This window comes from Ahaetulla prasina, chromosome 4, assembly GCF_028640845.1.
Source record: "Ahaetulla prasina isolate Xishuangbanna chromosome 4, ASM2864084v1, whole genome shotgun sequence".
NCBI classification, from domain to species: domain Eukaryota; kingdom Metazoa; phylum Chordata; class Lepidosauria; order Squamata; family Colubridae; genus Ahaetulla; species Ahaetulla prasina.
This window is the reverse complement of record NC_080542.1, coordinates 120812323-121100680: the sequence shown is the minus strand read 5'-3', so window position 1 is coordinate 121100680 and position 288358 is coordinate 120812323. Positions and strand designations below refer to the sequence as shown.

Below are 288358 nucleotides of genomic sequence, written 5' to 3'. Positions count from 1 at the left end.
TCAAAAAAAAAATAAGACCTCCCCAAAAATAAACCCAAGTGCTTATTTCAAGTTTAAAAGAAAATAAGACCTGGTCTTATTTTCGGGGAAATAAAATATATTATACTACTGCAATAATCTTTTGATGAAGATGCATTTAGAAGTATTTTTTGTGGACAAAATGTAATGATTATGATAATTCTCATAATTATTGATCCTGATGATGGAACTTGGCTATTTTTTCCTCAAATATTGTATCAATGCAATGGATTAAGGATGTAGGTAATGTAATCCACCACTAGATGTTGCTATTGGAAACATAAAGCAAGAGAGGTCTTTAACCAAGGATCAGGGAAAAACATTGTATTTATTTTATTTGTTTAAGAGCTTTACAAATAAATTCTCGAGCCCTGGACAGTTCAATTTAAGTATTGTAATGACACCTTAATAAAGGTTCAGTAAAGTCCTCAATAAATCAGTATAACATAAACCCAAACAATAACTTGCTTGGATCGATGGTCCTAATAAATGGGGCTGTTGTTTAGGGGCACTGTTTTTATTGCTTTCAATGGATTTGTTCCAGATCAGTATCATAGGATGCTCACATCCATGCCTGGGGAATGGTAAATGGCAGTCCAATTAAAAAATGATCACTAGCCTTCTTAGAATGCTGATCCTAAAATCAATCCATTATGCCCAGGACCATCATAGGGTAAATTAGAGGATCCTTGTGCCAAGAAGGTAAGATGTTTGAGTTATCCAATTAACAGCATTGCAATAGAGGGAGCAATTTAACCCTCCCTTTCTCTTTTTGAGGCAAAATTGCCCTAGCAATCTTAGAAAAGGTTTATGGAGGAAGCCCTGAAAAAGAAGCAAGGAAAGGGAAGGGAAGAAGGAGGGAGGGAGGGAGGGAGGGAGGAAGGAAGGAAGGAATGATTCAAAGGCAGCTGGAGGGGGGATGGAGAACCACAGGACTTCTATTTGTTTTTATAAAAGGTTTAAAGGTTTCCCCTCTCCAGTTATAACTGACAACAAGGGGGCAGTGCCCATCTCTTCTCAGCCGAGAGACCCTGTGTTGTTTGAGACACATTTCCATCATCATGTGGCCAGCGTGAAAATATGAAATTCAGTAACCTTCCTGCCAAAGTGGTACCTATATATCTACTAGTATTCGCATGCTTTTGAACTGCTAGATTGGTGTGAGTAGGTAATGGGAGCTTACCAGTGGTGGGTTGCCTCCGGTTCAGACCGGTTCTATAGAACCAGTAGCAAAACCAACGGGAGGCTCTGCCCACTGACCCGAATGTCATCAAAAGTGATCTGCCCATGCAAAAAAGAGAGTGGGCAAGCATGAGCGGAGTGCGCCTGTGTGTGTGTGCGGGCCCAATGTAAACCGGTAGAAAAGGTAAGTAGAACCCACCCCTGGAGCTCACCCCATCGCGTGGCACTTGGTCTGTTGGCTTTCCAGATGATAAGCCCAGCATTTTAACCATGACCCATTGTGCCATGGTTCTGTATACTTCTGTAGGGGTCCTTAAAGGTTTTCAGTGAAGTTTTGGTGGTTTTCGTAAAGAGGTTTGGGAATCATTGATTAATCCAGAGCAGGGGTGGCAAGACTTAAGACTTACGGACTCCAACTTCAGAATTCCCCAGCCAGCATTGACTTAAAGGGAGAAGGAAGCTAATGCTGATGTATCCAAAATAAAGGGCAGCATTACTAGACATAAATAATTACCAATAAATATAAAGGCTATTACTAATATGGTTGTTATCCCTATGCTACTAAATTGTGAATGTATTGTCTCTAATTTTTGTTTTCTGGAGAGAAAACGTAATTTCTACTGCCATAGCTAAGGCTTTTTTAAAAAAAGTTGTTTTTTTAACTTCTTTTTAGAAATGTTCGAACTATAATTGTGCACTAAGTAGAACTAATTTAATGAACTTCCACCCTTCTGTTCTTGTGATCTATAAATAATATTTATTCTTGGGATAATGTTAACTGTGGTGTTTCAAGAAATTCTTCAAAAAATTATTTAAGATATTTAGACAAGTGACACCACTTTATTCATATGTACTTTAAATTGAAGGAATTACCTTATGCATAATCATGCCATTATATATTTTTTGAAGTTCTTACACCACAGATGGCTTCCTTTTCTGTCCTTCCAATTACCATTTTATTGCCTCCTAGCGAATTACCCATGAATATTCAATTTTCTTTTTTTAAGGATTATTTTAAATTACTAGGCAGAAATACTTCATATGTCATATTACATTTGGAGCAATAAGCTTATTGACCATTGTTATTTTAATGACTCTCAAGGTATCCTTCAATAACATTTTTTTAACTGGCTATTCCTCGGCACTTTTTATATATCTTTATTATTTATTTAGTTATTTATTTGCCATTCATCTCACCACAAGATGACCCTGTATGGCTTACAATATTAGAAGCAATAAAACCATAAAAATATTTCTAATAATAATAACTTGCTAATATTTCCCCATGCCCCAGCCTGGAAAGATTTTCATAAAGGATGTACCTCTCTAAGGCACATTAAAAATTACATTTGCACTCGATGGTTTCTGGGTTGTTTTTAATGCAAGGGAACCTTTTAAGTGCTTTTAAAGAATCAATATTGACAAAATAAAATAAATTGGCATTCCAATCAATGTCTAGAACAAGATGCTAAAAGTGTGAAGAAGGAAATATTGCAAATGAAGAAAAGTACAAGAAATGAAGGAGTTGATTAGTTACTCCACCTAAAACCTACCTTGGCCATATCTACCAGCCAGGGGTGAAATGCTACTGGCTTGGGCAGGTTTGCCCGAACTGGTAGTAAAAAATGCTACTGGTTCGCTGAATCATCGGAATTTTTTTTTAAAGCATATTTAACTACTGGTTCCGGAGAACCGGTATGTGTGTATTACACATGCACACATGCACACATGCACAGCCAGCAAACCAGTAGTAAACCGGTTCAGATTTCACCACTACTGCCAGCTATTCTAGTTATGGATGATGCAACAACCAGCTATTTGAGACAACAGTTCCTACTGTTGTAGCACTAATTTTCTCATAGGATTTGTTCTGGGTGGGGATGCGTGCGGGGGGAGGTGGGATTTTCTTTTAGTGCAATGTTTTGCTGGCTAGGAATTTACGGAGTTTGAGTCTACCATTTTCCAGGTGCCAGGGCTGAGAAACACTGATTTAGTGTATTCCCTAATGTAACTCCCACATACTTGGTAATGTAAGTGGTAATATAATTCCCACACGCTTATGCATAATGTATGTATAAGATCCTGACATTTTCCTCTTGGAAAAGGACTTCTGGAGATTGCATTTCCCCTATATTCATACCATAGTGGTATGTCACAAGCAAAACATGACCTTTCTTCCCACTGAAGCAGACGTTAATTCTGCAGCTACAGTCTGAAATGTACCTTTGTGTCACAAGGCCCAATCATGCAAAATTGTGTGAGGTAGGATTGCCAGCTACAAAGCAAAAAAATAATAAAATAAAATCAAAACAAAACAAAAAAACCAAGACAGGACAGGACAGGACTACTTCATCTTGAAAAGTTTTGCTAAAGAAGGGCATTTCAGAAGGAGTTGGAACAAAAAAAAAATAGGGTTTGTAAAATTAATACTGGATAATATTTGGACAAATATGTAAATGAAGACAAGGGATATGTACATAAGAACAAAGTAGCAGTGTATGTTAAATAGTAATTTTATTTGTGGTTATAGAAAAAGTGTGTATGGAAATGATAAGACCAGGATGGTCACACCGTGTCCAAAGTTTTTAATGTTTATTAAATAAAAAAAATTATAAATAAAAAAAAAGAAAGGCGTTTCACAACAATGAAGGAGCACCTTTGCTCAGCATAGCACTGACACCACACTTGAACTACAATGTCATTATGGATAAGGACTACAACTTTCACTCATGTTCATACAACTAAAAGACTGATTTTTAAAATTGAGTGATAGTGCATTTCACCTCTCATTTCACTTTTTTTTAATGTTTATTTCAGCTTTTTGTGGAACATCTTTTTCCAAATGGTCTGTGATTTTCTCTAGCAAACATCCCTTTGATGACAGGTTCTAGAAGGGAAGCATGATGAATATTGCAAAAGTGGCTTGAGTCAGATGGCTGGCTTCTGGCATTGGCAATAGGAAAAATACTTTGCTTGTGATGCTTCTAGGTTCACATTCTACATCAGCTCATAATTTCTTAACAAGCCATAATGGAATGGATTCATTCACAATAAAAGCTGTAAGACAAACCAGATATTGACTCTTTTTCTGATTTATACCACTCTAAGTTAAGATATAAAATATAAAGATATAAAAGGGATTCAGTGGCTCAGTGGCTAAGATGAAAGGTCAACAGTTCAGCAGTTCGAATCCCTAGTGCTGCATAACGGGGTGAGCTCCCTTTACTTGTCCCAGCTTCTGCCAACCTAGCAGTTTGAAAGCCTGTAAAAAATGCAAGTAGAAAAATAGGGACACCTTTGGTGGGAAGGTAACAGCATTCTGTGTGCCTTTGGCATTTAGTCATGCCAGCCACATGACCACAGACGTCTTCGGACAGCGTTGGCTCTTCAGCTTTAAAACGGAGGTGAGCACCATCCCCTAGCATCGGAAACAACTAGCACATGTATGCGAGGGGAACCTTTAATGTTACCTTTAAGTCAAGATATAGCCTGCATGCTTTTGGTATAGTTGACCCAGCCAATTAATTCTATTCCATAATTCCCAGATAATCAAACTGGTTATCAAACTCAATGAGATTGTGAATAAATTGCCTGATAAATTTTAATTTTATTTAGCAGTTTCCTCATTTCTTCTAATTGCTGTTTATGTCCCACCACAAGCCTGTGTAAACGAGGCATTACGAACTCTAGCTGACCAAATCATGGAGGCTGAAGCCAAACACCCTGATTCACTGGCCATTGTTTTGGGAGATCTAAACAAGGCAAACTTAAGGAAAGAACTACCAAAATACTTTCAGCATGTCAATTGTCCCACCAGAGGCAAGAATACTCTAGACCACTGCTACACAACACTAAAAGATGCCTATCGGTCTTTACCACGTGCAGCTGTAGGACACTCTGATCATTGCATGATTCACCTTGTACCTGCTTACAGGCAAAGACTTAAAGCCATAAAACCAATAATTAAATCAGTGAAAACCTGGACGGAGGAATCAGAATTAAAGCTACAGGCATGTTTTGACTGCACTGATTGGAATATTTTTAAAGATACCTCTGCAGACCTGGATGAACTCACAGATACTGTAACATCATATGTCAGCTTCTGTGAAGACCTATGTGTACCTACAAGGAACTTGCGAATACACAGTAATAACAAACCTTGGTTTACACCTAAACTTAAGCAGCTACGACATTCCAAAGAGGAAGCCTACAGAAAAGGTGATAAAATGCTGTACAATCAGGCCAGAAATGCACTAACAAGGGAGATAAGAGCAGCAAAAGAAGCTACTCTGAAAAGCTAAAGAATCAATTTTCAGCAAATGAACCAGCAAACATGTGGAAAACTCTTAAAAATATCACCGGCTATGGCAAACCTCCTTCCCAGGCTGAAGGTAATCAACAACTGGCAGATGACCTGAATGAGTTTTACTGCAGGTTTGAAAGGAAACTACAGCCACCTATCTCCACAACCCCCATCTCAGACACACCAACAACAGCCAAGCCTCCTACAACTGACCCCATTTCATTGGGTTCACAACCCCTAGTGATCACAGAAAAGGAAGTGCAGGACCTATTTCACAGACAAAAGCCAGGAAAAGCTCCAGGCCCAGACAAGATAACTCCTTCTTGCTTAAAAGTCTGTGCTGACCAATTGGCCCCATCTTCACCCATATTTTCAATAAATCACTAGAGATGTGCTATGTTCCTTCTTGCTTCAAACGCTCTACCATCATCCCAGTGCCGAAGAAGCCCACCATCAAGGAACTGAATGACTACAGACCAGTTGCTCTAACATCTGTAGTCATGAAAACCTTTGAAAGGCTAGTGCTTTCCTACCTGAAATCCATCACGGATCCGCTGTTAGACCCCTTGCAATTTGCATACCGAGCAAATAGATCAACAGATGATGCTGTTAATATGGCTCTGCACTACATCCTACAACATCTTGAGTCTCCAAAGACCTATGCAAGGGTCCTTTTTGTAGACTTTAGTTCAGCATTCAATACCATCATTCCAGACATTCTTCTAACTAAGCTAAACCAGCTACAGAACAGACTTGTAAGTGGATCACAAGCTTCCTAACAAACAGGAAGCAGCAGGTGAAGCTAAGCAAGATCACATCAAATACCTGTACAATTAGCACAGGGGCCCCCCAAGGCTGTGTGCTCTCCCCACTTCTCTTCTCTCTGTATACCAATGACTGCATCTCCAATGATCCATTTGTTAAGCTACTGAAGTTCGCAGATGACACAACAGTGATTGGTCTCATTCGAGACAATGACGAATCCGCATATAGACGAGAGGTCGAACGACTAGCCTTGTGGTGCAACCAAAACAATCTGGAACTGAACACACTCAAAACCGTAGAAATGGTGGTAGACTTTAGGAAAAACCCTTCCATACTTCCACCTCTCACAATACTTGACAACACAGTATCAACAGTAGAAACCTTCAAATTTCTGGGTTCTATCATATCGCAAGATCTCAAATGGACAGCTAACATCAAAACATCATTAAAAAGGACAACAAAGAATGTTCTTTCTGCCAACTCAGTAAGCTCAAACTGCCCAAGGAGCTGCTGATCCAATTCTACAGAGGAATTATTGAGTCTGTCATTTGCACCTCTATAACTGTCTGGTTCGGTTCTGCAACCCAACAAGAAAAACACAGACTTCAGAGGATAATTAGAACTGCAGAAAAAATAATTGCTACCAACTTGCCTTCCATTGAGGACCTGTATACTGCACGAATCAAGAAGAGGGCCGTGAAAATATTTGCAGATCCCTCGCATCCTGGACATAAACTGTTTCAACTCCTACCCTCAAAACGACGCTATAGAGCACTGCACACCAGAACAACTAGACACAAGAACAGTTTTTCCCCGAAGGCCATCACTCTGCTAAACAAATAATTCCCTCAACACTGTCAGACTATTTACTGAATCTGCACTACTATTAATCGTTTCATAGTTCCCATCACCAATCTCTTTCCACTTAGGACTGTATGACTATAACTTGTTGCTGGCAATCCTTATGATTTATATTGCTATATTGATCATCAATTGTGTTGTAAATGTTGTACCTTGATGAACATATCTTTTCTTTTATGTACACTGAGAGCATATGCACCAAGACAAATTCCTTGTGCGTCCAATCACACTTGGCCAATAAAAATTCTATTCTATTCTATTCTATTCTATTCAGTTTGATGCGTGGCCTATGGGTAGAGAGAAAAAAATGAATTTAATTTCCAGATCAGGTGACACAGTTATTTCCTCCTAGCCCTATTTTACCATACACAACTATTGTGAAGATTTACAAAAGAGCACACATACTGCTCCCACTCCTTAAATAACTACATTAACAAACTTTAATTCTGGAGCTTACCTTTTTTTTATATGTCTCATGTCACAACAAAGCTATCAAAAAGACGTTTCTTTTGCCTGACTCTTGTTCATTGTATGTTTCCATCTTTCCAATGCTGCTGTTTCCAAGCAATTACTGCAAAAGCAAGGAAACTACTATTTTCAACTTCCAAATATTTGGCTTGGTTTTTGAAAGTGAATGGCAAATTCCTTCTGGGAATCCTCCTGGTGCCCAGGAGACCTTCAATCAAATTGTCCTTCATCAAATAAATATTTGCAGTAATTGAAATTACACTAAAATGCTTCTGTGAATTTTTTTTTTTTAAATGCAATTTATCAAAGCCATAGACTGCAGAGTCCCACTTTTACAGATATATGCTGCACATTAATTTTCTAGCTAGCAGCTTACCTATTTTTTCTACATATGGGAAATAATCAAATTATTTGTCAGTAAGAGAAGCCAATTATGTTCTGCTTAGTTTGAACTTAGCGGAGGCTTTGTTCTTCCTTGAAGTTATTTCTTACTCATTAATCCAATTTATATATTTGCTCATCTCACTGATGCGACTATGGGAAGTGCACAACAATCAATAAAGAATATAAAAAGAGTGAATAAATATAAAACACCCTACTAAAAAATATCTTTAAAAAACAAAATTCAATCAAAGTGGAGGGAGAGCAACTCCTTGTGAACCAACTTTCCCAAGAAGCAATGGTTCCAGAATGGGAAACATTTCTGAGGGGCAGGGATTGCCCAACACAGATTAACATTCTCCAATGTAGCAAACTAGTTGCCCTGCTCTGGGATCAGTTGAGCTATCACTGGACACTGACCCATGACCCTTGGTCCTAACTTCCTTCAGTGAGCTGTCAGGTTTTGTGGAAAACAGAGTCTTCCATCTATGAGTAGTGAATGTTGCTGCAGAAATTGAAGGTGAGGAAAACATTTTGATGTGTAGGGCAATTATTCTGACCATTGGTGTGGAGATCTTTCTGTCCAAATTCATGATACCCTACTATGGGTTGCATAATATAAAAGGATATTATCTATTCCTCCATTGTTCCAGTAACTTGCATCACTAGAGCAGCCAGACCAAACTTTAATTTATTGTTCTTACAAGATCACAAGGCTTACAATAGAAACGGTAAACTGTATGTTCAGAAAAAAGTACACATACCTAAACAAACTCCTGGACCAAGTTGATAGTTAGGTTCTTAAGCCAGGGTGTCACTCTGATGTACTGCATAAAACATGTCTGATTGTACTTGGTTCATACTGTGATATAAAGCCATTGTTTATAAACCAAAAAGACTCAATTCATACAGTACACTGAGTAAAAAACAAATAAACAGTTAAAGTTCTCCTCACAAATCCAGCCAATCTAGGGTCAATGTTATGATTTTAAAGTCTTGTGTTTGTGTGTATGTGTGTGTGCTTTTTCATATTTTATAATTCACTTTTTATGTGACTCATTTTTAGGAAAGGCAAGCTAGGTATAAATTCTTACCTACAAAAAGAGATAGAGGAGTAGAGCAAAACAAACAAACGAACAAACAAAACCTTACTCTAATTCTGTGATTTATTAAAATAAACTTGTACTACAGCCTCTTTTCTGTAAATGCAGTATAATAGTTATTGTGATAGCTCACAATTAATTTATATAAACCAATGCCTTAAGATTTGATAACAATAGTCAGAAGGTTAGATGGCTTTAAGAGGAGGAAAGGGTGACGTCTCATTTTCCAAGGTTTTGTTATGTGTGCAAAGCATGTTAACAAAAAACCTAACAACCACTGCATACAGAAACCTTTTTGTTTCAATAGAACAATGTTTGGGGCCATCAATTAATTAAGCTATGCAAATGAGAATCTTCCAGCAGAGCTTAATCAGAGACATTGGTTACAAAAATTCCGTTCCAGTTTCTTGCCATGGTAAACAATTCATTTGCATGTCTTGATTCAGGTCATACTTAAAGAGAATTTTCTCAAAAACAGTTGGTTTTGGTGACTTTTTAACATAAAAAACCAACTATAATAAATCAAACTTGCTCCCTACATGGAGGCAATATAAAACATATCTTAACTTGTTTATTCTTCCATTAATTTGTTAAATGTAGGATTTAGGTCATTTTACTTTTTTATAAGCAAATGAGAAAACATGCTAACTGTCCCTGTTTTATTTAATGGTGATCTTCCTAATAGTATGTTTGACCTAGGACATAAAATCTTTATGATTCTATGTGTAGAAAAAGAAAACATACAATCTCAACATAATCTTTATTTCAAACAGGGGCCTCTGTGGCTCAGACTGCTAATGCAGTCTGTTATTAACAGCAGCTGCCTGCAATTACTGCAGGTTCTAGTCCCACTAGGCCCAAGGTTGACTCAGCCTTCCATCCTTTATAAGGTAGGTAAAATGAGGACCCAGATTGTTGGGGGCAATAAGTTGACTTTGTATATAAAAATACAAATAGAATGAAGACTATTGCTAACATAGTGTAAGCCGCCCTGAGTCTTCGGAGAATGGCGGGATATAAATGTAAATAAATAAAAAATAATAATAAATAAACAAAAATCTCTGAATCCTATGCACCTTCAAGAAACAGTCTTAAGAAAAACATGTTGAATGGTTGCATTCTAGTTCTTTGGATGAAAGCTCAGAGATGCATACATACATATGAAGCTGGGGGAGGCAGAATTTTCAGAGAAGCCACAGAGAATGCATGGAAGAATAAAATAACCTTACCAACTTGCCTTCTGGCACCTAAGTGTTTGGTGATTTGTACATTTATACACACAATAGTGCCCTTTTTCTGATGGTACCCATACAATCTTCAAAATTCCATGTTGCCCACCAATCCTAAAATAGTTGAGGATCCCTCATCTTAATATGGGTATGCATTCATAATGATCTGAATGTAGGCATAAAATGAATTGGTAGATGCAATAAATATCACAAATCTTTTTATTAGCAAGATTTTTAAATAAAATCACAAAAATATTATAGTTCACCAACCAACATATACTTTATAGCTATGAAAGCAAACATCTTTGGCACTGAGATACTTCATTAAAACAAAGCATCAACAATGTCTTTTGGCTGATAACAAAATATTACTTAATAAACAATAAACCAATACAGAAAGGTAACAGAGTACAATTCCCAATACATTGCACAGAAAATGAAAGTATTGATCCATAATTATAGTCAGACATTTAGTAACAATTTCAAATAGATAGTAATATTATAGTTTGACTGTAAAGTATCAAGTGTTGTGACAAATTTACTGAAAAGAGACTAAAAGAAGAGGAAAATACCTACACAAGCATAAATAGTTTGGGACTCTATGTCCAATAGTTCAATCATTTTAGAAATTCAATAAACCAATAGATATTACAATGAAAAAGTATTTATTTAAAAGTCCAGGATAAAAGCATCTAAGCTATCTTTCAATAGACATAAAAACCAAAAGGCCATTCCCTGGTTTTATAAGCTGAAACCATATCGAACTAAGTATATTAAACTAAGTATTTAATGAATTTTCAAATACAGCATGCTTCTAAGTCCAGTGCAAAATGCCTGACATTGTGACAACATGACACATATGTAGGGATCTCTCACATGGAGCTTGTCAGTTATGTGTCTCCACCTAGATTACATTTCTCTGAAATCAAGAATTGGGAATGGAGTATAATAATAGTGGCATGTGCTTTAGGACTTCAGTAAGGCATTTGACAAGGTAGACCACAACCTACTTCTTAGTAAAATAGAGCATCTGAGAAACTAGCACCACCAGATAGAATCACAACTGGCTGACCAATCACATTAAATGTGTAGTCCACAATGGAATTACAGCTACACAGAGAGAAATATTCAGTGGGATACCGAAGGTTCTTCTTTGTTCCAGTACTCTTCAACATCTTCATAAATGATTTAGATGAAGGAATAGAAGGGAACTTATCAAATTCACAGACAGCACCAAGCTAGGGGTAATAGCCAACACTTTAGAAGTTAAGCTCAAGATCCAGAAAGATTTTGAAAGATTTGAACACTGGGCCCTATCCAACACAATGTAATTCAGTGGTGAGAAAAGTAAAGTTTTACACTTAGGAAAGAAAAATCAAATGCACAGTTATACAAAAGATGGTATCTGGCTCAATGGTAGTAACTGTGGTAGGGATCTAGGAATCCTAGTGGACAACCGCTTAATTATGAGCCACCAGAGTCCTTCAGCTGCCAAAACAGCCAATGTAGTTCAACCAATGCATCAACAGAGGAACAGTCAAAAACACATAAAATGTTAGTCTTGCTATATACTGCCTTGATGAGACTAAACATGGAATACTGCATCCAGTTCTGGTCAGCATTATATAAAAAGGATGTTGAGACTCCAGAAAAGTGCAGAGAAGAGGATTAATCCCCTTCTCAGAAAGAAGGAGTCAACCTATTCTCCAAAGCATCTAAGGGCAAGATAAAAAATAACAGATGAAAACTTATCAAAGAGAGATCCAACCTAGAACTAAGGAAAATTTTCCTGACAGTGAAAACAATTTGCCTTCAGAAGTTGTGGGGACTCCACTATTGGGAGGTTTTTAATAAATTAGACAACCATTTGTCTGGAATGATATGGGCTCTCCTGTTTGGACAAGGGCTTGGACTAGAAGACCTCTAAGGTCCCTTCCTTCCAACTCTTTTATTCTGTATTCTGCTAGTGGTATCTTTGTGCCACTTTGTGAGAACAAATACAACTTCTACACTGCAAAAACATATGGACTATAAATCTTGAGCAGGACAAAGCAATAGATGCAATTTACATAGACTTCTGTAAACCCTTTGATTCAGTAGTACATGACAAACTACTTCTAAAACTAAAATCCTATGGCATCTCCGGACCCCTACATAATTGGATAGCTGTGTTCCTGTCAAACAGATAACAAGTGGTCAAAATAGGGAGCACCCTATCAAATCCTGCACCTGTTAATAGCAGTGTCCCCCAAGGAAGCGTTATAGGACCAACACTCTTCATACTATACATAAATTACTTTTGTGATCATATTTTAAGTAACTGCATTTTCTTTGCCGATGATGTTAAACTATTTAACACTACCAACAATGCTGCTACCCTTCAAAAGACTTTGACTTTGTGTCAGAATGATCAACAAATTGGCAACTCCAAATCTCAACCAACAAATGCTCTATCTTACACATTGGCAAAAAGAATCAGAACACAAAATAAAAGGTAAATGGACATGACCTTGTAGATGACCCTCACTCTGTCAAGGACCTTGGAGTACTCATATCAAATGATCTAAGTGCCAAAGCTCATTGTAACAACATCGCCAAAAAGACATTAAAGGTTATAAATCTAATCTTACGTAGCTTCTTCTCCGGTAATATTACTAACTAGAGCATACAAAACATTTGCTAGACCAATTCTCGAATACAGCTCATCTGTCTGGAACCTGCACTGCATATCGGACATTAATACAATTGAGCGCATCCAGAAATATTTCACAAGAAGAGTCCTCCACACTCTGCTCGCAACAAAATACCTTATGCCACCAGACTTGAAATTCTGAGTTTAGAAAATGTAGAACTACGCCGCTTTCAGTTTGACCTAAGCATAGCTCATAAAATCATTTGCTACAATGTCCTACCTGTCAATGACTACTTCAGCTTCAACCACAGCAATACACGAGCACACAATAGATACAAACTTAAAGTGAATCTCTCCAAACTCGATTGCAGAAAATATGACTTCAGTAACAGAGTTGTTAATGCCTGGAATATACTACCAGACTCCGTGGTCTCATCCCAAAATGCCCAAAACTTTAACCTAAGATGATCTACTGTTGACCTCACCCCATTCCTTAGAGGTCTGTAAGGGGCGTGCGTAAGAACACCAGCGTGCCTACCGTCTCTATCCTAATGTTCCCTTTAACTGTATTCACTTTATGTATTCAATTCATGTTTATATATATTATCTAATATGTGCTCAACAAAATAAATAAATAAATAAAATATGCAAAAGGCAGCTGGATCTATGTAGTTTCTGCTTCTCTACTGACTATGGAAAATCTATCTGAGAGAGATTTAATATCAAAACTAGATAGGATTTTCATAAATAGATTGACCCAGATAGAATTCCATCAGCTTTGTTTACTAAGTGGACAAAATTAAGAAGAATTTCAGTTTCTGAAAGTGCCTATGCTCAGTAGAATATTTGCTCTGTCTGGAGACAGTTAATCCAAAAAGTTATTTATTTCTCCAATTTTTATAGGCAAGTGCCTCATTTGGTTAATGGAACACCATCAATGGTCTGAAAATGTTGCCCAAGAGGCATATCCCAATTTTTATTGGAATGCATGATATAACTTGTTCTCCCTTGTTCCATGTTGTTAAGAAAAGAAAATTTAATCAAGACTTGTTAATAATTTAATTGTAATAGTATTTTAATGAAACACACATTAAGAATTAAATATCAGAGTCCAGATGATTATCTGTAAAACATGCATCAATTAGAAATAGATTGTCTGCCCATACAAGAAAAGTATTATGAGATTGGAAAATGGGTGTGCAAAGCACACTGTCACTACTCCCTGCCAAATATTTTTTTTCTTTTTCACATTATTCTGATCTCATGAATTCCATTCTTTAGTGTCACAGGTAAAATAATAATTTTATCCTTGTTACAAAATACAGGAATATGTAATTTTTGATATTATGACTGGAAAATGAGACTGGGGTTGTTAATTCTTGGAGTATTTGATTGTATAAGGCATGTTGGAATATTTTTAAAATCTCTTGCCTTCTCTCAATTACTACTATTTTAATGAGTATAAAAGGAATTCTGTAGAAGAGAGGGACAAGACAAATATGCAGAAGATTCAGTACAGGTTACCTGCACACTGGCGTGAAAAGATTGCAGAGGGTTGCACTTTTTGGCAATTCAATACTTCACAGAAATAAGCTGGACGCTACATTGAGGTTCCACAAGTAACAAAAACAAGAAAGCAATGGCAAAATGCAGAGGAAGGCTCACATTTGGACATAGTCCATGTATAACTTTTTGCACACTGGTAAAGATTCAGCAATATTTCAAGTTCCTAGATAGACAGTGCTCTACTATTTTAGGTTGCAGTAAAAAACAATAAATATATTTATAAGAATAGCAACTAAGCATGCAAAGCTACATAAACACCACTTTCATCCTGAGATTGTGTCTTCTTAGTGAACATTCTGAGCTTTGAAAATGTAATCTATGTAAAAAGGTAGATTACAACGATTTACAATGGCACACATTTACTTTTATATCGCCATACTTAAGTACAAAATGCTTCGAAGTTATACTTGCAAAAATTAATTATTTGAGACTTGATCAAATCCAACAACAGATTGCAGTGCATCTCTGTGTCATGACATTTTACCTTGGGATTCAATAAAGAGAAGGAGGCTGAATATCGATGGAGAAATAATTGCCCAGTGGAAGATGGGTACCTTGAAATCCCTTACATATAAAATAAATACAAAACGTCCAGACCTACTCCATGAGAATATCATAAAAACATTATTTTCCTTGGAAAACTCAATAAAAAGCTACATAGCTTCTCTTTTAGCTTAAAGGTTAATGATTTAAAAAATGCAGAACATTGTTAATTCTAAGCCAGTATTTCCCCTGGTATCAAATCTGTGGTTAGAAGTTCATATGTAAGTCGGTAAATTCTTGTTTTTTAAAGATCTTTGCATACATCATCCATGTTTTTGGATATATTATGAAATAAACTTTAATTTACATGCTTGCTGATCTTTGTAGGGAACAAGGACCACATTTAACAGAATGTTTCTGATCTAGCAAGACTCCATTTATTTCTCTCCCAGGTTTCTTCTTCAAGGCATTATCATGTCCATATGGCAAAATTAAAATTATAATTTTAGGTAAGGATAGGCCCAGGAAAATTCACAGGTAATAACACTGTTGTCAGAGGCACTCTAAATTGGTGAACTCAAATAACATTTCTGGAGCAGCTAAAAGCTTCAGGTATATGGACGTACAATGATCATGTAGTGGCCTTATTTAGCCCTGGGTAGGATTAAGATCTATTATTTTTCCCTGGTTTTTAGATGGTATTAAAAAACTTAAAGCCGTGTTAAAATATTTTAGGGCTTCTTATACAAGTTTTATGCATCTCTTATCTCTAACTAACAACAAACTATGCAGTTGACCTCAGTCATAGAGGTCTGGTTTTGAGGATAGCATGTGATTATGGGCTACAGATTGTCCTCCCCCGCTATAAAACATGAAACCATTGCTGTTTAATTAATTACTAGATGCTCAAATAAAATAAAGATGTGGAATTCTTAGTGCTCTTCAAGTCTGGTTATTTGCGTGCAAACATTTCATTACCTGCCTAGATAACATTATCAATATGAGTCACCAATGATTTTATTTAGTTGGCTAATGAAATATCTGCAAGAAAACAACCAGACTCAGAGAGTACCAAGGACTTCACAGTTCAACCCTGAGCTATAAATATTCTCTTTTATTGAAAGTAAAAATGACAAACCCATGGTCTTAATCAACCCTTTGTTTCTCACCGTAATTCTGTGCAGGTGTCCTCATTTCAAAAGGCCTTTATGGACAATAATTTTGGGAAATGTCAAGTGGGTGTAATAGAGAGAATCAGAGAAGGGAATTCTATAAACAAATGTGCTGTCACAAAGAAAGAGTTTCAGAAAGACAGAGAGGAAAGATGTTTACACCCAGTTTGAGCTCCAGCATCCAACACTTCTGGCATCACTTATCATATACTGTCTTCCCGACTATCAAAATAGGAATGCATGGCCTTCACAGAAGTGTCCTCCATTCTGAAGCAAAAACATACCATGGGCTACTCTGTCAAACATTTTCCAAACTGCAACTTGAGGATACCTCTTCCATGGAGCTGGAGTATCTGGTTAAACTCTTTGGGCATGGCATGGAAACCTGGCTTTGGAAGTTGGTTGTCATAGTAGTGATGACTTATGGCGATACCTGCTATGCTTTTGGAGAAAGGCCAAAAACCATACAGCTTCACATTCTCACAGAGTTCCATTGCTGCGCTGGTGATCATGAAGCCAGAAGACAGTCGGTAGGCTTTGACACCCTTAGTTCTCCAGAACTGGGCAAGATTTTTGAGATACTTCGGATAGAAAAATATGGCCTTCTGCTTCGCGCTGAACTCTCTCAGGGTGTGATGTACTTTGAAAGATGCTGCTGTGTTGCTTCTAAAGGAAAAAGCGGGTAGCAAGAGGAAAGCTTCTCCATAACTTGCAATGTTTTTCAGGAAGGTGGCCTTCTGATCATTCAGTTTGTTATATCTGATCATAAGAGCAAAGACAATGGATGTGGATATGTGCTAAAAATGCAGGGCATCTACTTTAAGCAGCAGTAGTTTAACTATAGACAGGATGTCAGATTGAATTTATTTAAGCTTATTTAAATTTACCAGTATTTAGTTTGTACACAAAGTGAGCCACTTTTAACAAAATGACTATGCAGATTTTGTTTCGTGGATAATCTATTCCCCCCTTTCTTTTTGGTTCTTTGCCATATGTTCTGTCAATGCATAATATAAGAGTAGCTGCAGCACTGAAGCAAAATCTTAAGGGGCACTGAGAGACAAGAAAGCCCATTGCCACTTTTTAGATAATGGTTTTCATTATTCCAATGCTTTCTTGATCTCAAAGCGATGGAGAAATTTGTGGAGGCAGAAACTATAGGACTCCACGGCTCCATTACTTTCTCAAAGGATAAAAGGATAAGGAGTCTCTCTGCATTTTCGCCTGCCTTTTAAGAGGGAGTTTGGGACATTAATGAAGCCAGTAGAACTGAGAAGCCTTGGTGATGATGATAGCACACCAATGAGCTTCTGGATGTTTAGCCTAATAATTAAACACAGATTGCAAATAATACCATAGTTATACTCACTTTTGAGCTATAATGCTTGGGTTCACGGTTACGAGGTCAGTCTTATTGCCAACATCTTGACTGACACTTCCGCTGGTTGGGGGAAGATTGCACCTGTAATTTTACAAAAGGTGTTTAGATTGCACTCCTATTCTCCTATTATAACAATCAGATTTCTCTCAAGTATTAAAAGATACCAGTGGCCTAGAGGTGGAGCTCTTTCCTTACAATCAGGAAGTTGTGAGTTTGATCCTAGGTAGAGGCAGAGGTTGAGTCTCCTGCTTGGGCCGGGGGTTGGACTCGATGACCTGCAAGGTCCCTTCCAACTCTGTTAATCTGTCAATTTTACCAAATCAGGCTCTATCTAACTTCTAGCTAGTGGAATTCTGAGAACTGTAGTTTCATCACTTTTATAGCCTCATGATTGTATATGAAGGATTGGATTTCTAAGGCTTATTCTAAATATACATTTAATAAATTAATGGCACCTACAGTTTGGCATAAAAATATACTGAAAATATATCCTATACATAATATTTGAGGCTCAAAATTAGGAATCATATCTAACTTATAGCATACCTTCTATATAATGGGAGGATATTTATCTAATTATTTAGATGGATTTGTGATACAAATTTATGTATCTGCTAAAAATGAATAACAGATACCATGTTATCCATTTTGTCAGACTTTCAAACAGATAATATATGGAGCAGAGCTAACTCTTCAGATGTGAGGTTGTTCTTAAGTCCAGTTACACTTGCAACAAGTTACAATGGAAGTATTTCAAAAGATCATTTGGGGGCAGAAAATGGGTGAGGAGGAGGTACCGTATGTTTATTTGATTTAGGCTGTCTTCATTCACTAGTAAGGACTAAGCTCACCTCAACACATGTATGGATTTCATTACATAGCAATAAAAAACATACAGGCAAATATAGCAGAATAATCCAACCCTTTATAGCAATAGCAATAGCACTTAGACTTATATACCGCTTCAGAGTGCTTTTATAGCCCTCTCTAAGTAGTTTAAAGAGACAGCATATTGCCCCCAACAATCTGGGTCCTCATTTTACCCACCTCAGAAGGATGGAAGGCTGAGTCAACCTTGAGCCAGTGGGACTTGAACTGCCAAACTGCAATCAGCAGTCAGTAAAAGTAGCCTGAAGTATTGCACTCTAACCACTGCGCCACCACAGCTGTTGCTTGCTATCCCCACTTAGAATTGACCATACTGTACCTTGATCATCTAAATTCCAGCACAATCAGCTGGTACTGAAAGGTGGGGACAAACAATGTTATATTTGTAGTTAATGACCTTTATATTCTTCTACAACAGGGATGTCAAACTTGCAGCGTCATATTGTCATCACGTGACATATCACAACTTTTTCCCCCTTCGCTAAACTGGGGGTGGGAGTGGCATGATGCATCTGGCCTGCAGGCAGCAAGTTTGACATTCCAGTTCTACAACATGTGCCTTCATCTTCTAGATGTGTTAGGCTATAACTCCAGTCATCCAGAGCCAACATCTCCATATTGGGAAAGGCTGGTTCCCTCCCTTTCTTATTAATGGGCTGCAATGAGTTGATTGTCATAGTTAAAATTTCTCACCTAAACACAAAGTCAGATTTATCAATTTCAGTTCCACAATTGGAATTCTTGAGATTTCCTCCATTTCCAACAACTGCACACTGCTTGAAGGGAAAATCCAGAGGCTGAGACTGAAAACAAGAGATAGTGACAGAGTGTGTCAGAGTTTTAAAAAGACAGGAGCATGCATTTCTTTTAATAAAGTACTTACTGAGCGATCATTACCTCCGTTGCTGGTAAATACAAGTCTCCTATCCTTAAACTCCTGGTATTTTCCAGGTGCCAAATGATTCTGAGTACACATGTTGCATTAAGCCAATTTTCATTTAATCATGATTTGTTGAAATGCCACTGTGCAAAGCCATAAACATGGTCTACAACCTATAATATCAGCGTTTATATATAAATCAAACATACTATATAAAAGGAAATATGAATCCAGTCAATGAATGTGTATCTTCCTACAGTGTATCTCTGTAATTTCTTACCATACAGTATTTGCATTCTAAAATACTAGAGCTACATAGCAGTGACCTTGGATACATTTATGGACCAAACCATGAAGCAATTTTACATTTGAGTCATTGTATTTTGCCTAATCATGTCTTTCAAGCTGACAATAGTTTTCTCAAGCAAGAGACATTCTCCAGTCCTGGTGAGGTGAAATTGGACATCACGTCTGACTAAGAGCTGAATTATTTAACTAGTTAAGAATTTAATTATTCTTGTCAAAGCTAAACTCAAAAGATATTATTTCTTCACCTCTTATTGGTCCTATATTGCTTTGTTTATGGTATCTTATAAACATCAGAGCTTTTCTTACCTCTGGCAACATCTGGAATATGTCCTCTGTAATGTGGATGGTTTTTTTATTGTCCACTTCATAACTCATGTTGCTTCCCAGTGGGGTATTATTTTGAGAAGCAATAAAATTATGCACAGCATCACAGCATGAAGCAAGCTCTGCCCTGAAGTTCATAATAAAAATGAAAGACCAGAATAATGAGTTTAGTAGAGAGATTAATATGATGATAACCATCACCAAATAAAATTAACTTCTGATTATTATTGTTTATTATTATAAACATCCATTAAATGACCCCAACAAGACATTCTTGAGATAAATTGGATTTCAATTCATATAATTCATCAACGAGTTTGGCCAACGAAGACTACGTGAGGATTTTAAGAGGTGGAATGCAATGTATTTTATTATTATGTAGGTCTATGTACTTATTTTATTATTATTATTTTTTGTAAGGGATGGATCTAGTCTTGATCACATACCAGGACTACTGGACAACAATGAGAAAATGCTATTGCTGAAGATTTTGTTTTGGTATTCTATGGCAAAACAAAGTTGATCAGATATAAATAGAACTTAACAGATATGGTAACTCTAATTTCACATCCCATTTTTATTAATAGGTCTATTAACATAAAGACTAGAGTGGATTCAGTTTATTAATAAGTTCTGATTTAAAATACGAAGTACTGCTAAATATATTGGCAAAATATTGTTATGTATTTATATTGTTAGAATCTGACAGTTTTGCACAGTGCTTTTTTTTTGTATTTAAAAGGCTTCTTGTTATTTTCAATATTCAAGTAAATTCAACCATGATAGCAGACAGGTTCCAAAACATAAAAAAACAAAGCAAAACCTTAATTTAATATTATCTATAGCTTTTAGATATCATGGAGAAAGCTAGGGAGTTCCAGAAAAGCATCTACTTCTGTTTCATTGACTATGCTAAAGCCTTTGATTGTGTGGATCACAACAAATTGTGGCAAGTTTATTTTATTTTATTTATTTTATTTTATTTTATTTATTTTGTCACAACAGTATATACAAGCATAAGCATGAAGTAACTATATAATATATAAGCATATATATGAGTATAAGTATGTAATAATTATATAAATTGGATATAATGAAAGGAAACAGTAGAACAGGAACGGTAAGCACGTTTGTGCTCTTATGCACGCTTCTTAAAGACTTTTTAGGAATGGGGTGAGGTCAACAGTAGACAGTTTTTGGTTAAAGCTTTGGGGAGTTTGAGTAGATACCACAGAGTCTGGTAGTGTGTTCCAAGCATTAATAACTCTGTTACTGAAGTCATATTTTCTGCAATCAAGATTGAAGCGGTTAACATTAATTTTAAATCTATTGTTTGCTCTTGTATTGTTGTGATTGAAGCTGAAGTAATCCTCAACAGGAAGGACATTGCAATAGATGATTCTATGAGTTCTTAAAGCGATGGGAGTACCAGACAATCTTATTTGTCTCTTGAGAAACCTGTATGCGGGTCAAGAAGCAACAGTAAGAACTGGACAAGGAACCACAGATTGGTTCAAAATTGGGAAAGGAGTCCAGCAAGGCTGTATACTATCGCTCTGCCTATTTAACTTATATGCAGAATACATCATGAGAAAGGCAGAGCTGGAGGAATCAAAAGTTGGAATTAAGATTGCCGGAAGAAATATCAACAACCTCAGATATGCAGATGATACCATTCTAATGGCAGAAAGCAAAGAGGAACTAAAAAGCTTCTTGATCCTTTGAAGCCAGGAAAAGTTGGCTTGAAACTCAACATTAAGAAAACTAAAATCATGGAATCCAGCTCTCTCAATTCCTGGCAGATAGATGGTGAAGAAATGGAGGTAGTGACAGATTTTATTTTCCTGGGCTCCAAGATCACCGCAGATGGGGACTGCAGCCAAGAAATTAAAAGACGCTTGCTCCTGGGGAGGAAAGCTATGGCAAATCTAGACAGCATACTAAAAAGCAGAGACATTACCCTGCCAACAAAAGTGATATAGTCAAAGCTATGGGTTTACCAGTTGCAATGTATGGCTGTGAAAGTTGGACCATAAGAAAGGCTGAGCGCCAAAGAATTGAGGCCTTTGAACTCTGGTGCTGAAGAAGATCCTCAGACTATAAGGCGAATAAACAAGTCAGTCCTAGAGGAGATCAACCCTGACTGCTCTTTAGAAGGCCAGATCCTGAAGATGAAACTGAAATACTTTGGCCACCTAATGAGAAGGAAGGACTCACTGGAGAAGAGCCTAATGCTGGGAAAGATTGAGGGCAAAAGACAAATGGGAAGACAGAGAATGAGGTGGCTGGATGGAGTCACTGAAGCAGTAGGCGTGAGCTTAAATGGACTCTAGAGGATGGTAGAGAATAGAAAGGTCAGGAGGAACATTGTCCATGGGATCGCGATGGGTCAGACATGACTTCTCAACTAACAACAATATAGCTTTTAGACATTAAAAAAACCCTGCTTTTTTGCCCATGAGAATAATACTTGATCATTTTCTTTAGTCATGTCCCTTCTGTGATGGAATGCATGATATCTAAACTAAGATTTAGAATTATAAGTTTATAGTGAAATTATGCTCAAAATTAAGCTCAGGATTTCAATGGGATTTTTTTCAGGAAATTATGTATTGCTCCATTACACTAGTGAATGGCCTTTTAAATATGAAGTCATTGGATTGAATAATATTAAACTTAGTTGATGTAATCTGAGTGGATCCTAAGCTTTTGATGAAGCAATCCACTTTGCTGTTACGGGATATAGCAATGGAAGCTCTACAGCTAGGGGGTAGCAGTCATCTCCATTTCAGAACCATTGAGCCAGCACTGTCCAAAGACATTTTGTGGTCATGTGGCCAACATGACATCACAGAGTGCTGTTACCTTCACACTGAAGTGGTACCTATTTATCTACTCACGTTTGCATGCTTTTGAACTGTTGCTGGAGCTGGGGTTGGGATGGAAGGAGCTGGGGCGAGGATGGAAGCTCACCCTGTCGTGGGGCAATTGGGTCTCAAACCTGGGCTACCAGCTTTCTGGTCAACAAGTCCAACATCTTATCTGCTGAGCCACTGCTTGGGAATGCATTGCAGCAATCCAGATATGAATGCTACTATAATATTTTTTGCAATGTTTTCATTTTAAATCTGCATTTTACAAAGTACATTTAAGTAAAAAAGAGAGCTGTGTACCATTGTATGCAAGCATCTGCTTTAGCCAAAGATGTGAACATCAGTTAAAATGTCTCTACGATGTATAATATTCAGAAGCAAAGCTATTCCCAATGCAGAGAGCAATATAACCAGAAATGGCCCAATGTTTTTTTAAATTAGAAACTGATACAAAAAGTTCGCAGTTAATTTTATGCTTCGTCTAATGAGGTAAATGCAATCAAGCAATATTATGTTAATACCATGCGTCAGTGGGACAAGACACAACATAAGAATATTTGTTAAATTATTCCTTCCTCATTTCGTAAGATGAATACAATTATGCCAAAATAAATACTGGCAATGTTTTGATTTTAGCACCTGTAATTACACATACTTTCCTCTTTGAGAATCACTAAATAATACTTGGTCTATGCATCACTTTGGTTTAATCATACCTTGGGATGTGAGAACTTACTATCTAGTATTTATAAAATGTACATATTTTATTAAAATACCTTCCTTTGATGTAAAATAAATTAGTAGCACAAAACAAAGATCTCTCTTTTATACAATGTAACATATAAAGCCAAAGTCAGCAGAAAATGTGTCATTAAAATATATTCCAACTAATAGATTCAAACCATATTCATACTTATAAACTAATCATCAATCAACGAGTTTAAGCTGGTAGGAAAATCATAGTAAAGCGGCCCAGGAGGATGTTCATTAACTCTTGAAAAAATATGTATGGATAAAGCCTTTATTGTATTTTTGTATTTATGTTATTGTATTTCTATCTCAAGATGCTTAGGGTAACTTTGGAGAAAGGTGGTGCCAAAATCAAATCAGTGACTCAAATCAAATCAGGTTAGATTAAATCAAATAAAAATTATGTAGGGGAATCATAGACCGCACACACAAGCTTCCATATCAAAATATGATCAGAAATTTAAAGACTTCCATTTGAGAGGCAACTGAAAATTATAATGACACCCTTCACCTATCAGGACTGAAATTCTGTAATTTTGCACTATTTGAGCATGTAAAATTACTTTCAGCTCACTTTTTGAGCCATAAAAATTATTCTCAAGCTACTGTGCCTTAGATGTTTGCTTGGAAGACTTGCATTACAGATTATATATGATTTATAAGCACGTAATAGTGGCAAATATTAGCTTGGGTGTAGGATGAGAGTGGAGGTTATTCTTGAGCCTGTGGGTTGCTTTCCAAATGTTTTGTACAAGGTTAGGTAAAATAATCAGAAAAATATAGGGAATGTCAGTGTTGGTATTCTTCTGCTCATAAGTGCTTTGCATGGTCAATAGATCTTGTGATGGGAGGGTCTCATCAGGTGAGGGTCTAGTGATATGTCTTGTCAGTGTAGGTTATGAAAAGTGAAGGTCTTGTGACTTGCAAGTGTGGTGGGTAATAGTGTGGCCAATGAATCTTGTATTACTCCAATCATAATTGGTGCTGTTTAGTGTCAGTGTGGGTAGAGATTAGGAATCTGGGGTCATGGCATTTGACTGCAAGCTGGTGTTCATGGATCCTGGTTTTCAACTGATGTGATGTTTGTCCCACATAGAATTGGCTGCAATTGTTATAGGTTTTTTTTTGTAAATTACATTGTTTCTTTCATCCTTCTGTATCATGTCTTTGGTTCTGGATAGTTCCTGGCAGATTGTGGCTGTGGGTTTGTGGGCTATTGTTATTCCGAGAGGCTGAAAGAAACAATGTAATTTAATGCAAAAATCAGCTGTAACTATTTCAATCAATTCTACGGGGGACAAACATCACATCAACTGAAAACCAGAATTCATAAACACAGCTGGCAGTCAATCGCCATGATCCCAAATCCTTAATCCCTATCCACACTGACACCAAACAGCACCAATTTGATTGGAGCAATACAAGAATCATTGGCCACACTACCACCTGCCACACGTCAGGCTTCACCTGATGTGACCCACACCTGACCCCTCACAAGTCCCTTCTTGCAAAGGCTTCACCTGAAATGATTCACACCTGACCCTCACTTGATGTGACCCTTCCATTACAAGACCTACTGACATCTTTAAACCCTTATAAGCAGAGCACCAACACTGACATTCCATAAATTCCACTAAAGATGTTACCTCATGAAATGGTAACAAAATGTTCAGAAACTACCCACAAGCTAGGAGAATGAATCTCCACTCTCACTTATAGCCATATAAAAATATTTCTTTCAAGTCAAAATCAGAAGCTTCCTGAGTATATATTTATGTAGTTTTCTTAACAGCAATATGAAACTGCTTTGCAGGTGCCCTTTTCTGAGGTGTTTTTATTTTTATTTTTTCCCAATCCCAGAATTGAATTTTTCCCATTCAAATGCTATCAGGCTTGTTTAGATTTTGGGGACCACCCAAGCTCAGCCAAATGCTGCTGCTGCTGAGATTGGTTACCTACAAGGCTATATTTTTAAAAATACTTTATGTAGGTATTGAGGATTAGTGTCAAAATGCAGATCACAAAAAGAGACCAGCTATATAATACATATTCTCTGAATTGTAAAAATTACAGTAGCTTCTCCCAAGGGATCATGATTGGATAACATACTTTTAAATAAATGGATCTGGTGCCTGTGGTATAAATCAAACTCCAGGAACTACCATTGTAATTATGAATCAAGATATAAAGATTCTATCTGGAAATGATATATTATGCATAACTTTGATATTAATAGCCAGATAATTAAAGGCATTTGAGAAGAGGTAGGTTTTTTTCTGCAATTTGTTCCTCCAGGTCTAAGCAGATTAATACAAGGCTATTGGGAATGTTTGCCTGAATCTCAACAAATGTAAATTAGCTATGGATGATTATAATAAATTATGGTTACTTTTTATTGAAATGCCTATATTTTATGTTATGTATGTATGTAATTCATATAGCCACCGATCTCCCAAGTAAATGACTCTAGATAGTATATAACAAACTAAACATATATGGAATTTGGATATATATTTATGTCTATATATAAATATTATGTCTGTATCTTCAAAAAAATAGTCATTCTTTCTAACTTTCTCTGGTGTTTATTTTTTGTTTTATATCCAGTTAATAAAAACATTTAAAAAAATAAAAGCTACTACCCTAAGTGTTTAAAATATGTGTATTCAAAAATATGTGTAGTATATGCCCATATCTCTTGCGAATCGAGGCAAATATATGTGTCCCAGGATAATGTTGCAGGATCCAATCTGAGTCAGTCATTGGGTCCAAGGTTTATTCTGCCAAGGTTTTGGGCTGACTAGGTGGCTCAGTGGCTAAGACGCTGAGCTCGTCGATCAGAAAGGTTGACAGTATGGCAGTTTGAATCCCTAGTACTGGTCTCCTGCATGAGCAGGGGGTTGGACTAGATGACCTCCAATGTCCCTTCCAACTCTATTTATTTATTTATTTTATTTTGTCAAGCATGTATTTTATGACAGATACAAGTGTAAACATAATTATAAATACATGTAAAGGATACGAATAAAAGAAAAAATTAGGACAGGAACAGTAGGTACGCTGATGTGCAGGATGTATGCTCCTTAGTAACTCTGTTACTGTTACTGGGCTCATGCTGGAAGTTTCCTGATGATTGGTTCCAGCATGAGTCTGAAAGCTTGGAAGAATAAAATTTTGGTCCCAGTGACTGATTCAAATTGGATCCTACATATGCAGTAATTAGCAAGGTTGCTGATCAAATAGGACATTATGCTTGTATTACATAAGTATTAATCAATTCATTTATTTCCAGTTCCACTTTTCTTGATTTGAGCCTACTATATTTGAAGAAATAGATCTTCCTATTTTACACTTTATTATTTTACACTAATCATTACACATCAGATTTTTATTCTCCTTTAATTACTTTATAAATCACTCAAGGCAGCAATAATCCCCTTTCATGGATTACTGCCTTGTCGTGGTGAAGGGACTTGCGTAGCTCAATGAAGCTATGAGCTATGCTGTGCAGGGACACCCAAGATGGACAGGTCATAGCAGAGTTCTGACAAAACGTAATCCACTGGAGAAGGAAATGGCAACTCACTCCAGTATCTTTGCCATGAAAACCCCATGGACAGTACAAAAAGGAAAAAAAATATGACGCCGGAAGATGAGCCCCTCAGGTCGGAAGGTGTCCAATATGCTACTGGGGAAGAGCAGAGGGCTAGAGTGAGTTGCCATTTCCTTCTCTAGTAGCGTCAGAAAGAATGAAGTGACTGAGCCAAAGCTGAAAGGATGCTCAGCTGTGGATGTATCTGGTGGTGAAAGGAAAATCCGATGCTGTAAAGATTTTTTCTCCATAGGAACCTGGAATGTAAGATCCATGAATCAAGGCAAGCTGGATGTGGTCAAACAAGAGATGACAAGACTGAACATCGACATCTTAGGAATCAGCGAACTAAATTGGACCGGAATGGGCGAATTTAATTCAGATGACCATCAGATATACTACTGTGGGCAAGAATCCCTCAGAAGAAATGGAGTAGCCTTCATAATCAATAAAAAAGTAGGAAAAGCAATACTGGGATACAATCCCCAAAATGACAGAATGATCTCAGTCCGAATCCAAGGCAAACCATTCAATATCACAGTAGTTCAAGTCCATTCCCCAACCACTGGTGCTGAAGAAGATGAAATTGACTGGTTCTATGAAGCCCTACAGCACCTGATAGAATTAACACCAAAAATGATGTCCTTATCATCATGGGAGATTGGAATGCTAAAGTAGGAAGCCAAAAGATAACCGGAATAACAGGCAAGTATGGCCTTGGAGTACAAAATGAAGCAGGCACAGGCTGATAGAATTCTGTCAAGATAATACGATGGTCATAGCAAACACTCTTTTCCAACAACCTAAGAGACGACTCTACACATGGACATCACCAGATGGTCAACACCGAAATCAGATTGACTATGTGCTCTACAGCCAAAGATGGAGAAGCTCTATACAGTCAGTAAAAACAAGACCAGGAGCTGACTGTGGCTCAGACCATGAGCTTCTTCTTGCAAAATTTAGGCTTAAACTAAAAAAAGTAGGGAAAAGCACCAGGCCACTCAGCTATGAACTAAATCATATCCCTGATGAATATACAGTAGAGGTGACAAATAGATTTAAAGAATTAGATCTGATAGACAGAGTGCCTGATGAACTATGGACGGAGGTTTGCAACATTGCACAAGAGGCAGCAACTAAAACCATTCCAAAGAAAAAGAAATGCAAGAAAGCAAAATGGCTGTCTGAGGAAACTCTGCAAATAGCTGAGGAAAAAAGGGAAGCAAAAGGCAAGGGAGAAAGAGAAAGATACACCCAGTTGAATGCAGAATTCCAGAGAATAGCTAGAAGAGATAAGAATGTATTCTTAAATGAACAGTGCAAAGAAATAGAAGAAAACAATAGAATAGGGAGGACCAAAGATCTGTTCAAGAAAATTGGAGATATGAAGGGAACGTTTCATGCAAAGATGGGCATGATAAAGGACCAAAATGGCAGGGACCTAACAGAGGCAGAAGAGATTAAGAAGAGGTGGTAAAATTACACAGAAGAACTATACAAGAATGAGCTTAACATCCCTGATAACCACGATGGGGTGGTCACTAACCTTGAGCCAGACATCCTAGAATGTGAAGTCAAATGGGCCTTAGGAAATCTGAGCAACAACAAAGCTAGTGGAGGAGACAGTATTCCAGCTGAGCTATTCAAAATCTTAAAAGATGACGCAGTAAAAGTGCTACACCCAATTTGCCAGCAAATTTGGAAAACTCAACAATGGTCACAGGATTGGAAAAGGTCAGTTTACATTACAATTCCAAAGAAAGCCAGTGCCAAAGAATGTTTAAACTATCGCACTATTGCACTCATTTCACATGCTAGTAAGGTTATGTTTAAAATCCTACAAGCTAGGCTCCAGCAGTATGTGGATCGAGAACTACCAGAAGTACAGGCAGGATTACGTAGAGGCGGAGGAATTAGAGATCAAATTGCCAACATACGCTGGATCATGGAGAAAGCTAGGGAGTTCCAGAAAAACATCTACTTCTGCTTCATTGACTATGCTAAAGCCTTTGATTGTGTGGATCACAACAAATTGTGGCAAGTTCTTAAAGAGATGGGAGTACCAGACAATCTTATTTGTCTCTTGAAAACTTGTATGCAGGTCAAGAAGCAACAGTGAGAACTGGACACAGAACCACTGATTGGTTCAAAATTGGGAAAGGAGTCCGGCAAGGCTGTATACTATCACCCTGCCTATTTAACTTATATGCAGAACACCTCATGAGAAAGGCGGGGGCTAGATGAATCAAAAATTGGAATTAAGATTGCCAGAAGAAATATCAACAACCTCAGATATGCAGATGATACCACTCTAATGGCAGAAAGCGAAGAGGAACTAAAGAGTCTCTTGATGCGGGTGAAGGAGGAGAGTGCAAAAGTTGGCTTGAAACTCAACATTAAGAAAACTAAAATTATGGCATCCGGCCCTCTCAATTCCTGGCAGATAGATGGTGAAGAAATGGAGGTAGTGAAAGATTTTCTTTTCCTGGGCTCCAAGATCACCGCAGATGGGGACTGCAGCCAAGAAATTAAAAGACGCTTGCTCCTGGGGAGGAAAGCTATGGCAAATCTAAACAGCGTACTACAAAGCAGAGACATCACCCTGCCAACAAAAGTGCGTATAGTCAAGGCTATGGTTTTCCCAGTTGCAATGTATGGCTGTGAAGGTTGGACCATAAGAAAGGCTGAGCGCCAAAGAATTGAGGCCTTTGAACTCTGGTGCTGGAGAAGACTCCTGCGAGTCCCTTGGACTGCAAGGCGAACAAACAAGTCAGTCCTAGAGGAGATCAACCCTGACTGCTCTTTAGAAGGCCAGATCCTGAAGGTGAAACTGAAATACTTTGGCCACCTAATGAGAAAGAAGGACTCACTGGAGAAGAGCCTAATGCTGGGAAATTGAGGGCAAAAGAAGAAAGGGACGACAGAGAATGAGGTGGCTGGATGGAGTCACTGAAGCAGTAGGCATGAGTTTAAATGGACTCCAGAGGATGGTAGAGGACAGAAAGGCCTGGAGGAACGTTGTCCATGGGGTTGCGATGAGTCGGACACGACTTCGCAACTAGCAACAACAACAAAGCAGCAAATACAAATAATACTCCTTTCTCCTCCCGTTTTCCCCAAAGCAACCACCCTGTAAGGTAGGTTGGGCTGATAGAGAATGACTGGCCCAAAGTCACGTTGCGCACTTTCATGAAGGTTAAAAGTAGATTTTGGCATGTTTTCATTCTTTCAGTCCTTCAATCAATATAATATCAAAACCTATTTATTTTGCATTGGAACTTTTTAATAAATCTTATTTCCATTGTTTCAGTTTTCTCCTATTTAACAAATATTTAAATCTGATTAATGGATACATTCGAACACCAGTTTGGTTTAGTGACTACGTTTGGTCTTGTAGTTGTTAAGAATCTGTATTTTCTGATTTGGGATCATAATATGAACAGATACAGGCTCATAAAGTGTTCTAGAGAAACATTTTCTTTTGAAGGGCAATACAAAATCCCTTAAATCAGGTACATTCAAATGTTTCTGGAATTGTGCAGCACATTTCAAGTCACCTGCTCCTAAATCAAGTTTTTCTTAGCAATTGTTGTTCCATACACCTATTAACATATCTTTCTGCCATGACAGTTTTCCCCTTTTTTTTCCACTGCAGCTTTAGCCTAGAATTACAGCATTTGTATTTAGGCCAACAACATAAACAAAAATGTAGGTTAATTACCAGGCTGTGTGTTTCAACTGAGAATTGATTTATGACCGCAGATGGTGACAGACATTCTCTCTGCTTCAAACTTCCTATTTAAAATGACCTGTCTTGGTTGGTGATTGATATTAAGCTCTCTGCACGCTAACTATTCCACATTGCTGATTAATTAAATACTGTTTTTATTTTTCTTGAAAGTTATATGTAGTGCCAAATCATTGACCACAATCATAGACCACTATGTATGTGTGTGTGTGTGTGTGTGTGGATGCATGCGTGCATGTATAAACAGGATGGTCAAAAAATATTTTAGTCCCAATGGTACCCAACACCGTTTCTGTACATCTCTGCCATCATATGCCATGCTTTATTTGATTTTGAGGGGGGGGGGGAAACTATGGTCTATCTATCTCAAGGTAGCTCTTACGCATGTCAATTATTTTGTAGGACTGTTGTCCAATGAAGATGGGTTACCGCTGCATTGGAAGGACATAGACAAGAGCATGCAACTAATTCCACTGATAGATAAGTGGAAATCTGAAACTTCTCAATCAATCCCAGTTTATCTGCTGGGATCAACCTATCTTATCTGCCATTAAATATTCAGTACACCTTTTTAAAAAAACATATCTTTCTGCCATGACAGTTTTCCCCTTTTATTTCCACTGCAGCTATGTTTAAAAAAACATAGACTCTGTTTCTTCAACATTCTGAGAAAAATTTTCTGGACTCTAAACCCAAATTTCCCAGAGGATTGTTTGGTTAGTTTTCATAATACATTTGGCCCAGAGATGAAATGCCACTGGTTCGCACTGGTTCAAGCGAACCAGTAGAAATAAAAGTTAACAGTTCGCTGAACCGGTAATAAAAAAAAGCTACAGATTTATCTGAACCAGTATTTCCAATGATCAGCTGTGCTGCACGATTTATATTCGCTAGAAAGTAGGAAATCTTGTTCCTCCCCCTCGCTGTTCTACTTACCTTCATAAGCCTTTTTCTGTATGAAGCACATGTTTGGTGTGCACTGCACATGCGCAGGTGCAGCGTTTGTTTGGCATGCACTGAGCATGTGTGCGCACACACTGCGCATGCGCAGGCAACAAACCGGTGGCCCTTTGCGAGAAACACATATATCAGCACATAACATGTATTTCCACTAAAAAATTCCGGGACTGTAGTAAATTTTTTAACAGGAAAAGGCTGCTTTCTCATATGTATAAAAAGATTAGAACTCTTGCTATTCTCTGTTTTTCAAAGGAAAATCCCAGTAAAATTTTAATGTGTAGTTTCTGAAAATTATAATAAGGAAAAGCACTAACAAAAGACAACTTCATGGAATCAGATACTTGTTGTAAGGTACTTTCTCATAGAATCATTGATAATTCAGTTGATTACACATGCAGAAATGAAAATATACGTCTATTTTATATTTAAATTCCCTGCTCACTGACAGAAAATAAAAGGCTTGGGTTTGGAATCTTTATATCATGTTTGAATTACAGGAAGTACTGCACAGAAATTTTTTTTAAATCTGCTTTTTAAATTGTTATTTTCAGTTTTGATCTGGACATTGTTTTCAAAATTAGTTACTTGCTAACCTGCTACAAAGAAAAATTTCTTTGTGTTATATAGGAGTTATAAAGAAATCAAGGGATATATATAGAAGTGTAAGTCTTAGCAAGGTGATTTGGAACTGCTTTGTGTCTAAGATGGGACTAGAACTCAAGATCTCCCAGTTTCTAGTCTGCTACCTTAATCACTACACCAAACTGGTCTCATTGTATGCATACTCTTTTTCACATTTTATACACCATCCCTTTAAAACATTAGCTTCTATTGTTCATTGTCCACAACATAAAATACAATGTAATATTCCCTACAGCTTCAGGCATCAGCAGGCTTGGATCCAATCCAACCTGAAAACTTAAGAGATGTTTATGGCTCCATCTCCCAAAATTACTAGCCTATCTGGCCAAAACCCATATTACCTAAAAATTACCTAAGTTGTTTTCCAAACTCATCCAGAGAATGTAACACTGAAGATGGCTATTAACAGGAGTCTTTTCAAAAGACTGAAAAGATTAACAAATACTCATCCATTCTAGGATACTTTTGCAATATTTTGAGCAGCAAGAACCAACTAAAGCACCTTCACACTGAAATTAATTTGACTTTCAGGTTCTTAAGTTTGGTGGGCTCATCATCTAAGACAGTCATCCTAGACCTAGAGCAAAAGTCTTTCCGGTTCAACATCCTGCCTTCCACAGGACTAATTCAGAAACAGGATGTAGTTGCCAATCACTTTTCTTAATTTTCTAGCAGTTGATAAGAGCTTTTATTTAAATCTAGAAGGAGCATGTCACAAACATGATTACTCATTGTTGGCTGATCTTTGCATGATGCAGTGAATACAAATTGCATTTGTTCAATGTTTCTATTACATACGGGTAAACATATCATACAAACTGAGCCACTGTAGCTTTAATCTCCATGATCTTTCTGTTCATTTTTAAAAGGCATTTAAACAGTATCTTTTGGTGAAAAAAAAACATTTTAACAAAAAGCAAAATAAGAGTAGAAGTCTTTACTAGACAACTTTTTATTTTAAAAACAAAACAAAGACAAAAAAGCAAGAAATCCTGTTGCTGAACATTTCAACCACATTGCTGTGTCAATGTAACCTCCTGCCCCTAACAACAGAGTGTGGTCTGCAGCTAAAGAATATCTGTCTGTCTCCACTCCGCAAAGAAGCAGAGGGGCAAAATCCACAAAGTATTTGGGCAAAATAAATTTGGGCTCCACAAAGAAAAGTATTTGGGCAAAATTAATATCTAATATAAATGCATATTCACATAAATGTAATATAAGGATATGTGTTGCTCATGTAAGAACATTCTATGTAATATATCTCATAAAAGAAAGCATTATCTATATTGCACCCACTAAGCTAATTCTGGTTAATTCTGCATTTTTCTTTCAATAGAAAGAAAAAATAGTATTACAGGTAATTTCTCTAGTTTTCATTTCATTGAAAATTGCCCTAATATAGCATTGTATTCCCAAAATAGTAAAAATAAAATGCAAACAGCAATATATTTCAAGTTAGAGAGTTAAAAATACAATCTTATTATTTTAGAATATCAGATTTTCATTTAAAATTTTTCTGCAGATGATCTTGTAGAATTAACAAACAACAAACTAAGCTGATGTGTCACACTAGCTAGTTCCACTGATTCAGTGGGGCTCATTTCCAAATCCACTTACCTGAATTTGGCATATTCTTGTGGCCTTCTATTCCAGGTACAGTTCTGTAGTTTACCAACTATCTGCAAATAATAATCTTCAGAATATCTAAAAAAAAGAAAGAAAAAGAATTCAACACATAGCAATGAAGCAGATGGTTATATTAACATTTCTTTTTCAACATCTGATGAAATAGATATGTAGTGTTAAAAAGACAAGCTTGCTAGAAAAAAAAACCACCTGGTCTCCATGGTAAGAGAAAAGGTAATCTATTGCAATGTTTTACTTTATTTGTGACTTGTATTTTATTTATTTACATTTATATAACTGCCCATCTCATAAGCAATTGACTCTGGACAGCATAGAACAAAATTAAAATAGAACTAAAGCGTACCTACTATAGGATACACCTATAAAACAAGTGTATCCAATCTTTAGGCTTGCCTAGGCTGCATTAAATAAATTGTATTTAATAAAATTAATGTGTAAAACTGTTTTATCCCAATGTGATTGGCCTGTACCCAGTGGTGGGATTCAACTGGTTCATACCACTTTGACTGTTTTTAACAGTTGTTAAATTGCTGGCTGGCCCTACCCCTCCCCTTCCCATTTCTTCCAGAAGTCACCCCACGGCCCGTTTTTGCTCCCAGGAGGCTGCAGGGAGGCCCACTAGGCCCAAAACGAGGCGCAGGGGACTAGCGTCCTCCGCAACTCGTTTTTTGCTCCCAGGGGGTGCAGGAGGCCGAGTGCTGCCTGTCATACCCCCTAGCCATGCCCACCATGGCCACACCCACCCAGCGGTCATTAGGCAAAGTAAAATTATTTACTGCCCATACCATTCATGCCATCAGGGAAGACATGCTGCAGATCCCATTAGCACGATTATTCCAGCTGGTATAAGGAAGGAAATCCAGAAGGAAGTCCTTTTTTGCTGTGTGCTCCTGCCCTCTAGAACATTTTGTCCCCCAATGTGAGGTTGGCACCAACTCTCCTATCTTTTCCTAAGGGCCTACAGATGTGGCTTTGCCAGTTGGCTTGGGGACTCAATGGGGAACAACACAATGGAGGTGGTTGATCACATGATAACAAATCCCACCTCTGCTCCATTCTACCCTCATCCTTCCCATATGTGTCTTTGGTTTTAAGGTTTGATTTTAACATTTTATGTTCTAACAAAGCAATAGATGCAATCTACATAGACTTCTGCAAAGCTTTTGACTCAGTAGTACACGATAAAATTCTCCTAAAACTAAAATCCTACAGCATTTCTGGACCTCTTCACATTTGGATAACTGCTTTCCTGTCAAACAGACAAGAAGTGGTCAAAATTGGCAATGCTCTATCAAACCCTGTCCCTGTCAAAAGTGGTGTTCCTCAAGGCAGCGTTCTTGGACCAACGCTCTTCTTACTATACATAAATGATCTCTGTGACCATATCTCAAGTTATTGTGTTCTCTTTGCTGATGCTGTCAAACTATTTAACACCACCAACAATAATACTACCCTTCAAAAAGACCTTGATTTTGTATCCGATTGGTCTAAAACTTGGCAACTCCAAATCTCAACCAGCAAATGCTCAGTCTTACATATAGGAAAAAAGAACACAAACATTAAGTACAAGCTTAATGGACATTATCTTACAGATGACCCCCACCCTGTCAAAGACCTTGGAGTTTTCATATCAAATGATCTAAGTGACAAAGCCCACTGCAACTATATAGCAAAAAAGGCTCTAAGAGTTATAAACCTAATTCTGTGTAGCTTCTTTTCCAAAAACTTTACACTACTAACCAGAGCATTCAAAACATTTGCCAGACCCATTCTTGAATACAGCTCATCTGTCTGGAACCCATACCACATCTATGACATTAATACAATTGAACAAGTCGAGAAATATTTTACAAGAAGAGTTCTCCGCTCCTCTGTAAACAACAAAATACCTTATTCCACCAGACTTGAAATCCTGGGATTAGAAAACTTAGAACTCCGCCGACTCTGACAAGACCTGTGTTTAACACACAGAATCATCTATTGTAATGTCTTGAAGTAGTTAAAGACTACTTCAGCTTCAATAGCAATAATACAAGAGCAAACAATAGATTCAAACTTAATGTTAACCGCTTCAATCTTGATTGCAGAAAATATGACTTTTGTAACAGAGTTGTTAATGCTTGGAATACACTACCTGTTGTGCCTCGTCCTCCCTCCTCTCCTCAGCCGGGCCCCTCCCATCTACACCCGGGCCTGTTATCAGACTCGGAGTCTGATAATGAAGATGAACGGCCTGTCATGCCTCCAGCCCCCGGTCCTGGCCCCATGCCCGGACAGGATGTCAGGAATGAACAAACAAACCTCACTCCTACAGCGTGTGAGCAGGGAGCCAGCCACATGCTGGAATTACTGACAGCAGATTCAGCTGAAGAGAATTCACAGTGGGAAGATCCTCGCTTCTGGAGATCTGAGAGGCGACACCAGCAGAAGGAAGGGAGGGGCAGGCCTGGATAAATGCTGAGTCATGGAGCCACACCCCACAGCCTATATAAAGGACCTGCTTGTGGCATTCCAACCTTGAGTCAAGCAAAGTCTCATCTTTTTGTTTTTTCCAAGATGGCACTGATGAAGGCTGCCTCGGTGAAATGCTCTCTAATGGTTTCTTTATTTCTAATGGTTCTCTGTGACTCACTATGGACTTCCTACTCACGAGACCATCTGCTAAAAATTAAGCAACATTTCTTTAAGGAGCAGCTTTCTTTGATCTCACCTCCGCCTGTCTTTACAAACATGGAGGAGATTCTAATACAGGAGGAGGCAATTCCCACGGAGCTATGGATTACTAAAAAAACCAAATGACGGAAACGAAGGAAGAGAGGTAAACGATCTGGGATCTTAAACAGACTAAGAAATCACCTTAAAACTCCTCTGCCTTCAATTTTCCTAACAAATATATGCTCACTTGCAAATAAGATGGATGAAATACTCCTCTTAAACAAATACTATTCTGATTTTCGCAATTCAGCAGTCCTATGCTTCTCTGAAACCTGGTTAAATGAATCAATTGAAGATAGCAGCCTGAACATTCCAGGGTTGCAGATTGAACGATCAGACAGGATTCCAGAAACATCTGGTAAAAAGAAAGGAGGAGGATTATGCCTATATATTAACAGCAACTGGTGTCAAGATTTTAAAATAATTTACAAATTCTGTGGCAACAATTTAGAGACTTTAATTATCAACTGCAAACCATACTATTCGCCTCGTGAATTTTCCTCATTTCTTCTAATTGCTGTTTATGTCCCACCACAAGCCTGTGTAAACGAGGCATTACGAACTCTAGCTGACCAAATCATGGAGGCTGAAGCCAAACACCCTGATTCACTGGCCATTGTTTTGGGAGATCTAAACAAGGCAAACTTAAGGAAAGAGCTACCAAAATACTTTCAGCATGTCAATTGTCCCACCAGAGGCAAGAATACTCTAGACCACTGCTACACAACACTAAAAGATGCTTATCGGTCTTTACCACGTGCAGCTGTAGGACACTCTGATCATTGCATGATTCACCTTGTAACTGCTTACAGGCAAAGACTTAAAACCACAAAACCAACAATTAAATCAGTGAAGACCTGGACAGAGGGGGCAAAATTAAAGCTGCAGGCATGCTTTGACTGCACTGATTGGAATATTTTTGAAGATACCTCTGCAGACCTGGATGAACTCACAGATACTGTAACATCATATGTCAGCTTCTGTGAAGACCTATGTGTACCTACAAGGAACTTGCAAATACACAGTAACAACAAACCTTGGTTCACACCTAAACTTAAGCAGTTACGACATTCCAAAGAGGAAGCCTACAGAAAAGGTGATAAAATGCTGTACAATCAGGCCAGAAATGCACTAACAAGGGAGATCAGAGTAGCAAAAAGAAGTTACTCTGAAAAGCTAAAGAATCAGTTTTCAGCAAATGAACCAGCAAACATGTGGAAAACTCTTAAAAATATCACCGGCTATGGAAAACCTCCTTCCCAGGCTGAAGGTAATCAACAACTGGCAGATGACCTGAATGAGTTTTACTGCAGGTTTGAAAGGAAACTACAGCCACCTATCTCCACAACCCCCATCTCAGACACACCAACAACAGCCAAGCCTCCTACAACTGACCCCATTTCATTGGGTTCACAACCCCTAGTGATCACAGAAAAAGAAGTGCAGGACCTATTTCACAGACAAAAGCCAGGAAAAGCTCCAGGCCCAGACAAGATAACTCCTTCTTGCTTAAAAGTCTGTGCTGACCAATTGGCCCCCATCTTCATCCATATTTTCAATAAATCACTAGAGATGTGTTATGTTCCTTCTTGCTTCAAACGCTCTACCATCATCCCAGTGCCGAAGAAGCCCACCATCAAGGAACTGAGTGACTACAGACCAGTTGCTCTAACATCTGTAGTCATGAAAAACTTTGAAAGGCTAGTGCTTTCCTACTTGAAAACCATCACGGATCCACTGTTAGATCCCTTGCAATTTGCATACCAAGCAAACAGATCAACAGATGATGCTGTTAATATGGCTCTGCACTACATCCTATAGCATCTTGAGTCTCCAAAGACCTATGCAAGGGTCCTTTTTGTAGACTTTAGTTCAGCATTCAATACCATCATTCCAGACATTCTTCTAACTAAGCTAAACCAGCTACAGGTACTGGAACAGACTTGTAAGTGGATCACAAGCTTCCTAACAAACAGGAAGCAGCAGGTGAAGCTAAGCAAGATCACATCAAATACCTGTACAATTAGCACAGGGGCCCCCCCAAGGCTGTGTGCTCTCCCCACTTCTCTTCTCTCTGTATACCAATGACTGCATCTCCAATGATCCATCTGTTAAGCTACTGAAGTTCGCAGATGACACAACAGTGATTGGTCTCATTCGAGACAATAATAATAATAATAATAATAATAATAATAATAATAATAATAATAATAATAATAATAATAATAATAATAATAATATTTTAATTTGTATACCGCCCTTCTCCCGAAGGACTCAGGGCGGTGAACAGGCCAATAAAATACAAACAACAACAAACAACCAATTAAAACAACCCTTAAAAAACTGATTCAAGATGCCAGAAAATTTAAAATACATTATACCCCATAAAAATTACAAAAATTTAAAACCCACAATTAAAATTTAAAATTTAAAATCAGGCCAGTCCAGCCATATGGAATAAATAGGTTTTAAGTTCGCGGCGAAAGGTCCTAAGGTCAGGTAGTTGTCGAAGCCCAAGGGGAAGCTCGTTCCACAGGGTAGGAGCCCCCACAGAGAAGGCCCTCCCCCTGGGGGCCGCCAGTCGACATTGTTTGGCCGATGGCACCCTGAGGAGTCCCTCTCTGTGGGAACGCACCGGACGTTGGGAGATAGAGGCCGGCACTAGGTGGTCCCGTAAATAGCCCGGTCCTAAGCCATGGAGCGCTTTAAGGGTGGTAACCAATACCTTGAAGCGCACCCGGAAAACAACAGGTAGCCAGTGCAATCTGCGCAGGATAGGTGTTACGTGGGAGCTCCGAACCGCTCCCTCAATAACCCGCGCAGCCACATTCTGGACTAGCTGAAGTCTCCGGGTGCTCTTCAAGGGGAGCCCCATGTAGAGAGCATTGCAGTAGTCCAGACGAGAGGTAACGAGAGCATGAGTGACCGTGCATAGGGCATCCCGGTCCAGGAAGGGACGCAACTGGCGGATCAGGCGAACCTGATAAAAAGCTCTCCTGGAGACGGCTGCCAAATGATCTTCAAAGGACAACCGACCATCCAGGAGCACGCCCAAGTTGCGTACCTTCTCCATCGGGGCCAACAACTCGCCCTGATAGATAGCCGCATCTGCAGCTGACTGTACCGAGGTGCCGGCATCCACAGCCACTCCGTCTTGGAGGGATTAGGTTTGAGCCTGTTCCTCCCCATCCAGACCCGTATGGCTTCCAAACACCGGGAAAGCACTTCGACAGCTTCGCTGGGGTGGCCCGGGGTGGAAAAGTACAGCTGAGTATCATCAGCGTACAGTTGGTATCTCACCCCAAAGCCACTGATGATCTCGCCCAGCGGCTTCATATAGATGTTGAACAGGAGGGGTGAGAGAATCGATCCCTGCAGCATCCCACACATGAGGTGCCTCGGGGTCGATCTCTGCCCCCCTGTCAACACCGTCTGCGTCTGGTCAGAGAGGTAGGAGGAGAACCACCGATAAACGGTGCCTCCCACTCCCAACCCCTCCAACCGGTGCAGCAGGATACCATGGTCGATGGTATCAAAAGCCGCTGAGAGGTCTAATAGGACCAGGGCAGAGGAATAACCCCTATCCCTGGCCCTCCAGAGATCATCCACCAGCGCAACCAAAGCTGTCTCCATGCTGTATCCGGGCTGAAAGCCGGACTGGAACGGGTCTAGATAGACAGATTCATCCAGGTACTGGGGTAGCTGACATGCCACCACACTCTGTACAACCTTCGCCGTAAAGCGAAGATTGGAGACTGGCCGGTAATTCCCTAAAACAGCTGGGTCCAGGGAAGGCTTCTTGAGGAGGGGTCTCACCACCGCCTCTTTCAAGGCAGCGGGAAAGACCCCCTCCTGCAAGGAAGCATTTGCAATCCCCTGAGCCAGCCTCGTGTCACCTCCTGTGTAGCCAGTACTAACCAGGAGGGGCACGGGTCCAGTAAACATGTGGTGGCATTTAGCCTACCCAGCAACTTGTCCATGTCCTCGGGAGTCACAGGGTCAAAATTATCCCAAACCATCTCAACAAGACGGATCTCGGAACTCTCGTCTGGATCTACCCAATTTTGATCCAATCTGTCCCGAAGCTGAACGATTTTATCGTATAGAAAACCGTTAAACTCCTCGGCACACCCTTATAGGGGGTCCTCCCGCCCCTCTTGTTGAAGGAGAGAGTGGGTCACCCGAAACAGGGCGGCCAGGCGGTTATCTGCCAACGCAATGAGGGAGGAAACATAGGAGCGCTTCGCATCCCTCAGTGCCACTAGGTAGGTCCTGCTATAGGACCTAACTAGTGTCCGGTCAGCCTCAGAACGGCTGGATCTCCAGACACTCTCTAGGCGTCTTCTCCGGCATTTCATCTCCCTCAGCTCCTCGGAGAACCAAGGAGCTGGTTGAGACCGACGCCAGGTCAGAGGCCGCAAAGGCACGACACGGTCCAAAGCTCCAGCCGCGGCCTGTTCCCAGGCTGCGACCAGCTCTTCAATCGTGCCGTGGGCCAGATTCTCGGGAAGCGGCCCAAGCTCCATCAGGAACCTCTCAGGGTCCATCAGGCGCCTGGGACGGAACCAACGCATTGGTTCCGTCTCCTTGCGGCGGTGGGTAGCGGTCTGAAAGTCCAGACGAAGGAGAAAATGATCTGACCATGACAAAGGGTCAATAACTAAATCTTTTAAAGATCATTCAACCACTGGCCAGAGATAAAAACCAAGTCTAGGGTGCCTCCCCCAATGTGAGTAGGGCCATCAGTTAATTGAGTCAGGTCCATGGCCGTCATGGAAGCCATGAACTCCCGAGCGGTCGAGGATGCCATGCCAGTTGATGGCAAGTTGAAATCCCCCATGACCAACAGTCTGGGGGTCTCAACTGCTAACCCAATGACGAATCCGCATATAGACAAGAGGTCGAATGACTAGCCTTGTGGTGCAACCAAAACAATCTGGAATTGAACACACTCAAAACCGTAGATATGGTGGTAGACTTTAGGAGAAACCCTTCCATACTTCCACCTCTCACAATACTAGACAACACAGTATCAACAGTAGAAACCTTCAAATTTCTAGGCTCTATCATATCGCAAGATCGAAAATGGACAGCTAACATCAAAAACATCATTAAAAAAGGACAACAAAAAATGTTCTTTCTGCGCCAACTCAGTAAGCTCAAACTGCCCAAGGAGCTGCTGATTCAGTTCTATAGAGGAATTATTGAGTCTGTCATTTGCACCTCTATAACTGTCTGGTTCGGTTCTGCAACCCAACAAGAAAAACACAGACTTCAGAGGATAATTAGAACTGCAGAAAAAATAATTGCTACCAACCTGCCTTCCATTGAGGACCTGTATACTGCACGAATCAAGAAGAGGGCCGTGAAAATATTTACAGACCCCTCGCATCCTGGACATAAACTGTTTCAACTCCTACCCTCAAAACGACGCTATAGAGCACTGCACACCAGAACAACTAGACACAAGAACAGTTTTTTCCCGAAGGCCATCACTCTGCTAAACAAATAATTCTATCAACACTGTCAAACTATTTACTGAATCTGCATTACTAATCATCTTCTCATAGTTCCCATCACCAATCTCTTTCCATTTATGACTGTATGACTATAACTTGTTGCTGGCAATCCTTAAGATTTATTTTATTATTTATTTATTTATTTATTTATTATTTAAATTTGTATACCGCCCTTCTCCCGAAGGACTCAGGGCGGTTCACAGCCAAGTAAAAAATGAAAATACATTATAAATACAATTAAAATACTAGTAAAAAACTTATTTGAATTGGCCACAATTAAAATTTAGAGATAAAACCCATTAAAAACCCATAACTTAAAAAAAACTAACCCAGTCCAGCGCAGATAAATAAGTAAGTTTTGAGCTCGCGGCGAAAGGTTCGGAGGTCCGGAAGTTGACGAAGTCCTGGGGGGAGTTCGCCCAGAGGCGGAGCCCCACAGAGAAGGCCCTTCCCCTGGGTGTCGCCAGACGACACTGTCGCGCCGACGGCACCCTGAGGAGTCCCTCTCTGTGAGAGCGCACGGGTCGGTGAGAGGTATTCGGTAGCAGCAGGCGGTCCCGTAAGTAACCCGGCCCTATGCCATGGAGCGCTTTAAAGACGTTCACCAACACCTTGAAGCGCACCCGGAAGGCCACAGGTAGCCAGTGCAGCCTGCGCAGGATAGGTGTCACTCGGGAGCCACGAGGGGCTCCCTCTATCCCCCGCGCAGCTGCATCCTGGACCAACTGCAGCCTCCGGATGCCCTTCAAGGGGAGCCCCATGTAGAGAGCATTGCAGTAGTCCAGACGAGACGTCACAAGGGCGTGAGTGACTGTGCACAAGGCATCCCGGTCTAGAAAGGGGCGCAACTGGCGCACCAGGCGAACCTGGTGGAAAGCTCTCCTGGAGACGGCCGTCAAATGATCTTCAAAAGACAGCCGTGCATCCAGGAGAACACCCAAATTGCGCACCCTCTCCATCGGGGCCAATGACTCGCTCCCGACAGTCAGCCGCGGACTCAGCTGACTGTACCGGGATGCCGGCATCCACAGCCACTCCGTCTTGGAGGGATTGAGCTTGAGCCTGTTTCTCCCCATCCAGACCCGTACGGCTTCCAAACACCGGGACAGCACTTCGATAGCTTCATTGCATTATATTGATATATTGACCATCAATTGTGTTGTAAATGTTGTACCTTGATGAACGTATCTTTTCTTTTATGTACACTGAGAGCATATGCACCAAGACAAATTCCTGGTGTGTCCAATCACATTTGGCCAATAAAAATTCTATTCTATTCTATTCTATTCTATTCTATTCTATTCTATTCTATTCTATTCTATTCTATTCTATTCTATTCTATTCTAATTAGAACTGCAGAAAAAATAATTGCTACCAACCTGTCTTCCATTGAGGACCTGTATACTGCACGAATCAAGAAGAGGGCCATGAAAATATTTACAGATCCCTCACATCCAGGACATAAACTGTTTCAACTCCTACCCTCAAAACGATGCTATAGAGCACTGCACAGCAGAACAACTAGACACAAGAACAGTTTTTTCCCGAAGGCCATCACTCTGCTAAACAAATAATTCCCTCAACACTGTCAAACTATTTACTAAAACTGCACTACTATTAATCTTCTCATCGTTCCCATCACCAATCTCTTTCCACTTATGACTGTATGACTGTAACTTTGTTGCTTATGATTTATATTGATATATTGACCATCAATTGTGTTGTAAATGTTGTACCTTGATGAACGTATCTTTTCTTTTCTTTTCTTTTAAACTGAGAGCATATGCACCAAGACAATTTTTTTTATTTTGTCACAAGAGTATATACAATCATCAACATAAACAATAATTCATCATGAGAGAAAAAGTATATATAAGTAAAAGTATAAGTAAAAGTATGCATATAATACTTTAATGAAGAGAACAATAGGACAGGAACGGTAGGCACGCCCCTTATAGTCCTCTTAGGAATGGGGTGAGGTCAATAGTAGACAGTTTTTGGTTGAAGATTTTGGGGTTTTGAGTAGAGACTATAGAGTCAGGTAGTGAGTTCCAAGTGTTAACAACTCTGTTACAAAAGTCATATTTTCTGCAATCAAGTTTGAAGCGGTTGGCATTAAGTTTAAATCTATTGTTTGCTCTTGTATTGTTGCGATTGAAGCTGAAGTAGTCTTTTACAGGAAGGATATTACAATAGATGATTCTGTGTGTTAAACACAGATCATGTCGGAGTCGGCGGAGTTCTAAGTTTTCTAAACCCAGGATTTCAAGCCTGGTGGTATAAGGTATTTTGTTGTTTTCGGAGGAGTGAAGAACTCTTCTAGTAAAATATTTCTGGATGCATTTGATAGTATTAATGTCAGAGATGTGGTATGGGTTCCAGACTGATGAGCTGTATTCAAGAATGGGTCTGGCAAATGTTTTGTATGCTTTGGTTAGCAGTGTAGAGTTTTTGGAAAAGAAGCTACGTAAAATTAAGTTTACAACTCTTAGAGCTTTTTTTGCTATGTAGTTGCAGTGGGCTTTGGCATTTAGGTCACTTGATATGAAGGTCTTTGACAGGTAGGGGGTCATCAGTAAGGTAATGTCCATCAAGCTTGTACTTGATATTAGGGTTCTTTTTACCAATATGTAAGACTGAGCATTTGCTGGTTTGGAGTTGCCAAGTTTTAGACCAATCGGAAACAAAGTCAAGGTCATTTTGAAGAGTAGAAGTATTGTTAGTGGTATTGAATAGTTTGACGTCATCAGCGAAGAGAACACAATAACTTGAGATGAGGTCACAGAGATCATTTATGTATAGTATGAAGAGTCTTGGTCCAAGAACACTGCCTTGCGGAATGCCACTTTTGACAGGAACAGGATTTGATAGAGTGTTGCCAATTTTGACCACTTGTTGTCTGTTTGATAGGAAGGCATTTATCCAATTGTGGAGAGGTCCTGAAATGCCGTAGGATTTTAGTTTTAAGAGAAGTTTGTCATGTACTACTGAGTCAAAAGCTTTGCAGAAGTCTATGTAGATTGCATCTATTGGTTTTCCTTGATCAAGGTTGGTAGTCCATATGTTTTTGCAGTGGAGAAGTTGTAAGTTACAAGACAATTTTTTTCTGAAACCAAATTGTTTATTGGAGAGTAGGTTATTAGTTTCAAGGTGAAGTGTAATGGATTGGTTTATGATAGATTCCATTACTTTACATGAGGTGCAACATAGAGAGATAGGTCTGTAATTTTCAACTAGGCTGGGGTCTCCTTTTTTGAAGATAGGGATGACTGTGGCTAAAGACCAGAGTTTTGGCAGGGAAGTGGTCGTGAAAGCTTTATTAAAGATTATGCTTAGGGGTTCTGCTATATTTATTGAAAGTTTTTTTAAGAAGTATGCACATAGCCCGTCAGGACCAATTGATAATGATGGTTTCAGGTTGTGAAGAGCTTTTTCAACATTATCTTCTGTGAAGTCTATAAGAGTTAAGTCATTGTTATCATTTTTGGTACGATTGAAGAATGTCGGATATGAGCCATCGCTGTTTACAAAGACTGAGCCGAAGAATATGTTAAAGAGGTTTGCTTTAACTGTTTCGTCTGTACATTCTTTGCTGTTAGGTTCTTTTAGTGGTGGGATGGATCTTGTTTCTTTATTGTTCACAAAATTATAGAAAGCACGATTGGAATTTGTGCGTAGAAGGTCTTCTTCTTGCTTTGTGTGGTAAATGTTACATTCAGTTTTAATTTGGTTGCAAATATTTCTGTAGCAGTTTTTGAAGTTTGTTACATAACCCTTTTTGTTTCTTCTCCAGAGGGATTTTTTTTTGGATTGAAGCTTTTTTATTGATATGGGTAATTTGTTTCTTTTTTTGATTTTAGTGGTGATTTGTGGAACGTATAGTTTGATGATTTTATTGATTTCAAGAAGAAATACTTTATAGTGGTCTTCTGCAGTGATACAGGTTGAGAATAGATTTTGCCAGTCAAGAAATGAGAGATCATTGTTTATAAGGTCATAGTTAGCTTTTTTAAAATTGTAGTTTGGAGCACTATTATTATGACGATTTATGTGAGGGCGTATGTTTAGACAAAAGTCTATCATGCAGTGGTCACTGTTGGAAAAGGGTTCTTTTATTTGTAGTCCATAAATTGTGTTAGTGTTATTGCAAAAGATGAGGTCGAGTTCCTTGTGTGTCCAATCACACTTGGAATAAAAGTTCTATTCTATTCTATTCTATCTAGTTTGCTTTTATCGCTGAAGTCACAACTTGGACTCCTGCCTGCCCTGATAAACCTCGGAGGAATTTAGCAAAGCTGCAGAGGCTTCGTTGCCACGCTGGATACGGACTTCCTAGACCCGGTCGTCGGATGGGGAGTGGGACACGACACTACCTGACTCTGTGGTCTCTTCTCCAACTCCCAAAAGCTTTAACCAAAAACTGTCTACCGTTGACCTCACCCCATTCCTAAGAGGACTATAAGGGGCGTGCATAAGTGCACAAAAGTGCCTACTGTTCCTGTCCTATTGTTTCCTTTCAATATATGTTCTTGTATATAATGTTGTGACAAAATATAAATAAATAAATAAATAAATAAATAAATAAATAAATAAATAAACAAACAAACAAACAAACAAACAAACAAACTAAGATGTAATTGTAAGCCACCCAGGGTTACCCTGTGATAAGATGGGTGGCCTATAAAATGTATAAACAAACAAACAAACAAACAAACAAACAGTGGCCCAAGGTTGGATATATCTGCTGTAAAATATACTAAAATTTTGCTAAAATGAAGGAATGTATGCTAAAATTTTAATTGATGTAAATTCTGCAAATTAAAATGTTCCAGTATAACATAGGAGAAAGAATATCTTAGACACAGGGATTAGGGAAATAATACATTTATCATGTCTAGTAATAAGAACTTCCAAAATAATTCAGCCAGTAGATTTCAAGTAATTATACAGGGCATGTTGTGAGGTACTTTGTGATGCCAGTTTTATCGTTTAAGAGTTTGATCCTTTATTTATAAACATGTACATACAAAGTTTTAGATGCCACTTACCTAAAGTCCAAGGCCTTTACAAAAATTCTATCCAAATAAAAATACTAAATTTCTAAAAAAACAAACAAACCTCAAAACAATTGAAGGCAGCTCTTTCACCATTCTCAACTTCTATTTATAGATTGTCCATGTCTTTCTCTTGCTATGCTTGTCCAAAGTGCAGCCAAGGAAATAATAATTTATTTATTTATGGCAATTTAAAATTATGCTTACTGTTTCACATTCAGAATAAGGGGCATGTATTCTACTTTACACATACACCACAATTTTTAATTTAAGAATAGTCAATCTCTATTTCAGAAGCAAGAAATCTTTTTGCACTCGGATTTAATATAAATGGAATTAATACTGAGTTAACTGCATATCTTAATATGATTATTCCCTTTGAATTGAATGATTTCTGTCTTCCGTCAGGCACCCATGGACTTCATGGTTATGTGAAAGCTTTTCCTGAATGGGTCATACATTTCACTGCACCAGAGAACATTCAAATTCATAGCCTAAATTCATTCTAAAGAAAGATCTGGAAATCCTGCCTGAAATGGATTCTGAGACAGGGATCTTTTCTTATTTTTGTGCCAAAGATATTTTCTTGTTGTTGAATCAGGTCCTTAAAACATTAATGAGAAAGACAATCTCTGTGAAGGCAACATAGAATGGCGCATTGCCTTGAATTTTCATTGATTTATTTCTTGGCGTCTTTCCACAAGCTTTTGTGTCCAAAGCTAGTGTTCTGAATACTTTTTTTTTTAAATGAACATTTATCTGCTGAGACACATTTTCACAGAACATCACATTCATATGCAATGAGCCATCTAAAGGTTACAAAGATGGCGACGGAATAATTTGTTTTTCCTATAATAATGCATCTTGCATAGAGAGTTTGTTCAGATGTAAAAAAAATAAATTTAGTGGGTTAGGGTTCAAAATTAGTTTTCTTTAGAGTAACTAGACTAAAATCCATGGAGCATATGTATGTTATTAGTCCCATATAATGTTTTTCAACTAAGAGGAATTTACAGTACAGCGTTTCAAATATTTTTAAACTTCAATTGTTAGCATTTTAATGCCATACTCTCTGGAACAGCTGATATTTGTTTTGCTAAAAACCTGGGTAGCCACAGATTCTCTGTCTCTGAAATCAACTTCTATTTTCCTACTCATATTCTACTATAGATTAAAAAATGGGACCTAGTGCAATTTACTGTCAGCAATGGCTTGCACCAGGCCCAATTAGTCAATCCCATAGATTGTAATTCAGTAGAGTTTCTATAAATTTGGGAGATGAGAAAAACCTAACCCTATCTGGAATAGGTCATTATATGATTTAGCTTTTTTCATATAACCATTCATGCAAAAATCTCTATATTCTATAAATGAGAACTCTAAGCAGGACAAGGCTCAAATCACTTCTAGAGCAATTCAAATGTTGGACAAATTGAAAATGGGTAATCCTACTCTGCAATATTAAGAGAAGGAGTAGAACTTCTGAAGCCCCAATCACAACTCCTATTCCCAAACAAATTTTGTAGCATGGATTAAAATATTGTTACATCTTTTAAGTCAGTGAAAAGGGTACAAAACCACAAGTGGCAGTAATGTTTCTGATCAGCTCTTTTCTTTCTGTCCTCACAGCCATGTTGGAGTATGAAAATCCAGTTATTCTGTAGCCAGTAATGGTTCACCTAAAATGGCACACAATTCCTCTCACTGAAGCCATTATAGATGTCATGGTGACTTCCAGTTGAACATCTGGTGCCTTTGGAAGCAAGGACCCCAAGCTCCACGGTCCTGTTCCCAGCTCTCCCTGTCAGGGGCTTCATTTGAAGCCATAGCCCTGGAGGGGTGGTGAAGCAAAGGTGGTGAAGCAAAGGAGGACCACCTTGCAGGTTAAGGGGAATTACACCTTCCATTCCTGACTCAGAAAACCCACATCCGAAGACTAGGAGCAGCAACAGTCAAAATGGCTACCATGAGGCCAGGGAACATCCAGAAACCTTAAGTTTGTGCAGGAGGAGAGAAATGGTGAATGATGTGTTGTCTGGCTGAGAAAAAAAAATATTGTTGAAGCTTGACCACTCCAAAAAATTCAAGGTGAATACATTTTAGAATGATTTGTGGCAGCAATTATTGTGAAAAAAACATATTGGAAATTTTAAAAAGTAAATATTTGTTTAAAAAGAAAATTAAGCTGGAAATTGAATCCTCAAAACAAAAAGTGTGATATTCAGAAGGCATATTAAGATGTTGGAATCATAACCCCACTTTTCTTCAAATAATTTGCTTTAAGTATTGGATTTATAAGTTAAAATTTATAAGATTTATAAGGGGTCGTGGTAGCTCAGGCTGTAAAGAAGCCTGTTATTAAAACACAGCAGCCTGCAATTACTGCAGGTTCAAGCCCGGCCCAAGGTTGATTCAGCCTTCCATCCTTTATATAAGGTAGGTAAAATGAGGACCCAGATTGTTGGGGGGGCAATAAGTTGACTTTGTAAATATACAAATAGAATGAGACTATTGCCTTATACACTGTAAGCCGCCTGAGTCTTCGGAGAAGGGCGGGATATAAATGTAAATAAAAAACAAACAAACAAACAAACAAACAAGATAAATAAATCGGAGTTGTCAAAATAAAAGCAGAGAGGCAACAGAGTGAAGCGAAGAGTGCCATCTGCTGATGAAAATGAATTTTTGCAATTTGAGAATAAACATTGAAATAAATGAAAATATCTGAAGACTTTAATCACTGGAGACTGGTATATTAAATAAGATTTTGCATTTGGAGGCCCCTGAATATTATTGGATATATAAAAATGACTTGAGTAGTGGAGGATCCTTGAAGTAACTAACTGGTTTGATTGAACATTGATGAGACATTAAAACTTGACTTGGAAGCTTGGTTCTGAACTGACAATTGTGGAGAATGGAGTCAATGATTCAAAGCATTAAGAACCTTATACTGGAACTACACAAGGACATAGTGAAAATATTTGATCATATAGATAGAAGATGGGAAAATTGTATACAAGAGACAAGGAACAAAGATCAGGACAAGAAGAAAGGAATGGAATTAACAGTTGAAATAGAAGGGGAATTAGGATTTAGAAACCCACAAAAAGAAGATAACAAGGAGAAAACACTTTTAGAATTAATAAGGATTGAGGAAATAAAACAGAGGGAAAAACACTTTAAAAGATTTAAAAAAAATGGGAGGAACAGGAAGAGGCTTGTGGGGAAAAAGATAGGATTTAGAACAGAAAGGTTTCAAATTTAACAGTGGGAAAGGGCAGGGCAAGGAGAAAAAATTAAATTATGGATTCAGACTATAAACCTCGAAGTAGATGAAATAAAAGACTTAAAAGAAAAAATATGGGAGACAAGGAAAAAAAAGGGTAGGATTAAAGGATTGGATGATATAATGGTTAAGGGGAGAAAAAGAGTTATAGATATGTTATGATCATATTTTAATAATTGTATTAATATTAGAATGATACAGCCTGGATAATTAGTTGGTATGTAATATAATAAATATTAGGATAAACATTGTACTATAAATGGATATGTAACTATGGAAAAATTATAAATGAGAATTTATTATTAATTGGAAATGAGAAGATCTAGCTATGGGTAATAATAGTAGAATTATATGCAACAAGAAAACTAGAGTTTGAATGAAAAAATTAGAAAAAAGATAGAATAGGAATATGTTGAGTGCTTTAAATGATTGTGATTGATATTGGCAGTCACTATTGAGATATTAAATAATGGAAGAAAGAAAGAAAGGAACTTTAATATACATAGAGAGGAAGAGTTAAATAATGGGAATATGAATAATAAAACAGATTATCACGTCTTTGAATGTAATATTTTGAAGGGGGGAAATGTTAAAGAAAGTTTAGAATGGAAGGGTGGTAAAGCAATGTATTAATAATATGGAATAAGGAAAATGGAATGTAATAATTATGAATATGTTTATTTGTATTGAATTGTATGATACTCAGATACCACACCATTCACATAATGATATGTATAAACTATATAAAAATAAAAAAACTTGATTAAAAAAAAGATGTCATGGCAAAGTATGTAACTTATACTTGATTCAAGGACCAACAGAGCATACATAAATGGGACTACAATTAAAGGGGGATTCACCCTAAAAAAGAGGGGCTTATACTACTTGGCACACAACAGGCTTGCACTTCCCTCTTAAGTCTGTGGGATATGTTTCAAAGTTTGGAAACATGCTTTGAACAAAATGACTGACATGAGAATGGAGTGCCAATCCTTAAAATGGTTGTCAATTCAACCATTTGAAGATCTTCATGTCATCTCATGTAAGAATTAGGTCGGTGTGTATTGAAAAAATAAGCAAACTCTACAACCATGCAGGACAAACACTAAGAAAACCAGCACCAATAGCATATAATGAATAAACGGATATCACAAGCAGTCTGGTGAGTTTAAGAAAGAAAATACAGGCTAGGAAAAAGCTTATTTAAAGCAAATTTACATAATGTAAAATACTCAACTTGTGGGGGAAAAAGGGGGGGGATGTATCATCAATTTAGAGTCATTGAGTTCTCACAAGTGTTCCAAGTCCAATCTCTCCTGAATTCTGTTGACCCTCATCTGGAGCCAATTTAATGCATCTTGGGGAGGTGGGTGAAGCCTCCCGCCACTAGTGGTTCACCTGACTGGTGCAAACCAGTAGCAACCTACCACTAATTAGTATTCTCTGCGGTCAGTAAATTTGCCTAGTTTAAAAATTTGTCCCAGGCGATGATTCTTCACCACCTTTAGTGTGATGTAGTATGTCCAACTTCGTTTCAAATGGGTTTTGTGTCTAAACTAGGATTAGGACTTTTGTTCTGCTGGTCCCTTAACCACTATACCAGACTGGTTTTCTGTTTCTAGTGTAGGAGAGACCTTTTTTCCTTCTCAGTTTGAGTGCCATTTTGCCCTATAGTAACAGTAAAAGGCATTGCAGGTATGAATGTTAAGTGGGAGACAGGATACACAGCTAGAATAGCATAACAGTTCTAACAGTGAGAAATGAGATATGTCTGAATGAGGGTAGAAGGGGGTTTTGGAAGGAAGAAGTCCTGACATATTTCAAGATATTTGGCACAAATCACATAACAGCATTTTTTTCATTATGATCATAATATTTTATTATGTTCAATCTGATTATAGTGATAAACTGGTAAAGCGAATTTGCAAAAAGAAGATTTCCCCCCCAATCTTTCCAATTTATAGTTCATTATTCATGCTTGTATACTCCAGAAATACAAAAAGTATTAAATACTTCATTTTAAATGTTCTTAAAATAAACATTTCAGTGTAGTGAACACTAGAGCATTCAATAAATGTTTCTGTAGAAATCAATTCTCTGATATTGTTAATTTTATTAAGCTTTCTGTTTTATGGAAATCTTAGGGTCAGACTATCATTCTGCAGAGCAGAGAAAAAAGAGTGAATAAGAGTATCTACTCAGTCATTCCTTTAGTTATGCTGGTTATCATCATATGACAGAAAAATAATTTTACTTAGAAGCTTGAAGCTTAAGGGAGGAAATTTCTATAAATTAAGGGGTATACTATAAAGCTGATATTACAGAAGGGCAATGATTTCATCTAGATAAATTCCTGCCAGTTTACAATGGGAAGTTGTTGCCTAAAGACATTCACTGGCTGGGGATAAGAAAATGAGAACACTCCGGCTCCGGAAGAAAAGTCATTAACTGGCAACATAATAGAAAATGGCAGCTGTAACATTCAATTCCAGAGAATCTCACAATCTGAACACCACTTTTAAAATCATTAAGTAGGAACCTGATAGTTCTACCTATTTTCTAGAAATCACAGTAGATGCAAAAGGTTTAGGAACAGCCTTTGGGGTATGAGGTCTTGAAAAGATTTGTGTAGTCCTAAAGAAACACTTTAGCTCAGAATATAATGAGAAGGAAGATGCTCTGAAGCCTGAAATTTAGAATCTAAATAGCTTAGACCAGGGGGATCCAAACTTGGCAACTTTAAGGCTTGTGGACTTCAACTCCCAGAATTCTTGGAGTTGAAGTCCACAAGTCTTAAAGTTGCCAAGTTTGGACACCCCTGCCTTAGACCATATAATAACTATATGCTCTGGACAAGGGGTGTCAAACTCACGGCCCGCGGGCCACACTCTGGCCATGCCCACCCCATTTTAGGAGAGGGGGGAAGTCGTGATACATCACCTGATGACAACATGATGATGTGAGTTTGACATCCCTGCCCTGGCTGGTGCTTTCATTCATAGCAAGTACAGTTTCCAGGAACGGTTACCTTATAGACTGGCGTAAGATATAACAAGATGATACTGCTCCCCATTCCATTTCCAAATGCCAGATGGACTGGCAATCCTTTCTTTGGCTCTAGAATGGGGAAAATTCCTTAGGTGTTTCTGGAAGTGGCACATAGGCTTCAGCACCAGAATACAGTCTCAGTTGCCTTCTGATTCCTTCAGCTTCTTGAAGTGAAACCTAATTCAATCTAATTGAACCCTGCCTAATAAAAACCTTGTTAATGAATAATTATTTATTTAGAGAAGGTAACTTCTGTTTACTTGAAAGAATGGCGGATAAGACACTACATGTTCTTTGCTTCAAACTTTTATAGTATATCCAAGTGAGGTAGATTTATTTCCAAGGAAGGAAGCCTAATTAGCCAAAAACCAACTAACATTTTGTCCATAGCATGAGAAAAACAAGATAAAGAATCCATTAAGACAGAGGGAAAAGTAGGGAAAAGAATTAGTAGATTCTACTTTTGGGGATAGAAGAAGATATTGCATTTACATGTTGATTCAAAATTGAAGTATATAAATACACTGCCATGCTGAGATGGGGAATTGGACGACTTACGACAGCCAATTCACTGCAGCCAACTCACCATAGCTATCTTGCCATAGGAAAATTCACCATGGCCAACCTGCAGTGGGACAACTCAGTGCAGGACAATTTAATAATTCTATTTAATTATTCAAAATAAATAACAATTATTTTAATTTTTTCCATTCATATTTCATTCTGCCCTTCCTTTGCATCCTTTCTTTAATGATTCTATTCCACTATTTTGTTGATAAAGCAAAGATAAGAATTAGTATTATCCATAAAGTACACACTTATAGATGCATCCATAGAAATATTATGGTGATGGTCAAAAACTCTTAATTCTTTACGCTTAAACAGAGATGGAATGGAATTTCCTTAATGATCTATAGATATTACAAAAGCACATGGAATATAAGTGATTTAATATTGAAGTGGATAACTAAGTAATAAAATAGATTTCTACTACTTCTGATGAGGTTATAGATTATCAAGAAAGATTTCTGGAATCAGAATAGACTGTAGTACACTATGGCAAAAAGTACTGAAGTTACTTATAAAAAGCCTCTTGTCTATATTCTTAATACTTGAGTATGTCCTCTGTATGCCAGTACCATCTGGGAATAGTCAGTTACAAGGGACTTAAGTAGCTATGCCCCAAAACTCCTGGAAAGCTCCAGTTTGCTTAAAGATCATGCAAATACCAATCTGGCTAAGTGTCATGTAAACAATCTCTAGAAAAATATTAAATCAACTGTTACCAATGACAGATGATAAATCCTATACAGTACATAGACTGGTTTCCACAGTATATATCCGTAATAGCACACAAGCCGTCACCCCAGTTCAGGTCTGCTGAGCATGCGTGCATATCTCCTGCCAGCCAGCTGGTCTTCCAGTCTCTGCCACACATGCATGGGGGGGCACATGGGGGCCATTTGCACATGTGTGGGAATGGGGCGCATGCAGGGGGCCGCACACACATGTGTGCGGTGATGGGGCGCATGCAGGGGGGCTGCATGCGCATTGAATTTTGGGGATTTGGGCACGCACGTGCTTTGGGCACTTGGTTCGGGAAAGGTAAGCTATCACTGGTATGTATGGTATTAAAGCAATCCTTGGAAATAATTTTGAAGGATATTATGTTTCTGAAGAATGAGCCACAAGCCTTTTACTGTGAAGTTGCCAATTAGGAATTTATAACTAATAAACTTGTCCTATTTTAGTTCTTTGACACTTTATGTCACATTTTCTCTTTGATAATATCTCAAAATTATATTAAACTGAAGTTTCTCCATCTATACATCTTGCCTTAAACCTAGTAATATAATCTGAAGGAAATTATTAGTTGGTCATCACTGCTTGACTTTAGATAGCAGCACATGAGAAAGAAGATATCAGATTCTAATGTTCAGTGAAGCAGATACTGTTAATTACTGTGTTGCTCTGAAAGTTTTATTGTAACTTCATAAAAGATCTATAAACGTAAGATATCTTGATGTAGGTCAAAGTTTTCTGAAGCTGCATTAGAATTATCAGCATGCTACGGTGTATAAGACCAAAAGATGTAAATTAATGCAAGCGCTTAATCTTTGAATAAGAAATAGCTAAAGGTTTGTCTGCTTTTCTGTGTAAATAGGCTCCAAAAGCATTCCATTTTACAGCTATTTAAAAACTTCTGTAATGGCTGCCAAGGGTTATGGCAACCAACAGTTTGACAGGCTGCTATTGACTCAACCTGACTTGTGTGCCTCAAAGCCTGACCCTGCTGAGTCAGTTGTTCTGACTTTTTCTGGCCTAGAGGTCCAGTCTCCACTACTGTATAGCTGGGTGACTGCAATAATCAACTGTGTTGGGTTATTTGTCATGAAAAATTCATTGAAATATTATATATGAATGTCTTGATATGGAGATTCTTTACCAAAGCAATGTTGATATTGAAACAGTATTTGTTAATCAAAATACCAAAAAAAGGTTGAATGAAAGTATGTTTCTTTTCATTTTTTTTGTCATCTAACAATGCAATAACAACATCAATAAAAGGCATCATACAAACATCAGTTTGGTGTAGTAGTTAAGATGCCAACCTAGAAAACTGGAGACTGAGACCCACATTTGGCATGAAAGCCCAATGAGCCAGTCATCCTCCTTTCAGTCCAACTCACTTCATAAGGAGGAGTTGCTGTGGAAAAAAGCAGGAAGGGGAAAGGGTATTGGAATGTATGCCTTGAGTTGTTTATGGAAAAAAGGATACGAATTAGATAGCTAGCTAGATAGACAGACAGACAGACAGACAGACAGACAGACAGACAGATTATAGATCGCGACAGACAAAGAGACAGACAGACAGATTAACTGACAGACAGACAGATATAAAATAAAATATTTTATAAAATATAAAAAATAAAGGCATGGAAATTTCAGCTTGTTTATCAGTAATATAAAAATCAGTATGTAAGGAAGAAAACTCAACCATAGCCAAAAAAAATGGCTATTAGCTGATAGCTTGTTTGATGTCATGCATCATTGCATTAACATGAGTGAGTATTTTTATGAAATTACAGCATAAACAGAGCTTCTAAAACTAAATAAACAGATGAAGTTCAATTATCTTTTTTCCTCAACTATAAGTAAAAGTCCCACAGTATTAGAAATATACATAGAGACTGTTAAGGCAGAGAGCTAGTAAACTACCAGATATGTGTTCAGACTTCAGAGTAGCCATCTGTAATTTGGGAATATATTGAACTTCAGCTCCCAGAATTTCAAGCAGCATGTCCAAATCTTGATCTTCTGGATGCAGAAAAACAACATATTTGGAGCGCATCACATGGAGCAAGGTTGTCTCAAAACATCACAGCCTCAGGCACATGAAGAGATAATCTGTAGCAACCAGACTTTTTCAACTGGCTGGTAGATTTAAACTCTTTGATTGGTTAATCCTAATCTAGTTTTTAGTTAATGAGTGTATTGGATGTAATATTCTCTAGTTCAACTATCATCTTTTCTACTGATATAGATAAACTTTCCTTACAATGGCATTGGGCCATTGAGTTAGTGCCCACAATAAATCAGAATGATCTCAGTTGATGGCATTTTAAAGCATATGATTTGATAGTCCCAACATAAGCAATAATCTAGGCCCTCATGCTTTCCATGGAATGTCATTAGAACAGTTTCCATACCAATCTGGACTCTATCCTTGTTTGGCCAATAAGCAGTATTTTTGTATAAAGCATATTATCTCTAATCTAACCTCCATCTTTGTATCTAAATATATAATTCCCCAGTGAATATGCCTCTGAATAGGAAAATACATATCCCAGATCAAAATTCAGGTGATTTTATATACTGCATGGCATCAAATTTATAGAGCTACCTAAATCAACCATCTCAGGACAGATAACAATAAAACAGCTAATACAAAACACCCAATTATAAGCAAGACTAGATAAAAAAATGAGAAAAACACGCAAGCAAGCAAGCAAGCAAATAAACAAAAAAGCCCATCTGATAATAAAAAGGCATCAAAAACAATTTCTTATCCCAGGGCCTGGAGAAAGAACCAGACAATTAAAACTAATTTGCTGGGCAATGAAGTTGGGCCATGTGAACCTCTGGAGATATGTCATTCTAGACTGCAAGTGCCAATGCAGTAAGGTATGATGCTATAATAATTTCTTAGTATAACCATATTTAGGTTAAATCAGATGTTGGCCAATTCAACTACTAAAAGATCTTGGCCAAGTTCCTATAAGGAGATGCCAATGGATTTCTCACACCTAAAATTGTTATACTATATACTTAACTGTTCAGGATTGTAAAATTGCCATTGCTGCTTGCCAGTCAAGTACATTTATAACTGAATGCAGACACTTTACCTTTTCTTCTTAATCGATGATGACCAATTGTTACTCCATATATCCTTGCATTTTGAGGCATGCTCAGATTTCTGCACTCTGGCTGTATTAAGAATTGCTCTGTTTATATAAAAAGGAAAATCCATTTGAAAGAAGAGCAAACATACTTTGCAATAGCGCAATGAATTGCTGAAAAGATAAGTAACAGGTCAAATTATGAAAGAAACAAGAAATACCAATGAGGTCTATTTCAGCCTGAAGAAGAATGACTTTGAATTGCCACCCAATGCAGAATTTATTTTTTAAACTTGATTTTTGATTGAATTGTGTAGCGCATTGTGTAGATGCTAATGTAAACCAGAAACACATTAAAAAAAATGGAATTCCCACTTCAGCTTCAATAGCAATACATTTCAATCCCACTTCCCAACTTCAATAGCAATACAATTCAAAACTGTATTGACATATTTTACAATAAATATAAAATGTTTTTCTTAAATGTTCTCAAAATTCTATTTAAAAAAAATCACAGGATCTTATCTGTTTTTAATGGCAGCATCAAGTTTTTGCAATTCTATTACAACTTCACTCCAGGGTAGCTGTAAGAAGAAAGCATTGATTTATAAGCAAATACATTCTGATAAATTAATTCTGAATGCTTTATGCTGGGCAGCTTACATTGGGCAACTGTCCCTAGAACAATTCTATAGACATATGTTCATATAAAGTAAAACAGTGAACCCTAATCTAAGTTAGCTGCATTAAATAGTTCAAACTGCCCAGCATAAAGCATTCAGAATTAATGTGTAAGAATGTAATTGCTTATAAATCAATGCTTCCTTCTTACAGCTACCCTGGAGTGAAGTTGTACTAGAATTGCAAAAGCTTGATGCTGCCATTAAAGACAGATAATTCAAGTTAAGTATTTGGAGGAATACTGAAAAGCAGAAAATTTTAGTAAGGCAAAGCAACTTCAGCTACCACCATCCTAGCCATTAATTTTTCCTAATAATTGGAGCAGTGATTAGGGCAAATTAATTTACCCAAAATCAATGATTATTTATAGCTATACTTAATCACTCTGCTTTGCTCTAATTTTTATGTCAGCTAATTCTTTTATCCTGTATTTTGGGTATCCAGCTAATTGTATGTGGCACTATAACCTTGGGTTCAAGTTTTTATTCTAAATATTTTTTTCTTTCTCCAAAAATTCTTATTTTCATTCTCTCTCTCCTTCTCTCCCTCTCTCTTTCTCTTTCTCCCTCCCTCCCTCCCTCCCTCCATCTCCCTCTGTCACCCAATCTCTCCATTTATTCATTCATTCTGCTCCTACAAAAAAAAGGCGAATAAATGGCATTTTAGTTATTCTACACAGCAACAATATCACCAAATGAGCTCACATATGCTGGCTTGGGAACTCTGAAAGTTGAAGCTCATGAAACTTAAAATTGCCAAGCTGAAAAACAACTCCTTATGACATTTGTTGCCTCAGCAAGAGGGTTGCAATGCAGTAGGGAGAAACCATTACAATGGCTGCAAGCACTGGGCCTCTGGCAGGCAACTTAAATACAGCCTGAAAAAAAGCTCTTTACCCGAGGGATGTTCTGTTCTTTGAGGTGAAGGTGAAATGCAGCCCACATAGTCTGTCCACCTTCTTCAACCCTTCCATAAGTGCTCTCTGTGTAACAGCAGCTTCCATCAAATGGTTGGGATGCTTACAGGTGACTTTTCTGCACCTCCTGCAGCTCCACTGAAATCTTTATGGCTTTTCTAACCTCTGTGGAATCTGCTTCTGGCCACAGGAGGGCATAAGGAAAAGAAGCAAAGAAGCAGAAGCAAAGCCACGTGTCCATTTAATTTTGCAGTCCAAAGCAAGGAAAGGATGCATGTTATCCTATGAAGCAGCTTGGAGTGTTTTGCTCAAAATTTGTCAAAGTGACATTTTTCCACTTCCTCCCAGGATTTGCATGTCAATATTGAATTCTGTAGGGAAGCTACCAAAACAGAACAAACAAGGAAATTCACAAAGCCCTTGAAAGTAGGAATATCTCTAAGTCCTTTGAGAAATAAGAAGGTGGGCTGAATTGCACTCAAACTTTTACAATAATCAGCCATGATTTTTAGTTGAATATAGCCCAATATATTGATGTAATTTGTTTCATTGCTGAAAACAGCTTCCTTTCCACCTACCTTCGGCTAATACCTTCTCACTACTACTTGGAGAAGAGTAGGCTCCTACAAAATGCATATTAAAGAAACTGGCATTGAAAAATAATGTTTGAATAATCACAGTAAGAAATGTTTGACTATTGATGTATCAAGCCAGCCCTTGATTCGGTAAAAGTTGATAAAGAAGGCAGCTGTTGTGTCTTGAGAAAAATGTTTTCTTGAGGGCAGGACAAGAAATGACAGATAGAAGATTATTAAAGAGAAATCCAACCCATAATTAAGGAGAAATTTCCTGACAGTGAGAACAATTAATCAGTAGAACAGTCTGCCTCCTGGAGTTGTGGGTGCTCCATCATTGGAGGTTTTTAAGAAGAGATTGGATAGCATTTGTTCTGAATAATAGGGGCTCCAATCTCCCTTACAATTCTGTTATCCTATTATTCTGTTTCCTAATATTGTGACCACAGAGTTAAAAGCCAAGCAAAAGAATAAGAAAACAACAGCTAAGAGGTGGTAGTCAAATTTATAAAGTAATTAGCACTCTTCAGCCATGGTGTGAATCCTAATCACTGCATTCCAAAATGAAACAGAGAGACAGTCAGACAGATTATAAAAATATCAGTGCTCTGGACCATAAAATACTTTGGCAGAACAAAGGAGTAACAGGCAAGCACAGAGGCACCAATAAAAACCTGTTTTCTCATGTAAGTAGTATTAGCACAGTGAAATATACTTCTGTTTTTACTTTATTGTCCTAAGCCAGAATGTAAATTATTTTGTGTGGGCTTAATTCAGTGTTTTAAGTTAACAATTTCATTCACTAAGCAACTGAAGAAAACTTAAAGACATTGTGATTTATTACAACACGAGAATTGAGTACTTCCTTCCTACTTTTTTAAAGGCTTTTTTTTATCTGCAAATCTTCATTAATGGAAACTTGAAATAAATATTATTTGATGTGAGTAGTATTGGAAGCTTCCATTTGTCCTTGTAATTTCTCAGAATTAAAATGAAAAACGTACTCTAACTATTGCTGTACTTAGAGTAAGCACATTGAAATCAATATCTTAAATTGATTTAAGTTAGCAATAAGTAACTTGTCTCATTTCAGTATTTTCAGCAGACTTTCTCTAAGCATGACCAAATTTGGGTTCATACCATAACTCCTTGCAAAAAATCTAGTTACCGTATATACTCGAATATAAGCCGATCCGAGTATAAGCCGAGGTCCCCAATTTTACCCCAAAAACTGGGGTAAACTGGGGACTCGAGTATAAGCCGAGGGTGGGAAATGAGGCACCTACTGGTTGGGGAAACCCTCCCTCCCTCAGCTGAGAAGGCTGGCGGCTCCCCCGCCCCGCCCTCTCACTGCACCGGCAGGGCTTCCGTCCGGTAAAATGTGAAAAAAAGAAAGAAAAAAAACTCGAGTATAAGCCGTATAGACCCGAGTATAAGCCGAGGGGAAGTTTTTCAGCACAAAAAACGTGCTGAAAAACTCGGCTTATACTCGAGTATATACGGTATTCTAGTTATAGCTCTATAATTTCTTTTCAGACATCTCCTGAGTTGGATGGAGTTGATTGCTGGGTCAGTTGGGATGTGCACAGTGGTGGGATTCAGCCAGTTCGCACCACTTCAGGAGAACTGGTTGTTAACTTTCTGAGCAATTTGGCAAACTGGTTGTTCGAAGAAATCATTAGGGCAGAGAACCAGTTGTTAAATTACTTGAATCCCACCACTGGATGTGCAGTCTATGGAACACACACACACACACACACACACACACACACACACACACAGCGCCTCACTGCTCCCCATTTTGCAGCCTGAATCCAACTTCAGAACTCACTACCAACATTTGAGGAATCCAAACTAAGCTAAACCAATTATTGATGGCAGGATGCTATGTTGGATTGGTATATTTCTTTCTTTTGATTGGTTTTTGCTTTGTATGTTAATGCTCTAAATTTATTATCTATCTCAACCTTTCTCCAAACTCAAAATTCTCTCCTTTCTTTATGATGTTGGTGGGTCACTGGAGATGCACCTGGCAATCCTCTGCAGCTTACTGTACAGTACTTAACCAAAAATAGTTGCCCATGCCTAACTTAGATGAAATGTCCTCCTGCTATCCAATTGTTCTACGGTACCTAGAAGCAAACTAAGTAATAAGCAAAAGCCAACATGGATTGTCAAAAACAGATCATGCCAGACTAATCTTATTGCATTCTTTGATGAAGTGACAAAATTAGTGGACCAGAGGAATGCTGTCGATATAATTTACTTGGACTTCAGTAAGGCATTTGATAAAGTAGACCATAATCTACTACTAGATAAAGTTGAAAAATGTGGGTTAGACAGCACCACCACCAGATGGATTCATAACTGGCTGACCAACTGCACTCAACGTGTAGTCCTCAATGGAACTGCATCCACATGGCGAGAAGTATGCAGTGGAATACCCAAAGGCTCTGTTTTAGGCCCAGTACTCTTCAATATCTTCATCAATGACTTGGACAAGGGGATAGATGGGGAACTCATCAAATTTGCAGATGACACCAAGCTGGCAGGAATAGCCAACACTCCAGAAGATAGGCTCAAGATACAGAAGAATCTTGGCAGACTTGAACATTGGGCGCTATCTAACAAAATGAAATTCAACAGTGAAAAAAGTAAGGTTCTACATTTAGGCAAAAAACCCAAAATGTACAGGTACCGTATATGTGGTACCTTGCTCAATAGGAGTAACTGTGAAAGGGATCTTGGAGTCCTGGTGGACAACCATTTAGATATGAACCAGCAGTGTGCAGCAGCTGCCAAAAAAGTCAACACAGTTCTGGGCTGCATAAATAGAGGGATAGAATCAAGATCACATGAAGTGTTAATACCATTTTATAATGCTTTGGTAAGGCCACACTTGGAATATTGCATTCAGTTTTGGTTGCCACGATGTAAAAAAAATGTTGAGACTCTAGAAAGAATGCAGAGAAGACCAACGAAGATGATTAGGGGACTGGAGGCTAAAACATATGAAGAACGATTGCAGGAACTCTGTATGTTCTAATTTAATGAAAAGAAGGACTAGGGGAGACATGATGGCAGTGTTCCAATATCTCAGGGGTTTCCACAAAGAAGAGGGAGTCAAACTATTCTCCAAAGCACCTGAGGGTAGAACAAGAAGCAATGGGTGGAAACTAATCAAGGAGAGAAGCAACTTAGAACTAAGGATAAATTTCCTGACAGTTAGAACAATTAATAAATGGAACAACTTACCTGCAGAAGTTGTGAATGCTCCAACACTGGAAATTTTCAAGAAAATGTTGGATAACCATTTGTCTAAAATGGTGTAGGGTTTCCTGCCTGGGCAGAGGGTTTGACTAGAAGACCTCCAAAGTCCCTTCCAACTCTCTTATGATATTTAGGGCTACCACATCTGCCTTGCAACGTATGTATCTACATCTTTGCTGGCATCTAGAGGCTATTAGGATTTTTCCAACTTAAATGTCGTTAACCTAACCCTATTTTTCCCTTCTCTTAGACCTTATCTTGCAATTCCCTGGAATCAAGGAAAGAGCACATTCTCTTACACAAGAGGATTTCTATTGAACCATCCACAGCAGTGGTTTAACATTTATAAATCTACCAGGAAAATGCCTGTATGAACAAGACTGCATTCCCTAATGGTTGGTCGTGTGTGTGTATGTGTGTGTGTGTATGTGTGTGTGTGTGTGTGTGTATGTGTGTGTGTTAAATGTAGGGCTACCAAATCTGGACTACAAAAATCCAGATGATAGCTAGATAACAGTAAGATGTTATATAGTTTTCTGTATTTCTTTGCTGACTTTTTGGAACATCTCAATATTTATCGGCTCAGACTGGTAGCTATGGTAAATATTTGTATTACATTTTATATTTATATTTGTAAAGCATATTTGTAAAGCAAGTACAGCAAGTAGTAAATGATCTTAAAATAATATATATTTCCTATTTGACAATTGATTTCGTATAGGTACATCACACAACAGTGGAACAACTTTTTTTCAGCCAGGGACTAATTTGGAACATTGGGAGCAGATGTGGGCTGCTGCATTCCCAAAGGGTTACCATGGAAATCTGCCTATTTAAAATGGGAAGGGCCATCGAGCTGTCAAATCCAAGCTGCAAACTCAGACAACTTCTGCATGGAAACAGCAAAGAGTTAAGTTTTATGCATCTTCTTGTACCTCCCTGCAGGTATGTAACCCAGATCTTGTATCCTGAACAAAAACATGAATTTTTCAAGAGGTAAATAAAATTTCTCAGGATGTGCTGCCTTTCTAGGAGATGAAAATGGATCTTGTAACAGTCCAAAGCACTCCAATAAATAAATGGTAAGGACCAGTGGTTTGCATTATGATATTGATTGGCTGATTTGATCGATACCCCACTTTTCATGAAAGAGCTCAAGGGTGCATAGTGTTCTGTCCTCCTTTTCCTCTTACCACCATAAGCCTATGAAGTGCATTCAGCTGAAAGAGACCAAGAGCCACCAGATGACCATCCATGTCTGAGGAGATGGACTTGAGGTGTATCATTCCTAGGTGAAATGAGGTGTATCATTCCTAGTCCTTACCCCATACTTATCTGCTTCCTACAATAATCTATTTCTAAAATTCGGGTGGAATAAAAAACCTGGTAAATATAAGAAGAAGGCATTGGCACTTACTGTTTTCCACAGGCACCAACCAACCTGTCAACTCGAAGAGATTTTCTGAAAGTAAATAACAGGAGCACTTTTTCCTGAGGTATCCTTTTTTTTGTTTTTTTACAGAGAACAGAAAATAAATGGGAAGCTTGCTCTCTACTTCCCATTCTGTCTGTCTCTGTAAACCATCTCATTTGGCCATTGCTTTAGCTGAACACAACAGTGGTTATTTTTTAAAGCACAGTAATAGCAAACTTTATTCAACAGCAACTTAGTTTTTTGTGCTGTATGCTTATTGTGTGAAGAGGCACTTGTATTTCGCTACTTCTCTGTGTGAATTTGAGGTTTATAGGAAGCTAGTGTAACAAATGATAGATGATCACTAGTAAATATGATGCCAAAGCGCTAAAATATGAATGTCTTTTCTTTTGAAAAATTTTCATCCCAGATCCCTTTAAAGGATGATAGTATTAATAATCACAGGAAAGGTGTTACTATGCATGCTCTCTCTCTCTCTCTCTCTCTCTCTCTCTCTCTCTCTCTCTCTCTCTTACACATACACACGCACGCACACACACACACACACACAAGCATCTAGTAGCACATCAAAGAAAGGACTGGAGACAAAGTAAAAGATAACATTCAAGAAACTTAAAAAGAAACCAAGTATTTATATTTTCCAAACTACTTCAGAAATATTATTATTCTATTTGCTTAAATGTATAACAAAGACAAGTCTAAGGCAAGGCATACTATTTTTCCAGTGTTATAAATTAGCGTGTTTTCTGCTGTTGTGTAAAGATAGCATTTACTGAACTCTGCAGTTTACTTCAAGAGATCTGAAATATATGTTCAGTATATAGTCTTACACACTTACACAAAGTTTTAAAAGTGCTGTAAGTAGAGCAACAGACACATTTGCCCAACTATTAGTGTAATGAAAGATTATTGCACTAATAGACAACTGAACTTTAGGAAATAATTGGATCAGCCATCTAGAAGAAGGGTGAGGGACGCATCTTAGCTTCCTGTGGAATAATTCCTTACATTACTGCCCAACCCCAAGTGACAAACCGCGGAGACCTTTTGAGATGCTTCGCAGTCTCAGCGCAGGCTGATGTTAGCAGTGACTCTTTCTGATCCAAGGCAACGCAGAGGTGTATTCCCAACACAGCAAGCCCCTCACCATCTTTACCTGTTGGGGGCCACCGGAGTGACCACATGGACATTCGTGGGGGATCGGAGGTACCTCATCACTCTGGGGGTGTAGTCCGTCGCAGCTCTGCCCTCCATGTCCCAGCTACTGGCAAGAAAGCAAGGAAGCAAGCAAGAGAGACCAAAGTTGTCCTAGAGTGCCCAACGAAAGGAGCGGTCATCAAGAGCCACAGTACGCGCTTACCCAGCGGCTAATCCTACTTATAGTCTCCGCGGCACTGTGACCTATGTACACCCGGTCCGGAATAGAGGCTCCCCCATTTGTCATCTGCGCCCCCCGAACTCTGTTCCCCCTTCCTAAGCCACGCCTCCCCCGTGAAAGCTTTGGATCTCCTCCGCCTACCTTGCGCCCCCGGCGCCCCCGGCTGGGAGCCGCGCCAAGCACAGGAAGAGGAGCAGGCTACCGATCAGAGCAAGCAGGGCAAGAACCGCCCGCATCGTGCGTTCTCCCGCCTGCAGCTGCCGGGACAGCTGGACGGCGACGCGACCCAAAAGCTCCAGAAAGAGCGAGGAACGGAGGATGAAGAAGCGACGGCGATGGCAGCCCCCCTCTGCAGTGATGGCAACCCAGTCAGGTCGGCGGCAGTGGCGGTGGTGGGTAAAGGAGGGGCGGCGATGGCCCGCCCAGGGTCGCCTCCTCCTCTTCGGCCGCGCCGCGCCGCCTCCCCAGATGCTTCAACTCGCGAGGGGCGACCACCGCCAGTCCGGCTCGGTGGCAAGAGATTCGCCTCCTTCTGGGTCTGACGAAGCCAAGGGGAGGGGAGCACCTTGTCCCAGCCCTGCGAGCATCCCTTGGCAGCCCGCCTCCATTTCTCTCCCCCGCGGTCTCTCGTTCGCTCTACTCCTGGAGGGATGGAAACGGAATGGGGGGGGGAATTGGAGGGAGGGTGGCGCGGGGAAGAAATAGTGGGAGTAATCGGGTGCCGTGAAAGATAAGATAGGAGCGAAACCAAAATATTTGCCAGCAACCGTTTTCCAGCAGCAACTGATGTAAAACGACAGGAAAAGGGTGCCTCTGAGCATGTGAGGAATGATAGAGCTTTATGGACAATAATTGGATTTTAATCTTCTCCTGAGGCCCAAGCAAGCATAATGTGAAAAAACCAATAAAGCTCTTTCTGCATTTAATGACAGTGTTGCGGGAATACGATTTCAACCCAAGTTTTGATAAATTTAACATATTCACAGAGTTGGAAGAGACCTTGTAGGTCATCTAGTCCAACCCCTGGAGAGCCTACACCATTTCTGACAGATGGCTGTCGAGTCTTTTCTTGAAAGTGATATGGGATGATGCCCACTTTTTCTGGTGAAGGAGAAAATACCACAAAGGATTAGAGAAACAGGAAGTATTTATTTAATTATTTGCGCAAATAGGCACAGACTTCCACTTGCGTGGAAAAGAAAGTCTGAACTCCTGGCACCACCCAAGCCTATACTTTTATAGCTTCAGATACAGAAAGTAGAAAGCAGGAAAACACGAAATGGTACATAATTGGTTTACAGTTAATATGTCTATATATGGCAGTTATCTTACACCTTAAGTCATCTTTCACGACACGAGACATCCTCTGACACGTGTCATTAGTCACCTCCAGTATTCTTGTTAAGAACATTTCAGGGTTAAAAAGTTAAGAAGTAAACAGTTACAATATGTAGAAATATTCCCCTAAGTTTGCAACACAAGCCTCAGTCAAGCAGGATAACTTTGCTTTCACATAGAAGTAATTTTTCCCTTAGCATTACAACATCCTTACAGAATCATATGAGCAGTATAGGTACACACAGACCTTATTGGTATTTTAGGGTTGTATATATGTTGGGGGTCCTTTATCAAAAGCTTATCAAAAATATTTCTTTTTACTTACTCTTTTCATGTTTCCAAATTATGCTTATACTTTTACCTGTTATCTTATACATGATTGAAAAAGAAAGAAAGAAAGAAAGAAAGAAAGAAAGAAAGAAAGAAAGAAAGAAAGAAAGAAAGAAAGAAAGAAAGAAAGAAAGAAAGAAAGTGTTATCTCCAGCATCAGGCCACAAGTCCTGTTTGTGCTTTTTCTAAGGCCTGCCTGAACAGATATTTGTGAAAAGGAGCTGAGAAGAAAATGCTGGACTGGAAGAGTGGTATAGTCTAATTCAGCAGTACATTGTCTTCACACTTTGTCTTTTTAACATGGAATAGGATATGCAGGGATCCAAATGTAGTGGGTGGGTAAGGATCTCTGTGGGGGCATGTGACCCAAGCATGAAAGCTGACTGGATGACTTCAGGCCAGTCACTTTTCTTTCAGCCCAGGTCACCCCACAAGGTTGTTATTGTGGGAAGAATAGGAGGAGGAAAGAGTATTGTGTATGTTTGTCAGCTTGAGTTGTACATGAAAATAAGGTGGCGTAGAAATCTGAAAAAAGATATACTAGAGAAGTAATAGGCTGGACAAAACGAAATAAATATATTTGTTTTCTGCCATCTTCTTATTAACTGCCTCTTTTTGTTGCTTCTCTTTGACTCTCTGTTTCTCACTGTTTCCTGCCTGCCCCACCCCTGCCCCCCATATCCAGAAGGCTAATAGAGATTATCCTGCCAAAGGTTTCAACTGTTTGCCTATGAAGGGCACATGAAATATAGTCAAGGGCACATCGAAGAGGGCCCATGCCCAGCTCTAATATTTATTCATCCCTTTAATTTTAATAAAGAGTCATATGTTTACTCTTGGATTTGGCCCTTGATCATCATGATTTTCTCGTTGGATTTGTCATGGAGTTTGGAAGATATTATACTATTATTTGTCTTCTGCTTATTGTTTGAACGGATCTGAAATTTGCTAGCACAGGAGGGTTAATCCCAATAAATCTCAGTCAGGCAGACAAGTCAAGAGACTTTGTGCAAAGCTTCTCTTTAAATTTCAATGCTTTGTTTTTACAAAAATGTCCTTCAGGGAATTTTGTTTGGAAGTTACAGCCAACCTAGTATAGTTTATTGCCTATCATCCACCAACATGGCAAGACTTTTCCTTCAATAATTGTATTAAAGATTATATTATGCAAGCAAACCTTCTACAGCTACAAAATGGCAAGTCTTTTTCATTTATGGATAATTTAAAGAAACTCATAGAAGATTATTGAATTGGCTAGAAAAAGAGAAAACAAAACCAACTTTCTGAATCCCTGTAGGGCTTCCAAAAGCTGTTTTGTCTCAGATGGATGTTGACAGAAACCTGTCATATGTGCAGACACATCTAATACGAGGTTATTAGTGTCAGATTTTTGTCTTCCTAGGGATTTTGCACACCACAAGATATAAAAATAGTCACTTGATATGCAAAATGCTTGTATGCCTATGTCAGTGTAGTTTTTACAGAGACATTGGGAAGGGAGAAGTTCTTATACTTGAACTCTAAAAAAGAGGGAATCATATTCCAGTTAACTCAACTCTTTATTTCTGTCCTTCAGAGATGCTGTTTCGATGCATGAAGAGGCTTTTGATGCTCTGAAGAACATTTATTTTTAGCGTGCCATAAATTTGGTACCTATTCTCCCTCCCCTTCCACCCCCTCCCAAAAAATTGTACCACCAGTTGTATCAAAGTGTTGAGTCAACATTTTTGTGTTCAAGAGGGTGAACTTCTTTATGATCTGTTTCATAATGAAATGCATTCATAGCATTGAACTTTAGAATACTTAAATGTACTTCAAAATAAATTCTTCTTAAGTCCGGGCTTTACTGAACATCTAAAAAGTGAAAATTCTTTTCATGACAAATTAGAGGACATCCAACAAAGCAGAAATGAAGGCAAGGATGATCTCAGATCTGGTAAAAACTCTACAGAATCAAGACATTCCTTAATTAATGTGTCATCCTGTCTCCACCAGTGGTCGGCCAGATGTTTCTTGTAAATTTGTAAACAGGACCTGTAATTGTTAGTCAACAGCTGTCCCCTAATGTCTGCTGTCGGTATCTGAATTTCAGAGATCTACAGTATCTTCTCTAAACATAAGTGTTCCACTTAGATAACTACATGGCTACATGATTTCCAATCTGGACCCACTTGAATGTTTCTTTCATGCCTGCTAACATGCAAATTAACGTAATAATGCTTAATGGTAGTTCAAGTCAAGGGCACAGAATATTGTACAAGCATTTGAATATGCTAGCTCACTTTATGCTAAGCAAAAGAAAAGGGGAAGGAAACAAACTCAGATGCCATTCAGACAACACATCAAGTGGATCCAAGGATTGACAGAGGATGTGATACATTATGTTTCTCCCTGTCATCCCCCAGGCCTTGCCTACAGCCACTGCCAGTTTGCTTCAGAATTGTCACACTATCTTTTTAGAATCAGTTCCTTTTTCACTGCTTCCTCTATCATCTGCCATGGCTTCTTCATGCTGCCATACCAAAAGAAAATGTCTGAAATAAACCATGTGTTGTTTGTGGCTTTTCTCCTCTTCCCCCTCCTCCCTCTTTGTTTAAACATCTATGCAATCTTGGCTGATTTTGAATAGCTATGCAGGCATAAACATGTTGATACAAGGGTCACCATGATATCTCAAAGCTGTAAAATATCTCAAGGAAGTATCCCAGAAGTGGGAAAGTCTCCCAGATAGTGGGAAAGTCTAAATTGGAGATGGGAAAGAGCCAATTTAGTTTATGAACAAAGTGTAGTCTGGTAGTACATTCAAGATTAAGTTCATTAGGATGTAAGCTGCTCTCAAAATCTTATGCTCTAATAAATTTGATTAGTCTTGAAAGTGCTACCAGACTCCATGTTTATTAATTTTTTGTAGCTTTGCCAGGAAATGTACAAGAAAGTATTCATGTATTTATCAGGTGTTCAGCTTGAGTCTTATCTCTCAGGTTAATAAGAGAAGCTGCTTTTGGAAAACACAGTAAATCCTAAACAATCAAGAAATGTGCAGGGCCTGTGACTTATTGTCAGAACGGACAGTGTAAGGACTGTTCCCATCACAAGATGAGATGTAGGTCAATCACAATCCTTTCTTAAAAAGAAAATATTTTTTTTTAAAAATCATTTTGCTTGGTTACCGTCATTCTTAAAAAGCAGTCATAGAAATCCAAAATGGTTTGCATGTTAATGAATTAACCACATTGCATTGATATATATTTGAGATTCTTTTTTATGGCCAAAACAACCTTGGCATGCTCCAGCTTGATTATAATCAAGGAGAGCTAGAATAAATTTCTCTATGCTTATCTATGCATGCAACAAAAAAGAAAGTTGCAAACAAGTTCCCTTTTGCAAAATTCTAGGGGTTTTAGTGGGAATCCAGACAAGCAAGACCAATAATATGATAAAGGTAGGGGGTGCCTGTGGGATATCTCTGTATGTGTATTTTCCTTCTGTTCAATCACATCTGATTCTCAGATATTGCCTGGACAATTCCTTGAGATTTTCTTGGCAAGGTTCTTCACAAGTGTTCCCCCCTAGAGCTGAGAGAGAGTGACTAGCCCAAGGTCACCCAGGCTTTGTGCCTAGGGTGGGAGTAGAACTTATATCTCTCAGTCTCTATAGCCTAATCCTTAACATTTTAAAATTAAATTAAATTTAAATTTAAAATAAACGTTTGTGTGTATGTTACAAACATCAACATGGCAGAAATGCACATTTCTTTTAAAATGTAAAATTTAAAAGTGCAATGCATGCTGATACATTTAAAAAAGGGGGGTTGGACCTTAATCACATGAGTAATCCTGATCTTTTTTATCTTCCCCCAATAGAAACCTCCAAACAAATTGATGTTTCCTTGTCCTGATTCTTTTTGTGAATATCCATTAGCTGCTCTTGAAACAAATTATAGTCACCTCGTTCTCTTAATAAGACCCTCTAGTTATATAAATTAGTTACTATGGCAAAACCGAGAAGGAAAACATTGCCACAGATATTCAAAGGTAGCTTGGAATGCTATGTGATGTGTACCCAAAGTTTAGCCATCCGCATCCTGCTGCTAGTTTTGCAAGCTATTTTTATTTCTATCTGGTCTTTTGATTCAGGAAAAAACTCCAAAGGGATTTATATATAATATAGAAGTAATAAATAGCGTTCTGATATCAATTATGGCAACAGTCATGTCATTTTACTGTTGTTTTCATGTGGTTAGCATTTTATTCATTTGTCATTGTCTTCAGCTCCTAGCCTGGCCTTGACATAATTAAAAGGAACATTAATGTCTTAGATGAAGTCTCTTTAACTGGGTGAGGTTTTTAAATCTTGGGTGACACATAGTTGCTGTTGAAACTGGAAGTGGCTGCTGTTTTTAATGGCTACTTTACTTATGGTATTATTGATGATTAATTTATGCTGCTTTATTTTAATATCACTCTTCCTCTTGAAGGAACCCCAAGTGGAATACAAAAAAGAAAAAGAAAATGCGGCAAGACTATAATATCATCAGTGAAAGTAATAACAGTTACAGTCCATCAATTAAAACAAGTTTCATTCCAAATACAGTCTGGCATTGAGTGTTTGCTCTCTGCTCATGGAACATCAGATTGTTTCTCCTTTATTGATATGATGTAAGCTGCTCCTGGGGACAATTCCAAACTGAAGGGCTCCTATAGGAATCTTAATTAATTTTAGCAAGAGAAATGAACTTGGTGCCCATGGGAAATGATATGCTTGCAGACATCTCCCTTGGCACTAACAAACCCTCATTTTTCAACTTACTTAATTCTTCTAAAGATTCTTTTAAGTAAAAATAAAAATAAATGAGAAATCAGCATGCTATAGAGCAAAGCAGCAGCCTCAGAACCAACTTTATTTAAAGAATGCTTAAAGGTGTCAGACATACATTTATATTTTTTCCAAATAAGAGGGGAATTCTTTCATATGGTGCCCACTTGTTCAAGAAAATGATGAAGATTCACTGGAGAAGTAGAGAAAAACTGAAGATCACCTACTTGCTTTCTAAGAAATGGGGGTTTGTGACACATGGGAACCACTTTGGGAATGCTCTCAAAATATACTCCCCAATCCTAAATGAGTCCACCAATATAAAAAAAATGTGGTGTCTCAAAATTGCAGACATGATCCTTTCCTTAAGTTCAGTTGTTGGTTGACTAAACTCAGTAAAATATTTTGAAACATTTTCCTATTTGTGGAATAAGATTTTCCGTCAAGAGAAATTAATTGCTGGTCAAAGTTTGAAGAACATAGGAGCATCATAGAAAATGACATAGGAAGGCCGTGTGGCTGGACTAAGGACTGCATCCATGATAAATAACAGATCCTGTACTTAATGTTCTTCCAAAATTCTTCTTTAGATAACTGTACATTTGTATCATTCCTTTTCCAAAAGGCTGAAATTAATTGCCTTCTTGCACTTCCTGCCCTATTGTGAAACCCAATTTGCTCTGACAAATTTTAGAGTGAAAAGCAAAGTAAAAATGCTAGGAAAAAATAGGCAACTTTGTCCAATCTTTAGATAAGGCCAAAATGCCAAAATATTGGATTGATTTACCAAACGCAGTTCTTGGTAGGATATAACTGGCCTGAATTCTTCTATAACTGAGGATGTGATAAGTGACTCTTGGTGAATCTATTGATTATATAAGAAGTTAAAATTGTCACTCCAAGCATTTGCATTGATTCACATTTGTGCAAGCTCACCAGTGTGGAAAGTACCTCTTAAGGAACCACATTTAGATCAGATCACATACAGAGGCACATAGAGATCTGCAATAAAGAATTCAAAAGCAACGTAAAGCTATCAAGTTTAATTTTATTCTTTGTCCCTAGAGGCAATATCAATCCATCATCAGCTTCTTACTGCATGCATCCTCCAGACAAACAAACAAATGAAGCAGGAAGTAGAATTGATTATTTCTAGGAGATTTTTGATATCCCAAATTAGCCTGGCTAGCAGAGAACAATTGTCTTCATAATCACTGCATATAAGCATTTTCCACAGAAACCTAGAACTTACTCTGTTGTTCGCACAAGCTCACAGTGTGAATTCTCCAGGAACTATTACGAAGCACATTGTGAATGCAAATAAAGTTGTGCAGACTTTTCCAATTGAACTGCAGGCATGTGGCTTGCTGGAGAATTCAAAGCAATTGTTCAGAGTCAGCATGATAAAATCAGCTCTAACACTGTCCTCATCCAATTAAAATAGTTTTACTAATCCTCCTCATTATGTCAATTAATCTATAGATGTTAGATAACCATCCATGTCAAGATTCAATCAGGTTGTTTCTTTTTTTAATTTTACACTCCAATCTGGGCATACTGGTCTTATCAGGGTGCCAACAAGCAAGCAAGCAAGCAAGCAAGCAAACAAACAAACCAATCCCAGAATATAAAAAGAGTGTAGACACATATAATATGGATTTACTGCTCAGTCTTAGCCTGCTTCTTCATTATCTGTGGAAGCCAGTGAGTTACTGAAAACAAAGAGAAGTTTAAATGGCTAAACTTGTATTCCTCTTTTGACAAAATTTAAGTCAACTTTGTGCAAGGTTTGCAAAAAAATACTGAAATTTCCATTCCCTAGCTTTGCCTGCAGGGATCTGCTGATGATAGAAACACCAGATGATCTTGATGATAATAATGATGATTGTCATTATTTTAAATTAAGCATTTCCAATCTGGTGTTTAGTTTGGAACATATGTGCCAGTGGGATCGACAGCTGTTTAATGGCCCATCTTCCCCAACTGTGTGCTGTTTTTTTAAAAGAATTCCTGCCTTTATTATTTTTATAAATAATAGTAAATAAAGGCTGAAGGCATCAAACATACAATATATTTAAGAAAAAGTCAAATAATTATGATGCTTGTAACTGGCATTTGAAATTTTACTAATATTGATGGAATATTCTTTTTTTTTTCTTTCCTCTTATCTACATTTAATACTCTAAGGAACCTGTTTGATTGCATGTTAATCTAAGCATATTATATAAATATTAATGTATTGAAACAACATTTTGGACTATAATGGAGAAGGTGCAGCGATAGATGGTTTATGTCTCTGTGGGGGCTCCAGCCCTATGGAATGAGTTGCCTCCAGGGTTGCGTCAACTCCCCGACCTCCGGTCTTTTAATCGCGAGCTCAAGACCTTTTTATTCCACCGTACGGGGCTAGCCTGATGAAATTTTTAAGTGGGGTTTTAGGATGGTTTTATCTTAGTTTTAATTCTATTTGGCTATTTTATAATCAGTTTTTTAATACGTTTTTAATTTTTGTCTATGTCTATGTTTTTTACTTGGCTGTAAACCGCCCTGAGTCCTTCGGGAGAAGGGCGGTATAAAAATCTAATAAATAAATAAATAAATAAATAAATAAATAAATAAATAAATAAATAAATAAATAAATAAATGTGGTTAGATTTAATTATACCTTAAGGTTCTGATGTAGTTCTCTATTAACATTTTACGAATATACATTTCTATAAATATCACTCATTCATTGTTCAACATATTTTCTTTTGTTATTAGTGCTTTATATTTTTATTGTACTTCATCATATCTTCTGATTGTTATATTTAGCAAAAAAAAAAATCCTCTTTCACCCTTTGGTGTGGTCTGTGTCTTTCTCAATCTCAGGTCCTCTATCAGAGGCCTGGTAATTTGAGCTTTTTTGGGGGATCCTAATGTTCCTAGCAAAAAGGGATGTGGTGGCTCAGTGGATAATACGGTGAGCTTGTCGATCAAAAGGTTGTCATTTCAGCGGTTTGAATCCCGAATGCCGCATAACGGGGTGAGCTCCCGTTACTTGTCCCAGCTTCTGCCAACCTAGCAGTTCGAAAGCATGTAAAAAATGCAAGTAGAAAAATAGGGACCACCTTTGGTGGGAAGGTAACAGTATTATGTGTGCCTTTGGCGTTTAGTCATGCCAGCCACATGACTACAGAGACGTCTTCAGACAGTGCTGGCTCTTTGGCTTTGAAACGGAGATGAGCACGGCCCCCTAGAGTCGGGAACGACTAGCACATGCATGTGAGGGGAACTTTTACCTTTACCTTTTAATGTTCCTAGCACCGCACTCTTCTGGACAGAGAACTCTGCTGCTGCTCCTGGGATCTGTAGAGCCACTTTCCCAGATTAGGAGACCCAAATGCTCCTAATACCACAGGGTCTACTTGGCCTTTACTTTCCACATCATCTCCAGTTCCTTCTTCAGGCTCTGGTACTTCTTCAGCTTCTCATAATCGGTCCTTTCCTCATTATGGCACCACTACATCTATCATATTACTATTTTCTGGTGCTTGTCTACTACCATGGTGTCTGGTTGATTGGCTAATACTGAGCTATCTGGAGAAATGTGTGAAGGTTAAAATGGCCAAACAACATGGAAATCATTGATGTGAAGACCCAAAAAGCTCTTCACGATATACCGAGGTTTCCCTCCCAAGTCCAACACTCAAAAACTGTGCACTAGCTAGAAAGAGGAAGGTTGGGATCTGATGAGTGTTAAAGTCCTGGAAGAAACCCAGGTCATATAGGAATATATCTGTAAGATGGCATCCAGAGATGAGCTGCTGAGAGAATGCTTGAAGCAGCAACAGACATAGGAGGAAGATTAAGCAGAAGTGCTGTTGCAAAACAAAACTCTGCACCAACTGATTAATCTCTCTCTGAGTTGCCTTGATCTTCTAACCTTATATTCCGGGGGAGGGGAAGTATGGGTGATAGGTCTGTTTGGGAGGGGGGTTGGACTAGATGACCTACAAGGTCCCTTCCAACTCTGTTAGTCTGTAATCTGAGGGTTCTTCTCTGCTGAGTCTTGGTAATTGTTCTCAAGGGTTGATTGTAGCTATTTTACCCATGATCTTATGCCCCAAGTCAAATGTTGTATTGGAGAGTGATGTTTTAGCCTCAGGGATTGGCTGCACTTCCAGTTGTTCTTCTGGGTCTTCTTGAGCATGGGATGTAGTGTTGTTCTGTTGTAAATTGTGAGAATAGTTTCCTCTTCATTATGTTGAAGCATTGGGTAATTAGCTGTTTCTCAATTGTGTGGAAGCAGATCTTGTTTAGATACATTGTTCCTTCATAGGTTTCATATATCCCCTCTTATTAGGTCTACTGTTCTCTTGGTTCATTCACATATGGTTTGTTCTAATGGCCCACCTATCATCAGATAATCTTGCTTCCTCAACATCTGATGCAGATCTGGCCTGAGCCAGCATGAGTCTTCTAAATTCATATCATATTTTGAAAGAGAGGGATCTTTCTGGGGGGAGGGGTCTTTGCCCAAGGACTCCTACCGTGAATTAGGTATATCTGAAATTTAAACACCACTCTCCTGCACAAAGGCTGTGCTCTAAACCAGGGGTCCCCAACCTGGACCTTGGCCCATTTGGAACCAGACTGTGGAAGCAGTGGGTGAACATGCAGCTGCACAAGTGGCAGGCATACATGCCCAATGCTTGTACAAATGGAGCTTCATGTGTGCATGTTTGCCTGCCGCTCTCGTGGAACAATTCCCTCTCCTCCACCCCTTGTTGGTCCACAAAGTCAGGAAGATTGGGGACAGCTTCTCTAACCACTACACTATCCAGCCATATGGGGATACACAGAAACACACAGAAACATACATTAATATACATATAGTATTTGATGTCATTAAACTTAGCTAATGCATTAAATGAGGACCTGAATGTGTGCTCACCCAATGGCTTCTGTGTTGTAATTTTTTGGTAGTTACTGAGCAATTAGTATTTATTGAAAACATACATTATCTGACTTGGAACGCACTGCACAACAAAAAAGGAAGAACTGCGATGACTGTTGGTACTGAGTAGTGAATATGGAACCTGATTTCAATAAAAAAAGGCTGGCTAACAAAAAAAAAAGTTAAAGAACAAATCATTCTTAAAGGCAAACAGCTACAAGGCTGAATTAAAGTCGCAAAACACTGAAATATGCCTGTTCCTGAAAAGCTTATGTAGAAATCACAAATTCCTTATGCTTTTAAAATATCCAAAGTGAGCATTAAATGCTTATGAAGTGGCTAATGTGCTAGGGGAGATCCATAATTATTTCAGTGAAACTCAGTTTCTATGAAAAAGCTAACCCTGCTGCCGGTGTTTAATTAAACTTCAGTAGTTTTGAGGAAGTTGGATTCCCACCCACCCCGCAATCTTCTGCCTCTTTTCCTTTTGAATTCAATAAATTGATTTCAGTTATCTCAGTACAAAATATTGAAATTAATTTAAATATAGGACTAAGAGAAACCCAAAGTCACCCACTGGGTCCTTGAATCTTATATATCTGTGCATTATCATGTATATGGCTGTTTATGTGTGTATGTGTATATATCTGCACATGCATGTGCATGAAAGCACACATTTGCACACACAGACACACACAGATGCATGAAAATGGTCTTGTGAAGGGATGTGGTTTCTTGCAGTTTAGACCAACGATCATGCAATCTGAATGTCTCAGTCTGGGCAAGATTTTCTTATGCCAATTTAAAACATGAGTGAGAGCTCAGGATAGTGTAGTATAATGATTCAAGGCAAATATTTTTTCACCAGCCAAATCCAAGCATGGCAGGCATTCTGTAAAAGCATCCATCAGAAGATTTTAAAAATTTTGATTTTCTCAGGGCTTCAGAAATCTTGCTGAAGCAAGATTTGGTCACTGATCAAATTATCTTTGTGCCTTGGGAAAAGTTTATCTAAGACTTTTCAGATCTACGTCTAGAAAGGTCAGTGGTGATGAAGTCATGGCCTCAGAATTAATTTTGTAATGATAAAGCAAGCTAAAAGGAAATAGGGAAAGTAAATACCAAAGGAAAACCAGAGCCTGCTGAAGAAAAACAAATTTCAAAAGTATTAGGTAAAAATACAGAAGAAATAAAATTAAAACTAGCAATTGAAGAAGGCCACTGTTCCTAAGAACTTCCGATAAATAAAAAGAATTAAAACATTTCACTTCACCAACTACTGTGGAAGTAATTGAAGGAGAGGTTATAGATAATTATCCTACCATTTGCAATAAAACCCCAATAAACTCATAATTATGAAGATTTGACTTAATAAGCCCATTATTCAGCATGCAGTAGCTTGCATCATTTCTAGAGTTTAATTGCTTGTATCTGATGGGTCACATGAATATGTCTACTGATTTAAATTAATTAGAATCAGATATTAACCTGTTGTGCATTTTCTAAGTTCTAATACTAAACATTTGTTCTGGGAATGAAAAATTATTACTGAAGTTTGACTCAGTGGTACATGACAAACTTCTAAAACTAAAATCCTATGGCATCTCCGGACCCCTCCACAATTGGATAACAGCATGACCTCAATACCGGGGAAGATTCTAGAAAAGATAATCAAGCAACGAATCACCAAACACCTAGAAGCAAACAAAGTAATAACCAAAAGCCAACATGGGTTTGTCAAAAACAGATCATGCCAGACTAATCTTATCGCATTCTTTGACAAAATGACAAAATTAGTAGACCAGAGGAATGCTGTCGATATAATTTACTTGGACTTCAGTAAAGCATTTGATAAAGTAGACCATAACCTACTACTAGATAAAGTAGAAAAATGTGGGTTAGACAGCACCACCACCAGATGGATTCATAACTGGCTGACCAACCGCACTCAACGTGTAGTCCTCAACGGAACTACATCCACATGGAGGGAAGTATGCAGTGGAGTACCCCAAGGCTCTGTTTTAGGCCCAGTACTCTTCAACATCTTCATCAATGACTTGGACAAGGGGATAGATGGGGAACTCATCAAATTTGCAGATGACACCAAGCTGGCAGGAATAGCCAACACTCCAGAAGATAGGCTCAAGTTACAGAAAGATCTTGACAGACTTGAACATTGGGCGCTATCTAACAAAATGAAATTCAACAGTGAAAAAAGTAAGGTTCTACATTTAGGCAAAAAAAACAAAATGCACCAGTACTGTATATGTGGTACCTTGCTCAATAGTAGTACCTGTGAGAGGGATCTTGGAGTCCTAGTGGATAACCATTTAGATATGAGCCAGCAGTGTGCAGCAGCTGCTAAAAAAGCCAACACAGTTCTGGGCTGCATAAACAGAGGGATAGAATCAAGATCACGTGAAGTGTTAGTGCCACTTTATAATGCCTTGGTAAGGCCACACTTGGAATATTGCATCCAGTTTTGGTCTCCACAATGTAAAAAAGATGTTGAGACTCTAGAAAGAGTGCAGAGAAGAGCAACAAAGATGATTAGAGGACTGGAGGCTAAAACATATGAAGAACGGTTGCAGGAACTGGGTATGTCTAGTTTAATAAAAAGAAGGACTAGGGGAGACATGATAGCTGTGTTCCAATATCTCAGGGGTTGCCACAAAGAAGAGGGAGTCGGGCTGTTCTCCAAAGCACCTGAGGGTAGAACAAGAAGCAATGGGTGGAAACTGATCAAAGAAAGAAGCAACTTAGAACTAAGGAGAAATTTCCTGACAGTTAGAACAATTAATAAGTGGAACGACTTGCCTGCAGAAGTTGTGAATGCTCCAACACTGGAAATTTATGTTATGTTAAGCGTTCCTGTCAAACAGACAACAAGTGGTCAAAATAGGCAGTGCCCTATCAAATCCTGTTCCTGTCAATAGCGGTGTTCCCCAAGGCAGCGTTCTTGGACCAACACTCTTCATATTATACATTAATGATCTCTGTGACTATATTATAAATAATTGTGTTCTCTTCGCTGATGATATTAAACAATTTAACATTAACAACAATATAGCTACCCTTCAAAAAGACCTTGACTTTGTGTTGGAATGGTAAAAAACTTGGCAACTCCAAATCTCAACCAGCAAATGCTCTGTCTTACACATTGGAAAAAAGAATCTGAACACTAAATACAAGCTTGATGGACATTACCTTGTAGATGACCCCCACCCCGTTAAAGATCTTGGAATTTTCATATCCAATGATCTAAGTGCCAAAGCCCACTGCAACTACATCGCAAAAAAGGCATTAAGAGTTGTAAACTTAATCCTGCGCAGCTTTTTCTCCAGAAACACTACACTAGTAACCAGGGTATATAAAACATTTGCCATTCCAATTCTTGAATACAGCTTGCCTGTCTGGAACCCATACCTCATTTCAGACATTAATACAATTGAGCGTGTCCAGAAATATTTTACAAAAAGAGTTCTCCACTCCTCCGAGTACAACAAAATACCTTATGCCATCAGACTTGAAATCCTGGGTTTAGAAAATTTAGAACTCCACCGCCTTCGACATGACCTGAGTTTAACTCATAGAATCATCTGTTACAATGTCATTCCTGTTGAAAACTACTTCAACTTCAATCACAACAATACATGAGCACACAATAGATTTAAGCTTCATGTGAACTGCTCCAATCTTGATTGCAGAAAATATGACTTCAGTAACAGAGTTGTTAATGCCTGGAATGCACTACCAGACTCTGTGGTCTCTTCACAAAATCCCCAAAGCTTTAACCAAAAACTATCTACTATTGACCTCACCCCATTCCTAAGAGATCTGTAAGGGGTGTGCATAAGAGCACCAACGTGCCTACCATTCCTGTCCTAATGTTTCCTTTGATTGTATCCAATTTCGTATAGTTATTACATACTTATGCTTATATATATGCTTATATATAGTACAGTTATTTCATGTTTATGCTTATATATACTGTTAAAACAAATAAAATAAAAAGTAAAATAAAGTTCTGGAATATATGGTTAAATAATAGTCTTTAGGAAGTTAAAGAATATATGGTTGAATCTGTGACCGTAGAGAGCTAAATGGACAACCAAAAATATCTAATATTAAGACCATATATCATACCACTCCAGACTGGTTTTAACCATGAATTTTGAATAACAACTCAATGAATTCAACCCCTATAGTTTTGTTCTTTGATTATGAGAGATGAAGATGCATACTGGTTATGGGGACGATATATAAATAAATGCAATCATGTGAACTGTGCTGTACACAGCACATTGAATAAATATGTGATATGCCTATTTCTTATCCTGATATGTCAGCAGATATGAAGCTGTGGAAGCATGTTGAATTAGTTAATATATTGTTAACTAATATATAGTTCCAATAATGGGAAACATATGAAGAACACAACAATAGTGATAACATTAACTTCTTTAACATTAGTTATGTGATGGCAAGTTAAAAGTAAGAGATGTACTATTGCCTGAAAAATGCTATAGTGTTATTCTTGAATCCTTCAGGGTTGCTGTCCGTGCTGTTGTAGAGCTGAGTAGTGTTTGTATCACCGCTTTTAATGCTCACATAAGCCAATTTATGGAATGTCCACACATCAAACAGTCATATTTGTAGCACAGTTGATTGTGCTCATCTGATTTTCTGCAGGATATATTGCTGTCATTTAAGATTTTATGCTACTATTAATGGATAAATCATTGATTATTAGGGATGAAACTGAGAAACAGAATATGAATAAAACTGGAGGCATTAAGGATTGCTCATCCCAGATTGCCATGCTAAAAACTGTCTGCTCTTTTTAAGCACCCTTAAATAACCCAAGTTAAAATCTAGCCATGAAGAATAGTATATGATTGAGGTCACACATTGTTCTCAGCCTTAATTTATTGAATAAACTACAGTAGCAATTTTTGGACCACAACACTGAATAAATTACAGTTTGTGGGGTTCACACAAAACATGTTGTCCAAAACTATGATTTAGACACCACAACTGTTGGGTTCATCCAACATGTGAAGTCCCAAAGAAAGAAGACTAACATAAAAAGAAAGCATGCCTAGCATTTTGTGTAAGTGCAAACACCACTGAGGTTGGATCCAATCCATATACCACACCATTTTTTGAAAACAGGAATCCAGGAACAGGAAAATATATTAAACAATAAAGATGGCAATCACAAGCAACACAATTGAAGCCCATCCATTTTTTTTTACCTTTGTTGCATGTCTGATGCATAGAAAATGTTATGGAGTTTGTAGCTGCCATCTTAACATTTTTGACCAATCCTGACACACCTTTATTTTTGCCCTGCGAAGTCCAGGTTCAGATAACATTCCAAGCAAAAAATCTGAACCCAGACTTTGATTCTTTATACTATTTAATTCTAGTGAATGCCTAATTATGAATCAAGAAAATGGTAACAGTAATGCACACCAAAAGCTTTGAAAATCCATTATTACAGAGAATACTCTCTTGTGTCATACCAAAGAGTCTCCAGGTGCTTGCAGAAAGAGTCTATCCAGAATCACAGTGTGGCTTTTGAGCCAACAGGTCCACTACTGACATGGTATTTTCCCTTAGACAATTGCAGGAGAAATACAGGGAACAAAGACAGCCACTTTTTGTAGCCTTCATAGATCTTATGAAGGCTTTCGACTTGGTTGGCAGAGATGGCCTTTATAAAACTCTCCCCAAGATTGGATGTCCACCTCAGCTCCTCAACATCATTATGTCCTTTCATGAGGAAATGAAGGGCACTGTAGTTTTTGATGGCTTAACATTAGAATCCTTTGATATTCAAAGTGGAGTGAAGCAAGGCTGTGTCGTCACGCCAACTTTATGCGGGGTCTTTTTTGCCGTCATGCTGAAACATGCTTTTGAAACTGCAACAGAAGGTATTTACCTTTGGACTAGATCAGAAGGAAAACTCTTTAATCTCTCTAGATTGAGAGCAAAGTCTAAAGTCCAGCTGAAATGCTTACAGGATTTCCTCTTCGCTGACGATGCTGCCGTCACTGCTCACTCTACTGAAGACCTTCAACAACTTATGGACCATTTTAGCAAGGCCTGCCAAGGCTTTGGACTAACAATCAGCCTGAAAAAAACACAAGTCATGGGTCAGGATGTGGATTCACCTCTCTGTATTACATTCTCTGCACAAGAACTGGAGGTCGTCCATGACTTTGTGTACCTCAGCTCAATTATCTCTGACACTCTCTCTTTAGATACTGAGCTGAATAAACATATTGGTAAAGCGGCCACCACATTTTCCAGACTTACAAAGAGAGTATGGCTTAATAAGAAGCTGATGGAACATACAAAGATCCAGGTCTATAGAGCCTGAGTCCTGAGCACACTCTTGTACTGCAGTGAGTCTTGGACCCTTTATGCACAGCAGGAGAGAAAGTTGAACACCTTTCATATGCACTGTCTTCGATATTTTTGGCATCACCTGGCAAGACAAAGTTCCAAATAGTGCAGTCTTGGAACATGCTGGAATTTCTAGCATGTATACACTACTGAAACAGCGATGTCTATGCTGGCTTGGACATGTTGTGAGAATGGCTGATGATCGGATTCTGAAAGATCTCCTGTATGGAGAATTAGTGCAGGAAAAGCGCCTCAGAGGGAGACCACAGCTGCGATATTAGGATATCTGCAAGAGGGACCTAAAGGCCCTGGGAATGGGCATTAACAACTGGGAAACCTTGCTCTCTGATTGTTCAGCTTGGAGGCTAAAGACCAGCATGGCCTTCTCCAATTCGAAGAGACATTTGGTCAGCAGGCTGAGGCAAAGAGGCAGTCCCGGAACCAGTGAAATCTGGGGGCTGGGCAGGGGACAGGATGTATCTGCCCTCAGTGTGGAAGGGATTGCCACTCTTGAATTGGCCTTTTTAGTCACACTAGATGCTGTTTCCAGAGCATACCATAGTCCAGGGGTCTGCAAACTTGGCTCTTTTAAGACTTGTGGACTTCAACTCCCAGAGTTCCTTAGCAGCAAAGCTCTGGGACTTGAAGTCCACAAGTCTTAAAAGAGCCAAGTTTGCAGACCCCTGCCCTAGTCTTTTGAGCTGAAAGATGCCAATAGAAATCTCGTGTATCTGTGTGTGTGCATGCGTGACTGTGCACGTGTACCAGAATTCTTTATATGCCAGTACGTGAGAAACAGCAAAGAGAAAATAGAATGTGTAGTAATGAAATGATCTTCATATTAGTTTTCTCTTGTTGTCTGCAGGGTAAATAATAAACTGAAATTAGAAATGCAAGAAAGCAGCTATAGCTTTGTTCTATGGGATATGAAATTCCATTAAGGTGCTTCTTTTTTTAAAAAAAATAGTAACTCGTATTCATAGCACCTTTCATGATGGTTTTTAGTTTATGAGGATTTTATGATACCACAGTATATATTGCTGCATCTGAAAATGATATTTAATCTTTTTCCTGGATTTTGGAATGGGTTTTTTATAGAAGCTTTAGATTGTACTAGCTATATTAACAGTTTTTTATTGGGAAAGTGATTTTAAATATTTTGCATAGTCCCCATAAAGTCTCAGTTAACACAGTAAGAGGCTTGGATTAATTTTCCATATTTATATGCCATCATGTAGCTGCTTACACATAATTATCTCCAATGCCATTCCTATCTTGCACATAATTCATCAATAAGATAAAACACTAGATGGCACAGTAACTATTCCTAACAAGAAGCAAGCGAGATGATTACTAAAGCACTAATAGCACAAAAACAATGAAAATACAGTATATATTGGTTAGAACAGCGGTTCTCAACCTGTGGGTCGGGATCCCGTTGGGGGTCAAATGAGGATTTGCCAGGGGTCACCTAAGACCATCAGAAATATGAGAAGTATACTTGCGAGTCGAAGAATCGTGCTCCAATGGTTGACTCCACAAGCCAGCTGCAGGCTCTTCAAATCGCTAGCCGAATTCGGCATCAGGCGCAATGAATTAAAAAAGAGAGAAATCTTTGCTCTGATGTCTCCCTCTCAAGCCAGCTGCAATCACTCCCAATTGCTAACCTAATCTGGCTTCAGGCGTGATAAACTTAATAGGGGAGGAGTCTCCGCTTTAATGCCTCCGTCCTCAAGGCAATCGCAAGCAGTTCAGATTGCTAGCCAATACAGCGCGATAAATTCAAAATTCAGAATTTATCAGCGTGATAAATTCAAAACGAAAATAATTTTATGGTTGGGGTTGCCACATCATGGGGAATTGTATTAAAGGGGTCGCCACATCGTGGGGAATTGTATTAAAGGGGTCACAGCACTATAAAGGTTGAGAACCACTGGGTTAGAAGAAAGAAAATAAAGCATTTAACAATAATATTCCATAGCCACGTTGAACCTAAATTGGAATTTTTGCAGATGCTCACCATTTTGGGTCTTCATTACAGTAACAGCAAATGCTATCTGGTAAAAGGGAAAGATTTAAAATGCTACTTTAATAAAACTAATAGTGGTTCTAATAATATTGGATGGATGTGGTTCAATCATCGATTGAAAGGTTGGCAATTCAGCGGTTCAAATCCCTAGTGCTGTGTAATGGGGTGTGCTCCTATTACTTGTCCCAGCTTCTGCCAACCTAGCAGTTCAAAAGCACGTAAAAAATGCAAGTAGAAAAATAGGGACCACCTTTGGTGGGAAGGTAACAGTGTTCTGTGTGCCTTTGGCATTTAGTCATGCTGGCCACATGATCATGGAGACGTCTTCAGACAGCACTGGCTCTTCTCTTCAGAAACGGAAATGAACACCGACCCTAGAGTTGGGAACGACTAGCACATATATGTAAGGGGAACCTTTACCTTTAATAATATTGAGTCAAATCAAGAACAAAATAAATCCATAGTTTATCTAATGCATACTCCCAGAACTAGATATCTGACATGTTAATATTTGCATGTTTCCATTTTTTTGTAATTTATCTGACATTTTATTTTGAAAAGTGTATATTTTCAGGAAAAAAATATATGCGTACATAGAAGTAAGAACGTAATGTACAAATCAGATAGTATTATTTGCAGCATAAAGCTAGGGAAGCAAGTTAAAATAAGTTTATTGAATATACATCTGCTGTATAACATTTATAAAATTGGCTGTTACAGAGAATATTTTAAAATAGTAGTTGGTCTGTTATAGGTTTGATGAGTTCATCTAAATAGGGGGGAGCATGGGGCAAAACAATTCTTCTCTGCCAAGTATAGGCAGGAAACAATAATTTGCCTCTTACTGGCCTCAGAATGTGAATGCTCTCTGAATTCTGTTTGTCCAAAATTTTGCAATTTAAACATGAATGTACAAAATATTGTCATTATATTACAGTGAACAATAATAATGGGGATGGATTGAGAGAGTTTAATACGAAAAGAAGAGTCTTTCAAGGAGCTCATTATTGCTACTACTGTTTGTTATTGCATTGATTCCTCTGTCAAAAATGCTAAACAACTCAAGTCATGAGTATCAAACATCAAAACCAGCTCCTTTACATGGATAATATTGAAGCTATGTGGAAAAATGATCTGAAAAAGAACTGCTGCTCAGAACTGTCCATATATGATGGATAAGATGGTTCAATGCAATTTGGATTGGACAAATGTACCTTATCATCAATTGGGGCAAAATAGTGAAAACTGAAGGAATTAAAATGTGCTAAGAAAATAATATCAAGTGTCTGGATAAAGACAACTGAAGTCAAGGAGAAGCTTAGAAATGAATACATCATGAGAGTGAAAGAGATCTTAAAGTCCAAATTCCTCGGAGGAAATAGGCAATCAACATCTGAGCAATTTCAGTCATTCGATACACAGCTGGAATAGTGGTTTGGACTCAAGCAGGATTAAAAGCCCTGGATGGAAGAGCAGAAAAATAGTGACAATGAATAATGCCTTTCATCCACCCAGTGGTGTTGACAGACTCTATTTGCCAAGGAACAGACAGTAGGTGGAGTGGAATCTTTCAAGTACACCAGGCCATTGAAGAAGAAAAAAGCGGATTAGAAGAATACCTGAAGGATAGTGAAGAAGATGCCTGAAGGCTTATTGAATACTGGAAAGATCAAACTGGCATATAAGAAAGATCAAATGAAGAACAGAAAAGAGGCATGGCAAGGCAAACTATTACATGGCCAGATACACAAACACACAAAACTAGCAGGCAAAGCATACAAAACAAGACCTGGCAATGGTTAAGAGCAGAAAAGTTGAAGAAAGGGACAGGCTAATCCTGGTTGCGTAAGACCAAACCTTAAAAACAAATGCATATAAAATCAGAATTAAAAAGATAGCAAAAGAAAATAAATGATGTTTCTGCAGAGAAACTGAAGAAACAGTGGACCACCTAATTAGCTGCTGCAAGAAGATCATACAGACTGACTACAAACAACAGCATGACAATGTAGCAACAGTATGTGTATAGTATCTGCAAGAAATACCATTTGCCTGCAAGCAAGAATTGATGAGGTCACAAAATAAACAAAGTAATAGAAAATGAAGAAGCTAAAGTTCCTGGGATTTTAGAACAGACAAGCACCTGCAATACAATACCATACCATACCATACCATACCATACCATACCATACCATACCATACCATACCATACCATACCATACCATACCATACCATACAATACAATACTCAGACTTAACGATGCTTGATAAGAAAGACATAAGTCTGGATAGAGGATGTGGTAGTATCTGGAGTCAGCAAAATAGAAGAAAAGAACTGTAGAAAACCACAAAATAGAAAAATAGAACAAATAGAATGACTGTGGCAAGAAAAAGCCAAGATAGTATTCATAACTATAGATGCCTCGGGTATAATCCCAAAACATTTGGAGCACTGCTTGAACACCATTGGCATGGTGACAAAAATCAGTTGCAATGAGTCAATTGTAAAAGGCAGCTTTATTGCAACAGCTTATATCCCACAACAATACTTTTAACACCATCAAATAACAACATCTATCTATCCCAGGTTCTTGGAAAGGACTTGATAGGTGGATAAAAATGCCAAATCTTGTCTAAAAATCTGGCTGACTCTGCAACCAACTGTAATAATAATGGCAAAAGAGCTGTTGATAAAACAGGGTTTACCTTTTCTTTTTTTTAATCAAGTTTTTTATTTTATATTACATATACACATCAATATGTGAACAGTGTGACATTTGGGTGCCATACATTACATTACAGATAAAATAGTATTGTTGATCATACTTATCACATTCATCTAGCTTATATATTTCTAGTAGTAATACACATTTATATCAAATTATAATTTTTCATTATTTCGTATTATTATTATTTTATTTTATTATTTGCATTTATATCCCGCCCTTCTCCGAAGACTCAGGGCGGCTTACATTATGTCAAGCAATAGTCTTCATCCATTTGTATATTATATACAAAGTCAACTTATTGCCCCCAACAATCTGGGTCCTCATTTTACCTACCTTATAAAGGATGGAAGGCTGAGTCAACTTTGGGCCTGGTGGGGCTTGAACCTGCAGTAATTGCAAGCAGCTGCTGTTAATAACAGACTGTCTTACCAGTCTGAGCCACCAGAGGCCCATTGTTTAAATATACATAATATATACATAATACTATCACCGTTCAATTTCTAAACCTCCCTCTTATCCTTGCACTTGTCTTATTTTATAAAAATGTGTCTACTTATACTCCCCCTTTCTCTTATTTCTGTCTTTATTTTAACTTTTATTCCTGTCACTATTTTATTAAAAGACGTTCCCTTTGTATTATAATACCATCCTTCATTATTTCATTATTCAATATTTAAATATCCAATTCTAATACCAATCACAATATTATTTAAACATGCAAATTAATTCTGTTCATATTCTTTACATTTTTCCAATCTATATGATTCCACTATTAATACACCTGTTTATATTAAAATATGTTCTTTCATCATTTTATTACTCATTATTTCATTTTATTATTCCACTCCAAATCATAATATTATTTAAACAAATTCAATAATACCATTATTTAATCTCTAATTTTTCCATTTTTAATACTTAGTTCTTATTCCTATTTCCCATATTTCCCTCTTTGAATCTATTTATATTAAAATACTATCCTTCATTGTTTCATTATTCAATGTTTCAATATACTATTCTAATGCCAATCACGATATTATTTAAACATACAAAATAATTTTATTCATATTCTTTGCTTTTATCCAAACTATATAATTCTAGTATTAATACAAATGTTTATATTAAAATATGTTCTTGTCATTATTTAATTGATCAACACTTACCAATCACAATGTTATTTAAATTTTATTATCACTTTTGTTTCATCATGTAAATGTATATATACAAATAATCCGTCAATCTCTTATTGAACACATTCTTATGTCTGTTCTAATTTCTCCTCCTACCACCATTATAAAAAAAGGAAAGAAAAAGAAAAAGATTTTTTCTTTTTTCTTTTTCCCATCTGCCTTTTATCCACATTCTCTTACTTGCATCAATTCTTATTCTTTTTTTAACTTGCCTCCCATATTCTTCTCTTAAATCTTTATCTCTGTCTGTATCTGCCTAGTCAATCTAAGTGTTTCTCTCATCCCTACCGTTGTTCTGCCCCACCCCCCAGAAGACACAAGCCATCTGTATTTGCCAGCAATTTATTCTTGCTACAGATATCAGCTCTGGTAACGAACCTGCGATGGCCTGCCAAGTCCTCCTTATCTCTTCAATGCTACTGTGCTCTGTTGCTGGAGCAACCCAGAGATCAGAGGTAAACAGAAGTCTGGAAAGCCAATTCCTGAGTCTCGCAATAAAGCAGCCGAAGTTTCCAAAAGTCAGTTTTTTGTCCGTCACGGAGCCCAAAGGCAGCTCCACCCACTTTTATACTCTGTGGGGTGTGGCTCTGTGACTCAGCACTCCCTGGGCCAGCCCCTTTCTTTCTTTTGCTGCGCATGCTTCACTCGGCGTTGCTGCCTTGCATCTAGCCATGATTGGTCCTCCTCAGCTGGCTCTTGGGGCGTTGCCAGGGGGAAGGAGGGGTCAGAGGAAATAGGCCATGTCAGCTCCTCCTCCTCCACCTGGCCTGCTTCTGGAATCTGAAGCAGAGCTAGAGAGGAAGATTCTGCAGAGGGAAGCCCTGTGGGCTCTTCCCCACCACTCTCCGAGTCACTCTCTGCCAGGAAGCCTGGCTTGGGCCCTGCAGACACAACAACCATCTTCCACTGTCTAGTTTTGAAATTATCATCCTGGACCCCTGTCTCCCTTCTCCCATTCTCTTTTTAGATCTCTTTGAATGTTTTCCCTCTGGTTTGATTCATCAAACATTATTAATTTTATTGATGACTCCTCATTATCTTCTTTTTGTTGATTCCTCAATTCTGTTTTTTCTTCTATTTCTTCTGGTAGTTCCTTCCTTTCCTGGGCATCTTGGTCATTGGTCATTGTCCTTTGTATAATATTTTCCAATTTTTTTATTGAAAAAGTTTTTACAAAAATTCCCCCCCTTTCCCCCCCCTTCCCCCCCCCACTCCATCTCCTCCCACCTCCCTCCAAAACCACCCTCCTCCCTCCCCCCCCAACTTCCCAGAACAAACACAAGGTATAGTTCAAAAGAAAAAACTTTTCCCAAACACAAATTATAATCCTCTCCTTCTTCTCAAATCCTAACTTCCCCCATACAAATCAAAGATAAATACATCCTAATCATTCAAAAGCAATCTGATATCTCTTAATCTGATATCTATTTTGCGTATATTCAATCCATTTTTTCCATTCAATTAGATATTTTTCTTGTGTAGTGTCTTTCAAAAAGGCTGAGATTTTAGCCATCTCAGCCAAATTAGCAACTTTCAATATCCATTCTTCTATTGTAGGTAACTCTTTTTTCTTCCAGTATTGTCCTATTAATAGTCTTGCCACTGTTATTAAATTTAAAATCAACTTAATCTCAATTACTATACAGTCCATAATAATTCCCAGTAAGAAAAATTGCGGTAGGAACTTTATCTTCTTTTTCAAAACATTTTGTATAATCCACCAGATCCTTATGCAAAAAGCCTTAATCTTCTTTCAAGTCCACCAAATATGAAAATATGTAGCATCATCACAATTACATCTCCAACATTTTGCTTGCATATCTGGATACATACACGATAATTTCTTAGGGTCTAAGTGCCACCTATAAAACATTTTATAAAAATTTTCCCTCAAGTTAATATTTTCCAATTTTTGATCTATGCCCTCCATTAATTCCATAATCACCTTACGTTCTTTCTGAATCATATCCTTTCTGCTTTGAAACATCCAGTCCATTTCATTCAACATTCCACTCATTTCCTCCTTATGTTGATCTTATCTTGTTTTAATAAATTCCACTTTTGGCCAATAGCCCAAGAACCATTTGTTCAAACCTGAAGTTACTCTTCAAAATATATACTAATCACAGTTCTTTATGTTCGATAAGTAGTCAATCAGTTCCATTTACATAGTCCAGGGAGTTATTGAGCCTCTTTAAATCATATTTATAAATTCATTCATATGATTTAGCATTCAAGGGTCACTTTAAATAAGTGTCTTCCTTGTTCCCACATTTAAATCTCCAGTAGTCATAGGGTAGGTATATATAGTCCAGTAAATATTTTCACAGTCCTTTAAATGGGTATTCCCAGCAGGTAGCGATCTCAGGTTCATTTTCAACATTATTACTAAAAATCTGGTTTTAATTATTTTAAATTGTAATTCAATTATAGAAGCAGTGTTAATTTTTTAAATCCATAATTCTAGCGTTTTAAATTGCCTTCCCAATGTCTTCTCAATTTCAGAGTCCAATTTCCTATGTTTTGAAGATTTTTTTCTCTCTCTTTAATCCTTTCCTTCCAGGCTGGTAGTTTTCTTAAAGTGTTTGATCCCTGCTTTAACAGATAGTTCTGAGTAAATCCTAGATTTCTCTTTTGAGGTTAACTTTCAGGTACAAAAAATCCTCTCACCCAGTTCCACACTGTTCACCAAAATCCACTCCAGTTCAAAGCTTAGATGGTCATTGGCTGCTTTGTGGCAGCCATCTTAGGCTGTGTCTTCTCCTCATTGTGGCTGAGAGGGAAAGTAAGCCCGGATCAGGCAGGAGAGATGCAACTCTGTGAAACCTCGCAGTGTGTCCCTCTTTGCTTCACCACCCCTCCAAGGCAGCTTTGGTTCCTTTCAGAGCCCATCAACAGGGAGAATTTGGCACGGAAATTCAGAGATTCGCTTTTCATGTCTGATCTCACAATGACGTCAACCAGAAGTCAGGGTTTACCTTTTCTATGGAAACAAATCAGATTTTAAAAAGAATAATTTAAAATTATTATTAAATTGGCATGCTATCTAGCTCCCGTCTGACTCTACTGGCTGAACTGAAAAAATGATAGTCTGTGGATTATCATCATTAATGAAAAGAAATTTTACTGAATGAAATTTAGTGTGATGACAGCATTTATTTAGGGCAGTAATGGAGGGAAGTTCCTACTTTTAAAAAATAATAATCTAAGTTGTTATTGGGGCTTTCAACAGTTTTGAAAGACATTGCAGTTCAGAAATTGTAAAGATCACTGAGGTACAGAGTTGACTATTTAACAGGGAGATCCTGCTGTAAATGGAAACAGCCAAGGGGAAAGAGGCAGTAAGAACCAGACAGAGTTAAAAAAGCATCTTGGTATTGTTCTCTCTCCTGCTCAGCTTAATATGCTTTATCATTATTTACATGTCAAATAAAAGACCCTCCTGTTACTTCTGCTGAAATTTGGGCAAACTCTGAGAAACAATGGAGGACTGGGAAACCTGTCATGCTGTGGCCATGGGTTTGCAAAGAGTTGGACACGAGTTAGTGATTGAACAACAATAGTTTCATTGTATTTGGTTATCGGAGATTCAGCGAAGCTCATGAAATCCTTCTCTTTCTTTGTGAGTTGATTTTGCGTCTTCTTTTTCTTGATGTCATTGGACATTGGCAATTCTATTTTTTTCAACAGCCGCTCGAAAAAGTGCTGTGGAATTTTGTCCAAACCAGTCCCTTAGTTTTTGAAGCCACAATGTTCTTCTTCTGCTTGGACCTTGTTTGCCTTTAATCTTTCCTTGGAGGATTAAGTGAAGTATGTGATACATGTCATATCACATGTCCAAAATATTCTAATTTTCACTTTTTTATGGTTTTGATGATTTCCCTTGGCTTTCCCAGGAAGCTTATCACCTCCTCATTTCTCATTTTGTCAACCCAACTTATACATAATAGCCATATCATGTTGATTTTGATAGTGACTTTTATCACTAAGAACAGTTTGACCTGTGCAAGTTTGCAGAGATAAGCTTAATCTAAACAAACAAATGTATAGCTGCATTCTAATAGTTGTCAAAAAGTTCTTCTATTGCTTCCTACTTGTGCAGCTTCCAGATGTGCACTTATTGACATCCAAAGCACAGCAAATATTGTACTGAACTGTTTGTCAGATGTTTAATAAGTACCAACTGTGTTTTGCTATTATGACCACAACTTGTACCTGAAATTGCAAATCTGCCATCAAGCTAGTCTAGAAAGTAAAGCAAAAAAGTAATTGCAGGGCTTTTAGTAGTGTGGAGGAATCACATACTTTCTTGCACCAACATGTGTTTCTTCTTTTTAAGGCTTGCACTGAAAACCAAAGCTCATAGAAACTCTAAAGCTTTTCATGCTGTTCAAATTAAGTTTAATGGTCCCAATTTCCATATAAATATCTAGAAGATCACAGCATCAAACATCTTATCTCTATGAGAAGTAAAATTTGAATAACTCAGTATAACCATTTACTTACAAGTTGAATATGCAAGTCCTGTTACCAATAATCTAACAAGTTTGGGACATATTAAAAAAGGATTTGAATATATCTATGGCCCCCAAAGACTTGAGCACAGGCCCACAGTCACCCCAAAGTTTGTCTTAAATTACTACTTTTATGTGGAAAGAAAATATCATCAAAGACAGAATAATCTTTTTTTTGTCTCATCTTACCATGCTTTTGGGAATATTGCCCCAGAGATGTCATTAATGAAGCCTAGGACAGACCTCAGTTTGAAGAATAATTGATAGAACAAACAATGATTTATTTTAGTCTCTTCTCTTTTATTTCTCTTTCCTTTGAATTCCTTGCTACTGATGTATTTAAGAGAGACTAGACTCTATCTGCTATTTTAGGAAAGATTACATCATACCTGAATCTAGAAAGATGGTTCCATTTAAATTGGCATTACAATGGAATACATTCAGGTTTCTTCAGCTACAGCAACAAACTGCTGCTGGCTTTGCTTTTATCATTAAATTGGACTAAATCTTCATTCTATCATCTTTTAAATATTGCTACTTCTTTTTTTTAACACCTCAGGCAGCTGCTGCCTTGCCAAAAGAGAAATTTATCATTTTGCAGTATGATAATAATTCAAAGTGGCAGTAAAGTCTTAATTAATGGCTTGAAATGGAATGAGTTCTTTAACAGTCCTTAGATTTCCCTGGCTGAATTGTCAGCTTCTTTTTGAACAATTGGGCAAATCCCTAATTTGCATTAATAGCTGAGGACAGACTTGTGTAATGATTAGAAAAATGTGTTTTTAATTTTAAAACCCACAGAATAGCCAACCTGAGACTTTTTGTATCATTTTAAAGGAAAAAAAGTTATATCTAAATAATCTACAGACTTAAAGTTACAGCTCAGTCATTTTTCTTTGGTAATAAATTCAGTGGGACTTATTACTAACAAATACACATCCTATTATTTCTTTATAATGCTACATTTGTTTTGGCTGTACAAGGACCAATTTTTTAAAAAATGTCCAATAAATTGCAGTGTTTTCCATACTTAAACTGGGTTAGTTCTCTATAATTTCCCTTTGAATAATATATATTAGCACGCTAGGAGACAACCTTAGTATAGGTCATTGATGGCAGATCTATGGCACTCATGCCGGAAGTGGCATGCAGAGCCATCTCTTTGGGCATGCTAGCCATTGCCTGTTGCTCTTCCACCATGCACATGCATGCCGGCCAGCTGATCTTCATGCGTGTGGGAATGCTGGAAACCAGAAGAGCAGCTTCCTGGCATGCATGTGCACACTGGGAAGCTGAGCTTCCAATTTCTGGCATGCCCATGCGCGCTGCCAGTTAGTCTTTGCGCACGCATGCGTGCTAGAAACCGCAAGACTAGGTGACCGGCATACACAGAAACTGGAAGCTCAGCTTCCCAACATGCACATATGCACCGGGGAACTGCTCTTTCGATTTTCTGGTATTCCCTTCCCCCCCCCCCGCATGCGCATTCCCATTTCAACACTCAGTGCCGAAAAGGTTCACCAATACTGGTATAGGTCATTGTCTGTTTTGCCCGTTGAATTCTTAGTCTCAGAAACCATCATGATGAGTTGGGGCCAGTCATCCTCATTCCACAATTCACTTCATAGGATTTTTGTTATGTGAAAAATAATTGGAGATGCTGCACCTTGAAGAATACAAGGTAAAGGGGCCAATCAATCAAAAAAAGAAAAGCCACAATGTTATATACTGGGAGAAAGTCTAGGAATTGGGAATTATGTCTGTTTGCATCTGCAAAAGATTTTCACTCATGAAATAGAGTCCTTTTGGCTTCCAATATGCGATAAGGTGTTCCCCAATGTGATCCACCTCCATGTGGAAATCAAGGCATCATCATAATTTCATCCAGCTGAGCCAAGAGGAAGTCTTCCATGGGAGGACTCATAGTTTAGAGCACAGGTGTCAAACTCACCATGGCATGTTGCTGTCATGTTTCGTGACATTTTTTTGCTTCGCAGAGCTGGAGTGAGCATGGCCTGTGTGTGATACATTCACACCAGTTTACACCCCTGGTCTACAGGAAAGCAGGCACAGCTTTACAGTCAAGTCCTCCATCTTTGTTACATACATTTGCAATTTTGAAGGCCCAGATGCCCCAATCTGGCTAGAGGGTTTTTCCTTAATGTAAAAATAACCAATCATTTTTTAAAAATACACAGAAGCAGGTCAAGAATAAGGAGCAGAATTTTTTAGATTCTTTTCTTGCTGTTAAATTGAGTAGTCTTAGAGATCTAAATGATAAATAAATGAGTTTTCTTTTGGCATGGAAAACCTACCACAATAATTTTATAGTTAATGTTATTCCTTTTCTAGTGCAATAGTGAATGATTGGCAGAACATTATAAGAACATGCCTGAAGTTTTACAGCTGTGGATGTTTCCTAAAAATCAATGGGCTCAATAGTCAATAGGGACTATTGACAATATTACCTTTTATCAGTTTAGCTAATGCTTTTAAAAAACTAACTAAAGTAATGTAAATACAAAGGTCCCTTATGGCAGTAAACATCTTAAATCAATTGTACATTGAACAAGTACAGATGCTACTAAGTGAAAAACAGTAAGTAAAATTCCAATGGAGTTTAACCCAATTAATGCACAAACAATCCCTCAGCACAGCTCTAAAATGAAGTTGTTTCATTTGCAACATTAGTTAGGAAGATGGTGATTATTATATTCCCCCTCAGCAACAAAATAACTGTCATTTCATGAAGAAAACAAGCATATAATGCTGAAAAACTGGCATTTTAGATGCCCGTGGAAGCAGTCTTGTTGTATGAACATAGGATTTTAATACGATCCTTTTCAATTAAACTTTCCGTTTCCCAAGAGAAAGATTCATAGCAAAATCATAATGCTTCTATTAAACTTTTTTTTTTTAATGGCTCCAACAACAGCTGTCAGAGTTGTCCTGTCTGGGTGCTAAACTCCAGATCTTTGTTTCTGAGGAAGTAAATGTTAAAATCCATTGCTTGGTACAAATGACTGCAGTTTCATAAGCTGTCTCTGCAATACAGAATCTGTAAGTTGATACCCTCCTGGAAGCAAGAAAGTAGCAATGAAAGGAATGAAATCAATTTCAATGCTAGGCCAGCCAACTATTTTTCCTGGCAAGAGATATGGGCAGATCATGATGTCAAAGTCAAATGAAAGCAGTCTGCAGGGTTTTTTTCCATATTTTTTTCAGCACACCAGTACACAAGAAGCCACTTTTGATCCCTCTCAGTGATATAACTGGATCCTTCCCTTCATTCTGAAATTTATATTTTCAGGATTTTTTTTTTAAGTTCTTCTGCTTAGGAGAAATTACCCACTTAGAAGGCATAAATCTACTTTGGTCTTTCAGCAAGTATCCTAAAACAAATGTAACACCATACTGTACTATGATTTTATATCACACAGGGGGTCTTTGGGTTCCTGTACAGTCATCTCCTTTCTTCTTTCCTATATTACTCATACTCTATTTGAGCTCTCTTTTTCGCAGTAAATCATGGTTCACCATATTTTGGACTGCACAAATTGTAGAGGGTAATAGCCATATAAACTAGTACAATAATGAAATCATGATCAACTAATAGTCTTTTTGTTCTGGCTTTTATTTGCCTATTTTGAATGAAAAAGGATCTATGGAAAAGGAGACAATCATGTAAAAGATTGTTGCTCTTGGCTGTATCATTTCAGTGGGTGGGTTCCCATAATAAACCATGAACTGTAGGTCATTGTTTTATGAGTAAACCATAATTGTCTGTGCTCATACATTGTACCACAGTAGAAAAATGCAGAATGTGACAAACAGAAGATATCTGAATCTCCAGTAAGATTCTATAAATAAGACAGAGTGGTTACACAATAAAATATTTAACTTAATCTTGTCTTCCCATTTGCATTAATTTGTGACGCTACCACAAACCTTGAGGCTAAGTAGCGGCATAAATATAAATGTTATTTTTTCACTCTTGTTTGTTGAAAGAAAGAATAATGTGCTTGGTCACATAGTATGTAAATCATATATAATGGTTAGTAAGCCATAATGGCTAAATGCACACATTTTGCTTAGGCCGATAAATGTGATTGAGTTTGGGTTTGGCTTAGCCTGATGTGAAAACCAGGAATTTTAAAATCCTTGTTGGTCTGTTAAACTAGCAATTTCATTACTTCAGTTGTCCAGTATGATTTCTGAAAGTCTTTGAAATTGTTAACATCTTTGGTACAATTCCCTCAGATAGCATGTTTAGAGGATATTAGTTCTTGCTTCCCACAGTGACATCTGTAACATTCCATTCTACATTTGTGGATTTTTGTTACATGCTTGTTCTTTGCAAACAGTCATTAAACTTCCATTCTTTAATCACATTTCTGCTACAGATTACATTTTCATCCCAAATAAATTGCTTTCCTGGGCTAGCAGTAAGAAGAAAATGGTGAAATTTTTGAGCAGCTCATTTAAAAATCTGTAATTTGTCTTCAAATGTTTATTTTCTGATATACTGGAGAACAGGATTAAATAAAAGGATTTTAAATAGATGGGGTGTATACATAAAAGGTAAGATTCACATTATCAAAGCATATCCCCTTTTACATGCATAATTAATGTTTACATTATGGCAACTTTAAAAAAGTGTTCTGAACTCTGGATTTCCTGCACTGAAAAGAGGTTGACATTGATTAGAGGGTGAATAATGGGAACAAATTTTAATTCCTGTTCCCATCCACTCATAAAGGCCTTAGCTGAAAGCAGGAGAGTTTTCCACTATTTTTTTAAAAATTAAATAATGAGATCAAAATAAGTTCTCATTTTTCATTTGGTAATTTATTCTTATCCTTTTCAAGGTCAGAACGAAGAAAAGCATAATATAAAACCATGTCTAAGTGAAATCTTTAGCTTTGGTATGACCCTGGATTCTTACACTTAAAATGATAGTTATAAACCAATAAGTCATTTGCTGGCTCAGCTATCATCTTTGCTCTGCTGACCTGTTGTAAACAGAGAGTGCGAGCAGATTTACGGGCATGAGCAAATAAACTATCTTTTGGTCTTGCCGGAGGCTGAGTTCACTGTGCTAAAAGGTATTTACGCTTTAGTGTATTGTATGAATCGATTATATTTTTCTCTGTTCTGTTGTCAAGCAAACCATAGCTAATGAGCTTTATGAATCGACAGGGAAGCAAGAGATGCATGGATTCAGGGGGAGTATTCTGAATTTGCCTTTCCTGTTTAGTAACTATCCATCGATATTAGTTTCTATAGTAGTTTCCCTGATACCTAGCAGGTGACAGCACCAAGCTGACTTTGAAGAATTAATGAAGGTCAGCCTTAGCAACTTTAAGATGGCGGACTTCAACATCCAGAATTCCCCAGCCAATGGGTAAGGTTGAGAAACCTGAGCTTAACGGGGAAAACAAAAAGCTTCCTGTAATAAAACAATGGCAAATAATTTCCATATCAAGCCAACGTGTCCATAAGTCAAGGATGTTTACTTCCCATCCCATCCAGGTTTCCCAAAACTAATAGATTAACAACTGATGTTAATGTCCAAGTTTTTACTTGGAGTTGGTTTTTTTCTGGAACGCTGACATTTAAACAAATAACTTGGCTTCAAGCCACATTAACTCTAGAATTTTGAATAAATCCATGGTAGAAGTTCGCCTTAATTTTCATATAAAAAGGTGGAAATTGTTTTATCAGGACTTTAGAAATCAGGAAACAATTAAAACTTATATTCACTGTTGAATAATTCCTTTTTGTACCTGACAGTAATTCCTAATAAATATTTACTTTAATGGATCTGCTGTGGTTCATCAAATTTCTTATGTAAAGAAATCCATCTGACAGAGAGTTAAAGTTTAGGGGGAAATCGTTATATAATTCTATAGCTTCCAAAACCAGATGGATTGAAGCAATATCTTTCATTCAGTTTGGAAAAATGCTACTCTTTTTGTAGTTTATGGTTTCTGCTTTTAAATTTAAAGTTTTTGTCCTTTTAGGAAATCAGCTACTTAGGTGTATTTTTCTTATATTTTAGGCATTTTTTTTTATGCAGTTACTGAGCTAGAACTCAAATCTGATTTTCTGCTCTGTACAGAGAACAATGGATTTCCCCAATGGATCACTTAAATCTTTTGTATTTTATAAAAATAGAGACAGGTGGACTCAATTTTATTACCAGTATAGCAATAGGAAAATTGCAAATGATGCAATAATATTTGATTATTTTTCCTATGGCTAAGTATACTGTTGAGTAGCTAGCTATACAGTTCTAGCTACTCAACTGTTTGTTCTAGCTACTCAACCTTGTTCAGAAAATAGTTCCTGGATCTTTTCTTTACCTTTACATGTTTATTTTGGCAACAGTAAAATGAATCTGGGTGCATTGTCTATGAGTGAATATAGAAATCAGCTTACTGAAAACATTCATTAAGGTAAAACATTCATTAAGGTAAAGGCCAGCGTGTAGTGGAGTTTAATGTGTGGCTAACACATTAGTAGTGTAAAAGGGAAGGCTTTGGTTTTATTAGTCACGATATCTGCAACTGGTCCAATGAAAAACTGTACAAAAGAGATGGATTGCATCCATCAAAGAAAGGGACTGAGTTACTTAGCAATAAATTCACAGATTTTCTGGATAAACATTTAAACTGAACAGTGGGGACAGAGAATTAACTGATACAGAAAATTTCTGTCCCCAGCAATCGAAAACTAAAAGGGTTATCAGTGCATGTAACATAGATGTCTGTACTGGTAAGACTATCAGTCCTGCTATCAAGCAAAACCAAGCATTTAACAGTGAGTGCCATACCATGTGCACTAAACCAACAGGTGGCAAGAAAGTAGGGGCAGTCAGACACAACACAGGTTATGTAGATAGTAAACACAAGGTCAATCCAAATGGACTCAAATGTCTATACACCAATGCACAGAGTATGAGGAATAAACAGGGTGAATTAGAAATTCAAGTAAATGAGGGCAGATATGATATTGTTGCCATTACGGAAACTTGGTGGGATGAAACTGACAAATGGAACATACAGCTAGAGGGATATAAATTATTTAAAAGAAATAGACCAAATAAAAGAGGAGGTGGAGTTGCACTATATATAAGGAATAACTACATCTCTACAGAAATAGAGCACAACAATGATGAAAATCATCTTGAATGTATTTGGGTCAATATAAAAGGGGTGAAAGTATACTATAGGCTACCCAACCAAACAGAGGAAGTAGATGAACTTTTTGCTAGTCAGCTAGTCAGCTAACTAAGATATGTAGGAAGCACATCACAGTAGTAATGGGGGATTATAACTACCCTGACATCAACTGGGAAACAAACTCTGCACCAAGTGGAAGATCCAACAAGTTCCTAACAAACCTAGCAGACAACTTTGTTTCCCAAAAAATAGAAAAGGCAACAAGGGGATCAGCCATACTGGACTTAATTCTCACTAACAGAGATGAAATGATAGAAGGTGTTGAAGCTACAGGAACCTTGGGGGCAAGTGACCACGCAATATTGGAATTCGACATTAAGCAAATACAAGTAGTAGAACGAAGTCAAACTAGAGTCTTGGACTTTAAGAGAGCTAATTTCAATAAACTTAGAGAGAGCTTGAGAAGGATTCAATGGATGAGAATCCTCAGGGGGAAAACAACTTTTCCAAACCAGAGCATATTAACCAGAGCATATAAAACATTTGCTAGACCAATTCTAGAATACAGCTCGCCTGTTTGGAACCCTCACCACATCTCTGACATCAATACAATTGAGCGAGTCCAGAAATATTTTACAAGAAGAGTTCTCCATTCCTCTGAAAACAACAAAATACCTTATCCCACCAGACTTGAAATCCTAGGCTTAGAAAACTTGGAACTTCGTCGTCTTCGACAAGACCTAAGTTTAACTCATAGAATCATCTATTGTAATGTCCTTCCTGTTAAAGACTACTTCAGCTTTAATTGCAACAATACAAGAGCAACCAACAGATTTAAACTTAATGTTAACCGCTTTAATCTAGATTGCAGAAAATATGACTTCTGTAACAGAATCATCAGTGCTTGGAATACTTTACCTGACTCTGTGGTCTCTTCCCATAATCCTAAAAGCTTCAACCAAAAACTTTCTACTATTGACCTCACCCCATTCCTAAGAGGACCATAAGGGGCATGCATAAGCGCACAAACGTGCCTACCGTTCCTGTCCTATTGTTTTTCTTTTCTTTTCTTCTTCCTATATATATATTGATGCTTATACCTCCTAATATTTACTCATATATATGTTTATATACTATATAATCCTTTTTATATGATGTTGTGACAAAAATAAATAAATAAAAGCTTGGGAAAATTTGAAAAGTGAGATTATAAAAGCGCCGTCTAGCACAATACCAATGAAGAAGAAAAATAATAGATCTCAAAAGAAACCAGCATGGATGCATAAAGAACTATCTGACAAATTGAAAGACAAAAAGGACAAATATAAAAAGTGGAAAGAGGGGCAAATAACTAAGGCAGAATATCAGCAAATAGCCCGAGCCTGTAAAGATGAAGTGAGGAAAGCTAAGGCTCACAATGAACAAGTGGCAAGAAGTTGACAAGCAACAGGGAGAAAGCAGATCTACTTAACTCATTTTTCTGCATCTGTCTTTACACAAAAGGAAAAAACAATCCAACCTATCAAAAACAGCACTACAAAAAACAGATTAGAAACACAAGTTAAAATAGGGAAGAAAATGGTAAGTGAACACCTCTCTACCCTAGAGGAGTTCAAATCACCAGGACCAGATGGATTACACCCCAAGGTTCTGAAGGAACTGGCAGATGTGATCTCAGAACCACTGAACTATATCTTTCAAAGATCCTGGAGCACAGGGGAGCTGCCAGAGGACTGGAAAAGAGCTGATGTAGTTCCCATCTTCAAAAAAGGGAAAAAAACAGATCCAGGAAACTACAGACCTATCAGCCTGACCTCAATACCGGGGAAGATTCTGGAAAAGATAATCAAGCAATGAATCACCGAACACCTAGAAGCAAACAAAGTAATAACCAAAAGCCAACATGGGTTTGTCAAAAACAGATCATGCCAGACTAATCTTATTGCATTCTTTGACAAAATGACAAAATTAGTAGACCAGAGGAATGCTGTCGATATAATTTACTTGGACTTCAGTAAAGCATTTGATAAAGTAGACCATAACCTACTACTAGATAAAGTAGAAAAATGTGGGTTAGACAGCACCACCACCAGATGGATTCGTAACTGGCTGACCAACCGCACTCCATGTGTAGTCCTCAATGGAACTACATCCACATGGAGGGAAGTATGCAGTGGAGTACCCCAAGGCTCTGTTTTAGGCCCAGTACTCTTCAACATCTTCATCAATGACTTGGACAAGGGGATAGATGGGGAACTCATCAAATTTCAGATGACACCAAGCTGGCAGGAATACCCAACACTCCAGAAGATAGGCTCAAGTTACAGAAAGATCTTGACAGACTTGAACATTGGGCGCTATCTAACAAAATGAAATTCAACAGTGAAAAATAGTAGTACCTGTGAGAGGGATCTTGGAGTCCTAGTGGATAACCATTTAGATATGAGCCAGCAGTGTGCAGCAGCTGCTAAAAAAAGCAACACAGTTCTGGGCTGCATAAACAGAGGGATAGAATCAAGATCACGTGAAGTGTTAGTGCCACTTTATAATGCCTTGGTAAGGCCACACTTGGAATATTGCATCCAGTTTTGGTCTCCACAATGTAAAAAAGATGTTGAGACTCTAGAAAGAGTGCAGAGAAGAGCAACAAAGATGATTAGGGGACTGGAGTCTAAAACATATGAAGAACGGTTGCAAAAACTCGGTATGTCTAGTTTAATAAAAAGAAGGACTAGGGGAGACATGACAGCAGTGTTCCAGTATCTCAGGGGTTGCCACAAAGAAGAGGGAGTCGGGCTGTTCTCTAAAGCACCTGAGGGTAGAACAAGAAGCAATGGGTGGAAACAATTAATAAGTGGAACGACTTGCCTGCGGAAGTTGTGAATGCTCCAACACTGAAAATTTTTAAGAAAATGTTGGATAACCATCTGACTGAGATGGTGTAGGGTTTCCTGCCTGGGCAGGGGGTTGGACTAGAAGGCCTCCAAGGTCCCTTCCAACTCTATTGTTATATTATATTATATTCTGTTTAGTAGGGGTTTTTTTTTAAGATACAGAAGGTATGTTGCAAATATGCACAGTAAATTATGAGCTAAAAATGACAAAATACAATTGGAATCTTTCAAATATATTAAACAATTTTGGTAAAAGGATGTACTAAGCTTTTATTGTAATATATCCAAGTGATTCTGTGATCTATTTTACTTTTTTTTTATCTGTATACACAAGAAATGAATAAATGCTGATATAGGAAATAATACAAAATAATACAAAAAACAAAATAATAGAAAACTATTACCTGTTATTTAATAAACTCAGGGTAATGATAAGATATATTACACATTTTCATTGCCATTGGTCAAGTTGTATAAAACCATAAGGATGGAGAAAGAAGGAGATGGAGGAAAGGAGGATCAATGGGTCTCTCCAATTCAGTTTAATCCAATCCATTCCATTCCCATCACTCATGCAACCTGATGGCTTTCATTCTTTGCCAGTTAAAGAACGCACTGTTAGCCCTGCTCTCCTGATATTTAGAGATACAGCTGGCCCTACAATTAGATAGAAAATGACAGTCTTAAGCAGCAAATGCACAAGAAAGTGCTTTGGAGAATTAGTTAACCACCTCTTCTCTGTGACAGTTCGTCAAGTACTGGTAGACAGCTATCAATGTCACTCCAATTCTTCTCTTTGTTAGGCTAGACATACTTAGTTTCCTTAATCATTCATCATAGGATTTAGCTTCTACACCCCTTATCATCTTTGTCACCCTTCTCTGCATTCTTTCTAGGGCATCAGCATCTTTTTTGTATCTTAGTGACCAGTAGTGCCGCTAGTATTCCAAAAGTGGCCTCACTAGTATAGTACAGAGCGGAAGTTTATTGGGGGGGGGGCAGCGTTTGTTACATTGATAAAATCATCTGATTCTGCAGAGGCTGTTGGCAAAAGGCTGAAGAAAACATAAGAACATGCTATAATTTGCCTGATTCTTACTTAGAGAACTCCTATGTCATAAATCTAATTAAGTTTAAATAAATGTAGGCTATGTTCCACCACATTTTGAAGGTGTCAAATTGCAAAAGATTAATGCAAGAAATCAGTTATTAAGGGGACAAACACGGACTAAAAAGGTAAAAAAAGAAAGAAGTATATCTCCATCAATCTTGCATCATTATTTCAAGCAAGACTTGAGATACTATATAGCATTTGGAAGTTTGTCACAAAAATACAATTTGGGATTCAGCTGTTGAATATGCCAAATCAAAAAGTAGATCTCTAAGAGAAATCATGAAAGCCTCTCCACCCAGCACTGGTGATTTGCCAATTGTGAATACTATCCTTGGAACATGTGAAATGTTACTGGATTAGAAGAGTAGAAATGTCAGCAAGAGAATAATGTTCACTTGGTTTCCATTAAGCTACCTTAATGGAAAATATCACAGGAACTAATGTTTGATCTTCACTGTCTGTTCTGAATCTGATGCGTGATTAAAATGTAGAGTCATAGCCACATAGCTGATGACATATGAGTGAAATATTTGCTGTTGTAGTGAATTGATTAACATCTATTGATGATTTTAAAATCTAACTTGCATTTTACTGGTGGTAGTCCTACTATTCATAATATTAGTACTGTAAGATAATTCGCAAATCACCAATTGCCAGTTATGATTGCTAATTATTAATTATTGATATTTATAATTTATTAATAATAATTGCCAATCATTATAGCCATTTAACCGCAATAGTTCAGTGGTTAAAGATGGATTTGAGACCCAAGTGCCGCACAATGGGATGAGCTCCCATTACTTGCCCCAGTTCCTGCCCGCCTAGCAGTTAAAAAGCATGGAACTACAACTAGATTAATAGGTACCACTTTTGTGGGAAGATAACAGTGTTCCATGTGCCTTCAGCATATAGGCATGTAAGCCACATGATCAGGGAAAATGTATTCAGACAACTCTGGCTAATGGAGATGACAACTGCATTGAGCTGAACATGAGTGGACATGGAAACCTTTACCCTTTAGTCCTATTAGAGACCAAAGTTATGTTGCTATTTGCTTCACGGTCCAGTTGAGGTAATGCATCCTAGTAGACCATTAGAAGAGAGTATTTGTAGTTCAGAGTTGATCCATGGAATCCTGGGTTTCTGAGCTTGATTATTTTCTTGGAAAAGTTTTTTTATCCATCTAGGTAACATCTTCAATGTGCTAAAGTTATTACCCAGTTGGATAACGAAATATTTGCAAAAAAAAAACTACAACCAAATTCGGAAAGCATCAAAGACTCCATGCTTATAGAACATTCATCACGTATGGCTCTCACCTCACTCATAGCAACTTCAAACCAATTGTCATAAAGTTTTTTGCTGTTTAGCAGCAAATCCTTCCTATCAGTAGGAAAGAAATAATACATTGAGAAGTAGCTAGGGGGTTACCTTAATTTTAATTGATTTTCAAAGAATTGTAATTTCTAACATCTATTTTTTTCTGTTCATTTTAATCCCTTTTGAATATTTTAAAAAGTATTAGTTATTCATTCGTTAAAAAAAATTGTTTGTCTAAATCTCATTGCAATTTTTATGTACTGTATGAGTAGCCTGACTTTTAATATATGCACACATATTAATACATATTATTAAGTAATACGGGTGAATTTGGGCTGGAATGGGTCAATTTGCTATGGGACAACTCAGCAAATATAAAAGTTAAATTAATTTCAATGGGACAGTGGCCAATAATAATAAAATAAAGAAAGTCAATCCAGAAATACAAAAGTTACAATAATTTCAATGAAAACTGATCACCAAGAATAACAGTAACTGAATGAAACTATTAATACAGCATTGAATTGATCCAGGCCAAATTGTCCCATAGAGAGTTGGCTGAGGCAAATTGGCTGTGGTGAGTTGTCCTAGATTCAGCTTGGTCCAGCCACTCTCTTTCAACTCACAGGATTGTTGGATATGTTCACTGTCTTGAGTTATTTGTAAAAATAATAAGGGCAAGGTACAAATAAATAAATGATAAATATTATATACAGACTCAACAAGCGTGTTTTTATTTAAGGACATGAGATCTTGCCTCTCTTGAATGAGTGGATGCAGATTGGAAATTCAATATGAGGACAGAAAACAGAAAGTATTACGAAAGAAGTTGCCATATTTTTTGGACTATAAGACACACTATAAGACATAGGAGATGCACCAAGATTTCAAAGAGGAAAATAAGGGGGGGAAATGGTTTTTGGCGTCCCTGGCCCAGGAGCACTTTGTAGGCTTCCCAAACCCTCTGAGCATCCCATTTTTGTGAAAACGGCCCCATTTTTGTGAAAATGGTGCAAGGGGTTTGGGTGGCCTGCAGAGTGCTCCTGGGGGATTCAGGAGGGCAAAAACGTGACACGTGGGAGGTTTGAAGGCCAAAAACGGGTCCATTTTTCACAATAATGGGATGGGCAGAGGGTTTGGGAGCTCTACAGTGCTCCTGGGGGCTGGGGAAGGCAAAAATGAGACCTGTGGGGGGTTTGGAAGGCCAAAAATGGGCCTGTTTTTCACAAAAACAGGATGTGCAGAGGATTTGGGAGGTCTGCAGAGTGCTCCTGGGGAATGGGAAGGGCAAAAATGCAATGCATGGGGGGTTTTGGAGGCCAAAAATGCCCTTGTTTTTCATGAAAACGGGATGCACAGAGGGTTTGGGAGCTCATGGGGGCTGGGGAGGGCAAAAACGTGATGCTGGGGGGGGGGGGGTTGGGAGGACAAAAACATCCCAACCCTCCAAACCCTCTGTGTATCCCATTTTTGCAAAAAATGGGCCTGTTTTTGGAGAAAATGGAACCTGCGGGGTGGGGTTTTAGGAGGCCAAAAATGGCTGTATTCGGTATATAAGATGCACCAACATTTCTACCCTCTTTTAGGGGTGTGGGAGTGCATCTTATACTCTAAAAAGTACAGGTAAGATATTCTATAGCCACTTTGAAAGGGAACACATCTTGAAATATTCTTAAGAAAAGAAACCTTTTAAGAGGAGTTAGTTTATCTCTGAGAAAGTAATTTTATAACAATACTTCTGATACATGGCATTATAAATTCAAAACCCGTCATATCAACTAATAAGTCATTAGTCGGTGACAATATGAATAGAATTCAAAAGTATTTCTTATCCTAGGTATGCCACCCTGGTATAAAATATAGTTAACAGGGAAAAGGGAGGAAGGAAAGGCATTTTCCATTAAAAGTACTGAATACACAAGGAGCTGGATAAAAGAAACATGAACAAAAAGACAACTGCACAAAGGGAAGAAAAGGTAATCATATATAACTAGATACTTCATGCAAAAGAATGAAGGACTAGTTGATATAATTGAAGGGAAAATGAAAAATATCTTAATTTTAAAAAGTTAAAAGAATGAAGAGATGGAATCAGATACATCTACAGAAAAATTAGTTAAAAGTCTGGCTGGTAGGGTTGAATAAAAGAGAATGGCAAGATGTGTGATAGTTGTAGTCAACATTTAACTGTATTACAGATAGGCTTTAACTTACAACGATTCATTTAGCAACCATTCAAAGTTTTAACAGCACCCAAAAAAGTAACTTTCAACTGTGACAGCATTGTCACAGTCATGCAATAAAATTTTGAGCATTTGGCAACTGGCATGTATTTACAATGGGTGCATCCTAGAGTTATGTGATCACCAACTGTGACCTTCCCAGCCAGGACAGCTTCTGACAACCAGTCAAGGAGACAAGCTTGATTCGCTTCACAACTTTTGCACAAAATGTCATAAAATTGGGTGAGTCTCAGGTAATTCTCCTTGCTTTAGCAATGGAAATTCTGGTCCCATAAGTCAAGGACTACCTGTATGGCACGAAATCCTTACTCAGCACAAATGGAGCATAGATACTGTTTCTTACACCTTTCAGTACACTGAAGAAAGAAATATGAAAGCCCCAAGTAAATTACAGGTTAACGAGCTGTTACTAACAATACTTATTTGAACCAAACGTTTCCAAATGTTGAAAATGTATGAATATTTTTAATGTGCCCAAATGTGTGATGCATTTCAAAGAAATATTTTGTGCAATATTCTTGACATGGATATAATTTTTTGTTTTTGTGCAATGACCTGCTTTAACCTTCTGAAAAATCTTTAATTGCATAAGCTGATCTGTGTCTTTATCAATGCTTATTAAAATTAAGCACAACACTATATTATCCCACTGATCAGCTTCAAGGTTACAAATAATACATTCTGAAAGCCAAACGTACAGTGTCATCTGAAAAGCCTTGCTATGTAAACAGTTGGAAATTATTTGATTTCAATTTTTTGGCTGTTTCCTTTTTTTTTTTTAACTCACATATCTTTTCAGTAGTATTGACAGTGCTTGTGAAAATGCATCTTGGGTAACTTCAAATGTATGAACAGATTCTTTCCATATGAAATACTTTAAAACAAGAGAAAGTGAGGATAGATTGATTCAGAAGGCTATTGAAAATAAAAATGTAAGAAAAAAAATGCGTACAGCCATATGCATTAAAGGCACATATTAAAGGTAATCTAACGTTTTGCTATTCCAAAGATACCATATAAGATTATAACAATTAAGCATCCACCAACTGCAAATGAACCTGTGAAATTGAACTATGAACAAAAAGTGATTCTGAAAACTAGCTTGATTCCATTTTTAAAATCGGCCTGAGAGTTCCATTTTTCTCAGAAATGTGAGTAATAAATACTGCAATTCAAAGCCCAGCAGCCAAAATTATAGAAAGACATCTGACTACAGATTTTCTGTTCTTCTGTAAAAATGACTTAAAGCATAAAACATAAAGCATAAAACAGCTCAGCATCATAAAGAACATCTTTAAATTTCTCAATGTGAATTAAAGTCAATATAAGATGAAACTGATGAGTTACTGTAAAACATTAGGAAACTTGGGCAGAATGCTCCAACACAATTGCCAAGCTGAAGGAAAAAGGAAAAGCTACATCGGGATTTATCTTTTTATATCCTTTAGTAACAAAATGAGTCTAAGTTTTCTCTGTTCCAATGTTTTTCAACTTGAACTTTTAAAATATGTGGACTTAAAATTCTCAAAATTCTTCAGTCAATATGGTAAGGAATTCTGAGAGTTGAAATCCATGCATCTTAAAGTTGCCAAGTTTGAGAAACATGCTCTATTCAACTATCAATCTATCCTTTGACTGTGGCTGAATTACACAGTTATATTAATCCTTTGTCTTCAGTTTGTCATAAGTAAATTCTGCCTGCTTTACTTAGTATTAAATGTGTGATTAAGCATTAAATTTTAATCCTATAAAACAAATAACAATCCAATGTCCTATTTCTAGGAACTGGCAATAACGCGTCCCCCCCAAAATAAGACCTGCCCTGAAAATAAGCCCTAGCCTGATTTTTAAGCATGCCTAATCTAAACCCTATTCCCAAAATAAGATCTAGTGATCATCAGCTGGGGGTGGTGGGGGTGGCCAACACCGGAAGTGGAGGGAGGGCAATGATATCCAGCAGCAGCTGCAGCCTGCATAATGCAAGTGAATTGATTACCTGTCCAAGCATCAGGAAGGCAGAGGCGGGGGAAGGCAGGTGACTTGGATATGCCATGTGGGCTTGGGAAAGCCGAGTTGATGGGCCATAGCAGGTGGGTGGCTGCAGGCATGTCTTCATACGGGGGCACCGGAAGCAGATGGAGGGAGAGACACAGGGATGAAGGCAAGCAATCCTAACACTTTGCACAGCCCCAGGCAAGCCTGAGAGACTCAGAGACACTCCTTCCCACCATCTCTTGACTTTCTTGCGGCCCATGCAGGGCATTCATGTTGTGTACCTCCTCCTCCCCCCCATGCTTCTGCCTCTTTCTGCTGCCAGTGCCACAACATGAAGATGAGCCTCCCATGGCTGCCCACCTGCTCTGACCCAATGACTCTCAGCTTTCCCACAGGCTGTGCGGCACATCTGGATTGCATGGCTCCCCCTTTGACTCTGCCATTGCCTGCTGCTTGGACAGGTAATCAACTCACCTGTGCTGTGCAGGCTACACAATCCCAGAGTGTGCCACCCAAGCGGCCAGCGGGCTGTAGCTACTGCTTGACATTGGCACCAGTGCACTCTGTCTTTTGTATGTGTGCTGGGGTGGGTGGGGTGCCCAGCCCAGCTGATCATGCTGAAATCATGTTTTCCCCAACATAAGCCCTAGTGCTTATTTTGGAGTCCCCCAAAAGTTTAAGGCATGGTCTTATTTTCAGGGAAACATGGATAGCAAAATCATTAAAATATAGGGATGTGGATTTAATGATTTATTGGAAATGCAGTTTTCCAGAACAAAATATTTTTGTTCTTAAATTATGTCCAGAAAAACATTCCAAGTACTGTATGTGTTGAGAATCAAAAATGATATTATTTAATGGGATGTACAAAATGATTAAAAAAAACATATCATAGTCATTTGTTTAGTGAATGACATCTCCAGTTTAATGACAGCATATATTAGAACCAAATATTTATATCCAAAAAACACCTGGAGCAATTCCAAGTTAGACCAGAAAAATTAACAGAATGAAGAAGATATAAGTAATTAGTTTTAAAACATTGAAGAAAATAAAGACATCACTCATTAACAACCTTTTTTTTTATATTGCTCTTCTCTGTACTAATTCAGAAACTTGTTTCAAACAGCTGCCAGGATATTTTGTGTGACAGATGAAATGGTTAAAAGAAGACAGAAGTAGTTATTGCAAAGATACAATTGATTCCTTTTGAAATCTTTACATACAGGTATAACTGAAGGCTTTTCGTGGTACTTTATCTTAAAGCTTTCTACAACATGAGATAAACAGAGCACCTTTCATCATGTTATTGTAGAAACAAATTTCAATTAAATACAGTATCTGAACAGTGGAAACAAGTTTTTTTTAAATGTAGTTTTAATGCACTTTTCCTTAAAATCACATAAGGATTTGACCCAAAGAATTAAGACCATCACTTAGATTTAGCCAGTAGCTGCCCCTATAGGTTCTACAGCCCAAATGCGGTGTAGCAAAGGTCCCTAATCCCATGAGCCCCAAATGGAAATGTCACCTCCCCCTTTTTTATATCCCATAGAGTTCAGATCATACTTCTGAGGTCCAAATGCATCCTGAAAAGCAATGATTTGTTCCTAAAATAGAAAGGTTATGGTTCTGACAGGAGTGAAATACTACTGGCTCGCTCCGGTTTGGGCAAACCGGTAGTTAAAAAATGTTTTAAAAATAAAAAAAAAGGTTCCGACGATCGCATGGCACAGCTGTGATCGTCGGAAACTTTTTTTAAAACTTTTTTTAAAGGATTTTTTTTACTACCGGTTCAGGCGAATAGGTAGTAAAAATGCTTTAAAATGTAAAAAAAAAAAAGTTGGCCACTGCCACCTGTCACATGACCCCCCCCCCCACCAAGCCATGCCCATTAAGCTATGCCCACAAAACCAGTAGCAAACAATTTTGCATTTCACCAATGGGTTCTGATTAGGAATTCTTAGCACCCATCCCTACAACAATGAATAGGCAAAATATTAACAGCTACACTTTCTCTTGCCATTGTCTTACAATCCACTCTTTATAATTGTTCACTACTGGAAAAATACATTTTAGAAGTGCAACTTTTGGCTGCCAAAAAATTGCTTACTTCGGCTTTGAATGTCTCTGGACTCAGATTTCAGATTGATCTAAAATTATAAGCATTACTTATTTTTCAAACTTATTATTTTATTCGAACTCTAATGACAAGAATTTAAAGAATTTGATAGCCTATGTACATTGCATTACTCTGGAGGAAAATTTAGATTTTTATTTCCCATCCAGAGATTTTTAATCTATTTGATCAAATAAAGTTTCTCCCTTACAAAATATAAATCCTAAAACTCCATGAATACCTGAACTAATTGTTAGGGCAGTGTTTCATTTTGGAAATAACTCTGAAAAGTAAATTATGAGACATATGGAAATAGGAACTTGCTTGCAATTCTTTAAAATGAACATCTGGTCCTAGCATGGGACTAGATGTGGTCTTATCTGCAATAAGATCTTGGGAAAGATATAGCTGCTTTAAAAGAGTTGCAGAGAACTGTCAGTTATACTCCCATGGGCTCCAAGGTTACTTTTCTGGAATTGAAACAAACGGTTTACCCAGGCTTTGTTTGCTTCTTTGAATCCTGCCCTGCAACTTTAACCTCTGGTCAGCTGTTTAACCAGAAGGGTTAAAATAATTAAGAACCAATAACATCACCACGCTATATCAAAAATTAACTGTGTTTACATTGTTTTTCATTATACAACTAGTGGGTGATAATATTTTCATACATTTTTGTATACAATTTTTTTTGATACAAAAAGGCTTTTTTGACAGTTATTTAAAAATAATTTTATACTTAAATATTCCTTTTAAAAATTATTCTGGAGTTTAGCAGGTTTAAATTTGCAGAAATATTACATTTATCTGCTTGTTAGCTGTTTCCAGTTATGAATTACTCTATATTTAAAACTAATTTCTATTATTTATTTCTATTTCTATTTATTTTCTCTTCTATTTCTAATTTCTATCAATCATTTACATTGTTGTAATTATTTCAGGGTGATGCTTTTAAAAATTTAATTTTAAAAATTAAAAAAATATTCGTATTCAATGCAAACAACTCTAATGAATGTTAAGTTTAAGATTGGTTAAAAACTCTAAGCATGAAATGAAAATTTATGAATGCAATGTTGTTAACAAAGAAAACTTTTTTCATTACTCAGGGGCCTTCTTAAGCATCATCTTATAGAAAGAGGCTGTCACAATCCTCTTCCAGCTATTTTCAAATGCTGCTCAGTAGGTGGCATCATCTGGCCAGGTTCTAAAGCTAACCAAGCTTCTGCCTGGTTAGCATGTGGATGTATAATCACCAAGGAAAACAGCAAAATTGTAACCCAGCCTTGGAAGACAAAAACATCCTAAAAAAGGCAGTGGTAAGCTGTGTCCATAGTTTCATGGCATGTTTTCATTGCCATGAAAATTACATAGTTTTGTCCCAGGTTGTCACTACTAATTGACTCAAAGCTGCCTTTACCTTCAAGGACAGGTAAAAATATTTCACGAGCACAATCAGGACTTGTATTTCTTAAGTAAAGTTTAGCCAAATAGGCTAGTGCAATAATCTCAATTCAATAATCAAGTATGATTTAAATTGATGAATGGGAGTTTTTGAATAACAAATTCCAATCTTACTAAACTGCTGCTGAAATCTGTGACCAAAAGCATATTAAACAGCTTGAAAAATAAGACTGAAATTTCATATAAGCCCTTGGGAGCATGTATGTTACAAAATATCATGATCTGTGTTGATTTTATTTTGTCCCATAATTTCCAGATCAAACTTGGTAACATGAAGGATTTGATTGTTACTCTGAAAAAGCACCATGATTACAAAGTTTGTTTTAATCGTCCTTTTCTACAATCACTTCTCCATGAAGCACTTTCCTTCTTTGACGTAGCATGTGAAAGTACAGTTGTGGAAACACTAAAAAAAGCCAAAAATAAAACAAGTTAGACTATGCTGAAAATAAAACGTGCAATCAAGCTTAAGTGCACTGAATTGATAGAATATGGAACTGAACCTTGGATTAGTAAATTGGCTAGAATGATCCAAATCTGAAAGTCCAAGAATTGTTTTTAACTTATTGTGTATTAGTATTTGATATTTTATTACTATTTCAAAATAATTTTGAATTAATATATTCATTAATAATTCAGTGAATAACACTGGATAGTATTTCACTAGATAAGTTATTTCACTATATCTCATTGAGCATTTGGGAAGACAACCACTTCATATGCCTGATTTATAATGAAGACACGCTGGGAAGGAATTCTAGGTTTTGCAAATCCAGTACATTTGAAACATCTGAAATATACTACTGATCAATCTAGTGCAGTTTTGTCTACTCCTACTCTACACCTGAAATTTATCACTGGTCTATCTAGTGCAGTTTTGCCTACTCTGGTAAATAGCAGCTCTTCATGATCTCTGGCTCACTAAAAAATTTTCCAGGCTAATCAAAATCCTTTTTAATTCTAGATATCATACCTAAGAAGTTATGACAGAATTTCACTGGAGACTTATGTTTTATTATTAAGCGGTAATTAATTTCAAATGAGTATAACATTCATAGCATTCTTAAAAAGTAGCTTTGTACAACAAAAATAATTATTTCTATATATATATTCATTGAAACTTACATGGTATATAAGAGGCCATGATGATGAGCAGAAAATAGTAGTAGTCAAAAGACACATTATATTTGTTGGGAAGTCTCACTGAAAACATGCCTGATCTCTTCACATAGGGTAATGCTGCATATATTGTTAGAAGCTCACCAACAACTCCTACTGGATAGAGGATGATGAAAAAATTGTACCTGGAAGAAACAGCAGATAAGTTGCTTGCTTTCTGTTTTGCAATACACAACTAGCAAATGAAAGATCAACCAAAAATCTATGTGCATTTATCTAAAATAAGTTCAGTGTAGGATAGTTTGTCATGTGAAAATATATTTGTCTAATGTAGTATTAACATTTCTTTAAATATGTATGTATTCTGGTGGGCTAGCCAACAACAGAGTATCTTTTTCCAGTATCCATATTATTTTGAAGCTCTGCCTGAAAACCTGCTCATAGGGATGTCAGTGGGGAACAGTCTTGCGATCAGCAACTAGTGTCCTGGATTTTTTTTTGCCTTTTAGGGTTAGAGTCTAGGTAAAAAGGAATCACTTCACCCAGTTCCAATCACTGTTTATCTACACCACTCCTGCACTTTCTTTGTTGCCTTGGCTGTCCCAGCTTCTCTGCAGCCATAATGGCTGCCTCTTCTCCTCATCGTGAATGAGAGGGAAGAAAGCCCTGGATCAAGTGGGAGAGTTGCGACTCACCGCGATCTGCAGGGTGCCCCTCTTTTCTTAACTACCCCTACAGGGTGGCTTTAGTTGCTTTTGGAGCCGTCCAATGGGGAGAACTCAGCGCGGGAGCACGGAGACCCATTCCTTGCGTCCGAGATTGCTGTGACGCCAGCCAGAAGTCTTCAATTGAAGTGTCATGCTTGCATGTGAGGAATTGCCTTACCCCACTGGGATTAAACTGTCTCACTCGTTCCAGCAAAAAGGCTCCCGTCAAAGGATTTTAGCTAATGGGGTCCAGAAGAAGAGCCTTTTTTACTGTAGTCCCCATCATCTGGAATATTCTCCTATCAGACATGAGATCCAGTCTCACACCCCTGGCCTTCTGGAAATGCATTGCCACTTGGCTGGGGTCATGACTGGGGCCTACTATATTGGGAGCAGCTGAGTAGATAGAAAAGATTCTTTCCCTTCAAGCTTCCTATTATGTTGGTTTTTAATTTTATTTTTATATTTTTCATTCTATTTTAATTGTTTTTGCACTTAACTTTTATTATATTGTAATCTGCCCAGAGTTGCTGTATTAATGAGATGGGCAGCCTAGGAATCCAAAACATAAATAAAAAATGTGGATGCTCATAAAAAGATATGACTTCAATCACACAGCTATGGCTATGATTTTCATTCTCCCTTATAGATACCCCTGCTAACTTGAAATATAACTGCATAAAGAAAGGCAAAGGTAAATATTTCCCGTGTCCAATCATTTCTGGTTCTAGGGAGTGGTGCCCATCTCCATTTCTTAATGGAGCTAGTTTTATATAAAGACATTTCCATGGTTATGTGGCCAGCATGACTATATGTTGAAATGCATGGAACGCTGTTACTGTCCCACTGAAGGGCATACTGTAATAATGTACTAGCTATCTACTCAGAAATAGGCTTTATAAATTCAGCAGATCTATACGTTTTATTGAATCTTTATATCAGAAAGAAAACTTTTTATTCTCACCAATAAGAGATTTTAAAGATTCGTATTCATAATCTAAAATGTTCTAAAATTTATTGCTGCTATATTTTTTCCTTATTTACTTACAAATGAATTAATTTATTCATTTTTTTCTTCTTCATCTTTTTTCCTATAAGAACCTGAGGCCTTAGATTATAGTGACACTTATAAATTTAGCTTGGAGGATATGCTCTAATGGTTTAGGATGGCATTAAAAATGCTAGGTTGAATGTTTTAAAAATGAACTAAGGAACAGCAGTCAAGCAATTCCCACAGCTATTTCTTATAGGCAGCTATTGATGTTATATGGATAAAAGCTCAAAACTAAAGGAATAGCATCTTGGGAAATGCTAGGATGAATTTTTTTTAAAAAATGAAAGACCGGCTACTTTGAAAAGCACTGCCTTATTTTCTTGTTGTCAAGTCACACACTGAAAACCTTCAAAAGGATATGAAAATACTTGAAGAGTTTTCATGCAAGATACAGCATGCAAATGTAGTCTCCATAAAATAAAAATGTGGATGCTCATAAAAAGATATGACTTCAATCACACAGCTATGGCTATGATTTTCATTCTCCCTTATAGATACCCCTGCTAACTTGAAATATAACTGCATAAAGAAAGGCAAAGGTAAATATTTCCCGTGTCCAATCATTTCTGGTTCTAGGGAGTGGTGCCCATCTCCATTTCTTAATGGAGCTAGTTTTATATAAAGACATTTCCATGGTTATGTGGCCAGCATGACTATATGTTGAAATGCATGGAACGCTGTTACTGTCCCACTGAAGGGCATACTGTAATAATGTACTAGCTATCTACTCAGAAATAGGCTTTATAAATTCAGCAGATCTATACGTTTTATTGAATCTTTATATCAGAAAGAAAACTTTTTATTCTCACCAATAAGAGATTTTAAAGATTCGTATTCATAATCTAAAATGTTCTAAAATTTATTGCTGCTATATTTTTTCCTTATTTACTTACAAATGAATTAATTTATTCATTTTTTTCTTCTTCATCTTTTTTCCTATAAGAACCTGAGGCCTTAGATTATAGTGACACTTATAAATTTAGCTTGGAGGATATGCTCTAATGGTTTAGGATGGCATTAAAAATGCTAGGTTGAATGTTTTAAAAATGAACTAAGGAACAGCAGTCAAGCAATTCCCACAGCTATTTCTTATAGGCAGCTATTGATGTTATATGGATAAAAGCTCAAAACTAAAGGAATAGCATCTTGGGAAATGCTAGGATGAATTTTTTTTAAAAAATGAAAGACCGGCTACTTTGAAAAGCACTGCCTTATTTTCTTGTTGTCAAGTCACACACTGAAAACCTTCAAAAGGATATGAAAATACTTGAAGAGTTTTCATGCAAGATACAGCATGCAAATGTAGTCTCCATAAAATAAAACCTCTCTTCAACTCATGCTGGAAAAAGCAAGGAGACAGTTACAAAAACTGCACAAAGGGCATTCCATGAGGAAAATAGTTAAGATTTAAAGCAGCAGCCACAGAACCTGAAAACTTCATTAAGATTTAATAGACTTAGAGAATATATAGGTCAACTGGAATGGAATGAATGGGAATCAACAAGAGGCCCAAAAAGGTGTTGAAGGTGAAACCAAATAATGCAACTTTAACTGTAACAACCGCAAATCACTAAAGTGTAGGTTAAAATCATACCTATGCTAAAATAAAAATAAAAATTGCAAAACCAAAATTTGAGAATTTAAACCAAAAAGTCACTGAACCAAAAAGTGTTTTGAATTTTGAACACCCACTTAGAAAAAGTCAAGTGGAAAAGTTCAGATTAGGGCTATCATTTTCATTTCACAAAAGAATGGCTGCTAACTAATTGTCATATGGATTTTTACAATTCTATTTTAAATTATAGTTGTCTTTGTTCTATGATATTAAGACAACTTGCAGAATTTCTGATTTACACTCAGAAGAGCTCAGTGTTTGATTATTATTGTCATTATGCATCTTCTTAAATTTCATAAAAATTAAATTAATTTGCTCATTTGTTTTGGTTAATGAACTACTCTGGTGTATGTGTTATCTTCTTCTGAAAAATAATATGAAAATTGTTTTAGCCTTGACATGTATTCAGTCCTGTAACTCAGGTTTAGAATTTAAATTCTGTACGCTCACAAGGAACTTTCCAGCAAAATAATGTTTATTTCTACAACAAATGATATTGGGGGGAGGGGGGGGCAAATCAGCAAAGTGGTAGGTTCTTTTTCTTTCTTTTAGCTCCATTGAAATGTTTGAAAATTTAAATTGCTAATTTACTGGCATTCTTACTTAGCATTGTTTATAATTTATTGCTAGTTACTGCCATTTATGTAGTATTGTAATGATGTATAGCCATATTAACATTTAACTGAACATGTAGTACAACTCGATGGAAAATGATCCTATCTTACTAAAGAGACCAAAGTTCAATTCTCTATTCAGCTTGGAAACTGTTCATGAAATTCAATTAATTTATGTTAGTTAAAATAAAAACCTGATTTACCTTGAGAAAGAAAAAAAATGCCCCAAATGTTAATTGTGTAGGCCTTTGCAAAATATACTATTATAACTGAATCTCCAAAGTGAAAAATACTTTTACTGGATGGACATAAAAAAGCAACATACTATATAATCACTATCATGATGTCCAGAGCCTCAGTTTCAGTCCATATACGCTGTGAAAACCAATATGGCTACAACAACTAGCTACTGAAGGAGAAATTACCTGGGAGAAAAACTCATGTTGAATATGAATAGAATATCTAAAATTTAATTTCTCTAATAAATCATTTTCTAATTTTTTAGATACGACGTGCCTTTCCAGAAATCATACCGTACATATTTCTATTTACCTTCTTTCACATTTAATTCCAGCAATATACTGGCCCAAAATGGCAGAACAGAAAGCCTCTTAAAAATTTTATAATAAGTAACATTTTGCATTACAATATGCAAAAATGGAGGATCCCTTAAATGATACACTGACTATCTAATCAGGAAATATACAATTTGTAACTGAGAAAGCCAGTTTGTTGTAGTGAATAAGGTCCTGACCTAAAAACCAGGAGACTGGAGTTCTAGTCCTCACTTAAAGATGAAAGGCAGCTGGATAACCTTGGGCCAGTTACTCTCTCTCAGCCTAACCTACCTTACAGAGTTGTTGTATGGAAAACAGGAGGAGATATTTATAAAAAATTATAAACATGGGATAAAAATAAGGAAATTAAAATAAACTCAATATTCAGTCTTTCTAAAAGACACACGCAAGCACGCCTTAGGTATATTAATGGCATAAGCAAAGGGAAAGTTAACAAAAAGTTACAGAATTCTTCTTTTAAAATACATCCAGTTCTAAGAATTTACAGTGTATTTCAAGCACATCAAATCACTTTATAGACATACACGGAAAACTCTCAAAGCAAATTTCTTCCGTGCTGATTAGGCATGCATGAAAAGCATGCCCAGAACAATGAGAAACTAAACTGCAAGGCATTCTCCACCTGGCCCATTTTATGAAGTATGGCAAATGGTTGAGCATATTGAATGTGTAGAAGGAATATCGAGTAATCTCAGTCACAGTCCAAACAACCAGAAAAAGAATTACACTCTCCTCATTCTGGATCTGTGGAGGTATAAAGAGCCAATGTTTCCTTGTATCTTTAGAATCACAACAGACTCTCAGAAAATTCACCAAGTCAATATAGTTTAGGACAAATATAGACACTGCGTATATTTTAATCTAAGTGAGTAGGTTACTATTAAACAGAAAAAGATGTAGAAGCAAAGAAATGATATGTACGATAACATTTTTCTTAATTTTAAAACTAGCCATTCTCTTCTGTTTCTAGCATCCTTTTTTAAGATGATGTCTACATCATTTATATTTGGTCTCATAAACACTATTTCCATCACCCTTTCCCAACCTGATGTAATGGAATTCCAAAATTCAGAATCTCAAGTAAAAAATGCCCAAGTAAATTCTGAATATTGAAATCCTACATATCTGGGGAGCAGTAGGTTAAAGAATGCTACTATATGTAGTTTCTCAGAAGCAACTTCTTTAGAATTCCATCACAAGTATATGTAGGGGTGCAAAACTATTCAGATAACTGGCAAAAAAAAGTATTATTATTTTTTTGCAGAGGTTGTATTGGCTCAGGTTTTGAGGGATTCTTTGTCAGAACACCCTTGATCCATAAAACAAACAAATTAAAAATTATTGCACGTGCTTTTCAAAATAAAATGTTAACACTACCGCAACGAAGAACTTTTTTTGCTGTTCTTAGACAGATGGAGAAAAGCCCTTAGTCATTTCATTGTCTCAAGAGCTTGTATCGATCTAGCCATTCTTTTATGATATCAGCATCCATTGTGGATTAAATTAATGCCCAGATTTATAAAATAAGATCTATTGATTCATTTCTGAGAATCATTATAGACAAGTAAAATAGGAAGAATTTTGTAATAGATCTTCTTACTCGAAGGCTAATACACATTCCAATGCCTTCTGAGAAATAAAATAAAAATTCAAAATTGTTGTTTTTTTTAAAAGAAAAGAGGACCTTGAATACTTCCAGCTAATGCACTACAATGACTAATACAAAGATTGCATATTAGTTTTAAGAATATCAATTTTGTCATTAAAAATGCATTCAATTTTTTTCTCTAGAAGTATTTAAGGAATAGGAATATTTTTTGTTTAACTTCTGTACAAGTGTTGTTATATTTGCACTTACTCTGTGGTTTCTGGGAGTGGGGGAACTAGATGCTTATAAACAATGCAAATTGGTTATGAAGAAGGGATAAAATAGAAATCAAATAGCTTTTTAACCTTTTCTTTCTAATTTGAAGAAAACAATCAACAACAATACAGCGAAGACCTTCATATTAAGGTGGAAACCTTTATTATATATAAAATAATTTAAGCATTTCGCAGTTGTGTATCAAAGCTAAACTCACCTCTGGGTATAAAATATAAGCAATCTTATGCTTATTATGCAATATTAACATTTTAGAAAACAGACTAAACCTCTTTTCTCTTTATCTTTAAAGTTATTCAAATCATCAGTGTTAATAATCTCTAGTCAACACTGTATAAATACCATTGTACCCATACATAAGTTATTACTTGTGTTTTATAATAACACACTAAAACAATATTTTTAATTTGTATATCCTGATTTATTGCTATAGAAAATCAAGTGTGGGATTACCACACATTTAGGTTTTCAAAGCTCTTTTGAAACCTGAATTCTTGTTTTGCATATGGCATAGTATAATTTAATTTATGCATTATAAATCAGAAAGCTTCATAGCTTTTTTGTTGTTGCTAATAACATTATCATCCTACAGTTATTTTTAACTTTTTTTTCTTGGTTGGATAGCATTTTACAAATAGTCCTTGATTTATAGCCATTCATTAAGTGACCATCTGAAGTTACAACAGCACTGAAAAAAAGGACTTACAACCGCTTTTCAAATTTATGATTGTTACAGCATCTCCACGGTCACATGATCAAAATGTGGACACTTAGCAATTGGCATATAACAATTTCACTATAGCGGAGTATATTCCAACAAGCAACGTGAACAGGGGAAGCCAGTTTTGCTTAATGATCACATGATTTATTTAATAACCACAGTGATTCACTTAATAACAGTGGCAAAACTTAAGCAATGGGGCTTAATTATGGGGCTTAATTATGGTTTTAAGTTGAGAACTAGCTGTAGTATTTCCTGTCTCCCGCCTCCCCATTGGCTCCTGGAATCAATGTATTTTTTTTACATTTTTCTTTCTGAGAAACATAAACCTAACATGATCAATATCTTAGAAATTAAGTGATAACTTCTATTGATGCTGAAAAAGTATTTATATATAAACCATGTTTAATTATCTAGTCCAGGGGCTTCAATCTCACGGCATCATGGTGGCATCACATGATATATCAGAACTCCCCCCCCTTCGCTAAACCTGGCATGGGTGTGGACAGCGCATGACGCATCCGGCCTGTGGGACAGGAATTTGACAGCCCTGATCTCATTTAATAAAAAATAAACTTTCAAGTACCATAAGAAGAGAAAAAAAATCATATGAATTTTAATCAGCGGAAAGAGGCCATTCCTACTTACTTTCCCACATAAGGAAATCACTAAGTGCCATCTGCTGGTCAAAGATCCAATTGTTTCAAAGTCCATAGGGTATACAAAAACAAACTAGCTTTATGTGAGCAAAAGTTCTAAAATATAAGATCCATTCAAATAGTAATCGCAATCAATTTAGTAAAAATTCCTAAATGCAAGAATTGATCCAACAGGCTATGAAATAGCATAAAACACTGTTACCTTATTATAATAAAAGCTGCACCCCATCCAACAAAAATGGTATAAGGCAGTCATGAATATATAGTTACCCAGATTTTTTTTCCTCACTTTTTTGTGCAATAAGAAATGATCTTCCGGAGAATGCATTTAAGATTGGCATTTCCATGTCCATCTAAAGAGAACTTCTTCAACTGAGGAGAATTACATTCTAGATTTGAAACATTTACTCACTGGATTAATAACTATACCAATAATCTTTTTGTCGTGTATCAGAACAGAAGGAAGCTACAAACTGTTAAATACAATTGAGATTAAGGGGACATTGAGGGATTAGGTTCCATTCTTCTGTTTACTTCTATTTTTCAGCAAGTCGAAAGCATAGCTATACTACTTAATGCATAACAATTGCTCTTAGGATGTATATCCAAAAATTCAGCTGCCTAAAAGTGCACGTTCCTCCTCAAATCAAAATCACTTTATCCAATTCCAGTTTATAATATGCATTGCAAGAATGGGTACTTTTTCAGGGTTATTTTAATATGCAACACTTTACTATTGGAATGGCAAAACATAAAAGTCATATATCTAGCCTCAATAGCCTTTACAACCTCTTCACCCATATGTAATTACTAGGACCTTTTCATTTCACCTTATAGGTCTGTGCATTTCAGTCTTTCTTAAGACCATTGACAATGGTTCTATGCTAACTTATATTTTAAAATTTTCAAAGTATCTCTAAATGTTGAGCAGTAATAGCAGATATTGTGGATCGAATGATGCAATGTTCACTTGGTTGCTTACCTGTTTTATACTATGTGTAACAAACCACACCATGAAGATTCTGGAACTCACTTGGACCCCCGTCACAAGCACAGAAGTGTGCACTACTCCTTAAAAAGAGAAATAGGTCACCGTTGTCCAATAAAGAGTGGGCTTAGCTAACTGAGGAACTGAAAAGAGACTCACCAACCGCACAGTGGATTATCTGTAAAATTGAAAGGAGGGGCAGACAAAAGGAATTAGAATGTGAGTATTCAGCATTGAGCGATGGCTGGAAAATCTCTGCTTAGTTGTATTCTTTTCAGAGATATTTTCCTTACATACACATGGAAATAACAAATTTAATTTGTACATGGATTTTGTATCAAGAATGAGTTTTAATATAGATAATACAAGCTATACAGTAACCATGGAAAAATTACTGGAGAAGTATGTTCACTTGCCAATTTGGGAGTAGGGTTCTGGCAAGAAAGAAAGACTGGTTACCTAATTCAGTTTAGGAATATTAATTTTAAAACAGCAGCAATAATGAAAGGTGATATAATAGCAGGCTGTCCTTTTTTCTTACCTTAGCCAAAATGCATCCAATTTAGATTATACAGATTACTGGTTATGGCACTTTTGACCAGTCTGGCATCTTCCTTATAGTTTGAAATTAATTACTCAAATTAGGTAATTATAATGCAATACAAATGGATTGGAAGAGATGAGTTATGATGTCTCACAGTTATAAGTGAATAAAATGACATAAACTTACTTGTTGGCATAGTGCTTACTACCGGTGCTACTTGGTGTAAAATAGTGTCATTTGTCTATAACTTAATTCACTGTTTCTCTCTCCCTCTCACTTTTTTATAGTTATGACTAACATCATTCCCAACTCAGCCATGACATTTATTATTGTGTATCCATTTTTTCTATTGTCACTAATAAGGGGGGGAAAGGCATGATTACAAGTTGAAAAAAATAAGCAAATAATTATATGGCACTAGAGTTCAACATTTAATTAACCAATCCTATAACCTGTAAAATTATGAAGTCTAACATCTTGCGAAAAAACATGAAAATAAATCTTAATTAAAAATAGCAAAATTGGAGAAATTATATGGTCACAAGGTATATAGAATGAATGATGCTTCCAGCATATCCCACTAATTCTCACCAATGGTCATGTTGGTTGTACTTGATGGAGGAATTCCAAAGAATTTGGAGGGCCATGTGTCTTATTCATGTCTTAATGTAAAATCCACTCTGGACAACTAGGAAATTGTGGAAACTGAGCTTCAAATGTAGGCTACAGGAGGTTATTATATATAACCTACATTCAAAGAGGCTTTAGAGCAGGGGTGTCAAAGTCAATTTCATTGAGGGCTGTGATTGACCTCAGGGGCATGGCTGACTGGGTCGGTGTGGCCAACTGGATGGGTGTGGCCTGCTTGATGCCATTCCCCAAACTTCTGGCATGTTTCCTCTTCGCACTGGGTAGACTGGGCCAAAGTGATATGGGCCCTTACATTTTCCAGGAGGGTCCCGTGGGCCGTCTCTGACCACGTCGCAGGCCAGATCCGGCCCACAGGCCTTGTGTTTTGACAGCCCTGCTTTAGAGGATTACAGTTAGGATTAGGATTCTCTATTGTGGAAAACTCTATTAATAACATTTTTATTCTGCTCTGTCTCACAAGACAACTCGGTTGAGGCTTTTCCCTTAGTTTATCCCCATAGCAACATCTCAATGAAAGAATCTAAGAAAGAATCCAGGGGTGAATTGAGACATAAGCATGGGTTTCTATATTTCGTGAATTGAGACATAAGCATGGGTTTCTGTATTTCTTAACAACTGCCTTATGATCATTAATGTGTCACGTGCTTTACTCTCTTCCAATCAGTGCATATAATTGGGCATTTATGATTACAAATACAAATTCTCAAGATATCAGAGCACACGAAGACTTTCCCTAGTCAGTGTGAATGAACTGTAGGTACACTCAATAGATAAGAACATATTAAGGATTCTTTTTAAAAACAAACTGGAAACAGACATTAAACTGCTCAGAGGCTGATTGACAGGGAATGACATCATACTGGATAACAGCCAGCAGAAAGAGAGAGGGCTGGGTATCAGGAAATAAAACAATGCAGATCTTCCTGATCCTTCAGGAATTTCTGAACAAGTTTCAGGTGCATCACAAAATAGTGGTAGTCTTTGCTTAATGACCAGTCGCTTAGCAATTTTTCGAAGTTAAAACAGATCTCCCAGAGTTATTTATGACTTGTTTTCAAATGTCAGCTGACAGCTCCACCCATCGCTCAGTCACTTGACTACGATTTTTGGGGTTTTTGCTGGTTTCTGGCATTTGTCTCAGTCTCCAGCAAAAAAAAAAAATAATCTATTAGGGAAAACTGACTCATTTAATGACACTGGTGTTCACTTTAGAGTTCATAATGTTACTTAATGACCACTACAAAAAAGATTGTAAAACTGAATATGGTCACAGTTTATAACCATCATTCCAGGCTCAATTACAGTCATTGGTTGAGAACTACCCATATACTAACTGAATTAATTAGACTACACTGCAGTCACCTGGAGGAGTTCTAAATGAGCAAACCAAGTTACTATCAAATTTGCAGAATTGAAATCTGTAAGCTGAAATGTTCACACAGCACTTTCATATGCGATATCTATGAATTATAATAATTTGATCTTGACATCTCACAAAATAACTATTACAGTTGCATATATTTTATCAGTGACAGGTGAGTACAGCTCTTATGTGAAAGCACCAATTCATCTAATGCAGATCCAATGTCTTCTAGCAACTTCTAGGGTGTTTCATTTTAAAAAAAGGTTTTGGTCTGAAAAACAGCTCAGAGCATTCTGGAAAATTAACTATCAACTCTGGCTCCAACTCCTTTTATTTCATAATTGAACATGTAATAAGGTGTCACAGACCAATTTGTAAAGGACATTCTGAAAGCTACAGTTGACACCTCAGAATATATCTGTAAGATATATTTACTAAAAAACTTACCTCAAGCAAAGCAAAAGTCTGGAAAAATTTAAGTGTCTTTTGAATGCTTTTATATAAGCCTTTGTATGTTCCTTTGTCCATATAAAACCGGGCCATGGCAATAGCCAGTACAAGCCACCTAAACAGAAAAAACAATATCCTTAATGGAATAATTAACAGTTAAAGTATTTTCATGTTGTCCCATATCTGTTATGTATAAGTCGTCATCTCTTAGGCACTGTCATTCATCTGTGTATTACTATCTGTGTTTTGTATTTATAACTAAGCGAAAGTGTTTTTACACAGATAGTAATTCCAAAGTACTGGAAAGAAAGGAGATCAAGTTTACTCTGCAGCAAGACAAGAACATTTCAGATGATTCCTTTCTCTAATCTCCTCTATTATTCATGGTCCAATTGAATTTATTTTATTTATTTTATTTACACATTTTTTACCATTAATTTCTGGTAATTTACAGTTATGCAAAATCCATAAATCATGAACAATCAGAAACAAGTGTATATTTTGGTCACACTGGTAACAAGAGCGATTTCTATGTTTTTCAACAGTCAACAGCTGTACAGAACAGCTGAATTTTAACTGCCCATTACAAAAATGTAATGGAAGCCACCATGCAAATTTCTGGAACAAATCATTCTATTAAGATAAACTGGGCCCTTACTAGATAGGTGCATTAATATGCAGCAAATTAGGAAGTTGTTTTTTTATTTTCTACACAAAGCATTCACTTATGATTCCACAAGTCTGGAGTATATCTACTATGCAGCAAAATGAAGGAAGATACACAAGCAAAAACTGATAACTACAAGTCTCTTTGAAGGAATTTTCCTAGTCAAAGGAATGGTGGTAGGAATAGTTCAAGAGACTGTTCTCCCCAGCACAGGGAGGAAAGAAGCTAAATTCTGCTTTTGATAGTGAGATATTCTTTGTGATTATTGTTATACAGTATAAGGAAGAAAAGTTTTCCGTTATCTCATTCCAAACTTTTTCAAGCCCCCTCTGTTTTTAAAAAAGCTTTCATCAACCTTGGTAAAAATTTAATAAATAATAAAGAATCTGGTTTGGATTGACTATGACTGACTATGTGCTATCAAATAACAATTACACAGACTTCATAGCTAGATCTTCTCCAGGATGAATGTGATTGAGTAAATAAATAAAACAAATCTTAAGCCCCTCTCTAGGTAGTGAGATCTGAACATATCTTTTTAAACATATTTAAAAAACCAACTGCCAACAGTTTGGTAGATCAAATCTCATCAGGTTGACTCAGCCTTCCATCCTTCAGAGGTCGGTAAAATGAGGACCCAGATTGCTGGGCGCAATATGCTGACTCTGTAAAACCGCTTAGAGAGGGCTGTAAAGCACTATGAAGTCAGGGGTGAAATGCTCCCAATTCGGACCAGATCACCTGATCCGGTAGTGATGGCGGCAGATGATTCAGAGAACCAGTAGCAAAAATCCCTGCCCCCTCACCTTTGCCCGAAAAAATGCTTTTAAAGGTAAAAAAAAAAGCCTCTGATGATCATGCTGGGATTGTCAGAACCCATTAAAAGCATTTTTTCTACAACCTCTTTGGCTGAAGAGATTGTAAAAAAAAAAAAAAAGCTTGTAAAAGGCTCCTCTGTCGATCCCAGCTGAGTTGCCTGATCGCCAGAACCTTTTAAAAGCATTTTTTTACAACCTCTTCGGACGACGAGGTTGTAAAAAATGCTTTTAAAAGGTTCTGGTGATCAGAAAACTTAGCTGGGATCCTCAGAACCCTTTAAAAGCTTTTTTTTCCCTCTGGCGATCTCAGCTGAGTTGCCTGATCATCACAGGCTTTTAAAAGCATTTTTTTACAGCTTTTACGGCCAAAGAGGTTGTAGAAAAAATGCTTTTAAAAGTAAAAAAAAAAGTTGGCCATGCCCACCCAGTCACATTACCGCCCCTTCACCAATCCATGCCCACAGAACCGGTAGTAACAAATTTTACATTTCACCTCTGTATGAAGTGGTATGTATGTAAGTGCTATTCCTATTTATTAGCCTTATTGAATAAGTTTTTTAATTGTTGTTTTATCCTGTATTTATATGTATGTTTATTCTGGCTGGAAACCGCCCTGAGTCCCTAGGGAGATAGGGCGGTATAAAAATGTGAAAAATAAATAAATAAATAAATTAACCAAGAATAGAAGCTCCTCCTAACAAGTCCAAACTAGTAAGGTTCTACAAGGCACCAAGTTAGGGATTGTTTTAACAACTGTTTGCTGAATAAGAATATCTAATTGCTTATAAATAGCTAATATAAATAATTTATACATAGTAGAAAGACACATCTTCTGTGAATCAGTTTGATTAAGGCACCAGGCTAGAAAGTAGAAGACCATAAGTTCATGTCCTGCCTTAACCATGAAAGCTAATCATGGACCAGTTACTTTCTTTCAGCTCAACCCACCTTATAGGATTGCTGTTTTGGGGAAAATAGGAGGAAGAAGATGTGTTGGATATGTTTGCTGCCTTGAGTTATTTCTAAAAATGATAAAGGCAGATATAAATACACTAACTAACTAACTAACTAACTAACTAAAATAAATGAATCAAGCCAGATTCCTAGTGATCTCATAGGTGTAATTTAGGGGTTAAAAGTATAGAAGTAGCTACATAGGAACAGAATCATAAATCACAAAAGTTGGATTCACTAATGTTTGTGATAGACTGTAATAAGGGATGGATTCCCAGGAGGAAGAGGGGTGCATTCCAGAAGAGTAAGAGACAACTCAGTCCAGATACTAGAGAGAGAGAAGACTGCCTTCTCTCTAATAAAGAGGTATAGAATATCCTGCAGTTGGGTCCTCAGGAGTCCTCAGGCAGAGTCCTCAGTCTGGCAAGAGTTTGTCTATATGTGTGAAACAAAGACCTTGACAAAGAATTATGACCACTGCCGTTCTTAGTTTTTGGTTTGACATTTTGAAGAACATGAAGCATGCAAAAAAAAAAAAAAATGGGAGAGAATGGGGTTCTTTTTCAATCTTTTTAATAATCTAAAATAGTGAAAATATGCTCAGGCAAAAGCAAAGTTGATAATGGCAGCATGCCTTCTTTTTGGGAAAACATTCTGTTGTCATTTTTATCTATTATGGAAGAAGGAGCATCTCTTAATTGAACATTCAGAGAAGTTTCAAAGTCCAAATCAGATCCCTAATGTAATGTATGCATTTAGCTAATTACGGTTTATTCAATATGCGATGATCAAACAAAGCATGGTGGTTAATAAAACCACTGTGTAAAGGCATGTTTTGTTTTAAATCCAGTTAAAGCAACACAACAGGCAAAGCTGAATGCAAACAAAGTTATAACTTTCTATACCAAAGTTACAAAGTCTTCCTTTAAGGAGGTTCCCACAGGCTCACTAACCCTCTTGTCACCCTGGAGGTTTGGGGTTAAATGCTCCCTGATCCACCTAAGGCTCGGGTTACCTCGGCCATCTGGCTGGGGCAGGTGCTATAGAACGAAGCCGGCTCAAGTCAGTGGGAGGGGACCGAGCGCCGACTGAACACGTTCTTGTCTTCGGCGGCCACCGCAATAAATTATGCCGAGGGAAGCAGTCTGCCCCATTCCACAACCCCCGGCCGGCATTCCGGGCTCGGGCTATACTTAACCTCTCCGGCGGGCTCGAGGGATGACGTGCTCGTCTTGCTAGAAGTCTGCACCGTATTAGGCAATGCAAGCAAGCCAGGGCTTATCCCCCAGTCGCCGCGCGCTGCCCAGCCAATGGCGCCCCCTTTCTCCCCTCGCCACAGTGCCCAGCAAGTACAGCCCCGTCGGTAGTTTGAAGCCTTTCGACCTGGGATGGGGAGAAGGAAAAGTTCCGTTTTCGACCCACCACCGGCTCCACCTGCAACACCGCGCTCACCCGGCCGTCATGGTGATGTTGTAGAAGATCAACCAGGCTGTGGTCACCGAGCTGCGAGGCCGAAGCACCTTCTTGCCATTCTCCTTCTCTTCCATCGACCCGTTGCCGGCGCCGCTGTCCTCTTCGTTGGACGCCATGGTTTCTCTTCCCCCGAGGCCAGGCGCAGACAGATCGAGGCACCGCGGCCGCGAAAGGAACAGAGGGGAGGAGCAGAGCAGGCGGGGCGGGTCGTAGGCAGGGCGGCCAGCAGGACAGGATTTAGGAACTCGAGCGGCGGTTTAGTGGGGGCTAGGGCGACTTTCTCCGCCTCCCTTTCCTTTCCTGAACAAGGTGCCTCCCGCTCACAACTTTGTGTTGGGTTGATGTCAGCAAAGGAGTTGTCACTTGCCGGGGGGGGGGGGGGGCGGGATGGGTGGGTTTTGCTTGTCCTACTAAGGGCGATTTTCAAGGATAGCCAAATGAACATATTCCGTCCCAGATATATTCGGACCTCCTTCCTCATTGCAATAATAATAATAATAATAATAATAATAATAATAATAATAATAATAATAATAATAATAATAATAATAATAATAATAATAATAATAATAATAATTTCATAAGCCTGAAAAAGTGATTGAAAATGAGCATGCAAAACTACTGTGGGATTTCCGAATACAGACTGATAAAAGTTTTGGAACTCAATACCCCGGATATCACGATTGTGGAAAAGAAAAAAGTGTGGATAGGTTGCTATACCTGGTGACAGCAGAATACATTGCTATACCTGGTGACAGCAGAATTGATGAGAAACAACTTGAAAAAGTCACCAGATATCAAGATTTGAGAATCGAATTGCAGAGACTCTGGCATAAACGAGTGCAGGTGGTTCCAGTGGTACTCGGCACACTGGGAGCTGTGCCTAAAGACCTAGGCAAGCACTTAAAAGCAATTGACGCTGACAAGATCACCATTGTCAGCTGCAGAAGGCCACCTTACTGGGATCTGCTCGCATAATTCGCCGATACATCACGCAGTCCTAAACGCTTGGGAAGTGCTCGACTAGTGATCTGTGATACGAAATCCAGCATAGTTATCTCGTTTGCTGTGTATACTGTCATTTTGTGTAAATAAAATAATAATAATAATAATAATAATAATAATAATAATAATAATAAATAATAATAAATAATAATAATAAAAAATAGAAAATGTAAAACATCTAATAGGAACGAGACTTCCCAACCAGCCGCTTTCTAGGTGGGTTGCAGTATATCAACACTTGGGCTTTTCCACATCCAAAAGAATAGCCTTTGGGTTTGCAAGTCGTGATTTAGCACACTTGGAAGGCTTCAGACAGGGTTCTTCTGAAAGGCAAATCAATCAGGGTAAAGCAATAGATGTAATTTATGTAGACTTCTGTAAAGCCTTTGATTCAGTGGTACATGATAAACTACTTCTAAAACTAAAATCCTATGGCATCTCTGGACCCCTACATAATTGGATAGCTGCATTCCTATCAAACAGGCAACAAGTGGTCAAAATAGGGAGCGTCCTATCAAATCCTGTACCTGTTAATAGTGGTGTCCCCCAAGGCAGCGTTCTAGGACCAACACTCTTTATACTTTACATAAGTGACCTTTGCAATCATATTGTAAGCAACTGTGTTCTTTTAGAGAGCATTTCACCGAGGCAGCCTTCGTCGGCGCCATCTTGGGGGGAAAGAATGTTTTCTCTTTACCGATGATGTAGAAATATTTAACACCATAGACAATGCTGCTACCCTTGAAAAAGACCTTGACTTTGTGTTGGAATGGTCAAACAATTGGCAACCTCCAAATTTCAACCAACAAATGCTCTTTCTTACACATTGGCAAAAAGAACCAGAACACAAAATACAAGCTGAGTGGACACGACCTTGTAGATGACTCTCACTCTGTCAAGGACCTTGGAGTACTCATATCTAATGATCTAAGTGCCAAAGACCACAAACAACATTGCCAAAAAGGCATTCAGAGTTGTAAACCTAATCTTGCATAACTTTTTCTCCAGTAATATCACACTGCTAACTGACCTAAGCGTAGCTCATAAAATTATCTGCTACAATGTCCTACCTGTCAATGACTACTTCAGCTTCAACCACAGCAATACACGAGCACACAATAGAATAGAATAGAATTTTATTGGCCAAGTGTGATTGGACACACAAGGAATTTGTCTTGGTGCATATGCTCTCAGTGTACATAAAAGAAAAGATACGTTCATCAAGGTACAACATTTACAACACAATGATGATCAATATATCAATATAAATCATAAGGATTGCCAGCAACAAGTTATAGTCATACAGTCATAAGTGGAAAGAGATTGGTGATGGGAACTATGAAACGATTAATAGTAGTGCAGATTCAGTAAATAGTCTGACAGTGTTGAGGGAATTATTTGTTTAGCAGAGTGATGGCCTTCGGGAAAAAACTGTTCTTGTGTCTAGTTGTTCTGGTGTGCAATGCTCTATAGCGTCGTTTTGAGGGTAGGAGTTGAAACAGTTTATGTCCAGGATGCGAGGGATCTGCAAATATTTTCACGGCCCTCTTCTTGATTCGTGCAGTATACAGGTCCTCAATGGAAGGCAAGTTGGTAGCAATTATTTTTTCTGCAGTTCTAATTATCCTCTGAAGTCTGTGTTTTTCTTGTTGGGTTGCAGAACCGAACCAGACAGTTATAGAGGTGCAAATGACAGACTCAATAATTCCTCTGTAGAATTGGATCAGCAGCTCCTTGGGCAGTTTGAGCTTACTGAGTTGGCGCAGAAAGAACATTCTTTGTTGTCCTTTTTTAATGATGTTTTTGACGTTAGCTGTCCATTTGAGATCTTGCGATATGATAGAACCCAGAAATTTGAAGGTTTCTACTGTTGATACTGTGTTGTCAAGTATTGTGAGAGGTGGAAGTATGGAAGGGTTTTTCCTAAAGTCTACCACCATTTCTACGGTTTTGAGTGTGTTCAGTTCCAGATTGTTTTGGTTGCACCACAAGGCTAGTCATTCGACCTCTCGTCTATATGCAGATTCGTCATTGTCTCGAATGAGACCAATCACTGTTGTGTCATCTGCGAACTTCAGTAGCTTAACAAATGGATCATTGGAGATGCAGTCATTGGTATACAGAGAGAAGAGAAGTGGGGAGAGCACACAGCCTTGGGGGGCCCCTGTGCTAATTGTACAATAGATACAAACTTAAAGTGAACCACTCCAATCTCGACTGCAGAAAATATGACTTTAGCAACAGAGTGGTCAATGCCTGGAATACAGTATCTGACTCTGTGGTTGCATCCCCAAACCCCCAAAATATTAACCTAAGACTGTCTACTGTTGACCTCACCCCATTCCTAAGAGGTCGGTAAGGGCCGTGCATAAGAGCACCAGTGTGCCTACCATCCCTATTCTAATGTTTCCTCTATTTGTATCTATTTTATGTATCCAATCTATGTTTATACTTATTACCTACTACATTCTTGACAAATAAATAGATAGATAGATAAATAAATAAATAAATAAATAAATAAATAAATAAATAAATAAATAAATAAATAAATAAATAAGGCAGTTTGCACATTTTAAGAAGTCACCAATTCTCCTTATTTAGAGAAAGAAAAATGGGTGCAGTAATTACTTGCATACTTTGGGATTTCTGCTAGGCTGGAAAGAAGACTAGTTTATGTGTGATTCTGGTTCCTTTCTGATTATTCTTAATTATACGACTATAATCAGACAGTTTCATGGGTTGCATTTGCATTCTTACAGAGTTGAAGAAGCTTCTTGGATGAGAAGTGAAACATCTTCAAAGAAAAAAACTAGAAAATCCAGTTGCCTCCTGAAAAAAGCACATTTGGGACAACCATGACCTGGATGACTGACAATCTCTACAGATGTTTAGCTTTGGGATGAACATCCTCTGAATGGTGTGAGACAGTGGTGGGTTTCAAATTTTTTTACTACCGGTTCTGTGGGTGTGGATTGGTGGGTGTGGCTTGGTGGGCATGACATGGGAAGGAAACTGTAAAATCTCCATTCCCTCCCCAATCCAGGGAAAGGTTACTGCAAAATCCCCATTTCTTCCCGATCAGCTGAGACTCAGGAGGCAGAGAATAGATGGGGGTGGGGCCATTCAGAATTTTTACTATTGGTTCTCTGAACTACTCAAAATTTCTGCTACCGGTTCTCCAGAACTGGTCAGACCTGCTGAAACCTACCTCTGGTATGAGAGTAAGAATGGATTTCCAGTGAAAAAATTGTAAACTACAGGAACCAGGAGCACTACTCAGGTGACCATGAGGCAGGGGTGAAAGGTTCCCGATTCGGACTGGATCACCTGATCTGGTAGCGATGGTGGCGGGTGGTTCGGATAACCAGTAGCAAAAATCCCTGTTCCCCCCCCCCCATGCCCAGCTGAGCCACATGATCATCGGCAGGATTTTTTTTAACTTTTAAAAGCATTTTTTTCTCCCTGGCCGACAAAATGCTTTTTTTTAAAAAAAAGCCCCTGATGATCACACGGCTCAGCTGGGATCATCAGAACCTTTTAAAAGCATTTTCTCTAATGCTTTTAAAAGGCTCCTCTGGCGATCCCAGCTGAGTTGCCTGATCATCAGAGGATTTTAAAAGCATCTTTTTTACAACCTCTTTGGCCGAAGAAGTTGTAGAAAAAATGCATTTAAAAGTTAAAAAAAAAAGTTGCCCACGCCCATCCAGTCACATTAACCCCCCCAAGCCACGCCCACAGAACCAGTAGTAACAAATTTTACATTTCACCTCTGCCATGAGGACACCTCCAAGATAAACCTCCAAGTGCTTCAACAACCCTCTAAACGGATGCAAATGACCAGCTGTCTGTAAGAAATATAAATCCTTCCATTCCCCACTATCCTGTCAGAGCTGAAGAAGCTTCTTGGATGAGAAGCAAAAAGTCTTCAAAGAAAAAAAAACAAGTCCAGTTGCCTCCTGAAAAAAAGCACCTTTGGGACAACCATGACTTGAATTACTGAGAATCTCTATAGTCTTTTGATCCATGATTGGCTCTTGAACTTATGACCATTACAGCATCCTCATGGTCACATGATCAAAATTCAGGAACTTGGCAATCAGCAAATGGTTAGGACAGTTGCAGCATCCCAGGATCATGTGATTGTCATTTGCAACCTTTTGACAAACAAAACCAATGGGTTAAGCCAGTTTGCTTAACAGCTGTATGAGTCACTTAACTATCAAAAAGAAAAAGGTCATAAAATCAAATACAAGTTATTTAACAACCACATCACTTTGCACTTTGTCTACCTGAAGTTCAGGTAAACTACCTGTATACTTTTCTGCTGGTTGAAGGATGGGAGGAAGTGTGTACATTAACATGACTGTGAAGAAGAACACTTAAACAAACAAACAAACTAAAAAAAAAGATTCAGCAGAGAATTCCAAACCACTGTTCTGCTCTGCAAAATAAAGATCATAAATATGTAGAGAGCCCAACTGGGGCTATGAAATACCTTAGTCGGTTTCAAGTCAGCCACTTCTAGCCTGAATAATCACACGTTACCTACATGTTAAAGAGATTTCTTAGAACCTCATAGTTCTCATATAGATTAATATAAGAAAACATATTTGGATGTAACTTTTGTTTTTGGCATGGGATAAAATTTGTAAATAAGATTGTGTTCATAAAGAACAAAGCATAACCATTTTTATTACAAGTACCGTGGGGGGATATGGAGTGACATATCTTGAAAAACTGGTTTTTAGTTAAACCAGTAATTAAGTGTCCTAGGATGGAGTACAGTTTCAGTCTGTGATGAATGAAAATAAGCTAGGATGCAGAATTCCTATTATATAATTACTTTTCTTTGGGTGAGAGGTTACATGTAGGATTTGGGGTGCTGAGATTGGAGTTAAGGAAATGACCATTTCAAAATGAGATAGAAAATAGAAGATCACTTTGGAATTTTAAAAACATTGAAATAATATTTATTCATGTATTTATATAATGATAAACCTAGTCCTCTAAGCTTTTTCAGAATGCACATTAGTTTCTAAATTTTATATTTTCTTTCTTGATATTTATATTCTAGTATAATTAAAAATATGTCAAAAGAGGGAAAACTGTGATTTAGGTCAATATATCAAATCAGGATTTATTGATCTGGACTTCTTAAGTATACTAGTCCAATTCAAGTAGATCTTTAACCTTTTCTTTAAAAAGACTGAAATATGATAGGAAAATGTCTATGGAGATTTTCAATCATCCAAGCTCACCTAAGAAGCACATCTGCAGAGTATCCAGCAATTACTTTATTAATAATTTCTAAATTTAGCAAATTGTAGTGAGTGACCATCACTTGTACCCAGATGAACAAGAGCTCCAAGGTTATGTAGATCTTATGTAGATTTTATGTACAGATTTATGTACAGATTTTATGTTCCTCAGCACCTAGACAAACTGGATCTTTTAGGCCTCAATACTCCTTTGTGCAACTGTATTCTTGATTTTCTTATTGATAGGCCCTAGTATGTGCGATATTTCTATATTTCTAACACAATTTTCTCCACAGGTTCTCCACAAGGTTGTGTCCTAAATTTGCTGTTCTTCACCCTGTTGATCCATGAATGTTGTCAATGATGGGCTTCAACTGGTTTAACAACTGGTTCTGTGAGACCGTGTGCATACACGCACCTAACATGCTAACTAAAGTGATCATTGTCGATTTCAGAAAGGCACAGCCACACATCTGAGTATTAATGATTCACCTATGGAGCAGCATCAAGTTTCTGGGTGTGCAGCTAACAAGTAGGCTGGCTTGGTTGCTCAACAGTGAGACACTGGTGAAGTGGACACAGCAGCCCCTGCATTTTCTGCGTCGCATGAGAAAAGTACATCTTTCTTCCCTTCTCCTTACCATCTTTCTATAGAGGGACGATCAAGAGCATCTTGTCAAATTGCATTACAGTTTGGTTTGGAAGCATTACTGCTTTGGACAGGAAGGCAGGAAGAGTGGCAAGGATTATTGGCAGTTCACTTCTGTCTATCCAGGACATAGCATGACAGGGTTCACAGTATTGTCTGGGATACTACACATCCTCTTCATGATCTCTTTTCCTTGTTATCTTCTGGGACGAGGATTTGTGGTATCTGAAGCAGAACATCCCAGATTCAGAAACAGTTTTGAGTATAAGATGCAGTCTCCCCCCCCCCCAAAGTGGGTGGAAATGACTGTGTGTCTTATTCAGCGAATGTTGGCAAAGCCCCGCTCACCTGCCCCCAGCCTTCAGCCGTTTTCAGCCTCCGTGCATCGTGTTTTCAGCCTCCACAAACCCCGTTTTAGAACAGTTCCAGGCTGTGGGGATCACCACAGCACATCACCTCAATTGCCACCTCCGCACACCCCGTTTTTGGCCTCTGCATGCCCTGTTTTTGGCCTCCTTGTATTTTCAGGTGTGTGTGTCATCTCCAGGCTGGTGCTTACGGCTTCATGCTTGTGCGAGCAAAGGATGGTCAGAGCTGCCATCTCTCTATAAATACTGGTGGAGAGTGGGGAGTGTTGGCTTTGTTGCTGTAAGCGGGTTGATTGGCTGTGTGGTTGCATCTTGATTGGTAAGTGGAGTGGGTGTTTACAGATTAGTCGGCTGTTTTGTAGATCCTGTGTGGATGTGGTCCTAGTTGTGTGCCCATTAGTCTTTTGTGTTGTAACGACCTGGGTAATGGGCTGTGTGGAAACGTCCTGAGTTCTGGGAATTGACCTCCTGTAGTGATAATGGGCTGTGTGGAACCGTCCTGAGTTCTGGGAATGTGACCTCCTGAGTCTTGTGCTGTAACATCCTGGTTGGTTGGTTGTGTTTCGTGAGTGAGACCTCATTGAAATGTTGCCAAGGTACTCTCAACCTTACATGAGAAAAGACCCAAATACGGGAAGACCTACATACCTATACCCGTGAAAACCTACGAAAACGTATGTATGTATGTATGTATGTATGTATGTATGTATGTATGTATGTATGTATGCCAATAAAGGTTATCCATCCATCCCACCCCTCCATCTATCTACTGTATTTTTCGGACTATAAGATGCACCTGACTATAAGATTCACCTAAATTTAGAAGAGCAAAATGACAAAAAAAAAGTTTTTAGCCTCGGTTTTTTTGGCCTTTTCCGCAGTCTTTTTCGGCCCATTTTTGGTTTTTTTTTACCCATTTTTGAGGCTTTTTTCAGCCTGTTTTTTTCCAAAAAAGGCTGAAAAAAGCCTCAAAAACAGGCTGAAAAAAAAAAGCAAGCCAAAAAGTTCCCACCAAAAAGCCTAAAAAAATGGGATGAAGAAAGCCCGAAAACAGGGCATAAGGAGGCCAAAAAACGGCTGGTAGGTGGGTGGGGCTTCGGCAATATTCAGTCTATAAGACACACAGACATTTTCACCCCTTTTGGGAGACAAAAAAGTGCATTTTATAATCCAAAAAAATGGTGTATCTATCTATTTATCCATCCATCCATAATATCGAGGAAACAGATTTCCATATAGGCATATTTTATAGAGGTACAAAGCAGAATTGTTTTACTGATAAGGATGCCAAATATCATTAACCAGAGAGTTAACCAAATATAATTCATAGTGAAAAGACACTGCAGCAACATTCCCTGAAATTCAGAAATTGCCAAGCATTTTCATTATTATTACATTAAATTGATCATAAAACAATTACTACCAACCTGCCTTCCATTGAGGACCTGTACACTGCATGAGTCAAGAAGAGGGCTGTGAAAATATTTACAGACCCCTCACATCCTGGACATAAACTGTTTCAACTCCTACCCTCAAAACAACGCTATAGAGCATTGCATACCAGAACAACTAGACACAAGAAGTTTTTTTCTCAAACGCCATCACTCTGCTAAACATAATTCCCTCAACACAGTCAAACTATTCACTAAGTCTGTATTACTATTAATCTTCTCATCCTTCCTATCACCCATCTCCTCCCACTTATGATTGTAATCTTGTTGCTGGTATTCTTAAGATTTATATTGACTGTTTTCCTATGACTACCATTAAGTGTTGAACCTTATGATTCTTGACCAATGTATCTTTTCTTTTATGTACACCAAGAGCGTATGCACCAAAACAAATTCCTTGTGTGCCCAATCACACCTGGCCAATAAAGAATTCTAGTCTATTCTATAAAGATAACTAAGAAAAGAAGATAAATGAAACAAGCCACTATACTTTCTTAAATTTGCTGAATTTCACTGAACATTTAAATTCAGTAGATATTTGAAGTCATTGGTAGAACACTGGCACACCTGTAAAGAATTCAACAATTAAATACATTTTGATAACATATTGCAGAGTTAATAACTAAAAAAAGATCGGTAAGTTTTTATTTTAAGAGTTATTTCCATAAAGATCAAATGTAGGATTTGATGTTGCCACATTTTGTTATTTACCAGCTTCATCTTTATTTATCGGCTTCATCAGTTATATTTTATAAAATATAAACGTTGCAGCAGCAATTGTGAGGGCAGGGTGGGGTTGTTGTTTTTTTGTTCATTATATACTCAGATTAGTAGCTCTGGTATCAGAAATGAGTATTTTTGGCTATCTGCTGAAGGATAACTATTGTATTGAGTACCTTAGTGAACCAGGGTCCACAAGAAAACTTTGTTAGGACTAATAATATTTTGAGATAAAAGCAATAAAGAAAATTCTTTGCAATTGATTGTGTGGATTTTGCAGCTTAAAGTTGATAGATTAGCTCTGTGCTGTTTCAAAGCTAGCTTTGAACCCATCACTGGCTTTGAAAGATGAATTAGAAGAGAATTGATGATGCTGTAGGAGAAAAACAGACAGACCTGGTGAGGGAGTTAAATGCAGCATCAGTTTAGAGTCCCTGTCACAAGAGATCCAAATCCAGCCCCCCCCTGAATTCCACTGACCCTTAATAGTGCTGTCTATTACTTGATTATATATTTTTATATAAACTTTGGTAATGTTTAAGAACTACAACTTAGCCTATGTGATCCATTGTGCCTGACATGTACCCTATTAAAAGTAACAAGCAATGAAATGAAACATTTTATTTATTTATTAAATATATATGCTGTCCACCTCACAGTAGAACTGGAAAGGCTCTTAGGTTATGTTCTACTCTTGGCCCCTACTACGTTGGCTGCCACAGGCGTCAATGTTCTCTCCTTTCCTCTTGAAGAACTACATATTAAAGATTTCAGCTGAATCCTTGCAAGAATGGGTAACTCTGAATTTTGGGGCCCACTGATTTCAGGACTATGGTTTGGTGCTAGATGGTATTGCACTACCTCAGACAGATCCAATGGGGTCTCTTAGATTCACAACTCCTGCTCAATGAGCAAGTAAAGTTATGGCTAGGACATTTTTTGCACAACTTCAATTAGAATAGAGCAGGAAGGAACCTTGGAAGTCTACTGGTCCACCCCCTGCTCAAACATATACCATTTCAGACAAGTGACTGCCCAATCTCTTATTAAAAATTTCCAGTGATGAAGCACCTACAACTTCTGATGGCAAGCTGTTCCACTAATTAATTGTCCTCACTGTTAGGAAGTTTCTCCTTAGTTCCAGGTTGCTTCTCTCCTTGATTAGTTTCTATCCATTATTTTTTGTCCTGCCTATAGGTGCTTTAGTTGACCCCCTCCTCTTTGTGGCAACCTCTCAAATACTGGAATACTGCTATCATGTCACCCTTAGTCCTTCTTTTCTCTAGATTAGCCAAAACAATGTCAAGTTTCCAACTAACGAACCCAACCCAACACCATTGTCATCAACCAAGGTGACCCCAGCCTTGTTGAGAATTATAGATCAATCTCCCTTTGCTGTATCACCTGTAAAGTCATGGAATCCATCATAAACCAATCCATCACCCTCCATTTAGTGTCACATAACCTACCCTCTGCAACAAATGCTCAGTCCTGCACATTGGCAATAAAAAACAGAACATCAAATACAAGCTGGGAGGAAATGATCTATAACATGATCCACACTCAGGCAAGGACCTAGGAGTACTCATTTCAAAAGATCTAAGCCCCAGAGCTCACTGTAACAACATTGCTAAAAAGCATTAAGAATTGCCAATCTTACTTTACGAAGTTTTCTCTCTGGTAACGTTATACTTCTAGGACAGAAAATTTGACTTCAGCAATAGAGTAGTAAATGTCGGGAAGACTGTGCCTGATCCTGTTATTATTTTCTCTAACCCCCATACTTTTTACCTTAACCTCTCTATCATGAACCTTACCTATTTCTTAAGGGGTCCCTAAGGGGGCATACATAAGCGCACCAGTGTGCCTACCATTCCTGTCCTACTGTCCCCATTTATATGTAATCATTTTATGTGTTTATGGCTGTGTTTTGCCTATTTATATCAATTTATTTGTGCCATTTTTTCATGTGTCCATGTCCATGTCTATACTGATAGTTTCCTTGTACTGGTTGACAAACAGTTAAATAAATAAATAAATCAGCCAGCCAACCAACCAACCAACCAACTTCAAGGGGAAGCTGCAGATTGGCACTGGAAGGGGTGCTGGAATTAGGGAATGCCAATGGCTTTCTTGCAAAGATCACAGCCAGATTTCAGGATAACACCCAAGTCTGGCGAGCAGAGTCAGAGATGTGCACCGTCAGGCTGGGGTTGCACAATCCTGCAGCCGTTTTTCATTTTTTACTCTCTAGGCCTTTAATCATCTTAGTTGCTCTTTTTTGCACTTTTTCCAAAGTCTCAACATCATTTTTGTAATGTGGGTGACCAAATATTATATTCCAGGTGTGGCCTTACTAAGGCTTTATAATGTGTACTAATATTTCACGTAATTTTGGTTCTATGCTTGTTTATACAACCAAGAATTGTATTAGCTTTTTTGGCTCCTGCTGCACACAGCTGGTTTATGTTTAAGTGATTGTCCAAGGTCCATCTCACAGTTACTATTTTTGAACTAGGTTTTGCCTAATCTGTACTTATACCTTTGGTTATTCCTGCTTGCTTTTCTTCACATTAAATTTCATGTTGTTGGATCGGGCCCATTGTTCAAGTTTGTCAAGACCTTTTTGGATTCTGAGTTTGTCTTCTGTGGTGTTGGCTATTCTTGCCAGCTTAGTATCATTTGCAAATTTGATGAATTCCCTTTCTATTCCCTCATCAAAGTCATTTATGAAGATACTGAAGAGTACTGAGCCTAAGACAGACCTCTGTGGCACCCCATTGCATACTTCTCTCCATGTAGATATAGTACCATCAAGAACAACTCTTTTGAGTATGATTTGTCAGCCAGTTACAAATCCATCTGGTGATGATGCTATTTATCCCACATTTTTCTAGCTTACTAAGAAGTAGGTTGTGGTCTACTTTATGGAATGCCTTGCTGAAGTCTTAAATGTCCACAGCATGTTGCTGGTCTCCTAATTTAGTCACTTTGTCAAAGAATGTAATAGGATTGGTTTGGCATGATCTGATTTTAATAAACCCATACTGGCTTTTAGTTATAACTTTGTTTCTAGATGTTCATCTTATGAAGTAGTTGCCCTTTCCTGAATCAGCAGGCCCTATTTACATCATACTCTAATGACCTCCAGACTGGACTTCTGCAACAGGCCCTATATGTCCTTGAAAAGGATGGTTCAACTGGTACAGAATACAGCAGCATGGGTAGTTATGCATACTCCTAGAACAGTTTATGTTGCACCTCTGCTCCTAAGCAACATGAGTTGCTATTTTGCTTCTGGTTCCAACTCAAACTGCTGATTAAAACCTGAAAAGCCCTTCATGCCATAGGATTGATTACAGAACCAAGGAGATCTGAGGAACCAACTCTCCTTGGCTGTTACAACCAACCACATTAAATCTGGCAGAGAAGTCATGCTGCAGATACATCAGCTAGGGACCGACATTTGATGTATCCTAGGAGAAATGCTTTTGCTATTGCAGAAACTGCTTATAGAAATTTCTTGCCCCCAGCCCTGAGATTAAATCAGCTCCATATCTTTTGACATTCCAGAAGTCTCTTAAAACAAGTTTGTATTGTTTGGCTTGGGGTTCTGGAGATATGCCTTGATTGCACTATTGCTTAGGTGGGCATTTTTAGCCTCTTTGCCTAGGGATTGCATATTTGTTTTTACACAATATTTACCTTTCAATATGGATTTTATATACATTGTTTTTATATTTGTTGTTTGCTTCAGTTGTTGTACCTACTCAGAGCTACTTTATGTGAGATGGACAGAGATATAAATTTGTGAGATATGAATTTGATTAGTAAATAAATATATTTCTCTATTCCATGCATTCTATTCCAGAGTAAAGCATCCCAGACAGAAGGCTGTGTAGTGTTTGTTGAAAGATCGAAGTCTTTCCATAGCCAATGAGGGAGAGCCCACCACTTCCCTGGTTTATTTATTTTATTTATTTATTTATTTGTCATAACAGCATACATAAGCATAAGCATGAAGCAACTATATAACATGTAAGCATATATATAAGTACAAGCATGTAATAACTATATAAATTGGATATAATGAAAGGAACCAATAGGACAGGAACGGTAGGCACGTTTGTGCTCTTATGCACGCCTCTTATAGACCTCTTAGGAATGGGGTGAGGTCAATAGTAGACAGTTTTTGGTTGGGATTTTGAGAACAGACCACAGAGTCAGGTAGTGTGTTCCAAGCACTAATAACTCTGTTACAGAAGTCATACTTTCTGCAATCAAGATTGAAACAGTTAACATTGAGTTTAAATCTATTGTTTGCTCTTGTATTGTTGTGATTGAAGCTGAAATAGTCTTCAACAGGAAGGACATTGCAATAGATGATTCTATGAGTTAAACTCAGGTCCTGTTGAAGGCGCGGAGTTCTAAGTTTTCTAAACTCAAGGTTTCAAGTCTGGTGACATAAGGTATTTTGTTGTATTCAGAGGAGTGGAGAACTCTTCTTGTAAAATATTTCTGGACATGTTCAATTGTATTGATGTCTGAAATGTGGTATGGGTTCCAGACAGGCGGACTGTATTCAAGAATTGGTCTAGCAAATGTTTTGTAAGCTCTGGTTAGTAGTGTAGTGTTTCTGGAGAAGAAGCTACGTAAGATTAGGTTTACAACTCTTAATGCCTTTTTTGCTATGTAGTTGCAATGGGCTTTGGCACTTAGGTCATTGGATATGAAGACTCCAAGGTCTTTGACAGGGTGTGGGTCATCTGTAAGATAATGTCCATCGAGTTTGTATTTAGTGTTTAGATTCTTTTTCCAATGTGTAAGACAGAGCATTTGCTGGTTGAGATTTGGAGTTGCCAGGTTTTAGATCATTCTGACACAAAGTCAAGGTCTTTTTGAAGGGTAGCTGTATTGTTGATAGTCTTAAATAGTTTGACATCGTCAGCGAAGAGAACACAATTACAATATATGTATATTATGGAGACGACTTCCGGTATCCAGCGGCAACGGACGTCTGGAAGGCTTCTCTTGCCTCCAGCGCCCGAATCCGGCCGCCGCCGAGGCCCTCAGGGGCCAGGTGTTCCGAAAAGGACACCTGCCGCACGGACGGCTCGCCAGGGGTCTCCCAGCCGACATACAGGACTGTGGGGACCGATGCTGGCGCGTCCTAGGCTTGGCGGGGTTTGGAGGCCACAGGCCGCGGCCATTATTTTGGTCGTCGCCTGGGCCGCTGTGCCCAGTGACACCGGGGCATTGGATTTATAACTGCAGCAGCCTGGTGGTGAACAGGGCACGGAGAAGAATTGAGGAGGAGAAGGGAAGGGAATATCGGTAAATGTGAGTGGAGTGCTCCGGAGTGCGGGGGGGTTTTCTCTCCCCTGCGGTTGGAAGGAGCACGAGTTATTCGGGAGAGAGGAGAACTTAAAATAAGAAGATTACCGGTTTTGTGGAGCTCTGGAGAGAAGAGGTGATGGAGAAATTTAGGAGGGAAGGTTTGAGGCCCCTCCTTCTGGGGAACAGTGGTGGCGCCCAGCTTCCGCCTTCACTATGAGAATTTTGATGACATCACTTCCCTTCGGCTTCCTGGTTGACTAACTGTACTCTGGACTCGTTGCTCCTGTGAGTGCCCCCTGGTGGATCCGGAGGAAATTACAAGGATACTGTGCCTGCCTGAGGATTTTGTATTTTTTTTTTCCTTAATGGCAAAAGGTCAGAGACCAACTACTGGAGAGATGGAGAATTTTGGAAAAGTTATCTAATATGGACAAGAAATTGGATGAAATAAGAGCAGAAATTGTGACTATCCAAAAGGATTTAAAGGATACTCAACAAGTTTCAGCAGAAAACAAGCAGAAAGTGGAAGGTTTGGAGGCGAGATGCGGGCAGTGCAGAAAAGAGAGGAGGCGACAGGCAATGCTGTGCTTGGACTACAGATGGATAAAATGTCTTATTTCCTTAGGTTTCAAAATTTGGAAGAAGTGGACCAAGAAGACTTGAGAGATGTTGTGACTAAATTGTTGGGAGAATTTCTTGGGAGAGGTGTTGATTTCATGAATTGGGATGTGGATCGAGTTTATAGAGTTAATTCGCAATATGCACGCACGCATGCAGTTCCTAGAGAGGTTCATGTCAAATTTGTGAGAAGAGAGACGAGAGATGAAATTCTTAGAAAACATAGGAGTGGGGCACTGATTTACAGGGGCAGGGAGATAGCCATTCTGAGGCAGATTCCCAGACAGGTACGTGAAAAAAGAAAGAAATATTATTTTTGTCAAGCAAATTGTACCAGAAGGGAGTGGGCTTCAGATGGCTGATGCCAGAGGGATTGATGATTTTCCGGGAGGGCATTACGAAAAAAATCAGTACAATTGCGGAGGCTACGGCCTATGTGGAGGAACACAAAGCCCTCCTGGAATCAGATGACCCAGGAATTGAAGAAGGGGAAGTTATAGATCATGGGGAGGAAGCGGCTGCCGCTGTTGCGGCCCTGGAGTTGGGTCAGGCTGAACCCAGAGTTCTGAGATCTAAAACTAGGAAGTGATAAAGATATTTGGGATTGTGTTGGTTTTCCTTACTCTCTTTTGTACGATATTCTGTTTATTCTTGACTCTTCTTTATTACGTATTTAAAATTTGTAAACTTAGCTACTTCGTGTCACCTGCTTGCCATATGGCTGTTGTATGTGTTAAAAAATTTGAGTAAAATTCTTATTTTAGATAAGAAAAATGAAAATTTACCATACCTGAAATGTATTTGTATAAACCTTTTTTGACTAATAAAAACTTTTTGAATATAAAAAAAATATATGTATATTATACATAGTATAATATGTATAATATGAAGAGTGTTGGTCCAAGAACACTGCCTTGGGGAACGCCGCTATTGACAGAAATAGGATTTGATAGGGCACTGCCTATTTTGACCACCTGTTGTCTGTTTGACAGGAACGCTGTTATCCAATTGTGGAGGGGTCCGGAGATGCCGTAGGATTTTAGTTTTAGAAGTAGTTTATCATGTACCACTGAATCAAAGGCTTTACAGAAGTCTACGTAAATTGTATCTATTGCTTTGCCTTGATCAAGATTAGTAGTCCATATGTTTTTGCAGTGAAGAAGTTGTAAGTTACATGATAATTTTTTTCTGAAACCAAATTGTTTATTAGAGAGTAGATTGTTTGTTTCTAGGTGGAGGGTAATGTATTGGTTGATGATGGATTCCATAACTTTACAGGTAACGCAGCATAGAGAGACTGTTCTGTAATTTTCAACTAAGCTCGGGTCTCCTTTTTTGAAGATAGGGATGACCATAGCTAGTGACCAAAGTTTGGGAAGGGAACTGGTCGTGAAGGCTTTTTCTAAGATTATGCTTAGGGGTTCTGCTATATAAGTGGAAAGCTTTTTTAAGAAGTATGCACATAGTCCATCAAGTCCTATAGATAGGCATGGCTTTAAATTGCGGAGAGCTTTTTCAACATTTTCTTCAGTGAAATCTATATGTGTTAGGTCGTTGTTGGTGCGGTTGGGAAATTTCAGGTTTGAGCCATTGCTGTTGACAAAGACTGAGCCGAACAATGTGTTAAAGAGGTTTGCTTTACCTGTTTCGTCATTATTTTCTTTGCCGTTAGTTTCTTTTAGTGGTGGGATGGATCTCGAGACATTAAGTTTGTTATTCACAAAATTATAAAAAGCACGATTGGAATTTGTGTGCAGAAGGTCTTCTTCTTGCTTGGTGTGGTAATTTGTGCATTCAATTTTTATTTGGTTGCATTTCTCTGTAGCGGTTTTTGAAGGGCTACATAGCCCTTTTTGTTTTTTCTCCAAAGGGATTTTTTTTTTTGGATTAAAGCTTTTTTATTGATATGGGTAATTTGTTTTTCTTGATTTTGGTGGTGGTTAGTGGTACGTGGAGTTTAATGACTCTATTGACTTCGAGTAGGAAAACTTTGTAGTGGTCTTTAGCAGTGATACAGGTTGAGAATAGATTTTGCCAGTCAAGAAATGAGAGGTAGGCGTTTATAAAGTCATAGCTGGCTTTTTTGAAATTGTAGATTGGATTACTATTATTATGACGATTTTTGTAAGACCGTATATTGAGGCAAAAGTCTATCATGCTGCGGTCACTGTTGGAAAAGGGTTATTTTATTTGTAGTCCATAAATTGAGTTTGTGTTATTGCAGAAGATGAGGTCAAGGCAGTTGTTTAGTCTTGCATTTAGTTACTAATTGTTCAAGACCTAGATTTGCAACAGCATGATATAGCGTAGCATGGATGGGTTCAGTTGTATATTCGTTATCCAGTTAATAAGAGGTAGATTGAGGTCACCCAGGAAGATGAGAGGATATGGGCAAGAGGTAGTTATTTATAAATATGGTTATTTGGTTCCATCATTGAATTGGTACAGTTAATGGGATATGGCGGAGCTGGATTGCCATAGGCAAGAAGCAGATTTTAAGTCTACAGCTAGCTGCAGAAGCTTATTGTGTGACCAAACCAGTCGTTTTTTCAGTCCAGCTGTCAAGATTATCATTGTAGGAAAGATAGGAGGATGGAACTGTGTGCTTATTGTCCTGAGTTCACGTATGAAAGGCAGGATAAAAATCTAAAAAATTAACTCCTGTTTCTGCTATTGTATTTTATACATTTTAGATGTATTAGCAATTATTAATTTATCAGTAAATATTAATTATTAATTTATTAGTAATTTTAGATTGATATATTGTTATTGTAGTCCTCTCTGAGCTAACTGGTTTTGATTTCATTCAGAATTTCCCTTAATAGACAATTGGAATTTGTCTTCCCATAATTGAAATCTATTATAGTACAGTATTCCAGGTGTGGCTAACAATCCTTTGAGATAACAGCAATAAGACCTCCAGTATTCCATTTAATTTACGCTATAATAATGTCCTTTAAAAAAATATTTGGTTTTTTTTCCAAGTAAGGCTTTCCTAAAACAGCACACAGTAAAGAGATTTGATTCAAATTTCTTCTCATATATTCGAACAATTCGTCCCCAGGTCTACCAAGCGCTCTATTCTTAGCTTCATTTACAGCTGATGCTTTAAAAACAAAAACTCGGACTCTACTGCCCAAATGGCCCTTTCATCTCTATGATTTTGTGCCCGAGGGGGCCTCATTGGAAGGCCCACCGGCTCTTACCCTGACCGAGCCTGAAATTATTAAATGTTTTACTTCACTCGCGTATCCCTATGCACTCACGCAAATAATTTCGAAATGTGGAGGAACCTGTTGAAAAGCGTAAAATTCTCCCTCACCCCCCTTGAGCCTCGGCAGCTGAAATGCCGGACTTCAGGCAATGCGGAAGACACCTCTTTCTCCCTACCGACGCGCACTGCGTGGCCGGTTCCCACGGAGGCGGTGTCTGAAGCGCCAAGCGGCGAAAGGAAGGGTGGGGGGAACTCGGGGCGAAGAGCGTGGAGCGGGTGCGGGGCGGAGCTTGGTTCACTTCGGGTCGCCGGTGCCTTCGTTCGAGTCGAGTCGTCGGCGTCCGTCTGCTATCCTATCTCACGAGGTGGTCGGGGGTGGAGCGGGCGCTACTCGCCTTTCTGAGCCGCTCGCCCACCGGGGAAAGATGCCTCTCTTTACCAGCAACCCCTTCGATCAGGATGTGGGTAAGTGGGTGAGGGAGGCCCACCTGTCGTCACGCCAGCCTGGGCCCTATCCAGAGCGGTCCTCTTCCTGGACACCCCCCACCCCCCGCCTTCGGTCCTCACGATGTCGTCATCCGGGTCTTTGTGAGCCCTGCCTCATCCTTCTCCCCTCCCTCATAATGGGACCGCTTCTTGTCTCTTCCTCGGAAGAATGCCCTGGCTTGGATTTTGCCCCGGGGACTGGAGCAAAGCGGGGTTGAGTCCCCGGAATTAGGCCAGCCGTCTTTAAAAACCAACCTTTCCCTGATGTTGTGCCCTTCAGAATAATTAACTTCAGCCCCCTTCATCCCCGGTTCGGGGGTCTCGGAAGTGGGGGAAAGCTAAAAACGTGAAGGAACATCGAGAAAGTTCCCTTTTATCTTTTATTTTCTACCTTAAACCGTGCATAAGCGCACCAGTATGCCTACCGTCTCCGTCCTAATATTCTCCTTATTTGTACTCATTTTATGTATTCAATTCATGCTTATACATACATACATATATATTACATGTATGACATGTATACATGACAAATAAGTGTTGTTAATGTTGTTTTTGGTCTTGCTGTAATTTTCCCACCCCACTCAGCAAGTTGAGGGTGATCCAGAATTAACCACGTTTACAAAATAAACCATTCTCCCAAAATAAATAGCTTCAGTAATTTATTTTAGTGCCATATACCACATGGGATTTTGATCTGTTTAGAAACGTTAAATGGAAATGTAGTACCTACTGTACTTTTGACAATTTTTAAATAATAATATTTTAGTTATTCTCTTGAGCCTTTTAACTAACTTTTCAGGAACTTTTTAAGCTGGTACAACCTCAGCATCATCCTTGATATTAGTGGTTTTTTGTTTTACTGGCTTTTTCTTTTGTAAACAAGTATGAGGAAAGCCTTATAATAATGAAATAGCTATTGTCTTACGAAGACATTCATCTCTATGATTGGAAGTAGCTTTTAACCTGAAATATATGAGGAACACTCCTATACCAACATTAAATCATTGCATATTATAACCAAAAGGATATTTATCGTTTTCATATTTTATTAGTGCTTTTGGTGTAGGAATTTCTATAGTGCAACTGTATTGTTATATTTCAAAATTGATTTGCTTATTTGCAGTGAATTATTAAATAACTCTTCTTTTTTCAAGAGAAAAATGTGAACCGAGAGTCCAAAGATTAAGACAGAGTAGGCAACCCAGTCTTTTGGGTCAACATATTATCCTTGGTCAGCATTGCCAAAATATCTCAAGAGATTGATTCAGAAAAATCTTTTCCATACAAAGCTTCATACTAAGAATCTTCAAATTTAAAGTTATATGATATGTAGACAAATGGAAATGCAGACTATTGTAATATGTCACCAACAAAGCATGAAGGATATTCATCAAATATGAAATGAAGTTAATTCTGTTTATAATTTCATTAGTTACACACAGTCATCAGTGATTCATAGGAACTTGTGACATGTTTGTCACAAGGTTGCATTAGTTAATATGCAGTAAACTAAAACAATATATGAATGGAAAATGCATCATTTGTATTAAAGTCTACACTGAGAAATTCAAGGATGACTTCTCTAAGTGACACAATGAATGTTTTGACAAGCCTGCCTTGTTTTATCAAACTGATGGAGAAGCAATTTGTTAATAGATCATATTCTCCTATCTACATTTTACTTTCCTATCAGGATTTTTTAACAGAATTTAGGAATAGGCTTTTGTTTGTAAGCTTTTCAAATCATCTCCCTATACCTTCCTCCTATAATGAGCTGTTTAAATATTTGAAATTTCAAGATTTGAAATTAAAGCATAGAATAAGAAAAACAGAAGAAGATCTAGCTAAATCTATACTTTTTATTATATCTCTTGATATCTCTCTATTTCTGCAAAAGATAATTACTATATCTATATACCTTACCACATCTATATACTGCTTCAAAAAATGTCTTTTGTTCTTTGAACATCTCACCTCTTTTTTTTGAGAAACTAATTAATTCCATCCAACCATGATTTTTTCTGTTTTTCCTCTTCCTCTCAAGCCTTTCACTTTTCCTGAATATATCATTCACTATTCAGTGCTCATCAGGGGTGAAATCTAAAATTTTTTCCTATCGATTCTGTGGGTGTGGCTTTATTGGTGGGTGTGGCAAATAATAACAAATAATAAATAACAAATAATAACAATAAAGTATACAAAACAATAAGAGGTACCAAAAACCAACTTTCATGCTTTACATACATACAACACAACACGACTGACACACACAATGTAAAAGCAGCTGCACATCACCCAAAAGGGCCCCTGCAACAAACAGAAACCTCACACAGTCACAAAAAGCTCAAAAACCAACTTTCACACTTTACACACACACAACACAACACAACGGACTCACTCACACACACACACAAAATGCCACATATAGCTTTGTGAGATTTTGTGTGTTTGTGTAGTTAGAGTGAAACACTACAGAAACACACCAAATTTCAGAAAGCTGCACAAATAGTTTATTATTTTATTTTATTTATATTTTTTAGATCAGGGGTCTCCAACCTTAGTAACTTTAAGATTTACGGACTTCAAGTCTCAGAGTTCTTCAGCCAGGAAACCTGGCTGAGGAATTCTGGGAGTTGGAGTCCACAAGCCATAAAGTTACTAAGAATGGAGACCTCTGTTTTAGATAAAAGCAGCTAAATTTAAAAGTTCCTTAACTTTAAATTGCTGTCTAAAAAAAAAAACTCCTTAAAAAAACCCAATTAACTATTTTTTAAAGCTCCCCCCCATTTATTTACCCAATTGGAGCCAGACAGATTGAGTTGCTCACCGAGGAGATGGATTGCAGGCAGGCAGATTCAGTTGCTAGCTGATGCAACTGATTGCAGCAGCTGAAGCAATGCAAGGCTTAGCGAGCCCAAAATAAGCAGCAATTAGGTAAGTGGGGATAGGGCGATTGGGTGGGCATGTGCGGAGGCTGTTGTAAGAGGTTGTAAAAAAATGATTTTAAAAGCCTGTGGTGATCAGGCAACTCAGCTGAGATCGCCAGAGGAGCCTTTTAAAAGCTTTTTTAAACAATCTCTTTGGCAGAAGAGATCGTTAAAATTTTTTTTTAAAAGGGTTCTGATGATCCCAGCTGAGCTGTGGGATCATCAGGGGCTTTTTTTTTTTACTTTTAAAATCATTTTTTCGGCTGAAGAAAAATTGTTTTTATAAGTAAAAAAACCACACCGCCACTGATGATGGCATGGCTCAGCAGGGGCAGGGGGCAGGTGTAGGGATTTTTGCTACCGGTTCTCGGAACCACCAGCCGCCATCGTTACTGGATCTGGCAATCTGCTCCGAACCGGGAGCTTTCACCCCTGATGTTCATTCATTCTGTCAATTTGAGTAGATCACTTAGGTCTTTCTTATTGGTCATTCAGTTTTGTGGTTTATTCATATTCATTCAGCATCCATTCATTTTTTTTATTGTATCCACCACATATATTTCTCAAGTCACCCATTCCCACCTCATACAACTAATGTTTCTTCTGGCATAATCATTTCTTATTTTCATACAACATAATGTGCAGAAGCACACTTCTATACACTCATGGCCGAAAGTGTTGGCACCCAGAAATTTTTCCAGAAAATCAAGTATTTCTTACAGAAAAGTATTGCAGTAACACATGTTTTGCTATACACATGTTTATTCCCTTTGTGTGTATTGGAACAAAACAAAAAAAGGGAGGAAAAAAAGGAAATTGGACATAATGTCACACAAAACTCCAAAAATGGGCTGGACAAAATTATTGGTACCCTTTCAAAATTGTGGATAAATAAGATTGTTTCAAGCCTGTGATGCTCCTTTAAACTCACCTGGTGCAAGTAACAGGTGTGGGCAATATAAAAATCACACCTGAAAGCAGATAAAAAGGCGAGAAGTTCACTTAGACTTTGCATTGTGTGTCTGTGTGTGCCACACTAAGCATGGACAACAGAAAGAGGAGAAGAGAACTGTCTGAGGACTTGAAAACCAAAATTGTGGAAAAATATCAACAATCAACAAACAATTATATTTTGTGTGTATCTACCCTATTTCCTCCAAAATAAGACATCCCCTGATAACAAGTCCAATCGGGCTTTTGAGCGCATGGCAATAGGGCCAAGCACTTATTTCAGCGTTCAAAAAAATATAAGACAGGGTCTTATTTTCGAGGAAACACGGCATGTGCACCTCTGATTAAGTGTTGATTCCTATCTACTGCCTGGGCTAATCCCTGCAGTTTTCTTGGGAAGATTTTTGGAGGTGATTTGCCATCACCTTCCTAGATCTGAGAGAGAGTGATTGGCTCAAGAGCATCCAACTGTCTGTGCCTAAGACAAGATTAGAACTCACAATCTCCTGGTTTTTACCCTGATACCTTTAATCATTATACCAAACTGACTCTATCAAATCTATTTTACAAATAAAACCTTAGTTAATATAATGTGTTTTATCCATTATTGTGAAAATTTTTCAGTATATACTGGTAATTTGAATTATATTTTGCACATGCAATTCCCTGGCGCAGATAAGTTTTAAATTTTAAGTTTTAATGTAGGACATATATGGATTGCTGATATTAATGACATCATTTTATTAGTTGCAGCACTATTATCAGAGTAAATACTGGATAAGAATTATTTTTGAGGTTCTAAGTCTGAATATGGAACAAATAAAATTGGTGATCTTTAATCTTTGATGGCATCTTTACTTAGGTTTTTGTAATGTGAAATGGTATGCTGTCTCCGTACTTGGACAAGTATTTACAAAATAGAAATGTAGGATAGAAATCAAACATAAGTATTTTTTAGAAGGTGTGTTGTATTATGGCAATGTTTGGCAAGTTTAGCATGACATATAAGCTTAAATTGTCAGGCTTTGGATTTAGACCGTATAATTAAGCATGATTACAACAGATGACAAAGATAGTGGTGGCAAGAACTACAGAGCACTCAACTGTTGCCACATATTTCCCATTATTTCTGCGAACTAAAGACTTTAACTGACCTATTTTTTGTGTTGTTCCTAGCTTAGACTTAGAAGTCAGAAATTATGAATAGTTCTAAATTATGTTTAAAAGCAAATACAGAGCATGCAATGAGAAATAAATTATTATTACTGGCTTGTAAGATATACAGTAATAGCTGTAGCTATTGTGTTAACTTGATGAAGCAATGTGTTAATGTTTTCAGTAATGAAATTCTGCTGTTAAATATGTTCACATTACAAGTATATCTTAAAATAGTAAAAAAATACTATGCCTGCTACTAAATTTTTACTCATACTTCACTTTTCTTTTTGTTAAGAGAAAGCAACGAGTGAAATGAATACTGCTGAAGACTGGGGACTCATCTTAGATATCTGTGATAAAGTTGGACAATCACGGACTGGGTAAATATTATCTTGTTTGAATTAATTTGGCAATATTTGAAATAAAGAACCTAGAAGTCTACAATGTTTAAGGCACCCCTTGGGGCAAACATAAAATTATATGTGGTAATACTCAGGTTTGCAAATTATTTATAGTTTTAGCTTTTTTTGCAGAAGGATAGGAATGCATTTAGTAGAATTGTGTGTGGCTAATAATATAATATTTTATTAAGGCCTACATTAGATAGCCCATAATTGCTATTTTTCAGTTATTACAATATTCATGTACTCTTCAAATTGCAGTTGATCTTGTAAATAAGATAAATTAGTAGTTGATATTTTCAAATTAAGCGTTTCCAAAGTACTGACTAATCTCTTAAGAGTTGAATTCTAAGAGTTGGCATCTAATTATCATAATCAAAGCACTGAAGTGATTGAACAGTTTGGTATTGTTTTTTCTAGTGGGCTGCTAAAATATTTTTACCTGATGTGTAAAATTATATCGAATAAAATAACTTTTAATTCTGTTTTTATAAAAGTACCCAATCCTCTTAATAACATTTTGGAAATCAGATTAAAAATAGTTTATTTTAATAGAATTGTTTGCTATGTAAGTGTTGTAATTTGTTCTTTTACTTCATTATCCTGTATAATTTAGGCTTAAAAACTTTTATTGTAATTACTAACTATTGCTTATATAGTAGCATTATATTTTCCTCAGTTTTTTATTTCAATTAATTACATGAACAAACACTTTGGACACAAACATAAACCAATTTCATTCATTTAGTTTGCCTTAATGAATTTGTATGTTTTAGTTTGTTTCAAAAATGTAACATCATGTTAATTTCCTTTTTCCTGAATTTGTTTGAAACAAGAAGTTAACATTACTTATTTGAAAAAAATATTTTATGAATAAGGAAACTTTTAGAAGCACTGTGTAATATGGAGTGTCATATTTAAGGTTAGAAATTTAAAAGTTTTGTTTAACAGGGAAAGACTCAGATCTGAAATTGCTACTTGAATTTTATTTAGTAACTAAGCCGCCCTGAATCTTCGGAGAAGGGCGGGATATAAATGCAAATTAAAAAAAACAAAAACAAAAAACCTGCAGGCTATCATTCTGTATAATAATAGAATTATTTTTTGACATTATTTTAATTTAGCCTGTAATTATGTCTTCTTGATTTCTATGACTTGATATAAACTTTTAGATTATTGAAATGTACATACAGTATTTGTTCCAGTATAATAGCCATAATTAGTGTTATTTTTGAAATGTTAAATACAAAAAAGTAATACAATAGCTTTTAATGTGTGTTGTTTTTAAAATAGATTTAAGGGCTAGAAGAATATGAAAAACACTTTAAAATTATGAACAAATAGTTCTAGATGAAAAAAATTGGACTTTCTGAAAGCATATCATTTATATAAATATAACTTTTTAAGTCTTGTACTAAATAAACCAACATTTTGAAAATCAAGATTGTCATATAATTTAGTATATATATCTTGATTCATTTTTCTTTTGTGACTGCTTGATGGATTATTTACAATGCTTTTCTATAACATCATTGTAGTTATTATTACAAGGTTGTAATACTGAGGCATTTGTTGATATGCTGTATATTACTTCTGCTTAAAGAATCTTTTGTGTTAGTCAGTATGATTCAATGTTGTTATGATGATTCAATGTTGCTATGCCCTTTAGTTACGTTCAGACCTACCGAGCCCCGAACTAAGCAAAATTATAATTCAGTTTTTCAAATAAGACTTTTAAATTATTAAATGCAATTGAATTATTTGTTTAATTAAATAAATAAGTTTCAATTAACTAGTAGAAAAGCAGAATGAAATGATTGTCATCAAATACAAAATAAATGTGAACTAATATATTGTATTATATGCCTTATTCTCTAATACTATCTTACAATATATGGCTGTAATGATAAATATTCATTTTATTAAAGCCTTCCTTTATTTTTCATATAAAATAAGAACATAATTATGTTACCATTGGTTTTTCTTCTAATATTTTTTTGTAGAAAGTATAATGGAGACTACTGCCTGGAATATAACAAGATTGCAGTTCCGTAGAGTGTGAAATGATCATATTATTTGGCTTAAGTTTTATAATTAGGAGTGTCAGAGTGATACAGCAATTTACAAAACAAAGAGACCACCAAAGATAACCCATATGCAGTATAATTAAACTATAGTTCCCTTTAGCTAAATATTGATAATTGATGAAAAATACTGTATTTTTATATCATTATTAGATTTTGATTATACCTGTGTTTGTTTATATATATATATGAACTTAGCTAATATATCTGTCTCCTATTTTCTCCACAACAACAGCCCTATGAAGTGGATTAGGCTGAGAGAGAATTATTGGTCCAAAGTCATCCAGCCAGCTTTCATGCTTAAAGGAGGACTAGAACTCACAAACTCTAGGTTTCAGTATCTACACCAAAGTGTAAGATACATGTTAACATAATCTCAGTTCTTTATTTGTTTATACTTAACAGACAGAATCTTGCTGGACTAAAGTTATAATTGTCTAACCTAATATACCTGGGAGATTCCAGGATATGGCTACCCTGAATCTTTTCTTCCTCCCTCATTTTGTTTGGGATGGAACAGTCTCTTCCCTTGCCCCTTCTCTAGAATGTGCTGTCTCGTCTTTGGAAAGCTGCAGTGTTACTGCAGACAACCCCTCTCCCTTTTAGCTGTATATTCCATCAGACTACCCTAAATATACAAAGTAGAAGTCTGTACAGGGAGTGCTTGGCTTATGACTGTTTGAAGTTACAGGGCTGCTAAAAATGGATTTAATCCATGCCCAAAGTTATGACAGTTGCAGCATCCTTAAATTCATGTGATCAAAATCCAGGCACTTGCACTTAACAGTTACAAGGATGCTTCAATTCTCCCGCCTTCCTATCTCTCACCCCGGCTCCTTGCTCTTTTGGCTGCCTTGCACAGAAACACTCAGCAACACAGTGGTTGGGACTGAAAAGGAAGCCTAGGACCTTCAGCAGCTTCCACTGCCCCAGGCCTCTAATTCATCCTTATTGTTGCCACTGTCTCTGAGAAATGCTGCTTCAAGCCTCAGACTACAGTTAACCACCATAATACAATAGTGCCAGTTGCCCTGACAAACCTGCTGTATCCACTGACTTTTGCAGTCTTTCTCCCGCTGCTGACAAAGCATATCCAGTCCTATCCTATAGTATGCAAGGCAGTTGCTAGTCATTCCGGGCCGTTTTTCCAAGGCTCTTGCACTATTCATTATGATATATTTGTTAGGTCCCCCCCCCAATACATTTTCTCATATTCACTCAAGTTGAATACTTCTTGGACAGAATTTTAAAATGTTGCTTGGGATCGTTTGAATTTCAGGTGAAGCAGATTATTTGGATCCCTTCAAATCTGATACATGGGCTGTGTTGGGATCTAGATGGTGGGAAAATAACCCCATTCATCCAGACATTTTTCAGCAGCTTTTGATATCGGCAGCAATGCTATTATATTGGACCACCTGTGGGAGTTGGGAGTTGGAGGAACTTTTTTGCAGTTCCACCTACCTTAATAATGGCAATTCCAGTCAGAAGTGGTAGAAAAAAGGCAGTTCTATTACTGGGTGCTCCCTCATGCTGTGTTGCAACAGGACTCGTTTTTTCCTCAATATAAATCAGCATCCATAAGACATTTGGAAGAGGTCATATGTTGTTTTAGGATAAGGTATTAACTGTGCACTGATGGTATTCAATTGAACATCTACTACTGGTTATGCTACAGATGCTGTTGAAGTGCTAATCCAATATAAATATATAAATAATGGTATGTAAGAATGACCTTGGGAGATGGGAAAAAGGGCCATAAACTTGACAATGGTCAGACAAGTAGTGGCTGAATAGCAGAAAGAATGTGGGTATGGGAAATCTCTCCAAAGGGACTCTCCCTAGTTTCTTGGATTGTAAGGTGAGGGAGGGGAAGGAGAGATGTACTTTCAAACTTGGGAAGATTCTGTTAATGTAACCTTACAATAAATTTAGAATTATTAGCCATGATGGCGCAGTGGTTAGAGTGCAGTACTGTAGGCTACTTCTGTGCCTGCTGGCTGTCTGCAATTTGGCAGTTCAAATCTCACCAGGCTCAAGGTTAACTCAGCCTTCCATTCTTCCGAGGAGGTTAAAATGAGGACCCAATTGTTGGGGACAATAGGCTGACTCTGTAAACCGCTTAGCGAGGGCTATAAAGTGGTATATAAGACTAAGTGTGGTATGGGCCTCTAGTGGCTCAGACTGCTAAGACAGTCTGTTATTAACACAGCTGCTTGCAATGACTGCAGGTTCAAGTCCCACCAGGCCCAAGGTTGACTCAGCCTTGCATCCTTTATAAGTAGGTAAAATGAGGACCCAGATTGTTGGTGGCAATAAGTTGACTTTGTATATAATATACAAATGGATGAAGACTATTGCTAACATAGTGTAAGCTGCCCTGAGTCTTCGGAGAAGGGCGGGATATAAATGCAAATTAAAAAAAAGTGCTATTGCTTTGCTAATACTTCTGGGTGTGCTTTTTGTCTGGATTACCTTGAAAATTTGACAGTGTGAAAGTTGTGAGGTCTGGATGGATAGAAACAAACTCCCAGCAAGAGGTAATTGGTGTTTGTCCTAAAACACATGGCTTCAAGTCTGTTGGCTTTGGATGGAATCACTTTTCTCCTGCAGGAGAAGGTCCACCCAGGATCTGTTTCTTGCTGGAATGTCAGGTGGGAGCCATGGCCAGGATGTCATTTGATGAGCTAAACTGGTTGGGCCAAGTGGTTCTTTACCTAGGCTGGGATGTTTTGGGCAACAATAAATTATGAATTTATCACCATCCATTTAGTTGACTGTACAGGTGATTAGTTTGAAAATAACACAGTTGATGCAGAATACAGCATGGATGCTGAGGGGTAAGAACTACTACGCAAGCATATCAGCCTTTTCCCGTGTTTTTTACATTGGCTGCCAATTATCTCCTGAGTTCAATTCAGAGAGCTATTTTTAACCTATGTATAAAGTCCTCTAATGCCTTTGTTTCAGAGTATCTTAGGAATTGTCTCCTTCAGGCTGTAGCAGCCTTGATCAATATATTTTAAAAATATTTATTTTATTTCTTCAGGCCTAAGGACTGTCTTCGTTCTATTATGAAGAGGGTAAACCATAAGGATCCTCATGTTGCTATGCAGGCATTGACAGTACGTGGCTTTTTATTTTTCAAGCAAATTTTAAAATAAATTTATATAGTTAAATACTTAATCTTGATTTTTCCCTCTTTTCTTTAGCTTCTTGGAGCATGTGTCTCAAATTGTGGTAAAATATTTCATTTGGAAGTATGTTCAAGAGATTTTGCAAGCGAAGTAAGCAATGTGCTAAATAAGGTAATATAGTTTCAAGCTGGTTATACAGCTGTCAATTTAGAAGAATCATAGTATAAAAGATAGCTATGCTTCGCCATGAATAATATACACATAAGGATAAATAACTATGATTATCCTAGGAATGCTGTCTTTCAACAAAAATAAAATAATCAGCATTTTTATGTTGAATTCACGAAAGTTAATGCTGTGATAAATGAATGCTGTGATAAATGAATTGGTCCTTAAACTGCTTATATGCTTTTGTTAAATTCCCAAGTTTGGAAAGGGAAAACAGAAAAAAGCCCTCCAATGTTTTTATTGTAGCTATTAGAAATCTCAGTGTATATATAATTGTATTGATCTGAATACATTTCTAAGGAAATGATGTTCATGTTGTCTCTACTCGTATTAATTGAATGTAATACTTAAACAGAATTTTGTGATAATAAAAATCAGTCATTAAAGTTTATGAAACTCCTAAATGAACTGTTCTTCTCCCCCCCCCCCAGTCTCCTCTGGAAACCTGAAAAAACTGACTGTTTTTAAGAATAACCCAGAAGTTGCTATGTTTTCATGAGGTTCAAAGCACATTTTCAAAAACATTTTTAAAAAATGGTTTTGTATTCTCTGAATGCTATTAGAAATTAGTCCATTTGTCCAGTGGTATCAGTCTGAAAAAGTAATTAAGGCTAAGTCTGATGATCTTAAGTAAATATATCCTTTTCACAGGGTCATCCAAAAGTCTGTGAAAAGTTAAAAGCACTCATGGTAGAATGGACAGATGAATTCAAGAATGATCCTCAACTTAGTTTAATATCTGCTATGATAAAAAACCTTAAGGAACAGGGTGTCATGTTTCCAGTTATTGGTTCACAGGTAAAGTGGTAATAACTCATTATTATTTTTGTATTCTTGCAATCTGTTCTTTCTTCCTTCATTTCAACTTCTTCTGTACTTCTAGTACATTTCTATATACTACTTCATATATAACCTGTTCTTTAAACTACATCTTTCTCTTTTTTTGGCCTTCATTAGTTCCATCGATTTTTATTTATTTTATTTTTATTTTATTCTTTTTATAAATAAACTCAAGGAAATAAACATATATAATACTTTTTCTTCCTCCTGTTTCCCCCTAATAACCCCGTGAGGTGGGTTTGGCTGAGAGAGACCGATTGGTCCAAAATCACCCAAATGTTTTTTTATACCAAAATCTAACTATGACTTCCTTGGTCTTCCTCCTTCTCTTGCACAATTCACTCTTCCTTTATAGGGAAGGAATGAAATTTAATTCTCTCTGTAGAACTGGTTCACTTCAACATACTTTTTCATATTATTCACTCACTTAGTATTCACTCCATATTTATTCAGCATTATTCTTCACCCTATCTTTTCTCACTTATCATACACATTTCTCAAGTAAACAGTTCACACCATATTGATTTTCTGTCTCAGACAAGCAACTTGGTTTCTAATACATTGATTTTCAGATCCTCCAGTTCATAATACAAATTGCCTAATGTTCAGATGCTAATCATTTGAATTCCCAATCACTGAAGAAGGAATTGACAAAACTTAACTTGACATCTTCTAATTCGCTAACAAAATTTACCACTGCTTTTGCTTTTGCAAGCAGTAAAACTTGCCATTGTTACTATATTTAGAATCATTGATTTTAAAACTGATCCTGTGCCAGAAGCTGTCAGAGTTATGTAGCCTGAATGGTGAAGAAGCATGTCTAGTGATGCCTAAATACCACCAGCACTCATGATCTCTCCCCTAACCTTGAAAGATTGCTTGCCTGACCTGTTGTAGCAACTATAGACTATTTTTTTCCTGACCTCAACAAAGAAATCAGTGGAGTGAACATAATGAAGTATCATTTATATCTGTAGGTGCTATTTTTATAATAAAAAAGGCATTTAGGAGCAAAAAGATTTTGCTTTTTAATTAATGAACAAGTTACAGTTATGTAGTTCATATAGATTATATTCTTATATTTTAGGTGTTACATGTTTAGCGAATGTGAAAAGATACACCAAGTTCTGTCAATTCCTGTCATACATACATACCCATGAATTTAGACAGAATTAAATAGTTTTTTTGTGAGTGCGTATTTGCAGAATTGTGTTTTTTAGAACAGTATGCTATCTTCATAGACCATTAGTCTATTTGACTTTTCAAAGCCAATTGGAAATACGTTAACGAAAAAGTGGGGCCATTTTTGATAGATTGAATATATTGCAGTGATTCTGTTCTGTCCCCCCTTCCATGTCACAGAGAAACGCGAGTTTCACAGTCCTTTTATTGACACAGACCTGATTCTTCTTTAGGAAGCACAAGACTTGGCAGCGACTGTGCAGAGGCCTGCCAAGTTCTGAAGTCTTAATCTCGGACAGAGATAAAAGCACTCGTGTCCCAGTCCTGTTGTCAAGCTTACAGGAAAGAAAGGCCTTTAACTCCTGAGCAACCGAGCTGCAACACACACTGGGTAGTTTTTTGTCTGTCACGAAACCCAACCGCAGCTCCACTCGCTTTTATCTCCTATGGGGTGTGGCTCCGTGACTCAGCACTCTCTGAGCCTGCCACACCTTTTCCTCTTTTGCGCACACTTATCTTTACATCACTGCCTCGGGTCAATCCAGGATTGATCATCAGTAGCTGGGACTTGGGGGGTTGCCAGGGAGGAGGAGGCGGGTCTGGGAGAGGGAGGCCTTGTCAGCTCCTCCTCCTGGCCTGCAGCTGGAATTTGGGGCAGTGCCAGCGAGGAAGGTCCTGGTGAGGGAGGCCCTGCTGGCTTCTCTCCCTCACTCTCATCCATGAGGGCAGGCTTGGGGATCGGCTCGGGGGCCGGAGCCACAACAGATTATTTTAAATTTATGTAAGTGTTGTTCCTCTATGTTTTGATCAGGCTGCAGAACAAGCAAAAGCAAGCCCAGCTCTAGTAGCCAAAGATCCTGGAACAGTAGCAAATAAGAAAGAAGAAGAGGATTTAGCTAAAGGTTGGTTTAATTTAAAGACAATATAAACATTCAACATTTACAGTTGGTGATTTAAAAATCTAATAAAAAACAATGATGATACAGTTAATATGCTATATTAGATGATATATTTACATTCTTTGTATGAAAATGTAGTTTTGAAAATGTAAGATATATTCAGTTGCTTTTTGTTGTGAAATAAAAAAGTAGGGGAAAAAGCTGGCCTAAACAATGATGCCAAAACACACTTGGGTATATAACTTATGTGTGGACAGAGGTACTTGGACTAAAATGTAATTATTGCTGAGCACCAATTATGAAAGTATTTTTCAAGGAAGTGGCAACCAGTATTTAGCTTAGAAAAAGAATTATTATAAATAATTACAGCATTGTAAATAGGAAATCAAAAGAAAATATTAAGAGGTTCTATAATGCTTATGTGTTATTTTAAATCTTAGTGAACATTGTTCAGAATGTGTTCTACAGAGCCTTGAAAGTAGTAAGACTAAGACAACACCTTAATCTGTGTGTTTTAATCTTATTTTACTTTCAAGGCTCTGCAGAATACATTCTGGCCAAATTCCACTAAGATTTCAAATAACCTGCAAAGAAGAAGAAAAATAGAAAAAAGACTTAATATTAAATTCAATCCAAATAACAGCAGCAGAAAGAAATACAAATGTGAGAAGTCATGAACACTAGAGCCAAAATCCTAACTTCTGCACTGCATTTAATTACAGGTAGATTATAATTTATTGGTACTACTGTTATTCCTTTGCCTATGTGATAATGAAGATTAAGCTGACCAAAAATAGATCTGGCTGATATGATAAACAGGATAATAATACTTGAATTGGATTTCTATCTTACTTTTCCATCAGAGGAAAAAGGTATTCAAGCTGGCTAATAAAAATACCATGCAACATAAATTAAAAACAGAATTAACTCTGTACCAAAAAAGATTAAAAGCCAATAAAATGTTGACTATTATTAATTTATTAGTCCATTAGTTAATATGTTAGGTTAAATGGAAGATATATATTTTAAAACTGTTTTTGATGACATAATGGATCAATCACTTCTCCAAACGGCATTCCACTACTTAGAAATGACATAGGAAATAGTTTTTTTTGTTTTAAACAAGCCGTCTTATGTATATATCTAATACAGCTTTTAAATTGGTATCTGATAGGTCTTCTCATTTATACTGATATGTAATTATATGTAATTGATGAAGCATTTCCCCTTTCGTTTATTCTGTATAAACTCATTGTCCCCAAATAACAGGCTCCTTAAATTTTAGTAATCTTTAATAGTAAGAGTATGTTATTCAAGAATATTAAATGCAGACAGGAGAATCAGTACATGAACTTTATCTGTTTTAGTAGGCATAATTGTGTATCTTCAGTATAAGTCGTGCTGGGCTAATTTAAATGAATATTTCCAATTTTTTTACTTTTAAGGATATATTATGCAAATAAGCACACAACTGAAATTGCAGAAATTTAATGAGAATTACTTTTCTTTGTTTTTTTAATTCTACTTCACAGCTATTGAATTATCACTGAAAGAACAAAGACAACAGCAAACTCCACTTTCTACTCTTTATCCAAACACTACAACTCTCTCAACAAATCACAAACATGAGGGGCGAAATGTTCGAGCAATTTATGATTTTGAAGCTGCTGAAGATAATGAATTGACATTTAAAGCTGGAGAACTTATCACTGTCCTTGATGACAGGTAAAAGTAGTGTCTCTTGGAAATATAGAATTGTTATATACTTTGGTATGTATTTGTTATTTTCAGTTAACATGGTATTTTGATGCTGTCCAGTTCTATAGGACTGGCCTAAATTTTAATAATCTTTGGACTTTAATATGTTATATTCTTTTGATCAACATGAATCAGATTATACTTACCTGTTAGGCATAACTCTAGTAGCCTAGTATCACTAATTTGTTTTTTCAGTCTTTGTGCTTTTTTTTAATGAAAGGATCCACTGAAATGAAAAGTCTTTAAATGTAGGAGGCTGAATACAGACATGCCACTTCCAGAAAAGAAGGAAAACCATTAGTACTATATATGAATACAATTGTTTTTTTAATTTGGATTTTAAAAGGCTGATGGAGGTCCTTGCATTTAAGTGAACACATGTACAACTCTTTAGACCTCCTGCCTGAATATATTGAGGTTGGGGAGTGGTGGGGCAGAGCTGTGTTTGTGATCCATTTTTATTCCACTTTGCGCTCTCCAGACAAACGTCTGAATGGGGCTGGTCCTTCAGAGCTTCAGAAAGTATGGTTTTGTAAGATGTTATGCCATAGCCTCTGGTTCACACATAGTACTTAGCCATTTGTTTGGCATGTTAGTGATATGCAAACACAGTCTTCAGTTTACATTTAAAAGCGATAACTGTGGCTTATTCAGTTGGTACCTTCTGGAAGTATATCTGTTCTGGAGCATCAGCATTATTGAACAGATTTTTTTACATGGCCTAATTTTTGAATTAAGAAAATAGTTGGGAGTGTCTAAAGAAATAGCAGCAGCATGAATTCATTTATTGTCATCTGAGAAATCTAAGGCAATAGCATACAACCATTTCCTTTTGCAAAGCATCTTGTAATTGCTGTAAAGCAATTAACATCTATTAATGTTAGACTATTAAGTTAAAATATAGAAATATATTTTATAGAAATATAAATAAATATACACAGAAGATAAATATATACATATAGTCCAGAGGTCTGCAACCTTAAACTCTCAAGCCATTTGGACCCCTTTCTACAGAAAAGAAAACATCAGGAGCCACAAAACTGGGTAGGCATGTCCAACTCGACATCACTCACCCCTACCCAATAACATGACTCTCTCTCTCTCTCTCTCTCTCTCTCTCTCTCTCTCTCTCTCTCTCTCTCTCTCTCTCTCTCTCTCTCTCTGTGTGTGTGTGTGTGTGTGTCTGTGTCTGTGTCTGTGTCTATCTCTGTCTCTGTGTCACTTATCTCTCTCTTTCTCTCCCTCTCTCTTTCTCTATTTCCCTCCCTCCCTCCCTCCCTCCCTCTCTATCTATCTGTCTCTTTCTTTCATTCCCTCTCTCTTTCCCTCCCTCTTTCTGTCTCTTTCTCTCTCACTTTCCCTTCGTCTCTCTTCCCCCCCTCTGTCTCTCATTCTCTTTCCCTCCCTCTTTTCTCTCCTCTTTCCTCCCTTTCTCTCCCTCCCTCTTTCCCCCCTCTTTCTCTCTCTCTCTGTCTTCTCCCTGTCTCTCTCTCTCCCACTCTCTTTCCCTCCACTTCTCTCTCTCCCCCCTCACTCTTTTTCTCTCCCTGGAGGGTGGGGAGAAACCCTTGAACTGGTGCTGGGTGGTGGGAATATGGCATCTGGAGGCAGACGAACCCAGGAGCAGCTCGCTGACAGCTGGTTAGCTGGCCAGTGGTGAGGCAGAGCATCACAACACCAGTGGCTCTGCAGGAAAAGCAACTGACATCCTGGAGGCAAGAGTGAGCCACCGCTGCTGCTCTGCATCATAATGGGCTCCAGAAGGAAGGGACCCTGCCTCCCCCATTGTGAAAAATTTCACTGTGCTGCGCAAGGTGCTGCGAGAGCAGCAGGCAGGCAATGGAGGCAGCAACAGCAAATACACCGTGATGAAGGCAGAGTGCTGTTTCGGCAAGGGCAGTGCCACAGCAGAGGGATGAAAGCCATGGGTTGTTGGCTTCACTTACAACCATTCATATAATGATGGTTTGGAATTACAGATGTGTTGAAAACGACTTCCTTAAAGTTATGACCTTCACATCCCTGTGGGTCATGTGATCACAATTTGGATGCTTGGCAACTTACTCTCAATCGATGACATTGCAATTCCTGTAATCTATTGTGACTTGTGACCCAACTATCTTCCAAAAAACAACATTAATGGGGGAAACCCTTCACTTAGAGTGTTTTCACCACGCAGCCACCATGCTGCTCATATATACGTTCATATATACGTATATACATACATAACATATGCCTAAAATAGATAAGATATAATAGGGGCTAAAATCTGGACATAGTGTTATTTAAAGAGAATATAATAGTTTCCTATAATAATAGAAATGAAAAAAAAAATGCTGTTTATGTTAAGGCTTTGATCTCACAGCAAGGCACAAATTAAATTGTCCACAGGCCTACAGAAAAACTGAATTCAGTATTTTTTGAATCCTTTTAAAATGAAGAATAGAATTTTGCGGCAGTAATATATTTGAAATGGTAACATATCTTGGTGATGCATTTTTTTCTTTGCATCTTGGTGATGCATTTTTTCTACTTATTATTTGCATTTCAGCAAATTCAGCTTAACACTTGCATTGCCTGAATAGAAATTCCATTACTAGATAAAGCAGTTGTAAAGAATGATGTTATGTGACTGCACTTCTTAGGGATGGTAGCAAATTAGCTACCATTGTTAAGTGCACTGTCCCATGGTCACCATTTGTAACCTCCTGCCTCCTTTTCCAGTATTTTTGCTTGTGAGCTGGCAGTGAAAGTTTCAGATGGCAATCATGATCTCAGGACACTACAGAGTTGCAATTGTGAGGTGGTCACCGAACATCTGGGTCACAATCACATAACCGTGAAGACACAGCAATGGCTGAAACTTTGGAAACCAGTCCTCTTTCAATGCTCTTTCAATGACATAAATTTTAACTGTCTCTGAATGAGTGGTTATTAAATAAGGATCACCAGTACAGTAATGGCCAAATGCATTATTTTAAGCAAGAACACAAGCACAAACATTTTAGCTTTAATAAATCTAATAAAGCTTGCCACTTGATTGATAATTGTGTTGGATTATGGTGCCATCTTAATTATTTAGAAAAAAAATATTAGCTCAATATTATCTAATATGAATGTAAACAGAAATGAAGTCTACTCAATTTCCAGTTTATTTGTTTATTTATTTAAATCAAAGTATTCCAGTACCCAAGTTCTTGATAATTTATCTCCTCTTAAAACTGATTGAAACTCAGTTTGTGTTTTTTAAAGTCAGTTCCTTATATATAAGCATAAAACAGTGTTTTCATCCTGCTGCTGGCCAATTTAATTTTGGGCAACTAATCTAAGAAAGCTAATGCAATTTGGTATTATAAAAGGGCGCTAATCTAGAACATTAATTTAAATATTTTTTTTTAATTTGAAATCATAATTCAAAGAAGATATTTTTACTTTTTATGACAGCAATTAATTTGTAATGTAGTAAAATTCCCTGTCAGCAAAATATATCAGGCAATGACCAAATACTTAAATTTAGATATTTTACATTGTTTATTTACATTATATGTAAATTATGTAAAATTTATTACACCCCATAAATTGAACTTCAGAAGATTTTAATTTTAACTAATACCATGTCTTTCTTCCTTTATAAAATCAAGGTTTTACTGAACTAATGACTTTTACTAGGAGAATGCTGCTTTTTAAAGATTCTTTGTGTTACATATTCCTTAATTTTCTGAATAGTTACTCTTTATCTTATTAGTTTCATATGAATTATTCATTTCTTAATAAACCTACAGATAAGTAGATAAGAGGGTGTATTTAATTTAGTGGTTTCAAGAATTAATCAAGGATGCTGTCCAAAGTATTTTGGTGAGTAGAAATAGAATACAACTTGTCACTGCTTGGCCCTTTGTTTTTCCATTCTAAGTAATTATTTTCTTCATCATTCATAGTGATACAAACTGGTGGAAAGGTGAAACTCATCAAGGGACAGGATTATTTCCTTCCAATTTTGTAACTGCTGATCTTACTGCAGAACCAGAAATGAGTAAGTATCATAGTGAGAGAAAAGCCATGGATAGATGGTACAAGAATAAGAAAAAGGCTAAATCATTTCCTTCAAAAAGGATTTTACTACTACAGAAAATATTTTTCTTTATATTAAAAGACCTTTATTTTTAGATTCTATTTCTTTATTTTATTCTGTGTTCTTCTATCCTAGTCTCTATCCAATTCTAATTCATTGGTCCTATATTCTAATTAATATCTCCTAATCTATTTTTCCATTTTAACTTAATCTGGGATACTTTTTTTAGCTTTCAACATCCCCTAAATCCTTCTCCACCTCTGTCTGCAATTACTTATGTAGCCTAATAGCTTGGGTACTGGGGGTGGGTGGTGGATGGGGAGGGAGGAAGGGCTGGCATCCTGCCTACTTTTTCTATGCTTTGTGAAAGCTGCAGTGCTTTCAGAGATTTAGTGTTGCTAACAGTTGGTGGCTGTGATTTAAAGTCAGGACTTTCTTTTCCTGATTTATTTGCCTAGCCAGAATATACCGTAGCTTTCTGCAGTTTCATATATTTGAGTCTGTCTACTTTTCACTTTCCATTGTTGTGTTGTATGATTGCCAGAACTAGTTACAACACTACTAGCATTATGGTTTTTGCTGTTGGTGATACTGTACATGTTGGTTACTTGCTGGGGCTTGCTGACCAGCGGTTCTTATGGGGAAAAGCTGGGATCTTCCCTTGGCTGAGCTGAGTTCTGTTGCCTTCAGCTCTTTCCAGGGCTTCTTTCTTTCTCGTGAATTCCTTCTTTTTGCCATTAGTGCCACATTTTCTTTTCAGACACCTTTAAAAATAGAGCCAAACTCTTAAATAAAAGAAGCGCAGGCAAATTATTGGTAAGGTAAAGGGAGAACAGAAGCACAAACAATGTTTTTTGCTGTGCACCTTTCCTCTCACACTATTAAAATACACAAGCTTAATGTGACATTTCTGACTTTGCCCACCTTTGCTGTGACAAAGCTAGATTGTTTGCCGGCAGCCTTGACTGTAACTAACTGAGTCATTTGCTTTGCTACTGAAAAACCTTTTCACAGTTCCCATAAACCATGTGAGAAAGTCTTTATCTCTTAGCATATTTATTCCTTTTAGAAAATAGCAGTCAGAGAAGAATGAAGCTATGATGTCAGTGCTGAACTAAAGTAACACATATAATGGAACCACAGAATGGTCTGACATCCATTCTGGGAATTTTGTAGAACTAATCAGAAAAGCATTAGTGTGTAAGCACCTTATAAACAATGAATAATTATCAGAAGTCAGTATTTGTTTGTCAAAAACAAGTATTTGCCAGGTTTGTAGCTTTCATAGAAGATTATGGAAATGTTGAAGACATATCTTTATTTCAGCAGATCATTTCATATTGTACCTCATTATATCTGATTAGGCAACTAATAAAATGGAGCTGGATAGGATGACAATTATGTGGACATAACTCACTTGAAAATTATATTCACTTCACCAAATCAAATTGGAGTGGAGGCTGAGATGCTGTATACTGATTCTTTTTGCCCTTCTGATTTCCTCCTCTGTGAAAAGTCTTTTCAGCCCCTGAAATTGCTATTATTCCTAACTGGCAGCCATCTGCCAGCAGATCTAAAAGTCACGTAATATTTTGGCTGGTGATGGGAAGATACTGGACATTTGGAATGCAATAGGACTCTGAATCTAGATTAACCTCTGATATAAAGTTATTTTCCATTGTAAACATTTGTCACTTTGTTCAGTATTCTTTCATTTTTTGTTTTTGCAGTGAAATCTGAAAAGAAAACGGTACAGTTTAGTGATGAAATTCAAGTAGAAACAATTGAACCAGAACCTGAACCAATGTATATTGATGAAGTAAGTACAAAATCCAGCCATCAGTAAAGAATACATGAAGTACTGTCTTTTGATTTCAGAATTGGCTGAGTGCTCTCAATAGATGAAAGTACTAAAAAAAAACCTCAGGCAAAATTTCTTCTATTTTAACCATATTAAGTTATCCCTATAGCTTTTATTTTTCCCCTATTGTTTCCCTTTAATAGCATCTTCCTTGCTCTTTAATTGAAACATTAATAAACATACTTGCTGGGAAGAAAATAAAATAGAAACTAATAATTAGAGTTGTGCATGCTTCAAAAATTATTTTGAAGAAATGGTTCAGAATTCACACCAGCACAGCACTTCCCAACTTCTTGCTCATTCAGCTCTTTTTAGGTTTTCTCAGCTCAGTGTGATTCTTAAAACAACTCACATAGAAACTGAAAAGAGACATGCCTGAATAATGGGAAGTACACAAATTCTTCCCTGAATTTTTTCTTGTTTGAGTGCAAAAATTTAATATTTTACTCCATCCATTGACTCATACTCAGTTATTACTTTTATGGTCTACTGCCTATTCCTATATATAGATTTATTTTTGGAGTGGCAAACAAGTCAAATATTTATCAAAAGTCAATTGTTCTTTTATTTATATTTTTATTGTAATATAAGTTATCCAGAGTTATTTTAGATTGTGAAATGGGTAGCATATAAATAAATAAATAAATATCTGTTTTCATAAATATTACATAAAATGATTTAAATATTTTAAAGTCCAGTTTCTTGTTTCATTACAGTAGTTACCTTTTATACCAAAAGATTTGGAAAATGAATGATTTAGAAAAAATTAATGATTTGTGCCACGTTATATTTTTGCATTTCACTACTCCCTTGCTTCATTTTATTTGCTATTTAATCACTAGGTGGTAGTGTTGCTATAGTTAATGACTATTAGTAGCAATCAGGTTTCTATTCTATTGCTTTTTAAAGATTTCTAAAATAGCTTATATATGTTGAAATAGTCTATTTGTATTAATGGTAGTGTCATTAGAAATTATTCATAGTATTGTGAATTCTTTATATTTCTTTAAGTCACCCAGAGTCACTGAGAGTGAGTGGATGGCATTCATATTTTCATACATACATACATACATACATACATACATACATACATACATACATACGTATTTTCAAACATATGTAATGTTACTTTTATTTTAGGCTGGTTAATAGATTTGTTGAGGTGATCAATTAATATATTTTAAAATTATATTTATAGTTGCAGAACGATTATATAAAATTTAATTTGACCAGTATTTGTTTAACTCAGTAATACTTATTAATTTTTTACATGAATATATTAAAATGTATGGTGTCAGTTTACACAATTTATTTTCTACAAAGGATATTGTAGAACTTCCTAGTTCACAAAAATGTGTTTCATTGAAAGAAATCTGGTGTGAAATACAACTGCATTATTAAACCTACTTTGCAACTGGCATAATAATACTGGTACTGCTCTCTCTTAAAGGTGAATATTTGAATATTTGACTATTTGACTATTTTATGTTCTTCAATGTTATTGAAGAAAATGGTACTATGTAATCCATGAGAACCAGTTGGTATAGCGGCTAAGATGCCTGGCCAGAACCTAGAAGACTGAAAGTTCTAGTTCTACCTTGGCACAAAGCCAGCTGGGTGATCTTGGGAAGCCTATTGTCTCCAGGATTAAAGAGTACCATAACTTGAAAGCATACCCCCCACCTCCCCCAAAAAATCCCTGATAATTCATATATAGAAACAATGTATTTATTTCTGCATGTTGCAATGAGGTTTGGTCTTCTGGGGTTTTTTAAAGTCAACAAGCATCTCCATGCCAAACCTTTTTGCATTTAAATGGACTTTTAAAATTAAATTCTAATATCTCAGGGCAATTGAGGGTAGAAGAAAAGGATTCCATTTTGAAGGAAAGAAAAAAATCAGGTATAGTCAAGTTGTTGCAATTACAAATAAAGAATTTTATGTCATGTTCTAGGATAAAATGGACCAGCTGTTGCAAATGTTGCAAAGTGCAGATCCAGCAGATGATGAGCCAGACCTTCCAGAGCTGGTACATCTTGAAAGTAAGCTTCCAAATGCTACATAACAAGCAAACGTCCTACCTAAAAACCTCTTCAAACACTGTGCTAAGCTAAGCTATCCCTACCATTTCTGCAAAACTAGCTTTTTTAACTGTCTTTTAAATCTTTTTATTTGTTTATTAATTCAGTGAAAGAAACAGTGCTTAGTACTGTTGTCTAATACATCATTTATCTGCAGCACTTGTTTATTTGTTTGAGATGTTATAGAATAAGGAATCTGGAAGTAATACAATGTTAACGTTTATAACAGCTGGAGCAAATAAAGCATATTAATATCTCTATTTCTAGCAATGTGCCATCAAATGGGACCTCTCATTGATGAAAAGCTAGAAGATATTGACCGGTAAGAATAGCAGTAAGCTTAGTATCTTACACTAGGGATTGGCAGCCTTTTTATGCCAAAGACATCACATAACACTGGAGGGGGACAGGGAAAAAACTACAAAGTATTGAGGCTATATCACAACCATGGGCAACATTGGCTTTCAGAAATTTTTTTTGGCAGGTTTAAAACTAGTTGGTCTATTTTAGAGTTTATACCACAGTTTACATTTCTACACAATATTTTTTTTAATGATATGTGTTAATGTTATTTAGCTTTTTTAATAGTAGCCATTATTTTTTCCATTTTGAGAAGGCATACAGTTGGCTACTTGAGAATCAGGCCACATATTCACTACTTTTGATGGTCAACTTTTTTTTAAGGTATTTTCATCCTGTGACTATTTCCTTGCAATTTTTAGCTTGTTTAAGAAGGTTGGAAGGTTTTTGCTTGCTGTTAGGTAGCAAAAGAGTTGTATCTGCTGCGAACTTCGTGTGGCTTCAGGAAGTATATCCAGTAGTAAACGCTCAGTTCCATCCAGTTGCCCCAACTCTGCCCCGAATTAAGAGATTACAGGGTTTTATAAAGAGAGTTAGGAGGCAAGAGGGTTGTCCTTCTGTAAAAGTCTATTACTAGTAGCTTTGTGCTTCTACTCTGGACTTGGAATGGAATGATTTTTATTTCTTATTAACTAATAAGCTGTTAACAAATAATTCATGATACAATCTTGTATTTTAAAAATATTACTTATTTTTATTTGTTTCACCCAGGAAGCACTCAGAACTTTCGGAACTCAATGTAAAAGTGATGGAAGCCCTCTCATTATATACTAAGTTGATGAATGAAGACCCAATGTACTCCATGTATTCAAAATTACAAAATCCTCAATACTACATGACTCAATCTAATGTTTCTAACTCTCAGGTATGCACCTGAATGTTTTAAAAACCTGTAGAGATATTGTCCCATTTTGAGCCAAGTCATTATAAAGTTATTAACATACGTTGGTCATAAATATTCAGTGCTATTCAGAATGTGGGAGGTTTGTGTTGTACATTTTTTGCAAATTAGGGGAGAGTATTAATGGGAAATTATATCTTAACAAAATATAATGATGAGACTATATCATCTGCCCAGAGTTATCAAGTCAAATTTATTATACTCCAATTCTACTGTATAGAACCAAAACACAAAACATAGTAAATGACATTAATCTTGGAAAGAAATGATTGCTTGATGGATAGATTATGTACCATCCAGTTGGTATTGATTTGTAATGATTACCTAGAGATTTTTTCTATAATAGTCTCCCCCTAACTTAGTTCTTCAGGTGTGACCTGAAGACAGTAGACCAGGACTGTAATTGAATCCACATGGAGAGAAATGACTTCAGATTTAACGATTTGTGAGAGATGGGTATACTCATATTCTTGGATGTGAGGAAATACTCTGATGTACCGTTATATAATAGACATTATGAAAAGATGTTAGTGAGCCTGGATTCTTTTTCTTAAACTGCAAATGAATGAAGCTACAGTCTTTTGTTTGGGACGAGGGTTAAATTAATAAGCATAAGTTGGAAATGAATTAACTTATTGTTGTGATTTGTTTCTTCGTATTTGATGTTTTTTAGGTTTATCAAGGACAGCCTCAAAGCAATGCTTATTTGGTGGGAGGAAATACACAGATGAGTCACATGCAAGGCTACAGCCTTCCATCGGATCAACTGCCATCTCTTAATCAAGGCACAGTTCCTCCAGTAGCAAGTCCCGGATTAGCTAGCCAGCCAGTCCAGCCACCTTACACAAAGTAATTGGGGGAAAAAAATCTAAGTTTTAATTTAAACTAAACTAGCCAGTCTTAAAGTGGGAATTGACAAGAGAAACCTTCAGCATCAAACTGTGTTCAATTATTCATCTCAAAAATCTTCTTTTAATGTATTTGATTTGTTCTTCATTTAAAAGAATATGGATAAAATCAGAATAAAAAAACTAATTGTAATAGAGTTCCATAATTTAGTTTTATTGCTTAGGATTACTCAGGAATGAGTCTCATTTTGAGTGTTGATTTAATAAGAAATTTTTAAGATGGTTTGAAACACTATTTTGGGAGAAAAAGCTATAACATTCCTGTTTGTTGTAGTCAAAAGACTGCAGGCATCTTAGAAATAATATGTACATTCTTAGATCTCTGGGTGACTTTGCCTTTTCTTACCTAAAGTCCTTTGATAAAGGTGCTTTTTTGAAGATAAATTACAGGTTACCATAGCTTGAGAAGCTCTTCCAGGACAAAAAAATTGAATGGATTTTATAGAGTAGTATGTGAATAAGATCCATGAAAACTTGATATGTCCTCCAATGGTATTTAGTAATAATTCTTACTGAATATTACTAAATCATGGCATATAACTTAACTAGTTTTCTGAGAGGTCAGTTTGGATTCTTTTTTAAATTGTATTCTATTTCAAGAATAAAAACAATGAAAGAAGTTAAGGCAAGATGGTAGTTTAGAAAATAGAAGAATATCAAAAGGTGCTAATTTATCCCTGTTTAAGTATGTACAGTTAAGAGATTATTCCTGTAAATCAAGAACTATTGAAACAGTTTTGTGTTCCCTGAAGAAACTGGTTTAAAAGACTGGGCTGGAAAGATTTGATTAAATGTTTTCATGTTTTTAATTCAAGTACTTTTTCTTAACTATTTGTTCACTGAAGTTGGAAAAGAAGCTCAAATTTGTTGTGTACATATGTTTATAGAAGAATTTGATTACTTTTGTCAAGCTTGTTTTGCATCCTTTTGTTTATCTTCCTTCCTTTCCTATCTCTATTTCTAGCACGATGATTGGTTCTGTTCCAGGAAACACTTACTCCAGCCAAACTGCAGTCTACAGCCCAACTCCTGCAGCTACCGAGGCTACTTCTTATCAAAATTCTGGAACTCTGTCTCAGGTGCCAGGTTATAATTTAGTCACCTCAACTCTTCCCCAGCCTCCAGGAAACCAACCACCACAACAGCCTCCATCATCACAGAAGGCATTACTATAGGATATAGGACTTTGGATTCCTAATCTACTCTAACCTCTGTGGAAGGCAGTTTACAAAGTTATGAGTTTATTTCTTTAATATCTTAAATATGGGTTATCCTTGGCTTAATAAGAATCTCTCTTGGTGAAGAAGTATGATGATTCTATTTGCACTGACTTTTCAGATTTTTGTTTTACCTTTGGAAAGGGAATTAAAATATTTAGAATATTTAATTCCTTTAAAATGCCTAAACATTGGTACAAAGTTATTTATGTCTGCTGAAACTATTGAGTTTGTGGAGATCCAACTCGGCAAATTGTTGTGGCATATATGTAATGTACATACAATATGTTTGTGTTAGTGATTGTTCTGAATTACTATAGTGATCACGTGAATATAAAAATGTGTTAAAATTTACATTACTGTTTTATTAATCGTGAACCATGGTCATAGATGGACCATGTTCATGGATTTTATAAGAATGTTTGCTTTAACCCATATACTGTATGTCAAATATTTACAGGTTGTGGATATGTTATTGAACCTGAACTGCTTGGTTTTCATTAATAATACACTGAATGCAGTTGTGTTGTTTTCTGCCTTCTGTAGCCTGTGGATGCTATGAAATGATTATCTACCAAAATAGGCTAGAACTTCAGACACTCTTCCTTCAGAAAATGTTTTATGCTTATCGGTAATGGTTTCAAAACAATAAGTGGCAGGCTGCTAAATTTATGGAACCATGAAACAACTGTTTTATCTTTACTGTTTAAATGATATGACTTACATTTCCATGCTAGTTTTATGTAACCTGCTGAGTGGGATACTTTGGATGTGAATGAATGACATTTCTAAACTGGAATAATGAAAACACTACATTTATTAAAGTCTTGTTAAAGGCTGCCATCATTGCCACTTTCCTTGACTGTGTGTGTTTTGTAAAAAAACTCTTTTTATGGCCTTTGTTGGATTATTATTCTTGTAGTCTTATGGGGTACAGAGCAATTTCAGTTGTCAATTTCATGGACGGAGAAATGCTTCAAAGATCAAGTTTTATTAAGGAATGGAATAATTTAACTACTCATGGCTCAAGTTGAGCTATATGAATATAATCCTGAAATTTATTACCAGATTCAGTAGTACAGTCACACATGAATGAAAATAGTTAATGAAACTAGTTTACTGTTGGTTTCTCTGACAAATATTCTTCTGAATTGAGAATTGCTTCTAAAAATACTTTGCTAAGCAGCAACTTCTGCATTCTTTTGGATTCTTCCTTAAGTTATGGTGTGTAGTTTGGATATTTATCTATTTACATCATTTTTAAATAGGGCATTAAGAAAATTACAGTTATGTTTATAATTTTTCAAACATTTTTTTACGTTTCTAGAGCTACAGCCACCTATATTTTAGGTATAGTTAGAAGGCTAAACACAGGAAACTCATTCTTTTACTTTCCAATAGCAAAACATGTAGGGAGCCAAAATTTGCCATGATTTTGATTAAAATAGAAACTTCTAATCAGTTTCCTGCTCAACTATCCTCAACAACAGGAATCCACTCAACTATCCTCAACAACAACTGTCTTTATTAAAAACGACCATTACTTGCTTGGGATGCTTATAGGGACTGAACCTTAATAAATTAAAATATATATCTTTTATTTATTCAGCTTCAATTTTATTAATACACAATGCTAAATATACTTGCCTTTAAGAGGTAACGCCTATTTAATTAAAACCACTTTAAAACTCATGAAAACACTGCATTTTTATAACATGATCTTGTTACATGTACGTTTATCACTATATACTTAACAAATATTATTAGAATATATAGGGACCAATTGAGATTAGGAATCGCTGCTTTCTTCATTTTGATTATGATCCTTCAATATTTTAACTGATATCCGTATAATTCTTATTCTTTGCTGTTTTGTTGCCTATTAAGCTAGTTTAAAAAAAAAAGATTTACAGGACACTAAGTTAAAAATATTTCAGTGTGTCCTATTTGCAAGCTAATGCATATTATCTATATGAATAAATAGCACAGGTTTTATTGCATATCCTTGTGAAGAATCTCACTTCCCTCCATTGTGAAAACTTCCCATGTATTCCTGCTCTGTATTTCCTGTCCTTTCACCAGTTGCTAATCTATAACCTTCTGGTACTCCAGATAAAGTTCTGAAACTTTTGCTGGATTGAATTTGTCAACAACCTTAACATAGATTTTAACAGAAGAACAAATAAGAAAAATTAACGAACATTTAATCTGAAAACAGAGATACTGAAGATAAGTAATTAAATCTTCCGAATTTTTTAAAATATCTATGTATTAAATTGAACTATGTATAGTAATTTATTCAGATGCCTCAGGTTTTTGGAAATGGTACTTAAGAATAATTGGATGAATATAACATTAAAAGGGATATAATTCATTGGTAGAATAAACATTTAATTAAGCCATGTATCTAATTTACTGCTAGTTGGACTACTTCAGCTTTTCCCAACCTGGAGTTCATTCTAAAAAAGTATATTTTCCACAAATAAGGTTTGGGAAAGGGTGGAATAAACAACACTATATGATGTCATTTTCCAAATTGCACACAGACAAAAAAAAAAAAATCAAGCCTGAAAAGTATAATATTGTTAATACTTTTCTTTTTTTATTTGAATTTACATACTAATTTTAAAATTACAGAATTGGCAGAAAAAACCCCTAATTTAATTGAAAATGAGAAGTAGAACACAAATCTGTACATCCCCACGTCTTGTGACAGCTGATCTCAGTTGTCAGAATAGTTTCAGTGTTGTAATTCTCTCGGAGCGTACCAATAAAATAAAAATTTTCATGAATAAAAATTAATTTGTGTGTATTCATCTTTAATTCTCCCTATGTGTAAAAATCGAGCTGCATAATTTATCATATATATTATATATTATTATATATATTATATTTACCATATATGTGAATAAGATTTGTTTGGGGTTTTTGAATTTTTTTCATTATTTTGCCATGGAATGTTTTCAGAGCTTTTTGGATCCTTGTGATCTTTAATCTGTGAAAAAATTATATCAGAGCCTGGTGCTTTTCTTTATGAAATATGGAATATTCAGTACTGTTTGTCAGCATAAAAAGTACTTATGGTCAGTAATTGGTTGTATCAACTTAGCCACGCTAGCTTTAAATGCTTCCTTGAACTGGCATGTAGAAGTTTAACCAATTCCTCCATTGTGAATTGATTCAGCTCGGTAATACTGCAGTGCATAACCTCAAACCAGTAGTTAATGCAAGAAAGTTCTCAAATATTCAAGAATCAGGCTTATACTTTTTGACAACTGTGTTTCTTTATTTACAAATAAAGACAAATGTAACATGATGTGAAATTACTTTACCAGCATTTAATTCATCGAGGTATTAATTGCCTTAACTGAAGTTTAGATTCATCCCTTGCCTAAGTCTGCAGTTCATTTTGTGCTAGGATCCCTTGATAAGCTCATTGTCTGTCAGAACAAGGTGTACAATAACTTACAGATTTTTTTGGACAAGATCTACCTCATCATTAGAATTTCTTTGTAACCCTAATATAATTAACTAGATTACAAAATTCAATTTTAGTTGTTTGAAAGAATAAGAACAATTGGGTATTTCCACTACTGATTTGGTTTTTACTAAATTTCTTTGCTGGAATATATCCTGCAGATTAAGGAACATTGGCGGGACAATCCTGCATCCATGTAAATTCATAATTATTTGTTTACATATATAAACTTCACATTCTATTAAGAAGAAATGAAGATTGATTTCCTGTAACTACTTCAGAAAGCTATCTGAAATTACCTAGGCAAAATCATTTATCTTTCATTTTTTGCTACGATGATTGCATGATAACAATGGACTGAATGTCATCTTATGTCTTTTCAAGATACAACTTCAATTTTTTAAAAAAAATCCATTTAAGCAGAAAAGGCAGGACATTCCCTGGATTGAATTCTAAAGTCTGACTGAAATTTGCTTTGTAAGCACAAAGAACTCTTACATGAGATTGCGTGCCTAACTACTCAAAAACATAGATAAGCAAGCTGGTTTTCTTTATTTTTTTTCCTAATCTAATGCTATTAAGTAGAACTTTCTTTAAATGCATATATCTTATGACATTTTGAGTCATGCTTTTGGTATTTATCCATCAAATTTAGAAACTACCCATATTTCATAGAGGACTCCATATTTCCACTCTTTTTGGATTACTTAGTATAAATTATTTTGGGATTCTCAATAGCATAAATACAACTGGGTTTTACACATCAGGCTATTAACAGTAGTATTTTCAAAATTGTTATTAGGTGCTATAGTACTCACAGTTTCAGCAAATAATCTTATTGGAATCATTCTTGGTCTTTGATGAACTGTAAACACAGAATTGAAAGTGCCTCCAGAAAGTAATTGTCCTAGCAATGTCCAGAATTTGATGAATAAATTCATGCAATCCACACTCTATTGATAGAAACACAAGATAGGTAGGTGTTGGAACTATAATTATAGAGTAGATTATCTTGGAGAGCAAAAGTGATAATATATTAAGAGGGTAAGCAAAAAATGCCCTGCCAGTCAATTTGGAAGAGAGAGTGTACATATGAGAGGGACATTTTTATAACTTAGAATACGGCAATTAGTCATAAATATATTCATTTTCATAAATGCAATATTGAGATCCATATTAATTTTCTTAAATCTAGCCTAAAAAGAGTTTTGGATTTCCAAGAGTAATGTTTGTCAATCTCACTAACTTCGAGATGTATGTATGGACTTTAAGAATTCCCTAGTCCCTGCTCTAGACAAAGGGAAAATATGAGATCTTACATTGGGAAAGAAATTATAGTGTTCTTGAACCAATTATGTCATGTAGTAAAACTGAATAGCACTTTAGAAATAATGTGGAAGGGACCACAAACACAATGCCTGTGTGCAACTCTTTAAAGCAGCAATCCTCAATCTTTTGGGCACCAGGGACCAGTTCCATGGAGTGGGTTTTTCCACGGACCAGAGGGGACATAGTTTTGTGTGCTGCCTGCATCTTGCAAATGGGGCTTCGCTTGTTTGCATTGCCCGTTTTTTGGCATGCTGTGGACAAATGCCGGCCCACGGAACAGGAGTTGGGGACCCCTGCTTTAAAGCATCCACATCTTTTGCCAAGATTGGGTAATTTCCTTTTACAGCTGCCATGTCATTCGAGGAAAATGCACAGCTGCATTCAGGAATTGCAAACAGATGCATTCTTGCCTGCTCCAAAGAAGCTTTGGGGAACATAATGCACAGCTTCATTCGCCAAAATGATCTAATATCTAATAGATAAGTATTTCTGTTTTGCCAAATATAGAACTCCGGTTCTCACTGTTAATGTTATTCTAACCTTTCTTATAGCAAATCTCACAATATTCTCTCCTTGCTGAAAATGTAAAAGGAAGCAAAAAGAACTAGTTTGGATGAGTCCTGATAAATGGTTAGTATGCTTAAAGCATAACATAAGATCTAATTTGTAGGGTTGTGCAGTGCTTTAGGTCCAATTTAAAAAACTGCTTCAGAATACACAACAATGCAAACATAGCGCCTGTCTGCCATTTTTTAAAGTAGCCTCATATTGTGTGGAAATAAACATATCTAGGGAGATACATCTGCTGGCGAAAGTTTCTTTTTGGAATTAAATGAACCACGGTGAACATTTGCTTGCAATAACTATTTGCTGAAAGGTAAATTATATTTTATATTTTTTGTCACTATACAACTTTCATTGCATATTTTGCTACTGTTTATGCTATAAAATATTAAAGTTTAGATGTTTCTTTTGTCTCGTATATGATTTAAAATCTATCTGGCTAAGATCCTTTGAAAGTAAGTTTAATTCAGTGTGCTAAAACTGGGTATTGTTAGACAACCTCATAGATTTTTTTCCTTCTGTCATTCACAAGGACAACAATGCTAAAAAGGTAGTAAACATAAAATATATTAATATGACCTCAAATTTAGAGATGATTGAGAAGATTAAAGTATGTTTTGGGGCAACATAAAAAAGGACATCGCATCAGGACATGGACAAGAGTTTGTGTCTCCCTGGATCTACAAGGGCAAATAAGGAACCTCATAAAATCTTCCCACCAGCAGAGATTTATCCCAGTGGGCTTTGGAAAGGGCCCATCTATATTTGCTTAGGGTTATTTTGTATAGATACTCTGTAGTAGAGACACTTGATCTATTTAATGTTTGGCAATAGAATTCAGGAGCTCTGGGATATTTGGGCAATCAATGTCCCTAATTCTTTTATTATTCATTTGGGCTTCTCTAAGATTAATTGAACTAAATATTCAGATGAGAGGCCAAGACGACAAATGACATCAGTAGTTGTCTGATGACAACAAAGTCATCAGATTCTAATTCCTGAGATTAGAATTGCATATTAGCTTCTAGCCTAAGACTGCGTTAGTCACACATTTTGGCATTCCCAACTAAGTCCTAAGGAAATGTAATTGAATAGTTTCATAAGCCCTTAGGTTAGTCTATGGACCAAGTTGTATCCCTTCCAACAACTGGGCAACTGTTTCAGCTGTAAACAATTTGATTGTTATAGTAATGTAGTTTGCCTCCTGTTGCCTATAAAATTTAGTTATTACTAGTGTCCTTATTTTGGCAGTAGAAGTGGAATAATGTACTTGGCGGTTGTTTTCCTAGAAATACTACATCCAAGTAGTAAACCATTTGACTTGCTCTAATTCATGGGAATTAACTGTCCAAAAAAGTAAAACTAATGGGAAAAAAGGAAGCTGCCAGGGTTCTTAGCACTCACTTCATTCTACCAAAGATGAGACAATTGCATCGGCAGCATAGAGTAGATTTGGGAGACATCAATTAGCTACTTTAGGCACATGAATATCAACTCTCTGAAAGATTTTAATCAGAGAGTTCATAATATATGTTAAAAAGCAATGGTGATAAATTACACCCTTGTTTTACCACTCCTCTACCATCACCATGATAACCTGGATAAAGCCAGAAAGATCCTCTACCTATATAATACTCTAAGGCCAATTTTATTGTATAGCTCATAAATTAGAACCAAAAATCCTGAAAGAAAGGTTCAATTGAATAAAAAGTGTTATGGATTTGACTTTGTTAAAAATGAATGAGAACTTTCATTATGTGGCAATGATCAACATATTGCTAAGATTTGTAAAATGTTATTGAAATTGAATTTGGAAAATGAACATGTGAAACATTGTATGATTCAGTGGGCAAGGAATTTTGGATATGAATGTGATGCTTGAACAATGGAAAAATATGTGGACGAAGGGTTTAAAATTTACATTAAATTATAATCTAAAAGAGAATAAGATGATGTATTGGAATTTAACACCAGATAAGTTATCTAAGATGTATAAAGGCAGACCAAGTGAATGTTGGAAGTGTAAAAGTGAAGAAGGGACTTTTTATCATTTATGGTAGATATGTGATAAAGCAAAAAAAAAAATTCTGAAAAAGAAAAATTTGGAAAAAGAACTGGAGGAAAAAATTTGAACTTTGTTACTATCAATGCTGACAGCAGCAACACTATTGTATGCACAAAAATGGAAGGACACTTCAATTCCTACCATGGACGAATGGTTGCAGAAGTTCATGGAGTTGGAGGAAATGGCAAAACTGACCACTTTAATTAAAGAAAAGAACATAAGTACTTTTGTTTCCACATGGAAACCACTTCTGAACTTCGTGCTTTATGTGGAAAAGAATGAAACTCTGACTTTGGATTTTACAGATTAGATTGATAGATTTTTATGGAAATGACTTGTTCCTACTATTATGGAAAAGCAAAAGGCTGCAATTTGATGTAAAGCCTTATTTTACCCTAACAGAGAGAGTCGGAAGTTAAAATAAAGTCTTTTTCTTTATTTCACCTCATCTTTCCTCACTTCACTTTCTCCTCCCCCTTCACTGTTCTTCTATTTACTTTTGTATTCTATATTTAATAATATTCTATAACTTAATAAAAAATGTAAAATAATAATAATAATAATAATAATAATAATAATAATAATAATAATAATAATAATAATAATAATAATATAAATAAATAAATAAATAAATAAATAAATAAATAAATAAATAAATTAGGACCAAAAATCCTATCGCTACAGAGGATTTGCTTAGAGTGTCTCAGAATCTAACCTTTAACAATCTTCATATTCTAATAGTAACATTGTTGATAGCATATATTTGAGTACCCATATAAGATTACTAGATTCTAGTAACTAAAGGTTTCATAGAGGCCTGCTAGAACAGAAGACTGTTATAGCTAAGCTGGCCTCTTCAGCAAGAGCTTCTGAATATGGCTATCCAATATATCAACCTAATTTATTAACTTTCATATGATTAAATGTGCCTGGGTTAATAATAGATAAAATAGTCTCCTCAGGCAGGGATGGAAAGCTTTTTGGTGGTCTTGAGAAACATTTAATGTAGCATTTCTATTGAACTTATCGGAGAAATAATACATAATGAAAATATCAAAAACTAATCAGCTAACTTCAAGAAAGTAATGTAAACCCAATCTTCATGGTATTACATTAATATAATCCAGTTAGATCTGTTGTGGAAACCCCAAAGTCAATCAATCAATTTATCATTTACTTAATCTCTATAACTGCCCAACTGAACCAAGGGACTCTGACAATTTGTTTAGCTAGTCCTATCGCCTATTGCTGCTTTAGCTCATATGGAATGACCTAAAAATGTCACAACTCCTTAGTAAGTGTGATCTTGGCAGAAGGGACTGCAGAACACTAGGTACTTCCTGGAAATAGGTCAGGAATTCATGGTCAAAAATCCATGTTGCGGAAGGTAGTTCTGTATTGCTAAAGCCAGTGGGAACATATGAGTGGGTTCTACAACACAACCCAAAGTGGAGAAGATGAGCGTTATGGTGGGGAGGTGATAATGTAAAATAGATGGAGCAACAGCCAAACCTCTAAAATCTAATAGATCCTTGATGTAGACAGCAGCAGGGCAGTGAGACTGAGAAATTGAGTGATTTGGCTAATCAAGTAGACAAAATAGTGACATTGGTAGCAGGATAGTTAAAGCAAGGAAGCAGCCAAGATAGGAGGACTAAAGCCACCAGAAGGCATTAGGTGAAAAGCATTACTGCCAATAAAGGTATGAAATTCAAGTGAAACTATCATTTCAGGAGGGACCAAAAATGAAAGTATCCGTTGTGTATTTTATGAGATGGAACAGCCAAAAAATAAAATAATGTGAAGACTAGAGTGGTCAAAATATCAGGTAATATCAATAACAATTTATAATTTACCTATCATAAATTATAAAACATTGCTTCTTGAAGGGTTGTTTTTCTATTTGGCAATAATAATAATAATAATAATAATAATAATAATAATAATAATAATAATAATAATAATAATAATAATAATAATAAAGATAATGGAGTTTTTTGATTATTTGGCCTTCGGGATATTTAAGTTTTGGATCAAAAATAGATCAGTTTTTCACTTCAGCTTTTGTAGTTTTTTGAATAGAAGTTTCCCATACTTCCGTATTGTATGACTCAAATGTTTTGCTTTTAAGGGCTTAATGGGATGCTAGATTTCAGAGCAGTGCAGTTCACAATCCATGCAATTGCTCAGTAAAAGAGAATTTAAATTCAAATAAACATTTGTGTATAATTACATTGATACACTGACAAATCCTAGGCTAAGTGATTAATTTCACTTACTATCTTGGAATTATTATCTATTGAAATGTTTTGATAGGAAGCATGGCCATATCAAGTCATTCATCCATCTACCATATCTTGCTGATACTTAAAATTGAAATAATCAATTCATTAAGTCTCCTGGGGGAATGAGGGAATTTCACACAGAAATTTTGATATTTTTCTTCAATCACAGGGTTGAGGAACTTATAACAAAAATCAAGCTTGCTTCACTTTCAGGAATATGGAGAAAAACATCTCAAGAGGACAGATGTACCATTACTTGCTCTGGTTAAATTGGACAACCAATCATATGTGACCTCCAAAATCATTTTACATACTTAATGGAGCTTCCTTAAATCATAGATGTCCATAATTGGTAGAATGTTTCTTGACCTTTTCATGTAAGAATCATTGTAATATAAATCCTAGAACAGATTTTATGAACAGCTAGTTCACAACTCACAACCATAACTGAGCCTGTAATTACAATTGTAAATCATGCCAGTCATTAAGCAGATCATCAAATGACTGATCTGGTTATACAACCTTTTTGTGGTAATGTAAATGCCAATTTCTGGCAGAGGGATTAGATTAGATTTAGATTTATTAGATTTTTATACCGCCCTTCTCCCGAAGGACTCAGGGTGGTTCACAGGCAGAATAAAACAATAATTATGTGCACAATAAAACAATAATAATAAAAAACTTATTGAATATAAGGCCAAAATTAAAAACCATTTAAAACCATAAAAACCCCATAAAATTTACATCCAAATATTAAAAGCTACTAAAAATTTCTATGCCAGTCCTGCACGAATAAATAGGTAGGTTTTCAACTGTGGTGGAAGTCCGAAGGTCAGGCAGTTGACAGAGTCCTGTGGGAAGTTCATTCCAGAGGGAGGGAGCCCTCACAGAGAAGGTCCTTCCCCTGGGGGTCACCAGCCAACATTGCTTGGCGCACGGCACCCTGAGGAGTCCCTCTCTGTGAGAGCGCACGGGTCGGTGGGAGGCAATCGGTAGCAGTAGGTGGTCCCGTAAGTAACCCGCCCCTAAGCCATGGAGCGCTTTAAAGGTAGTAACCAACACCTTGAAGTGCACCCAAAAGACCACAGGTAGCCAGTGCAGCCTGCGCAGGAGTGGTGTTACATGGGAGCCATGAACGGCTCCCTCTATCACCCGCGCAGCTGCATTCTGAACCAACTAGAGCCTCCGGGTGCTCTTCAAGGGGAGCCCCATGTAGAGAGCATTGCAGTAATCCAAGTGAGAGGTAACAAGAGCATGAGAGAAAAGTTGTAAATTGCAGTTATATGACTTCAGGATGCTGCAAACAGCCTTTTGGAGGGTCTGTTATAACTTTGAATAGTTGCTAAGCAACCAATCATAAAGTAAGGATTACCTGTACAGACTCTTGGTGTGTAATTGGACTGAAATTTTTTTCAGGCACTTCAGCTTACTGTCAATAGCTGCCAATATGCTATTAAAGATTTTAAGAACAGTAATAACAACCAATACTGGACTGCACTTACGACCAGTCACTTAGGGATTGCTCAGAGTTATGATGGATCCACAAAACGGTATTTATAACCTGGTTGAAAGTTCTGACAACTGCTTCCCTCATACAGACATTTGACCAGGGGTGAAATGCTCCCGATTCGCACCGGCTCCCCCGATTAGGTAGCAATGGTAGCTGCTGATTCGGAGGACTGGTAGCAAAAATCCCTGGCCCCGCCCCCCTGCCTCTGCTGAGCTGCACCATCAACAGAGGTTTGTTTTTTTTACTTTTAAAAGTTTTTCTTCAGCTGAAACATGCCTTGAAAAGTAAAAAAAACAACCTCTGATGATCGCGGGGCTGAGCAGAGATCATCAGAACACTTTAAAAGTTTTTTTTAAAAAAGAACCCTTCAGCCAAAGGGGAAAAAAAACGGAGGTTTTAAAAGCCTCCTCTGGCGATCCCAGAGGAGTTTCCTGATCCTCACAGGTTTTTAAACTCACTTTTTAACAGCCCCCACTTATAAGAGCCCCCACCCAAGCCCAGCCAATTCTCCCTCCTCACTTACCTATAATTACTGCTCTTTGCGGCTGGCAACGGCATGTTTTCTTCAGCTACTGAAGAAAAAAAAAATTGCTTTGACTTCCTGCTTTGCTGGCTGAGGAACTCTGGGATTTGAAGTCCACAATAAAATAAAATAAAATAATAAAATAAAATATTTGTGCAGCTTTCTGAGATTTGGTGTGTTTCTGTAGTGTTTCACTCTAACTACACAAACACACAAAATCTCAGAAAGCTGTATATGGCATTTTGTGTGTGTGAGCTATGTGTGTGCAAAGTGTGAAAGTTGGTTTTTGAGCTTTTTGTGGCTGTGTGAAGTGTGAAGTGTGAAGTGTGAAGTGCATCTGCTTTTACATTGTGTGTGAGTCAGTTGTGTTGTGTTGTGTTGTGTGTGTGTAAAGTGTGAAAGTTGGTTTTTGATACCTCTTATTGTTTTTTATACTTTGTTTATTATTTTTATTATTTATTGTTATTGGCCATGCCCACTCAGTCATCTGACCACCAAGCCATGCCCACCAATTAAGCCACGCCCACAGAACCGGTAGGGAAAATTTTTAGATTTCACCCCTGCATTTAACTGTATTTTAGGCATTCAGCAACCAGCCAACATTTAAGGTAATTTGTAACATCCCACGGTCATGTGACTACAATTTACAATTTTGGAAAAAACTAGTGTTCACTTCCATTTTTGGGCAAAAAAAATGTGCATTGTGTGGTTGCTTAACAACCACAGTGTTTATAATGACCATGGCATTCTATTAACAATTGCCACAGAATATGATTGGTTTGATCACATGGGTGCCTTGACTTATAACCATCATGACACACAACAGAAATTGTGGGCTCCATTTCAGTTGTAAATTTGAGGACTACTTGAAAAAAAAATTCAGTGATGGAAAGGAAAAAAACAGAAAAGTACAAAAGATGGAAAAAGAAAAGGAAAAGGAAGTAACACAAAGAAAAGAAGTCACTTCAAATTTATATTTACTGTAAATATAAAGTATAAAAGACCAGATTCTTTTTTAAAGACCTGTCCAAAACTTAGCTTGCTTACATGTTAAAGATAGATCAATTACTCAGGAGAACTATAAGAACATTCTGTGGAAACACCATGGCATTCTTTTGCTGCTCTTTACCTAGAAGGAAACCATCTTCCCTGTTTCGCAATATGTAACAGATGCTTGGCCCACGCCTGAAGTAAAAGCAACCTCATTGCACAATTGATTTCAACAAGGAAACAGATTTCACTATCCAGGTCCCTGAAGGTTACTGTTTACTGAGCAATACTTATGTTTAATGAAACGAACATGCCCGCTATTTTTCAGAAGAGGATATATTGCTTGCCAAGATGAATTCCTTTAAAAGGAATTAGATCAATAAACTAGAACATTTATTACGGCAATGAATATACCCCTGTACTTCCTAGCTAGATGTGATTATTATTTGTTATGGGCAAAATTACCACTAAAGTAACAAGATGCCTTTTTTGGGGGGAGGGGGGCGATGCATGAGTTTTAAATATATTAAAATCACAAACAAGAAGCTAAAAAAAAAGCTGGATTTTTGGTAGTGAAATAGCAGACATTTCCTTCTAAGGGTTTTTGGTGGTGGTTGGGGTTGCAGTGCAAAAATTGTTTGACATTTTCTTCTCCCAGCATGTTTTTTTCAGTGTCACAATCCACATTATAGCCTTAGTGTTTTTAGTGGCTGCTCATCCAAGTGTGGATCAACTTAGTATTTCAAGATCAGACAAGAGTCCCTGATTGCTATATTGTGCTAATTTCAGTAGAAATCCTTCCATGGGATTTATGGTTAAAAGTCTGATAGGCTCTTTTCCCCCTTCTTGTTTTTCTCAAAAGAACACTTAGCATGCTAGGTTTGGAAGTCTTTAATCCTATACCAATAGTCCACATTTAGATAAGAGCTACAATGCACAGCAAAATATTAAATTTTCACCATTTCCATCCAAGGGTTCTGATATAGACTGAATATTCATTTTTCCTATTTTTTTTCATTTTCAAAATATTATTTTTAAAGATCTTTAAAGAGTGAAAAATGAAAAGGAGGAGGAGAAAGAAGGAAAAATATGTAAAAGGACTTTGAGAGGAGGAATCTATGGAAAGCACAGTAGGTTTTCTGCTGGACATGTAAAAACATCAAGGTAGTGATCACAACTAGGTAATCACATGGTCATGTCTATCACTTGCCTTCCTGGATGCTTTGTTTTTTCTTCACCTGAACAATTGAATTACAGTGATGTGTTCATTTTATAACTTACATTTGCTTTTTTGATTGACTCCTATGTAAAAGAGGTGGATGAGCTTAAGATCTTAAGATCACCTCAAAAGAGGTGGATGAGACTTTATATGCAACCCCAAGCTTCATTTACAGCCACTAGAACACCATCAAACGTTGCCACCAAATTTAATGTTCAATATATGCAAAGAGAAAGATATTATATTAATGAAGAAATCATAAAATTAAGTTTTAATTAAATTATATGTAATTTTATGCTGGAACTGGCTACTTCTTTATTCTAGGTCCATTTTTTAAAAAAGTGTGACCTCCTGTGCACAGCTCAAAGGCCAAGTATGCTCCTTTTTTATTTTTTTTTATTTTATTTTTTTGTCACAACATCATACAAAAAGATTATATAGTATATAACCATGTAAACATATATAGGAAGAAGAAAAGAAAAACAATAGGACAGGAACGGTAGGCACGTTTGTGCGCTTATGCACGCCCCTTATGGTCCTCTTAGGAATGGGGTGAGGTCAATAGTAGAAAGTTTTTGGTTAAAGCTTTTAGGATTATGGGAAGAGACCACAGAGTCAGGTAAAGTATTCCAAGCACTGATGATTCTGTTGCAGAAGTCATATTTTCTGCAATCTAGATTAAAGCGGTTTACATTAAGTTTAAATCTATTGGTTGCCCTTGTATTATTGCAATTAAAGCTGAAGTAGTCTTTGACAGGAAGGACATTACAATAGATGATTCTATGAGTTAAACTTAGGTCTTGTCGAAGGCGACGGAGTTCCAAGTTTTCTAAGCCTAGGATTTCAAGTCTGGTGGGATAAGGTATTTTGTTGTTTTCAGAGGAATGGAGAACTCTTCTTGTAAAATATTTCTGGACACGTTCAATTGTATTGATGTCAGAGATGTGGTGAGGGTTCCAAACAGGTGAGCTGTATTCTAGAATTGGTCTAGCAAATGTTTTATATGCTCTGGTTAGTAGTGTGGTGTTTTTGGAAAAGAAGCTACGCAAAATTAGGTTTACAACTCTTAGAGCTTTTTTTGCTATGTAGTTGCAGTGGGCTTTGGCACTTAGATCATTTGACATGAAAACTCCAAGGTCTTTAACGGGATGGGGGTCGTCTGTAAGGTAATGTCCATCTAGTATGTACTTAGTTTTGGGTTCTTTTTTCCTATATGTAAGACTGAGCATTTGCTGGTTGAAATTTGGAGCTGCCAATTTTTAGACCAAGCGGTTAGATGGTCAAGGTCGTTTTGAATGATAGAAGTGTTGTCTGTGGTGTTAAATAGTTTGACATCGTCAGCAAAGAGAACACAATTACTTGAGATATGGTCACAAAGATCATTAATGTATAGAATAAAGAGTGTTGGTCCAAGGACGCTGCCTTGAGGAACGCCACTCTTGACAGGAACAGGATTTGATAAAGCATTGCCAATTTTGACCACTTGTTGTCTGTTAGACAGAAAAGCAGATATCCATTTGTGGAGGGGTCCTGAGATGCCATAGGATGTTAGTTTAAGGAGAAGTTTATCGTGTACTACTGAGTCAAAAGCTTTGCAGAAGTCTATGTAGATTGCATCTATTGATTTGCCTTGATCTAGATTTGAAGTCCATATGTTTTTGCAGTGGAGAAGTTGTAAGTTACATGATAACTTTTTCCTGAAACCAAATTGTTTGTTGGAGAGTAGGTTGTTAGTTTCTAAGTGTGAGGTAATGGATTGGTTGATGATAGATTCCATGACTTTGCAGGTGACGCAGCAAAGGGAGATCGGTCTGTAGTTTTCGACTAAGCTGGGGTCTCCTTTTTTGAAGATGGGGATGACTGTGGCTAGTGACCAAAGTGTGTGTGTGTGTGTGTATGTGTGTGTTCCATTGTCTAATATTCCTTCTAGTTTTGTATGTTAGAGATGCTATTATAACATCCTTTTAGTTGGTTAATGGATTAAAATAATCAGTTAAATAATCAATTAAATACCATGGTAAGATACTGATCAAGGTAAGTCAAAACTAATAACTTAGATATTTAATTGTTTAGCAATCCAACAATTTTATTGAAATAGGTATATCCATAGGGTGTGGTCAAAAAAATCAACATTACAGCTACAATACACTTAAACAGCAGGATGAACTTAAATCATAATATAGTGATTATACTTATGCATACATTGTAGAAGAATCAAACTATAGTAAAAGATGCAAATATTATTAGGTTACATTGTCTAAAATATTCCTAACTTGAATGCAAGGTACACAGTGATTAGAATGGTACGTAACAGCTTTAATACTCCAATTTTTTTGATCAGTTCTTAACTCAAAGCTTACCATTGAGCAAGTATCCTCAATATTATTAAAGAGTATTAAGCATTTTCAATGCATGGGGATAATAATAAAATCATTATATGAGATTCAGAATGATTAAAGTTCTGTATGGTTTTAGATAGAAAACCTCAACAGTGGTTGCGTTTTATAGCTAACGGAAATGAACAGCAGGAACTTCTAATAAGGAGTAGTTTTTGTCCTTTGTTTTTGACAAAGGAAACATGAGGTTTATAATAGTTCCTATCACACAGTATATATATTGTTTCACAGGCAGCAGCAAAAGAAAAGGATTCTCACTGAAAATCTGAAAATTTAAAATTACTTATTTTTCAGAAGTTCTATTCTGATCACTAGTGGTTCCACAAAATCCAGGTTGCCAAATGCAGAATTATAAACATTTGCAGAAAAATATTGCTCTCTGTAGTGGAAGACGATTTAATATCAAACCTACCAGATTCCAGCAATAGAAAAATGTAAAGAATCATCAAACTAGAAAGAGTTTGTTGTTGTTACTTTTTTTAATGAAATTTTTGAATAGAAACAGTGATACAGATGAATTGGATTGCTATAGACACTAGACAAAGAAATCAAAATTATGTAGACCACATAATTTATGTAGACCACAAAATTATGTAGACCACAAAATTATGTCAAACTTGTGGTGTCAAGTTGCCATCACGTGATATATTGTGATGTTTTTCCCCTTTGCAGAGCTGGGGTAGGTATGGCCTGCACATGATGCATCTGACCAATGGGCCGCCAGTTTGACACCTCTATATTACTTTTAACATAAAGTTATAGTCACTGAATCTTGCAAACCTGAATGCATTCCCCCATGCTCTCCTTTTATCTTCATGTAAAGAAGAGAGGAGCTCATCTGAGACTTAGATGAGGGAATAGAACAGTAACTCATCAAATTTGCAGATGACACTAAAGTTCATCTGGCACCTTTCTTTTATCTGGCATCTCTGCAATAACTTCTCGTCCTGTCCTTCTAGGCCATTCCCTCTGAGTTCTATATAGCTTTGGTCTCTCAGTAGTATGGAGCTAGAAATGTCATCAATGAATGGAAAAGTTAGGATTAACAAAAGAGGATTTATTCTTTGAAAGCAGGCATAAGAATTTTGTTTGGGCTGGCGGCATACTGAATTGTGTGGGAATGTGTGTATGGAACAAAAAGCATTGAAGAGGCATATTTATGGGGCCAGGTTGTTCAGGAAAAGAGACGTTCCTTTGGACCGAGGTGAGGCCCAGCCATTTGCTATCTTGTCATGTCATCACACATATTTGACTTCTGTCATTTGGACAGAAGGAGTGTCAGCCTGTGAAACACACTGTGAGCAGGTATGTCCCTTTTTTTCTTCTTCTTTTGCAGGGGAGAAGGGATATGGCTTTTTAATTATTTCTGAACTAGAGTTTTACTATTTCTTCCCTTATACTGGTAGGAACCCACATCGTCACTTTTCACTGAATTGAAGTAAAAAAAATTCAGGAGCCACTATTGGTTTCAAGACTTCCCATAGCTTTTGGAATTGTAAGTTGTCAATCCTTTTTTAAAGTCTAAATTAAACATTTTTAAGGTCCCAGTTTTCAAACAATACAACATTCAGCTGAAATTTGATATCCAGTTGCACAAAAAAAAAATAAAAATGGTGTGTTTTCCCAATGGTTTTGACTGAGAAATGAAATGTGTTCATTTGTATGTTTGAGAATGTGTATTAGACTTCCAAAAGATTTCCAAAAAAAAAGATTTCAGACCCCTCGCATCCTGGACATAAACTGTTTCAACTTCTACCCTCAAAACGACGCTATAGAGCACTGCACACCAGAACAACTAGACACAAGAACAGTTTTTTCCCGAAGGCCATCACTCTGCTAAACAAATAATTCCATCAACACTATCAAACTATGTACTGAATCTGCACTACTATTAATCGTCTCATAGTTCCCATCACCAATCTCTTTCCATTTATGACTGTATGACTATAACTTGTTGCTGGCAATCCTTATGATTTATATTGATATATTGACCATCAATTGTGTTGTAAATGTTGTACCTTGATGAACGTATCTTTTCTTTTATGTACACTGAGAGCATATGCACCAAGACAAATTCCTTGTGTGTCCAATCACACTTGGCCAATAAAAATTCTATTCTATTCTATTCTAAATCTCTCAATTAAAAAAAGAAAATCAGCCTTACAATTTAATTTTATTCCTCCAAATCATTGATTGTAGTGAGAAGACATTGTGTGAGAATTGAATGTTTTCTGAATATTTCTTTGGATAAATTGCCTCAAATTGAACAATGATAGATTGAAAGATAAAGATAGAAGCCAATTTGATGAAGAGGCTCCTATCTTAGGCCTGAAGGCAGCAGGATAACCTTTGTCTAGTCATATCATAAGCAGTAAAATTAAACATCTTGGATATTACATAGATTCAAGGACATTGTCTTTTAGTAACACTCTGGTAGTGTTTTTTTCCAGGATGATGTCAGATTTCACAGTCTAACCTGCACTCTTGGGATTCCCAGGCAATAGTTTATTCAAACACTAGCTAGATTTAAACACTTTATTAAGATTTATACCAGATGGACTCACAAAAACTTGCAGCCTCCATCTAGAAAAGTAGGCCTACATTAATTTCTACAGCAGGATTAATCATAGTTAGCATTTCAGACTTTCCCCTCCTTACTAGAGAGCGAAAACAGATTTCTTTTTAAAAATCAGCTTTCTGAAATACATTTCGTGGCAGCAACAGTGCATTCTAAACCATTTCTTTCTTGCAAATGGTGATTTCCCTCTTTCTAGCCTCCATCTTGATTTTAGAATCTCAGAGGTGAAAAAAATGCTGAACAATCATTGCTTTATCACCTGTGACTCTGTGGAAGCAGTCTGTCCTCTCCCCCCCCCCTTCAGCAGTGAAATTAGCTTACGGAAGCAAAGTTTGAATGGCAAATTCCTGTTATTCCAAAATGGTCCATGCGGAAGCACATTTCCTTATCATTTGAGCTCCAGAATGTACCCACGGAACTATCAGTTCTCAGAAATGAGCCCATCTCTTCTCTTGGCTGGATTTAATAAGATGTGCTACAAAAAGAGCCCATGATATGACATATCTTGGTAAAAAGAAAGAGAGTGGAAACTGGCTAGCAATGTTCACTTCTTGTCTTCTCTTTTTCGTTTCTGCTCTTCACAGCGCTGTTTCACTTGTGGGTAAGTGGCTCTTAGATCTTTGCCATGAATGGAGTGTTCATATGAAATAGCATAGCGTTCCTCCCATGTAAGAATATATATTTCATATTGATATTTAGCGCAATGATTTAACCCTAATGGTAATAATAGGGTGGGAAGATGGGTCTGATTAAATAGTATAGGTGAGGTTTCTATTGCACAGGGCTGTCATTTGCCAAATCTTTCTTTAGCTGTCTGAATATTAAATAAAATTTAAAAAAAACCAAACACCATTCACCACCTCTAATTCAATCATTGAAGATTGCAGAGTGGGTGGGTATTGTAATAAACCCAGAATAAACTCATATTGCATGAAATATGGATTTGTGTCAAGAAAAAAATGTATGTTTATTCCTCATTAGCCATTTTGTTAAAATGCAGTTTTACATGGGTTCAGTAAGTTTTTAAAGCAGTAGTATAACTTCAGTGTTTCTAACTCTAAAGGCAAAAATAGTTATTTCTTATAAAATTAACTCCTGATTATTACATTAAAACTACAACCTTGTGCCTACTTCTTTTCGGGCAATCTCATTTGAACTTGTTGGGAGATACTGATTTATAATCATTATTTAAATGACTACTTTGTACATGATTGCAAAGGAAAGCTTTCGGGATTTTCAGAATTGAAGTAATGCAAAGATTTTGTTTGCATTTGGTTTAATGCATTAGCTAAATGTCTGAAAAGCATTTTGTTCTTTCTTTCACTTCCATAAAATCATAATTAAAGAGTACATTAAAGAGGATGTACTTACAGGTAGTCCTTCAATAGTTCATTTAGTGACTGTTCAAAGTTACGATGACACTGAAAAAAGTGATTTATGATCATTTTTCACATTTATGACCATTGCAGCATCCCCATGGTCATATGATCAAAATTCAGATGCTTGGCAACTGACTCGTATTTATAACAGTTGAAGTGTCCTAGGGTCATGCGATCACATTTTGCAACCTTCTTACAAGTGAAGTCAATGGGGAAAGCAGATTCACTTAATAACCACGTTAGTAATTTAATAACAGCAGTGATTCACTTAACAACAGTGGCAAGAAAAGTCATAAAATGGGGCAAAATTAACTTAACAAATGTTCCACCTAGCAAAAGATATTTTGGGCTCAATTGTGGTTGTAAGTCAGAGATTACTTGTATATTCTTTTAAGGTTTTATTGAAAAGAAAATCCACTTTTATTAAATACAGAAGTATGAGCCTGTGTATTCATCCTTATTTCCAAATGTAGCCTTGGTTAATCTTGGTATGCAAAACTGCTTCAATCAATAGAAGGAGGAATCAAAATAATTATATTGCTTACCTTGATCTCATGTTCTCTGTCAAACCTTCTGCCCAGAATCTCAACTGGTATCTTCTATGCAGAAGTCTGGTTCCTTATGCAGAACTCATGCATTTCCCAAATTGAGATGGTTATCATCTATTTTGTTGTGGACAGCTGTGGATCTCATGATTGGTTTGAACACCAACCCCCCCCCCCTTTTTTTTTTTTTTTTTTTGGTATAGCATAGCCTTGAAGACAATCTTTAGTTTCCCTACTGCTGGAGAAAGGAAGGGAAGACCTATTTTCACAGCTGTTCTATAACCTTTTCTTGGGGATAGTTTTTCCACTGCTATGCAGAGTGTCCTGTATATAATGTTTGGATTATGATTATTCTTATTATTATATATGTTTTAATTAGTTGGAAGAGATACTTCAGATTGTGGCTGAGTATGAGTTTAAGCACAAGACTTCTTTAAAGTAGCTATGTTTTTTTTTCAGGCAAGTGCCCAAGCCTGAAAAAAAGATATGCTGCTTACAAGACATCATCATCATCATCATCATCATCATCATAATCATCATCATCATTATTATTATTATTATTATTATTATTATTATTATTATTATTATTATTATTATTATTATTATTAATTGGATTTCTAGACCGCCCTTCTCCCGAAGGACTCAGGGCAGTGTACAGCCAAGATAAAACATAGACAATGTACAATTAAAAACTAAATTAGGAAACTTATTATACAATTGGCTGAAAAATATTGGCTTAAAATATTTAAAATCTAAAAACCCCAATTTAAAACATAAATAGAATTTAGAATTTAAAAATTTAAAAATTTAAGCAGTTTAAGAAAAAACTTAAGCCAGCCCTGCGCAAATGAACAAATGTGTTTTCAATTCGCGGCGAAAGGTCCGAAGGTCAGGTATTTGGCGTAAACCAGGGGGAAGTTCATTCCAGAGAGTAGGAGCCCCCACAGAGAAGGATCTTACCCTGGGGGCTGCCAGCCGACATTGTTTGGCAGACGGCACCCTAAGAAGTCCCTCTCTGTGTGAGCGTACGGGTCAGTGGGAGGCATGAGGTAACAGCAGGCGGTCCTGTAAGTACCCAGGCCCCAAGCCATGGAGCGCTTTAAAGGTGGTAACCAAAACCTTGAAATGCACCCGAAAGGCAACAGGTAGCCAGTGTAGTCTGCGCAGGAGAGGTGTTACATGGGAGCTATGTGGAACTCCCTCTATCACCCGTGCAGCTGCATTCTGGATCAACTGAAGCCTCCGAGTGCACCTCAAGGGGAGCCCCATGTAGAGAGCATTGCAATAATCCAGGCGAGAGGTAACAAGAGCATGAGTGACTGTGCATAAGGCATCCCAATCGAGGAAGGGGCGCAACTGGCGAACCAGGCGAACCTGGTGAAAGGCTCTCCTGGAGACGGCCGTCAAATGATCTTCAAACGACAGCCGTGCATCCAGGAGAACACCCAAGTTGCGCACTTTCCCTTGGGGCCAATAACTCGCCCCCGACAGTCAGCTGCGGCTGCAGCTGACTGTATCGGGGTGCCGGCATCCACAACCACTCTGTCTTGGAGGGATTGAGCTTGAGCCTGTTCCTCCCCATCCAGACCCGTACGGCTTCCAAACACCGGGACAGCACTTCGACAGCTTCGTTGGGGTGGCCCGGGGTGGAAAAGTACAGCTGGGTGTCATCAGCGTACAGCTGATATCTCGCCCCGAAGCCACTGATGATCTCACCCAATGGCTTCATATAGATGTTGAACAGGAGGGGCGAGAGAATCGACCCCTGCGACACCCCACAAGTAAGGTGCCTCGTGGTCGACCTCTGCCCCCCTGTCAACACCGTCTGCGACCAGTCAGAGAGATAGGAGGAGAACCACCGATAAACGGTGCCTCCCACTCCCAACCCCCCCAACTGGCGCAGCAGGATACCATGGTTGATGGTATCAAAAGCCGCTGAGAGATCTAACAGGACCAGAGCAGAGGAATAACCCCTGTCTCTGGCCCTCCAGAGATCATCCACCAACGCGACCAAAGCTGTCTCCGTGCTATATCCGGGTCGGAAGCCTGACTCCAATGGGTCTAGATAGACAGCTTCATCCAGGTATTGGGGTAGCTGCCGTGCCACAGCACTCTCTACAACCTTCGCGATAAAGCGAAGGTTGGAGACCGGACGGTAATTACCTAAAATAGCTGGGTCCAGGGAAGGCTTCTTGAGGAGGGGTCTCACCACCGCCTCCTTCAAGGCGGCAGGGAAAACCCCCTCCAACAAAGAAGCCTTGATAATCCCCTGGAGCCAGCCTCATGTCACTTCCTGTGAGGCCAGCACCAACCAGGAATAGAATAGAATAGAATTTTTTTTTTTATTGGCCAAGTGTGATTGGACACACAAGGAATTTGTCTTGGTGCATATGCTCTCAGTGTACATAAAAGAAAAGATACGTTCATCAAGGTACAACATTTACAACACAATTGATGATCAATATATCAATATAAATCATAAGGATTGCCAGCAACAAGTTATAGTCATACGGGCACGGGTCCAGTAAATATGTAGTGGCATGCAGCCTCCCCAACAACCTGTCCACGTCCTCGGGAGCCACAGGGTCAAACTCATCCCAAACAATCTCAACAAGACGCGACTCCGCCCTCTCACCCGGATCATCCCAATTTCGGTCCAAGCCATCCCGGAGTTGAACGATTTTATCGTATAGATAACCACTAAACTCCTCGGCATGTCCCTGCAATGGGTCATCCTGCACCTCCTAATGGAGGAGAGAGCGGGTCACCCGAAACAGGGCGGCCGGGTGGTTATCTGCCGACACAATGAGGGTGGAAGCATAGGAACGCTTCGCCTCCCTCATTGCCACTAGGTAGGTCTTAGAATAAGACCTAACTAGTGTTCGGTCAGCTGAGAAGATATCCTTATGCATTTTGAAGCATACCTTTCACACATGCATTACCATAATAATTATCATTCCATTGTCTGGGTTATTACCATAATTATCCCCATTGCATCCTACCTTTCTTCTGGAAGTTCATGAAATTCTCCCCTCCTTTTATTTTCAAAACAATATTTACTATGATCATAGACCAGTACAGAAGAATGATCTATAAAACTGGAAAGCGGTTTTTTTAAAAAAATCTTATCACTAGATATTTCCATAAAACAGGACATTCTGCAAGCACTGCATATATAGTATTAGCTTGTTTAATTATTTTGAGTATTGCTAAAACAATGCAATAGTAAGCTTTATCACTATTGGTGATAATTATATGTTTCCTGGTATTGTCAGTGAGAAAGACCAACTGTCAAACAGCAAGAGTTCGTTCTCATCATCTGTATTCTGTTTCCTAATGGCTTAAGCCAAACACAACGGGCGGAAATTGGTTATGGATGAGATAAGTTTAGGCCAACCTTTTACTGAAACAGAAGATTTTCTAGGTCATAATTCTGCAGAAAATCTATCTATTGTCTCTCAGGAATAAAGTATAAAGTAAAATGAAGTGCAATTGATTTAGAAATTACTTACATGATAAATATAAACAATAAAAACTGGCTTTACTTTATCTGGCCTTAAAATTCCAAAAGACTATCAGAGCAAACCAAAATCTCTTGCAGCCATCTAATAGTTATCCATATTTTTGAAGTTCAAGTAATATAGTTAAATACAACAGTATTTCAAATTTCCAGGTAGGAATAGCACATTTGTATACTATGGTCTGTAGGAAAAGAGATAGGTAATATAATTTCATCAAAAGAAATTAATTATAGTTTATTACAATTTGCAAAACTGTGACCAGAAATTTAGCTGTTAGTAATGATTATACTGTTTCATTTTATTTGAATCTATCAATCCTATGAAAGTTTAGCATGCTCAAATTCAATATGTGTTAACCCTTAACTCCCTTTTAGAAGTTGTCTATTTAGGAGTTGTATCTTCTAATCTGGAAGACATATGTTTAATTCATTGATATGCAAGACTAGTTCTTTTTAACCAGTTCTATGGCCAATTCTTGCTTTACTTACCTTTAACTTATTTTTATATCTATAGATACAAGCACATTTCTAATATATAATGAAGAGCATAAAGTCTGTGTATATGTTCAGGCTGCCACCTATGTCACAACGGCTGCTTGTAGTTATGAAACTGAGGCACAAAAATTCAAGTGGATTTCCAGATACCAATTGATGAGTGTTTCCAAGAAATTATGTTTGGGAGTCGCTTCAAAAATTGACTGGACACCAGTTGAATTGTATCCATGCGACTCAACAAGTAGCCTTCAGAAATGGGAGTGCAAAAATGACACACTTTTTGCTATCCAAAATGCAAGCCTGCATTTCAACTACGGCAACAGAAATGAAAAAAGAATTATGCTCTACCAAGGATCAGGCTTATGGAGTAGATGGAAAGTCCATGGAACTAAAGATGATTTATGCTCCCGGGGCTATGAAGGTAAACTGCTCATTCTTGCTTGCTCTCTCCCTCTTGCATCCAGTGATGTCCACATAATGTAGTAAAAAAAAAAAAGTTGAAATGTTGGCAGATCAAACAAAAAAAAAATTCATTCATTCATTATTTATTTATTTATTATGTTTTCTGAAAAAGGAAAAATAAAAACACATTGAAATATACAAAATATTAAAATTCAGTTAAAAATTACAACACATTAAAAAGAAATCCACAGTTATTCTTAAAAGTCACATTAGATTAGAACAGATTACATTCAGTGCCTTTTGAATTCTTAAAGAACTAATATTAGAACCACATTAGAAGCTGACAAAAATAGCCAAGCTAATAAGAATTAACTAGCAAAATAATTAGAATGAATGTATTATTTTTAACTAATATGAAGCAATCCATCCACCATATATTAGCCAATTGGACAAAACTTCATGTTGAAAGAAACGCAAATGTGGGATGTGATAAGGCAGAATTTTACTTAAAGGGCTTCCAAATTAAATTAAAATTAGTTCAAAATTATATGTAAGATTGCTGTATATCTCAGACTTACTTTGACAGACCCCCATTGAAAATATGAGATGTAACTTTTATGGAAAAGCATAGTGTATCTCAGTGATGCTCTGACATAAAGTCAGCTCAATATATTTCATAGAAATATGACATTTGATCTCACAAAAAAAAGAACAATTGACAGAAAGTCAGTATTTAAAAATTGTTTCATCCTAAAATGAATCTTGTTGTAGAACTGCCTGGCTTTTTGGCATTGTTACTATAAATGAAAAATAATGATTCAAAACTAATTGTTATATTTCCAACAGTTCCTTTCTATATATATTATACATTTGGCAATCAGCTATAGAGCAATATTCCAAAGAGAAAATACATCAATTTATTTGAATGTAATATTGACATAAATACAACATTCCTTCCCCTATTGATATTCCCATTCTTGCTTATAAATTGTCCTATTTAATTATGCATCTGTTTAATTGTGCAGTCTTTGAGTTGTTCAGTTTCTGAATCATATTTCTGTAAGCAGGCACACACACACTCTCAACAAATATTCTGAATTTTGCGATATAAACTTTTCAAAGTTGGTCAAATCTTCAATATTCCACTCAGTTTTTGTAGTTCTTTTTAAATTATACTACTTACTAGAAGATGTTAAAAATATTTCTGACCTTTCAAATGAAATAGTCTCAAAATATTTCATCTTTGTTTTATTAAAGGTTAAACTTTGCAATATATCCTTGTAAATATAACCTTGAATTGTTATATTTTCATTGATTATTTTAACATATTTTCCTCTATTATAGTAGTAAATATTTAATATTAAAGCAACAGAAGCTTTGAACTCTTTTTTATTTGATTCATACTCTAAATAAGATATTTATAATCAAATGCTCTCCTATGCACATCTATTTGTCAGGGCTTCTAATTGCTCATTTCTTTATTTATGTCATACGCAAAATTAAAATTGAATAATACACTTCAATGTTCCACCAAAATATCTTATACATTTAATGTTCAATCTTTTCTTTTCAATTTCATGAAAAACAAATTGGTAAAGTAGAAGGCAGTTATTAGGTGAATAGGCAGAAAACAGTGAAGTAACGCTGAGAGATCTATTATAGAATCATCCTGAAATTTGGCAATTCCATGCATATCAAATTCTCTTGTGTATATGTGTGCCTGCATGTCTGTGTATGTGGTATGTGCCTTTGTTTCAGTATTGATTCCTGGCAATGCCTGTACATGTCCCTGCAGTTTTCTTGCCGATATTTTATTGTCTGCTTTCTAGGGTTGAGAGAGAATGGCTGGTCCCAGGTATCCAGCTGACTTTGTGCCTGAACTAGAATTTACATTTATTTATTTATTTATTTATTTATTTATTTATTTATTTATTTATTTATTTATTTATTTATTTGTCATAACAGCATACATAAGCATAAGCATGAAGTATCTATACAGCATATAAGTATATATATGAGTATAAGCATGTAATAACTATATAAATTGTATATAATGAAAGGAAAAAGTAGGACAGGAATGGTAGGCACGTTTGTGCTCTTATGCACACCCCTTACAGACCTCTTAGGAAAGGGGTGAGGTCAATAGTAGACAGTTTTTGGTTAAAGCTTTGGGGACTTTGAGAAGAGACCACAGAGTCAGGTAGTGTATTCCAAGCATTAACAACTCTGTTACTGAAGTCATATTTTCTGCAATCAAGATTGGAGTGGTTAATATTAAGTTTAAATCTATTGTTTGCTCTGGTATTGCTGTGATTGAAGCTGAAGTAGTCTTCAATAGGAAGGACATTGCAATAGATGATTCTATGAGTTAAACACAGGTCCTGTCGAAGGCAGCAGAGTTCTAAGTTTTCTAAACCCAGGATTGCAAGTCTGGTGGCATAAGGTATTTTGTTGTATTTAGAGGAATGAAGAACTCTTCTTGTAAAATATTTCTGGACACGTTCAATTTATTGATGTCTGAAATGTGGTATGGGTTCCAGACAGGCGAACTATATTCAAGAATTGGTCTAGCAAATGTTTTGTAAGCTCTGGTTAGTAGTGTAGTGTTTCTGGAGAAGAAGCTACATAAGATTAGGTTTACAACTCTTAATGCCTTTTTTGTGATGTAGTTGCAGTGGGCTTTGGCACTTAGGTCATTGGATATGAAGACTCCAAGGTCTTTGAGAGGGTGGGGGTCATCTGTAAGATAATGTCCATCGAGTTTGTATTTAGCATTTAGATTCTTTTTTCCAATGTGTAAGACAGAGCATTTACTGGTTGAGATTTGGAGTTGCCAGGTTTTAAACCATTCTGACACAAAGTCAAAGTCTTTTTGAAGGGTAGCTGTATTGTTGGTAGTGTTAAACAGTTTGACATCGTCAGCAAAGAGAACACAATTACTTTTAATATGGTCGCAGAGATCATTAATGTATATTATGAAGAGTGTTGGTCCAAGAACACTGCCTTGGGGAACGCCACTATTGACAGGAACAGGATTTGATAGGGCACTGCCTATTTTGACCACTTCTTGTCCGTTTGACAGGAACACTGTTATCCAATTTTGGAGGGGTCCAGAGATGCCATAGGATTTTAGTTTGAGGAGAAGTTTGTCGTGTACCATTGAGTCAAAAACTTTACAGACGTCTACAAAAACTTTACAGAAGTCTATGTAAATTGTATCTATTGTTTTGCCTTGATCAAGAATAGTAGTCCATATATTTTTGCAGTGAAGAAGTTGTAAGTTATATGATAATTTTTTATTATGTAACTTACAACTTTGTTCTGGTTTCTAGCCTACTGCCTTAACCATTACATAGAACTGGCTCTCTTTACCAAATTGTGGAGCCCTTCACACTGTCATGCAGATCCAAAAAACCTGTATCACACTGCTTGTGCCAACTTCCATTTGTTTACACTATCGTGTATGCAGAAAGTAGAGATATACTGAAGATCTCACAGTATTCACTTTAGACACTGCGCCATTAGCTTTGGCAGGAGAATTTTCCTTTTTCTTCTCTCTAGGAATCAGCATTTCTTACAAGTATGCAAATTATTTAATTATTTCTTCTCCCCTTCATTCCAGATTTATTTACCTTAAAAGGCAACAGCAATGGGGCTCCTTGTGTATTCCCTTTCCAGTTTGCTACCAAGTGGTATGCAGAATGTACAATTGAAGGAAGGACTGATGGTTTGCTGTGGTGTTCAACTACTAGGGATTATAACAAAGACATGAAATATGGATTCTGTCCTGTGAATTGTAAGGATTTTTCAAGAGAAGTTTGGATCATGAAGTGTTATTATGGTACTATGTAACTATGTAACACTGTTGTATAGAGGAAATACTTGCTTTTTAAAGACTAATATTTGTTTGTTTAGTGAGAGAATATAAACAGATTATCTCTAGGTGGTATATAAAAATAATCAAACACACAGAAAACAACATATGCCATTAAATAGCAACTGAAGCAGTAAAGAGTGATCAGAATTCATTATAACACAGTGATGGCTAACCTTTTCCAGACCGAGTGCCCAAAGCGTGCATGCACAGGCCCAAACCCCCTAAATTCAATGCGCACATCACCCATGCATGTATCCTGACCCCACACATGCACCTCACTCCATGTGCATGCACATATGGACCCCCCATGTGCCCCATTCCTGTACATGCATGGCAGAGATCCGATGACCAGCTGGCTGGTGGGAGGTGCATGCACATGCACTGCAGAGCTGAACTGGGGTGACAGCTCACACGCCCCACAGAGAGAGCCCTGCGTGCCACCTATTGCATGTATGTCATAGGTTTGCCATCACGGTTATAGCATATAGCTCAGAAAATTGGAAAGTCTACTCATCCAGAATCTGAGCCCTGGGGAAAACACTAGCTCTTGATTGTCTTTCTGAAAGGGTTGGGGCCAATAATGGAGATGGATGAATATTGTTCCAGGTAGGAGGTGCTACCAAGAAGTCACACTTCTAAGATCCATAAGGTGATATCACTTCAGTAAAGGAACCAAGTGTGTATTCACTTTATTGGACCTGTGGGACTGTCAAATGCATTTGAGAGCAGAAAGTTTTGCAAATAGCCCTCTCCTGTGCAATATATGGTGGCGGGAACTAGTTAAGTGTAGTAACTAAGGCATAACACTAGAAAGCAGCAAGCCAGTTGGGTGACATTGGACATTGAGGGCAATGACAAACTACTTCTAAAACCTTACCAAAAAAGGTTTGCAGGGGACTTGGAGAGAGAGGGTGGGAGGCAGGGAGAGAGAGCGAGAATGAGAAAGAGAGAACAATATAGGACTTTATAGATGATAACCAACTCTGCACCCAGAAACTTAGTGAGCTGCTTCAGTTCACTGAGTAGAGTTATGCAGACACAATTTTTCATTTTTTTGCATTGTGGACCAGTTGAAGTTCCTGGATATATTGAAAATCAGGGCCACATTAAGTATGTTGCAATAATTCAAAAAGTATTAGGGAGTCAATGTGGTTAATGTATGCAATTAATATGCAATATGATTAAACATTACATTGTAAACCATCAATTAAGTACAGAGCATATTTTGTAAGCATGTTATATAGCATACTATATAACTCATTTCTAGTATGAATTTGGGTTGTATGATAAGCAGCAACTATAGCATTGTTTAGATGGTGAAGGCTAATTCAGGAAAAAGTGGAACTGCAACCTGACCTTTTGACACGTTTGTTTTGCACATTGTCTTCTGTATGGTCTTGCAAAATTGTCTAGCTTACGGGAAGCATGACAGATAACTCTGATCTCCTTCCTGAATTTTATAATTGAAGAACTTTCATTTCAAAGCATTTCATTTCTGCCTCTTCTTTTGGAGTTAATATTGATATAACGGAGACCACTTCTATATTAAGCAGTTAATGAATTAGCAGCCAGTTTTCTTGTCCCAAAAGTTCTTTTTCAAAAGTCAACTAGACTTTGTTTTTTTCTTTAAAGCTTCTTCGGGTTTTTTCCCCCCCCTGTTCTTCAGAAGCTTCTTGGATGAGAAGCTCATGGGAGAACCATGACCTGGATGACTGGGAATCTCTAGTCATTCAGCTTTTATCTTTCTAATTATTTGATCCTAGTCCCTATGACAAGTACCCTGTAGCAGAAAAACTCAGAAGCTGTGGTTCTACGATTCGTTTATGAAACTAAGGGACAATTTGTTCATCTGTAGCTGCTGTGAACATATTCACATATTATGCTCAGTTAAAGTAAAAATAAATGATTTATGACTTAACCACAACTTGTTACACCATCTAATTAATGTTTAATGTGGTATGTTCTAATGAAATTAGGCTCTAGACCTAGATGGAGAAAAGGCTGCTATTAAATACATACATACATACATACACACATACATACATACATACATACACACAGTGTAATCATTTGTTCAAGGACTCATCAGAAATTGACTGTAATTCAGCGGCACCTACCTATGGTTATTGCAGCCTTTCAGAATTCTGATGACCTTCAGCTGTGTTAACATTCCTACTACATAGACCTGAGACAAGGTTGACTCAAAGCATAAATTAGTAAATAAATCATGGAATCCATAGGCTAGGACATCAATAGAAAGATTGCCTGGAGTGATAGGCATTCACATATCTGGAATGTACCAATTTCAGACATTAGTGCAAAATTGCCTCTTCTCTCTGTATAAACTATTACTTAGACATCTAGACTTTGCCTATTAAAGTCTTATGCTTTCTTTCGGCTGCTTGATCAAATAATTTTATTTTTAAATATAGGAAGAATCCTTACAGTGCTGAATTATGAAAGCGAGATTAGTATGATATTGTTTTATTGTTTTAAAACCATGGGAAATATGGATACACCTTTCTTTTAACAGCTGATGCAGGCATCTATTGGACTACAGACCCTGTGACAAATGTCCAGTATCAAATAAACTCAGACGCTGCTCTAACCTGGTTCCAAGCTAGTAAAAGTTGTCAACAACAAGGTGCCAATTTGTTGGGTATCACAGAGGTACATGAACAAATGTACCTTACAGGTAAATAATCTAAAGTCCATTAATATTTTGTAGCATTTTATACAGTATAATCAGAGTTAAAATAAAGAGGAGACCATATCAGTTTAATCCCAATCCTGCCTATAGCAAGTATTGGCATGCCCAGGGTTATTATCTATCTATTGTTATGTTCCTTCTTATTTGGAAAATCAGGATTCACAATTGCTCAGAAGTGGTTCCACCCTGAACTGTGAATGTAACCTGTCTTGGCAGGGTAGGTGGCTCTGTTAGTATTCTTCTACCATAAACAATTCAGGACGTAACAAGTTTTGTAGTATTGTGGTTGCAGAAATGTAAGACGCAACTAACTGAATGCTTCATGTCTCCCAATAATTGTTGTAATTGTTCCTGCATGCTACACAGTGTACATTCCTGAAACAGATGCATTGCTAGATGTTGATCCTTTTTCAGGCTTAACTTCTACTTTGAGTACTGCACTCTGGTTTGGTCTTAACAGTTTGGATTTCAACAGTGGCTGGCAATGGAGTGGTGGCTATCCTTTCAGATATTTGAATTGGGCACCAGGTAATTTTCTTTTATGTTAACAGACACATTTTAAAAAATTGCTTTAATTTGTTTTTGCATTAAAACTTTATGTCACCTAATTTTTCCTATTTTATTTGGATAAAAGAAGTTAAATGGTTTCTTCAGCAGTTGGTATATTTCTCCCTTCCACCTACTCTTTCTGAATGCTTTAATTCAGTGGCCCCCAAGCTTTTGGGCATTGGACCGATTCCATGGAGAGAGGTTTTTCTGTGGACTCAAAGGGTCATGGTTTTGTGTGCTGCCTGCATCCCTTGGATGGGGCTTTGCTTGTTTGTGTGGCCCTGTTTCTGGCATGCCACAGACCAGTGACAGTACACAGACCAGGGATTGGGAACCCCTGCTTTAATTCCTGTCTTCAGTTCAAACATACACAGAAAAACCAACATAGGTTGTTCTTTGGACAATGTGGAAAGCCATTGCCTGTATTTTGTGTTTCCAGCACACACAGTTTAAGGAGGAAAGGTGCAGGATTGGGGATAGGGAGAGCAAGAAAGGATTGAAAGATAGTAGGGGTGACTCTTTTTATCAGGCTGCTAAGCAGGCATGAGCCTAGTCTTCATATTCTTACATATTCTAAAGATCTTTTGAACATGTTGCACAGTCTTGTCCATATTCACATCTCCATTATGTTCAACAAAGTTTTACAAAATTATGCAAGAAGTTAATAACACCCTTTTGCCTTCTACTTGTTTCCTGAAGGAAGCCCTTCCCCAGAGCCTGGGAAGATCTGTGGAGTATTAAATCCTGGTAAAGCAGCCAAGTGGGAAAGCATGGAATGTGTTAAAAAACTTGGTTACATTTGTAAAAAAGGAAATGCCACTCTGAACAACTTCATTATTCCTTCAGGTAGGTTAGTAAATGTAATGTGGAGATAAACTGACAAAATTGGTGTTGCCCTGATGGAAAATAGCAATAGTATTTAGACTTATATAGCGCTTCACAGTGCTTTACAGCCCTCTCTAAGCAGTCTAAGTGTCAGCATCAGTGGTGGGTTGCTGCCAGTTCAAACTGGTGCGGGCGAACTGGTAGTTCCGACGATCAGCTGGGCCCGCCCACCCAGCCCTGCCCTATCCTGTCCTATATTTTCTTCTTTCTGGCTCAGCTGATTTGTGTGGCAGAACTGAATTCTGTGCCTCAGCTGTTCTACTTACTGAGGCTGCCTTAGAAGGAAAGCAGCTGACCTTCAAACTGCTGTATTTTGAACTCGGTTTGCAAGTGTGTTAGGCGTGTGCTCAGCGCACACTCACAGAATCAGTTGTTAAACCAGTTGCAGCCCACCACTGGTCAGCATATTGCCCCTAATAATATGGGTCCTCATTTTACCCATCTCGGAAGGATAGAAGGCTGAGTCAACCCTGAGCCGCTGTGATTTGAACTGCTGAACTGCAACCAGCAGTCAGCAGAAGTGGCTTGTTGTATTCTAACCATTGTGCCACCACAGCTCCTAATGTTCTTAGAAAAGATAGTGTTCTAAGTTTTCTTAAAATGCATTTGTGAGTCCTGTCATAATGTTCATACCAAGGGAACCCTTTAAATTTTCTAGTCCTACGAAAGTCTAGCTTTAGGAACTGATATTAGCTGACTCAGAAATATATAATAAACTATATCAGGTTCAGAAGCCTCTAATTTCCAGTAATAACAATTGATGAGGATTGGGGAAGTCCTTGGTGCTCTCTGAGCTTGGTTCTTTTTTTGCAGACATTTGACTACCCAAACTAGGAAACACCATCAGTGTTAATCAACAATAGGAATGTTTCAATAAATTTCTATATAAAACTTTGGTATGAATAATTCAGGTGTATGCTATCAATTTTTTCCATTATTTCCTCATCAGATTTATATAGTGATGGGATTCAAAATTTTAACTACCGGTTCTGTGGGAATGGCTTGGTGGGTCTGGCTTGGTGGGTCTGGTTTGGTAAGCATGACTTGGTGGTCATGTGACTAGATGGGCATGGCTGGGTGGGCTTTGGGGGGGGGTGCCTTGCCTGGCTTCTCCTCACCCCTTTCCTCCCAGATACTCCTTGCCATGTCTTGCATGTTATGGTGAGAGAGGAAGCTTTTTCAAAGTCATCTTCCCCTTGATACTAGCCAATAAGATGATATTTTGAATAGAATACAATAACAGAGTTGGAAGGGACCTTGGAGGTCTTCTAGTCCAAGCCCCTACTTAGGCAGAAAACCCTACATCACTTCAGACAAAGGGCTGAGACTTCAAGTGAGGCGTGCGCTGCATCCTCACTTACCCCCACCAGCAGTTCTGGGCTGAGCAGCTGTTGGGCTTTCCTGGCTGGCTGCAACTGCAACCTTACCTTCCTCCCAGAGCTGGTGGGAGAGGGGAAAGAGAGCCATGGATGAGCCATCACCGCTCGGCTCCCTGCCAGCCCACATCTTACCCCCAGCCAGGTTCTCCGCAGCTGCTGGGCCTCACCTGCCAGCTGGTGTGGGGTGTGGGTGACTAGGGAGCATAAGGCAATGCCACCCACATTGCCCCTCTGCTAGCCGCCCCTTCCTCCCTCACCTGCCAGCTCAAGTGCTTCAACCAACTGTCAGCTCGAGTGTTTCCAACTATGAAAACGGTGTGAGCCCCATGGGCTGGAAGGTAAGGCTGATGGCAGGGAAGGGAGATCTGTTCTCAGCTTGCTGTACTCAGCTGAAGGGCTGCCTTGGTGGAGAGGGACATGGGCTCAGTCCCTTTTCAGGCCCTGCTCTGGGCTGCCGCCTGCTCGACCTCTGTTCTGCCTCAGGTTCCACATTCAGCCTGTGACAAGGGGACATGCTTCTTCCAGGCCAGCCTGGCCATCACATGGGCAAATGGGCAGTCATCTGGGGAGGCATTTTCTCTCAGCCGGAGGCCTCGTGGAAGCTGAATCTGGGTGGTCCATGCTCAGCCAAAGAGTTTGGCCTGGCAGGTGAGGGAGGGGTGTCTGGCAGCAGAGAGATGTGGGCCACGAAGCCTTGTACTCCCTGGTTGTCCCCCGCCCACTGGCAGGTGAGACACAGCAGCTGCGAAGAATCACCCAGTTCCCGGGAGACTGGCCAGACGTCTATCAGGCTTGGGCTAGGCAGACTGTCTGGCTTATGAGGTGTTGGTAGTCATCGGACTGATGCTGGGTCACTGCTCAGGATGAAACGAGGCCTAGATACGGTTGGCTGCAGGGTGAGGCAATCTGACAGGGGTAGGCAGATGCTGCCTGGGAGGAGGTGAGAACAGGCCTACAGGGCCAGCTGCAGGGCAAGGCAATAAAATGGGGTAGCCGGCAGCCGGGCTGGTGCAGATCAACCACTTTTCCCAGGCACCTGGCTGTGCTTACCTATTCTGCTGCTGGAGCAGATGGGAGCAGCCCAAGGCAGGCATTCGGGACCAGGCCAAGATGAGCATGAGGCCGCTGTGTCGTAGGCCGCAGCAAAGGCAGGCAAGCAGACTGGGTTGTGTGGCTTTGTGGTTGAGGCAAGGGAGTCAAAAAGCAACTGCATCAGCCAAGGTGTGCCAGGTCAATAAGTAGTGGTGGGATGGGGTGGGGTGGGGTGAGGCTTGCCAGAAATTTAACAACCGATTTTCCCGAACCGGCTCAAATCGACTGAATCTCACCACTGGATTTATATCTCAAGGTATCTTCAGAAGTTCAGGATGGTGTAGAAATAATTATTTTCTCCTATTTCCCACTTCCCAGTCTTGTGTAAGAGGTTGGGCTGCGAGACACTGGCTGGCCCTTTAGTCACTGAAGAAGCTTCCATGATGCCAGCCTTAACCATCATATCACAGAGGTTCTTTTTGCTTTATTATTTTTTTCCTGGAACTGTAAAATCCACCAAGGCATGTGTGAAGTTAAAGACATCCCTTTAGATTAAAAAAAAATCTGAGCCCACAAATGCCAAATCTTAGCATTAGACTGAACATAAAAATGAAGTGAAAATGTCATTGTTCCATCAAGCTTTCTTTGTTTCTTCACCATAATAATTCAGAGTGCCAAGGGAAGTATTTTGCAATTGCACAATTAGACAACAGGAAGTCAAACTCTTTGCTATCTGTAGAAAAACATCTGTACAGTTCCTTAGTGCCTGCCCATCCTGATCCCACAGACAATCTTTTTGTTTCTTTTCTTTTCCATCCTTCTGTTCCTCATTATTAACTATCTGTATCCCTTTCTTGACTTAACATTCTCTATCCTATTTCTTGACTCTGGAAACCCAGGTTTCCTGTATACATCAGTTTGCCCTTAAAGCATTTTCAAAAGAAGACATTGCACTAATTCAGAAAACAGTGGCCTTCAAGAGTAAAAATTATTTACCTCTGATATTTTTTTTTGCAATTTCTTTTAAATCACAGTTTAAAATTAAAACAATAACAACAATTCTGCAATGAACTTGTGGCTATTCTATTTTTTCATTGGCAGGATTTTATTTTTTTTAATCCCAACATATTTCCTGATTCCTGATCACAGTGGATGCATCCAGGGAAAGGATGTGGTATTGAGGTATTTGGTGCTTCTGCTCATAGGGACTGTTGTAGATTCCCCCCCAACATACACACACACATACTACCAGACAAATACTAGCAAAAGAAACTTATTACCATAGCGCAGGACCAAATTTAGCCTATACCCAAACTTGGTCAGATTTTATTTTTGTCTTCCTCCATCAATGCTCTGTGCATTGCTTCTTCCCCTTCATTTCCAGATCCTCAGTTAACCAAGGAGCAAACTAGGACTGGTCATCTGAGAAAGGACATTTGGGAATAATTGTATAAAAAGTCTGGATTGCCTCACATTGTCATGGACAACCATATTCCTGATAGATTTGTCTGCCAGATTGTGGGAAAACTTCTTTTGGTTTCTGAATAGTTGAGAATCATCCCAATCCATCAGATGTCAATTGTAGTTGAGATGAACAGAACTTGCCTTATAGAGGTTGCTGGTAGCTGACAAACCTCTTTGGACCAGGATAGATATGATTCTGGCAAAAGAGTGGTAGAAATGGCCTCCGTAATCAAATCACAAGGCAACTATTCTGATGCAAAAATGAGATTGTTGTACGTCCAGTTATGTGGCTGAACCTGAGATTACCTAAAGAAGCTCATGGAGGCCAGGAACTCATAGGTCTTACTTGTCCCATCCCCTGAAGCATTGAAGTTCCCTGTCACTAGCAGGTATATGGTGAGGAGAGGGTTTCCAGCTTGAAAAGGAAGACCAGATCTAGTGATCAGGAAATATACAGTTTGCTCGTAAAAACCTATTTGTTAATTATCCCAATGTGTCATGCCAATTCATTGGTATACTTTCCTCTAATTTTTCCTTGGTGTTTCCTGAAAACAGATCCAGGTGTTTCCTAAACATATTTATAGCTTGCTTTCTCTCTGGGCTTATCTGCGTTGCCTGAACAGGCCCACAACCATTTTTGGAAGGTAAAAACAAAAGCCATTGCTCTGTATTGACCTGCTCTCATTCCAAATGCAAAATTTGTGTCTATATTTCTGCTTCCATGTTAAAGAAACTTTCCTCCCTATTGTCACCTCAAGTGTCTGTCTTCTTTGGTTGACTGCTTTGTTAGTGGTCAGCCCAGCGGTTCACAAACTACTTTGCAAAGGCACAAACAGCCACTAAGCTGAACTAATTATAATTCTCTTCTATAAAGTTTTCAGTGATTATCAATAATGCCATAATAACACATTAGTTCTAACACTTGTCGTGTAAAAGGAAAGTTATTGCTTCAAAATACTGCATAATTTTTAAAAACAATTTCCCCCCTGAGCTTCCTATTTTTCCATGGATTTTCTTTAAAAAAAGTCAAATGTTATATAAGTTTAAGGTTTTTCTAATAACTCAAAAATCCATGAAACAATCAATGCTGGATTCTCATACCCAGAGAAATAAATAATAATTTATTAGCACAGAATAGCTCAGATAATAAAAATAACTAAATACCATTGTATAATTATTTTATAAATAATTTAAGATTTCCATACATTTCTCTTGGTTTTGTAATTAGAAACCTTCTACTCTGAAGGCTGATATTGCAGCTGCTGTGTCACTTTAGCATTAATGATAAAAACAGCTTTGGAAGACATTAGAGTCCAGCAGGGCAATAATAATGTTTACAAGTAATACACTCTACCAACCACTTGTTCAGCCACCATGCAAAGTTAGTGTAAATCACAGGAAAATCAGGAAGTCTAGGCATTTGAAAGATTATAGAGGTTTATTGCAAGCTTATGCTTTTTACAAGAATCTGAACAATTAAGGCAAATAGGTGGTAGATAAGAGTCATTGGAATCCAAGCTGGGCTGGACTTAGATCTTTTGTGGGCATGAAAGGACTCAAGACTGATGATGTGTTTGACCTCCTCCCTTGGGCTTAGCCTGTTCATCTCCTACAGTTACAGTGACATTAAAAAAAGACTGGTCCTTGACATTGCAGCTGTCGCAGTGGCTCTATAGTCACATGATCATAATTTGGGCACTTGATTCTAAGTGTCCAAATTATGATTGCATATTTATAATAATCCCAGCATTCTTTTGTAAAAAGCCATGTTGGCGCAGTAGTTAGAATGCAGTACTGCAGGCTACTTCTGCTAACTGCCTGCTGCCAGCAGTTCGGTAGTTTGATTCTCACTGGCTCAAGATTGACTCAGCTTTCCATCCTTCCGAGGTCAGTAAAATGAGAACCCAGACTGTTGTGGGCAATATGCTGACTCTGTAAACTGCTTAGAGAGGGCTGTAAAGCACTGATATAAATGGTATATGAATCTAAGTGCTAAAGCTATTGCTATTCTGCAGTCATGTGATTCTAATTTGAAGACTTATCTTCTGTGAGTTGTCAATAAGCAAAGTCAATGGGGAAGTTGACAGAAAGTCAAAGTCAGTCATGAGATGATACACATAATAATATGCAGTGACTTGCTTAACAACTGCAGCTGGAATTGACATCATAAGTTGGCATGATCACATGATGTTTCATTTAATGATTGCACACTTAGTGATGGAATTTTCAGCCCCAATTATTGTTAGTAAGCGAGTACTAGCTATATTTTAAAATTTGTTGTTAGCCTATATATGTATTCATTTTGATTTTTTTCAGTTTGTGTAATTTAATTTAATTTAATTTTGTGCAATTTAATTTTGTAAATGTATGAAATAAGTAAAGATGTATATGGTCAATAAGACCTTACATAGGAAGAAAAGTAATTGAATTTGCTAACTTAGAATAATAATATGTCCAATGAGTTGATGTGGTAGTGTCTCTAGACTGAATATAATGTAAGCAAAGTCTTCTACTCCAGACAGGATTTTTAAAGCCAGTTTAGTGCCAGGTAATCATGAACATAAGACTAAAGTAGTTTTAAAATGCAGTATGGCTATGCCCTCTGTTTGTGTCTGTTTGTGTGTGTCTGTGTGTACATATACACACAAACATATATACATGTAATATACTGAGCGATTTATTTTTAGAATCATGTACTTATTAATAATAAATTATTAGACATAAGTCAAAGGATGTTAGGTTACATTTTAATATTTTAATAAATATTTATAGCATTTAAAAAAAACTTGATTTTAAATGAAATAAGGTTGCTACAGAAGTTTGCAAATCAGCATGAATGTTGACAGTTTCTCCCTTTGAAGCTCAACTGCACCAAAAGAAAAAAAAATATGAAGAAAGATAAAAATCATGTAGGCAAGAACTTTTTCATGAAGCTTACTTATACTGTTAGCTATGGTTGGCTGAATATTAATGTAATGAGAAAATTGTAATATTTAAGTTCACAGACTACAATATGTGAAACTGAAACACATCCCACTATGGCTAAAGTTGTTTCAAGAACCAGGCCTTTGTTAGAGTTCCTTATAATTACCAGTTTAAATGGAAGAAAATCAGAAGGAGGAAGCGTGAAAAGAATGCAACTACCTCTTTCTGATCTAGGGAAGCATGTTATAATAGCACAGAATAGAAGTCTTTATTGGCCAAGTGTGATTGGACCAGTGGTGGAATTCAATTTTTTTTACTACTGTTTCTGTGGGTGTGGCTTGGTGGGCATGGCGTGGCAGGGGAAGGATACTGCAAAATCTCCATTCCCACCCCATTCCAAGGGAAGGATATTGCAAAATCTCCATTCCTGCCCCATGCTGGGGCCAGCCAGAGGTGGCATTTGCTGGTTCTCCAAACTACTCAAAACACTTAGTGATAGTCATAGATTATCAATAAACAATCAAATCAAACTAGGAAACAAATAAAACAATATAAATAAAGATACAAGCAACACAGTTATAGTCATAAGTGAGAGGAGATAGGTAATAGGAAGGATGAGAAGAATAATAGAAATACAGTCTTAGTAAATAATTTGACAGTGTTGTGGAAATTAGTTGTTTAGCAGAGTGAAGGCATTCGGGGAAAAAACTGTCCTTGTGTCTAGTTGTTCTGGTGTGCAGTGCCCTATAGCTTCGTTTTGAGGGTAGAAGTTGAAACAATTTATGTCTAGGATGTGAGGGGTCTGTAGATATTTTCACATCACTCTTTTTGACTCATTCAGTATACATGTTGTATGAATGCTTCCAAAGATGATCCAGTTTTATGATTGCCATGCAGTCAATGATGACAAGTAGAATCCAGTTCCAGAAAAAGATGACAGCAAAACATTAAATGTTCTGTATCTCTTTACTGGCATATTGATATTCCAGTTCTTATTAAACATTCTCGTACTCTCTCAGGCATCTCTGAGTTCTTAAATCGTTATCAAACTCCAAATACTGCATGAACTGCTTTAAGGTACCAAGCCTTTTTTCTTTAGTTGATTTTCCGATAGTACTACCATGCATTTTTTAAAAGTTAGATCTTCCTAATTTCAAGTTTAGCATTCTTGTATTTTGCTTTGAGAAATTCCCAGTTATCTGATTCCTCAATTATGTCAATAATCTGGTCACTGGAGTTAAACAGTGGCATAATTTTGTTGTGGAACTAATAAGTTCTACTTCAGTTTTGGGAAGTTGGGTATGACAGCTCCAGTTTTCTTTGCCCAGAGTGATATGTCTTTCCAAGAAAGGTGATGGTGAATCAGTTATATATTCAGTCTAACTTCTTTGCTTTCAGATTGTTTCCAAAAATAACAGGAAAATAACTTCTGGTTCTGTCCATGTCCACCTCACCTCTCTTCTGTCCTAACTTAAGCAATCCCTCAGTAGCAAGTTGATATTGATTAAGTGATGGGTTTATAATTCAGACAATTAAGAAAATACTGTATGTATAATGCATGGTTGAGAGGTTATACACAAACGCTAATGTATTTTAGTCTAGTTGCCATTTTATGCATACTAATGATGTTACCTAGTTGGTTAATGGAATGTTTACAAGAAAACCATCAAGCTCAGAGAGCACCAAAGGCCCTCCTCAATCAGCCCACCTGGTTGAGGTGGGCAGCCATATAAATGCAATCAATCAAGCATTCAACAAATATCTAAACTAAGCAGAGCTTTGATTATTATTGATGTTGTGATGTTTTTCAGATTCTGGTATACTGGCTGATTGCCCTGAAGGATGGATATTTTATGTGGGTCAATGTTATAAGATTCGCAGACAAACTACTTCCTGGCAAGATGCTTCTAGTCTGTGTAGAAAGGAAGGTGGCGACTTGGCGAGCATCCATAACGTGGAAGAGTACAGTTTTATTATTTCTCTGCTGGGGTACAGTGAGTATCAGTATGGGGTTCTGTGAATGTTCAGCCCTTTCTAAAAACATGGTTGGTTTAGTTGAAAGTAACAACAGTGGTTTATTTTGACAATACCAGTTTCATACATCTTGCTAAATGATTAAGACTTATTGCCATTAAGAATTTTAATTGTGAATTCAGCCCTTTTGCAGGATTTTCTGAAAATTTCTGTATGTGTGCTTCCTCCTATCTTTGAGAGCAGATGCATTGATTCTACATGTTATGTTGGGTGAGTGAGGAGATAGGAGCCAGGTCTATGTAAACAACAGCTCTTTATTTCACAGTGAGAATTCAGCAAATGTACAGTAGGACAAGTTCTCCTTATATAATATTTTGACCAGGGTGCTGGTCAATCATCATCAAGCTTTTTCCCACTCAGTTTTCCCTCCAAAATTAGATACATAACACCCCTCCCTTCCCAGAAGACACTTAGGCAACTATTTACATACATAATCACGCAGTTGACTAGGACGTTCCCTGATCCTAGTTGACCTGCACAGTTCAGTCTGAGGTGGGGTTTTGGGCTGGTTGGAGGGACTTTTTGTTTCTCCCAGCCCAGCCAATGGAACCTCCTGGATTTTTTTATGAGTGTTGTTTCATTTGGCTGGGACTGGCTTTTCGAGAAGGCGGTGCTAGACTCTAAAGTCCTCAGGTAAGTCCTCCGGCCACTTCGGGCTTAAGTTAGCTGTCGGAGGAAGGGTTTGTGAGTCAGGGACTAGTATTATTGGTTGGTACTCTGGCTCTGAGGTCAAATGCTTCCTTAATTGGTCTATGTGTCTATGCCAGACCCTTCCTTTGCCCATATCTATTGTATATGACTTGAGGCCAGTGACTTCAGAGATGTGCCCAGCTACCCAGAGGAGACCGTCTTTGTAGTTCCTTGCAAACACTGGTGTTCCAATGGAGAACTCTCTAGACATTTTTTCGGTTTCCCTACACCTGTCTGGGGAATAATTTGGATGTAACTGATCCAGGGCACAGCGGAGCCTCCGGCCCATTCAACCGGGCTTCTCCCTGTGGCCATGCATGGGGTGACATGTTGGGCAGCCAGGAAGGTGTCAATTATGGCCTGCCAATCCCCCGGCCCTAGTCTAGCTAATGCTTCTTTAGCAGTTTTCACGAATCTTTCCACTTGCCCATTACTGGCCAGATGAAACGGAGCTGTGAGTGCATGTCAGACCCCCAGTTCTACCAGGTACCCCTCAAACTGCGTGGTCATGAATTGAGGTCCATTGTCAGACACCAGTGTGTCCAGTAGCCCATGTGTGGTAAAGAGTTTTTGGGGTGTCTTGATCACCGCCTCCGCAGTGGTAGAATGCATTAATATTATTTCCAGCCACTTTGAATAGGCGTCAACAATTATGAGAAATGTTTGCCCATGGAATGGTCCTGTGAAATCAATATGAATTTGCGATTAGGGCCCCTGCGTCTTTCCCATTCCTTGACTGGGGCTGTGGGAGGAGCAGGCCTCGACTCCTGACAGGGAGAACATTGAGCCACCCAATTGATAATGCTGTCGTCCAACTTAGGCCACCATACGTAGCTCCTTGCCAACCCCTTCATTCTTACAATCCCCAGGTGCCCCGCATGCAATGTCATCAAAACTTTTCTTTGTAAGCATAGCGGTACATCAAGTTGATCACCCCACAATAGACAACTCCCTTGAATAATCAGTTCATGTTGTTTGTTAAGAAACGGTTTAAGCTCCCTGCTCATAGAGCCAACCGGCCACCCCCTATTCACCTAGCCAATCACAGTTCATAACACCTGATCCTTAGCAGAGGCTCTCGCCACTTCAGCAGAAGTGAGAGGCCCCGAGTCTATAGCGTCAATGAGCAGAACAGGGATTCCCAGGGTCAGGTCTTCCTATAAGTCTGGTAGTGGGAATCTGCTTAGGGCATCAGCATGTCTGAGGCACCGACCGGGGCGATAGACGAGTCGGTAGGAATAGGCAGCCAGAAAAATGGCCCACCTAGTCAGATGCGGGGACATGGCTGCTGGAGTGGGGCGATCTCCAGCCAAGAGTCCCAGGAGGGGTTGGTGATCTGTGATAAGTTCAAAAGTCTGTCCAAAAAAATATTCATGGAATTTCTTTACTCCTGCTACAGCTTCCTGTCCACCTGGTTGTAGTTCTGCTCAGCACTGGACAGGGTGCGGAAGAAATAGGCGATGGGTGCCTCCAGACTGTTTGGTAGTCTGTGGCTCAAGATGGCCCCTACACCAAAGGGGGACACGTCACAGACCAACACAAGGGGAAGCGTCCCATTATACTGTATTAGGAGGCTTTTGGCAGATAAAAGTCTTTTTACCGCCGTAAATGCCTCAGCTTCCAACTTGCACCAAACTCACAAGGATTTCTTTTCAAGCAACCGGTGGAGTGGCTTAGCTATTCTCGCTTTGTCTTTTAGAAATATTGAGTAGAAATTCAAAAGTCCTAAGAATGCCTGTAGCTCTGCCTTGTTCCTAGGGGTTGGCGTGTTCTTAATAGCCCGTATTTTGCTTTCCGTGGGGTGAATGCCAATTCCATCTATTTTCTACCCCAAGAATTCAATGGCAAGCACTGCTATTTTGTACTTGCTTTGTTTAACTTGCAGTCCCACGTTCCTAAAGGCTGTTAGCACTTTTCGTAAACTGTCTTCCAATTGTTGTTCGTCTGTTGCTGTGACAAGGATGTTGGCAAAATAGGGGACTACCCCTGGAAGTCGTTGCAGCAGACACTCCATTACACTCTGGAATAGTCCGGGGGCTATGCTAACCCTGAACTGTAGTCTTGTGCATTTGAAGGTACCTATATGTGTTACTATAGTCTGTGCTTGTGGTAGCGCCATCTACTGGCAACTGCTGGTACGCCTACGCAAGATTGAGTTTAGCAAAAATCTTGCCAGGGCCCAGCGAATGTAGAAGATGATGTACAAAAGGGACCGGATAGGCGCTTTTTTGGAGGGCTTTGTTTAGGGTCGCCTTATAGTCGACACATATGCGCACTGACCTATCGGGCTTAAGTGAGGTCACTATTGGTGTTTCCCATTTCTCATGGTCCACTGGGACTAGGATTCCTTGCTCTATGAGCTTGTCTAGCTCTTGATCTCTTTTGGTTTTAGTGCAAAGGGCACTCTCTTAGCTTTAAGTCTAATGGGGGCTACGTTAGGATCCAGGTTGAACGATATAGGGGTCCTCACATGCTTGCCAAGACAGTCGTCGAAAACGTCTCAGAATTTGTGTAGTAGGTCATCCCTCAAGCTGCTTCTGGTTGCGTTGATTCCAGTGACCCTCATCCAGTGACCTACCTAGTGGCAATGAGGGAGGCGAAACGCTCTTACGTTTCCACCCTCATTGCATCGGCAGATAACTGCCCGGCCACCTTGTTTCGGGTGACCCATTCCCTCCTTCATCAAGAGGGACGGGATGACCCTTTACAAGGACGAGCTGAGGAGTTTAACGGTTATCTATACGATAAAATCGTTCAGCTTCGGGATAGTTTGGACCAAGATTGCGATGATCCAGCCGAGATGACGGAGACACGTCTTGTTGAGGCTATTTAGGATGAGTTTGATTCTGTGGCTCTCGAGGACGTGGACAGGTTGCTGGGGAGGTTACATGCAACTACATGTTTACTGGACCCGTGTCCTTCCTGGTTAGTGCTGGCTGCTCAGGAAGTGACACGAGGCTGGCTCCAGGGGATTATAAATGCTTCTTTGGGGGAAGGGGTTTTCCCTGCCGCCTTGAAAGAGGCGGTGGTGAGACCTCTCCTTAAAAAGCCTTCCCTGGACCCAGCTATTTTGGGAAATTATCGTCCAGTCTCCAACCTTCGCTTTGTGGTGAAGGTTGTAGAGAGTGTGGTTGCATGGCAGCTTCCCCGGCACCTGGAGGAAGCTGTCTATCTAGACCCGTTCCAGTCCGGCTTCCGACCCTGTTACAGCACGGAGACGGCTTTGGTCGCGTTGGTGGATGACCTCTGGAGGGCCAGGGACAGGGGTTGCTCCTCTGCCTTCGTCCTATTAGATCTCTCAGCGGCTTTTGATACCATCGACCATGGTATCCTGCTGCGCCGGCTGGAGGGATTGGGAGTGGGAGGCACCGTTTATCGGTGGTTCTCCTCCTATCTCTCCGACCGGTCGCAGACGGTGTTGACAGGGGGGCAGAGGTCGACCCCAAGGCGCCTCACTTGTGGGGTGCCTCAGGGGTCGATTCTCTCGTGTACCCTGTTCAACATCTATATGAAGCCGCTGGGCGAGGTCATCAGTGGTTTCGGGGTGAGTTATCATCTGTACGCTGATGACACTCAGCTGTACTTTTCCACCCCGGACCACCCCAACGAAGCGGTCGAAGTACAGCCTGGAAGCTGTACGGGTCTGGATGGGGAGAAACAGACTCAGGCTCAATCCCTCCAAGACGGAGTGGCTGTGGATGCCGGCATCCCGGTACAGTCAGCTGCATCCGCAGCTGACTGTTGGGGGCGAGTTAGTGGCCCCAAAGGAGGTGGTTCGCAACTTGGGCGTCCTCCTGGATGGACGGCTGTCCTTTGATGAACATCTGGCGGCCGTCCCCAGGAGGGCCTTCTACCAAGTTCACTTGGTTTGCCAGTTGCGTCCCTTCCTTGACCGGGATGCCTTATGCACAGTCACCCATGCTCTGGTTACGTCTCGGTTGGATTACTGCAATGCTCTCTACATGGGGCTGACCTTGAGGTGCACCCGGAGGCTGCAGTTAGTCCAGAATGTGGCTGCGCGAGTAGTAACGGGAGCCGCTCGTGGCTCCCACGTAACATCACTGCTCCGTAGTCTGCACTGGCTTCCTGTGGTCTTTTGGGTGCGCTTCAAGATTTTGGTTACCACCTTTAAAGCGCTCCATGGCTTAGGACCCGGGTACTTACGAGACCGCCTGCTGTTACCCTATGCCTCCCACCGACCCGTACGCTCTCACAGAGAGGGTCTCCTCAGGGTGCCGTCCGCCAAACAGTGTCGGCTGGCGACCCCCAGGAGTAGGGCCTTCTCTGTGGGAGCATCAACGCTCTGGAATGAACTTCCCCCTGGCCTACGTCAAGTACCTGATCTTCGGACCTTCCGTCGTGAGCTAAAAACACACTTATTTATTCAAGCGGGACTGGCATAATAGTTTTGATTTTAAATTGGGGTTTTATTAATAATTTTAAATTTTAAATTTAAATTTAAATTTTTAAATTATCAGCCTTTGTAATTTGCTATGTTTTTAATTGTTGGTTTTAATTGTATATATCTTGTTTTTTATCTTTGGCTGTACACCGCCCTGAGTCCTTTGGGAGAAGGGCGGTATAAAAATTTGATAAATAAATAAATAAATAAAAATAAATTCCCAAAGCCTTGAACCAATCTAGGCCGAGGAGGCTTGGCAGATGTCCGCTGACCATGGTGAGAGGTAGAATCCTGTTGTACTAGCCGAACTTGACCTGGAACATTCCATAGCCTTCTACAGGGATGCTATTTCCCTGGTAATCTTTTAGTCTCAGTTGTTGGTGTTTCAATTGGTATCTTTTTAAATTTGGGATTGCTGCTTTGAGCTTGGCCCATGACATGATTGTGATGGACGAACCAGTGTCAATCTCAATCTGAAATGGAGTGCCCTCGATCTTGATGGTGTTGTGCAGCCTCTTCTCTGGAGAAGTGGTTGCTTGTCCAATCTGGGTTTGAAATGTCTCTGGAGTTTTGAAATACGTGCCTTTCTTCTGCTGGGCAGTCCTGTCTTTCCTTCTGAACTGTTGCTGGCTGGTTTGGCTAGTGACTGCTCTTTGTTTATGGCTGGATGGCTGGATTGCCCTGCACACCCTTGCCAAATGTCCTTTTTTGTCACAGTGCCTGCAAATGGCATCTTTGAACCGACAGATCTGCCTTTGGTTGAATCCTCCACAATGATTACAGACTTCTTTTCTGTCCCTGTCATCGCGCTTGAAAATGTCTTTGTCAGTCTCATCTCCACTGTCGGTCCGGGCTGCTTCTCTATGGACAGGGCCCGATTTTTGTGTTGTTTGGGGTGGCGCTGGTCACTGCAGGGTCTCAGCTGCCTTGTTGGATTACTCATGTGCCCTTGTTTCATCTAGTGCAATGTGCAGGGTAAGGTTAGTTTTGGCTAGCTAGCAGTCGCCTCTGGAAGCGAATGTCTCTCACACCACAGATTAGTTGCTCTAGGAGCACATCATCAAGGTCTTATTACTTGCAATATGTGGCAGCCTTATGCAGTGCGATCATGTAGGCGCTTATTGGCTCTCCCTCTCTCTGCAGCCTCTGCCAGAATTGGTATCACTGGACAAATTTGGATGGTACCGGGGTGTAATGTGACCTCAGCGTGGTCTGTAGAACCTGCCAGGGTAGTGACTGTACCGGGCTCGGTTCTGATAGTGACTCTGCCATGTCGAATACTTTGGGGCTGCAATGGCTCAGGAAAAGGGCCTGCTTCCGATTGTCAGACAGCCCTTGAAGTTCATTAGCTTCGAGGAAGCATTCAAACCGTGCCATGTACGATCCCCACTTCTCTTTCGTGGGATCGAATGGTGTTGGCAGCGTGTAGGCGGACATCATGTTTGTTGTGCTTGGTTCTTGCAGACTTGTCCATCTGGCTGGATTCATTGGCTGTCAACTCTTTTTGTGCTACCTGTCTACTTTGATCCCACTTTCGTCGCCAGTGTTATGTTGGCTGAGTGAGGACATAGGAGCCAGGTCTATGTGAACAAAAGCTCTTTATTTCACTGTGAGAATCCAGCAAATGTACAGTAGGACAAGTTTTTCTTACATAGTATTTTGGCCAGGGTGCTGGCCAATCATCATCAAGCTTTTTCCCACTCAATTTTCCCTCCAAAATTAGATACATAACACTACAGATGTTTATGAATATGGGAATGACATTACTCCTGCGGAGAGATTGTGGTTTACATATGTGACATATATGGTTGAAGTATGTTGTCAAGTTGGGTGGAAATCTAATTTGCAATTTCTTTCCTTGCAAAAGAAGTCTTTCTGCTTATGTCTTATTCTCAGGATGCTTGTTGGAATAGTTTAACTTTATTATTAGAGCTGGTGAAGAAGAATTCTGGACCTGGTATCACTTTTTTTGGATTATATAACTTCCCAACATTTTGCAAAATTTGGGCCTGCCTGGATTTTCCATTTCCATGAAAAAAATTTCTTTGGAATTTAATTGACCTGTGTGGAATGAGAAAGACTATGTCCAGGGAGGGAGGGAGGGAGGGAGAGAGGGAGGGAGGGAGGGAGGGAGGGAGAGAGAGAGAGAGAGAGAGAGAGAGAGAGAGAGAGAGAGAGAGAGAGAGAGAGAGAGAGAACAAATAAATTCAAGAGCATTATTTCCACCCTTGAGAATTTCACTATTGTTTTCTTTTCTTTTGAAAGAAAAATGAAAGGCACCTACAGATTTCCCGCCCCCTCCAATGAAATACTAGTCTGAGAACTCTAGGAACAGGAAGTAGCATTCAAAGTTTGAATTTCCAACTGGCAGTTGAACAAACCTTTGCTTTTTGTTGCATTTTCACATCAATCTGTTGCATATTTAGACCAGTCTATGTATATTATCCAATCCATCCATCATGATTAAAAAGCTTTGCTTGAAGGTGTGGCAAGCAATGCCTACTGATCTTTGGGAATTAGAAGGGAGGAATTGTTACTCATTAGCATAACTTATCCTGTTGATATAGAAAGTCACAAGTTCAATTTCTGCATGTGAGCTCAAAGGATCAGATATTAAATGACTGATTTTTTTTTTAACCTAGATATTTTGAGAACTACTGCTAAATGAGTCTAAATATTTCATGGCAAATAGACTATTTGATCAATAGTTAATAGGAGCAAAATAAGTAATATAGAAGAAGCAGCAGGCAAATATTGAAGTTCCATAGTTAATGCAAGCTACAAGAGTAAGATTTTCTTACCACAGGATTATGATTTATATGATGCAGAACTTTTAATTTGGAAGATATATGTTCCTTGGGATGATTAGATACTGGACATATTTGGCCTCTGTCAGAGAGATCAAACCAGTGGGACTTCTCCATATATGAACAGCACAACTGTAATGGATCATAGTGGGTTGCAAAAAATATTTTTGTGCAATGTTTGTTATGTGTTTCAAATCTAGAAACTGTTTCAGTTAAAGTGAAATGTTGAGAATTTTGCATAGACCACAATGTTCCACACTTGAGAGAAGGATTCTGCTTCTTGCACCATAATATCTCCATTGTTGGTAATAGGATGTGTAGGGACAGGGGCATGAAAGCAAATAGGAAAACCATGTGAAAATTTCAGGAATTCAAAAAGCAGTACTCTGTCATGAAACAACAATCAAAGTGACAGTTAGCACAGGAAGCCAAATAATATAATGTGCTTGCTCTTTTGGATTTTGTACAAGTCTGAGGAAATCATAAGTACATGACATTTTATTCGTAGTAATTTAGCCCCATGGAAAGGAAACACCTGTTATATTCTGGCATAGAGTCAGATTATACTGGCTATTCTGCTATGTAGGACATTTTAGAGTTATCCCCTCTTGTTTAATAATTGATTAGTATAAAATAATGTCTGCACAAGGCATCCAATTAGAAAATTATTACTGAAAAGCAATCACTTCATATTTCAGAGCTGTTCAATGGAGAAAGGGTTTCATTGAAATCATTCCTTATGTACCACTTTTGAGGCAAAGATTCCTGGATCCACAGGAATGAGAACTGATTGGCAGGATGGGAGAAGCAGTGATGTCTTCACACAGTCTTACAACTTTTCCTTAATCTGATTATTTGTCTCATTGTTCATAATGGGCAATGCTTGCCGAGAATAAAGAAGATGATCTTGATGGAATCATGCAGGCAAAAGGATTTGAAGTATTTTTAAAAAAAAATCCAGAACAAGAAGGTAACATTCTCATTAAGGGTCCTTGAGTGGCGCAGACTGCTAAGTCAGTCTATTATTAACAGCAGCTGCTTGCAATTACTGCAGGTTCAAGCCCCACCAGGCCCAAGGTTGACCTTAGCCTTCCATCCTTTATAAGGTAGGTAAAATGAGGACCCAGATGGTTGGGGGCAATAAGTTGACTTTGTATATAATATACAAATGGATGAAGACTATTGCTTGACATAGTGTAAGCCGCCCTGAGTCTTCGGAGAAGGGCGGGATATAAATGCAAATTTAAAAAAAAATTCTCAAATGGCTCAGCCAGAGACATCCCTGATTTACTGAACTAAAAGAAGGAAGAGGGGATACAGCACAATCAGACTTCCAAGACTATTATCAATAAGCATAGTTTTTATCTACCTGTGGAATTGATTTCCTGGTCTTTTCTACCTACTGGGATCTCCTTGTGGATGTCCTTGTATATAACCCAAAAGTGGAAGGAAAGAGTTAGTGGGAAACCTGTGTACTTGAAATATTTGTGGGTGACTTGATCTTACTGACTGTGAGTTATGGGAATTGTAATTCTGACACATCTGGAATATGCCAGGTTGAAGAAAGTGACTTAAATGACCTTCCATAATCAGCAGGGGGCCTCAATACAGGAGACAGCATCCATGATTGATAATGGATTGTAGAAAAATTACATTATTGTTTTACTTTTATTTCTTTTTTTTAATCTTAAAAACGTGCATAATATCCTTTAAATCCATTCTTCCAAAATAGCTTGCAACATTCTAAAATCACATTAAACAAGCATACCAAAACATTCACTAAAATGCAAAGTAGACTATAAACAATAAAAGCATAAGTAGAAGATTGATTATTTAGAAAAAAATTATTGCAGCATACATGTTGAAAATATTAATATACTTTTTGTTTACCTGCAATGAATTAGAATCAAGTGATGAGCTATGGATTGGTCTGAATGATCTCAAGATTCAAATGTTCTTTGAATGGTCAGATGGGACTCCTGTTACATATACCAAATGGTTCCGTGGCCAGCCAACACATGCTAATAACAGGCAAGAAGACTGTGTGGTCATGAAAGGAAAGGTAAATGAAGTTTTGCATCTCCACTATATTCTAATTAAATATTGTTAAAATCCTCTTAGTACTTGACTACTATATGTAGGGAACTGATTGAATGGAGAGAATCTTTTAAGCTTATTATGAGCCACAGTGACGCAGTGGTTAGAGTGCAGTATTGCAGGTTACTTCTGCTGCCTGCTGCCTGCCTGCAATTTGGCAGTTCAAATCTCACCAGGCTCAAGGTTGACTCAGCCTTCCACCCTTCTGAGGTAGATAAAATGAGGAACCAGATTGAACAATATGCTGACTCTGTAAACCACTTAGAGAGGGCTGTAAAGCACTGTAAAGTGGTAAATAAATCTAAGTGCTATTGCTATTATTGAACATGTTGTGCAGGGCAAATCCTCAATGTTAGTACCTCAAATTGACCAGGTGGGTAGGGATATTGAAGAAATAACTGAATAAGGATAATAGAAACAGAGCAACAGCATTAAAAATAAAAGGTTTTTAGGGTTTGCACTACTACATACTAGTTTCCACATTAACTTTAAATAACTAATAAATAAATAATGAAATAATAAATAATTTAGACAATTACTTCCCACCTTTCTTTAGATTAACTGAGATTATAGCTCAGTGATGGCTAACATTTTTGCCGTTGTGTGCCAAAAGTGGGGGGAGCATAGGAGGTTGCGGGCGCACATGACCACACCCCTAATTCAATGCCACCCACGCACCCCTCACATGCACGTGCGACCCCCTGCGCTCACCCTGCTTTTGGCACGCAACAGCAAAAAGGTTATTGGTGGGCCTGGTAGGCCCATTTTTTGCCTTCCCCAGGCTCCAGAGGCTTTCTTGGAGCCAGGTGTGTGTGAAAATGCCTTCCCCAACCCCCCGGAAGTCCTTCGGAGGCTGGAAATGGCCTGTTTCCTGACTTCCAGTGGGCCCAGAAGGCCTGAAAATCAGCTGGCCAGTGCACACATGTGCACTGGAGCTGAGCTAGGGCAACACTCACATGCCTACAGATATGGCTCCACATGCCACTGTGGCACCCATGCCATAGGTTCGCCATCATGGTTACAGCTCATGTTTTGCATGTAAAAGGTCCCAAATTTGCTCTCTGACATCTCTAAAATAAGGCTGGAAAAGCTATCTTGTCATTAAAAGAATACTGAGATAATTGGATAATAGTTTTTCCTTACTTTAAGGCAGTATCCTGCAGACAAACCAACAAGGTTTGGTAGACCAGCACCAGGCAAAAGTGCATGGGGTTCAATTTTGGAATCTATAATCTGCACCAGTTCTGATATCACTTCACAAGTGTACTTTTAAGAGCTGTGTTTTATTTTATTTCTTTAATTTGTTACTATAATTTCAATTCCCTTAGTTCCTTAGTAATAAAAATATGCAGGGACTGTCAGCAAAACAACTAAAGAGAGAAGTCAAGCCATCAGTCCTGAAGAGACAGTCCACATATCTCATTGACAAATAAGAGAGGAATTCTGGCATTTTTTCTTCTTCTGCCGAACAGGATGGGTATTGGGCAGATGAACCTTGTGAAATGGAATATGGATACATTTGCAAAAGGAAACCTTTAAAACAAACATCAGAAAAGGATATAATTGATGAAGGATGCCCGAAAGTAAGTAGAAAATTGATGAGATTGAAGTGCTAAGTAGTTACTCTTCCTGGTTCTTTGTAATTTGTTCAGTAAGTATGAAAATGGAACAAAACTAAAAAATTCATCTGTTTATTCATCTTCATGTGCTCAGGTGCTGATATTCCAGATTACTTGAAGGAATTTTAAAATTCTGTCTTCTATATTTTGGATTCAATATAATAAAATATTAAAATGTGTCCTATATTATTGTTCTAAAACAGATAACCTTAAAAGAAAAGTGCAAAGATGCATAGTTGTAAAAGAAATTAATTTAAAATGGGGGGAGCAACCAATAATTTATATAATATTAAAACTATTTCAAAGTTTGAATGTCCTCGAAAATATTTTCATGAGAGATTTGTACTTAAATATTTTAAAAAAGAGCAGAAGCAGGGCAAATATTATCTTTTACATTATAATATGTTCTATGAGTTTAATATCTCTTTTAATAATATATTCATAACAACAATTGGGATATCCCAAGAAAAAAGTAGAAAGTGATTTTTCATTGATTAAGCTTGTATTATATTTCATTTACGGAAGTATTTAGCAGAATTGTTTTTGTATCTGTCTGAATTTTCTCCCTCTAAGCTGATTATTGCTTTTGCTTCAAAAACATAAGTTCTCAACATATTTTCCTTGTGATCCTCCACACTTAAAAAAAAGAAAGAAAGAACATAGAATGCATACATACCATGAAACTAGAAGGAGGAAGGTCAGAGCAAAGAGCATGAGATCCGATGAGTCAGTTATAATAACAGTGCTGAGATATTAATCACCCTTCCTCGTGAGATATGATTTAGTCAGTTATTCTGTTAAAATATACAGACAGGGAAAAGGGATGTCAGATTTGAACTTTGAAGGTGAGAGAAAGAGAGAGGGGGGAGATAAATGTAGAGTTGCTGCTTTTCTGACACATTTAAGTTTTTTGTAGTATCTATAATAAAACTGTGTTATTAAAATCTGTGCCCTTAAAATCTTTGCCTGCTATCATTCAAGTTTAAGTAATGGTTAAAGTGAATCTTTACCCAATGCTGTATAGGACAGCCTAGCTATAGCAAAAAGGCTATTTATATATGGTTGGGTTTCATTCTTTTCTCTTTCCAGGGCTGGAAAAGATACTATTTATACTGCTACATGATTGGAAATACATTTGCATCATTTGCTCAAGCGGGTCAAAAGTGTACAGATAATGGGGCTACTTTAGCTTATGTTGAAAATAGGTAATAAACATTGATTTAAAATGGTTTTATTTAAAGAGTGATAATTATATATTTTTCCAGTGTCTTCTGAAAAAATACATTTTTGCTGCAGATTTGTAGTCTGCTTCAACTTTCAATATGCCCAGTCTTCATGACCAAATATAAGTTTAGATAGTTGGAAATAATGAGTAAAGGAGCATTTTATATACATACATACATACATATATATATATATATATATATATATGTATGTATGTATGTATGTATGTATGTATGTATATATATATGTTGAGACTAGCTTCGGTGCAATATTTAACTAAATTTAAAGACAGAGAATTTCTAAAACTTGTTTCAACTAACAGGAACAATTTTTCAAGGATAAAGAGATTTCAAAGGGAAGGAGGGGAAAAAAAATAGACAATTCCTGTTTTATGGGTGTGATTTATTCCATTTAGGATGGAGCATTAAGTTCAGATTGATAAAACACTCTCCAAATGTTGGAGCCATTCTAATAGCCTTTTGGCTCTACTGGTCTGGATTATTGCTTGTATGGGTGGCAGGAAATTGTTTACTCCCAGGAACTTTGTGATTCCTATCTCCATTTCAAACACAAGTATTACAGTATCCGAGAGAAACTTGTTCTACTCATCACAGTATTCAGGCAATTTTTTGCTGACAACCAGAGTCTATAGCAGTGAACATGGTCTCTTTCTAATAAATCATCTAAAAACATTACTGAAATTTAAATAAATATGCAACTTTGTTGTTCAATCACCAAGTCATACCCAACTCTTCATGATCCCAATGGACCACAGAACACCAGGTCCCTCTGCTCTCTGCTGTCTGTCTCCTGGAGTCTTCCCACATTCATGCTCATTGTGTTGATGACACTATCTAGTCATCTTTTTCAATAAGTCCTCCCCTCCCCTTTGTGGGAAGCTCAAAGTGTTTGAGCTTCAGCTGCAATATCTGTTCTTCCAAAAAAACAGTCTGGGTTGATTTTCTTAAATATATAATTGCTTTAAAGAATTTAGAAGTAATTTTGGACACTGACATTAGCAGAAATAGCACACTGTGACAAATATTGGCAAAATTGATAAAATTGGCAAAAATATTGCCAATTATCTCCTTTGTACAGATATGAACAAGCTTTTCTGACCAGTTTGGTTGGCTTCAGGCCTGAACCTTATATCTGGATTGGTCTTTCTGACATACAAGAAAAAGGAACATTCAAGTGGACCAATGGACAACCAATCCAATTCACTCACTGGAATTCAGAAATGCCAGGTACATATAATGAACACTTGGAGATGGCTCTACTCTAACCTATTGCATTTAATAAGGTTCTCACTTAATATCTTGATCTCACTGAAGTCTAAGGATACATTCATTTGTTTTTCTCTGTCAGACAAACATTTTTTCTGAAAATTTGCTTCTTGGAATATATTATCCTAGGTCATTTTATTTAATTGGTCAGCTTATTGTTAATTACTTGCTTTCTTAGAATTGTCTCTTGATCTGATTAAATCCAATAATGAATTAATGAGCAATATTTTGAAAGATTTTCACTCAGATTTCTACTTTTCTGTTCTGTTGAAGATAAGGATAACAAATCTAAGCCTGGTACAATGTCGATTTGTCAAGAAGTTGTATTCTTTAGAAATAATTTTCCTTCTTTATTGTTCGTAAACAATGTAATTTCAAATTTAAGAAACAATGATAGCAACCTTTGGGTAAATGGTTTGGGAAGTTATAGTAAAATAAATCAAGAGGCAACTATATATTTATCTTGAATCAGATGTCTCACATTAAATAACACAGGCATGTTTATTATTTGATCTATCTTGAAGGTCGGAAGCCAGGCTGTGTTGCAATGACAACTGGAATTACAGCTGGATTATGGGATCTTCTGAAATGTGAGACCAGGACAAAGTTTCTTTGTAAGCGCTTTGCTGACGGTGTGACCCCTCCACCGATACCAACTACAACACCTGCCCCTCAGTGTCCTGAAGGCTGGGTATCAAGTGAAGAAAGGAATATGTGCTTCAAAGTATGCCCCTTCTCTGTAGAATATATGCCTTAAGGAAAGCTAAATTCAATTCCTGGTACTTCATGGAAGCTGCGTGTAATCTTTTTAGCAACAATATGGCAGTAATTTGCCTTGCCTTCTAGAAGGATTTTTAAAAAAAATTCCCACCACAATAATAACCATGATATACCTTACTTGTCTTTCTTCTTTCTGGTCTCCTAACAAGACTCCTACCAAAATCAAAACCAGAGGTGGTATTCAGCGGGTTCTGACTAGTTCTGCAGAACCAGTAGGAGAAATTTTGAATAGTTCAGAGAACCAGAAAATGCTACCTCTGACTGGCCCCGCCCCCATCTATTCTCTGCCTCCCGAGTCCCAGCTGATTGGGAGGAAATGGGGATTTTGCAGTAACCTTCCCCTGGAGTGGGGAGGGAATGGAGATTTTGTAGTATCCTTCCCCTGCCATGCCCACCACGTCATGCCCACAGAACCAGTAGTAAAAATTTTTGAATCCCACCACTGATCAAAAAATAGAGGTTCAACAACATAACTTCTGAAACCAGGACTGGGGTGTTTGTGTGTGTGTGTGTGTGTGTGTGTGTGTGTGTGTGTGAGAGAGAGAGAGAGAGAGAGAGAGAGGAAGGGAGAGGGGGGGGCAGAGAGTCAAGATTAGCCCCAATAATGAAAGCCCCATCACTTTTCACATGTGTTGAAATCATAAAAAAGGCAGGGTTTTGATTGCATAGTTGTGTCTGTCATCTTGACAAGGTTGATTCCCCTCTACTGGGGACCAGAGTTAAGTGCTGCCACGTGCTGAGATATCAAATGTATGCAAATCTTATAAATGCATCTTCTCTTTCATTTTTGCATCTATAGGATGTATCTATATAGCAGTGTTTTGCTCATTCCCACATCTCTTGAGAGAAATCCTACCAATTCAATAAAATTCTGGGTCTTTCTTTTGAAACTGTCTCACTAGATATGAAAACCTTTTTAAATTAAGCAGACTTGGAATTATTTTGTACATGGATAGGAGATTATCAGAGAAAGACAATTTGGAAGAAGGCATTGGTGAACTTCTTTTGTATTGTTGACAAAAAGGCTACATGTCCACAAAGTCACCAGATATTCATGCTCAATGTGAATACATTATTTTGCTAAAAACTGAGTTTTCTATTATATTGTATTGATATTGCCATCTGTGAGTAAGATGGATGGAATCTAAATTTAATAAAATAAATATTGTATTATATCTCGATCCATGGGAACCTCAGTGGAGTCCCCTATTATTAGCTGTAAGCAATTTAGAAGTCATTTAAAAAGCAGTTTAATTCAGGCCTAGCTAGCAGTGGGGACATTTTCCAGTCTTTCTGAAGTAGAAAAAATGGAGATGAAATGATGAGTTGTAATGTGGACTGTTACTTCCCATATTTCTTTTATTGTTGTGACTTTGGTGATTTTGTCAGTATCATTACCATGCTTTGCTAATGACATACTTCTCAATTTATCATGTGCACATTTTTTTTTCTTGCTTAATTGCAAAATAATGTATTGTCATTAGGCTTTCTTAAACCATGGCAAGAGGTCATGGGCAGAGGCACGGAGTTTTTGTTTAGCAATTGGAGGAGACCTGGCTTCCATTTTTAATATGAAAGAATCCAATATACTGCAGAATTACTTACGGTAAGTCCATGGATCTAAACTCTTTCATTCTAGGAACATAATCAAAATATCTTTAAACCCATAACTCATACATTTTGTTGACAATAAAGAAGATATAAGCTGAAATTCACACACCTTAACCCACTAATAGCTGTTTAGTACTGTGCTGGAGATTCTAAGAATTGAAATAAAGTGACAGAACAATCTATTCAGGGTTTTTGAAACATGGCAACAGTTTGGCTGGCTGAAGAATACTGGGAGTTGAAGTCCAAACATCTTAAAGTTCCAAAATGAGAAACATTGAATTAAATATTAGGACCAGACTCTAATTTTATAGCGTGTGACACAGGGGTGTCAAACTCAAGGCCCCGGAGTCGAATCTGACCTACTGGATGCTTAGATCTGGCCCACAGGACCACCCTGGAAACAGCAAAGGACCAGCCCGCAGTGCCTCTTCCAGGAAAAACAGAGCTCGCGGGGGCTGCACACGGAGTTTGGGAGCCTGTTTTTCCTGGCAGACTGCTCAGGCCTCCACAGGTGCCCCCGACATGAGTGACATCGAACTGGCCATATCCCCCCGCCCAAGGTCAAACACAACCCTGATGGAGCCCTCAATGAAATCGAGTATGATACCCCTGGTGTAACAGATTCTCTTTTTAAGATGATTAATTTTTTTCCTGATGAAGATCAGGTTCAAAAGGAATTTTTTTATCTGGGACTGGATTACTTGCCAGTTGGAGAAATGGAGTAAGCCCAAAGTAGAAAGAATTCCTAGCTTTCCTTTTTTGTTTGGCAACCATCTATTTTTTTTTCGCCTGGCTATTCTTTTACTTTCTCACCATTCTTCATTCTGACACTCCCACTATTCTCCTTTTTTGCCAGTAGATAGTGGACCATGATCCAAATCCCATTCCTTCTTTATATGCTGGTAACATACATATTAACCTTATTTTAAAAGGCCAAAAAGAACATTTGAAAATTAGTTTGCATTTCTATTACGTAGCAAGTCTTCCTATCAAAAACATTTATTAGTTTATTCTTTCAGAAATGCTCAGACTTTTTCAGATTTTAAGGGAAATCAACCATAGTGTAGGGTCTATCTCACTTTTTAAAATCCTTACTTTTACTTGTGTTTGTATTATGTTGTAGGAACTCTGGAATCATCAGTGTCAATTACTGGATTGGTTTAAATTATTTAAACCCACAGGATGGGTTTAAATGGAGTGATGATTCACCAGTGAGTGATTTCAACTTTTTTCTCAGGCAGTATTCTTCCTGTTTTGTTTTTTTAAATATGCTTTGACAAAGTAGACTGGGGAATTGAGTTGAAAAAATAAGGAATCTGGAAGGTTCTGCACTGAAATATTGCACCAGACAATATTGAATATTGCACTGATCTCTGGTGACAGCGGAATGGGGTGAGTGCATCCATCATTGCTCTCCTTGGCCTTTCAGAGGCCTTCGATACCATTGACCATAATATCTTTTTGGGCCAGCTGCTGGGTGTGAGCCTGGGCATGCAGCTTTGTGCTGGTTTGACTTCTTTTTCCAAGATCAGTCCCAATCAGGGTTGAAAGGAAGTGAGAGATCCAATCCATGGTTCCTCCCGCACGGCTCATTCCTATTACTTTCTCACTCCTATTTAACATCTACATGAAGCCGCTGAGTGAGATCATCTACCATCAGGGGGAGCAAAAAAAAAAAAAAAAAAAAAGGGTGATGGTGGACAGTTTGAGGGACCTTTGGATCCTAATTGAGATAAAAGATTCATCACCAAACTTCATGCCTCAGATCAGAATTGAATGGTTTGTTGATCTCCAGAATATAGTTATCTTCCAGAAATCTCATTGCCAAATTTTGTTGCCAAAGGAGCACATTCAGTTATTTTTTAATTAAATAAATAAATATTAAACCTCCACAAGGTTAGTTTGCTTATGCATTTATTTCAGAGATTCTCTGGCATATAAAGGAATATCTTTTACCCCAACCCACCCTACACAATGTAAAAGCCAAAAATATCTGTTATGCCCCTTTCCGGGATTGTGACTGTATCAGCCCTTCAGTGGCCAAAGAACGATGGTCATAATAAAATCCAGCTGTGTGACTTTGGGCCAGTCATTCTCTCTGAGCTCAACCCACTTCATAGGGTTACTGTTATTGCTGGTAAAATAGGAGGAAGAAGGTGTGTTGGGTATGTTATTTCTAAAATAATAAAGCTGGATTACAAACAAGCAAACAAATAATGGTGATAAATGGTGATAATGAAACCTGGCCTGAAATGACAATTCCACTTAGAAACTAGGAGACTGTAAGTTCTAGTTCTTCCTTAAGTAGAAAAGCCAGCTGGGTGACCTTGGGCCAGTCACTTTCTCTCAGCCCAATTCACCTTACAGCATTGTTGCTTGGAGAAAGTAAGAGGAGGAAGGAACTTTATATAAGTTTGCCAATTTGATAATAAAGATGGGATAAAAATTTATCAAGCCTAACAGACAAACCAACAAGCAAGCAAGCAAGCAAGCAAGCAAGCAACCAAATAAGCTAACAAGCTTGCCCAGGCCTATAGTCTGTGGATGGAGAAATGATGTCATTAATATCTTAAAATTCAAGCAAAATGAATTCTCCAAAAGTATCCCTTAGAAATTAGATTTGCTTGATAGTTGCAGTTGATTGTCTCAATGGCAGAACACTTGCTTAGCCTATAAAAAACCAATATTAAAACTGAAACCACTAATATAGATTAAAAAACTCCAGTCTAAAGCTCTGGCATGGGTGTCAAACTGGTGGCCGGATGAGTCACATGCAGGCCACGCCCACCCCAGATCCACAAAGGGGAAAAACATTGTGATACATCATGTGATGGCAACCCATGCTATAGAGAGTCACTGCCAGTCAGTGTAAGCAATGTTTGCTTAGGTTGTCCAGTTTTCTGAATCTGTAATAGGGAACTTTTTACATAGTTAGTTTGAATTTTGCATCATAAAATGTATTTTTTCAACAAATTTATATTCCATATTTCTATACTAGCTAGGTTATGTCAACTGGGGATATGGAGAACCCAATAATTATAATGGAATGGAACACTGTGGTGAGATAAATCCAGAAAGTATGTATTGGAATGATGTACATTGTGAGGAAATATTTTTCTGGATATGCCAGATTACGAAAGGTACAACTTTCTTTATCATGTAAAATCATAACATCTTCAGATTGATATCAGATTAATAGTATCAGTAACTAATAACAATGTCTTTACTTTTTTTAAAATTAATCTGTAAATTGCCTGGACTTGAGGAATAATAAACATTAGGTATCCTTGTTTAAAATTTCAATCAATAAAATTAACCAGTGGTATTTCATACCTTGGTGAGAACTTATTGACCTAACAGTATAAATTTAACGGGGCAAACTGGGAGGACATCAGAGATAGTAGTGGATTTACCATATTCAAAAATGACTTTAGTCTCTTGCACTTCTCTCAAGGAACTTAAAAACTTCAATAAATTTAAAAATTATGACAGATTTGGAGCTGGCACAATCCCTTCACTGATATTAAAGAATAAAATGTTTATATGGTGGAAACATAATAAAAATCATCAATGTATATGTGCCTAAATCACATTTAACAAATATAGCAAAGTAAATTTTATAAGAATGATATTTTAAAGATGATTGTTCATTCAGTTATTGAGTTGAAGGTAATATCTGGGATTGATTAATAGAATGGATTCTATTAATCAATTCAAATCAGTGTGAATATTGTGATTTTGGAGCAATTAGCATTTATTATTACAGTGTAATTAAATTGAGCCAAACCACATTTTCATTTTTTTTCTTTGTCAACATCTAATGAAATTTGACAGACACAAGCCAAATATTCACTGAAATTATGTTAGATTTAATATAACTGTTACAATACCTGTTACAGTTCCAAGTAAGATATTTGGGATTTCTTTTCTGTTAAGTGAAAAGAAAAGTGGTGACAAATTCTGGAAATTCTGTTGATATTTTGGAAATTCTGTTGGTATTTTGTTAGAATCTAGATACGGGTGTTGAAACCACTGGTGGGATTCAGCCAGTTCGCACCACTTCGGGAGAACCGGTTGTTAACTTTCTGAGCAGTTTGGTGAACTGGTTGTTGGAAGAAATCATTAGGGCAGAGAACCGGTTGTTAAATTATTTGAATCCCAATACTGGTTGAAACTCTGTAAATATTTAGTGTTTTCTAAAAGGTCAGTGGCTACTAGTCATGTGAGATATGCATAATTCTCATTAAATGTTCTCAGAGAACAGCCACAGAAGAAAATAACTATTTGTGGACTTTTGATTGTTACCTAGTTGATCAGTGCAGAGGATAGGATGCTGTTTCAGCTAAATTCTTTGCTTGACTCAGTAAGGCTGTTATATTTTTATGTCTTTGAAAATTACAATTTTTTTTAAATTAAAAAAGTTTTATTTTAACATTCATATCCAATAACATATTTAATGTACCATCATATACAATTAATTGGACCTGCCCGGTCACCACCCCCTTCCTTTAACTCTCTTCCCTTCTCTACCTTCTTCTACTTTCCACAACCATCCTCCCCCTCTCTTATCTACATCCTCTCCTCCTTCCTCCCTACTCCTTTCTTCTCCCTCTTCTATCCCTCTTCCTTCCTTTCCTCTTCCTCCTCTTCTCTTTCCTACCTCCTTCTCTCTTCTACTTCCTTCTTTCCCATCATTCTGAAGTGGTAGCTAGGCAGCTCCAATCTTACATTAATTATACGTCTTCGATCATCTTTGTACATTGACCATCAATCCATTTTCTACCCTCATCCCCTCCCCTCCCTTCCTCTTCCTCCCCCCAGCCCCCGGGACTTCCCAGAACCGAATACAGGGTATAAAACTAACAACAAAAATTAAAATATAACACAAATCATAATCCATAGTCACTCCTTAAAACCTCAACTCCCCTTCCAGAAACAAAGAAAATACATTTCTTCCAATCCATTATATATCAGACCATTCCACTCCTAGAGTTCTCAGAAATTTCCGATTGAGTTAGTGTTTGTTCTTGAATAAAGTACATAGTTTTAATATCCAACCTTCATCAATCAATATCAAAACAACGTTCCATCTTCCAATATTCACCAAGGGTTCTTCTAAAATGTCTTTCTTCCTTAAGCAGTCTCTCAAAATAGTTCATATTTCCAACTTAATTTCTTAAATTTTTCTGTCCAACCTTCAAGGGTAAACAATAGTCCATCTTTTCACATCTTTGACATTTATATACATCAAATAATATTACAAATATCCAATATATCAATTGTAATAATTAAAATCTTCACTTTACCTTGCTTATATCAAATAACATTATTAAAATTACACCTATAACTTATCCAAAATATATCTATTATAACAATTAAATTCTAATTAGCCATATAACAACATTACATCCATCTCTTAAATATAATATTTAATCCAAATTCCTAAATTTTACTATCTATCCTCCAAAGTTAAACAATATTCCATCTTCCTATTCCTTTATACCTGAAATATATCAAATAGTACCCCTAAAATTACACATTTATATCCAAAATAAATCATTTACAAAAATTAATCATAATCATATATAATAGAATTAAACATTCTCCCTCCTCTTTTTCTGTCTTACACTTTTTCCATCATCTATTCACTATTCAACTTAACATCTATTAATAAAGAGTTCCCAATCTTTAATACATTAGTGTAGAAATCTCATGCTTTACAAACTGTATTGAGAAAATACTTTCTTCCTTTATAATTCACTGTTAAACCAGCTGGAACCTCCCATCTAAAATATATCTGATGTTTCTTAAGCTCATCCACTAAAAAGGCAAATTCTTTTCTCTTTCTTAACATTTTAGGAGGAATTTCCTTCATCATTATTATATCTTGTCCTAATATTTGAAATTTATTTTTATAAAATGCTTGCAAAATTCCATACCTAATCTTCTTATTTGTAAAATAAATAACCACATCTCTCGGTAAACACTTCTGCCTTGCCAACCAAGAATTAACACGATAAATTTTTTCAATATTAACTTCAAAATCTTCTGGTTCCACTCCCTCTATCTGAGCAAAGGCCTGAATAAAAATCTCTTTCAAATTTTCCTCTTTAGATTCTCTTAAGCCCCTTACCCTTATAGCATATTCCATTAATTTATATTGTAATATAACCCTTTCTTCATCCGCCTTATCTACCTTAACCTGAATATCATCTATTTTATTTTCTAAATTAAATTAATTTGAACTTCATCTATTTTCCTTTGCAAATCTAAATTAATTTGGTTAAATTCATCCAGTCTTTCTTCTGTCTGAATACTAGATAACAATAATGGGGTAATTGATTCCTTTAATTTTTTCATCTCCCTCCTCTGTTCTTCCACCATATCTTTAAAATCCAGTATTTCTTTCTCCATTTCATTAAATTTTTGATCTATTTCTGAAAGATGAGCCTCCATAAGCTCCTGTAAAAAATTCCTTAGACTGTCTTTAATATGTTCTTTCAATTTCCGTATCTGAAGTGAGGAAATTTCCAATATTTTAGAAGTGGTTAAATCTCTTTGCTTGAAGGCCATTTTAAAACTAAATAATACCAAGAAGAAGAAAAGGAGAGAGAGAAAAAAGAAAAGAAAAGAAAAAAAAATTCAATAAGCTTTTCTTCTTAAACACTGTAAGAAAAAGATAATTAAAAAAAGAGATTAAAAAAAAATTCCATTTTTTTTAAAAAAAAATCTTGTTATATTCTTCTTAAAGGTTCCACGCCAGCAATTGTAATAAGCATTTCCTTAGCTTTTGCTTAGCTTAGCTTTCACTTTCAATACACAAAACGCCATCTTTCATCATCTCCACTCTTGAATACGAATACCTTCTCTGTCAGGGAGTTAAAATCATCTTACAATCAAATGCCAGCACTCCTGTTTTCAGCTCTGTCCGTGTTAGCAATCCTTCAGTAATCCATCAGTCACGGAGATGGACGCTGCGTTTTGTTCTGCCATTTGCAGAAGCGTTCTGGATTCTGGAGCTTTTTTTGAGCTATAGAAGGAGCGTTCCCAACAAACCACTAGAAATCTTCCTGGGGCTTTCCTTGGGGGCTCTACTTCAGCCCGAATGCTCACCTCCCCCTCTTTGCCCAAGGGTAGAGATTTACAAGCTGTTGACAGCAGATTAACGCTGTCTAAACAGCTCTACAGAATCACACAGAACTGGCGGACTAAAATAGCCCGCCATTAACGAAGCGGAGCCACCGGAAGCCTCCGAAAACTACAATTTTTAAATAATTGAGAGAACACTTTTGAAACATTTATTTAATTTATGATAATTAAACTAATTAAGAGAGGCTGTTTGGTGTAATGGCATCAAGTTGGAAACTGGGAATTTGTTAGGCACAAAGCCAGCTGAGTAACTTTGGACCAAGCACTATCTCTCAGCCTTAGGAAGAAAGCAATGGCAACCCACTTGGAAAAAAAATAACCTTGCCAAGGGAAGTGCAGGGACAGGTTCAACAATGACTTAAAGGAACCCCACCTCAATTAGAATAAAAGTATTATTCCATTCCATTTGTCCTTTTAATTGAGATTTTACTCTAACTTTTCTTTTTCAGGTGTGCAGCTAAAACCAGAACCAACAAATCCACCAATTCCAAGTACGTTATTATGGCTTGTTGTGATGATATGTTTCTTTGCTGATGATAAAACTAAAATTGTCTTCTTGAGAACAAAGTGGCCATTACTTATATATCTGTGTTAAATATAGGACACAAGTATGTAAAGGCAGCATAATGATGTCATAGTTTGCACATTGACATATTGATTTGCTGAGGGCACTGCTGGCTGAAAATAGTGAAAAATAGTTTTAAATTTGAACTTTTAGAATCTTTAAATTTTTTAAAAAACAATTGATAAAACATAGCCATGGACAAAAACATTAACACTGTTGCGATTGCATAATATGTTCCATGAACGTATTCATGCCCATAGAAGACCCAAATTACACATTGTCCAAATGTAAATTAAATGAACTACTTGAAAAAAAAGTAAAGGCTCAAGAGGAAAGCCTAGATACTATGAGATTCAATCTACAAAATGAGAAATTCTAAACAAACTAAATAGGAGTTTATCCAACTGAACACAGTTCCTTACAGAAGAAATGATTCTGTACATAACCTTTAGAGAGACAATAGGCTTAAGTTCCAGAAAAATCTTTACAGTTTTGAAGAATGGGCCTTATCTAACAAAATGAAATTCAATGGTGAGAAAAATAAGGTTCTATACTTAGGGAAGAAAAAAAACCCCAAATGCACAGGTATTGATTACGTGGTACCTGGCCCAATAGTAGTACCTGTGAGAGGGATCTAGAAATCCCACTTGACAGCCACTTAAATACAAGCCAGCAGTGTGTTGTAGCTGTTGAAAAAGCCAATGATCCTAAGCTGCATTAATAGGAATAAATCCAGATCAAATGAAGTTTTAGTACTACTTTATAGTGTCTTGGTAAGATCACACTTGGAATATTGAATTCAGTTTTGGTTGCCATGATATAAAAAAAGATGTGAGATTCTCGAAAGACTGAAGAGAAGAGCAACAAAGATGAAGAATGGTTACAGGAATTGGTTATGTCTAGTCCAGTGGTTCCCAACCAGTGTGCCGCGGCACTAAGGGGTGCCGTGAGATCTTTTGAGGGTGCCGGGAACTTTTGAGCTACGGAGATTTTAAATATCTATTTCCTTATAAGGGTGCCGGGAACTTTTGAAAGGCTTTCCAAGGGTGCCTCAAACAAGAAAAGGTTGTGCCTCAAACAAGAAAAAGTTGGGAACCACTGGTCTAGTCTATTGAAAAGAAGGATTAGGAGTGACATGATAGCAGTGTTCCAATATTTGAGGGACTGTCATAAAGAAGAGGAAGTCAACCTATTTTCTAAAGCACCTAAAGGCAGGACAAGAAGCAATGGATGGAAATTGATCAAGGAGAGAAGCAACCTAGAAATAAGAAGAAATTTCCTCACAGAATAATTAATTAGTAGAAAGGCTTGCCTTTAGAAGTTACGGTGCTCCATCACTAGAGGACAGATTAGATAGCCCTGAAATGGTATAGGGCAGTGGTGTCATCATGTGATATATCGTGTTTTTTCCCCCTTCACTAAACCAAGGGTGGGCATGACTAATGTGTGACCCACCCAGCCCAGGGCCCACGAGTTTCACATCTTTGGTATAGGGTTTCCTGCCTGAACAGAACATGGACTAGAAGGATCTTCAAGGTTCCTCCACTCTGTTATTCTATTATTCTGTTATCATTTCCTAATAAACTGGAGAGTCTCAATCTGTTATTAGCTGCAATGCAAGAAGAAAAGGCTTAATTCCATCTTGCCTATTTATATTATATTATGATTTGCGTGCCAGTGTATATGGTGGGGGGTTGTTTCCTAATTTGATCACAACAATAATCCTATAAATTAAGTTGGACTGAAGAGAATATCAACAAAGATGAAGAATGGTTACAGGAATTGGTTATGTCTAGTCCAGTGGTTCCCAACCAGTGTGCCGCGGCACTAAGGGGTGCCGTGAGATCTTTTGAGGTGCCGGAACTTTTGAGCTACGGAGATTTTAAATATCTATTTCCTTATAAGGGTGCGGAACTTTTGAAAGGCTTTCCAAGGGTGCCTCAAACAAGAAAAGGTTGTGCCTCAAACAAGAAAAAGTTGGGAACCACTGGTCTAGTCTATTGAAAAGAAGGATTAGGAGTGACATGATAGCAGTGTTCCAATATTTGAGGGACTGTCATAAAGAAGAGGAAGTCAACCTATTTTCTAAAGCACCTAAAGGCAGGACAAGAAGCAATGGATGGAAATTGATCAAGGAGAGAAGCAACCTAGAAATAAGAAGAAATTTCCTCACAGAATAATTAATTAGTAGAAAGGCTTGCCTTTAGAAGTTCTGATGCTCCATCACTAGAGGACAGATTAGATAGCCCTGAAATGGTATAGGGCAGTGGTGTCATCATGTGATATATCGTGTTTTTTCCCCCTTCACTAAACCAAGGGTGGGCATGACTAATGTGTGACCCACCCAGCCCAGGGCCCACGAGTTTCACATCTTTGGTATAGGGTTTCCTGCCTGAACAGAACATGGACTAGAAGGATCTTCAAGGTTCCTCCACTCTGTTATTCTATTATTCTGTTATCATTTCCTAATAAACTGGAGAGTCTCAATCTGTTATTAGCTGCAATGCAAGAAGAAAAGGCTTAATTCCATCTTGCCTATTTATATTATATTATGATTTGCGTGCCAGTGTATATGGTGGGGGGTTGTTTCCTAATTTGATCACAACAATAATCCTATAAATTAAGTTGGACTGAAAGAGAATATCCCTAATCACCCCAATGAGAGTCTTGAAATTGATAACATTTGTAACATTGTCAGATCTTTTCGTAAACTGAAGGCTCTTTGCAGATTGGCTGGCTGGGACCGCAGAATATGAGAGTCAGTTTGGTGTACAGCTGGCCTAGAAACCAGGAGACTATGAGTTCTAGTCAATAGTGGTTTTCACCTACCTTTGCTACTGGTTCGGAATCGTGAGCACACATGTGCACGTGTTCGCTTTGCTCACAAGCAGCGCTTCTGCACATATGCAGAACCTTCTGTGCATGCACAGAGTGTCTTTGATGACATCCGGGCAGTGGGCGGAGCTTCCCATGGCCACCACTACCAGTTTGCCCGAAATGGGGTGAACTGATAGAAACCCACCACTGGTTCTATTCCCATGTCTGGGTAACTGTGGAACAGTTACTCTCTCTTAACTCACCATCTAAGATTGTTGTTTTGAGAAAATAGGAAGAGGAAAGTGCTCCAACACTGGAAATTTTTAAGAAAATTTTGGATAACCATCTGTCTGAGATGGTGTAGGGTTTCCTGCCTGGGCAGGGGATTAGACTAGAAGGCCTCCAAGGTCCCTTCCAACTCTGTTGTTATTATTAAGTGTATTGTGTATCTTGCCTGCCTTAAGTTACTAAGTAATAAATGTGGAATAAAAATATAATACATAAATAAATAAATAAATAATATTTCTTATAGATTATCCATTTACTAGTGATGGCTGGCTCGTCAATGAAGACAAGCAGTATTATTTCAACACCAACAAATTTCCAATGGAAGAAGCCCGTGCATTTTGCAAAAAAAACTTTGGAGATTTGCTTGTCATTGAAGATAACACTGAAAGGAAGTTTATCTGGAAATATGTAAGACACTCATTTATTATTTCTGACATGAAAACAATGAATATGCATTATTTGCTTATTTTTAGTTTATTTTAGGGATTTCTGTGGCTGCCAAACAGTGGTTCTTACAATAACCATAGCCTTCTTCATAAATTTATAGCACAAAATCTGCATTATCTGTATTGCCTATTCCTGAATTAAAATTTAAATAGCATACAAATTCTATTCTACAATTGTTCATACCAAAATACTTTAAAAGTGCTGGAAAAAGTATGGAAGGACAGCTTTTGATTTTCACAACTTGATCAACTTTTGATCACAACTTGATTCAGACATGCTGGTCTATATTCCATGTGCATCAATTTTCTTCTATCTCTTCCGCCAGTTAACCTATGGGTTCTATTTTTGGAGCCATGCCAGGCATGCCAGTAAGAGGAGCCTCTCTACCCCTTGAGTCATGATAAAGCTTAGGGTTTCCTGATGACTCCCCATCCACATTTACATCAGCTCCATTATAAAATGAGCTGGGACTCCCCCAGCCACAATCCTGTCTAGTTGGCAAAATGCTATAGGCACTCTCATGCTCCAACATCAGTTTTATTGAATATCTTTACAAGACAGCCATTCATCTTAATCAAAGTAGAATAACAGAAAAAAGGAGTTGGAAAAGACCTCAGAGGTCTTTTAGTCCATCCCAAGCAGGAGATCCTATTCCATTCTTTATAATTCTCTTTTGAAAATCTCTTTAAGGCATGCCTAACTGAGGAAATCATATTGCTAAAATAATCTGATTCTTGATTTTATCTGGTTTGATAAACAGGAACTACCAGAGTTGTACCTTAGAAAGAACTAAAATTTTATCAAGTTTTTCTGTGATAAAGCAAGGGCCATTGCTAAAAGTTACAAAAATCCATACTATGGAATGCAAGAAGAAAAGGTTGGAGTTGAGGTGTTTAACCAATTTCCCTGCCTGATATTTTTCTGCTGTTATTTAGGAGCCAATAACCAGTGAATGTTCATTTTTCCTGACTCCATCTTGAATCAAGGTGTTACAGGATCATAAAAATTTTTTAGGAGCCAATAACTGGATTATTAGCAACTCTAATTGCTTTTTTCTTAAAGGAACAATGTTTGTTTTCTAAAAAAGCTTCTTAAATCTTAATATATTCTTGCTTGAGACATAATTCACAGGTTACAAATATATATGATACCCTTTTGTTTTGATTCTTTAGATCTTACAAAATGAACAGGTGAATAGTTATTACATTGGGCTGCAACTGAGCCTTGATAAAATAACCAGGTGAGCAAAAAATTACTGCATTTTATTGCAGCATATACATTTCTTTTTTCTTGTTTTGTTATCCTTATACAGATAATTAGGATTTTCATCTAGGAGAGGCCAATACATTGGACTAGTTCACATAGCATATTGTCCTTATTACTCCATGTGGGGAGTAACGGAATAACAGAATTGAAAGGGACCTTGGAGGTCTTCTAATCCAACCCCCTGTTCAGGCAGAAAACCCTATACCATTTCAGACAAATAGCTTCTTAAAAACTTCCAATGTTGGAATATTCACAACTTCTGGAGCCAAGTTTTTCCACTGATTAGTTGTTCTAAATGTCAGGAAATTTCTCCTTAGTTCTATATTGCTTCTTTCCTTGTTTAGTTTTTATCTATAGTTTCCAGTAGGGGAAAGGGTTTCCAGTGCATGATGTCATTATAATGTAAGGTTTCTCAACTTGGCAACTTTAAGATGTATGCATTTCAACTCTGAGAATTCTGGTTGGGGAATGCTGGTTGGAGAATTCTGGAAATTGAAGTCCATATATTTAAAGTTGCTAAGTTTGAGAAACACTGTTGTAATGGGAGCCTTTGCTTTTATATTGATTGACAATAATATGATAACTTGTTTTAAAGCTGGATAGATGGAACTCCTGTCCAATATGTTGCCTGGGCACCACATGAACCTAACTTTGCAAACAATGATGAAAACTGTGTGGTCATTTACAGGACTACAGGTATGTGGCTTGCTAATTGATGATACCAGTTTCAAAAGTATTTCTGAATGCATGCTAAAATTCATGATTTTAGTAATGGTGAAATAGTTCACAATGCAGAATATATACACACATATATATACATAAATACATGTATCTATATCTATATATCTATGTATCTATCTATATGTATATACATATATGTATGTGTATGTGTGTATATGTGTGTGTGTGTGTGTGTGTGTGTATGTGTGTGTATATATATATATATATATATATATTTGTTTTCTGAGGTTTTCGTGGGTGTTTGTATGTAGGTCTTTGGTTATTCGGGTTTTCTCCCGCGTAAAATTGGAAGTGTCTTGGCGACGTTTCGACGAAGTCTCATTCGTCATCTTCAGGCTTCAGCTTCGTGCTTCTGGGAGCAATGTGTGATTGCAGCTGTTTCTTCCTTTTAACTGCTAGTGGGGGTTTGAACTGATTGGGTGGGAGCTTGGCTGTGCTCTGATTGGATGGGGTTTTTTTGTGCTCTGATTGGCTGGGTGTGTGTCCTGTTTGGGTGGGGGCTTGGTTGTGCTCAGATTAGTCTGAGTTGCAGGGGGATTTGAGCTGGTGAGCTGCATTGCTGTTGTTTGGCTTCGACTCTTGACTGTGGGGAAAATGTATTTTTTGCACTACCATGCTATAGGATTGAGATTTTGTTTAAGGACTCAGCCTTGATAAGCTGTTCTTATAACATTGTCAACATCTCTATATTCTTCTCTACTTTTTTCAAGGCTGTCTCACATTTTTTTTGAATGTATGACCTTTACTAGTTGTAGTCCTTCTTTAGCCTTGAAGGTCATTGTGATATTTCCTTTTGGTTTAGCTGCTGCTCTCTTTGGACAAATTTCATTTTTCTAATTTGCTCATATTGCTGAGTAGCATCGTTTTGACTGGATTTATTTATTTATTTGCTGCAACTAGAGATTAGGTACATCTGGAGTAACTGTGAAATCTGGTTTTCAATATATTCTGTGACTCCCAAGTTGAACAATAGAGATGTCTACAGTTGACATGCAGGCTGGTTAATTATAGTGAATCTATATCACCAATGTTGTCTTCTACCAGGATAAGGGCTTTGGAAAAACAGTAGTAATGTGCATATGCTATTTGAATGCGACTCAAGCCAGCATGCCCATATTCCTGTTCAAAAGATTGAAACGTGCTGTTTTTAGGACATTCACTTCTATAGATTGGATAGCCAACTGTGGCTCTTTTCCCAAATCTGAAAGGAATTTGGAGTAGGCTGATTGGCTGAAGGAAGAAGTTGATTGATTCTCGTATTGTGTTATGAATATTAGATTTTGTTTCATATGCTGGTCACATAGTCTTTCTAATTACTTTGCCAACAGTCAGCTGTGTTTGAAATGTCTTTCTACTATTCTGAGCTCAGAATATATGGATATAGAATCTGGAATTCCAATTAGTCAGTTAGCATTAACTTGTATCTTTCCAGTAGTTTCTTAAGAACTAAAATAATGTTATGTTTAATAGCAAATAAAATAGAAAAGAATCAATTCCTTATTATAAATGGGACAATTAATTCAGACTAGATAGTCTGAGTAATATGCAGGCTAAGAGGCATCTGGAGACAATGCTGTCTTGTGAGACACCCATCAACAGTCACTTCTAGCATGGATGAATTTTCTAAATAAATGTTCCTCTAATGATCTCTTTGTGTGCCAACAGATGCAATAGCAGCTCATGAAGTTATAGATAACATTTGATTTTAGCTATTGTCATGACAGATTAGAAATGTATGGTGCTTTGGTTGCAAGATTGTGCATACCTTCTTGGCTGTTTAACCACTCTGTAGTCCCTTCTCCTGCTCACACTCAACCATTTGTTTTCTCTTGTTTAGGACTTTGGAACGATATAAACTGTGGCTATCCATCTTCTTTTATATGTGAAAGACATAACAAGTCAGTCAACGCATCTGTGGCTCCCACACCACCTTCCATTAAAGGAGGATGCCCTGAATCTTGGCTTTTGTTTGAAAACAAGGTGTAGTAATTAATTCCTTTTTTTTAAAGAATCACTCCAAGAAACAAAAGGATAACAATTTGAGAGTGATTTTCTATGGAATATTTTTTTAGACAATTAAAATAAATGCCTTGATAAGATGACACCACTGAATAATTTTATGCATATGTACATATTTATGCACACGACCACGGAGACATCCTCAGACAGTGCTGGCTCTTCGGCTTTGAAACAGAGATGAGTCGGGAATGACTAGCACATACGTGCGAGGGGAACCTTTACCTTTACATAAAATAAAGGTAAACACACATCAGCCTTACCATGTAAACTACACAGTACACATGACCAGATAAATTAATTCTACTTTATGGCAAAGCTAGATTAGCAGAATCTTGCAAATCTGGAAGTACATTTCTTCTGTTGTCACTCTATGACCAAGCCTCTTGCTCCGGCCACTATTCAGCTATAGCCATGTTGTCTCTTATCTGACAGTTTCCCTAGGCAGCATCTTTTCACACACACACAGAATCTCTCAAGGTCTTTCCCACATACCATTACAAGGCTCCTTCACATTAAACTTGAGTCCCAAGGTCATTCACAAAATAATAGAATCACACGATTGGAAGATATTTGCTACTTTTCTTGAAATGGCAGAAGCTCTGTAACATTATCATCCTGCAAGCTCAGTCCATTTCATGCATGTGTGCACCATTGCAATGCATAAATGAAAATGGATAGGGCTTGCCTTGTTACACTGCTTTTATTGGTTGGCCCTCTTTGCTCCTCCATTCATAGGTACCAATATCAGTTCCTGCAGTTTCTTTGGCAATAATAAGGAAACACATTGTCCTAGTGGTTTTCTGGGATCTTTTTTGATTTTCCAATAGAACACGGGTGTCAAACTTGCAGTGTCACATTGCCATCACATGACATTTCTTGACATTTGTTTCCCTTCGTGGGGCTGGGGTGGGCATGTGACTCATCTGGCCTGTGGGCCACCAGTTCGACACCCTGGCAATAGAGGATACATGTCTGTTTCCAAGTACCAACCAGATTACGGGTGAAATCTAAAAATTTTCCCTACCGGTTCTGTGGGCATGGCTTAATTGGTGGACGTGGCTTGGTGGTCAGGTGATTTGGTGGGCGTAGCCAATAACAATAAATAATAAAAATAATAAAGTACACAAAACAATAAGAGGTACCAAAAACCAACTTTCACCACACAATACAACACAACTGACTCACACACAATGTAAAAGCAGCTGTACTTCACCCAAAATGGCCCCTGCAACAAGCAGGAGCCTCATACAGCCACAAAAAGCTCAAAAACTAACTTTCACACTTTACACACACACACAACACAACACAACTAACTCTCTCTCACACAAAATGCCACATACAGCTTTATGAGATTTTGTGTGTTTATGTAGTTAGGGTGAAACACTACACCAAATCTCAGAAAGCTGCACAAATATTTTATTTTATTTATATTTTTTAGATCAGGGGTCTCCAACTTTAGTAACTTTAAGGTTTGTGGACTTCAACTCCCAGAGTTCCTCAGCCAGGAAAGCTGGCTAAGGAACTCTGGGAGTTGAAGTCCACAAGCCTTAAAATTACTAAGGTTGGAGACCCCTGTTTTAGATAAAAGCAGCTAAATTTAAAACTTCTTTAACTTTTAATTGCTGTCTAAAAAAAAAAAACTCCTTAAAAAAACCCAATTAACTATTTTTAAAGCTCCCCCCCCCAGTTACTTACCCAATTGGAGGCAGGCAAATTGAGTTGCTCACCGAGGAGATGGATTGCAGGCAAGCAGATTCAGTTGCTAGCTGATGCAATTGATTGGAGCAGCCGAAGCAAGGGCTTAGTGAGCCCGAAAGAAGCAGCAATTAGGCAAGTGGGGACCGGGCGATTGGGTGGGCATGGGTGGGGGCTGTTGTAAGAGGTTGTAAAAAAATGATTTTAAAAGCTTGTGATGATCAGGCAACTCAGCTGGGATTGTCAGAGGAAAAAAAGCTTTTAAAAGGCTCCTCTAACGATCCCAGCTGAAGTTGCCTGATCACCAGAACCTCTTAAAGGATTTTTTAAACAACCTCTTCGGCTGAAGAGCTTGTAGAAAACATGCTTTTTAAAGTTCTGGCAATCAGGCAACTCAGCTGGGATCACCAGAGGAGCCTTTTAAAAGCTTTTTTTTACAACCTCTTCTGCCGAAGCAGTTGTTAAAAAAAAGCTTTTAAAAGGTTCTGATGATCCCAGCTGAGCCACACAATCATCAAAGGTTTTTTTTTACTTTTAAAAGCATTTTTCGGCCGAAGAAAAAATGTTTTTAAAAGTAAAAAAAAAACAACTCTCTGATGATTGTGCGGCTCAGCTGGGGCAGGGGGCTGGGGCAGGGATATTTGCTACCGGTTCTCTGAACTACCTGCCACCATCGCTACCAGATTGGGCGATCCAGTCCAAACTAGGAGCATTTCACCCATGAACCAGATCTAATTTTTCAAAATCAATCAATATAGTTAATTTTATAATATAACCAATTTGGTATAATATTTAAGATCTGGTCTAGAAACCAGAAGACTAAGTTATACACCCCCCCTCGCTAAGGTATGAAAGATGGTTTGTTTGTTTGTTTGTTTTTTTGTTTGTTTGTTTAGTCAAACATGTATTAGATAACAAGTATAAGTAAAAACATGGACATGAACAAGGAATGAGTACAAGTAGGGAACAGTAGGACACGGACGGGAGGCATGATGGTGTGCTTATGCACACACCCTTTATGGACCTTTAAGGAAAGGGGTGAGGTCCATGGTAGACAGTTTAAGGTTGAAGCTGTGAGAGTTTGAGGATGCAACAACAGAGTCAGATAGAGCATTCCAGGCATTGACCACTCTGTTGCTGAAGTCGTATTTTCTGCAGTTGAGTTTGGAACGGGTTGTCTTTAGTTTGTATCTATTGTTTGCCCATGTATTATTGCAATTGAAGCTGAAGTAGTCATTGACAGATAGGACGTTGTAACGGACAATTTTGTGTACTATACTTAGTAGTACACAAAATTATGGTTAGATGACTTTGAGCCAGTTCCGCTTTCCCATCCCAGTCCGTCTCATAGGATTGTTGCTGTGGGGAAAATAAGAGGAGAAAGGTGTAATAAGAATTTTCTCCACTTTGAGTTACTTATAAACTAAGGTGGGATAAAAACCTAATCATTAATCAAGAATTAGATGCTGCTACTCAAAATTCAGTGAATATACTTAGAAAAGCACTTATTTATTTATTTATTTATTAATCAAATTTATATACCGCCCTATCTCCCAAAGGACTCAGGGCGGTTCACAGGCAAATAAAAACATATAAATACAGATTAAAATGACAATTAAAAAACTTATTTTACAAGGCCGAATATTTAAAAACAGTATAAATAATAAAACCCATTTAAAACCAATAAATTTAAAATCTAATCCAGTCCTGCGCAGATGAATAAGTGTGTTTTAAGCTCGCGACGGAAGGTTCGGAGGTCCGGAAGTTGACGAAGTTCTGGGGGTAGTTCGTTCCAGAGGGTGGAAGCCCCCACAGAGAAGGCCCTTCCCCTGGGCGTCGCCAGATGACACTGCCTCGCTGACGGCACCCTGAGGAGTCCCTCTCTGTGAGAGCACACGGGTCGGTGAGAGGTATTCGGTAGTAGTAGGCGGTACCGTAAATAACCCGGCCCTATGCCATGGAGCGCTTTAAAGGTGGTTACCAAGACCTTGAAGCGCACCCGGAAGGCCACAGATAGCCAGTGCAGTCTGCGCAGGATAGGTGTCATACGGGAGCCACGAGGGGCTCCCTCTATCACCCGCGCAACCGCATTCTGGACTAACTGCAGCCTCCGGATGCCCTTCAAGGGGAGCCCCATGTAGAGAGCGTTGCAATAATCCAGGCAAGACGTCACGAGGCCGTGAGTGACCGTGCATAGGGCATCCCGGTCTAGAAAGGGGCGCAACTGGCGCACCAGGCGAACCTGGTAAAACACTCTCCTGGAAACGGCCGTCAAATGATCTTCCAGAGACAGCCGTTCATCCAGGAGGACGCCCAAGTTGCGCACCCTCTCCATCAGGGCCAATGACTCGCCTCCAACAGTCAGCCGTGGACTCAGCTGACTGTACCGGGATGCCGGCATCCACAGCCACTCTGTCTTGGAGGGATTGAGCTTGAGCCTGTTTCTCCCCATCCAGACCCGTACGGCTTCCAAACACCGGGACAGCACTTCGATAGCTTCATTGGGGTGGCCCGGTGTGGAAAAGTACAACTGGGTGTCATCCGCGTACAGCTGGTACCTCACACCGAAGCCACTGATGATCTCACCCAGCGGCGTCATATAGATGTTGAACAGAAGGGGTGAGAGAATCGACCCCTGAGGCACCCCATAAGTGAGGCGCCTCGGAGCCGACCTCTGCCCCCCTGTCAACACCGTCTGTGACCGATCGGAGAGATAGGAGGAGAACCACCGATAAACGGTGTCTCCCACTCCCAATCCCTCCAACCGGCGCAGCAGGATACCATGGTCGATGGTATCGAAAGCCGCTGAGAGGTCTAATAGGACCAGGGCAGAGGAACAACCCCTATCCCTGGCCCTCCAGAGATCATCCACCAACGCGACCAAAGCCGTCTCCGTGCTGTAACCGGGCCGGAAACCGGACTGGAACGGGTCTAGATAGACAGTTTCATCCAGGTGTAAGGGAAACTGATATGCCACCATACTCTCTACAACCTTCGCCGCGAAGCGAAGGTTGGAGACCGGACGATAATTACCTAAAACAGCCGGGTCCAGGGAAGGCTTCTTGAGGAGGGGCCTCACCACCGCCTCTTTCAAGGCGGCCGGAAAGACACCGTCCACCAAAGAAGCACTCGTAATCACTTGTGAGATTGCTGTCTGTTGCGAGCACAGCTCTCTAGAAGACCTTCCCAGCTGAGATCTGTGTGGTCTCCATCTTGATAACCTGGCTTCCCCACCTAGGCTTTGGATAAAAAAGGTAGGCAAAATGGGTAATGTGTTGATTTCTAACTGTTGCTTTTTTCCTGGCTGTTTGATTTTTAAATTATATTTTATTGTGGCTTTTATTGTTTGTGACCATATACATTTCTAAAAAAATTAATAATAAAATAAACCTTTATTTGTTTCTATCCTTGCATTTTAATTTTTTTAAAAAAGTGCTATAAATTCTTTGGATTTAATCAAGATGACCAAAAAAATTGGAAAAATGCACGGAAAGATTGTCAGAAGGAAGAATTTGGAGGAAACCTGGTTACAATACTCAATAAAAGGGTACAAGGTATATGAGCACCATATCAATTAATAAAAGTTTACTTATTTGTGAAATTTTACATCATCTTTGGGATTATTATGTTTTATGGGATAAATATGCCATTGATGAAACTACCTGACCACTTCTATGGAACTTACAATACTAGTTTGAACCCAGAATTTAAAATGAGAAGTTATAATACCTTAATTTATATTTTTCCCCTTATTACTACTGCTAGAACAACTAATTCCTTCCTCTTTGATAATGACACACCTGTGTTTGTCCCAAAGCAAATATAGTTGTAAAAGTCATTTTTCATCTTTAAGATAAAATTGAAAATTGTGATTTCATACCGAAGAAAGTTTCAGATGTTCCTTTCATGCTAAAAGCAAAGGAGCGGTGGGAGGGAAATGTACCTGCTATATATATTTATTAGAGATGTGCAAAACCTTCGTTTCGCTTTGTATTTTCCCTATTGGTTATTCATGGTAAGACAGCTAGGAACAATCCTGAAAGACATGGCTACTCTAACAATTTGGAAAAAAAATAATCTTTATATGTACTCTTGAACACTCAAACACATCACTTTCCAAGTATTTACACAGCCATAATACTTATAGATTTTTGCAGTCATAAAATGTGTAAATCATTTAGAGCAGCTTCTTTGATTGAGGTGCTATACACATTGATAACACACCCACATATTTGTTTTATGGTTCAGTTGTATTGCTCTAGGATCAAAGGGAAATTGAAATATTTTAATCAAAACATAAATAAATGGGGTGTTCATATAAATTATAAAAGCTTGAGCTCACTTGTGTCAATAATTGCAAATTACTGTATCTAAAAGAAGTATCTCAGTGGAATTATAACATTCCAAGGTGTGCATATTCATTTCCCACAATTTGAGGTACATTTTCCAAACCAAATTTCAGACTTCAATTATTTTTATTTCACATACTGGTACTCATTATTTAAGTCTACTTTTCAATATGTTTTAGTTAATTTCAGAATTCTCTATTTAATGAAGTATTTGCTTTGATTTCATGCTGTCCCAAATGTTAGGTATGTCTATTTTTTCTGATCACATTCTTCTTTCATTACTTTTTCTTTTTAGCCTTTCTTACCTTCCATTTAAATAAATTCCAAAGTGATGTATGGATAGGACTAAATGACATCAATGAGGATCAAATGTACCTCTGGACAAATGGGAAAGGACTCAGTTACACAAACTGGGACAAAGGATTCCCAGTGAGTTATGGACCAAACAGTGTAAGTATTTGTCTACAGGATGGAATCTGGAAACCTCTCCCAATTTCCTTGCTTTGTCTTTCCAGACTCAACCTCTGTTATATGAGTCTGAAATTAGAGTCACATGATTAGAAGAAAAAAAGCAACATGAGTAGGCAAAATAATTTATGGAGAACTACAAGTGGTTATTAGTTTATTTTGTTTTGAATTAGATTTGAAGGCAGATGTTCTCTTATATATACATACAAGGACACATAAGATACTCCTTTACAGTTTCCTAAACTAGATATGTGTCATTTCTCGGGATTATGCTGCAACTACAGAGGGCAGCTAAGCAATCACAGGAAAAAGTATAGCTGCTTTAATGAGTTGCAGACAGGGTCTATGTTAGCATCTCATGCAGTCTGAAGCACTTTTCAGTTCCATTGCACATCTCTATCAGCATAATAAATAAGTAAAATACTGAAAATACTGAAAATCAAATCTCAAGGTATTTCCTCTGAGGGTAGGATCAAAACCAGTGTTTCTCACTTTAAGAAGTGTCGGTTTCAACTTCCCAAATCCATTAGCCAGTTTGTTGATCTAAACAATCAGCTAGCAGGGACAAGTAAGGGGGTATCATGCAGACTGGACAAAACAATTAAAGGATAGCAACTGGGCAAGTGACTGTTCTGATTGTTACCCAGGCAAAAGCTGATCTTGACCAATGCCCTCTGCAGGAAAACAAATAGGCTACCTTCGTGAATTGCCTTGATACATAGCAGGTCTCGTAATAAACATACAGTATAAGAGCAGCTATTATAGCTGATATTTCCTTATTCTATCACAGATTTGTCATATCTTGACAAATACATCCAACTATGTTTCCATCCTGTGGAGCTATGCCTGAGTTATGATTGGGGGAGTGGGTGGGTGGGATTTACCATTTGCAGCACACAGTTGATTAGTGACATCATGGACATTCTTGCTTTTCCATACTGCCAGAAACCATGATGACTGATTCTGCACAGGAGGTTCTTGATTTATGGCCACAATTGGAATCAGAAATTCCATTGCTAAATAAGGTGATTGTTAAATGAATCATGCCCAATTTTACAATCTTTTGTTATCAAGGCTGTTAAAAGAATCACTGCAGTTGTTAAGTGAATCCTATCATCAGTAGGTGAATCCGCCTTACTCCATTGACTTTGCTTGACAGAAACCTGCTGAAAAGGTTGAAAATGTTGATCACATGACACTAGGATATTATTACAGTGCAAATATATGTTGATTACCATGTGTCCCAATCTGGATCACATGATTGTGGGGAATGCTGCAATGGTTGTAAGGACTGGTCATAAGTCAGTTTTTCAGTGCTGTTGTAACTTAGAATGATCACTGAACAAGTGGTTGTAAATTGAGGACTATCTATAACATTCTCTACCAACTTTCCCTGTTTGCTCATGGCTGTTAAATTGGTATGATTGATGAATTAAGGAGTTTATTCATACCACTTTCAACATTTATTGTTTTCTATTTCATATAGGAAGATTGTATTGCAATGAAATCATTACCTTACAAAAGTGCAGGCTTATGGAGAAATAGTTATTGCTACTATAAGAAAGGGTACATATGCCAAACCAATGTTCGTGAGTATTTTGTCTATTTTTTTGCTCCCTCATCTCTTTTTTCTTTTTGAAAGGAAAAGCCTACTTTGATTTAAATACCTCTAACTTTTCCTTTCAATGTTTCAATACAACAACAAGACCATGATGGTTTTTGAACTCAGAGCATAACTATGATGCAGAATAATAATTAGGTGTTTTATTTATTTAGCAAGACATGCCTCTCCACTTGAAAAATGACTGAGAAGCATAACATTTGATTAATGCAATAATAAAATCAAAATGCACAATACATTCATGTAAAATTTCATCAGGCACTAAACTGCCAGTACTTCGCTTATTTTGTGAATCACTAACAAGGATGGGGCAGCCTTCAACCTGAGAGTGTGTGCTGTTCCAGAGAAGAGATGTGACTAGGAAGAATGTTCTCCTACGTCAGGGGTGTCAAACTCACGGCCCGTGGACCTGATGCGTCACGTGAGGGCCACCCCTATGCCTGGTTTAGCGAAGGGGGGAAAAGTCACGATACATCACATGATGATGTTGTGATGATGAAAGTTTAACACCCCTGTCCTATGTGGTCCTTGGTGATGAGACCTAAAGCCAGTCTGGTCTACTAGATCTCACCAGATAGGCAAACTTTTACTCAGAGCAGATGATCGCAAAGATATTTAAGTCCTGATTCACGCAATGCTTTAAGAGTGACAATTATCATCTAGTAACCACTAGTTACTTAGTAACTTGTGCAGCTTTTAAAGCAAAGAAATAACTGAGTTAAACCCGTTACTTAAGCTGCTTCAGTTGGGACTAACTGTAACTTCTGAGTGATCTTCAAGGACAATCCCATGCAGAATGAATTGCATTAGTCCAGCTAAAAAGTGTGGAGATATCACATTTATTACCCAGTCATGAAATAATAATAATAAAACAAGCAGAGAGCAGTGGATTTCTTTCAAACTTCCCACTATTTTCTATGATCAAAATACCTGAAAGTGTTTCAAGGGGGGCTACTTGTTTTGATCCTGAAATAAAAACACATTTCTCATTCCCAAAACATATGTCAATTTACTCCAAATATCATTTCCACTGTATGTCTAAAACGGGGTTTTCTCATTCTGCATTTTATGTCTTCATAGTTTTGAAAAGAGCCTTACAATGTTCTTTTTTCTTTTGTAGACCCCAAATATTCTTTTCTTCCATCCACTACCCCAGAGCAGCGTTTCCGTTATAGAAATAGCAGCTACTTTGTCATTGAAGCCAAAATGACATGGGAAGATGCAAGAAAAAGCTGTGAAAGGAGAGACTCGAGTCTTGCTAGCATTTTAGATCCCTTTAGCCTCTCATACCTCTGGCTAAAATTACTAAAACAAAAAAGGATTGTATGGCTTGGCCTCAACAGTAATCTGGTAAATGCAATTTATATCAATCCACAAAGTTCCAGCTATTCAAACTCGTATTTGTTTATTTATTTTGGAGCATTCAAGAATATGCTATTCATTTTGGGCAACAGTTGTTTCATTCAGTGAAAATAAAAATTAGAAAACTATCATAGATGAATGAAATGACTATTTGCTACAACTTCCAGTCAATCTAATATGACTTTGCCCTCCCAGACTAGAATCTGAATTCACACATACCAATATTTAGAATAGAATAGGATAGAATTCTTTATTGGCCAAGTGTGATTGGACACACAAGGAATTTGTCTTGGTGCATACGCTCTTAGTGTACATAAAAGAAAAGATACATTCACCGAGAATCATAAGGTACAACACTTAATGATAGTCATAGGGAAACAGTCAATATAAATCTTAAGGATACCAGCAACAAGGTTACAGTCTTTATTTTATTTTATTTTATTTTATTTTATTTATTTATTTATTTATTTATTTATTTATTTATTTATTTATTTATTTATTTATTTATTTATTTTGTCATAACAATGTACATAGGCATCACACAAAAGATTATATCGTATATAAACATATATATGATGAAATATAAGGAGGTATAAGCATATATATATATGTAGGTCTTTGGTTATTCGGGTTTTCTCCCGCGTAAAATTTGAAGTGTCTTGGCGACATTTCGACGAAATCCCATTCGTCATCATCAGACTAGGTGCTTACAGCTTCCTATTTGTAGGAGAAATGTATGATCGCTGCTGTTTCTTCCTTTTAACTGCTAGTGGGGGTTTGAACTGATTGGTTGGGAGCTTGGCTGTGTTCTGATTGGGTGGAGGTGTGTTCTGATTGGTTGGGAGTTTAGCTGTGCTCTAATTGGATGGTGGGGTTGGCTGTGCTCTGATTGGCTGGGGGTGTGTTCTGTTGGGGGCTTAGTTGTGCTAGGTTGGTTTGAGATGCAGGGGGATTTGAATTGGTGAGTTCATCTCAAATCAACCTAGCACAACTAAGCCCCCCCCAACAGAACACACCCCCAGTCAATCAGAGTACAGCCAACCCCACCATCCAATTAGAGCACAGCCAAACTCCCAACCAATCAGAACACACCTCCACCCAATCAGAACACAGCCAAGCTCCCAACCAATCAGTTCAAACCCCCACTAGCAGTTAAAAGGAAGAAACAGCAGCGATCATACATTTCTCCTACAAATAGGAAGTTGTAAGCACCTAGCCTGATGATGACGAATGGGATTTCGTCGAAACATCGCCAAGACACTTCAAATTTTACGCGGGAGAAAACCCAAATAACCAAAGACCTACATACAGACACCCGCGAAAACCTCAGAAAACAAATATATATATATATATATATATATATATATATATATATATATATATATATATATATATATATATATATATATATATATATATATATATATGAAGAAAAAGAGAAACAATAGGACAGGAACGGTAGGCACGTTTGTGCTCTTATGCACGCCCCTTATGGTCCTCTTAGGAATGGGGTGAGGTCAATAGTAGAAAGTTTTTGGTTAAAGCTTTTGGGATTATGTTATTATTATTATTATTATTACAGTCATAAGTGGGAGGGGATGGGCGATAGGAACAATGAGAAGATTAATAGTAATGCACACTTAGTAACTAGTGTGACAGTGTTGAGGGAATTATTTGTTTACCAGAATGGTTGCATTCTGGAAAAAATGTTCTTGTATCTAGTTGTTTTGGTGTGGAGTGCTCTATAGTGTTATTTTGAGTGTTTGGGTCAGTGGTGGGACTCAGCCAGTTCACACCACTTCAGGAAACCGATTGTTAACTTTCTGAACAGTTTGGCAAACTGGTTGTTGGAAGAAATCATTAGGGCAGAGAACCGGTTGTTAAATTACTTGAATCCCATCACTGGTTTGGGTTATTGATTGATTGATTGATTGATTGATTTGATATCTATAGCCACCTATTTCAGCAAATGAGTCTGGGTGGCTCACAATTCAGAAACATATGTTACAATTAAAATTATAAAAATATTTTAAAACAACAAAAACAGCAAAAGCCATTAAAATGCTAAAAAACATAAAGATGTTTATGTTTCAAATTCATTCAAAGCAAAACATATGGCCTGTTAACAATATATCCAGGAGCAAACCCTGGTCTTTCAAGCTTTGCAGAAGGCTAACAGAGTTGGGGCCATTCTAATCTCCAGATGGAGGATGCTCCACACAGGCAGAAAAAACTCATCTTCTCATCCCCATCAGCCTATATTCTTTGGTTGACCAAATCTGCAGCATGCCCATCTTATTTGACCTAATTGGACAGGTAGAAACTCTTGGAAAAAGGTGATCCCTCAGATTCCTTGGTCCCAAGCTATGTAGGGCTTTATAGGTAATTACCAGCACCTTGAATTCCACCCTGAAACATATTGGTAATATGCCAGTATTGTTAATCATGTATTTATTAAACACATGCTTAGTGGCCAGGTTCAAATATGTATACATAGCATGTGGATTCTCAGAACAGTCTAAATAATAAAGTAAGCAAACTTTATTCTGAAGCAGTTCTTGATCTTTCCACTGCTCAAAACTTTTAATCAAGTCAGAGTTTACTAATAAGCTAAACTTATTATGTGACTTCATGAGCATTTGGCAAAATTATTGGAATTGGAATTTGAAATCAAAGACTTTTCTTGGGTCATGACAGAAAACATGAAGACTTAGTGCTGTTGTGAAATCATTCATAAAAACCAACCTACATTGCATTTACTTTACTATTTGTATTTCCGATTGGATTGCGGTTGTTGCTGCAAAAAAAGACTAAATTCTGACAGGATCTATTTTTAGTGAATCAGTAATGTAACATTTCTAGATAGCCCAATATACTCAGATTAATGAATCTCATAAGAAACAAATATCTCATTCAATGTGTGATTTTGTTGGTTGGTTGGTTGGTTTTTTAGACTGGCGGACAATACATATGGATTGATAAGTTCCGCATGAAGTATACTAAATGGGCAGCAAATGAACCAAAACAAAAATTAGGCTGCGTTTATATGGACTTGGATGGAACCTGGAAGACAGACTCATGCAATATAAAGTATTTTCCTCTTTGCAAATATCCCAAAGGTAAATTAAAGGATAATTCAAGATTTTTCTTAATGGTTTCATATTCAGACTAAAGCAGTTTTCTCCAGCCTTGGCATCTTGTAGGTATGTTGGAGTGCCACACATTGGAATAGTAATAGTATTTAGACTTATATACCACTTCACAGTGCTTTACAGCTCTCTCTAAGTGGTTTACAGAGTTAGCACATTGCTCCCAACAATCTGAGTCCTCATTTTACTGATCTTGGAAGGATGGTAAGCAACCTTGACTCAGAATAATTTGGAAACAGTGCCACAGACATCTAGATTACTTTTTGCAGGGAATATATTTCAATTTAAGCTGTGACATTTTGCACAGGTCTTATTTTTAAAGACTACTATAGACTGGGCATAGTAAAACATTGCTGAACTACATGTTGAACAGCTTTTATCAACATGAATAATATTGATGCTTGCTAAGAGTTGTAATTCAGCAATGTGGGAAAGGGGGTGGAATTCCAAATTTTACTCCTCTGATGTAGGGCTATTCATGCTTTAGCTTGCAAAACTTAAAGAGATCACAGATGCAATTTGATGAAATTGTTAAAATGCTGCATCTAGAAACCAGGAGACTGAGAGTTCTAGTCCTGTTTTAGGCACAAAAGCCAGATGTGTGACTTTGCACCAGTCACTCTCTCTCAGCTCAATTCATCTTACAGAGTTGTTGTTGTTGTTGGGGGGAAATAAGAGGAGTAAATAGTATTAGATATATTTGTCACTTAGAGCTGCCTGTAAAGTAATAAAGGCAGGATAAAATTCTAATATGTCAAATAAATAAATAAATAAATGCAACCTTGTAGCTCGGATGATGCTTAATAATAATAATAGCTTTTATTATCATTGTACACCATATATACAATGCAATTGGTTGTATTAGGAGAAGACTTGCCCCTTAAACTTCACCTGTATGGGAAGACTTCTGCCTTTTTATGCTAGTTAAGTCAGTTTGTGAACTATAACAATGTTTAAGGAGGAAAGAGACAAATTTAGTCTGCCCTTTAAGTAGTTTGACTTTAAAAGACTACTCTACAGAGTGGAACACAATTATTTTTCACATGCTGCATTCTTTCAGTTTTGTGATCTATATTTGGTGTCAATGACTTTGTGGCAAAAAAGAGCAGATTAGAAATAGATATACAACTACCAGTGCATATATTAGGGAGTGTATATTTGTAGAAGTGTGAAGATAATCACCACAATGACCTAATTAAAACTATCTATATTTCCCTGTGTTGGTGTAAAATTAAAAAAATAATTAATAGTAATATAAAAAATAACAAGGATGCTTACTAAAAACACTGTGATTTTGACAAGATTTCTCATAATAATCTTTTAATAAATACATTACAATTAAAAATTGTATTGCTTTTTAAAAACAGTGTTTCCACCTACTGTACCACCTCAAGAACCAGGAATCTGCCCAGTTGCAGTGGAGAAATCTTGGATTCCATTCCGTGGTCATTGCTATCACTTTGAAGCCTCATCAAAGATGAATTGGCCAAAGGCATCATTAGCTTGTTTGCAACTAGGTAAGTGTTCCTATTCAGTAATTATAATACCTGATTTTATTTTAAAGCAAGTAGAAGAAACAATTATTGAAGAAATACTAAGATTTGCAAATATTTTAATAGAAAGGATGTGGATCCGTTAGAACATAGAATAATAGCATTGAAAGGGATCTTAGAGGCCTTCTAGTCCAACTCCCTACTTGAGAAGGAAACCTTATAGAATTCTGGACAAATTGCTGCCCAGTCTCTTCTTGAAACCCTCCAATGATGGAGAATCTACAACTTCCTGAAGTAAATCATTAAATTTTTTAATTGTTTTAACTGTCAGGAAATTTCTCCTTAGTTCTAGGATGGATCTCTATTTAATGATCTTCCACCAGTTACTTCTTGTTCTGCCTTCAGATATTTTGGAGAATAGGTTGATCCTGACTTCTCTGTGATTGATCCTCAAGTACTGGAAGAACTGCCAAGTTGCAATGGAGTTAAGTTTACTTAAAGGACAGACTAAAGTACAGCTTTCTAATCTTTCCTAATCCTTCTCTTCGTTAGATGAACTTACCTAGTTCTCTAAAGTTTTCATTGTATGGCTTAGCCTCAAGACCCCTTATTATCTTTGTTGTTCTTTTCTTAATTCTTTTTAGGATCTCAACATTATTTTTTTAAATTATGGTGACCAGAATTGGATGCAATATTCCAAATGTGGTCTCACCAGTGCAGTATAAAGTTCTACTATCCTTTCATGTGATCTTGAAACTGTCCCTCTATTGATGCAATTTAGGACTACTTTGGCTTTTTTGATACCTGCAGCAAACTGCTGGCTCATATCTAAGTGGTAGTCTACAAAAACACAACATCCTTTTCACAGTTACCATAGTTGAGCCAGGTGCCACCTATATATGTGCCTTTGGTTTTTCTTGCCTATGTATAGGACCTTTTCTCACTGAATTGTGCTTGGATAGAGCCCAATGTTCAAGACTGTCAGTATTTCTAGATACCTACAAATGTGCTACTTGACTATCTTGAGGATTTTCCCAGGTATTGATACCAGACTACCAGCTCTTTTTTTAGTCCTCTGGTAGTTCCTTCATGCTCCAGGAGCTTTGAAAAAAATTGTTTGATGGTTCTGAGATCATGTCTGACAGCTGCTCCAGAACTCTGGAATATAATCTATCTGATCTTGGTGATCTGAACTTGACTAAAATGGTTAGTATACTATTTTCTTGCCTATTTTGATTTATATTCCTAATCTATCTTTTATGATACCCCTCTTGATCGATTGAACTATTTTTTTCTTTTTGCATAAGACAAATACAAAGAATGGATTAAACAGTTCTACTTTCTTCCTGCTATCCATCACCTCCTATCCATCTTCTTCTATTAGTTGATTGATCACTTCCTTGTTTCTTACATTTGAAGTATTTTATTATTATTATTTTTGACATTTGTTACAAGTCTTAGTCCATTCTTAACCTTAGCTTTCCTTACCTCATCTTTGCAGATTTGGCCTATTTGCTCATAATCTATTTTAGTTATATGTCCCCTTTTCCATTTTTTTATATTTGTTCTTTTTTCTCAACTTGTCAGAGAGTTCTTTATGCAACCATGCTGGTTTCATCTGGGGTCTCTTGTTTTTCTTTTTTGTGATGTTGTGTTATATTTGGCTTTTATATTCTCATTTTTTAAGAATTTCCCAAGCATCATCCCTTCTATCATTTCATCTCTGTTAACAAGAATTAAGTCCAATCCAGCTCCCTTTAGTTCTCTTCTCTATCTTTTGGATATCAAAACTGTCAGCTAATCTTGTCAGAAACCTGTTTGATCTCCCACTTACTGCAGAGTTTTTTTCTCAATTGATATCAATTTAGTTAACATCCCTGATTACTACTATTGTGATCTATTGGCTGCTGGAAGGACTAGCAGCAGAGTCAGAGGAGCAGGTTGCGGGGGGAGCCTGGGCCAGGTTAAGAACCTTTGGAAGGCTCTGATGAGGAAGCAGAAGCAGAAGCAGATGCAGATGCAGATGTAGATGCAGAGGTAGGGTCTTCTGTCTGCCCCCAGGTGGAGGGGCAGCTATTTTCAGGGCCTGAGCTGAGTGAGTGAGAGGAGCAGATGGGGCCCATCCCAGATCTGCGTATGCATAGAGAGGAGAGGAGAGCAAGGGAAGGCAATAAGCCGGCTTTTAGGGAAAAGAAGTTGTAGATGCTAGCCAGCCACTTCCTGCCTGGAAAATAAATAGTAGTTGTTTGAGAGTGGCCTGTTGTCACAGACAACTGTTCATTTTCCAGTGTACATCAATCAAGTCAGATTCCTTTGCCAGAACCAAGTTTGTTGTGACTAATTTCTCAGTATTTGAATGCCAATTGAGTCTCCCTGTTGGGAAATAACAGGGAGTAAATTTGCCTTAGTCGGTGTGAACAGGAACTGTTTCTGATTGGCTTAATCATTGAAGGACTTTTTATCTTGAGTTCTCATGTGAACAGAGACTGTTCATGCCCTGTTTCAGAAGGGGAAAAGACATTCATTTGTGACTAACAATTTTTGGTTTTGTCTATCCAGTGTGAATAACGACTGTTCCTTCCCTGTTTTAAAAAGGGGCTTGCTTGTGAGTAAGTGGTTTCTCATTGCTTGCGAAGGCTGGATCAGAACTATTACTATGGTGTGTTTCCTGCATACCTTAGCTAACTGACTAGCAAACATTTCCTATATTTCTTCTGCTTGGGTGTTGGGCCTGTGATATACACCTATTTAAAATCCTTTCGTTTTCATTTTGTACTAATCCATATATATTCAAGAAGGCTTTCACCTGGTTTTATGCATTTCTGTAGAGGTGTAGTGATTTCTTACATATAATGCAACTCCATCTCCTCTTTTGTTAGATTTGTTTCTTTTGAACAATTTATATCCTTCCAGCAGTACATTCCAGTCATAAGTTTCATCCCACCAAGTTTTGGTAATAGTAACCATATGATACTTGACCTCATTTACTAGAACTTCAAGTACGACCTGTTTGTTCCTCATACTTTAACCATTAATGTATAGTCATCTGAGTCCTTTATGGCCGATCCTGCATTTGTTTCCTATTTTTCCTACTTTGTATCTAAGTTCTCCTTTCTTCTCATCACTTCCTAGTTCACTGTTTGATTAGTTGTCCTGGGACTTATGCTTATGATTAGATCCTAAAGATCCTAAAGATTGGTTCCCTGCTGTTCCAGTTTTAGTTTAAAGCCCTTCAGATTTGCTGAGCTGATTGTTTTCCACACACATTCTTCCCGGTTCTTGTGATATGCAACCTGTCCTCTGCCAGAAGCCCTCATGTATGTAATATAGAGCCTGATCTAGGAATCCAAAGGTCTCTCAACAGCACCATCCTTTAAGCCAGTGGTTTACTTCTAGAATCTTCCATTACCTAGTTGGATGTTTACCTTCCATTGGAAGTACAGATGAAAATACTACTTATGCCTGTAACTCTTTGGCTTTTGAGCCAAGCTGCTTATAGTCTCTTATGTTGTTTTCATGAATAATGCAGGGAAAAAGATTGATGTTAAAGAAATGGAGATTTGTCAAAAGAAGTTAAATAGCTTTCTCTATGCACATGACCAATTTGTTATGAGATTTGTTCATGTAAGGAGAAACATAAGAATAAATTGCATGCAGTTGGAATGGGGTACCGAAGAAGTGGGGATTGAATATAAATTGAATACATTCAATACATTTGTATTGAATACAGATACAAATATAATACAAAATACAATACAAAAGGCCAGTACAATAGAAATATGAAAAAATAACAATGAGCACGTTTGAGAGGAAATGAATAAGATTCTAATCTCAAAACTAATAGTTTTTATATGAAGTAAAAGTGAATCAGTAGGGAAGAAGGGGAAGCCCAATAAATTTGTCAATGGATAAAATTGATGAAGTTCTTAGAAAGAGAAGAATTTTAAAGAAGAAACAATTTATAAATTGGTGTGCAGAACCAGAGGAAGTAAAGATAGTTTGTAGAAATAGAAAGATATAAGGATATACAATATAGCACTAAGTATAAACTAGATTTAATTTCCTCTTAATTCCTGCTTTAATTTCTTTGGTTTACCACTGCTTAATCTTTTTCTACATTTTGTACAATGTCTCAGAGCGAATAGTATGATGGGTATAGATTTGTGTTCTTTATTTGAAAATTTAGGTGATTGGCTTGATCAGGGCATCCATACATAAAAGAGTGGGAATCAAAGAAAAAGCATGTTTTGCTGTTAAACAAAATCTTTCTTTTAATTAGCTACTCAACTTGTTATGAGTCAAACAATTATTCAAGTAGTATTTTCACTGAGCGTGTTTGATGATTTTTTTTTTTACAGATGCCTCTCTGGTTTCAGTAATGGATACAGCTGAAGCAAACTTTCTAACAGAATTTACAGAAAATCTTGAAAGCAAATCCCAAGCATTTTGGATAGGAATGTTCAAAAATTTAAATGGTATATTTTAATTTATGCATTAAGCTCAGTGCTGTTTGTATTGTGAATATTTTATTATAATTACAGTTGAATCTTCTGGCAAGTACCAAAGAAGGTTTGATTGCTCCTTACCATTTTTCTTGTGTGTAAAAAAAGAAAACAGAGAAAAATGTATTGTCATGACTTCTAATTATAACTCAAAATATAACTCAAAAATTAAGAAAAAATAAAAAGCATATCTGAGAAATTGTACACAGTCATGGGATGCGGTGCTCAGGGGCTAGGACGTTGAGCTTGTCGATCAAAAGGTTGGCAGCTCAGCGGTTCGAATCCCTAGTGCTGCCGTGTAACGGGGTGAGCTCCCGTTACTTGTCCCAGCTTCTGCCAACCTAGCAGTTTCGAAAGCACATAAAAATGCAAGTAGAAAAAATAGGGACCACCTTTGGTGGGAAGGTAACAGTGTTCCATGCGCCTTTGGTGTTGAGTCAGGCCGGCCACATGACCACAGAGACGTCTTCAGACAGTGCTGGCTCTTTGGCTTTGAAACAGAGATGAACACTGCCCCCTAGAATCAGCGATGACTAGCACGTATGTGCGAGGGGAACCTTTACCTTTACCTTTTTACCCAGTCATATTCTAATGCTTCTCAAGGTAAAATGCATTATTAATTTATTTAGCTAATTGGCAGATGAGTCAGTGCCAAATTATTCAATGCTGAGGTGTTTTTTTATAGCATTAATCAGTAGGGATATGTATGTGTGGGTCTGCACATATGGTTAAGATTCCGCCGGGAATTTGAGTCTACAGCTCAGTTTCAATACATCACAGGGCATTTTGTTACACATCCTGCTCTGGAAAAAAAATTTGCATCAAATATTAAATGCAAAATGAGTAGATTTACCCATTATGCTCAAGTAAAAGGACATGTGGTTTTGGCTTGGAGGAACAAATTCTGTTTGCTCCCTAGAAGCTTTTATAGTACCCTGAGAGTTTTCCCTCCAAAGTAATTACAGTAACTGTACAGTAACTTTAATTATACATAAATTAACATTTAAAGAAGGGTGGTGGTAGGGGGTTATTCTTTTTATTGTTTCTATATTGGGTTTTTATTTTTTGTAAGCTGCTCAGAATCACTGAATGAATGGGCACCCATCTAAACTTTCTAAATAAATAAATAAAACATTGTCTGCTGTCCATTGACGCCTCTAGGGATACTCATAGTTCATCCTCTTTTTTTTTTTCTTTTTTTTTTTGGTCCTGGCCCACTAATGTTTTCGCATGCACCCTTGGCATGTTATGCAATACACAAAATGAGGACTTTGTCTAAAAAAATTTTTTTGTCTTAGATTAATATATAAGTTCATCTTTGTGTTTTGTAAATTACGATTCATGGCTTTGTACATTTATGAATTCAACAGTATGACAAATTTAAATAACATGGTTTAAAAAATTGGCATGATTTTGTTCTGCTTAATTATCTAATCCTGAATGAACAAAAACAAACAAACAACAACCTAGTACCATCTTCATTTTATTAAATTGGCAAAGGAGAAGAATATTTCCAAATTCTACTGCTATATGTATATCTGGTCAGGAAAGAGTCCTCCTGCTTTATTTTTACAACCAAATTAAAACAAATTTAAATTTCTAATAACTGCAGCATATAGAGATAGATAACATACATGACTGAAATTCTTTTTGTTTAAATGTAGAGGTCTTTTAATCGAACCAGGCACTTAATTATAAAATAGGCTAAGTATGTAAGTAAGTAAGTAAGTAAGTAAGTAAGGAAGGAAGGAAGGAAGGAAGGAAGACATTGCTACAGCTGATTATCTTGTTGTATTTTCTAACTCAAAATTAGGTGACTGGTTATGGATTGACAATTCTGTTGTGAACTTTGTCAACTGGAACACTGGAGAACCTTCAAATCAGAATGAGGAACATTGTGTAGAAATGTTTGCTTCAAATGGGATTTGGAATAATATTTATTGCAATTCATATCTGGGATATATTTGCAAAAAACCAAAAGGTAAGTAATGCATTATATATTTTTATTATTCTATTTAATCATTTTATTTTCCTAGCTTTTCTCTATTTGGCCTTTTTGTTCACAACATAATTGAAAATGAGAAGGAGAAAGAGAGCAAATGTATATAAATATACACCAGCAACTTTAAGATGATCATCATGTTTATTTTGAACTTGAATAAAATCAGTCTAGAAAAGAATTTCCAGTTAATTCACCTAGCCTGACCACCAAATTGTCTTCCTGCATTTAATCTAACCTGCACTGGAAATAATAGAGATCCATAGGAAAAAGAGACAAAGAAAAATCAGCACCTCTGAAATTTTGTAAAAGGATGAATCATCTCTTTACAAGGAGGATTCAAACAAGAACATTTATGAAAAGTCAATGATTTTTCACCTTACACCCTACACAATGTTTTGATTGCAGTATGAATTCAAATTACAGCATCCAAACCGATGGCCATCCAGCTTTTGCTTGAATATATCAAGTGAAGAGGAAATCCCTTGGTAATTAGGAATTTAGATGGCACCTAAATTCTGTGGAGTCATCTGCATAAATGAGACCAGCAAACGAAAGTTCATTTATGCCATAAACAAAATGGCCAAAACAAACCTCAGCCTCAACAAACTTAGAGCAAGACCTGATCTATCATTTATGCAATGGATTCGCTCCTGTGAACTTCGCATAGAACTCAAACAAAGGCAAGACGAGGAGAAACCAATCTTTACATTGACTACCATGCTGACTGCATAAAAAGAAAAACCTACAGTCAATTGGCCAACATCCAACCCCCCATCAATCAAAGCATCCAACTATTCATCACACCGAACTTCCAATCATCTGTCGTACAAAACCCTCAACCAGCCGTCGCTCAGCCAACCATCACTCAACCAACTAACATCCATCCATCCTTCTTACAGAACCCCCAAACATCCATTGTTCAATCATTCACTGCTCAACCAATCGTAATTCAATCAACCAACCTCCAACTGCACATTGAACAGAACCTCCAACCATCCGTGGATCAGAACCTCCAACCAACTATCATCAATAACTAGCTATGTACGCCCCTTATTTCCCCTTCACCGCAGACACTGCAGACCTTAAATGCAAATTGATAAACGGAAGAAGCATTGTAAACAAATTACCTGAATTTATTCTCATGTTAAACAATGGTACATTTGATATTATATTTGTATGCAAAACATGGCTGAACTCATCCATCCCTGACTCCATTATTTCAGACAAAGAGTACCGTGTTTTTAGATCAGATCGTGAAACCGCAGAGGAGGTGGAGTAGCTATCTTTCATAAAAAGTCACTGAATCTAAAAAATGTTCAAGTTGCACATAAACGTGCTATCCCTGAAACTATTGTATGCGACCTGTCCCTTAACACCACACTTCGATTCCTACTATGCTACAGAGCCCCTGACTACGACATCGACATGCAAACATGTTAACCTCACTACTAACTTGGGCTACTTCTTGCCCATATCCTCTCATCTTCCTGGGTGACCTCAATCTACCTCATATTAACTGGATAACAAACGAATGTAAAACTGAACCCACCCATACTACCTATACAACGCTGTCACAAACCTGGGTCTTGAACAACTAGTAACTAACAATACAAGACTCAACAACTGCCTTGACCTCATCTTCTGCAACAACACAAACTCAATTTATGGACTTCAAATAAAAGAACCCTTTTCCAACTGTGACCACAGCATGATAGACTTTTGTCTCAATATACGCCCTTACAAAAATCATCATAATAATAGTATTCCAAACTACAATTTCAAAAAAGCCAACTATGACCTTATAAACACCTACCTCTCATTTCTTGACTGGCAAAATCTATTCTCAACCTGTATCGCTGCTGAAGACCACTACAGAGTTTTCCTACTCGAAGTCAATAGAGTCATTAAACTCTACGTACCACAAACCACCACAAAAATCAGGAAAAACAAATCAGCCATATCAATAAAAAAGCTTCAATCAAAAAAAAAATCCCTTTGGAGAAAAAACAAAAAGGGACATGTAGCTAATTTCAAAAACCGCTACAGAGATATATGCAACCAAATAAAAATTGAATACACCAATTACCACACCAAGCAAGAAGAAGACCTTCTGTGCACAAATTCCAGTTGTGCTTTTTATAATTTTGTGAACAACAAACTTAATGACTCAAGATCCATCCCACCACTAAAAGAATCTAACGGCAAAGAAAATAATGACGAAACAGTTAAATCAAACCTCTTTAACACATTTTTCGGCTCATTTGTTAACAGTAATAGCTCATACCCGACATTCCCCAACCGCACCAACAATGACCTAACACATATAGATTTCACTGAAGAAAATGTTGAAAAAGCTCTTCGCAAACTGAAACCATCCCTATCTATAGGACCTGATGGACTATGTGAATACTTCTTAAAAAAGCTTTCCACTAATATAGCAGAACCCCTAAGCATAATCTTTGGAAAAGCCTTCATGACCAGTTCCATTCCCAAACTTTGGTCACTAGCCACGGTCATCCCTGTTTTCAAAAAAGGTGACCCCAGCTTAGTTGAAAATTGCAGACCAATCTCTCTATGCTGTGTCACCTGTAAAGTTATGGAATCTATCATCAACCAATCCATTATCCTCCACCTAGAAAAAAACAATCTACTCTCCAATAAACAATTTGGTTTCAGAAAAAAATTATCATATTACTTACAACTTCTTCACTGCAAAAACATATGGACTACAAATCTTGATCAAGGCAAAACAATAGATGCAATTTACATAGACTTCTGTAAAGCTTTTGACTCAGTGGCATATGACAAACTTCTAAAACTAAAATCCTATGGCATCTCTGGACCCCTCCACAATTGGATAACAGTGTTCCTGTCAAACAGACAACAAGTGGTCAAAATAGGCAGTGCCCTATCAAATCCTGTTCCTGTCAATAGCGGCGTTCCCCAAGGCAGTGTTCTTAGACCAACACTCTTCATATTATACATTAATGATCTCTGTGACCATATTAAAAGTAATTGTGTTCTTTTCGCTGACGATGTCAAACTATTTAACACTACCAACAATACAGCTATCCTTCAAAAAGACCTTGACTTTGTGTCGGAATGGTCAAAAACTTGGCAACTCCAAATCTCAACCAGCAAATGCTCTGTCTTACACATTGGAAAAAAAGAATCTAAACACTAAATACAAACTTGATGGACATTACCTTACAGATGACCCCACCCTGTTAAAGACCTTGGAGTTTTCATATCCTAAGTGCCAAAGCCTAAGTGCCAAAGCCCACTGCAACTACATTGCAAAAAGGCTTTAAGAGTTGTAAACCTAATCTTATGTAGTTTCTTCTCCATTTGCTAGACCAATTTTTGAATATAGCTCGCCTGTCTGGAACCCCTACCACATTTCAGACATCAATTGAACATGTCCAGAAATATTTTACAAGAAGAGTTGTCCACTCCTCTGAATACAACAAAATGCCTTATGCCACCAGACTTGAAATTTTAGGTTTAGAAAACGTAGAACTCCGCCGCATTCGACAGGACCTGTGTTTAACTCATACAATCATCTATTGCAATGTCCTTCCTGTTGAAGACTACTTCAGCTTCAATCATAACAATACAAGAGCAAACAATAGATTTAACCTCAATGTTAACCGTTTCAATCTTGATTGCAGAAAATATGACTTCTGTAACAGAGTTATTAGTGCTTGGAACACACTATCTGACTCTGTGGTCTCTTCTCAAAATCCCCAAAGCTTTAACCAAAAACTCTCTACTATTGACCTCACCCCATTCCTAAGAGGTCTGTAAGGGGCATGCATAAGAGCACAAACCTGCTACTGTTCCTGTCCTATTGTTTCCTTTCATTATATCCAATTAATATAGTTATTACATACTTATGGTTATATATATGCTTATATATTATATAGTTATTTTCATGCTTATGCTTATATATACTGTTGTGACAAAATAAATAAATAAATAAATAAATTATACTGAACTGTTTTGCTATTAGGATGTCTTTTCTAATATTCAGCCAGAATCTTTTCCTGTAATTTACTGCCACTGTTTTTTGCCTAGCACCTGGGTGTGATTAAGGCCAGATCTTGGATTTCTTTGTAAGACTGTTTCAGATATTTGAAAACTCCTTTCCTATCTCTCCTTGGCTCTTATTTCTTTTCCTCAAAGTTAAGCATTAGCAGCATCTCCCAGTATTAAGAGAATAGCCAGACTGGTGCAGAACGTAGTGGGAATTTTACTTCCTCTGAACCTGTGGTAGGTTTAAATTTGGTTTGCTACCAGTTTGCTTGTGCGCACAAGCGCAGAAGCATCTGGGCTGGTGAGCAGAGCCTCCCACCGCTGCTGCTACCAGTTCACCTGATCTGAGGTGAACCGGTAGCAACCCACCACTGCTGTGAACTATACTTCTATTGTTAAAACCTGAAACTGCATTTATATTTTTGACTGTTATATTACCTTTCTATTTATACAAAACTCAATTTGTGATAAATGATAATTCCAATGATAATTTATGAAGGAATTGAATTTGTTCTGCCTATAGCACTGAAATGTAAAGGACTCTCAACATAGTATAATTCATAATATTTCTCTTCTTTTAAAGTTGTTGAAACAGTACCTACTGAGAAGGTGTTAGAAAACAAAGGTAAGAATTTATGCACAGTAAATAAATTTTAAAACTCAGATGAGAAACATATCTTTCTGTCACCTACCTACCTGCCTATCTGCCTCTCTCTCTCTCTCTCTTTTTCCCATCTCTCATGTAACTTAAAATAATTCATTTTACATTATTATATTTTCAAATCAGTTCCTCAACTGGCTGATAAAATTTAAATATTAAGACATGAGACTGTTTTTGTTGCCTTTCCAAGAATACAGTGCCAAAGAAATGAATCTTTCATTTCCTACAATCTGATGTATTTAGAAGTATTAAAACAAAATATGTGTCATTCCCAATTCACATGAGTTTGATCTAAAACAATCGGAGTGCTCCAGTTAGAATACTGTTCATACTGCTATCTTCTGGAGTCAGAACGTTATCCAAATAACTCTTAGGAAATAACTCTTAGGAAAAATTCCAGCAATTCTTAATTCTGATTTAAATTCTATGTGCAGGGGAAATAACAAATCGGAGAATTGCAATACCATCCATAATGAATTTTTCTAATCCTTATTTATAATGCAAGTTATCCTTGAGGATAAACCCCATGGCATTCAGTGCAGAAGCTGCAGATAATTGGAGGGAAAGAAACAGACATAAATAATTTCAGTGTCCAGGAACAAAACATTTATCCTTTTGAGAGACGAGGAAAGAAAGAATTAAATGTCACTTAAGAACAGAAGCTTATAAACAGGAACTAATCGAAGTTCTCACTTCGATTAGATTCAGATGAGATGAGATTCAGTTTCGGCTTTACAGGAAAAAAAAAAGCTTTTTCCAGTTTCAGATAAAGTTGAGTGAAGGGAGAAACTTGGATCAAAGCGGTGTCAGATAGATCTGGGGTCAGCTTCATATTAGCTCAATATGATGATGTTTTAATGTTGATGTTACAGTATTGGACAAACAGCTAAAGAAATGCATTCAAATACCACATGACTTGAAAGATCATTGGATTCTCTTTTAGCTATCTCATAATGTTATTGAAAAAAATAAATGGGGGGGGGATGGTACTCAGTGCTCTTTGAAGGACAAGATCCAACTATGCTAAGAGGAATTTCCCTGAATGTTGTGTTGATTATTCTGCATTTATTTATAGATTCAAGAAAGACAGATGTCATTCCTTCACCAACCCACAACAAAGCCATCATTGTGGTGGTGCTAGTGATGCTCATTGTTTCTGGAGCTGCTCTCACAGGCTTCTATTTCTACAAAAAAAGGAATCAACATGGCTTGATAGAGGAGAATTTTGAGAATTCTTTTTATTTTACTGGTGGAGCTGCTCCAACAACTAGTGATGGAATAGATCTGGTCATGAACATGGAGAAAAATGAACAAGCAACCAATTAGTCTGGCAACAATCTAAACTCTGTCTTGTTTAAGCACACTACCACATTCTAATGTCAAATTGACAAAATAATTATACTGAGTCTATCTGTTTCAGCATTTTTGCTACATATTAAAAGCAACAATCATTTCATTGCAGACTCTAAGTAATGCAGCTGCTTTGCATTCCAAGTAAACAATACTACTGATAGCTAAGTTGTTGGAAAACAAGAGACAACTGACAACATTTAAGTGAAAATCTATTCTTAAATTCATATTGCAGTCTGAGGGAAACATAGCAACCGGTATTTCTGGCACCAGAAAAAACAAAAATAGGAGGGAGTGGAAAGAACAACAGAACTACATTACTGAGTCAGTAAGCTATATTCTAATGCTGAATTCCTGAAACAAAAATAATGGAATAATTTATATTAACTTGAAGGGCATAATAAATAAGAGATATGAAAAAAGTGTCTTGTCTGGAGAAGTATTGTAGTTGCTTCCTTCTATTGCATCACTAAATTTGCCTCTGTCTAAATTATTCACAGGATAACATCATTTAATTACTGGATAGCAAGATTTAAATTTAATAAATGAATACATAATAAATTTTGATATATTGCCTATTGGTAAGGCAGATTCTACTGAAATATTTAATTGCTTTATTAAATATGCTGTACTTCTTAAATCACTAGCAAATTTGCAAATGCACACATATCTAACATATATTTCTGTAACATCATCATATGCTCAAATTATTATTCAACAAGAAGCCTGCAAATTGCATGCCAAAGTATTGGCATTATATTAGTATTACAGGAAGAATTTCAGATTAGATTCATATAATCAAATGGTAGAGATGGAAAGGATCCCAAGGAGCATCTAAGGTTCCTGAGGATCATCTAATCTAACCCTTTGACCTATGCAGGAAAACCAATTAGATCACTCTGAAGAGGTTGAAATATTTTCTTAAAAACCTCCAGAGATGGAAAACCCACAACAATCTTGGCATATGGAATGTTTAACTTTCCATCGGACCATAACAAAGTTTTTATTTCCATGCACATTATTTCTGGTTCTAGTTTTGGGACAGTGCAAAATAGTTTGTGACTATCTTCTCTGTATGCTGGTCAATTACTACAATAAAATTAATTATGTAACATTTCCTCTTTGATATGCTTTCATGTACAGTATTTGAACACTGTTTCCCTTCCACCATCTTTTTTTCAGACTAGAGATTTCAATTCTTACACGTATCTTGGTATGACTTGTATCCCTTGTTTGAACCTGTGAATATAAGCTAGACTTTGGGAAACTAATCATTTTCAGTGTCGCTACATGATTTGGCATATTTCATGGATTGTAATTTTAATCATTTTTAAAATGGCCTCAAATCTTTCAAATATCCTTGTACCAAATAGCTGAGAATTTAGGTCATTAAAAAGTGTTTTTCATATGGGGGTTTATGCAGATGCCATCTGAGATATGTTGTGTTGTTGACTGTTTCCTTAGATTTATTCCATGATATTTCCACTCAAAACATTGCCAGAGGAAAAATGGGGAAACATACAAGTTATGTCCCTCATCTTGAGCAAATCTTTGGAAACAAGGGTAGATATGATAAATAGATAGATGAGCAACAAATGTCCATAGACTTATCTTAAGGCTCTCATCCTACTTTCCAATCCTCTGTTCAGAATTTTGGGAAATATGATCTGCTGCTTCCCATGTCTGCTACATGAGGACTACGTGGAAAAAGAGAAAATATCAAAAAGAAAGGGGGAGGGGAGCTTAACTCTCTGATGATGGCATGTGATTTTAATCATGTAATTATTTCTATGAATTATACATCCACTTTATATAATTTTAAAATTCATATGGTGAAATAAATGACTATTTCAATAAATCTGAAGTTTTCCTTCCCCATTGGATCAAAAGTGTATTTGAAACTGTTCATTGATGCTTAGAATAATTCAGAAGATATTTTGGTGCTCTTTATATCTACATCTATATGTATTATTTTCAAGCTGTAAATGTTGTTCAGTGTAAAATACTGCAGAATTTAATTCACCTTCTCAAATATGAATGAACAAAAATATTACTTAGATCATCTCTGCATTTCCTTACAACAAACAGCAACAGATATGTATACTCCAAGTTGAATGCTGATTTTATGAATTGAAAAATAGTTTACAATAAAATTCACCTCCGAATTTGAAAACTTCCGAATTCTCAATCTCATGCATGAGCATGCATGTTATAATGTGATTATTGTTACTAAATATGATCTATTTTACATTTTTAATGATCTAGTTACAAACTTCCATTAATTGGTAGAATCATTTGATGGAGGGAATCCGTGGGACGACTAAAGACATTTTTATTTTCTACACCCTGCCATGATAATTATCAATCTTTTGGTCCCAACCAACATTAATGAGTTAACTTACTCTATTAATTTTTTTTAAAAAAAAATGGAACACAGGACATTTTTCAAAGCATTAGCCTAGAGTATTATTATCTTTACAATGCTGTCTCTTGGCTTATATCAGCATTCTCAGAATCCAGGTTTGAGCATTAATGAAGTATTCAAGGTACTGCAGGAAAGTACAGGTGGGAAGGGAAGACTCTAGTACTTGCTTTGAACTTCCTTCCACCTCTTCTCCCTGCACTTATGATAATTCAGAAGTTGAACTTATACAGCTGGACTTCTCAATAAAAGTTGTATTATTGCACAGAAGACCTATATAGATAGGTCTTCACAACTACAATTGAGTCCAAAATAACAATTGCTAAGCAAGACAGTTAAATATGTTTTGCCCCATTTGTTACAGTTTTAAGTGTATTATTACAGATGTTAAGTGAATAATTTGACTATAAAGAAAATCTGGCTTCCCCATTGACTTTGCTTATCAGTAGCTGGTTGGGAAAGTTAAAGATGCTGATCACATGACCCCAGGCAGTTCAACCATCATAAATACATGCCAGTTGCCAAGTATCGGAATTTTAACCACATGACCATGGCATGCTGCAATGGTTGTAAGTGTAAGTCACTTTTTCAGTCACTAAATGATTGATAGTAAGTTGAGGACTACCTGTATCTATGTTATCGATAACGTGGTCACCTTAGATTACACAGATGAATTTGGAAAGAGGAAGTCCAGATTCTGTCTCCCAATGATGTTCCACTTGCGTGATCAGTCTTATTGTCAGAATCCCAATGCTTGCGAAGTGTCATTACGCAATGTCAAATCTATGAATGAAAACTTACGGAACAATGTTCTGTTCTTCCTCCTCCCTCGTCAGCAATTTATTTTTGTCAAAAGAAAATAGTTCCCTATCTACAGTAAGATCCGTGATGATCACTTTCCAAAGTATATAACCTTTACAATCACTTCCCTTCCTAGTCATTTCTGAATTCTAAGAATGATTGCTAAAGCGGTTTATCTTTACCAAGTTAGACCTAGTGGGAAAGTACCTACAGTCTGATTCTGTTTAAAAAGGGGCACTTATATTTAACTATTTCTGATTCTTGTCATAGGAAATTTCATCATAGAGCAATACTGTTCTGCTTGCAAAATGTTTATAACTAAAATATTTATGAATTGCAGTTTTGTAATTTTTGGAGTACAGTACTTAATAATTTATCTAAAAGCAATTATAATTTATTTTGATTTTTCATATTCTTCAATGCCATCTGGGGAATTCTGGGACTGAAAACCACGTATCTTAAAGTTGCTAAGTTTGAGAAGTTTGCCTTTGGTTTTTTGCATTAGAGTATTTGGCGGTTAAGTACCTTCTGAAAAAAATCAGATGGATTCAACTAAAAAACAACCTATTTTGTCTCGAGAGTAATTCACAGCATTCTGAAAGATAAATGGTTTTTCTTAGATTGTGTCAATCTTTATCTTAAGTTGATTCCTTATTTGGCAGCATTGATTGTACCACTGATATATGTCACTAATTTTTAAGTGGGACTCATTCATTTTTCAACACAACTTGCATCATCTTGATCCTGCCTATCTCTTCATGGGGTTTATTTTGATTGAGTGCTTTGTTTTTTTCCAGCCCATTTCCATAGTTTTCAGGTAACTTCCTGTCCTACACATTTGCTTTTGGCAACTGCTACGAGTCAGTAAAACTATTATATTTTTAATAAGGAGCTTTTGACAATTAAAAAAGCTTTTCAGATTTACCATCTACATAATATGTACCCTACTGCCAAAGTTTGTATATGGAACTCAAAGACTACAGGTTTCTTAGAAGCCTACCAAGATCAGGACAGATAGGCATAATTCATTAGTCATTTTGACTCTTTAATCTATTATAGGTTCTCCTTGACTTATAACCACTTATTGTTCAAAGTTGCAATGGCACTGAAAAAAATGACTTACGACTGGTTCCCACATGATTCCAGTGTCCCAACTATCACATGATCAAAACTCAGATGCTGGCAACTATTTATGACAGTTGCATTATCCTAGGATCCTGTGATTGCCATTTGCAACTTTCCTATCTGGTTTCCAACAGACAAAGTCAATGGAGGAAGTCAGATTCACTTAACAACAGTGTGAGTTACTTAATGTCCATAGCAAAAAAGTTTGTAAAATAGAGAGCAACTCACCAACTGTCTCACTTAAACTGATAGAAGTTTAAGTCCCAATTTTGGTCATGCACTGAGGACTACATGTTAATTTCAAGCATATCAAACAAACTAACATTTTATCACAAAATGCAAAATATTTCTAGTTTACAACTTTCTCTCCAGTCTCCATTTCTGTTAAAAAACTATTGAACTCTTTCTTTAATTCTTTCCTAGACTTGGGAGTTTCCTGTAACTGAGGGTATGTATTCTGCTCTTAAAACATAGAATAATAGAGTTGGAAGGGACCTTGGAGGTCTTCTAGTCCAACCCCCTGCTGTAGGAGATCCTACAATAATTCAGACAAATGGCTGACCGGTCTCTTTTTGAAAGCCTCCAGTGATGGAGCACTCACAAGTTCTGAAGGCAAGCTATTCCATTGGTTGATTACTCTCGCAATTAGGAATTTTCTCCTTAATTCTAGGTTGCTTTTCTCCTTGGTTAGTTTCCATCTATTCTTTTTTGCCTTGCCTTTTGTGCTTTGGAAAATAGTTTGATCCCCTCATCTTTGTAGGAGCCCCTCTAATATTGGAACAGTGCTATCATATCTCCCCTAGTCTTTCTTTCCATTAGATTAGATATATCCAATTCCTGTAACCGTTCTTTGTATGTTTTAACTGCCAGACCCTGATCATTCTTGTTACTCTTCTCTCTACTCTTTTCAGAGTCTCAACATCTTGTTTATATTGTGGTTACTAGAACTGGATGCAGTATTCCAAGTTTAGTCTTACTAAGGCTTTGTAAAGTGATGCCAGAACTTCATGTGATCTTGATTGTATCCCTCTATTAATGCAGCCTAGGATTGATTTGGCTTTTTTGGCTGCTGCCACACACTCAATTCATATTTAAATGATTGTCCACTAGGACTCCAAGTTCCCTCTCACAGTTACTGGTAGCCAGTAATGTATACCTATAAAATTGGTTTTTCTTACCTATGTGTAAAATCTTATTTTTATCTATGTTGAATTTGATTTTGTTAGATAGGACCGAGTGTTCAAGTCTGTCTTTTTGGAACTTGAGCTTATCTTCTGGGGTGTTCCTGCCAGTTTAGCTATTCTAAGCTATTCCTGCCAGCTTAGTTGAAAATTTGATGAGATCCCTTCTATTCTTTTATGAAGATATTGAAGAGTACTTGGCCTAAAACAGAATCTTGAGGTACTCCACTGCTTACTTCTCTCCATGTGGATGCAGTTCTATTAAGGATTATATGTTGAATATGATTTGTCAGCAAGTTAACAAATCCATCTGGTGGTGGTGTTATGTATCCCACATTTTGTAGCTTGCCAAGAAGTAGGGTGTGGTCTACTCTATCAAATGCTTTACTGAAATCTAAATACAGTATATTATGTCACAGCATTTTTCTGATCCACTAATTTAGTCACTTTGTCAAATAATTAAATAAGATTTATTTGGCATGATCTGTTTTTGATGAATCCCTGTTGGTTTACTGATTATAATTTTGTTTGCTTCCAGGTGTTCACAAATCTGTTGCCTGATTATCTTTTCCAAGATCTTCTCAGGTATTGATTTTAGACTGATTGGTCTGTAATTTCCTGGATTAGTTTTTCTTCCTTTTTTGAAAATGGGAATCACATCAGCTCTTTTTCAGTCTTTAAGTAATTCCCTGGTGTTCTGAGAACTTTGAAATATATGTTTCAATGGTTCTAAAGTCACATATGCCAGTTCCTTCAGAGCTCTGGGATATAGTCTGTCAGGACCCAAAGATTTGAATCCATCTATTTTCTTATCTTATTTTTGCATATTTTAATTTGAATTCATAACCTGTCATTTACAGTTTTGTTTTTGGTACCATGTTTCCCTGAAAATACAGCCTACTCAGAAAGTAAGTCTTAGCTTGATTTTTACAAGCTAAAATATAATCCCTACCCCCAAAATAATCCCTACCCCCCAAATAATCCCTAATTAAGATCCTGCCCACTCCAGGGTGCACAGGTAAAAATTAAGATAGGGTGGGGATGGGGGGTGGAGCTGCCCTACTATTTACCTTTGGATAGTTGCAGCCAGACCTTGCACACTTTAGCACATTTCTTTTGCTGCAGTCGGCAAGACTTTCCTGAAGGCCTCCGGATTGATCTGGAGCTTGGTTATTGGCTACAGAGGCCTTCAGGAAAGTCTTACTGGCCTTGCTGGATGAAGAAGTTCTTGAAGGCCTCTGATAGGAAAAAAGAGGCTGGGTTGACACGTGCAAATGAGGGGCTCAGTAAACAATACCTCTCCCCGAAAATAACACCTGGTGCCTTTTTTGGTGGCAAAATAAATAAATAAAATAAGATAGGGACTTATTTTTGGGAAAACACGGGTAAGTTGAGTTGTGTTTTCTTTTTGTGTGAAGACAGATATGTATTAAGAAGTTGTGCTTTTTCTTTATTTACCTATTACTTCTTTTGCATTTTCTTCCATTAGTAAACTGACTGTTTCTTTGAGATTTTTTCTTTTTTATGTGTTGAAAGGAAGTTTTTTTAATTGTTTTTGACATTTGTTGCAAGTCTTACTTTGTTCAAAGCATTAGTTGTCATAACTTCAACTTTTCAGATTTGGACTATTTGTTGGTATTCTGCCTTAATTATATGTCCCTCTTTCCATTTTTTGTAATCCTTTTTTTCCTCAATTAGTCTGAAAGTTCTTTGTGCAACCATGCTGTTTTTTTCTTGGATTTCTTGGATTTAATAGTAATAATATCCAATTTAATAGTAATAGATGATTCTATGAGTTAAACTCAGGTCATGCCGAAGGTGGCGTAGTTCTAAATTTTCTAAATCCAGGATTTCAAGTCTGGTGGCATAAGATATTTTGTTGTATTCAGAGGAGTGGAGGACTCTCCTTGTAAAATATTTCTGGATACGTTCTGGATACGTTCAATTGCATTGATTTCAGACAGTTGAGCTGTATTCAAGAATTGGTCTAGCAAATGTTTTATATGCTCTTGTTAGTAGTGTAGTTTTTTTGGAGAAGAAGCTATGCAAGATTAGGTTTACAACTCTTAAAGCCTTTTTTGCAATGTAGTTGCAGTGGGCTTTGGCACTTAGATCATTGGATATGAAAACTCCAAGGTCTTTAACAGGGTGGGGGTCATCTGTAAGGTAATGTCCATCAAGCTTGTACTTAGTGTTTAGGTTCTTTTTTCAAATATGTAAGACTGAGCATTTGCTGGTTGAGATTTGGAGTTGGCCACGCCCACCCAGGTTTTGTGGCTCCCAATGTGTTTTTTTCCTGTAGGAAACAGGTTCAAGTGGCTCTTGCCGATCCCTGCCATAGGGCAAAGAAATTTTATTGACTCATATTGCACTAAAGAGGCCTAGTCTCTCCAAAATGTATTTAGGAAACACATAGGCAAGGCACAGTTTCCTACTGTTGTAGGAGAAGACATATGTTAAATATGTGACTGGGTAGTGTAAAATATTAATTAAAAACAATACATATCTAAAATCAACATTAAAAATAAATTAAAACTAATATACATACAAAGCAGAGAGAGAATGAGTACTTTCATTATGCTCAATAATATGCTGAACAAATCTCCATTTCCCAGAGCTGATGACACACCCAGGTCTTGAAGGACTTCCAGAACATCAAAAGAGATGGAGCTAATCTCAGGGGTGGGGAAGGGGAGACAAAGTTCCATAAAGTGGGCACCATAGAAGAAAAGCCCAGTTTCCTGGGATTGATCAAATGTCCAGTAGGTACCTAGCAAATTGTATTCTCAACATGCCCTCTGTGCTGAATCTAATGGGTCAGGGCCATATAATCTAATGTAATCTAATATAATCTAATGGGTCATATAATCAAGGAGAAGCTGGTACCGGCCATGAAAGGCTTTACAGGTTAAAACCAGCAATTTTAATTGGACCTGGAAGGAAACTGGCATAAATGTAGTATGCATATGATATGCCTGTCTCAGGATACACATTACTGCCTGTGCTACTCTGCATCAGCTGGAGCTTCTGAATGTACGTCAAGGACAGCCTTATGTAGAATACCTTAAAATACCACCAATTACCACCAACCTGGAAGTAACTAGAGCATGAGTGATTGCAAGCATGAGTGCAACTGGCACACAACTCCAAGTGGTGCAAAGAACATTCTAGTCACAAGTTCCAACTCCTACACAAATAGAATTTGTGAATCTAGGAGGACCCATAGATTATGCACTGGGGCTGTCTGGAGCTGTGCAAGGAGGAGCCTCCTTTGGGTCCCATCCAGCCCCAAAGATGGCATAGTCCTAGATCCTGCAAGCCCCTCCCCCCGCCAAAAAAACAAACTCAGAACTACTCATTCTTGACAGGGTTCAGCCTGGTTCAAATAATAATTTGATCTGTTACAACACTCAATGAAAAACAAACATTGTCACTCATGCCATATTGAATAACTGCTCCCATTTTTTCAGGAAGCTTTTTGATGCCACTTTCACTTCTCTCTTTCTTTGTCCCTCTTTGGTTTGTGGTTCGGATTCTGAAGGCAGCAAACAGGCATTCCTTCAAAAACAATTTTTGCAAAACTATGCATAGCCAAATGTTGTCCCCCCTTGCCTACTATTACTCCAAAACAGGATCATCTTTAGATGAAACATCTCCATCAACTGAGACCTTATCACTTCACCAAAGTATCTATCCACTACCCAAGATCTTCTGCTTTCAGGAATTTTCTCCCAGCAGGGTAGGGAACCTGAGGCCCTCTGGGAGTTGATAAACATTCATTTCTAACAATGATCATTTTGACTGGAGCCATTGGGAATTGTGGCAGTTACTAGAGGCCACAGAAATAAATTCTCTGTCTAAATGTTTAGTGTAACATGTAACTAAACTTCCATTATTTTACTCCAGGTCTGTCTTGAGTCCACTACTGTTCACCTAGATGACCAATGACTGTTGTGCAGTAATCATATTATGAAGTATGTGGATGATATGGCAGTAGTGGGTCTTGTTAGGTCCTCGGAGTTCCGACGGAGGTTCGTGCCTTGCCAACAGCAGGAGAATACTGATTGGCCAAGGCGCGAGCCGAACAGATAGTGGGAAATCCAAGAACTACTATTGGAGCAGCGATTTGACGGCTCAGATATAAAAGCTGTCAGGCACTCTCCTCAGTTGTTGTTGTTGCCGTTCTGTTCTGTTGTTTCCCCTCAGCAC

General features: G+C 37.5%; 4 protein-coding genes and 1 long non-coding RNA gene across 18 annotated transcripts; 2 read left to right on the top strand and 3 right to left on the bottom strand.

Moving 5' to 3' along the window:
* Window positions 1–15451: 15451 nt before the first annotated feature.
* ST8SIA6 (ST8 alpha-N-acetyl-neuraminide alpha-2,8-sialyltransferase 6) lies at window positions 15452–66715 on the bottom strand. The gene is made up of 8 exons (XM_058183964.1): window positions 66582–66715; window positions 66219–66323; window positions 58192–58290; window positions 34131–34217; window positions 19928–20072; window positions 19126–19235; window positions 17533–17625; window positions 15452–16922 (listed from the first exon to the last, which is right to left on the bottom strand). Exons 1-8 carry the CDS (start codon window positions 66674–66676, stop codon window positions 16454–16456), a joined length of 1203 nt encoding a protein of 400 aa, XP_058039947.1. The 5' UTR covers window positions 66677–66715; the 3' UTR covers window positions 15452–16453.
* Window positions 66716–112385: 45670 nt separating this feature from the next.
* HACD1 (3-hydroxyacyl-CoA dehydratase 1) lies at window positions 112386–202030 on the bottom strand. Of its 11 annotated transcripts, none has more exons than XM_058183675.1 (8): window positions 198854–198997; window positions 182289–182423; window positions 128007–128124; window positions 125161–125179; window positions 124996–125084; window positions 121374–121495; window positions 116190–116368; window positions 112386–115470 (listed from the first exon to the last, which is right to left on the bottom strand). In XM_058183675.1, exons 3-8 carry the CDS (start codon window positions 128100–128102, stop codon window positions 115388–115390), a joined length of 588 nt encoding a protein of 195 aa, XP_058039658.1. In that variant the 5' UTR covers window positions 128103–128124; window positions 182289–182423; window positions 198854–198997; the 3' UTR covers window positions 112386–115387. The 11 variants fall into 11 exon arrangements, with proteins under 11 accessions (XP_058039658.1, XP_058039653.1, XP_058039656.1 ...); XM_058183670.1 differs by lacking the exon at window positions 128007–128124 and adding an exon at window positions 189747–189795 and having other exon boundaries at window positions 198854–198938; XM_058183673.1 differs by lacking the exon at window positions 128007–128124 and adding an exon at window positions 198301–198350 and having other exon boundaries at window positions 198854–198909.
* Window positions 150676–178840, top strand: STAM (signal transducing adaptor molecule). Of its 3 annotated transcripts, none has more exons than XM_058183663.1 (14): window positions 150692–151006; window positions 156359–156443; window positions 161598–161673; window positions 161761–161835; window positions 162565–162711; window positions 164747–164837; window positions 166367–166559; window positions 170531–170625; window positions 172395–172483; window positions 174480–174567; window positions 174874–174928; window positions 175678–175831; window positions 176541–176716; window positions 177740–178840. In XM_058183663.1, exons 1-14 carry the CDS (start codon window positions 150967–150969, stop codon window positions 177948–177950), a joined length of 1575 nt encoding a protein of 524 aa, XP_058039646.1. In that variant the 5' UTR covers window positions 150692–150966; the 3' UTR covers window positions 177951–178840. The 3 variants fall into 3 exon arrangements, 2 of the variants coding, with proteins under 2 accessions (XP_058039646.1, XP_058039645.1); XM_058183662.1 differs by having other exon boundaries at window positions 150698–151006; window positions 161761–161856; XR_009155144.1 differs by lacking the exons at window positions 174874–174928; window positions 177740–178840 and having other exon boundaries at window positions 150676–151006; window positions 161761–161856; window positions 176541–176679.
* On the top strand, window positions 197306–280494 carry LOC131198719 (macrophage mannose receptor 1-like). Its single transcript, XM_058183661.1, has 30 exons — window positions 197306–197530; window positions 202888–203289; window positions 206893–207066; window positions 209681–209842; window positions 210272–210385; window positions 211106–211252; window positions 219903–220085; window positions 229929–230086; window positions 231594–231704; window positions 232830–232945; window positions 234063–234211; window positions 234775–234974; window positions 236515–236636; window positions 237765–237852; window positions 239640–239781; window positions 244240–244281; window positions 247705–247868; window positions 249080–249147; window positions 249769–249869; window positions 251752–251894; window positions 257062–257182; window positions 258273–258427; window positions 259932–260034; window positions 261187–261416; window positions 264382–264547; window positions 265945–266094; window positions 270429–270545; window positions 272386–272553; window positions 277193–277234; window positions 278346–280494. The coding sequence occupies exons 1-30, from the start codon at window positions 197425–197427 to the stop codon at window positions 278594–278596; spliced, it is 4395 nt and encodes a 1464-aa protein (XP_058039644.1). The 5' UTR covers window positions 197306–197424; the 3' UTR covers window positions 278597–280494.
* LOC131198722 (uncharacterized) lies at window positions 217952–230055 on the bottom strand. Of its 2 annotated transcripts, none has more exons than XR_009155146.1 (3): window positions 229915–230055; window positions 227599–227724; window positions 217952–218032 (listed from the first exon to the last, which is right to left on the bottom strand). It is a non-coding gene; the product is annotated as an uncharacterized LOC131198722 (long non-coding RNA). The 2 variants fall into 2 exon arrangements; XR_009155145.1 differs by lacking the exon at window positions 217952–218032 and adding an exon at window positions 220092–227297.
* Window positions 280495–288358: the final 7864 nt, after the last annotated feature.

Bases quoted from the DNA above. Each gene is read 5' to 3' on its own strand.
- ST8SIA6 (XM_058183964.1), bottom strand. From the start codon at position 66,676: ATGCGGGCGGTTCTTGCCCTGCTTGCTCTGATCGGTAGCCTGCTCCTC. The intron at 19,236-19,927 runs GTAAGAAAAGCT...TCTTGTTTTCAG, and splicing joins TATTCCAGATGTTGCCAGAG to TCTCAGCCTCTGGATTTTCC. The intron at 16,923-17,532 runs GTGAGTATAACT...TCTTATGATCAG, and splicing joins CCAAGCATTATAGCTCAAAA to ATATAACAAACTGAATGATC.
- HACD1 (XM_058183664.1), bottom strand. From the start codon at position 132,037: ATGGCGTCCAACGAAGAGGACAGCGGCGCCGGCAACGGGTCGATGGAA. The intron at 128,125-131,900 runs GTGAGCGCGGTG...TTTTCTGTTTAG, and splicing joins AACATCACCATGACGGCCGG to GTGGCTTGTACTGGCTATTG. The intron at 115,471-116,189 runs GTAAGTTTCAAT...GGCTTTTTTTAG, and splicing joins CATGGCCTCTTATATACCAT to TGTTTCCACAACTGTACTTT.
- STAM (XM_058183662.1), top strand. From the start codon at position 150,967: ATGCCTCTCTTTACCAGCAACCCCTTCGATCAGGATGTGG. The intron at 161,857-162,564 runs GTAATATAGTTT...TCCTTTTCACAG, and splicing joins TAAGCAATGTGCTAAATAAG to GGTCATCCAAAAGTCTGTGA. The intron at 166,560-170,530 runs GTAAAAGTAGTG...CATCATTCATAG, and splicing joins ATCACTGTCCTTGATGACAG to TGATACAAACTGGTGGAAAG.
- LOC131198719 (XM_058183661.1), top strand. From the start codon at position 197,425: ATGACATATCTTGGTAAAAAGAAAGAGAGTGGAAACTGGCTAGCAATG. The intron at 249,870-251,751 runs GTATGTGGCTTG...TCTCTTGTTTAG, and splicing joins GGTCATTTACAGGACTACAG to GACTTTGGAACGATATAAAC. The intron at 266,095-270,428 runs GTAAGTGTTCCT...TTTTTTTTACAG, and splicing joins ATTAGCTTGTTTGCAACTAG to ATGCCTCTCTGGTTTCAGTA.